Raw genomic sequence first — 286,620 nt, 5'->3', positions numbered from 1 at the left:
TAAGTTTATAATGATTCTTTCAACTTGTTTTTTTTTTCAAAATTGTTTTTGGCTTATAGGTCCTTTGCATTGACATATGCATGTTAGTTCCAATTTTTTGTGTGTAACTAAATAAAAATATACTTGATACACACATGTTTTACATATATATATATAAATATATATATCTATTTCAAATATACATATTTAAATATCTTGCAACCTTGATAAACTCACTGATTTCAGTAGCTGTTTGGGAGATTCCATTGGCCATATTCTAGTTGGACGGTCACGCCGTCTGTGAGAAACTCTTTTTTGAAGAGTCTGAGGTTGGCTGTGAGTTTGCTGTGGATGCTCTGCTCCAGATGGAGGAATCTCTTTCCAGGGGTTACTGGAGTTTGTTAACTGCTTTTTTGCCTCTGGTGAGAGGGTCACACGCTTTGCTCTTATAGTGATTACTGTGGATTATGTTGATTTTTGAAAGTTAAACCAATCCTGGGCTAAGCCTACTAGTAGATCACATGTGTTCATTTTGGTATAAGACTGTTTTTCTAAAATTGTAAGAACTTTTGCATTTATTTTCATGAGAGATTTGGTTCATAGTTTTTTTTTTTTGTTTTTGTTTGTTTGTTTGTTTTTTATATTGAGTACTAATGACCTAGAAAATGATCTGAGAAATACTTCTCCTCTGTGGTTATCTGGAAGTGATTGCATAGAATTAGTATTATTTTTTCCAGAGGTGTTTAGTAGAATTCAGCAGTAAATTACGTATGGGAAGATTTTTAAACTACAAATTCATTCCTTTAACAGGGCTGGGTATCCATTTTTTTCTTGCATGAGCTTTGGTAGTTTTTTTTTTTTTTCTTTAAAAGAAGTTATGGGCTGGAGAGATGGCTTAGTGGTTAAGCACTTGCCTGTGGAGCCTAAGGACCCTGGTTTGAGGTTCGATTCCACAGGACCCATGTTAGCCAGATGCACAAGGGTGCACATGCGTCTGGAGTTCATTTCCAGTGGCTGTGGCCTTGGCATGCCCATTCTCTCTCTGTCTCTCTCTCTCTCTGCCTTTTTCTTTGTCTGTCACTTTCAAATAAATAAATAAAAATAAACAAAAAATATTTAAAAGAAGTTGTATGCTCCCACTAAACTATTGATTTTATTGGGATAGGTTTCTCTCCCATTGTCCTCCTGGCTGTAGATCTGTAGTGAGTTCACTTGTTACTGCTGTTGCTGTTTCTCTCTCTCTCTCTCTCTCTCTCTTCACCAGTTTGACCAAGGACTGTCAACTTTGTTTTCTGAAAGAACCAGCTCTTAGTTTTTTGTTTTTTTTTTTTTTTTAATTTTTATTTATTTATTTATTTGAGAGAGACAGACACAGAGAGAAAGACAGATAGAGGGAGAGAGAGAGAATGGGCGCGCCAGGGCTTCCAGCCTCTGCAAACGAACTCCAGACGCGTGCGCCCCCCTGTGCATCTGGCTAACATGGGACCTGGGGAACCGAGCCTCGAACCGGGGTCCTTAGGCTTCACAGGCAAGCGCTTAACCGCTAAGCCATCTCTCCAGCCCCAGCTCTTAGTTTTATTAACTGCCGCAGTCAGGTTCACATTGCTGGCAGAAATCACCACACCAAGAGTGTCTTGTAGGAAACAAGGGTTTATTTTAGCTTACAGACTCGAGAGAAAGCTCCATGATGGCAGGGGAAATGATGGCAGGAGCAGAGGGTGGACATCGCCAACATCAGGCGGACAGTAGCAACAGGAGAGTGGGCCAAACCCTGGCAAGAGGAAACTGGTTAAAATACCTGTAAGCCCGCCCCCAACAATACACCGCCTCCAGGTGGCGTCAGTTCCCAAATCTCCATCAGCTGGGAACCTAGCATTCAGAACACCTGAGTGTATGGGGAACACCTGGATCAAACCACCACATTAACTCTCCCTGGGGTTTCTTTCTGTTTCATAGATTTCTTGCCCCAGTGTCTGCTGCTTCATTTCTTCTACCTTCTTTGAGTTCTTACAGTAGAAGCCAAGCTTATTTCTCTTCCTCCTTCTTTCTTCTTAGGGTGGTTTTCTCTGGAGCCCATAGCCTCTCTTTACTATATATATATATTTTAAATGTTTTATTTATTTATTTGAGAGCAACAGACAGAGAGAGAAAGAGGCAGATAGAGAGAGAGAGAGAGAGAGAACGGGTGCTCCAGGGCCTCCAGCCACTGCAAATGAACTCCAGACGCGTGCGCCCCCTTGTGCATCTGGCTAACATGGGTCCTGGGGAATTGAGCCTCTAACCAGGGTCCTTAGGCTCCACAGGCAAGCACTTAACTGCTAAGCCATATCTTTAGCCCTCTAATGCTATATTTTTATGCCCATTCAGCTCTAAGTTTTCAAATTTTCCTTTCAATCCAAGTCATTACTTGTGAAAACCACAAAGTCTGGGTCTAGGTTATGTACTTATTTTGTACAAAGCATGAAGTTATCCCACTGTTCCAACAGCATCTGCTGAAAACTGTCCTTTCATGTTGAATTGCTTCTGTGCCATGGTCAAAGATAAGCTGACATGTTCATATGGTCTATTTTGGCTCTAACCTATGTCATTGATCTCTGTTCTTTCGGCAATTACACGATGTCTTCACAGAAAGTTTCCCAGTCACATAGTGCCAGTTCTCCCAACTTTGTTGCTCTTTTTAAATATTGCATTGGTCATTTTGGACCATTTGTCTTTCCATACAAACTTTAGTGGGCATGGAAAATGGCATAGTGGGTAAGAGCACTTGCTACCCAGATAAGAGGGTGTGAGAGGGCCTAAACCAGCATGAATTCAATCTGTAACACTCATAAAAATCTGGGCATGACCACACATACCTATAATCCCAGTTCTTGGAGGTCAGAGACTGGAGAATTGTTGATGCCCATTGGTCAGCCAGTGTGATGGAACAAACAGCAGCTCCTTGGTGAGTGAGAGACTCCATCTCAGGGAAATAAAACAAGAGCCATAGAGGAGGGCACCCCATGTTCTCTGGCCTCTGCACATAGGGCACACCCTTAGGGACTTACTTCCTTCAATAAGCACCACTCCCTAATAGTTCATTCAATTATGAATTGATCAAAATCAGTATCCTTATGATCTCACCAGTTCTCAAGGTCCCACCTAAAAACACTACTGAGTACCAGGCCTTAGCACCTGAGTCTTGGGGGGACATTACATACCCAAAGTACAATAGTCCTTATCAAATTAGGGCAGTTTTCTTTTGGATTTTCTCTTTATCATTGGTTTGTAGAATTTGATCTTGATTTATCCCCATGTAATTTTCTTCTTCATTTTTGTGCTTGAGATTCACAGAGCTGCTTGACAGGTGGATTTATCGTTTTTATCAAGTTTGAGAAACTTGACTCTCCTCCTTTAGGGAATCTAGTCACTCAGGTGACCCTGGATATTGTCTGCAAACCCCCCTGTGGTGTAAAATGTAAAATGTCCCCCATTGCCCCAAGTATTTGTGATTAAGTCTCAGACTTAATCCCCAACCTGTGTCTCTGGATTTATAGTCCCCCCCCACCACCCCTACACCCTGCCAGTGCTGGCCAGCTCACTCCTGCTGCTTCCTCCTTGCTGATCTCACCAGGTTTGACGTTCAGTTGCCCGTCATGCTTTCTTCACCGTGATGAAACTTCTCCTTGAAACTGTTAGCTGGAAATACACCCTCACCTTCCATCCTCTGCCCGGGTTGGGTGTTTCACCCCAGCAAACCGCTACACCTCCCTTGCTTCGCCCTCTCTATTCTTCACCTCGCCCCACCTTGCTGTCCCCGTTTTACTTTGAATAGCTTCCTTTACTATTTCTTCATGTTTACTGACCCTCTTGGTCAAGTTCATCCAGAGTATTAGGTTAGAACCTTCATATGTAGACCTTTGACTTATTTTTTAATGTTTATGTTCCACACCTCTATTAAATATACTGTCTTTCTTCTAGCTTCTTGAAGACACGCCATGTAGTTATAGATGCAGCATATTTGCAGTAATGCTTTCATTTGGCCTCCCTGCTAATCCGGCGTCTGTGGCAGTTCTGGGATAGGTTTGCTTGGTTGACTCTTCCTCTCCTAGGGCTTGTGTTCCCATGCTTCTTTGAGTGCCTGGTTGTTCTTCACTCGCTGCAGACCTGCGAGCATTACCTTGTGGGCTGCTGGGTATTTGCAGTTCCTGTCCTCTGTCGGGCCTTGCTGTGGAATGTGGATGTGTTACTTGGAAACACTTTGATCCTTTTGAGTCTTTCACTTAAGTTGTTTGGGGCCCAGGGCAGCATTTACTCTGGGTAACATCTGGAGGGTTCTCTACCCCCCACTCCCTGGGGATCATGGGACTTTCCCCTCTGGTTGGTGACGGGCGCTATGTACAGCCCTGCATGATGCCTGGTGAATGTAGCCTCATGTAATTTCATCTCACCTGAAGACTAGGGTGTGTTCTTCCTGAACATCTAGGGTGTTCCTCTCTGGCAGCACTCTCCTCTTCTACATGCTACCCTGCCACCTCCAATCACCTTGGTGGTCCTGGTCTCCCAGCTCTATAAAGTCATTTGGTAGGGTTCCATAGCTAACTTAACATACTAGGCCAGGAATCAAACCAGTCCCCAGCCAGGACTCTCTACATTGTAACTTTCTACTGCTGAAGCCCCAAGACCTATACAGGTTGGCAAGGCAACCTTTCGTAGCCTTTCTGAATTGTGTCCGGCTGTTGACAACATGCTGGGAGCTGGAGCGGTCACCTCGAGAACATCTGCTGGAGGCCCTGGAGGCAGAGCAGTGTGTGGGGAAGGCACAGCCTCAGACCTCAGCACTCAGTATCTCACCACTGTGAGCACAGCTCCAGCTCAGACTAAGTCATGTGTGCCCCACACCCATGGGTTAGGGTGTGCAGTGTGGCCAACTGTCTGGAGGTAGTCACCCAAAACCAAGGCAAAGAGACTCTACTTTGTGGGTACAGTTATGGGGCTGTGCAATCAGAGCTCAGGCCTCCTAAGGAAGTGAGGATTTGTCCACAGCAATGGTGCCAGTGGAGACAGAGTCTTAACAAGGCTCAGTGTATGAAGCACTTGCCATGTGTGAGTGTCTGAGTTTAGATACAGAATGTTTGTAAAAGCCAGACCTTGGGCATCTGTAATCTCAGTGCACCTATGGTATCAAAGGAAGTAGAGGTAAGAGAATCTTCTGGAAGCTCATGGACCAGTCAGCCTGGTGAATGCAGCAGCAAACAAGAGACCTTTCCTCAAACAAGGCAGAAGGCAAAGACAGACACTTGGAGTTGTCCTCCGGCCTGCACTTATGCCTTGGCATGTCGCACCTGCTCTCACGAACATGAGCACACACCAACCCACGAGGGGAGCGTAGATGGACAGAAGCCGGACTTTTCAGCCCCATCCGCACTCCCAGCACTACAAGGGAAGGGTGAGTGACAAGAACGTGAGAATGGAAAGGGTCTGTTACTGACACCGCTTCGGTGGCCGCTCGGGCTAAATTGCACAGCAGGTGCTGGAAGTGCATCCCTGGAAGACAGATAACGTGAGTGTTTTGCTCCTGCTGCATTCCTGGCCCATCAAGGCCTTCTTTGATGGGATTCAAAGGAAATGTCCCTCCTTGTGCCGAGGAATTCTGTGAACCATCCAGATGTTGGAAGTGGCTTGTGTGGGTTTTGTTCTTTTGTTATTCTGTCCCAGGCTGTATTGAAGTGTTCTCCCTGGAGCAGCACTGGCCTTTTCTCTGCACAAGAGGGTCCCAGAGCTCAACCAAGCCATTCCTGGCCACGCTCTTGAGATGCATTACCTGTAGAGCTAGAAGAAAGCAAGTCCATGACTGCTTAAGCAGTGATTCTGGCAGAATGGGAAAAGCACTAGGATTATCTCACTGGGATTCTTGAGCAAGTCTTGCAGATTCTCTGACGTAAATCAGGCATTTTAGTTTTTAACTATTTGTAATGAAAGGTGCTTGTTGTAAATTATTAAGCTAGACTATTTATTTGAGAGCAAGAAAAAAAGAGTGGAGAGAGAAAGAATGGGAGCACCAAAGCCTGTAGCCACAGTGTATCTGGCGCTACGTGGGTACTGGGGAATCAAACCTGGGTCTTTAGACTTTGCAGGCAAGTGTCATAACTGCTAAGCCACCTCTCCAGCTCAAATTTGACTTTTTCTATTAAAATTTGGCATGATAAGTAAAGATCTAAGCTATGAAGTTTTATTCTAGCCTTCCATCTACCCATCTATTCATCTACCAAGGCCACAGCAGTGCTACTTAAAATCATACATTCTTAGGGATGGAGAGATGGCGTAGCAGTCAAGGTGCTTGCCTGCAAAGCCTAAGAACCCAGGTTCATGTAAGCCAGATGCACAAGGTGGCACATGTATCTGGAGTTCCTTTGCAGTGGCTGGAGGCCCTGGTGTGCCCATTGTCTCTATCTGCCCTTCTCTCAATACAAGTAAATAAAATAAAATCCCACATTTGGAACATAGGTGGTAGACCAGTGTTGTTGTCTTACTCCATGTGGTTATACCATGTTGACTTGGAAATACAAGGTTGGGCATGCAGGTCTCACCACAGTGGGCTTGGGCCCCGTTAATGAGTCCATGTGGCCACTCTGAAAGCTACTGTCTACATGAGCAGCAGAGAGATCAGAGCAGAACCTTTCTGTGTTAGCTTTCTGTCACCATACCAAAATACTTGAGATAATTAACCTATAAAGAGAAAGGGTTGATTTTGGCCCACAGTTTGGGAACTTCTGGTTAGTGATTGATTGGTCCAGCAATTGCATTTTCAGTAGTTAAAATCACGTTATTAATAAAGTGTTAATGACAATTTGCATTTGAAATGTTCCAGCAGCACACAGGAATTTTGAAGGAAATGTTGCAATTTAAATGTACTTTGACAATTTTCATTGATAGTAATAGCTTAACTATAGCTTACTTTGACACATTAATTATGCACAAAATATGTCCTAAATGACTATAAATATTAACTCATTTAATATTCTTTTGACCCTCAAAGAGAAAGCTGGGATTTGAACTCAGGTAGATGGACTCCAGAGTCTATGTCTGTCTTCCACGAGCGTTCTCTGGCCTTTACTTGGCTTGGATTGGCTCCCCCATCTTAGAACCTCTGTGCCTAGGACCTTCCTGGTTAGCTCTGTGCTGGCCACAGTTGCTGCGCAGCCTGCCCTCCTTGTCTTCTGTGCACATGAGGGTTTCCTACCCTGTTTGATGGCTCCGGAGGGAAGACAGGCGTACCTGTGTGCGTCCTACTTCTCTCCTGGGCTAGGCTCCGCATTATGAAGAAGGGAGATTTTCTCTTTGCAGTGTGGAGCCTACCCCAGGAGAGAAGTCCCAGGGCACTGCTATCTACTCACTAAACACTGCGGAACATAAGAATGGCCTCTTTTCAATGAGCAACTAATATTCCATTTTGTAGAAATATTTCTCAGCTGAGGACTCATAAGTCTAAGGCAAATATGGGGCTAGAGAGAAAGCTAAATGATTAAAGACACTTGCTTATAAAGCCTACTTCCAGGTTTGATTCCCCAGTACCTATGGAAAGCCAGATGCAAGAGCGGCTCATGCATCTGAAGATTTTTTGTAGTGGCAAGAAGCTCTAGCACACCCATTCTCTCCCTCCCTCCCTCTCTCCTTCCCTGCCTCTCTCTCTCTCTCTTTCTCTGCTAGAAAATAAATAATAAATAAAATTGTAAAATAAGTTAAAGGCAAAAATAGTAATTATACACTGGCAAAGCCAGCACAGAGACTTCACCTCACCCACACTGTCATGGAGTTATTTTACTTTATATGTCAACATGCAGTAGAACTGCTGTTTTTCATATGTTATGTTGGTTGCTGCTGTCATTGTTTTGAGGTAGGGTCTCACTGTAGTCCAGGCTGACCTGGAATTTGCTCTGTAGCCCCAGACTGGGCTCCAACCCACAGTGATCCTCCTACCTCTGCCCTCGGAGTGCTGGGATTAAAGGCATGCACCACCATGCCTTGGTCAAAACTGCTGTTTTTTAAATAATTATTTTATTCTATTTTATTATGTTTTAATTAATTTATTTATTATTTTAATTGAGGCAAAGAGAGGGGGAGAGAGAGAAGGGGCATGCCAGGGCCTCTAAAGATTGCAAACAAACTCCAGACACATGTGCCACCTTGTGCATCTAGCTTATGTGGGATCTGGAGAATTGAACTTGGGTCCTTAGGCTTCACAGACAAGTGCCTTAACCACTAAGCCATCTATCCAGCCCCTGCTGTTTTTCTTTAAATTATTTTATTTTTATTTATTTATTTGAGAGCGACAGACAGAGAAAGAGGGAGAGAGAGAGAGAGAATGGGCACGCCAGGACCTTCAGCCACTGCAAACAAACTCCAGATGCGTGCATCCCGTTGGGCATCTGGCTAGCGTGGGTCCTGGGGAACCGAGCCTCAAACCGGGGTCCTCAGGCTTCACAGGCAAGCGCTTAACTGCTAAGCCATCTCTCCAGCCCCAAACTGCTGTTTTTAAGATAATTCTTGTTATCATGGAATAGCTTTCTGTAATTATCTCCCCAAGTATACAGAACATTTCAATGAACCCTCAAAGTACCGTGTGCTGTGGCCCAGCCTCAGCCCTTGACAACCACTGGCCTGTTCAATTTCACTACGGCTTTTTCTGTCAGAGCACGTGGTACGTATGTCACCTGGGAGGCGGCTCCTTTCCCTGGCAGGACGCCTGTGAGACCCCTCCCACTGTTCTGTGCACCAGTCGTCCACTGAAAACGCGCCACACTGTCTCCTTTCCCCAGCTGATGGACATTTGGGCTGTTTCCAGTTATTGCTGAACAGAACCACAGTAAACACTGGCACTAATTGTTGTTGGAATGTTGTTCATTTCTCCAGAGTCAGCGCCTAGGAATTCCTCTGTCATTGTCCTGTGTAGAGTGCATGTTTAACTTCATAAGAAGGTGCTGACCTGTTTTCCACAGTGGCCATACTATTTTGTATGCCCATCAGCAAAGGAGTTTCATTTGCTTTTATTTTCTGACAGCATTTGTTATTATCAATATTCTTTATTTTTATTCCTAATATATATGTAGAGATAGCTTATTGTGTGTGTATGTTCACATGTGTGTTCTTATTGGCAATTTTCATAAATATTAACAGTATACCATGATCATATTCACCTCACTTCCCCCTCCCACTTCCCTCTCCCAAATCCTCCCTCTACTGAATCCATTCTTTTTTTTTCAATTTATATATATATATATATATATATATATATATATATATATATATATTTTTTTTTTTTTTAACATAGGTAATAGTCTTGTGTCCCTTCACCCTGGTCTCCAGTTCCCCAAAGGTCCTGCTCAACAGGGTTCTTGATGTTGACCGTGGATATTTAGGGCCTCTGTCAGTATGGGATGGGGGGCTGGGCATCAGGGTATTTTCACCCTTCATGTGGCTCTTACAGTCTTCGCACCCGTTTTGCACAGCAGCCGCTGAGCTTTGGCGGGGGGCTGGCGGCCTGCTCTTGGTGTGGCATTCTCGGTAGGCTCTGCTGTGGTTGGTTCCATGCCCACCATGCGTGCTGCCGTGCTTCCTTTTTGAGACGGAGCCTCACTGTGCTGTCCAGCCTGTTCCCCAAACTAGGGCTCAAACGATTGCCCCACCTCAGTCTCTAGAGTATTCGGCACAACAGGAACACCATCATTTCTGGCTCTCACTGTGGCTTTAATGTGCATTTCCTTCATTCACACACATGGTTGTCATCTGTAAAGCATCTGTAGTGAGTATTTATTCAAGTTTTCCTTTTTTTCTCTCATCTATTTTTTAAATTGTGTGTTTGCTTTCTCACTGCTGAAGGGCACGTGTATGTGCATGTATTGTGGTATATGTCTGTGTGTGTGTGTGTGTGTGTGTGTGTGTGTGTGTGTGTGTGTTCAGGTGCTTGTGTAAGTAGAGATCAGAACTTACCATTATCTTCCTCAACCCCTTTATACCTTATTTTTTATATATTTTATTTTTTACTTACTAATTTGAGAGAGAGGTACCTAAATAGGCAGGCAGAGAGAGAGAGAGAGAGAGAAAATGGGTGCACCAGGGCCTCCAGCCACTGCAAACCAACTCTAGACGCATGCGCCCCCTTGTGGATCTGGCTAATGTGGGTTCTGAGGAGTTGAACTGGGATCCTTGGGCTTTGCGGGCAATCACCTTAACCTCTAAGCCATCTCTCCAGCCCTACACCTTATTTTTTAAGACAGGGTCTCTCAGTGAACCTAGAGTTCACCAATTTGACTCAACTAGCTAGCCAGCAAGCCCTGGGTTTCCCCCATCTCTGCCTCCCCAGCCCTGGAATCACAGGCACACACCACCAGGCGTGGCTTTTGTGTGGGTGCTGGTGGGCAGAGGGCGGTTCCTCGTGCTTCCACAGCATGCACCTTATCAACTGAGTCATCTCTGCAGCCCTAGCACACATTTTCAAAAAGATAGAACATTTTCTTCATGAGAGCTCAGTGGGTTAAATGTCCTGGACTGCTTAATACGTTCTCTTGGTTAACAGATACTTAATGTCTCTTATTCTCAGAAGTACTGTAGACACACCTGGCAGCTGTTTCTATGTATGAAGCAATTATCTGTTACTTAGAGAGTTGGCAGAGCCTGATGTCAGAACAACACAGAGCTCTGTCCAGGACCCAGAAATTACAGGATGGCAGAGTTCTATCTCACATCAGTTCAGTTAACCAAGGGTTCCACATGTTTTCATATGTCCTTTTTCTGTTTAAATTGTTTCCTTTGCCTGGAATGTCTTTCTTCTTAGTTTTCCACCTGGTAAATTCTTTTATTATCAAGCCCAACCCCTGCTTGATGTGATTTTTTTTAACCATAGAATCAATATCCCCTTTTCTGTGTTGACTTACCACCTTGTTTATTTTTGTTATTCAACTTTTCATATTGTTTTAAAAAACTTGTGGACATGCATATCTCCATTGACAGAAAGTACTTTTAAGTATATATGTAAAAAAATCTTATTTATATCCTAAGCAATTAATTTAATGTATGCTGCATAGCAGATGCTCACTGGTGTGTTTGTTCGCTAATTACCAACCATTTATTAGGTTCCTACCATGCACGGGGACTGGAAGGTAGAGAAATGAGCCAGCAGCAGAGATCCCTGCTTTATGGATCTCACAATTTACTGGTCTTTCTGACAACCAGCCTCTCCTTTTCTAATACAGGGTTTTTAAAACGTACTTTTCCTCAAAGCCCTGCTTTAGCTGTTGCCCATACAGTTTGATATATTGTGATTTTATTGTCAGTCAAAAATATTTCAGGGCTGGTGGCATGTGTGTATGCATGTTTGTATGTATGGGCACACATGTGTGTGCAGATGCGTGTGGAGGGCAGAAGTTAGCATCAGGTGTCTTCCTCAATTGTTTCACACCTTTTCTTCTTCCTCTTTTTTTTTTTTTTTTTTTTTCGGTCTCCCACTAAACCTGGAGCTCACTGGTTCAGCTAGACAAGCTGGCTGGCAAACCCCAGGGATTCTCCTATTTCCTGTCTTCCAAGCTTTGAGGTTATAGGCAGGCATCGCATGCCCAGCATTTACATGAGGATCCTAACTCAGGTTCAAACGCATGCGTGGAAGCGTTTCATCAACCGAGCCATCTCCTTAACCCTCAGTGAAAAATGATTTCTCCTCAGTGGTGTCTTCTTTCACCTAAGAAGTGTTTGTGGTTTTCCAGGTTTTGTAGTTTTGGGAATTGAACGTCGCACCTCATGCATGCTAGGCAAGTGGCTCTACCACTGAATTAAATGCCCAGCCCTATCTCACAGTTTTTTTTTTAATTTTTTATTTATTTATTTGAGAGCGACAGACACAGAGAGAAAGACAGATAGAGGGAGAGAGAGAGAATGGGCGCGCCAGGGCTTCCAGCCTCTGCAAACGAACTCCAGACACGTGCGCCCCCTTGTGCATCTGGCTAACGTGGGACCTGGGGAACCGAGCCTCGAACCGGGGTCCTTAGGCTTCACAGGCAAGCGCTTAACCGCTAAGCCATCTCTCCAGCCCTATCTCACAGTTTTTGATTTCAGTTTAACGCCTTTATGATCAGAGAATATGCTCTCTTAATCTGCAAGTTCATTCAAATCTGTTTTGCAGATCAGTATATTAGATATCCTGGGAAATACACAGTATCTGCACTACCATGCCAGCTTCCTATGAGTAGCAAGTGTGTATGTCTTGACCAGTATCCAGATCACCCATGACTTTACTGATGTGTGTGTGTGCGTGTATGTGTGTGTGTGTGTGTATGTGTGTGTGTGTGCATGCTGAGGCACATTTGTAGAGGTTAGAGGACAACCCTGGTGTGCTCGTCCTCTCCTTCCACCTTTGTTTATTAAAAAATATTTTATTTATGTATTTGAGAGCAAGAAGGAGGCAGAAAGAGAAAAGAGAAAATGGATGTGCCAGGGCCTGTAGCCACAGAAAATGAACTCCAGACACCTGTGCTGCCTTGTGCATCTGGCTTATGTGGGTGCTGGGGAATTGAACCTGGGTCTTCTGGCTTTGCAGGCAAGTGCCTTAACCACTAAGCCATCTCTCCAGCCCCATCTTTGTTTTTGAGACAGGATCTCCCACTTCCATCTGGCTTTTTTTTTCCTGTGGATGTTACAGGTCCAAATTCCAGCGGGCAGGCCTGTGAACCAGGTGCCTGTGATCCCTGACGTCTCCTGTGATCTTTCTGCCACCGCCCTGTAAGTGCTTCTCTCTCTTGCACGTGCTCTTCATATTTTTGTTCCTTTTTTCTTCCCTTTTGAATTATTTGAATGTAGAATTTTATTTTTTTCTGTTGGCTTTTAGCTTTCTGTTGGCTTACCAAGGATTATAATACACACCTGTAACCTTTATGTTTTGATTAATCATCTATAGTTAATAACCACTTACAGGAGCTCTGTTACACAACATGGATCATAATAAATAACACTGTTTTTATTCTTGAATATCATGAAGACAGTAGATTTCAAGTATCCTAATTATATAAAAATGGAAATTTGGTAAGTATGTAAGGTAAAACATCTGTTAATTAGCTCAGTTTAGTCATTCCACAATGTGTACATATTGAAAAAAATATACATAGTAAATGAAATTTTCTTAATAAAAAAAAAATCCAAGCATATCCACAAATACATGTTCATTCACACACATATGAACCCAGAACCCCCCCACATACACACACACTTACACACAAAAAATAAGCTGGCTAGGGCTGGAGAGATGGCTTAGCGGTTAAGCGCTTGCCTGTGAAGCCTAAGGACCCCAGTTGGTTTCCCAGGTCCCACGTTAGCCAGATGCACAAGGGGGCGCACGCGTCTGGAGTTCGTTTGCAGTGGCTGGAAGCCGTGGTGCGCCCATTCTCTCTCTCTCCCTCTATCTGTCTTTCTCCCTGTGTCTGTCGCTCTCAAATAAATAAAAAAAAATGAACAAAAATATAAAAAAAAATAAGCCAGTTGGAGAGATGGTTCAATGGTTAAGGCGTTTGTCCAAAAAGCTTAACAAAAGTTTGATTCCCTAGCACTCACATAAAGCCAGTTGGCATAAAGTGGTGCATGCATCTGGAGTTTGTTTGCAGTGACTAGAGGCTCTGGTGCGCCTTTCTCTCTCACTTGCTCTCTCTCTCTCTCTCTTTTCTGGGAATAGTGGCGCATGACTTTAATCCCAGCACTCGGGAGGCAGAGGTAGGAGGATCACTATGAGTTCGAGGTCAACCTGAGACTCCATAGTGAATTCCAGGTCAGCCTGAGGTAGAGCGAGACCCTACTTCGAGGAACCAAAATAAAATATACCACTTATAATCAACATATGCTTCATGTAAAATGTTGAAATCTTGCAAACTTACAGATTCCTATCCACCTTTTGTTATGCTAATTCTGTGTGTCATATACACATATATTATATGTATTATAAGATAGTCTTGTAAATTTTTGCCTGTAAAAATTTAAATGCTTATCATCTGAACATCAAGAGGAAAAGCATCAGGCACAATGGCACACGTGGGTAACTCTCACACTCCAGAGGCTGAGCCAGGAAGGACTGGGAGTTTGAAGTTATCCCGGCCTACAGATGTAGTAAGACCTTGTCCTAAATAAACAATGACAAAAAAACAGGAAGAAAGGCTAAGAAAAAAGAAAAGTAGTGTTCTGGGAGAGAACAAGGATGTATCAGCATATCAAGAAGAGAAAGCCAACTTTCTGCCAGGGGCGGGTCACCTCCACCTCGTCTTCAGGCCCAGAAGTCACTGTGGGGTAGTGGTGACCCGAATACTGTTCTAGCAGTGAGCCTGAAAACCAGTTCCAGGGAAATTGCAACAGACAACGTGATCAATCAAACCTCATGAAAACAGAGATCCAGAGTCTACAGAGAAAACAACACTAAATCAAATCTTGGTCTTGCCCACCAAGGCTCAGGTAGCATCGTGGAAGAGGGGCGGAAAGATTGTAAGAGCCACAGGGCGCGTGGGACTAGCCTAAGACACCATACTGCCTCCATCCCTGCGGAGACTGGCTGAGGCCTCCTGGTTCCCACAGTGAGGTCCCATAGCCCCACCAAAGACCTTCAGCAGAACTGGGAAGGGGAGAGGGGGTCTATATGTGCAACCTTTTTATATTAAAAAGTACATTTTAAAAAGAGTAGTGCTCTAACTAATTCAGACACTTTTAAAAAATTGTGTTTTATTTATTTGAGACAGAGAAAGAGGCAGAGAGAGAAAGAGATAGGGAGGGAGGGAGAAAATGGGCATGCCAAGGCCTTCAGCCACTGTAAAAGAATTCCAGATGCATGTGCTGCCTTGTGCATCTGGCTTACATGGGTCCTGGGGAATCAAACCTGAGTTCTTTGGCTTTACAGACAAGCACTTTAACCACTAAGCCATGTCTCCAGCCCTAAATATTTTAAACTTTTAAAACTATTTTTAAATTTGTTTACAAGCAGAGAAAGAGAAGAGATACAGAGATAATGGGCACCCCAGGGCCTACAGCTGCTGCAAACAGACTCAAGATGCATGTGCCACTTTATGCATCTGGCTTTATGTGGGTACTTGGGAATCGAACCTGGGTCATTAAGTTTTGCAGGCAAGTGCCTTAACCACTGAGCAATCACTCCAGCCCTGGTTAGTATTTTTCTAACTTTTAAAATTATAACTTTAGAGAGAGAGAGAAGCAGCTGGAGAGAGAGAGAGAGAGAGAGAGAGAGAGAGAGAGAGAGAGAATGGGTGTGCCAGGGCCTTCAGCTGCTGCAAAGGAACTCCAGACTCATGTGCCACCTTATGCATCTGGCTTATGTGGGTCCTGGGGAATTGAACCTGGGTCCTTTGACTTTATAGGCAAGTGCCTTAACCACTAAGACATCTCTCTAGCCTTTGGTTAGTATTTATTTTTATTTTTATTTATTTGACAGAGAAAGAAAGAGAGAGAGAGAGTGCGAATAGGTGCACCAGAGCCTCCAGCCACTGCAAATGAACTCCAGACACATGTGTCCCCTTGTGCATCTGGCTAACAGGGGTCCTGGAGAACTGAATTGAGGTCCTTGGCTTTGTAGGCAAACGCCTTAACTGCTAAGCCATTTCTCTAGCCCCAGTATTTTTTTTTTCAAAGTAGAGTTTCACTCTAGTCCAGGCTGACCTGGAATTCACTACGTAGTCTCAGGGTGGCCTGAAACTCACAGCGATCCTCCTACCTCTGCCTCCTAAGTGCTGGGATTAAAGGCACGTGCCACCACACCAGCTCAGCCCCAGTATTTTTTTTTAAATATTTTTTGTTCATTTTTTATTTATTTATTTGAGAGCGACAGACACAGGGAGAAAGACAGATAGAGGGAGAGAGACAAAATGGGCGCGCCAGGGCTTCCAGCCACTGCAAACGAACTCCAGAAGCGTGTGCCCCCTTGTGCATCTGGCTAACACGGGACCTGGGGAACTGAGCCTCGAACCGGGGTCCTTAGGCTTCACAGGCAAGCGCTTAGCCGCTAAGCCATCTCTCCAGCCCAACCCCAGTATTTTTAATGGTACATTTCTGTCTACCAATTCTGGGGTATTTGGACCATTATCTTCCAGGTAGTTGCTCTCCCTCCCTCCATCCCCTCTTCTCCCTTTTCTATTGCAGTTACATGGTTTGTCATCTTCCATATCCCTGAGATGCCTTCAGTTTTTCCTGGTCTCCCTCCTCTGAGTCCAGCACGGATGCTCCCTGCGGCCCACCTCCAAGATGCCCAGCCTTTAGTCTCTGGTTTCCTGTTAGGTCCATCCAGTGAACTTTTTATTTCAAACATTGTACTTTTTAGTTCTGGAAGTAGCATTCACTTCTTAGTTGTTTCAATTTCCCTGCTGAAATTCCATTGAAAATTTTCTTCATTGAGAACAATATTTAATCTACTTTTTTGGGATAGTCATTTCTATTATAAATTCCTTATGCACTAGTTCATAAATTTTGTCCTGGGAGCTTAGAGAGATGGCTCCATGGTTAAGAGTGCTTTCTGTGCAAGCATGAGGGCTGGAGGGAGCCTGGGACCATGGGGTTTGACTCACAGAACCCACACAAGTATCTGGACATGGCCACACACATCTGTATCTGTAGTCCTGCAGCAGCAGATTCCAGAGAATTGCTGTGGCTCACACAAATGCCAAAGCTTTGAAATCAGCAGAGACTCCATCTCGAGGAAACTGATAGATAAGCAATGGACAGGACACCCAATGTTCTCCTCTGGCCTCCATGTACACACAGAGTGCTACATATACACACACATGTACACATACCACACAGAGCGCATCACACCTGCTACTCACACGGACACATGTGTGCACATACATACTTTGTTCTTGATGGAGGAAATTGGACTCAAACTTATTTCCTTTGCTCTTGAGATTATGCTCTATTTCTTCATTCTTAGTGTGTTTGATGATTTTGAATTACATTTGGACATTATGAATGTTAAGCTGTAGAGGTTCTGTAATCTGGAATTTTTCTCTGACAAGTCTTAATAAGTACCGTTGTCTACACCTGAGCTGTGAACTACTCTGGGTCAGCAGCTCCATGTTTAGCTCTGACATTATGTACTTAGCTGGACTACTTATGTCTGTTCTCTGTGTGTGTGATTGCCAGGTCAGTCACAGTTTTGAGGAGATAGAATTTGGGGATCCCTCTCTTGTTTTGTTCCTTCTGGGGTTTTCCCATTCTCTTCAGCATCCAGTGTCCTGACTTCATTTCTTTGGCTTCTTAGAACAAGAAGACTGCAGAGTTTCCCACATGTGCCCTTCCCACACTTAAACCCAGGCTAAGAGCCTTGCAAAGAACTTTCTTGTCCATTCTTTGGCTTCTTGTTTCTAAGTGGACTTGAGCTCGTTACCAGTGTCTTTAGTGTTAGCCCCCCTCACAGTCTGAATGTCTGTTCCTGCAGAGTCTGAGAAGGAAAGCCCCATAAGTGCCAAGTTCCCACTGGGGTCTGTACTCCTCAGGAAAGCCTGAGTGTGAACACTCCCCAGAGCCTGAGGAGTGTGAGTTCTCCTCCAGTCTTACTGGAGGAGTACCTGTGTTAATTGTTTGCTCTGTTATTTCTAGTCTTAACAGTTGTTTTCTGCATGAAGTGGCGTGCTGTCCAGTAGAGTCTTAGCCTGACATTACACGACACACGCACACCTCACTTGGGAAAGGTAGAGAATAGAGAAGCACAGAGGTGATAGCGCATAGTTCATGCTGTGAGGTGACCTGCAATTCTATCCTCCTGCCTCCGCCTACCATATGTGAGCCACTGGGGCTCCTGGCTTAAAAGCAGCAACATTAGATAAGGTCTAGGGGAAGGTTTTCTAAAGAATTTGTTTTTGGGTTGAGACCCAAAGAACAAGAATTAAGCTATGCAAAAGACTGGGTGAGAACTGTTCTGAGCAAAGGCAACCACAGATGCCCAAGCCCCAATAAGAGGGAGAGGCCAGTATGGAGGAAGTGCAGTAGGTGAAGGGAAGAAATATCAGATGAGGTACAGAGGTGGCTAAGGTCATGTAGAGCTTGAGGAGTGATGAGGAGCTGGGAACTGTGACGGTGTGAGAGGTGACAACCATAATTGTAAGGGTTTGCTTGCAAACCAATTTGGCCATTCAACATTTTATCCTCCAGAGTGTTAGCTAGTGTACTGTGACCTCCTGATACCTGGCATTGCTGGAATAAAGCTAGAAGACCAGGCAGAGTAAATGTCTGCAATGTTGGGGACTTGAAGCATATTCTAACAACTCTTACACTTCTGAGATTCTTTGATGTCATTAAGAAAAAAGAAAGTAAGTTGGCCTGCATGTAGAGAAATATAATGGCAATGAAGACCTCAGTTTAACCCGAACAGCCTGAGGAGAACGGGAAGTCTGTGGTGGGACAGGGACTTATAGTTCCATATTGCAAATGGTTCCACGTGATTCTGAGAACAAATAGTTGTCCTCAGTGGTAAATCATTCTTTTTTGTTGTCGGTCATTTTTATTTATTTAAGAGTTACAGAGAGAGAGAGAGCAAGAGGCAGATAGAGAGAGAGAATGGGCACACCAGGGCCTCCAGCCACTGCAAACGAACTCCAGACGCGTGCGCCCCCTTGTGCATCTGGCTAACATGGGTCCTGGGGAATCGAGCCTTGAACCAAGGTCCTTAGGCTTCACAGGCAAGCGCTTAACCGCTAAGCCATGTCTCCAGCCTGGTAAAGCGGTGTGCTTAGGTGTTTGCAGATCCGAATGTTCTGGGGAGTGAGTGACTCACGTGGCCCTTCCCTTTGTTTAGATGACAGCGCATCCGCAGCCAGCAGCATGGACGTGTCAGATCGCATAGCCTCTCTGGAGCAGCGCGTCCAGATGCAGGAGGATGACATCCAACTACTCAAGTCAGCGCTGGCCGATGTGGTTCGACGTCTGAACATCACCGAGGAGCAGCAGGCTGTGCTGAATAGAAAAGGACCTACCAAAGGTGGGCATGATACAAGGTCAATCACCGAGGATTCTTGCTCTTGCAAATGTATTGCCCTCTGGTGTGGACCAGAACCAAAACTTGGAGTCACAACAAAACAGTCTTAGCCCTGCCACAGCCAGTGACAGAGCGTCCCAGTAATTTTGGTATGATGTTGCTGAGTTGTCCTATGTGATTTTGAGGTGCACATTTGTAGGGTATCATTAAATGTTCTATGAGTCAAAAAAGGGATACAATATGGTCTGCCAAGAATTAAGATTGCCTGGCAGAAAGAATGGAGCTTCTCTAGTCTCTTTGTGCAGGTTCCATCTAGAAAGTTCACCCATAACTCTTCCTTTCCTGTGTCCTCAGTTTACACTGTCATCAAAGTTCAGCAAATACTTAGCCACTTACCACGTGAGTCCCTCAGCCAGTCTGGACAGAGGGGATAGGCGTTCCCCCCAAAGGCCTAGAGTCCATACTGAAGGCCTCTGCTGGCCGGCTGGCTCTGCTCCTCTCAACGTGCGCCTCCCACTGCTGAGAGTCCTTGGCTGCCTGCAGGAAGCAGAAGCTACATTTCAAGTCTCCAAGCTCCTGGGAATGAGGCATTCAAAAGCAATGCTTGCATTAAGCAACTTTGTAGTGGCCTCTTCTTCAAATTTTGGAAATACAACATCTCAAAAATGCCCCATGCCACACCACACAATCTAGTCAGTACCCAGGTGTTTACAGAAACACCCAACTAGAAGCAGCTCACGTTCATAGTTTCTGGGGGAGTTTCATCTTGCAGGAGAACATGGCAGAGCAGAGGCTGGGAAGATCATCTTGCTATAGCAGCTGGCAGCAAAAGGAGAGTGAACTGAGCTCTGGCACAGGGGAGCTGGGCTATAATACCACAAACCAGCCCCCAGCAGCACACCTTCTCCAGCAAGGTTCCACCTCCCAAATTGCCACCAGCTGGGAACCAAGTATTCAAAACACAGGAGGCTACAGGGACATCTGACTCAAACCACCACGCCAGATGTCCGCATATGAGCACAGTTGCTCATCTGCCACAGTCGCTCTTCTGTGCGGCTGTGAAATTCCTCCGTGCAAACACTGAGGGTGATGTGTCTGCAGTGTGCCAGTGTCTCTTCAGAATCACCTTTCTGGCTTGTCCTCTGACCTCCACAGATGTGTCATGACATCTGTGCATGTGTGTGCATGCGTGTGCGCATGTGCACACACACACGCATGTTTTTCAAACTTCATTTTTGGTTTAGATTGTCCTTGGAGTCCAGAGCAAACTGCCTAACATTGCATGTTTTCAGTCTTTCAGAGTGCTTGGCTACGCTGCACACATTTGTAGGTGAGACCCATTCTTGCCCTTGGGCCGCCGTGACTGGCTGCATGTGGTGTACACATGCTCACATCAGGTCTATGTTTTGAGTAACCCCGTCAAGTAATCTTTTTCTCCTGAGTTACAAAGCGATTGGGGCATGTAAAATTAGAAACCTGCTTATTTTAGGTATTCTTGACCTATGCAGCTTTCCAAAAATAAATCTGATGACCATTGTATTCCAAAGGGTACACTTTAAGTACTTGCCTCATATAAAGCTTTAGACTTCTAAAACTTCCTCTTTTTTTTTTGTTTTTTTGGTTTTTCGAGGTAGGGTCTCACTCTGGTCTAGGCTGACCTGGAATTAACTCTGTAGTCTCAGGGTAGCCTTGAACTCACGGCGATCCTCCTACCTCTGCCTCCCAAGTGCTGGTATTAAAGGCATGCGCCACCACGCCCAGCTCAAACTTCCTTATTTTTAAGAAAGTTGGAGAAAATAATATAAAGTCTTGTCGAAGGTTCCCCCAACCCATTACAAGTGAAGTTTGGACATTATAAAACTTCTTCCAGGAGAAATGGCTTATTCATGGCTATCTGCTGTTTTATTATAACATTGTTATTGTTTTATTATAACATTTATTATAACATCATAATATTATAATCATAAGTGAAAGTGATGTAGTCTGAAAGCCAGAAGGTCACAGTGGGAAACAGAAGGGAGACTGAAAGAAAATGGGTGAGGGGCGTGATGGCCCCTGGGTGGAGGGGCCGTGCTCCCCTGCTCTGTGCTGGCTGAGGTGGCTCCGTGTCACGAGCTCTGGGAGAGGCGTCCGAGTGCCACAGCGCTCTCCTCACCTTGTTCTGCCCACACCTCTTCCTGCACCACTGCTGCTCTGTTGTCATGGCTTGCTGGGTAGGGGTCTTCTGGAAGCAAGATGGATAAATTGTAGTAGGACACTTGTTTTTATTTTTATTTTTTACATTTTTTAAGGTAAGGTTTCACTCTAGCCCAGGCCAACCTAGGACTCTGTAGCTCCAGGCTGGCCTCAGGCTCACAGCAACCCTCCTACCTCAGCCTCCTGAGGTAGTGCTGCAATTAAAGGAATATGCCACCACAGTCACCTGACATTAGTTTTGTTTTCAACTTTTAAAAATATTTTATTTTTACTTATTTATTTGAGAGAGAGAAAGAGAGAAAAAGAAGCAGAGAGAAGGAGAAGCAAATAGAGAGAGAATGGGCACACCAGGGCCTCCAGCCACTGCAAACAAACTCCACGTGCATGCACCACTTTGTGCATCTGGCTTATATGGGTCCTGGGGAATCAAACCTAGGTCCTTTGTCTTTGCAGGCAAGTGCCTTAACCACTAAACCATCACTCTAGCCCTGATATTTGGTTTTCAAGATGATGCATGACTACAGTCAGTATACCTGATCTAAGACACTTTAGAGCTAAGTATTTCAAACTTCCAATTTTTGTACATTTTAATTAATTTATTTATTTATGAGAGGCAGAGGGGCGGGGGAGAGAGGTTAATGGCCATCGAAACAATGACATTAAAAGACTGCAGTGTATCTTGAAATAAACATCTTCCCATTGGGAGAGTCATAATAAAAATTTTCTCAAGAATAAAACCACTAAAAATATTCTGGATTTGGTCTGAAGAGATGGCTAGGTGACTCAGCGCACTTCCTGCGCAAGCATGAGAACCTCAGGGAACCTGAAACAAGCTGCATTTGAATCTTCAAACAGCTGGATGTGGCCGTGCACATCTGTAACCCCAGCCCCAGACCAATAAAAAGACTCCAGCTCAAACAAGAACATTTGGAAGAGTGATGGAAAGGGGGCACGTGACTTTGTGCTCCGGCCACCACCTCAGGCGAGCGTACCCCACCAGTCACAGGACGCTGCAAGGGCGTGGGCACATGCATACACCACATGCACTCACACACAAGCCAAAAATGATTCTGAATTTAACCCACAGGGGTTGATTCCAGCTGAGTAAGTTAACTTAGAGGAACAAATAACTCAGTTTAAGAATTTGACTGATCCATGGGAACACATTTTTCACTTGAGCCAGCAATTCCTTCCCACAATAGTACATCACTTATTTTTTTAAAAAGGTATTATAACTTCAAAATGACATATTTATCATTCATAGTATGTGGGCATAAGAAGTAGTAGTTAAATCTCCAAAAAAATGAATGACCACTGGACTGATTGAGTTCAGGGGTCCTGAGATCCAGGAAGGCCAGCCAGCTCTGCTTCAGTGCAGGGAAACGTTTCAGTCAATGGGAAGTTGTTCTGCTACTGGTGGTAATCAGGGTTTAAAACCATTGCACCACAGTGTGTGGCCAGCAGTGTGCTGGCCCACTGGATGCACAGCTTAGCTAGAGGAGGCCACGTCCTACACTTCACCTTTTCTTATCCCTGAGCGTGGCCTGCTCATCCTAACTGGGCAGTGGGCATGCCCTGGGCCTTAGGACTCATGTCGGCCTGAGCTCCAAAACTGCTTTCTCCTTTTCTTTTGGTCGTTTTTAAAGTATTGACATCGGCTTGCCATGCCACACCATTCCTCTGCGGGAAGACTCCCCTGCTATGAGCGTGTTTGTTTTGGATTTGCTCAGACAGAACGGTTCTGCATGTGTCTGTTCTGCTCAGCTTGTGCTGCCCTAGCATGGAGACGAGAGAATCACATAGGTCATGAAGGTGAGAGTTTCTAAAACTCATGCTAATATTAAGGTTTCTCAGAATTGTGATTGGAGCGGGGCCATCCCCACAGCTAGTGAGATGTGGAGAACTGACCCCCTTGGGCGTTGCTGCTGTGAGTATAAATACAGAAACCCACGTGTTGAACGAAGGCGCTCATTGCAGTATTAGTCACAGCAGAGACAAACTGGGCAAGGCACAATAGAGGAACAGCAAGCCACTGGGGCATGGCCAGAAAATTATGTCTCGTCCAGGCGACTAAGCCCTGTGTTGTCTTTAGAGATGGTTGTGTTGTAGGATCCAAGAGGAGCATCACTTGTCATCACACTGGGTCACAAGCACGCGAAGAACACATACGCGCTGAATCACGCCAGCTGAAGAGATGAGGACTGCGGGTATGGCCCCGCGGCAGAGCAGGTGCCGTGCATGCGTGAGGCTCCGAAAAAACTGACCGTCAGCTGACGATGCGAAGTATACCAAGTTGCCAGTGGGTTGTTTTCTTGGGGTATAGATTTATTTTTATTTTTAAATATTTTTACTTATTTAATTAGTTGAGAAAGAGAGGGGAAGAGAGAGAGAGAGAGAGAAAATGGGCACGTCAGGGCCTCTTGCAGCTGAGCTGTCTTCCCAACTTTGTTTATTTTATTTATTTATTTATTTACTGGGGGTGTTTTGAAGTAGGGTCTCACTCTAGCCCAGACTGACCTGGAATTCGCTATCTAGTCTCAGGGTAGCTTCAATCTCATGGCAATCCTCCTACCTGTGCCTCCCAAGTGCTGGGATTACAGGTGTATACCACTATACCCAGCTTTTTAAAATTTTTATTTGCAAACAGAGAGAGAGAGAGAGAAGAAAGACAGACAGAAAATGGGTGTACCAGGGCCTCCAGCCACTGTAAACAAACTCCAAATGCATGCACCATTTTGTGCATCTTGCTTATGTGGATCCTAGGGAATCCAACTTAGGTTGTAAGGCTTTGCAAGAAAGCACCTTAACTGCTGAGCCATCTCTTCAGACCTTGTTTTTTTTTTTTTTATTAATTTTATTTATTTAAGAGAGAAAAAGAGGCAGAGAAAGAGAGAGAGGGAGAGAGAGGGAATAGGCACACACCAGGGCCTCTAGCCACTGCAAACAAACTCGATACATGTGCCATCTTGTGCATCTGGCTTTACCTGGGGACTGGGGAATTGAACGCCAGTCATTAGGCTTTGCAGGCAGGTGCTTAGCTGCTGAGCCATCTCTCCGGCCTCTTGTTTTGTTTTTGAAGCCAGTTTTTGAAGTAGGTAGTTGCTTCCACGCTCCTCTGCATTGTGATGTGCATCACGCCTTTGTATTGCAATATTCTTGCTGCATGTGTGGTTTGTTATCCACTCATCAGCCACATAAACATTTAGGTTGCTAATAAATGACCTTGTGGAGTCTGTTCGTGGATGCCTTTTTCCTCATACATATTTCCACTATAGTTCATTCTATTTTGTTTTGTTTTTGAGACAGGGTCTTGTTCTGTAACGCAGGCTGGCCTCTAACTCTCAATCCCCCTGCTTCAACCTCCCAAGTGGTAGGATGGCAGGTATATACCACTATGCCTGGCCTTGAATTCTGAATGTGCACTGAAAACACGGTCCAATGGACAGCTTTACCTACCTGTTGAGCAATGTATTAAGGCATGAGTTAACTGCGTTTTGTTCATTTTAAAGCCTCTTTGTAGCTGGGCATGGTGGCACATACCTTTAATCCCAGCATTTGGGAAGCAGAGGAAGGATTGTCGTGAGTTCAAGGTCACCCTGAACAGTGGATTCCAGGTCAGCCTGGGCTGAAGAAAGACCCTACCTTGAAAAACAAAACAAAACAAAAGTCTCTGAAGCTCTGTCATAAGAGTGAGGGTTTTCAGCCTGCCCTGGGTCTTCAGCTTTGTGGCACGAGTAGGTACGAGGTGCCGTGCTCCCCACGCTAGTCTGGGGCATAGCCCACCGGGGCAGGGGCTCCTTTAGCAGCCTGAGAGCTCCCCGAGAGGGCGGGCACTGCTGCTCAGCCAGGCCCCGTGCCGCTCCTTTCTTGTACTCGGGCTGTGGCCGTGACCCTGCATCAGGCGCTCGTCTTTTGTCAGGCCACCGTTAGAACAGAGCCCTGGAAGCGTTTGCTGGGACAAGTGCACCTTTCATTTACTGGATGGTGGTGGTTGTGATAAGAATCTTCCCGGCCCTTAAGTAATTACGTATTTTGTCCTACAAATTAGCAAAAGCGGGTTCCCTACTCCAGTGCCCAACACAGATAGCTGCTAAATTTTGAAATTGACAGGAAATCCTGATACATACCAGTCAGGTTTGCAAAAATTTAAATTTTGGGCTTTTTTATACTTAATCATACATATAACCTAGCTGCTTAATTTACTTGTACACCTATTGGGAGGTTTTATTTATCAGACACTCACATGGAATTATTCATATGATAAAAGTTGAAAGAGCTTTTGATCTTTAGATTGTTACTTAATATCATAGCAATAGATTTGACTAGCTATAATTGATTTTTATGCTTACAGCAGCTTCAAAACTATAGTTTTGAAAATATGTTATGAATGGCACTTCTAAAAGTCTGATATTTTAATCTTCCATTAAGAAAGATGGAAGAAAAGTATTGCATTTCAGCTTAGTTGTGAATGTTTTCATTCCTGAGGCTCTGGATTGACCTCAGAGCCAGAGTCCTGTCAGTCACCAGGCTGTGGAGTTGGATTGGGAAGAAGTCAGCTCCAGGTGATTTAGAAAGATTGTGTATCAAATAATATGAAAGGTACCGGGAACGGCTGAGCATGAATAAACCACGTTCCTGCAAACCATGGACATCCACTTAAGCTCTCTCCCTCTTCATTTCTGGAGAGTTGCTGGCATCCACGTGAGACGATTCACACAGTATGGCCAGTGCTCTTCCCACCTGGGAGAAGGAGCAGGAAGGTACCTGAGGAATGTGCACACTACAGCCTTTCTCTTGGGGACAAGGAAACCAATCCAGAGGAAGGCCTTGCCCACCATCACACTGCTCATCAGGAACAGTCATTCCCAGACCCAAGTGCCCGCCCTGCCCTCTGGCATCAGTGCCAGAAGCACCTGTCTGACATAAGACTGTGTTTGGAATCCTCCTCCGACTTTCTTGGTGTTGCAGCCTGTGGGCTATGCTTGGGTTTCTCCGCCGTAACATCAGGTCTGTGCTCATTCTTTCAGCTCCGTACACAGGATGCTAAGTTGCACCCTGGTGTCCAAAATGAAGCCTGCAACGTTTGAGTGCGGCCACCAGATCTTAGCCACCTCATCTCCATGCCCACTGTGAGCCTGGCACTGTTCTGGGAACGTTCATTCCTCATTCCCAACCCTCACAGCAAACCCACAAGGTGGGCACATCTTATCTTACAAGGAAGCTGAGGCTTGCATGGGACAGTGGTTTAGCCATGACTGTGTGGTTCAGCTGAGCTGAGAGAGTCTTGTCTGCTCAAGAGTCTTTGTGCTTTCTTCATTCCTGCATACTTGCCCTGAGTCCTGAGATTCTCACCATCCTGCATCCCCACTCCTGACACAGGGTTGATCACGCTCCCTTCACCTGGGAAGCTCTCCTTTTGGTGCAGAGTTCCTGTATTAATGATTTAAATGTTATTTTAAGACATGTAACATTTCAGTCTATAGCCATACCACACCCAGCCTCATCCAACATCACTTAACATCTCATGAGCCAGAATGATGTCTTCTGTCCTGTTGTCACCTGGAAGCTAGGCATTCATGTCTCAGCCCCCGATGAGCAGGAAGCATGGGGTCATTTCTGTGTTTTTAAAGCATGGCTGACAATGATGGATTGCAGCTGCTCTTCTCCTCTGCCATCTTCGTGATCCAGGCTGGTACTTGTTCAGATCAAACACTGTTAGTCAGCTTTCTAGTACTCTAACAAGATACTCGAGATTGTCAGCTTAGAAGGAAGAAAGGCTTACTTTGACTCGCAGTGTCAGAGGCTCTACTCCACAATCACTTGGCCCAGTTGCTTTGCGCCTGTGACAGCATAAACCATCGTGGAAGAAAACACCTGGCGGAGCAGGCCTACTGAACTCATGGAGGCTAGAAAGCCATGAGAATGCTACGAAGGGGCTGGAGTCCCGATGCTCCCTTTAAAGCCATTCCCCCAGTGACCCCACTTCCTTCCACTGGGTCCCACCTCCCTTTTCTCATTTTTTAAAAATTTTAAAATTTTTATTTTTTATAATTAAAAAAAAAATTTTGTTCATTTTTATTTATTTTAAGAGTGACAGAGAGAGAGGCAGATAGAGTGAGAGAGAATGGGCGTGCCAGGGCCTCCAGCCACTGCAAACGAACTCCAGACGCGTGCGCCCCCTTGTGCATCTGGCTAACGTGGGTCCTGGGGAATCAAGCCTCGAACCGGGGTCCTTAGGCTTCACAGGCAAGCGCTTAATCGCTGAGCCATCTCTAGCCCTCATTTTGTTTTTTAAAAATGTCTTATTTACTTATTTGCAAGTAGAGAGAGAGGGGGAAAAAAAGGGAGAGAGTGAGAGAGCAAGAGAGGGAGAATGAGAATGGTCACACCAAGGCCTAGTGAAGTGCGGCTGCAAATGAACTCCAGACACATCGGCCATTTTATGAATCTTACCTTTTTCATTTTATGAATTTTATGGGTACTGGGGAATTGAACCCAGGCTGTCAGGCCCTTTCACTGCTGAGCCATCTCTCAATCCCCTTGTTTTGTTCTTTATTAATTTGCTTTGGTTTTGGGCTTTGAGACAGAGACTTTACACTATAACCTGGTCTGGTCTGGAGCTCAGTATGTAGCCCAGGCTCCAGCCTCCTGCATGCTGGGTTACAGGTAGGAGCCACGACCAGGAACCCTCGGACACAGGCGGGCCTTCCCTGTGTTCAGTTCTGTGTGTGTGAGGGCTGGTAACAGATGCTTGCGTCCAGGAGCCAACAGCTGAGTGGACAGCCAGCCATGAGGCAGCATTCGTAGGTGCTGACAGCCCGGCCTGCTCCAGGTCCTTTCTGGACCTGCCCTGCCAGCATCTGCTGAGGCTGGCCGCACCTGCACACTCCCTCCGCCTTCAGCTCTCCTTTAGGATTGAGAGGTGAGGATTAGGAGGAAAAGGAGGGGCGATCAGAACGGTTGTGCTCTTGTCTCCGTTTATGTGGGTCCCTCACCTTGGACTTGTCCCTCCACTCTGTTGCTGCTCTGCAGGGCCTCTGTCCCTCTGTCCTTTAGGTCTAGGAGTGCTGGCGGCTCTTAGCTGAAGGGCAGGGCGGTCAGCTGGGCTCTGGGGCCCGTGTGGAACCTGTACAACTAATCACATAGATGGGTAGTGAAAGGGCGTCTGGGTGACCCCTTGCCCTCGGACTGTAGTGTGTGTCGTGAATGGCTCAGCTGAAGAAACAGCACGTAACCAAACGCTGCCTTTGAGGTGCACCCTGCAGAAGCCCCAAAGGGGGCAGTGCGGGTGAAGACAAGACCACTAGTGTGGTCCCCAAAGTGCAGAGCAATACCTGCGAGGAGGCCACCGGGGCAGATCCCCTTCCCCTCCCCAGCCCTGCGGTTACAGCTGTCCCAGCATTCCCTCCAGGTCATCCCCTCACACCTGCGAATTTGAAAACCACCAAGGGCTGGGGTGAGGTGGGGTTTTATTTGTTGTTGTTTTGCTTGTTTGTCTGTATGAACAGCTACTGAAGAATGTGGGTGTACCGCTGAGAAAAATAAAATGGCATGAAGAGAATGAGACAAGGTCACAATAACCTTGGTGGAATTGGGTGTGGGAGCCGTCACTTGGAAGTTAGGAGCACAGCTTCTCTCCTGAAGGCCTGGCTGTCAAATGGGGGTGAGAACAGGTACATTAGTGTCAATCGTAGGAGGTACCCTGCATCTCGAGGTGTTAATGCCCAGCACAGGAAAGCTGCTGCCATTGCTCCGGTGTGGGGGTCTCGTTCCTAAAGCAGGCGCCCAGGCTCCTAGCCACCAGAGAGTGTTGCTGAGAGCACAAAGACCAGAGTCCTAGGGGAGATCCATGTGGACAGAGCCCACAGAGCAGATGGTGGGAGGCCAGTGCTGGGTGCTAGGTGGCTGCAAAGACAGGCAGAGATGGTGACAGTGAGAGTGAAGGGACTGACATCAGCCCAAGTCTGTAATTGGCCTTTCACCAATAGAATTCTGTTCATTCTCTAACATTTCTGGAGACCTGGGTTCCCAAACTAGTGTCACTGTGGCAAAAGCCAGTCCCTCCCTTTCCTCTGCCCCCACGCTGGGGAGAACCTGTTCCATGGCTCCTTCCAGCTGCTGCTGGCAGGCAGGTCTGGTTCTGTTCCCCCACAGCCTTCCTATGAGGACCACCCAACTCCATTTGTCCTCGTCTCTCTCCATCCTTCCCTTCGTCATGCCATAAAACCTCAACCACCAAGTAAGGCCACATTCTGAGGTCCTAGTGGATGCAAGTTTGGGGCGGCGCTATCACCCAGACCCCTTTTAAATGTAATGGACTGAAATGGTGGGTGTGGCAGAGCGAGGGTAAGATTGTGGCAGGAGGAGCCAGAGAGCAGATTGTATGTGAGAAATGATTGACGTTTTGTCTGGGAGCTGCAACATGTCCACTTCAAGGAAGTGTTACTTAGCCTCTGGCCCAGGCCTAGGAGACACTCAGAGAATGCAAAGGGTTTGGAGAGGCGCAGCTCATGCTCTCTGGCTGGTGGAGTCAACTGGCTCTTCCTTCTTTGCTTCACATTTAAACAAGAAATGGGCTGGCCTGCAGCTTTAGGCACAGTGTACTAAAAATCTGGCATTATGTGCAAAATTGTTGCTGATAGCGTTCAAGAACTTGAATGGAAGCAGACATAATTTTGTGATGAAAAACTAAATTCTGCTAGCATTTTTTGCTTGTGTATGTATGCGTGTGTAATGTGTGTGTGGGTGTATATGCATATGTGCCCGTGTCATGCCCATGCACTCACCTGCAGCAGCTCGTGGTGGCCAGAGCAGAATGTTGGGTGGGTGTCTGACTCCATTGCGCTTCTGTCCATTCTTTTTTTTTTTATTTTTATTTATTTATTTTCAATGACACACACAGAGATAGAATGTGAATGGGCATGCTAGGGCCTCTTGCCACTGCAGATGAACTCCAGATGCATGTGCCATTCTGTACATCTGGCTTTACATGATTACTGGGGATTTGAACCAGGGCTGTCAGACTTTGCAAGCAAGTGCTTTAACCGCTGAACCTGAACCATCTCTCCATCCCCATTCTGTCTCTCTCTCTCTCTCTCTTTTTTTTTTTTTTTTTTTTGGTTTTTCTAGGTAGAGTCTCACTCTAGCCCAGGCTGACCTGGAATTTGCTCTGTGGTCTCAGGTGGCCTCTAACTCATGGTGCTCTTCCTACCTCTGCCTCCCTAGTGCTGGGATTAAAGACATGCGCCACTGCACCCAGCCTGTTCATTCTTATTTGAGCCAGAGTGTTATTGGTCCTGGAGCGTGTAGCTTTTTCACTGCCATGAGTCTTGGTGATTCTTGGGTCTCTGCACCCCACAGGACTGGGGTTACAGATGTGCATGGACAACCCAGCTATTTATGTGGGTCATTGAACTCCACTGGTCTCTCAGACCTCCTCTGGTCCACATACTTGCTAGGAAGTGCTCTTAACTGCTGAACCATCTCTCCAGCCCTGTGCTGGCATTTTACAGTAAAGTTTTAATTAGAACGATTACATTTATAGGAGTTCCAAGCGTGGACATTTCCTGTACCCTGGTCCGTGTTTCCCTGTTACATCAACACAGTGGCGCGTTTGTCACAGTGAATGGACCACTGCTGGCATATGTGGCTGTTAGTTGCAGCCGTGACTTACTGGGACTCCCTTATGTCCTTTAGGAAGTTATTTATTTATTTATTTTATTTTTCTTTAATTTTTTTTTAAATTTTTTATTTATTTATTTGAGAGCGACAGACACAGAGAGAAAGACAGGTAGAGGGAGAGAGAGAGAATGGGCGCGCCAGGGCTTCCAGCCTCTGCAAACGAACTCCAGATGCGTGCGCCCCCTTGTGCATCTGGCTAACGTGGGACCTGGGGAACCGAGCCTCGAACCGGGGTCCGTAGGCTTCACAGGCAAGCGCTTAACCGCTAAGCCATCTCTCCAGCCCTATTTATTTATTTTTGAGAGAAAGGAGAAAGAGAGAGAGAGAGTATGGGTGTACCAGGGCCTCTTGCCACTGCAAATAAACTCCAGATGCATTTGCTACTTGGTGCATGTGGCTTTATGTAGGTTCTGGGGACTACAATGTGGGTACCTTTGCAGGAAAGCACTTTGACCACTGAGCCATCTCCCCAGTTTGTCTTGTGTTTTGAACCAGCAGCTCATGCAGAGTACCTTGTACTTGGTCATCACATACCCTGAGGCTTCTCCAGACTGAAGATTTCCTTGCTCAGGATGATTTTGATAATTCTGAAACCTTGGCCTTCAGTGTGGGTCTGTCAGGTGTTTTCATGGTTAGACTCAGGATAGGGGCTGCAGAAAGGGCCTCAGAGTGAGCATCTCCCAGCACATCACATGCCTCCAACTTGACCTCCCGCTCGTCAGCTATGTTCTGTAGTCACCCTCCTCTGCTCCACCATGTCTTGACTAAAGACAGTCATATGCTTCCCACCCTTAAGGAATGGGAGGAATATCCCAGCTGTGAGGATGGAGTGTCTACAGAAGTCATCAGTGACTCTCCTTCCCAATACATCAGTATGAGCCGGTGGGCCTCCGTTATGTCCTTGTGGGTGCAGCCCAGTCTGCGTTCTTGCTTTGGCCATTTGCTTCTGCATCCCCCAGACCTGCCCTCTTCATCCAGGCTTAGGGGCTTGGTGCTCGTTGTTACTTTAGGTTCCCTTACTACCTGGCCTCTCCCATTGCTTATGTCTCCTTGCCTCTCCGACAGTGAGAAATTGCATAATCCTCCTCCTCCTTCACTGTCCCATCTGGTACCCAGTAGAGTGGCTTCTGCGTTGCGAGCCTGTGCAGGCTAAGCACAGCACTGTCAGCAGTTCCCTTTGTCTTGTTTTCCGGTCCTGTTGACTTCTCACATTACTTGGTCAGCACCTTTCACCACCCCCTTCAGAGAGAGGGCAGCCTTGTGTTTGTGATACAGTGAGCAGGCTCCCTTTCACAGCCCGAGTTCCTTCATGGAGTTCCTCACCTAGTTGATTTCTATTTTCAGACGTTAAAGTGCATGCTTTGGTAGAGGTGTCTGGCTTCTGACAATGCACAGCACCGCATGTCCACCACTACAGTGTCATGCATTACTGCTCTTGACGTCTCCCTTGCTCCTCCTACTCCCCCACTCCCAGCCTCTGGCAGCACAGCGAGATCTGTTTTCTGTTTTTAATGCCACGTGAAAGAACCATGTACCATGCAACCTTCCGGACCTGCTCCTGCCACTTAGCAGTGTGGGCTCAGCCCATGCTGCCTGTACGTTGCTTCATTCCTCTTATCACCGAGCTCAGCCCATCGCTAAGTGGACCAGTTTGTTTTCCCATTCATCTACAGGAGGACGTCCTAGTGGCTTCCAGCTTCTGACAATCACGGCTGAAGCACAGTAAATATTTACATGCAGGTTTGTAGAGACATACGTTTTCAGATCGATTGGATAAATACCTAGTGTCAGCATAATTACTGCATCAAACAGTAAGACTATATTTAGCATTATGAGAAACTGCCAAACTGCCTTCCAGAGTGGCTGAACCACTTTGCATTTCCACCAGTGATGAGGGAGAGCCTCCTAGGTGCAATTAGTATTGGGTATTGTTTTTGAATTTTAGCCATTCTAATAATCATCTAGATAGAGGTATTCATTATTATTTCAATTCCAATCCAATGGCAGCGATGTGGACATCTTTTTATATGCTTATTTGCCATCTGTAAGAATCCTTTAGTGAGGTATTTTTGCAGATCTTTTCCCATGTTTTAAATCTGGGTTGTTTAATTTCTTACTGTTCAATTTTAAGAGTTCTTGTTCTCCATACAAGTTCTTTCTCAGATAGGTAATTTGCAAATATTTTCTCCCAACTGCTATGATTTGTATTTTCATCCTCTTTCAGTTTCTTTTGCAATTTAAAAAAAAATTGTGTGTAGATATGTGTATGCATATGTGTGTATGTGCTGATGTGTGTGTGTGTGTTCCAGTGCGTGTACACATGTGTGCATGTGCTTATGGAAGTCAAAAGTTGACATCAGGTGTCTTCCTCGGTGGCTGTCTACCTTATCGTTTGAGACAGGGTCACCCATCCAGTTTGGCTAGACTAACTAGTCATGAGCTTGGGAAGGCCCCGTCTCTACCCCCAGGGTTAGGGTTCCAGGCGTGTGTCGTGAAGCCTAGCTTTTTTTTTTTTTTTTTTTTTGAGGCAAGCCTAACAGACTGGCCTTTTAAAATTACGAGACAGCACGAGTAGTAGAAAGAGAGAGAGAGAAGTGGCACACCAGGGCCTCCAGCCACCGCAGTCGAGCTCCAGACACATGCGCCACCTAGTGTACATGTGTGACCTTGCACACTTGTGTCACCTTGTGCCTGGCTTATGTGGGACCTGGAGAGTTGCACATGGCTCCTTATGCTTCACAGGCAAGTGCCTTTACCACTAAGCCATCTTTCCAACCCAAGCCCAGCATTTTTACGTGGGCACTACAGATCGTAACTCAGATCCTGTGCCCGTGTAGCATGCCCTTTACCCACAGATCCATCCCTCCACCCAAATTTTAAAAGTATTTAAAGAGGTCCACACAATTTGTTTTTCTTCTATCGTGGATTGTGCTTTTAGTATTATATCTAAAAACCTCTCACTGAACTCTAAGACATTTCTTCCAGAAATTGACAGTTTTGCTGTGTGTGTGTTGGGGGGGGGTACTGGGCGTTGACCCTAGGACCTTGCTCATGTTTTTCAGGCACCTACCACTGAGATATACCTCCAGCCAGTTGTGTACTTTTCACTGGTTATAGTCCATGTTTGAGGTGTGAGGTGGTGTCTGAGCTCTCTTGAAATCTGGTCCTTTCTCCACTGAATTAACTTGCCTTTGCGTTATAGTTGTTGTCCCTTCTGTGGGCTTGCGCTGTGCAAGCATTACCTCTACCAAGGGGAAAGTTCTGATTCCAACCTGTGCTTGTCTTGCAGTAAGACCACTGGTGCAGACTCTGCCTTTAAGAACCACCGTCAACAATGGCACTGTGTTACCAAAGAAACCCAGCGGCTCCCTCCCATCCCCATCTGGGTCCAGGAAAGAAACTGCTATGCACACAAGCAAAAGGTAGGCCATAAGAAGGGCCTTTGGTGACTTCTCAAAGCAACTCTTTAGACATTAAAGGGAGTGTTTATTCCTGTTTTGCATGTGTATGTGGTGTACATGGATGTGGGCTCATGTGTACATGAGTGCACATGCACATCTGTGTGTGTGTGGAGACCAGAAGTTAACATTGGGAATCTCCCTCAGTCACTATTTTACTGAGTCAAGGCCTCTCACTGGAGCCCAGATGAGATTACAGGTGGCTGTCGTTCCCATACAGCATTTATGTAGGTGTTGGGGATCCAAACTCCAGTCCTCACACTTAGGCAGCAAAATCCTTACCAACTGAACCATCTGCCCAGCCCTGAGCACTTTTTTTCCTGAATGATGCTTTGCAATGTCTTATCTGAATTAAAGCTTATAGAAGCAATCAAAAGAACTCTGTAAATTTATTGTTATTATTATTATTGTTTCAGATTTAATCATGTTGCCTGTGAAATCTTATTAACTAAAGGCACAGTGTGGCAGTTTGCACTTTCACTTAAGGTTCTCTTTATTAAAAAACTGGAATGTGAACTAGCAGAAAAATGAATATGTTGTTCCCATACATATTCATACATGGAACATAGCAAAGTCAGGTTTCTATAGCAATTTGAAGTTTTATCTAAGAATTTTGAATAAGTTCATGCTTTTAAATTGGACCTAATAAGAGTTCTAGATATTGGTATTGCCCATCAAGTCACAGTTTGCTCTTAAGTCTTTGGCGATTTCATCACTGTCATATTATAATTTTATACTTTGGAATCACTATTAATTCTTAGGCTGGAGAAAATTAAATGCCTGATAGTTTGATAATATAGCCGACTTTGAAGAAATTCCCCTGCATTTTACCTCTAGGCATGTCATAGACTGCATCTGAACCCATGTCGTTCAGGGCTGGGGAAATAGCTCAGTGGATAAGCCCAGGATACACAAGCAGGAGTGCGTGACTTTGGATCCCCAGAAGAGTGTCTGTCTTGTCAGCATGCCTGTGGCAAAAAGAGAAGCAGAGACAGGTGAACTGGCTAGAAGCTCGTGAGTGGGCTGCCCTGGCAAAAGGAGTGGTGAACAATGAGAGGCCCTGCTTCAATGAGGTGGAAGGCAAGGACTGACACCTGAAGTTGTCCTCTGACCACCCCTGTGCTCTGTGTCATGCGTGTGCCCACACTCACACACATTAACACACACATACCATAAAATAATTTAAAGTAACTGGGCAGTTCACTGAGATACTAATGGCCTTAAGGATGCTGGGAGTTTGTGGCATGGAAACTAGCTCTCAAGGGCACGTGTGGGGTCAGCACTGCAGCTGATGCCTCTATGACTTACAATGGGGATCCAGCCATCTACCTGCACTCTGCTCTTCTCCCCTAAAGTGGCCTGAGGTTCCTCCCCAGGTGGCCGCAGACTCTACCTTGTGCCACCCGGGGTCGGAGGTTTAGAGCTGCTGTTGACAGCATGCCTTTCCTGATGCCTGTGTTCCACCCCTGTCCCTCTCACAGAAACTTGTCAGTAGACGGCGGGTGTTCTTGTGGCTGTTACCATGTCCAGTTTGTTCTGGCCAACACTGCCATTGTCTAGGACAGCTCTGACGGTCCCTCATGTGAGACAGAGAGGACTCAACATGACACACAAGCTTTTTATTACCAACAGATCCATGGAAGAACTGGTGTTTGTGGGCCCCTGAGGGTCTCTGAGGGTGGGGCAGAAGGCTCTGTCTTCATTAGGAGCCATGCATCCTCCTGTAGGCTGTGGAGGCATGTGAGGGTTGGCTGCTTTAGAGAAGGTATAACCAACCAAGGAGAGGACTTTCTGCCTGGCTTGGATGCTGGCCATGAGCTGCTACCTTGAACAGCAGCTGGCGGGCTGGGGGTGAGTTGGAGTTTTGGTCAGTGACATGAGGAATGTGTGTGCAAAACTCGAGAAGTTTTAACTAGGTCACAGGTGGTGAGGAACAAATGGGTTTCGTACAAATTACGTCGAGCTTACTAGTGCTGGTGCTGCAGCTATGCTAAACAAAGTGTGACGTCACTTAAGTGCACGAGAGCTCACAAAGAACAGCCCATCCTCCAGGCAAACGCTGCTTCCTAGAGTTCCATGCATTTATTTTTTGTGAATTAAAAATAATGGTTTTGTGATGCATTTTAGGACTTTAAAATGCAATTCTTGGCCTCATTTTATATCTTTTAACACTCATTTGAATCATTTGTATTTAAACTACCACAAAAGCCTTTTTGAATTGTAACAGCAGTAGATAAGACATTAATCCATCTAGAGTTAAGATTAACAAAATTATTTTCTCTTTAAGTTTCCAGTAACTTTTTTTATTATGGTAAAATCATGTATGATTAAATTTAGCACTTTACCCATGTTAAGGATATACCTCAGCCTAGTTAACTATATTCATGTTGTTTTAGAAACTCTTTCATCTCACAAAACTATTACATCATCATTCTCCTCTCTACTTCCACAACCCACAGTAACCACCTCTCTCCTCTGTGTCTATGACTTTGACTGCTTGGGTTATTTCATATAAGTGGGACTGTGTGTGTGTTCTTTTGTGACTGGTCCCTTTTGCTTGGCATAATGCCCTTGTCATTCATGTCAGAGTAGGTAACCAATTTCATCATCAAGGTTGGGTAGTATTTTGTCACATGTGCACAGAGAGCACATTTTGTTAGTCACTCGTTCATGGATGACACTAAGTTGTTCCATGTCTAGCTGTCATAAATGACACTGCCAAGAAACATGGGTGACAGATACACCTTCAAGAGTCTACTGTCATTTCTTTTGGGAACATATCTAGCAATATGAATCCTATAATAATTCTATTTTTAGTGTTTTGAGAAATCTCCATAGAGTTTACCATAACGACTGGCAGTATTTTACATGACCACCAGAAGTACCTAAGAGTTCTACTTTCTCTGATATTAAGCATTTGTTACTTTCTGTTCTTTTTGTTTGCTTGGGTTATGTATTTATTTATTTTTGGAAAAGGGTCTCCTTTTGTAGCCCATACTGGCTTGATCTCATGATCCTTCTGCCTCAGTCTCCCAAGTGCTGGGGTTATAGGCATGAGCCACAATGCCCGACTTTTCTTTTAATACTGCCAACTTCATGGACATCTTGTGTTTAGTTTTGACTTATATTTCTCTTACGATTAGTGATAACATTTTTGAATATGCTTTTCATAGGCTATTCTGTATCTTCTTTTAAGGTCTTTATATATGTAGTTACTTTAATTTTTTATGTTTTATATTTTTAAATATGTATTTGTTTGTTAGAAAGAGAATTTGGATGCATCTTTTTCTTGTCTAAGGTTTCCTGTGCTGTGCTAAATAATAGTGGCAAAAGTGGGTGATCTTGCTTTGTTCCTAATCTTAGAGGAAACACATTTAGTTTTAGTCTTTCACCATGGGTATAATGTTAGCTACAGGTTTGTCATATATGGCTTTTGGTATGTTGAGAGTACTTTGCTCCTATTCCTAGTTTATTGAACATCTTTATGATGAGAGGGTTTCAAATGCTTCTTCTGCATTAATTTAGATCTTCACAAAGTATTTGCTATTAATTATTCTAATATGCTATATTATATTGATGAACTTTAATATGTTGAACCATCCTTGCATTCCAAGTATAAATACCAACTGGTGTTGTTATACAAGGTTTTTAATGTACTATTGAATTCAGTTTGCTATCTTGTTGAGGTCTAACTTTTTAATAATGTTCATTAAGGATATTGCCATTTACTTTTCTTATATTGTTTTTGTGTAGTCTTGGTCTTAGAATGAATTTCAAACAGTTCCTTCCTCTTCAGTTCTTTAGAAGAGTTTAAGTAGGATTAGTGTCAATTCTTCTTCAAAATGCTGATAGGATTCTCCAGAGAAGCCATCTGGTCTTGGGCTTGTCTTTGTCAGGAGATTTCTGATTACTGTTTCAATCTCCTTGCTAATTATAGGTCTGTTCATATTTTTAATTACTTTATGATTCAGTCTTATTAGGTTATATATTTCTAGGAATTCACCCATTTCCTCCGGGTTATCCAATTTGTTGGCATATAATTACTCATAGTAGTTTCTTGTAATCCTTTTCATTTCTGTGACCTCAGTTATAATGTCCCTTCTTTTGATTCTAATTTTAATTATTTAAACTTTTTCTCATTTTTTTCTCTTTTAGTTCACCAAAAAGTTTTCAGTTTTGTTGATCTTTTCAAAAACAAAAACAACTCCTAGCATTGCTGATTTTCCCCCTGTTATTTTTTGTTTTCTGTTGCATTCATCTCTAATCTTTTTTTAAAAAAATATTCATTTATTTAATTTATTTATTTGAGAGAGAGAGAGAGACAAGAAGGGAGAATGGGCATGCTAGAGCCTCCTCATGCTGCAAACAAACTCCAGACACCTGAGCCACTCTGTGCATCTGGCTTTTCATGAGTACTGGGGAATGGAACTCAAGCCATGAGGCTTTGCAAGCAAGTGCCTTTAACCCCTAAGCTATCTCTCCAGCCCTCTACTCTAATATTTATCTAGTTCCTTTCATTTGCTGACTTTGATTCCATTTGTTCTCTTTTTGTCTTTTCAAGACATAAATTAGGTGGTAGGTTTGAGACCTTCCTTCTCTTTACATAGGCATATAATATCTCTGGGTGTGGCTTTTCACCCCATCCTGCAGATGTTGAAATGTTGTGTTTTCATGTTCATTTGTCTTTAGATGTTTCCTAAATTTCCTTTGGGTTTCATCTTTGACCATTGGTTGTTTAAGAATGAGTTCATTTCAAATTGGCTTTTATAGTAGCAAATAATGAAAAATTGAGATTCCTTCCCTTTATTTTTTAAGGAAAATAGAATTTTGTAATTCATATCTTTATGTGGTTTGAATCTAGATAAAAGGAAAATATTTAAGAGCAAAAGTTAAAGTAAAAATGTGAGCATTTCTAGCTTTCAGTTCATCCCTTCTTAATGTGAGCATATGTCAAGCTGGTATTATTATGTCTGTTCTGCCAATGAGAAAATGTAGGCTGAGAGGAGGAAAGTACCTTCTCCAGGGGTCCCATGAGGAGACAGGAAGGGATGTGGGTCCACCCAGGTCTGTATGGCTCCAGGGTTCCTGGCCCTTTTGCTATGCTAAGCTGCTTCTGATAAAGGTCTCCTGGTCAGCCTGACATGCAGTTATGAAAATTGCTTGATATGATCACTGTTTGGAAGGGACCTTTCTCCATGCCCTCTCTTGCCTGTTTACTGTTTGTTAGAAGCAGGAACTGTGGTCAGGAGTGAGGGAGAGTCTGAGCAGAGGTTTCTTGGGGGTCACAAGTCTGCCAGATAGAACTGCCCATTAATAAAGGCTACAGGAGTTCAGACTCCAAGGAGCTTGGCAGGCCTGTACTGTGAGCAGAGGCCTAGTCTTCACCCTGCACAAAGAGCTCCTGGGTGGCAAGTACTGTCAGCAGCAATGTTTTGGAAAGAAGGAAAGAAGAAGGGCAGGAAGAAGGAAAAAGGATTACTTCTTGTCATCATGTCACATATGCATGTACGTGTGTGTATGAGCATCTAAACAGTACCCCTCCTTCCTGAAGCCCGCCAAAGCCTCCGTTCAGTACCCCCACTCAGCTGTGGTCAGCATGATGCTGTCAATTGGAAGGGGGAGGTTTTCTCCACTGTGGACCATGAGTGCAGGGGGCAGTGCTTCCACTGGTTTTCCAGGTTTCCATGAATGTGAGCACCATCCGTTTGGAAGCTGAGATGGGAACGGCAGCATCCTGTAGCTCTCTCATTAGCCGAGATTTCAGGGCAAGCCAGGCGTTCTGAATACTGGGGTTAAAACTTAGCTTCTGAGTCATTGCAGATATGCTTCCAATCATGAAGAATTTTGTTGTAGTCTCAACTGCAAATGAACCAAGCTGAGACATCTGCAGGGTGTGCATGGTATACATTTGTTTTCAAGAGAAGACTCTGGGGGGTTTCAGCCTGGTGCTTAAGAACAAAATCCCCCTTGGACATAGTCCAGGGCCCAGTGGTTGTGCTTTGTGTTGCCAATTAAGACGCTTGGGATGGGGAGGGGGGTGGCTCACTTTGGAATCCTTGGGAAAAGCTTTGTTTCCACTAGTAGAAAGGAAAAAGGCAGAGAACTGGGGAGGAGGCTAGAGGTCCTACCTTACTCTGTGGCTTACTGAAGCTGACAATAGAATAGTCAGCAGTGGCTCAAGAAAGGGACAGTCATGCCTTCTGTCTGTGCCTAGGCAGAGCACAGCGATAGGTAGAAGTGTTAGCAGAGGTTGAAAGAACAAAGCTGGCCGTGATCATATAGCGGTTAGAACTCTGCATTGTGAAAGAATAAAGCTGGTATAAAAGGCATCATGTTTAAACTGCTCTGTGCCAACTGTGAGGTAGAATGGCAAGACAGCCTGCCAACAGCCAACAGTCCCTTGGAAAGTAGTGCCACTTGTTCCAAGTGCAGCATGTGGGGCTGGGAAGATGGCTCCGCCATTAAAGGTGCTTATTTACAAGTATGGCACGTGGAGCTTGCTGCTGCATATCTGCGCCACCGAAGAGCAGAGACAAGCCTGACTTCAGGCAAAAGTTACTTGTAGACTGCTGGGCATGGTGGGGCACACCTTTAATCCCAGCACTTGGGAGGCAGAGGTAGAAGGATAGTTTTGAGTTTGAGGCCAGCCTGGAACTACAGAATGAGTTCCAGGTCAGCATGAACTAGAATGAGACCTTGCCTTGAAAAACAACAATAGCAGAGTTATTTATAAGCCAGTCAAGGTGGCTCACCCTGTAATCCTAGGACTTGGAAGTTGGAGGAAAGAGGATTGCCATGTGTTTAAGACTAGCTTTGCTACATAGCAAGTTCCAAGCCAGCTGGGTCTAGTAAATCAGGTCCTGTTTCTTTATTTCTTTTTCCGTATATATATTTAGTTATAATTATGTATAGATTTATTATATATAAATTTCTAAAATGTCTCTTTATCATTCATATCTAATAAAATAACAGCGTGGTAGCATATTGTTATAATCCCAGTCTTTGGGAGGTGAAGGCAAGAGGATCAGGATTCAAGACAATCTCAGTCCATAACAGGTTAGAGGTCAGCCTGGGGCATATGAAACCCTAAAAGAGTGTGGGGGCTAGGGAGCTGACTCAGTGAATAAAGTGCTTGTCTCAGGAGCATGAGCATCTAAGCTTGCTCTCCAGTACCCATGTAAAATGCTGGGCACGGTGCCGTGCACCTGTGCTCTGAGCACCATGGGGGCAGAGGCAGGAGGATCTCTGGGGCTCACTGGCCAGTTAGTTTAGCCTAATTGGTGAGCTCCAAGTCTCAAAGGAGGTGGATGTGTTCCTGAGGATGAACCCGAGGTTGTCCTCTGGCCTCCACACACACATGACACACATGTGTGGGAAAAGGGGGTGGTGCTTGGGATGTAACTCAATGACACAGGACTTGTCTATCATGTGCAGAGCACTGAGCTCAATCCCCAGCACCACCAGATCCAGTAAAATGGCTTTAAATAGCCTGAAGATCCTGAGTATGTTCTCAATAGCAAAATAGAGAGGAGAGTATTATACCATCCAGCCAGGGAGGAGCAATTGGTACCCACCCATTATCAGAAATCAGATAGTTCCCACAACTCTGCTGGTCAGTTTCATATTACTGGGAAAGGGTTTTCTGTTTTCTTGTTTTCACAACTCTGATAGTCAGCTACAGATCATAGGGAAAAGGGTGTTTTCTTTTCCCTCTCTCTCTCTCTCTCTCTCTCTCTCTCTCTCTCTCTCTCTCTGTTTTCTAAGAAAGAACTCGTGTTTTGCCATCAAGATAAGGTTTTATCCACATTAATCACAGTGAGTTAAGAGCATTTTTATTTAATTGCTGAAGCATGCTATAGCCATCCATCAGAATTAGATATCTCATCATTTGCAGGACAAGAAGCCAGGCTGGTAATGCTGCGCTGTTGGCTCTGCAGTGCCCAGCACAGCACCCAGCACATGGTCAGTGCCCATTATTTGTTCAGTGAGTGATAGTCTTAATGTGTAGTCACCTCAGCTGTCATGAGGACTGTCATCGGAAGCTCTCTGGTCCTGCAGAAGAGTCATTTGTCAAACTTCTATCAACTATAAAAATTCAAGATCTTTTGACAAATTTTTGGAAAACCATTTCTTGAGTTTAAATCACCTGATGAAAGAAAGACTTAATTGTAGCTTGTGAGGCTGAGAGTTATTATCTAATCATCAGTACAATGATTGTCACCCATCTCCATGCAGAAATTCTTATTATGTCTGAAATTTAAATCAGCAATATGCAGATGTAATGAAATATAAAGAGCCCCTTTACCTTAAGCACTTTAAGAAGCTGTGTGCTGGAGCAGGGGTAGAGATGCACACAGGGAAGGAAGAAATGGTGCTTATGCTCCACAAGCACTTGGCCTGACTTGCTGCTGAATGCGCGGGGTATTGTGAGGCCTCTCACAAGACAGCGCCCCAGCACTTCCCAAATGAAGAGCAGTGCTTTCACAGGCTGTCCACGGGGACCCTTGTGTCTTTGATATTCCCTGCTGGTGATTAAAGGAGGCTTCCTGCAGCCAGTCGCCAGTGTTGCTCTCTGGCTGCCCTTGTTGCTGCAAATGTCTTGTCTTCAAGCTTTTATTTTCTGCCCTTCATTTGAGTCCTAGTAAATCCTCTTTAATTCATAAGAGCTCTTGGGTCTCAAAAGGAAATGTCTTATTTCTTTCTACATATAGGACAATAGTAACTTTTCTTTTAATGTTAACATTTTAATGCAAATGCGGGAATGGCAAATGTCCTGAAAGAGTTGTGATGGATTATACCCCAACTGTTCATGCAAAACTTACTGTCTCACCATTCTGGTGTGTGCATCTTGCCGTTTACTGAAGCTCATCAAAGTGCTTTCCCACACTGTCCTTATGCCCTCGTCTTTATTCCTGTTACATAAGCAGGTCAGAGCCGCCTCAGTGTTGGCAGTGTGAATAGATGGACAGCTAGGTGAGGGGAGCTTGGATGTGCTTCTAACCCTGGCTGCTCCTCCTGTCACTTCATCTCCCTTCAGTGGAGTGCCTTTAATGGTCTTATCCAGGGCCTGCCATGTGGCAAGATCTAAGTCACGTAACCGTATGAACTCTTAGGGTTTGTTTTGTTTTGGTTTGTTTTTTTGTTTTTTGTTTTTTTGAGGTAGGGTCTCACTCTAGCACAAGCTGACTTGGAATTCAATATGTAGACTCAGGGGTGGCCTTGAACTCATGGCAATCCTCCTACCTCTGCCTCTCAAGTACTGGGTTTAAAGGCATGGACCACCAGGCCCAGTAAAATAATCCTTATCTTTTTATGAGGTATTGGAGCTTGAACCCAGGGCCTGGAGAGACTCTTTGTATGTCTTGAATTCGCAGAGACCCAACAGGTCCTGGAAAGCCGGTGTGCTTCAGTATGCAGAGGAGGCCTGGCTTCCTTGTTACCCTGCTGGTGGTTAGAGGACGTGTGCCACAGGAAGGTCCTACTTAGGTCACCAGTGGGAAGGATGAGGGGCAGCCACCAACCCAGACAAGTTGTTTGTTGTGTATCCCTGACTTTGTTTCCTCATATGTAAAACAAGGATGATGATATTTTTCAGGGAAGTTGTGAGCTTGAAAAGAAGTACTTTGTATGAACTATGAAATTGACGGTTGTGGTCACTGCTGTCCCCATCATGGACACTCTGTCACCTCTTCTAGGCACTTTTTTTTTTTTTTGGTTTTTCGAGGTAGGGTCTCACTCTAGCCCAGGCTGACCTGGAATTCACTATGTAGTCTCAAGGTGGCCTCGAACTCACAGCGATCCTCCTACCACTGCCTCCCGAATGCTGGGATTAAAGGCGTGCACCACCACGCCTGGCTAGGCACTATATTTTATTTGAACATTGGTAGTGTTTGCCATTGTTGAATAATAGTCATAGTTTTTCCAGCTCTGTGAAGGTGTTTTATACAATTCTTCAAATTGCCATGAACTTGTCATGAACTCCCACAAGGACACAGCAGAGGCAATGCTCTGGGCTGCTTTCTGCTGCTATAGACTCTCCTGGGGCCCTGTCAGCTGCCCCTGCCCCAGAGCTTCTGAGCCTGTACCAGCTACTTGGCTGAGAATGATGCCACAAGCTACAGCAGCGTGTGGTTTTCCTCCCAGGAAGATGGCAAACTACAGGCAAAAAGGTTTCTGTGATTTTTATGCTGTTATCCTAAATTTTGAAACAGTCATATTGTCTAAGATGTGTAATTTTCTTGCCTCAAAAATGAGCATTCTAAAAAAAACCCACTGTGTCCTTTCGGCAGGCACACCCTTGTAGGCTCCACTTATAAGATCCTGTGCAGTAAATTCAAAGCACCATCAGTCACCAAAATGCTATGCAGGAAGAGTACTGAAATAGTCACGACCAGGGTCCTGGGTTTATGCTTGCCAACTCAGAGAGCAAGGTTATTTTCCAAAGGCTGGCACTGCAAGTGGCTTTTATTTTATTTTATTATTTTATTTTTTTAAATTTTTATTAGCATTTTCCATGATTATAAAAAAATTCCCATGGCAATTTCCTCCCTCACCCCCCACACTTTCCCCTTTGAAATTCCATTCTCCATCATATTACCTCCCCATCTCAATCATTGTACTTACATATATACAATATCAACCTACTAAGTACCCTCCTCCCTTCCTTTCTCTTCCGCAAGTGGCTTTTAAATCAATGCCAAGATGTTATCACCCAACTACTTGTAGATTAGAAGGGAAGGGCTGAAGGCTGGGTTCAAGAAGGAATAGAGCGACCGGCTGGAAGTGAGGGAGCAGCTGCAGGAGACAGCGAGCTGGGCCTCCTAGGGGTTTGCTGTGGGAATCAAAATGTGGAACCCAGCAGCAGGATGCGGATTTCTTGGTCCCTCAGCTCCCGTGCACTCCCCTCCAGGAGCATGGCTCCTGTAGCTCCTAAGAGACCCCAAATTCAGTCCTCACCCTTGGGTCTGTACAGTGCCACAGGGCTATCTGCTCTGTGTCTGTGCTACTTGGTACCATGGAAGCTTCTCAACTTATGACTGAACAATGTCTTTTTCCCTGGGGTGTCTTATCGTTCTCTGTGCTTCCTTGCTTCACTCAGTGACTTTCCCCAAATGTGTGCTAGTGACCCTCTTCAGTGGGATGGTTTTATCCCAGGCCACAGCAGGAGATCCATACTTTCGTGAGCACGTTTCAGCTCAGCCAGCTCCAGCTCTGTGTGTCCAGCCAGGCCTCCACATGGCCGTACCCTAAAAGACTTTTCTTCCCTCTCACAGATAATGTGTAAGGCAGTCTTTTGTGGCTGGGCCATTTTTGTCTCTATTATTTCATCCTTTTTCTTTTGTATGAGGCTCTGCATAGTCTGCAAAAATGATTAATGTGGTACTGATCTCAAGGATGACCTATGAGGCAGACAAGAAATTAATAGTGAGGCCTACAGGAGTCCCATCTACCTCAGTGAGGAGGGCTGTGGTACCACAGTACCACAGACCTCACAGCCTGTTGACTTACAAGCCACAGGAAGTTCTGTGTCATGGTTTGGGATCTGGAGCCCATGATTAGGCGCCACGGCCAGGTTCTGTAGGGGCCTCTTCTGAGTTGCAGGCTGGTGCTTCTCACAGTGTCTTCCTGCGCATGATGGACAGAAGGCAAGAAGTCCCTTTTATGAGGGAACAAGCCACATTTGTGAGGACTCCTCTCTCATGACCTAATTACCTCCCCAAGGGCCCTACCTCCAAATACAAAGTGTGGGCATTTAGGATTTCAGCATGTGACGTGTGTAAGACAGTCATTCAGCCCATCGCATGCCCTGGCAGGGGCGTGCTCTATCTTCACCATGTCCTGGCTGTGTGCGTCATACCTGTGGCTTTCCTGTACGTGGAATACATTTGCCTAGACCACAGCTTCTTAAATTATCTGGCACACACCTACTTGGGATGGCATAACTGAATGCAGAAGTCATAAAAAGTTTGGTAATAATAATCATGAGAAATGCATTAGGCACTGAGGTGTTTCTGGCAGCACTCGCCCATGCTGCATGGAGCAGCTTCACTGCCTTGGTTCTGAACGTACGGCACGCACTTCGCACTGTTCTGGCCTCGCGCAATGCAGCACTGCTCCTGAAACATCTCAGCTTAGCCCAGACCATTGTATGTTATGAATTGCAGAGTTTTCACTCTGCATACAAAGTGTTTTGCTCTTATAGAAATATACTTGTTGAATTATGGAAATCAAACTTTTAGTATTTTTCAGTCATCCCTCAGCATGCAGATATCAGTGTATCTTTGGGTTGTATTGTGTAAGACTGACTTTAAAATTACTGTTTGAGTTACTGACTTCAGTTTCATTAAAAAAAATCATGGGGCTGGAGAGATGGCTTAGCAGTTAGGCGCTTGCCTGTGAAGCCTAAGGACCCCGGTTCAAGGCTAGGTTCCCCAGGTCCCACGTTAGCCAGATGCACAAGGGGGCGCATGCGTCTGGAGTTCGTTTGCAGAGGCCGGAAGCCCTGGTGCACCCATTCTCTTTCTATCTCTCTATCTGTCTTTCTCTCTGTGTCTGTCGCTCTCAAATAAATAAATTTTAAAAAAATTAAAAAAAAAGTCATGGCTGGTTGTGGTGACACACACCTTTAATCCAAGCACTTGGAAGGCAGAGGTAGGAGGATTGCTATGAGTTCAAGGCCACCCTGAGACTCCATAGTGAATTCCAGGTCAGCCTGAGCTAGAGTGAGATCCTACCTTGAAAAACCAAAAAAAAAAAAAAAAAATCATTAAGTGCTGGAGAAATGACTTAGTGGTTAAGGCGCTTACCTACAAAGCCAAAGGACCCAGGTTCAATTCCCCAGCTCCACATAAGCCAGACGCACAAGGTGATGCATGTGTCTGGAGTTTGTATACAGCGACTGGAGGCCCTGGCACACCCATTCTCTCTATCTCTCTCAAAATAAATAAAAACCAGATTTTAAAAATTCATTAAATAAATTTGACTTGGGATTAGGCCAGAATTCCCAGTGATTTCTGAAATGTCCATGGACATACATACTCGTGCCATTTGGCATGATGTATTTACGTGAAGCAACATTCTCAGCATTGACAGTTATATAAACAAAATGACAATCAACTCTGAAAAGCATTGAAGATGTTCTGTGTCTTACAGTATCAAATATTCAGCAAAGATTTAACTCTGTATGTAAAAAAATAAGCATATCCATCTCAGTAGTGTACAAATTTGCTTTCATCTTTAATAACTGATAAAATTATATATATACCAAAGAACTGCTTTAAAATAAATTTCTTTATGATTCATTATCAGTAATTGTTTGACTTGTCTATCAATTTTATAGACCTATATACCCAGGTCTCAGGTGAAAAGGGCTTACAAGCAGAAAAAGTTACAAGCAGAAAGAGCAACCTGTTTTGGATTAGGGTTTTCTATATGGGTAATTAGTACACATTCGACCCCAGACTTCCACCACTGGAGAGAAGTTGAGTGGACATGGTCATTTGACATTCCTGTTACTATCTGTGGCACCATTTGTGTCCGTCCCAGGTGTACCTTTAGGCACCTGCACTGGCCATGGGGCTGCCTCATTCTCTGCTGTGCACTATCCTGTGTTGTCTAAGGATGCCTAGCTAGCCTCCAGCCTCCACGCACTGTCTGCACACCAGTAGCAGACCCCTCCCTGAGCTGTGACAATCACAAGTGCCTCCAGACATTGGCAAATGCCTCCTGGCCAATAGCATCACCCCTGATTGGCCACCTCCGGTCTAGCCTACTACATCCTCAAGGAGAGGATGTCACCCCTTTAAGCCCCTCCTGTGGTGAACTGGTGATATTTGGGTTCAGCTCCCTCTGTGAGCCAAACTGTGCTACTTGCCTCAGCCACAAAGGCATTTAGCAGAGACATAGATCCACACAACCTTGTGAGGGGACTTTTGTACTCTGTAGTTAGGATGTAGAACTACGTGGCAGTGTTTTGTACCCTAAAGACACTCAGCAGTAAGGCAGAATGGCACTGAGAAGGGAGTCATTCTCATCTGCCTCCCCTTCCAGCAGCATCAAGCGGACCAACTCTTCTGAACGGGTGTCTCCTGGCAGCCGGAGGGAGAACTCTGGGGACTCGAGAGGAAGCCGGAATCGCACAGGCTCCAACAGCAGTTCCTCTAGTGGCAAGAAGAACAGTGAAAGGTAAGCCCTCCCCTGCCAGCTCCACCCTTGGCCATTTTGTTACCCAAGGGAAACCCTCTTGTGAGATTGCTGCTGGCATTCACCAGCCATTTGGACAGCAGATGGTGGTCACCCTTCACACAACTTATCATCTGGACAAGAAAACCCAAAACTGACTCCCCACCTCCTCATGTGCACATTAGAAGTTTCTGAGACTTTGCTTAGATACCAAGTACACAGGATCTGGGGACACTCCTGCATTCCCACATGGGGTCCCTTAGGTTTCCATCACACTTCCCCAAGATCTCCTTGAGATTAATCGTAATGGAATGTCTTAAGCATCTCAGCAATATTTTTCTCGGATGGAATATGCCAAAAGTTGTAATTTTACAATTTGTCAGAGGCTGGTTTTAGAAGTGAGCTAACCCTAGAAATATGAGCCATTTTTATTTCTGGTCTCCTGACCTGCACTTACTCCTACCTTTGAATTTTTATGAGATTAGTTTATAATGGAATATGACAAATATCTGTGAAGCTCATAGTAACATTTATTCATGAAAGCTACTTGGCATATTAACAGCTTGTCTTGAGGATGTGTTCCATAGATGAGGTCAGTTTTTCTGTGTGTACCTGCCTCACATTTATCCTAACTTTTTAAAAAATATATTTTATTTATTTATTTATTTGACAGAGAAAGAGGGAGAGAGAGAGAGAGAATGGGCGCGCCAGGGCCTCCAGCCACTGCAAACGAACTCCAGACACATGCGCCCCCATGTGCATCTGGCTAACGTGGGTCCTGGGGAATCGAACCTGGGTTCTTTGGCTTTGCAGGCAAGCTCCTTAACTGCTAAGCCATCTCTCCAGCCCTTTATCCTAACTTTTTGAACACTGTACTTTGATTCCATTCTTTGTTTGGCAAAGCCCAAGAAAGAATCTCAGCTTCAGCGGCAGAACACATTTCTTCTCTTAATGTTCATGTAAGGAGAAGGCTTGGTCTCCAAACCACAGGCTGTAAAGGTTCCAAGTTCATAAACCCACTGTGATTCAGTCCTAAAAAGGATGCTTAAACTCTTTTTCAGCTTTATTCCCCAGAGGAATCTTTGGCTTAAAAAAAAAAAAAAAAAAAAAAAACCTTTCAGTGTATTGCAGGTCAAGTCCACAGTCAGTTAACGAGTTTAAAAACATTGACAGGGACTGTCTTCTTGTAATTTAGACTACTACTGCTCCTTATCAGAAGATTATGCTAATTGGGTGATAATACCTTGGCGATGAGACCAGGTGGCCACAAGACAGCAGAGTGAACCAGCAGGAGATGCAACAGTCCCCAGGGCCTCACTGAATTCTAATTCTGGCTGAGCTTGAAGTTGACCTGAAATGTCTAGATCTTGGCAATTCTCATGAACTTGGCTCCCTGTCAACACATCTGATTTTTATTAAGAATGTCCAGAAAGACTCTGCATTGTGTAAACGCCAGACCTGTTTTATCTTTTAAATCCTATGGCTTTAGTTAATGTGCTGGGTAAATAGTTCCATAAAAGATAGTTACAAAGGGATTTTTGAGAAATGCCACAGGAAGGAATTTTGATTTGGGAATGAGGGACTGGGAAAGTTTACTAATCATTTTCTAAAAATAATTTTGGCCGGGTGTGGTGGCACACGCCTTTAATCCCAGCACTTGGGAGGCTGAGGTCAGTTGGAGTATCACTGTGAGTTTGAGGCCAGCCTGGGCTACAGAGTGAATTCCAGGTCAGCCTGGGCTAGAGTGAAACCCTGCCTCAAAAAGTAATCATTCTGGCAACTGACAAAGGTGTCCACTTCATTACCTCATTAGAGCAGGGGCCAGCCTGCTTGAGTTGCCAGGGCCACAGGTACCTGAGGGGTTTTAGAGAGAGCGCTGGGTCCCTTCGTGAGTGACTGTTGTAACTGGCAGACACCTTCAGGGCCATGGGAATAGCAGTAAGGAAGCTGAAGAGTGTGGAGGGCCTCGCTGACAATCGGGTTCTGCCTCGCCAGGTTTCTACATCCACCCCCCTCCCCAGTCTCCATGAGAGCACTCTCAGGCCGGGTTGCTCTGGCCTTGCACCAGGCGAGACTGCGGCTTGCTGAGGAAGGCTATGCAGGGCTGTGGGCAGGCGCAGCGCGAAGCCTAGAGAGCGCCGTGGACCCCGTGTGCATTGCTGCCTGCGGGGGAAACAGGCGGCCTGCTCCCCTCACTCACTGTCCAGGAGCCACCTCATGTCTGAACAGCTTCACCCATCTGTTCCCTGTAGGCAGAGAGACCAAAAGATCTGGGTCCATGACCTCGTTTTGCCTCCACGAACCTGGGGTTTACCCCTGGCTCCCTTGACTCTTACCAATGAGCCAACTGGCAGTGCTTGGCACTTAGTAACGGCCATCATTGCTGGTAAGGCAGAAAATATTCTCAACTTGGGCCTCCTCATGTATAGAATGAGGGTAGGGTGTCTGATGGCATCTGAAGGGGTCAGTCTTTTCTTTGAGCTGACACATTTAATTACATTTGCATGTGACATGGCCACTGAGTACAACCCACATTTTATCAAAATCTAACTGTGGCTACAGGGGAAGGGAGTACGCCCCATCCCTGGTTCTGCCACCTGCTAGCCAGCTGACAGTCCTGCGCTGACCCAGGAGGCAGGCGATTCCCCTCCCCTCATGCCGGGAGAGCTGTCGGAATGCAGGTGGAGGTACGCACTGGGCTCCCGCCAGAGCTGCAAACCTCACACACAGCTTGAACACGAGTCAGCAGCACATTAGTAGCTGGAAAGCTCACAGTGTTCATGCCCACGTCCAAAGCCACTGTTGGCACAAAAGGTATTTTTTCACAATTTGGAAAAAGGCTTTCTTTACTCAAGAAAAATAACTCTATATCAGCATATATACTTCTCAACTAAAATAACTTGAGGAAATATAAATCTGTCTTTATACATGCATGAATCTCATTATTAAACAGAAAAGAGGTATTTTTGAAATCCTAAAACACTGGTATTTTCTAAAATACAATAACGTATTTTAAAATCTCCACATGCTTTTCTTTCATTAACAGTGATTCTTTGTGATGGTTTCAGTCATCTGGCTCTGTACCTCATCTCCAGGAATGTTGAGCTGACTTGACAGTCTTGCTGACTACCTGGTGGCATCTTCATCTTGACATGTGTGACGTCCTAGGGCCTCATAGCGCTGAGCAGCGTTTGCTCTCTGCGCCGACAAAGCTTTCACTAAAGACAAAAGCAATAAGGCAGTGTAATAGTTTCCTTTATGTAAAATTCATGGCCAATGAATATTCATAATTACATAATGACTCATGTCATCATGAAGTACTTATTAAATTTAAGTAGGGAATTAGCAATAACCTTCTAATAGTACACACATAATGTAGCCAGTCTACTAATTCAGTAAGGCATTTTTTATGTTAAAAATGCTTAATAACAGACAGAAAAATGTGTATACATTTAGGAGCAGTTCACATTAGAGGTGGCTGGACTAATAAAGTGTTTCCTTTACCACACAGATCCCCATATTTGAAATTCTCAGAGGAGTGAGACATTTCAACTTCCTAAGAAAGAAACTATGTCACTATGCTTCTTCCTTCCCTCCCTCCTTCCTTTTTTTTTTTTTTTTTTTTTAATTTAGTTTCTCGAGGTAGGGATTCACTCTAGCCAGGGTGACCTGGAATTCACTATGTAGTCTCAGGGTGACCTCGAACTCACGGCAATCCTCCTACCTCTCTGCCTCCCAAGTACTGAGATTAAAGGTTTGCACCACCGTGCCTGGCTCTTTTTTCAAAAACTTCAAGAAACATTTGTTTATTTATTTTAGAGAGAGAGAAAGAGGCAGATAGGATGAAAGAGAGAGAGAGAATGGGTGCACCAGAGCCTCTAAGCAACTGCAAATGAACTCCAAATGCATGTGCACCTTGTGCATCTGGCTTTCATGGGTCTGGGGAATTGAATCTGGGTCCTTTGGCTTTGCAGGCAAGTGCCTTAGCCATTAAGCCATCTCTCCAGTCCTCTTTTTTTTTAACTATGTTGCTTTCTAAAAGCTGTTATAATGGGCTGATTTTATAAGAATAGTAAATGTTCAGGACATCTGTGGGGAACTCTGTTATAACATACATATATACTGTCCATCCTTGAAATCAACAGTTTGAAGGGAAAAAATGTCAAAATGATGAATATGTTCATAGGTGAGGTGTCACCATGGACACATTGCCCTTACAGTGCACAATCTGAACACTGGCACCAGGCATCCCTGCTGCTTTATAGGATGGCGAGGTCAGGGTCTGCTGTGCTGGGCACTTCGGGCTCCCCTCATTCCTAAAACTCTGCGGGTCATGGCTTTGTCTTCTGGGTGGTTCCTTGGGCTCTTCTGAGCTCAAAGCTGTTTGACTTACATGTTAGCATCCCCTTGCTGTAATGGAAACCGTCCCCTCAGCCGTAGAGTCAAAGTCCCTCATCTTCTGGCTTCTCCTCCTCTCCTGGGGCCTGGCATCCATGTCACTCCAACATGTCTCTTACCTTTTCCCAGTGGGATATATTTTCTCCCTTTGACTCAATTTATTTATTACACGAACAACCTGTTTTAGGAAATCCAGATGTGCATAAAGAAGACCAGAAGCTCCCTAGGGCCTCACGCTCACAGAAGTCTCAGCTGTCCCTATCCCACGATATTGGGTCAGTGTTGGCTCGTGCCATGCCCCACGTTTAAAGAGCCTCCCTCTCAGGGGACACTGTGGAATTCCCTAGCTCCTGTTTCTGCTCCTGCCCCAACCTGAAAAGAGGAATCAGAAACTCTGAAAATGTCTGCCACCCAATTCAGGCCCATAGTACTGCTTCCCAGCACCTCCTGCCTGTGCCGATCAGTGTGAGGCGGGGTGGGAAGCGGAAGGGAAACATTGTCATATCAAATATTAACAAGGTCCTTCTGGGTTCTTTGATTTCCGTAAGAATCAACACAAGCCTTTGGGAAAAGCAAATGAAACAGAACTGGCAGTTCAGTGAGAAAGAAATATGGCCAGCCAGTGGGCTAGTGGAAAGGTAATCAAGCAGTCTTAAAGTGCAGATGGAAGGAAGAGGAGACCTTACTTAAAACTCATGACACACCTCTCAGCACTTGCTAAGGGTCTTGCGTGTGGTCTGTGTGTCTGGAGCCAGGGGTGAGGAGGTGCTGAGAAGAGCTCCCCATTTTGGGCAGACTCCAGCTCCCCTGCAGGGCTCAGTGGGGTAGCCCCTTTCCCTGGCCCTCCCAGTCCAAGATGGGTCTGAGGAGTGTGGCTGAGTGCCTCCTCCCGCTGCCCCGCCTGACCCTCCCTCGGGCTCTGGAAAGGACCTCTGTGTCTCCTCACTTTCTGCCCAAAGCACTTTTCACAGTGCTGGGCACACAGAAACAGCTCCAAAAGAATTTGTTGAATGAATGAAAGAAAATTACTTTAAAAAAAAAAAAAATTCAATTCAGAACTGGGTAATGAGTGCCACCTACAGGTCAACAGTTAACTTACCACCACCCTTTAGATTTAAAAACATTTATGATGAAATAATAAAGTAACCTAAAATGTCATTCCCTAACAGGATTGTCTCACCCCTCCAGTCATTAGGCCATTCACGTTTTATTTAGCTTTTCGAAAATTTTATTTACGTGTGTGTGGTGTGCGTGTCTGTTCATATGTATGCGGGCACACGTGTGTGGGTGTACATGCATGTGTGTGGGTGTGGAGGCCAGGCATTGGCACCCATTGTCATCTGCAATCACTCTCCACCTTCTTTTTATTTAATTAATTAATTAATTTATTTATTGGACAGAGAGAGGGAGAGAGAAAGAGAATGGGCACACCAGGGCCTCCAGCCACTGCAAATGAAAACTCCAGACGCGTGCGCCCCCTTGTGCATCTGGCTAACATGGGTCCTGAGGAATCGGACCTAGGCCTTTGGCTTTGCAGGCAAACACCTGAACTATAAGCCATCCCTGCAGCCCACCTTTTTCTTTTTACTGACGCCGGGTCTCACTTGAACCCAGAGCGTGCTCATCCCCGATCTGTGTAGGCAGCTTGCTGTGGGGTCGCCTGTCTCTGTCCCAGGCGCTGCGCTGGCAAGAAGCCCCCAGCAACCAGACCCACGCTCGGCCCGCGTGCTCGCGGCTGTCTCCCAGCCTCGGTTAAAGGCGTCAGTGCTTACATCCTTGAAGTTGCTTTGGTTTTCAACTCTTGGGAGAGGGATCCGGAAATTCATGCAGACAAGCAGGAAGTAGTCTTCATTAGCAGCAGTGTGTTGGACACTGTCACGTCTCTGTGTCCTACCAATGCCCTGCGGTGGTCCTGTCCCGTGATGTAGGTGAAGGAGACAGGGCGTACTTGGGAGAGCCCTCTGTGTCCCTTTTGTGCTACGCTGCGTTTGGTTGGCACTGTGAAGCTTTCGTTTCTTGTACCCAAAAGGTCTCCAGTAAGTACTAAACATTTTTCTAGATGGTTGCTAAGTGACCCCATCCCTAGGGGGAAAAAAGAGCTATACAAGGTTAATGTCTATAAGGCATTCTTCTTCTTATTATTATTAGGTACGTTGACTTCCTGTGGTAATTTCTCCCCCGTCCCATAAGACCAATTTCAAAGGGAGCCATGGTATGCTGAGAGCTAGTATTTGGGAAAATGGCTCAGCAGTTAAGGGTGCTTGCTTACAAAGCCAGGGTTCAAGTCCTAAGCCACCCATATAAGCTAGACACAAGTGGTACAAACATCTGGCATCTGTTTGCAGTGGCGAGAGGCCCTGGCATGCCATACATGCATGCGTGCATGCACACATACACACATGCACACATACATGCATGGGTGTATACATTCAGGAACACTAATTAATTAAAAGAGACACAAGCACTGTTTGCCACCTCGGCTCCAGCTGCCTTCTTCACATCTGCGCCCTTCCTCAGGGGCAGCACCACAGCGCCGGAAGTCTTGGGCTTCCCTGTTGTGGGGATTCGAAGTCCTTTGTGGATTTTCTCTTTTTCAGCAGAACACTGCCACAACTGCATTTCTCATTTCTTGGGCGTGTACCCTTGCTCAAAGCCTTTATATCTTTTACTTTTGTGATCAGCATCATGAAGGAATCATTTTCCTACCTTTTAACAATGTTTAAAAACTCTCTGTGTGTGCACGTGCTTATAGGTTCGTGTGTGCCACAGCGGGTGTGGAGGCCAGAGGACAGCTTCCCGGTTGGTCCCCGCCTCTCCACCTCGTCTGAAGCAGGCTTTCTCACTCTGGATTCTTGCTCTACTGTTCTGCTGGGCTCATCACAAGCTTCTAGGAAACTCTTGTCTCTGCCTCCCATCTTGTTGCCGGCATCAGCATACTGGAACCACAGAAGCCCATCACAGCTCTGGCTTTTTACATGAGGGTCAAACTTGGGTACTCAGGCTCAGGAGGCAAGTGCTTTATCCACTGAGCCATATTCCCAGCCCTTTTTTCCTGTTCTTAGATTCCCCCCCCCACCCCGCCGGCATCCCTTTGATCATGTTTCTGTAATTATGGAACATTTGCCTTTTATTTTATATTTCCTTCTCCTGTCCCCATCCTACCTATGAACCAAATACATACATGGAGTCAAGACTCTGATTTCTAAGCACACAGATCACAAGAATGTCACTCATGCCCTGACAGTAGGGACAAGCCAGGTGAGCTACGGAACCCACAGCCATTGTAAGTCTGCCATGGAGCCTAAAATACCAAGTAATACACTAAGCTAAGACCACAGAAGGGACAATTTCCTCTGAGGTGGCTGGCCCATGTCTGCCCTTGTGTTGGGCAGGAGCAGCAGCAGGAAAAGGATCCCTGCCTAGATGGGAGGAGGGCAAGGCATCCATGGCTGAGCATGGGCTTGAGTGACAGATCAGGATTCCTGGGGACCAAGAAGAAGAGGAATTCCTCCTACACCGCTTTTCCATGGACCTTCAGGGAGCGCACACGGCAGACCCAGACCGAGGGCCAGAGGGAGGTACGGAGAGGCCCTGTGAGGCACGCCGGTCTGTGGTGTAAGAGCAGGGCAGGAAGAGAGAGAAGTCCACGCTCCAGGCCCTGCCCCAGCGCCAGGCAGCAGCTGCCCTCTTCTGGGTCCTGGGAACACAGCAGTGAGCAGGGCAGAGACCCTACCCTCAGTGGGGATTTGTGTCCTGTGGTGGAGTAAAATAAAGTATTTGACTAACAGCGCCATAGACAAAAATGAATCCGGATGGGGCAGGATCAGGGAGTGTGGGAAGCAGGGCCAAAGGGAGGGTGTGCTGTCAACTGGGCTTCCCAGAAGGCCTCACAGGAAGTGGCTGTGAGCACAGACCCAAGCAGCAGCTGTGTGCCATCTGTAGGCCTGGTGTCCAGGAGGAGAGACAGGCTGCACATTCTGAACCCTGGTCCATGGAACAGCAGGGATGCAGAGAGACTGGAGCTCGGTAGCCAGGGAAGCCAAGGGCTTGCCTGCAGCTGTGAAGGCCTGTGGAAGACCCTAGCCTTTAAGCTGAAAGGCTGAGCAGGCCTTTTACAGTCTGGTTTTCAATTCCCATAGTTCATAGTTCAGGAAACTATGCCAGTGACAGATACAGCTGCCTGTGTTTGAACCAGTGTGAACCAACAAGCAGCGGCAAAGCCCAGCCCCTGGCAGCCACTCCACACGTGCATGTGTGACCTGGGTGTCAAGGGCATCAATATGCAATGTATCATTACATCTTGGGCTATCAGGTCATGTTTAGTCAAGGTAGCTTTCATTGCGTTTTAAGTAACATTAGAAATATATGTCTTCCTGCCAGGCATGGTAGTGCACACCTTTAATTCCAGCATGTAGGAGGCAGAGATAGGAGGATAGCTGTGAGTTTGAGGCCAGACCAGAACTACAGAGTGAGTTTTAGGTCAGCCTGGGCTACAGTGAAACCCTACCTCAAAAAGAGAGAGAGAGAAAATATAATAAAACCAACAAAAAGAAATATATCCCATGCCAGGCATGGTGGCACACGCCTTAAATCCCAGCACTCAGGAGGCAGAGGTAGGAGGATTGCCATGAGTTCGAGGCCACCCTGAGACTCCATAGTGTAGTCCAGGTCAGCCTGGGATAGAGTGAGACCCTACCTTGAAAAGCCAAAACAAAAAGAAAGAAAGAAAGAAATATATCCCGCTTCCCCACCTCCTCCGCGGAGCTGCCGGGGCAGAGGCCTAGCGCAGTCGGGCTCCCCACACGGGCTTCGGGGGGACGCCTGGCTCTCGAAGCGCCTGCTTGGTTTGGTGGGCCTGCAGTGAGGCGCCGCATTCTCGGGCTTAGGTCTAAGGCATCGGGGTTCTTTGGGGACTTGGTCGTTTTTCTTCTCGCTTGTGTGTCCGTGCTTAGCACCTCTTTTTTGACCGTGCAAATCGGATACACCCCGTCCTCGTTTCTGTGTCACATCTCCTTAATGCTCAGGACATGCTTCCGGATGTGCTACCAACATTTGAGACTTAGCACCTAGGCCTGTGAGTCAGGAGAGACGATACGAAGCCCTCCAGAAAAAGGACCCGTTCCTCGGATGAGCCCCCTCACACAGAGACGAAGGGGCAGCAGAAAACAGCTGAAACGGGAGAGGGGACAGTTCAGATTCAGGAAGGTGCAGTGGCTACTGGGGAGGACCCAACTAGTGTGGCCATCGCCAGTATCCAGTCAGCTGCCACCTTCCCTGATCCCACCGTCAAGTACGTCTTCCGAACTGAGAATGGGGGCCAGGTGATGTACAGGGTGATCAGGTGTCTGAGGGGCAGCTAGGTGGCCAGATTGAGGGTACTGTGCCATCGGTGGCTATCCTGCCACTCAATCCATGAGCCAGGCCGTGCTCCAGGGTGCCTGCAGCAGTGACGATGCAGGTGACACAGAGGGGACAGCTGCTGAGACACATTATGCTTCGGAGCAGGGCCACCACGTTGGGAGCACAGCTGCAGTCGCTACCACTCAGGGCTGAGGCATTGCTGGGGCAGGCAACTCCTGCCAGCACCGGTCAGTTCTTTGTGATGATGTCACCACAAGAAGTATTGCAGGGAGGGAGCCAGCGCTCAATTGCCCCAGGACCCACCCTTACTCCCCGAAGTCAGAGGTTCCCCGGACAACTCGGGATGAGAAACGCAGGGCTCAGCATAAAGAAGTGGAGCGCCGCCGTCGGGACAAGATCAACAACTGGATCGTGCAGCTGTCTAAGATCATCCCAGACTGCTCTATGGAGAGCACCAAGTCTGGCCAGAGTAAAGGTGAATTCTATCCAAAGCCTGCGATTATATTCAGGAGCTTCGGCAGAGTAACCACCGGTTATCTGAAGAACTGCAGGGGCTAGACCAACTGCAGCTGGACAATGACGTTCTTCGGCAGCAGGTGGAAGGCCTTAAAAACAAGAATCTGCTGCTTCGAGCTCAGTTACGGCACCATGGCTTAGAGGTCGTCATCAAGAACGACAGCAACTAACTATGGGGACTCAGGCTTGGAGCCAGGAATTGCAGATAGCCCAGGAGCAACAGACTAATCTCGTGCCCCTTTCCTTCACTGCCCACTTCCAGCATGGGACTGGGGCATTTGGAAGGCATGTCTTTGAATTGAAGCCCTGTGGTATAGGAGCCTGCAGTGTGTGGTGTTAAACACGGCGTGGCTCGTGGACAGCCTTGCCCTCCCCCACCGTGCAGTCCCTGGGCCCTTGTGCCTCTCTTGCACAATGCATGTGCTGTCTCCGTGATGGACACCGGACACACTAAATGGGGGGCTTGTCCTGTGCTTGCTTAGAGTGCCCAGCAAAGGGTCTGCCGACAGGTGATATCTGGCTCTCCCACTGGTTCTTCCTTTCCCGGATCCCAGGCTCCCATGGGTTCCTGGTGACTGAGAAGCAGGCTTACTCACATGGGGGAAGGATGGGAAGGATCGAAGCAGGCCTGCCAGCCCGAGACTGGAGATGGCCCAGCAAGCAGCTGAGCCCTATGCAGACGTCTCTGAAGCCAGGGAGAACAGTAGGCTGGGACCCACTTGGGGCCTTTCCCTGCGTAGGGGTGGTTCTTCCTATTTCCTTTTCCTTTTTTTTTTTAAGATAAAATTGTTCAGAGCCACAAAAAAACAAAAAAGAAATATATCCTATCAGGAGTTTTTTACATGTGCATCTGTGTGAAGTGTTTGTATTTGTGTGTGCACACACATGTGTGTTGGTGAGCATGCCTGCATGTGGAGGCTAAGGGCTGATGCTGGGTACATTTCTCTGTGCCTTTTATCCTTTGAGACCAGTTCTCCCACTGAGCCTAGAGTCACTGGCCAGGAAGTTCCAGGGATCCTCTTGTCTCTGCCTCTCCAGCACCAGGGTCACAGGCACACAGCACCACTCCTGTCATTTTATGTGGGTGCTGGGGATCCCAAACTCAAGCCCTTTTGCTTGCACCCCATGTGGTGGCTTGAATGAAATGCCCACTGTAGGCTCATGAGGTTTGAATACTTAGTCTCAAGCTAGTGGCAGTTTGGGAGAATGTATGGAGCCTTTGGGAGGAAGGGCCTTGCTGGAGGAGGAGGTCCCTAGGGACGGACCTTGAGACCCTCTTGCGCGTCCCAGCCAGCTCACTCTTGCCGCTTCCTCCAGCTAATGTCGCATGGTGTGATGCTCAGGGGTCCGTTCTGCCATGCTTTTCCTGCTACGATGAAACTCCCCTTAAGACTGTTAGCAGGAGTAAACCCTTTCCTTCATAAGCCGCTTCCCGTCGGGTGTTTGCCGCAGCAACGAAAGGGTGACTGCTACACACGGAAGCGCCGCCCCCCCCCCCCCCCCAGCCAGCTCCCAGCCTTCCCGTCAGGTTCACGTGTGCACACGTGCAGGAATGGCCTGAGCCTGTCGCAGCACTTAGGGGTGATGATGACTCCAGGAACCCCCATGGCCCGTGTCTTGTCTCTTCTGTCTCACTTCCTGTCTTATGACAGGATAGAACCAGGGGTGCTGTGCAGGGGAAATAGCGGCAACTCTGGAGTCTCCAGACCAGGAGTCCAGAAATGGCTTGTGTCCCTCCCCTCCGTGAGCATCTGACTCAATCTGCTCTGTGTGGCTTCAACCAAACACCCAAGGTTGGGTAGTTTCTAAAGAAAAAATAAACATTTTGGCTCACAGTTTCGGGAGGCTGAATACTCCAGATTGGAGCCATCAACCTTGTGAGGCTCTCATACTGTGTCAGAACATGGCACTTGGTATCACATGGTAGGAGCATGTGTAGAAAAGGCCCAAACACCATGGCAACCCTGCTTTATAATAGCCCACTCCCAAGGTCCCAAGTGACCCCGTTTACTTCCAAGAGACCTAACAAGCCTGCCGACACTAATCCATTAATGAGCATGGAGCCCTTGTAGCCCAATTTCTTAAAGATACCACCTTCTCTGCACCCTGCTGCACTGGGGACCAAACACATGGAACTTTGTGTCAAAGCTTAGCAGCGTCTCTGTCCTTGTCTGCAGTACAGATGGTGCCTTCTTCCCACAAGTGGCTGTCCCGTGAGGGTGAGCCCCTGGGAAGCAACGGATCTACCCAACAGCCCTCCTCTCCTTCATCATCTGGAGACCCCTGGGGAAGTTTTGCTCGCAGTAAGCATGCTTGCCCTAGAAATGACCTTGTTCCATCGGAGGCACCTTCCCCCAGCCCGTTGGTGCTTTTATTTCCCAAGTGCCGTCCCACAGGTGCTCTGCAGTCGGCTTGGCGGTGGGCACTCGGGTGGCTGAGGTCCGCGGTGACATCCCTACAAATCCCATGAGATGGCTTCTTCACAGACTCCCGTCTTCTTGAATAAATTCCCCTACAGGAGAAGGGCTCGCAGAGTCTTCGTGCACGAGCTCTTTCATTGGAACACCAGTCATTTTAAATAAGTTCTTTAAGTCTGTGGAGAGAGCAGGAAGACAAAGAACCTTCCTGAGACATCCAACTAAGCCGCTCCATCTCCGTCAGCCAAGTGCCCTCCCCTAGTGCTATTTTCTGTCTTCCGAAGCACCCCTGGGCCTGAGAGATGGCTCCACCATTAAGGTGCATGCCTGGAAAGCCCAGCAACCCGAGTTCAGTTCCCCAGCACAGGGAAAGACAGATACACAAAGTGGCACATGCATCTGGAGTCCATTTACAGAGGCTAGGAGCCCTTGTGTGCCCCTTCTCCCTGTCTGTCTCATTTATTTCTCTCTGCTTGGAAATAAATAAATAAATAATTTAAAGCACAACAGAGAAGCTGGGCAGGGTGATTCATACCTGTAATCCCAGCACTTGGAGGCTGAAGTAGGAAGGAGAATTGCTGTGAGTTTGACCAGCCTGGGATATAGAATGAGCTCTAGGTTAGCCAGCAATAGAGAGCCTGCCTTTAAAAAAAAAGGGGGGGGGGCTGGAGAGGTGGCTTAGTGGTTAAGCGCTTGCCTGTGAAGCCTAAGGACCCCGGTTTGAGGCTCGGTTCCCCAGGTCCCATGTTAGCCAGATGCACAAGGGGGCGCACGCGTCTTGAGTTCGTTTGCAGAGGCTGGAAGCCCTGGCACCCATTCTCTCTCTCTCCCTCTATCTGTCTTTCTCTCTGTGTCTGTCGCTCTCAAATAAATAAATAAAAAATAATTTTAAAAAGCATCCCTGGGGAATGAAGAGATGGCTTATATAAGCCTGATGATGGCCTGAGACCTCCTGAGTTTGATTCTCCAGCACCTACATAAATAGTTGGGCATGGCCACACATGCCTGAAACCCTGTCCTGTGGGGAAACATAGACCAGAGAATTAGTAGGGCTTGAGAAACCAGCAAGTTCTGTGAGACTCTGTCTCAAGGAAACATATGGATGAGCAATAGAGGGGGACACCCCATGTCCTCTGGCCTCCACCAGCATGCATATAGGGCATGCACCTGCGCATACGTATGCATGCACCACATGCACACACACACACACACACACACACACACATACACACAGCTTACCTTCAGTGATAAATTTAGGATTATAATCACATGTACCTAGTTTTGAACATTTTAATTTACATGTTTCTTTCACAATGACAGTGGCATTCTTTTGTTATTGGTGTGTCATTCACACAGCACACATGTGGAGAGTGTTGCAGCACATGGCTGTGGAGCCATACATGAATGAGATGAAATACCCAGACACCCTTTGAGAACTGTTTTTGATTTATTTTCACAGCAAACCTAAGGAGCCTGTGTTCAGCCCAGGTAAGTCTGGTTTCTTTTTTGTGTGGGTGGCTAGAATTTGGATGTTGACTGCTCAGCAGATAAGAAGTAGTGATCCCAGGACTAGCCTGTGGCCCTCAGATAGTGGCTTTGGTGTTTATGGGCAGCTTGGGTGGGGTCAGACAGCTCAAATCAAAGGATCACTCAGAAAACAGTCAGAGACTAGACCCTTCTCAGCCTCACGTAGCTACATCAGTAGGGTTAGAGTGACACATGGTGCCATGCCACATGGGCACTTCCACATGAAGATGCCCGTCCCCCTCAGCCCTCCTTCCTACCTACTCTGCCAAATGCACGTGCACTTCTCCTAAGGGAAAGTTTCTTGCCCAATAAGTTATATAACATTGTCTAAAAATAACTGCTCCTTTTCTGTGTAGGATTTGCTAAACTGCAAACTAATAATTCACAGATACATTTTCATGTATCTTTTTTATACAGACACATTTTATAAGGCAGATGTTTGGTTTTTATTAGCATAGTAATCTGATTTTAAATATTGTATATGCAAATTATTACAAGTGTGTAATTTATTGAAATTCATCCAATTTTAATTTTCCAAGTTTTTCTCACTTTTCATAGTGAAGACAGAACAGGCACTGTTTTGTATGCACCGGCACATTTGTTAGTATTCATTTTATTTCCAGGAAGCATGAAATGACTTCCTGAGAATGTAACCGCCATAAACCCACAGGCCTCCATCCTGTCAGAACCCCTGAATGTCCAGTTGTCCCATGGGGGGCAAGGGTGGCCCCTCGGCCTGAGCAGGCAGGCCAGCCACACTTGTAGTACCGCATCTCTTTGTCTAGCCCTTCTGTCTCTGTCTCCGAAGCGCCGGGTGACGCACTGCAAAGGTAGGCAGCATTCCCGAGCCCATAGCTCTCTGAGCAAGACTGCTACTCTGGCTCCAGAGACGGTTTTCATACAGGCAAACCCTCCTTGTATGAAAATGTTTCTGTGACATGGTCCCCTTCCATCTGCCCTACTAAGTTCAAAGCATCCCTGAGCGTTTACTCAGATGGGCTTCAACGAATGGATATGATTTGGATCATGATCAGTAATTGGCTGGTTATAGAAATTCTGTTTTTAAAAACCTGAAGAGAGCTATAGGGCAGTCCTTGGGTGTCCACTGTGTGGCACAATGTCCTGCACTGCTGGCCTCTTCCCACTAGCACCTCTGGGTTTGATGATTGTGTGTCTTGCTCCTAACATGCCTGAAAACAGCATTGCTCTCCCTCACTGCCCTGTGATTTGAGAGGTAGAATGTCTGAGTTACAGGAAATGACAGCCCAAGGCTGAGTTTAGAGCTGTTTTGGTCTTGTCAGTAATTTAAAAGGCTGCAGCGAGCCTTAGTCATAGGGGTTCTGAACCAGAACACAACCACTACATACCCGGAAATACTTCACATACAGTTACAGCCTCTGCCCTGCCGACTTGTGCCTTGTGGAAATGCATCGTGTACATGCTATTCCTGTCCCACACTCAGCACTCCAGCAGGACTGATCTGTATCTTACACACAGAGAGTTGACAGAATCGCCTTCTGTTTTACTTTCAACGCCATCACTCCTGCATCTCTCTACTCTAAGGAAGGTCTGCTGAGTGCTTTTAGAGCCTGCGCTTGCGATCACTATACAGAGTGATGAGCAGTTCGGGGAGGCAAGAGATTTCAAAAGAGAACAGCTGAGCTACATCTTTGAGGGAAGGCAGGGCGTAATGTATGGAAGAGACACTTCTGGCCAGAGAGGAGAACCCTCATAGGGTGGCTGGAGCAGGTCACGTCAGTCAGACCTGCTAGTCCAGCAAGTAAGTGAGCAGACAGAGGACCGAGCATGGATGAGCATCCGACAAGATCCCATTTGGGCTTTGATGGCTGTGGTGACAGTATGTGAGGTGACCCAGGATAGCAATAAGGACCAGCAGTGATGACAACCTCGGATGCGCTGGTCCCAGTGCAGCTGGGGGGGGGGGGGTGGACAGTACCCACATGGAGAAGACTATAACAGGACAATCCATGGGTGGGTGTGGTGGCACAGTGTATGCAGGGCTGAGGGCATCCTGGCTCCCGCGGCAACGCCAAGCTTCGCTAAGCGCAGCGTGGAGAGCATGCACATGGCAGGCACTAACGCTGCGTGGCGCCGTCTGACGCCTGTGGAGCAGGACCGCAGGACGCATTTGTGACTGGGATGCTTACGGAACGGCGGCCGTCTCATGGCTTTTCCTTGCCACTTTCTCCTGCGTGGTGATTGTTTATGGAGTTCGGCCCAGACACTGCCACTACCCAGTTTAAATGTCATTTAGCCAGGGTCCTTTGATCTACAGGGAGCATTAGACTGAAGAGTCTGAGACTGAACAGAGCTCCCCAGGGGTTCAAGGAGACACATGCTCCTATCATATTCTGAAAAAAAGGAAAAAAAAAAAAAGAAAAAGGAGGAAAAAAAAAAAAAAAACTAGTACAGAATGCCCCAAGCTGACTGTTTTTTAAGGTTCTGGTGTTGTCTCAGGTCAACATACCCTTTTTTTTTTTTTTTTTTTTTTTTTTACTGTGGCCTATAATTTATTAAAATAACAAAACTGGGTTTGAGAAGATGGCTCAGAGGTTGATGGTGCTTGTTTGCAAGCCCTGCCAGTCTGTATTCAATCCCTAGCCACCCAGTAAGCTGGATGAAAAAAATGGCACAAGCATCTGGTGTTCCTTTACAGCAGCAAGAGGCCCTGGAACACACACACACAGACTCACACACACACGCGCGCATGTGCAAATAATTTTTTTTAAATTGTCAACAGGAGTTTTAAAAAATAAAATACCCAAAGTTATCAGTAGCATATTCATTCTGGAGAGCTCTAGCTCCTGATCTCATCTCTGCTGGCCCCTGCTGCTCCTCAGTTCTCCACAGCTAGTTTCTCGTTGCACATTTTCTGCATCAAGCAAATTCTGCGTCCTTGCACGCACTTCCAGTGACCCTGTGTCCTCTGCACCTGAAAGAGCTGTCCAGTGGAAAAGATGCATGAAGACGTATTTTCACAGTTTGACATCACAAATCAATTTGAATGTTGCCAGATATTTCATAACTTTTGGTAGCGAGATTGCATTTACATTGGACTGCATAAGAGCCTAAAGTGCATTTCTTGCATGAGTTATGAATAGTGGTGGTGCGTTTTCCTCTCTGGTGGTAAAGTATCCCACGGAGACCTCATGGGAAATGGGAAGTGATCGCTGGGATCTAGCTCATGCCTCTACAATTTTTAAAAAATATTTTATTTACTTGAGAGAGAGAGAGAGAGTGAATGAGAATGGGCACACTAGGGCCTCTAGCTACTACAAACAAACTCCAGATGCATATGCCACCTTGTGCATCTGGCTTTACATGGTACTAGGGAATTGAACTTGGGTCCCTTGGCTGTGCCGGCAAGTGCTTTACCTGCTAAGCCATCTCTTGGCCCTGCAATTTGTTATATATGTTGTGAACTTAAGCGAGCAGAATGTCAGAAGCAAGACAGCAAAAGCTTTTTCCTTTAACCTTATGTTATTGTTCCTTCCCTGGGACGCTTCTGGAAAATGACACAGGATAGATATTCACTTGTGCAGTGACAGACTAGTGAGACCACGACATTTATTTTCAGGTGCTCTGGACACTAAGGTGTCTTACTGACATCTTTGTTCTCTTTATAGAAGAAGGATATGTAAAAATGTTTCTTCGGGGACGCCCCGTGACCATGTACATGCCCAAAGATCAAGTGGATTGTTACAATTTGGAGGCAAAAGCAGAGCTGCCAACCAAACGGCTTAAGCTGGAATGGGTGTATCCTTTGAATAAACTTCTAAAAGTCAACCAATCTTTGTATTGTTAAAAAATGCACTCATGTGAAGCTGGGTGCATACATCTGGAGTGTGCTTACAATGGCAGTGGGCCCTAGTGAAAACACACACACATGCAAATAAATAAAAATTTTAAAATATGCATTCATATGAGATATTTGTAATTCCAGTCCTAGGGAGGCTGAGGCAAAAGGATGAGTTTGAGGCTAGCCTGGACTACAGAGTGAGCCTCTGTGTTAAGAATCCAAGGGCTGGAGTTGTACCTCATGGTGAAGCCTCTGCCAAGCATGTGTGGACTACTTCTGTGGGTATCCAGATGGCAAGGTGTACTGGGTACCACATAGTCTCAAGTTAGGATTATTTAAAGCAGTTAAACTGATGGGAATTATCTATGATATTCTATTGCTTATTGAATAAATCCAATGACCCGTCAGCTCTTGAGAGCAAACAGTGTTTATCTTGACATGCATAAAGATACGGATATCGGGGTAGAGACTGTCGCAGTAACCTGTACTTGCTCCCCACGGGGGAGACGGTGTACTTCATTGCATCGGTGGTGGTGCTGTACAATGTGGAGGAGCAGCTGCAGAGGCACTACACAGGCCACAGTGATGACGTGAAGTGGTGAGTCCTGGGCGAGCCAGCCTGAGCCCAAAGAGGTCAGCGTCGGAACGTGAGGCACAGGAAAGCTGGGATCTGGGCAGGGCAGACCCCAGCAGAGCCCTTCTGCCTGCCCTCAGGGCTGCCCTCTGGCACGTTCAGCTTTATATACCCACCACACATCTAAGTAACCAGGTTCCCTGAACAAATAGTTCCCGAGACACCCCCTAGGAAGGCTTTGTAACACATCACAAGTTCAAGCTTCCAATTAGGTCTTTATTTTGGGGGAAAAAAATTTGTATTTGTTTGCTTTGTATTTATGGTTGGGTCCATTATGCCTATAATTTATTTATGGCAATAGAAAAGCTCTGGAAGGATCGGCTGAATAAATAGATTCATATATCTGCCTGGGTTTGTCCTGGATTCTTGGTTAATGGTGAAAGTCCTATTGACAAAAGCTATGGTGTCTTTGCTGTTTAACATACCCACAATAGCTTCTTAATAAACCGTGTAGACTAATTAAGTAATTCTGAGATTGACTTGGTATTTCCCCAGCAAAGAATGTTATCTCCTTTAGCTTGGGAGTTCTCAGTAAGAAATAAGGGGGTTCAGAATAGTGAAATGGGCACTAGCTGTCTGAGGTCACTGGAGTGTTCAGAGAATTTAGGATGAGTCTGTAAGAAACTAGGCAATACAGGTATTTTTATATTTAAACTTTTGACAGACTGTAGTTAATCAAGGGGAGACTAAAGATCCCCTTTGTAGTATCGATATCTTATCAATATTCTCTTTCCAGCCTAGCAGTTCACCCTGATAGGATCACGATAGCAACAGGACAGGTCGCAGGCACCTCTAAGGATGGAAAGGTGAGTTGAATTACCTTTTCTTATCTCTGTAAGAAGTTGGCAATTTCCTGAAAACCTGCTGATGAGCCTACCTGCTTAAGTGTAGATTCAGCATTAGGAACCTTCTGAATCCTCATAGGAGCTGTTCCTGCAGATTGAATGTCTCACAGCAGCTTCGCCCCACCCCCACAACCAAGTTCACCTTAATTTCAGCAAATTTTAAAATAGCATTGTCTTACTTAAGAATCCACTGATTCTTGAAATACTTACTTCTATAATAAGTATTAAGTGATTTAATAATCAAAGTAAAAGTCATGATAGATAATCACATCCAAGTGGGGCACCTTGACAATAAATCCCTGGCATTCACAGCTTCTGCCTGTAGGGACTTTGCCTTCATGTAAATACAAGAGATGCTGAGAAGTTTTATACAAATCTTAAGTACTTTAGCAAGATTTTATGAAATGCACAAGGAGAGCAGTTCAAAACTGGTCTCCAGTGACTTACATGTCACAGTCCTGTGAACACCATGACTTATTCAGAACTCCTTGTAGCTCTTGTGCTGTGTATCTTTATGTAGCTTATTACTGTACTACCTATTACCTGAAGCTAATTTCAATAAGTTCTTTCAATTTTATTAACACAGAAAACATGAATGCTAGCTTATTTGAGAGAAAGTTTTCATAACATCAAATGTTAACTAGTCACCTTGTGATATTTTTCATTACAATTCTACTCTTGAAAAGCAGTCATGGGAATAACTGAAATCAGGCTACTGTTATGTAAATTCGCACAAATGGAACAGTTATTCATCTTTTTTTAATGTTACATGCCCTTGAAAAGTTCTTTAAAGTTAGTAGCAGGCCATTTGCTCTGCCCTCTAGTGGCAGTAAAGCATGTTTCAGTTCAGCACTGAATCAGAAGAGTCACTTTAGAACCAGAGAACGCGCTAAGGCTGTCTGAGTGAATCCCTGGCCCGTGGGGAGACCGGGGGGGGGTGGGGTGGGGGGGAGGGAGGGCGAGGGAGGGCTGCCGAGCTGCTCTGAGACGAGGCCAAACTGGAACCCGGCTCACCTAACACTTGGCCGCTCAGTGCCATGTGGCGGTTTTTGTGGCAATGAGTTGGCTGATGCTTTGTCATGTGAAATGCCATCTTCCTGCCATCTCTAAAAGGTGGGTGAATGCAGATTATAAATCGAGTGTCAGTTCCTGTGGCACAATTGCCAAGGACTGGCTAGATGATGTTTAAAATGTGGTTAACCTTGCTTGACAGTTCACATGACTGTAGGACCTCCCAAAGCCACCGAGCATGCTCTGAGTTACATACAGCAGCAGTCGCCACAAAAGCAGAAAAAGACCTCTTGTTTGACACAATTGAACTTGCTGTCCAAGCAATTGTGCAACTTCAGGTTTAGATGGATTTAGTGACAGTCACAGCTGACTGTGTTTTCTTTTTAAAAAATAGCAATTGCCTCCGCATGTACGTATTTGGGACTCTGTGACCTTGAACACTCTGCACGTCATTGGAATAGGCTTTTTTGACAGAGCTGTCACCTGCATCGCATTCTCAAAATCTGTAAGTATGAGCGCTGGGAGGGGCGGGACTCCACTCCTGGCTGCAGTGGAGAGAGCTCACTGCCCGGGTGCCTGTGTAGATTTGACCTCAGAAGTCTTCCCACTTCCTGCTTCCTCTCATCAGCACCTAACCAAGTGTATAATGTCCTCACAGTGCCAAAGGCACCTTACACGTTCTGGCCTTGAGCAGCACAACTACTTCACAGGTGGTTTCCCAGTGTCTCTGCCGTCAGCATGGCTTGTCTTGCTGTGTGTCGGCAAGTGCAGGCTTAGGGGCCTCGTGGGCTTCCAGTCTTCCTCAGACACACTGGCCCGACGGATCCACACTAACACTCCTAATCCCCATGCAGCTCAGAACCTACACTCACACATCACGTATGTGTTCACCTCAGATACCCCTGTTTATTCATGTTTATTCATGCCTCGTGCCATGTACAACCCTCGGGTAGTCCTGTGTGTGGCTGGGAACCAACCAGGGACCATGCCAGTTGTGGGTATTTCCTCCTCTAGGAGGAGGGTGAGAGCCCCTTTGTGGCTGGTTTGCATGGAATGCAGTAGTGACGTTGCACCCTGCTCTCCTTCCCTACGCTTGTCCCTTTATAACCCCACACCCAATGAGTGTTAGTATTTGTAAAGTAAGGGGCTCTTTCTTAAGAAGTGCAGCCAGGCATAGTGGCGCACACCTTTAATCCCAGCACTTGGGAGGCAGAGGTAGGAGGATCACCATGAGTTCAAGGCCAGCCTGAGGCTACATAAAGAATTCTAGGGCAGTCTGGGCTAGGGCAAGAGCCTGCCTTGAAAGAAGAAAAAAATGAAAAAAAAAAGAAGCAAAGTTAATATTCATTTTCAGTCATACTATCCCATTTTACTCTCAAGCATAACCTTCGTCTGATAACTTTTTCTTTGCAGAATGGGGGAAGCCACCTCTGTGCTGTAGATGACTCCAATGACCACGTGCTGTCTGTATGGGACTGGCAGAAGGAAGAAAGACTGGTGGATGTGAAGGTCTCGCTTAAGCCATACACGGGGGCTACAATGTCATTTCCCACATGGAGCCTGTCACATAGGTCCCAGCCTCCTCAGAGTAGGCTCTGGGTGCCCGCTGCCCTGGCCTCTAGGAATGCCCTCTTCCCTGCAAATTGTTCTTGTCCCTCCTTCCCCTGTGGAACTCTACCTAAGGCCTGTCAGGGTTCCTTCTTCGCTTTGGAGTGTCCATAAGTTTCTTTTTTCATTCTCATTTTATAGCTTGAGCCCTTCTAACTCATTCAATGGCCTGTTTGTTCACTTTCATTTGTTTAGCAAACCCCAAGTGCCCACTGTGTGCTGGCCTGGAACAGTGAGGCTTCCTGGAGGTAGACCAAGACTGGTGTGTGCTTAGAGCCCTCCAATATCTAGAACTATGGGATAGGAGAATGCAACACCCCTGAGGTTGGGACACTGCCCAGCTCAGGGGCTCATCCAAGCTTCACAGACCCTGGAAGGACTACTGAGAGCTCTGGTCCCCCGGACTCCTCTCACTCTGGCCTTCTGTACTGCCTCAAATCCACTTTGCATGAAATGTCAGGTTAACATTCCTGAGGCCTTCATACGTCTTTCTCCCCCAAAGATCATCCTGGGCTTCCTATTTTTATAGAACTGACTTCAAATTTCTCACTTTGTCATTGATCAACCTTAGATAACCTAACTTACCTAACATTAGAAATAACAGACAACCTTCCAGGTCGAGGATTAGGGTTGCCATCAAATGCCCTTAGCTACCTAACTTTTCTCTCCTGTGGTTGGACGCAGACTTAGATTCTAACCAGGCATGCTGTTCCTTGACGTCTAATGTTCCCGTCAGGGATGTATAGTAGCCTCACTGTGTTAGATTGGAAGTCACCTGAGACAAGCTATTAGCCTGATTCAAGACATAAAATTGAGTTATTAAGTGGAGGCAACAATCAGGGCCAGACTCAGCAGGCCAGAATGACAGTACTGAGAGTCGGGAGCACGTTGCTAAGGAGCCAGGAGCACCACACGAGGCCCCGACTGTGTGCTGAGCTGCAGGCAGAGTCCCAGGAACTAGAAGCAGGAAGGACTCCTGGGGAGACAGGGCAGCCAGAGTGAGCTCTAGGAAGTACAGATTCCTGGGCTTTCCCTGGAGATCCCAGGCACTAGGGGAGGAGGACAAGAGGTCTCCCTTTCTCCACATACCAGGCAGTGTCATTGCTCAGCCTGGTGGGTGCCTCAGTCCTGAGGCCCCTGAGTGCTTGAGCTGCCTTCACACTCCTGGGCTGGGCTTCCACCAGAGGGGCGGGCAGGCAGCAGTCACCGAAGGAAACTCGGAGGCCCGTGCTCAGCTTGAATGGATTTTTAGATGTGTGGCTCAGATTAAATCTGAGCTGAGGTATTTGATTCTCCTGTTTTGTTTTTCCTAAAGTGTTCAAATGAAGCAGTGTTTGCTGCAGACTTCCACCCCACAGACACCAATATCATAGTCACCTGTGGGAAGTCACATCTCTACTTCTGGACACTAGAAGGAAACTCTCTTAACAAGAAGCAAGGGTTGTTCGAGGTAAAGTCCATTTTTGGTGCCATTTTCCCACATGGTATGCGTGAGAGATTAGATTTTAAGAGAAATTTGGGGTACTCCAGTTTTGACATTTGTTTTAGTAGCAAATGTGGGAGTGTATCTGGGCCTGTAGAGACAATGACTATCCCCTAGAATCCCTCACACAGTGGGGAACCTTCTGTGTCTTGAGGATAGAATGGAGAAGGACAAGGCCCAGGAAGGGCTGCCCCGTGGGTGGCTAGCTTCGCAGAGCCCGCAGACAGAGCCTCTTGTGCTGAGATTGGGCAACCTGTCTTTGCTAAGGATGGTGGGGTGGGCTGTCTGACTCTGTTCTTCAGTCTACAGTCACGACAACACAGCCCATCCCTAATATCCCTCTGTTTAATTTCCCAGATTTTTCAGATGGCCAGAAAGTTCTTTCTCTTTGAGCAATTAATCTTGTTGCATAAATTTCATAACAATAGTTGTAGCAGGGACAAAACACCAGACCAGAAGCAGCTATGGAAGGAAAGAGTTTATTTCCAGCTTTCAGTTTCAGTGGGAAGGTGTCGTCATGGCAGGGAGCGCATGGCAGGAGCAGACAGCTGAGTGCCACATCTCCACAGCGGTGGGGAGAAAACAGAGAAGCGAGCTAAGAGTGGCAAGCCGGCTGGACTGCAACAGTCCAGGCCCCCAGTGACACGCCTCCTCCAGCAAGGTCCGCCATCCAAAGGCTCCACAGCTTTCCCAAACAGCCACAAGCTAGTGGTTAAGTATTTAAAAATGTGAGTCCATGGGGGATTTGCCAGACCAAACCACCACAGTAGGAAAAAATACAAAGTGTACAGGGCGATTACAGAGGTTAACATAATACAGTTGGCATCATCTTATTAACACAAATAATACTTGATTAAACATGCATATGTATATATATTTACTATATTCTACAGAAACAAGAAAAGCCAAAGTTTGTCCTCTGCGTGACATTTTCTGAAAATGGCGACACCATTACTGGAGACTCAAGTGGGAACATCTTGGTGTGGGGGAAAGGTAACGAGTGATTTTCCCAAAGCCACTTTTCTTGGCAATGTTATAAGTAAAACATCAAAATGACTGCCATAGGAATAGTCTATTAAGATTATATATAGGCTAATTGTTAAATTCCAAGTTATTTAGGTGTGTGTGTGTGTGTGTGTATGTGTGTGCGTGTGCACATGTGCATTTTCATGAAACCATAAACCATAGTGGACGAGAATGGGAAATACTATGAGGTACATTGTAAAATACTATTAAAGGTCAAGATATAATTAATTACTAACTTTATTGGGAGTGATGAAGTTATTAATTACTGCATAGCTATGATATATGTAGGCAACATCCATGGAATGTCACATGTCACAGCACACATGAGGCTCATGTTCCTGAATCAGATCTGAATCCCCTGCAGTTCAGGAAGGGAGATCCATCACTCAAAAACTAGGTAGGGGCAGGAGAAATGCCTCAGTGGTTAAAAAGGCACTTACTTACAAAGCCTGACTGCCTGGGTTCAATTCCCAAGTACTCATGTAAAGCCAGATGCACAAAGTGGCACATTTGCAGTGACAAGAGACTCTGGTGTGCCCATGCTCATCACCCCCCACCCCATCGCTGCCTAGCTATTTTTCTTCTGTGTCTGTCTCTCTCTCTCTTAAATAAATAAATAATATTTTTTTAAAAAACAGATAGTGAAGTGTGATGAATGTGTGGGAGTGCTTTGCAGGTTTGGGAAACCCCGCCATCCTGTCCTCCTGGGCCACAGCCCGTGTTCTCAACCACACTCACCTGCCACACCACACTTTTCTTAATGACGGAGCAAATCCCTTCACACGTGCCTGGTGCTCTGTGAACTTCCAGGAGTTGAATTCTTTGTGGGGGATATATTAAAAGGATATTGTAATTTACCATATTGCCTTTTAAAACAAAATGAAATGAGATTTGAAAATGGACAGAGGCCAGACTTTTTGATACTGTGTCAATCAATGGTGACTTTCTTGGTGTGTTTAGGTACGAATCGGATAAGCTATGCAGTTCAAGGGGCCCACGAGGGTGGCATTTTTGCACTTTGTATGTTAAGAGATGGCACGCTGGTCTCAGGAGGAGGGAAGGACCGAAAGCTCATTTCTTGGAATGGAAACTATCAAAAGCTTCAGAAAACTGAGGTAAGTCACAAGTACTATGCAAATTCATTTTGAGCCTTCACCTGTCATCCAAAAGTTTTCTTTCCTTTTAGATGGCAACAATGTGGTAAATGCATGGAGGCTGTTTAAGTACAACTAAAATTGCACAGTTTAAAGATAGGAAACACTTCCCACGTAGGATGTTTTTATATTAGTAGTAGTCTTAATTTCCCAAGGGACTATTGCTTACATTTTGATCTATCAGGAAATTCTTTCCTCTCTTTTCAAGAATTGCCAGTGTGCTGCCTGTAGACACCGTTCCTGTGACCAGTGCGTATTGTGTTCTGGTTTGCACGCTTCTTGCTCACTGCTGACATGCTGTCTGGCACTCTGAAATGCTCTTCACCCCTGGGGTGCTAGTGAACAGCCCTGTCTTCTAGCAGGAGCCAAGAGCAAGACACCTGGTACCTCTGCACACTCACTGAGTTCCCTCGGTTCCAGAAGGTTATGAGTAGACATTGTAAAATTGGCATCTCTGAAGGGCAACCCTTCGTCACTAGCATAGGACGCATTGTAGGACTTCTTTGGCTTTGGAGTCAGACACAGGATGCATTTGCATGTTGTAGCAGAGGGAAGTGTGGCACTGTTTCAGGCAATAGGAAACTTTGGTTTTGTTGGTTGTCGCCTTTAATAAACGGGGGCTTTGGGCTGGAGAGATGGCTTAGTGGTTAAGGCACATGCCTGCGAAGCCTAAGGACCCAGGTCCATTCTCCAGGTCCCACATAAGCTAGATGCACATGAGTCTGGAGTTCATTTGCAGTGGCTAGAGGCCCTGGCATGCCCATTCTCACTCTCTGTCTCTCCTTTTCTCTGTCTCTAATAAATAAATAAAAAAAAATTAAAAAAGAAAGAAAGTCTTCCATCTGAATGTTGGAGGTTGCCCTCTCATGAAGATTTTAGTGCTATTTCTACAGTGGTGCAGCCACTAGTTGGCTTACCGTGTGCTGTGGTGCTCATGCAGGCCTTCCTAAGTAAACTCAGTGGGACACACACAATATAAGAGTAAAATAAGGACGAATTGGAAAGATGAAGGCGTTCAATAAAAGGCAATGAGGAGAAGGGGCCAAGAGAAGGTAATAGAAGGGAATTATAATAAAAAACATTATGTACATGTATAAAAATTATCAATAAACAATTTTTCAATTAGAAAAACAGATTTTAGTCTTGATTATATATGTAATATATGTATATATGTATACATATATGTACACATATACAACTTAATAAGTTTGAGACAGGATCTTACTTCACAACCCAGGCTGGCCTCGAACTTGAACTTGCTGTGTATTCCAGGAGGACTTCAAGCACACAGTGGTCCTCCTGCCTCAGCCCTCTGAGTACTGGGACTGCAGGCATGGGCCACCACACTTGGCTTTGTGGCTTACATTTCAGGTCTGTGCTGGCAAACATACTACAGACAGAGACCATGTAGGAGGGCAAGCTGTTTCTAACTATGTAGGCCTGGATGCCTAACCAGGCCCCTAACCCAGTGTTGTTATAGCAAGAGACTGAGTTCACTTTGTCATACCAAATTGCTTTTAGCAATTGCATATTGAAATAATTTTTCTGAACGTTTGGATTTTTCTAATATTTATTTATTTATTTGTTTATGAGAGCAAGAGAGAAGCAGAGTGAGAGGAAGAGAGAGAAGAGAGAATGGGCACACCAAGGCCTCCAGCCACTTCAAACAAACTCCAGACTCATGCTCCACCTTGTGCATCTGGCTTACATGGGTCCTGGGGAACTGAACAGAGGTCCTTTGGCTTTGCAAGCAAATGTATTAACCATTAAACCATCCCTCCAGCCCACATTTGAATTATTCTGTATGTTTATCAACATGAATAGTGAATTTAAAAACTAAATACAGTGATATGGCCAAAAATTTGACCATTTTAAAGTTACAGTGAAGTTTTAGGGACTTTATTCTAGGTGTTTTTGTTTGTTTTCTGCTTTGGTGATTTTTTTAGGGACTAATTATTTTTTAAATATTATCTGCCACTGCATTAACTTTTTATAAAACACATCAACCTTGCTGATTCAAGTAAGATATGCAAGATGTTTGTGGTTTAAACGGTAAAAGTAGGGGTTTGTAGAGCTGGCTTAGCAGTTAAGGCACTTGCCTGAAAATCCAATGGACCCAGGTCTGATTCCTCAGGACCCACATAAACCAGACGAACAAGTTCATTTGCAGCAGCTGGAGGCCCTGACACACCCATATTCTCCCTCCCTCTCTCTCTCTCTCTCTCTCTCTCTCTGTTCCCCCTTTTGCTCTCTGTCTTTCTCAAATTAAGTAAATAAATAAACAAATAAATAAAAAGTAAAAGTAGAGCACTTGCTTAACATCCATGAGACCCTACTTCAATCTCCAACACTGTTCACGCACATATGCACAAGTGTTAATGTCCATGACACTTTGTTCAGTCTCTCCTGCACACACACATACACACTAGTGTTAACATCCATGAGGCCCTACTTCAATCAGTAATACTGCACCACACATATGCATATTTGTTAATGTCCATGAGACCCTAGTTCAGTTTCTAACACCACACATACACGTACACAGAAGTGTGTGACCAGTCAGGTTTGGTCATGCACTCAACAGCTGGCTGTGGTATCTGTGTATCTTAGTACCTCTTCTGTGTGCATATAAGCCTGTCACAGAAGCTACCATATGACAAACACATTTTTAAAAATTTTTTTGTTTATTTTTATTTGAGAGTGACAGACAGAGAGAGAAAGAGGCAGAGAGAGAGAATGAGTGCGCCAGGGCTTCCAGCCACTGCAAACAAACTGCAGATGCGTGCGCCCCTTGTGCACCTGGCTAACGTGGATCCTGGGGAATTTAACCTTAAACCAGTGTCCTTAGGCTTCACAGCCAAGCGCTTAACCACTAAGCCATCTCTACAGCCCCAAACACATATTTCAAATGCTTGAGCTAAGTACTGGTGCAGGCCTGTAGCACTTAACAGGCTAAGACAGGATGATCACCTCAAGTTGGAACCCAGCCTAGGTCACATAGTAAATTCAAGGCCAGTCTGGGCTACATCGCAAGACTTTGTTTCAAAAAACAACAGTTTTGGGCTGGAGAAATGGCTTATCAGGTAAGCGCTTGCTTAGGAAGCCTAAGGACCCTGGTTCGAGGCTCGCTTCCCCAGGACCCACGTTAGCCAGATGCACAAGGGGGCACATGCGTCTGGAGTTTGTTTGCAGTGGCTGGAGGCCCTGGCGTGCCCATTCTCTCTATGTATATATCTGCCTCTTTCTCGGTCTGTTGCTCTCAAATAAATAAATAAAAATAAATGATGGGCTGGAGAGATAGCTTAGCAGTTAAGCACTTACCTATGAAGCTTAAGGACACCAGTTTGAGGCTCAATTCCTCAGGACCCACATTAGCCAAATGCACAAGGGGGCGCACGCGTCTGGAGTTCATTTGCAGGGGCTGGAGGCCCTGGTGCACCCATTCTCTCTCTCTCTCTTTGCCTCTTTCTCTCTGTCTGTCAGTCTCAAATAAATTAATAAAAATATTTTTAAAAAATAAAAAATAAACGAAAAAAATTTTTTAAATAATGTAATAAGATCTTAAATTTTTCTTTGCATAACTCTTCCTAATACAGATTCCTGAACAGTTTGGACCAATACGAACAGTGGCTGAGGGGAAAGGCAATGTCATCTTGATAGGCACAACCAGAAACTTTGTCCTGCAAGGCACCCTGTCAGGCGACTTTGCACCCATCACTCAGGTATGGTCCAGTAAACACTGAAGGGAGGGGTCACTCCTAGGTTTCACTCTGAAATGCCCTTCCTCTACTTCTGAGTGGCATTTGTCACCATTAGTAAGCTGGGAGGAGTGAACCCCTGAGAGTCACAGGACAGTCATCCCCATAGCTCCTCCATATCTTGGGTCCCGGAGAGCCCCTGTATTTTGGTTCTTTGTAGGGTCACACTGATGAACTCTGGGGGCTGGCCGTCCATGCCTCCAGACCTCAGTTCTTAACCTGTGGGCATGACAAGCACGCCACTCTCTGGGACGCTGTCAATCACAGGCCTGTCTGGGACAAAATCATAGAGGTAAGCATGCACGTGACATTTCTGTTTTTCTTATAAAATTCATCTGTAATGTATTCAATTTTTTATAGAAATAATGGTGGCAATAAATTGTCCCAAAGCAAATGTCATTTAATTTACGTCTTTTGAGTTACATTGCTTCTAACAATGTCTTGAGTGTTCTCATCCATATAATTCTGAAATTTACTGTTTATGTTTTTCAACAGCAAGTTAGCTTTTCCAAGTTGGTTACCAGGTCTCCTGGGTCTAGTCTTAACAGGCCTAAGAAACGCATGTGAAGGGCCTGCATTCTGCGTGGGCATGCCATATGCAAAATTTAGGAAGTACTCTGGGAACATATAGTTTAACTACCTTAACTTCTTGAGTTTGGCTGCAAAGAATGCTCACTGGTTTTAAGGTTAGCGTGTTTGAGAGCCTTACCCAGGGAGCACAGGTGTTGACCCCTTGCCCTGCATGGGAGGCAGGCGCACGCTCCTGAGCACTGCCGTTTACACGCCGACACCACGTGTCCACCGCCCTTACTCCTTGCAGCTGCCCTGTAGGCTGAAGAACTCTGGTTGTGCTCTGACTTTATTGATCGGGAAACTGAGGTGTAGAGAAGTTAAATTACTTGCCAAGGTCACAAAGTAAGTAAATGGCAGAGCTCAGCTTCTCAGCTCAGTGTGCCCACCCCCCCCCCAAAAAAAACCCAGGTTCTATCATGACATCACACAGCAGAGAGCCTGAGGCACATCCTTGGTTGCTTGTGCCCTGAAGACACGCACACCCCATGTGAGGAAACGGCCCTTCTGCAGAGCATAGGGTCATCCCCAGGCCCCCGCCCTCCACACCCACACAAAACCACTAGTGTATCCTAGGAGCTGGGGCTAGAGTCATGTCACCTCTCCGCCACTTTCAAAGGTTCCCATAGAGCGCTGCTCACTGCAGCCAGCTGAGCCTGACGGTGGAAGACCTGAGAGCAGGCACTGCCACCACGGTGGTGGCCAATGAGAGCAGTTCCATTGGCAGGATAGATTTCTCAGCCAACTGACAGCGTGATACACCATCTCCTTGGCCCACACCAGGCTGCTGACTGCTCTCGGCCCGATGCCAGGGTGTGGCCAGGACTGGAAGCCACAGCCCTGAAGTCAGTCCTGGCTCTTCTTCCATGGACCACACAGTGTTGGGCAGGAGCCCTGCACCGCCGTGTACAACCTTCGCCTGGAGAGTGCAGAGAGGCTTAGATGAGTGATGCTCACGCGCCTGCCTCGAAATGGGAGTGAGAGTCTGTGTGCCAGTCACTGGCGGGGCTGAGCAGGTGGCTTCCTGCCTGGGCAGAGGCGTCAGAGATGAGATGGTTGATAGGTAGCTGGAGCTCCTTTCTGATCTTGTGTTTTTAACTTGACCAGGAACCCCTCTGCCCCATTCTCATTCTCCTGGCCATAGTCGGTGGTGGTATCTTCAGACCGATAAAGCATTCCATTTGATGAGCTTCCGCTGAGCCCCAGTGCGGGGCCCAGCACACCAAGCATGGCTTGGAAGAAGTAAATGTGCGCGCTTGCATTTCATGTGACTACGGAGGACAGGACAGGCCACAAGACAAAGGAGGAAAATTCTGATGCCTACTGTTATTGAAATGTGACATGCAGCCAAGTGGAAAAGCAGTCCCTGTCTGGGAAGAAAAGTGGCTTTTCAAACAGAGCCCTGTAGTCTAAGGAGGGCGCGCCTTGCGGGTGGGCTCTGTGTTGTAGTGCTGTGTCTGGCCATCAATTTACACTTCCTTTACAATATTTTAGGATCCAGCTCAGTCTTCTGGTTTTCATCCTTCAGGGTCTGTGGTTGCGGTGGGAACGTTGACTGGAAGGTAAGCCCCAACTGGCCCGGCCTGTGCTTTCAGAGCTTTGGAAAGGAGCTCAATGCCCGACTTTCCCCCGGGAGGCTCGCTGCGTCTTCTCAGCTCCAATGACTTACTGAGAATTTAGGTCGAACTCCAGAGCAAAACTTAAAGACTGGGGTCTTTCCCATTTAGAACCTCAGGGAAGTCTGAGGAAAGCTAGGGACCTCTAAAAATATCCTCTCTCCCAGTCCCTTTCCCCATCTGCCTCCATTTCCAGAGGCTCTGGAGAGCTCCGGGAATCCTGTCTGGAGCCTGAGGGCGGCATAGAGCGCATCCCCGCGCAGAGACAGTTGCTGCTTTCTCTGGCCGTCACCCAGCACTGTAGACAGTGCTCAGATCCGCAGCCTCCTGCTCATGCCCAGCTAATACTTTCCTCCTCCAGTGCTGGGCAGTAGATCTGTGTCTGAAGCTAGCTTCACCACTCTACAGCAATTTGTCTGCCTTTACAGCGCCATGTCTGCAAGGCAGTTACATAAACTTCGAATGTGTTTCTTGTCTGTCAGTGATGATAGTATCACTGATGCTGGTGGCCAAAAGAAGCCATGTGCTTAGGACATCTGCTGGGATGTCTCATGGGCCATAGTGGAGGCAGTGATTAGGGTTGACAGATTTGGTTGTCCTTTCGCAGTGCAGTAGATTCAGCGGATGTGCTCCCAGGTCCCCACCGGATGCCTGAAACTGTCAGTAGCACTGAAGCCATGGAGTGTGGGTCTCTCCTCTACATACTTCCTTAGGATAGAGGTTAATTTAGAAGGAGGCATGTAAGAGTCAACAGTGACAGCTGCTAATCACGGGGTTAGTTAGAAGTGTGGAAGTCCTGTAAATATGGTTCTCTCTCAAGACCAATCCCTCTCCTGCCCTCCCATGACCCTGTCCCTTCATACACCCCATCAGCTGCTTGTGGAGGTCTAGACTCCACACATACTGCCCACCCCACACTCAAGGACCCGCCCTCCACCCTGGGCCAGAGCTCTCAGGAAGCTCAGACCATGGCTGTCTGCTGCTCCTCTTATGACAGGCCTAATACTGACTCTCCTGCTGCCCAGACCTTTCCCTCCTTCCATGTGCAAATGAGCAGAGGCACTTGCAGAGAGCCATGTACTGTTGCTTTCTTTAGGGAATGCTTGTGTCTAGAACTGTCTTTGGGTAAAAGCTGGTTATAGCTTTCTTTTTAGCACACTCACACTCTTTACCTAACCCTATGATCAGTAGGCATACATTGTGGTAACACTCATTGATCAGTAGGCTTACATTATGGTAATACTCATTGATCAGTAGGCTTACATTGTGGTAATACTCATTGATCAATAGGCTTACATTGTGGTAATACTCATTGATCAATAGGCTTACATTGTGGTAACACTCATTGATCAGTAGGCTTACATTGTGGTAATACTCTCATTGATCAATAGGCTTACATTGTGGTAATACTCTCATTGATCAGTAGGCTTACATTGTGGTAATACTTTCATTGATCAATAGGCTTACATTGTGATAATACTCATTGATCAGTAGGCTTACATTGTGGTAATACTCATTGATCAGTAGGCTTACATTGTGGTAATACTCTCATTGATCAGTAGGCTTACATTGTGGTAACACTCATTGGTCAATAGGCTTACATTGTGGTAATACTCTCATTGATCAATAGGCTTACATTGTGGTAATACTCTCATTGATCAATAGGCTTACATTGTGGTAATACTCTCATTGATCAGTAGGCATACATTGTGGTAATACTCATTGATCAGTAGGCTTACATTGTGGTAATACTCTCATTGATCAGTAGGCTTACATTGTGGTAACTTTCATTGATCAGTAGGCTTACATTGTGGTAATACTCATTGATCAGTAGGCTTACATTGTGGTAATACTCTCATTGATCAGTAGGCTTACATTGTGGCAATACTCACTGATCAATAGGCTTACATGTGGAAATACTGTCATTCCCCCCAAACAGCTTACTGTGCTTGACCTCTTGTTTACAACAGGTGGTTTGTGTTCGACACAGAAACAAAGGACTTGGTCACCGTGCACACGGATGGAAATGAGCAGCTGTCTGTCATGCGTTACTCACCAGGTCAGAATACAAACCATTTGCTATTCAGAATTCTTGCCAATTCCACTCTTCTGGGTAGATGTTTGTAAAGAAACATTTTCACAGGCTGGAGAGATGACTTAGTGGTTAAGGCACTTGCAAAAGCCAAAGGACCCAGGTTCAATTCCCAGGACCCACATAAGCCAGATGCACAAGGTAGCACAGCTTCATGGAGTTCGTTTGTAGTTGCTGGAGGCCCTGGCACACCCATTCCTTCTCTCTCTCTCAAATAAATAAGTAATAATATAAAAGATTTTAATGAGGAGCAATTTCACAACCTTCCTCAGAGGGAAACTTATCGCATGCGCATAGTCACGGCACTTGTGAGCTCTCCCTCGTTAGGCCACTGTGCTTCTGCCTGTTTCAACGCTGTGTGATGGAAACTTATCCCATGCGCATAGTCACGGCACTTGTGAGCTCTCCCCTCGTTAGGCCACTGTGCTTCTGCCTGTTTCAATGCTGTGTGATGGAAACTTATCGCATGCGCATAGTCACGGCACTTGTGAGCTCTCCCCTCGTTAGGCCACTGTGCTTCTGCCTGTTTCAACGCTGTGTGATGGAAACCTGGAACACAGACAATTAGACAGCATGCCACCGTGAGCCCTAGAGCCGTCACCAAATCCAGAGTGATCAGCTTCACCCCATTGCTTTCATCTGCTTCACACCGATGCATTTCCCAGGCTCTTACCATTTAAATTGTTAATATTGCTGTCAGTATCTCAAAGTTTTAAATAGCTTTGAGTATAGTGTACATCCCATAATATACCCATTACAAAGGTACAATTCAGTAATTCTTAGGAAATGTGTAGATTATAACCATCACCACAATATGTTTGTTTTGTTTTTTTAATTTTGTTTTGTTCTGATTTTGGTTCTTGGAGACAGAGTCTCACTAAGCAGCCCAGGCTGGCTTTGAATTCATGGGCAATCGTTCTGCCTCAGCCTCCCAGCTGCTGTAATTACAGGCCTGAATCACCACACTGACACAGTTCACTTTAAAATCTTTTCATCCCTCCACGCACATTAACCAGTTGTCTGTACACAGACGTACATGCATACATGCATATGCAAATGCACATACAGCCTGAGACAACCACTAATCTACTTTCTGTCCTTATCAATTGCATTAAACATGTAAATGCAATCACATTGTATATGTATCCTATTGCATTTGGCTCATTTCTCACAGAATAATGTTTTTGAGATCGATCCTATACCTATATCTATAGTTAATTGGTTTTTATTTGTGGAATAGTATTCCGTTTTATGGCTCTACTTCACTTTGTTTACTCAGCAGTAATAGACAACAGATTGATTCTGGATATTGATTAGGATGAACAAAGCCACAATACACATTCATGTACTAATGTCCTCTGTAGACATATGTTTTCATTTCTCCTGGGTAAATTCTGGTGAATTACTTTTATCTGTGTAACACAGTAAGCTGTGTTAATGTTTTACAAAATTTCCAACTGTTTTTCCAAGTAGCTGTACTGTTTTAAATCCCCACAAGTATCAGGTAAGCGTCTAATTTTTCCATGTCTTTGTCAACACTTGTTACTACCTGTTTTGCCACAACCATGCTAAAAGGGGTACCATGGACCTTGGTGTAGTTTTGCTGGAATTTCCCTAATGACTGTTAATGCTCAGCAATTTTCATATGCCTGTCAGTCATTTCTAGATCTTTCTTAGAGATATCTAGTCAAATAGTTCATTCTTTTAAGATTTTGGCTGTTTGTCTTACAACTGAGCTGTAAGAGTTTTTATTCTGGAAGCCCCACTAGGAGTTATAAATGTTTGCCCCAGTGTTGGATTCTCTTTTCACTTTCTTCATTAAGCCATTTGAAGAATAAAAGGTTTCATTTTGATGAAGTCCAGTTTATTCAGTTTTTTGTGGGTCTGGCCCAAGTTGGCGAAGATGTTCTCCGTGGTTCTTTGAGAAGGGTTTCCTTTTTTAAAATTTTTTCGTTTATTTTTATTTATTTATTTGAGAGCAACAGACAGATACAGAAAGAGGCAGATAGAGAGAGGATGGGCGCGCCAGGGCCTCCAGCCACTGCAAAGGAACTCCAGACACGTGCGCCCCCTTGTGCATCTGGCTTACATGGGTCCTGGGGAATCGAGCCTCGAACCGGGGTCCTTGGGCTTCACAGACAAGCACTTAACTGCTAAGCCATCTCTCCAGCCCAAGAAGGGTTTCTTACACTCAGGTCTTAGGTCTGTGATGCATTTTGTGTTTCTTTATGAGAACAGAGAGAAGAGAATCAGGGTGCATTTGTTCTGCACATAAATACCCATTTTTCCCCACACTAGCAGTTCCCTGATGATCTTTCTTGACATTTTCACCAAAGATCAGTACTAAAGATTGATGCTCAAATACCCAGCTCTATCTCCTTCCTCTGCTCATCCACCACTGCTGATGACTTTGAAATCGAGCAGCAGAGCCCTCCCTCCAACTTTGCTGTTTCCTTTTTTAAAATTATAGTGCTGCTTCAGGATCTCAGCATACGTCAAATTTTATAGAGAATTTTAGGATTTCCATAAATCAAATTTTTTCTTTGGCCTATGGGTTATTTAGAAACCTGTCGTGTAACCTCTGTAACCTTGGGTGTCCCCAGGCTCATTTCTGCTGCTGAATTTTAATCTGGCTTCATCACAGTCACAAAAGCTGTTTTGTCTGATTCATCATTTACGGTCAGCTTGTCAGTTTCTAACTTTAAAAAGCCGACTAGGAAAATGAAGCTTACGAGGGTCTTATAGGAACTCCTATGAATTTATAGAGGGATTCCACAGAGACTTCCTCTCCATCTTGACTGACAGAATCTCCTGCTCATGAACACAGCATGTCTCTCCATTTATTTAGACCTTCTTTAACTTTTCTCAGAATATTTTATAGTTTTGATGTACAATTCTTATAACGATAACCTTTTCATTTATTCCCAAGTTATTTTTGTAACACTGTGCATGGGGTCTTTCTGAGTTTTACTTTCAGATTTCTGGTTACTAGGATATAGAAACAAAATTTAATTTTGCCTATAGATTGTATGTCTTTTGGCCTGTGTGTGTAGGTGTGTATGTGCGTGTATGTATGTGCGTGTACATGTGTGTGACCCTTGAGGTAGTCTTCATCAATGTTGTTTCATCTGCAAATGAAAACAGTTTTACTTCTTTTCCAGGCTAGATGCCTTTAATGCTGTCTCCTTGACCATGTTAGTCAGCTTCTCTAGTGAACAGTTAAACAGGACTGACAAGGGCAGCTCTCTTGTCTGAAGCTTTCCTCAGGGAGAAAGAGCCTGCCGTCTTTTGTTTCTAGGAGTAAAGATTCTTCCTTTCATCTTTTTTTAAAAAAAATTTTATTTATTTATTTATTTATTTGAGAGTGACAGACACAGAGAGAAAGACAGATAGAGGGAGGGAGAGAGAATGGGCGCTCCAGGGCTTCCAGCCTCTGCAAACAAACTCCAGACACGTGTGACCCCTTGTGCATCTGGCTAACGTGGGACCTGGGGAACCAAGCCTCGAACCGGGGTCCTTAGGCTTCACAGGCAAGCGCTTAACCACTAAGCCATCTCTCCAGCCCTCCTTTCATCTTTTAAAAATTTTTTTTACTAGTTTTGGACATACTTAGTATGTAAACAACACATGTTGGTACCATCCTTTCCCTCCTCCCTGCCTCTTTTCCAGAGGGACCCTCCTCACTGGGGATGTAGGCCATCCCCATCGGGATTGTGGATCATGCATTATGGGGTCAGCTGTCAGTTATGAGTGAGAGGCAATGTCTCTGAACATAATGTCCCAACTTGTGGCTCTAAAAATCTTTCCGCTCCCTCTTTTACAAAGTTCCCTGAGCTATGCTGGGTGTGTTTCAAGTCTACTGCAGTGATGGGCACTTAGGAGCCTCTGGGTCTCTGCTTTGGTAGGTGTTGAGTGTCCTCAGGGTCTGTCTTCTTCACCCTGTGCTGATACCAGATTCACTGAGAAAGCAGCACTCTTGCTCATCTCCCCAGTTCCTCTGTGGTTTCAGCTGGGGCTGGAGTGGAGTGCACTGGGTTGTTTATCTCCTCAGGTCCTGCACCCTTTCATTTTAAGAAGAAAAAGAAAGTTCTCTTTCATTCCTAATTGTGTTAGTATGAATGAATGTTGGGATTTGTCAAATGCTTTTTCTACATCTATTAAGATGAACATAAGGTTTTGTCTTTTTTGTTGTTGTTGTTCTAGCTCAGGCTGACCTGGAATTTACTATATAGTCTCAGGCTGGCCTTGAACTCACAGCTCTCTCTTAACTCAGCCTCCCTAGTGCTGGGATTGATGGCATTTGCCACAACACTCAGCAGGGAGAAAAAAAGAATAGGTGCACCAGGACCTCTGGCCACTGCAAACGATTCCAGATACACGCACCATTTTGTGCATCTAGCTTTGTGTGGGTACTGGTAAATTGAACTCTGTTAGGCTTTGCAGACAAGCCCCTTAACCACTGAGCAATTTTATCCTTTTTTAAAATATGGTGTATTGTATTAATTTTCCAGTGTTAAACCAACTTTACATTCCTAAGAAAAACACTATTTGGTTATGATGTTTAACCCCTTTATATGTTGAAGAATGCTATTGATTAATACTCATGAAGGATTTTACATTGTGCCTATGAGAGAGATTGGTCTGTGGTTTTCTTGTGATGGCTTTATCTTAGGAAAGTGCTGCTCACCTCATGGAGCATGATAGGACATGTTCCTTCCTCCTCGATTTCCTGAGTTCGTGAAAGAACGATTTTCTTTCTCTTCTTCTCTCATCTTTTTGTTTGTTTTGTTTTGTTTTTTGAGGTAGGGTCTCACTCTAGCCCAGGCCAACCTGGAACTCACTATGTATCTCAGGGTGGCCTCGAACTCACGGCAATCCTCCTACCTCTGCCTCCCGAGTGCTGGGATTAAAGGCGTGCACCACCACTCCTGGCCTCTGGTGGTTTTGAGTTTATTTTGTTTTGTGATTTTTTTGCTTTTTTTTCTTTTATTAGTGTGTACAGGCAGTGTACGTAGTTTGTGTGCAGATGCGTACGCCCTGTGCACATAAGAGAATGTCAGATATCATCTTCTTCCACAGTATTTACTTGAGACAGAGTATCTCACCAAACCTGAAGCTGTCATTTTGTTGTTGTTGTTGTTGTTTTGGGGGAGCTTGTTTTGTTTTGTTTTTTTGGTATTTTTTTCAATCAGACTTGTCACCTCCCCAAGCACTGGGGTTATAGGCAGGTGTGGCTGCACCCAGCTTTTTAGGTGGGCGCTGAGGTTTGAACTCAGGTCTTCATGATTACACAGAAAGCTCTCTTACCTAATGAGCCATCTCCTAAGCCATAGGGTTGTGTTGTTGTTTGTTTTGTTTTTGTTTTTGTTTTTGTTTTTCAAGATAGGGTCTTGCTTTAGCTCAGGCTGACCTGGAATTCACTGTGTAGTCTCAGGCTGGTCTCACCTCAAACTCATAGCAATCTCCTAAAGGCATGTGCCACCATGCCCAGTCTAAGCCCCTGTTTTTTGTTATTGATGTTGTTTGTTTTTGTTTTTGAGACAAGATATTGTCATGTAGCCCAGGCTAGCCTCTAAATTGCAGTGACCCTCCTGCTCTGCCTACAGAGTGCTGGACCTCTCGGTCTATACCACCATAGCTACCCCTGGCTGGCATGATTTGTTTAGTAAATATCTAGTGGAAATAATACAAATTCAGTGGAACTATCTGGGCTCTGTTTTGGGAATGTTACATCTAGTTTTATTAAGACAAGATCTCTCTATGTAGCCCAGGCTGGCCTCTGCTGTGCAGTAATCCTCCCTGGCTGTGCCTCATGAGTGCTGGGACTACAGACCTGCATGACCACATCCAGCTCCATGCTTTTCTTGTAGAGATCTATTCAGATACTACTTAACTTAACTTGACACTCATTATATTTGCTTTTAGTCTCTGAATTTTTCTGAGGTTAGTCCTGAGTAACAAATCTTTCATTCCTGATTGTGGTCATTGGTATCTTCTTTCTTTTTCACTTGGGCATTCAGACAAAACCCTGTCAATTTTGTTGATTTTTATAAAGAACCAGTTTTTGGTCTCAATGATACTTTTTGTCCTAATATTTGTTATTTCCTTCCTTCCATTTGATTTATGTTTAGCTCTTCTCCTTTTAGTTTCTGATGGTGAAAGCATGGGGTATTTATAAGGGAACTTCCTTCTAGCACAGATATTTAAAGCTACACATTTCCCTGAGGCGCTGCTTGAGCCCCGCCCAGACACTTGCACATGTGTCTTCCTTTCCCTTCTGCTCACAAATATTTCCTTATTTCTCTAATGATTTATTCTTTGGCCTACAGTTATTTAGAAATATTTCATCCTGTTTCTATATATTTGGATTTTCTTGTTTGGTGTATTTCTGGTACTGATTTCTAAGCTATCTTCATCATTGCCACAGACTATTTCAACTGCACTAAGACTTATTTTATGGCCTAGAATATGGTCCATCCTGGAGAACATTCTGAACACTGGAGAAGAACGTGCTGTTTGCCATCTTGGGTGGAGTGTTCTGGTCAGTTGAAAGAGATTGGTTGATCATATGAGTGGGTGGACAGCGGTGCTTAAGTCACATGGATCCTGCCAAGGGTGAGGTGTGGGATCTCTGGCCATTGTCTCTGCGTGGCTGATGTCCTTTCCAGTACTGCCAGTTTTGCTTCCTGTGTCTTGTCTGAAAAGTTGGACGGAAGTTGGCCTCAAATACCCTGCAGCCAGGTGTCTGTCCTCTGACCCAGGCCGGGGCACAGGTTTGAGAGCATCACAGCAGGTGTGCCCGGCTTCACAGGCCTAGCCTGGGGCAGCCAGGAGGACGCAGACAGCTGTGTCCTGTCCCTCCTGCATCTGCGCGCTCGAGAAGTGGCTCCCATCTGCAGATCTAGCTCCACCCAACCTCAGCTGTGACCTCAGGCCAGTAGAGCTGTTGGCCCACCGAGCCACCGTAGAGATTGTCACTTTCCGCAACAGTGCTGCTGGGCCTGTGCTGAAGACTTTGTAGTGAGTGGCATGCTCTGGTCCCAGAGCCCCTGATGGAACCTCTGTGTCAATCAAGCTGCTGGGATGGGGACAGCCCCAGGGAAGCACAGCATGGCCACACCGGCTCCTACTTGGAGGGCGGCAGATTTCAAAGGCAAACACTTTCTTGGTCAATTTCCAGAATGTTCACATGGTACTGTGGAGTTGGGTAGTTTCACCATTGCTTAACAGGGAAAGGTTTCACCAGCCTTTCCACATACCACAGCGTGAAGGCTGGTCCTTTGTCATCATGGCCCCACCAAGTGTACATGGATGTCTCATACTGTCAGGTGTCACATTTTCACTCAGAATCCAGAAAGACACTGACGGTAAGTCGCCAGTGTGTCTCCTAAGTTTCATTTAGTCCATAGGGCCCTCCTGTCTCTTAGTAAACCTGTTGAAGAAATTTTCGCACTCTTCCTGGAGCAGTTTCCACACTGAGTTGTGCTGTAAGTATCCCATGAGATGCTTGGTGTGTCCCTCTGTCCCCTGTATTTCCTGCAGAGATTCTTGGTCCTATTCAGGCTCTGTGTAAGTTGGTGCACCAGGTAAAGGCTTGCCTGTCTGTGGTATTAGCAGCTGTGGGTGGATGGCCCATGCCCACATCCATGACAGCATGCACACCGGTGATTTTCCAGTGCCAGCTTTTCTCCTCATTTATTAAACACAACTTCTATAGAGAGGAACTTCCCTTCATCTGTTGGGTTACTCAGTAGCAGATTTCATACAGGAAAGTTGAAATAAATGCCCTTTTTATTTTCACTTTACTTTTTTTGGTTTCTCAGTTATGGACATAGGTCAGCAGCAGAGTGTTGGCCCAACATACTTGAGACCTTAGTAACACCCTCAGCACTATAAATTAATAAATAAGTAATCAATAAGTTATTTTCCAGCTTCCAAGATGAGTTTTCCCTCTGCATTCCCCAGCAGTGACCAATACATTGATGGTGGCAGTTTTTGTACATTTATGAACTTAAGTGTGCTGTTTCTATGTGTTATATATAGAGAGAGACCAGCATACGTGTCGCTGACTGGTGGCGGTTATTTTGATTGGCTCCTGAGTCCTTTGGACATGACCTTGGTAGCCTTTAACGCTTGTTCCCTGGTATAACATGGGGTTCCAGAGTCTTCCTGTACGTGCCCTGCTTCAGGCCTGTTTGAGCCATTCCTGCAGGGTGCCCTGGCTCTTTTGAGGTTGAAATGGGGCTTGGAGGCACAGGGTACTCAGAGTGTCCGCTTCTGCAGTGCCGGCTCTGGAAACCTGTGTGGCCTTGGGTAACTTAGTCACCCCAGCCCTATTGTCACTCCCCAAACATTGTTGTGATGGCCTCTACCTCATTCACTTGTCACAAGGACTGGTACGTTAGGGAAGTTTCAGTAGCACCTGGCCCATAGCAGGCATCGGGTACATGGTGGCTATTCTGGAAGTGGCAATTATCATTGTTATGGCTATTAGCCCCGAGGGCTTGTGGTCAGGTGAACAGACGGCGGAGTCGATGCAGCCCTGGTTTCATTGCAGCTCCCTGGCCCTCCCTGGCTGGTGGCTGTGGTGACCCCAAGTCCCTGCCTCAGTGGTGCTCTGTCTGCCTCATCCCTTCAGGCTTCCTCATTTCCACAGGCTGCTTCAGCCTCCCTGACCTAGGCTTGGACTTCCGTTTGCTGGTAGCCCTAGGCCATGGCCTTTGCAATGGGAGAGAAGTGGAGTGTGTACCAGGGGCTGCCAGGACCTCACAGATGCTGTCCAGGGAGCCCTGCCCATGGCTGTGGAAGGCAGCATGTGCTGTGCTTCGTGGATAGGGAAATGGCTTCTCTCCCCTGCCTGCCCCAGCTGGCAGTCCAGGCTGGCCGGAGGGACCCACTCCCTCTTCTCTATTCCAAATCCCTGTGTAGCATCAGCTCCCCACTGTGATGTTGCTTCCTATACCCTTTCGTTTGCCCCTGCTCAGAAAAGGCCAGGATTTCAAGACCAGCCTCCAGCCTCTCTTTCCTTCCCCATGTCTCCTGGGTACCACATCAGCTACAACAATGCTTATGCTGCACTATGCTTGCTGCATGCTCGCTGCCTGGCCCCACCAAGGCCCTGAAACAGCGAACACAGCGAGGAGGGGCCCAGGAAGAGGCAGGTGAGCCGCAGGCAGGCCCTGAGGAGAGGTAGCCAGGGGCCCGTGCTCCAGGAGGAAAGCTGTGGCCATGGAGGTCAAGGAACCTGGTCTCCTCCCTGCGGGGCTCAGGGCAGGGACAGCCGGAGAGGATTTTATAAAGTTGCATTTTGAAACTTTGTAATCTAATTCCATGGGTAGTTTTCAAAAGAAAACTTTGTAAGTGGTACAGGACTCATTTGAAAGCACTTGTTTCTCTTTGAAATAATTCATTTATCCAGTTACTTTGTCTAAATCTGTGATGATGTAGCAGCTCCTTTCTCTTCAGTGGGACAAAATACCCCAGAAGAAGCCACCTAAGGAAGGAGTTTATTTTTGCTTACAGTTTCAGAGGGTGGTGGGGAGACAGGGCAGCAGGAAGCAGTGTCATCATCACGTCAGCATAGGGAAGGAGAGAGCAATGAATGTCAGGTTCACCTGGCGTCCTGCTTTTCATACAGTCCAGGAACTGTATGACGGGATGGTGTCACCTACACTTGGGTGAGTCCTCCCACTAATCCAGAAAATCCCTCACAAACACAACCATAGATTTGTTTCCATGGTGATCATAAATGCTGTCAAATTGCCAACTGTCACAGGTGGCAACTAGCATTTTCTCTTGCAATGAATGAATGTTTGCTTTTAACATTTGACATATGATCTGTTTCTGCAGATGGGAATTTCTTAGCAATAGGCTCTCATGACAACTGTATCTATATTTACGGAGTTGGTGACAATGGGAGGAAATACACAAGAATTGGCAAATGCTCGGTGAGTTTTTACCGTTTCTCACAAACACACGCTCTCTCACTGTAGCAGTGTGGCTCTAGCTGGAAATCAGTAAGCCATATGAGTCTCATCCAGTGTTTTTCTCCCCCAGGGTCATTCCAGCTTCATCACCCACCTGGACTGGTCTGTGAACTCACAGTTCCTTGTATCGAATTCCGGGGACTATGAAATCCTTTTCTGTGAGTAATAGCCCAGGCACCATCTGGGTTTAGATGACATGAGATGTTCACTTGGAGACCTGGATGGGTCTGTGCCAGACTCAGGCACTGAGGTCACCCATGTTCATTGGCTCCCTCCTCACTGAGTGTAGGAGCTGGCCCCATGGCCTCCTAGATCCTTCCTGACACTGGAACACCAGGTTTGGTTTGACAGGGGGCTCTGGTCAGAGAAGATGCAGGGCCCACCCTGAGGAGGAGGCAGCAGGTCTGCAGGAGAGTGCCTGGGGTGGACAGATGTCATAGAATTGAATGTCCAGGGCAAAGGTGCCCTTCCAAGAGGGCCAACCATGAGCAACAGAAGCCCCAGGACCCTCCTTGTCCTGTAGCCCCTCCCTGGCCAGGCTCTGTATCTAAGCAGGACCTAGGGTAGGGGAGGGATATGGCTATATTTACTGAGTGCCTACTATGTGCCATGGCCTGAGCACCTGCTACACTCTGGGCAAAGCCACCGTGGTTGTGGCACACGAGAAGGCCTGGTCGCCATGTACTGGAAGCTACAGACAGAACAGTGCTCTGTGCCGACACTTCCTCATGCTGCACACCACTTCCTGGCGTGTTCTCTTTTATGAATATATCAATTAAGGCTTACATGCCGGGCCAGGGACAATGGGCAGTGGGTGAGGAGGAAGTCACACTTCCTGAGCCTGTTGCCCGTTTTTTAAGAAGCTGGGGCAGGCAGGGGAGAGAAGCCATGTTCCACGACAGACCTCCTCCAATGGGGAAGGCGTTCGCCTAGTGTGACCCCTTCCCGGTCTTACCTGACACAGGTACAAAATCAGGGTGATGCTTTTGAAGGATGGCCCTCACTTTTACCTGCTCAGACATGGTCTCCTACTCCATTAGTGAGACTCATTCAAAGAATAAGCAAGTCACCCTAGAGGTTTGGGCACTTGGTATGACTGGTTTCCATTCCTAACAGAAGAGGCTGAGGGACGCTGTGTGCATGTGTGTGTGTGTGCGTGTGTGTGCGTGTGTGTGTGTGTAAAGAGCAGTTCAACTCAGAGGCAGAATAGGCTTCGGGCCACCAGTGAGGACACTGAGCAGCAAAGGGAATGTTGGGGGCCGAAGCCTGTCACAGACCAGAGAGGCCAGGATGGGATTTGGCAGAGCTGTGGCCTCAGGGAAGGAGATGGAAGAAAACAGGTGGCTTCTGCTGAAATGGGCCATCAGCAGTGACCGTGGCTCCCAGGGGTGAGAAGTGAGGGTCCTTCTCCAGATGGAGGCAGGGCTCTGAAGGACCCTGCCTGGCCCAGGGAGACCTGGAGCCTTGGCTGAGAAGTCATCAGGCTGTCTGGTCTTCCCAGGGGTTCCGTCTGCCTGTAAGCAAGTCGTGAGTGTGGAAACCACGAGGGACATCGAGTGGGCCACCTGTACCTGCACCTTGGGATTCCATGTCTTTGGTAGGTGTGGCGGTTTGATTCAGGTGTCCCTCATAAACAATGTGTTCTGAATGTTAGGTCCCTAGCTGGGGGCAATTTGGGAATTAAAGCTTCCTGGAGGTGATGGATTGTTGGGAGCAGGTTTATGGATATTATAGCCAGCTTCCGCTTGCCATTGTTTGGCACACTCTGCTGCTGTCCACCTGATGTTGGCCAGGAAGTGATGTCCACCTTCTGCTCATGCCGTCAGTTTCCCCCTGCCATCATGAAGCTTCTCCTCGAGTCTATAAGCCCAAATGAGCCCTTTCCTCCCACAAGCTGCTCTTGCCGGGTTTTTTCTGCAGCGACGCAAAGCTGACTGCGGCAGGGCTTCTGCAGGCTTCACTGGCCTAGAGCATGGACGTGCGGCTTCTAGAGCGTTTCTCTAATGGCTGTGAGATCATAAACCATAGGTTTTGTCTAACTACTCTGCCCTGCCTGGGCCCAGAAACACACAGCTCCCCAGCGTCAGGCTAGGTGGAGTGGGCTGGGCCAGGGCTTAACCCTTTCAGTGGAACAAGATGGGCCCTGAGAGCCGAGTCCTGAGGCCATTCTCAAGACCCAGGCAGGATGTGCCACGCGTTCTTCATGAACCATGTGGCCCCTGCAGTCTATTTACCATTATTGTATTTTCATACTTTATTTATTTTTTTTTTAATTTTTATTAACATTTTCCATGATTATTCGTACTTTATTTTTTGAGACACGGCCTCATCTAGCACGAGTTGACCTGGAACTCTGTAGCCAAGGCTGGCCTCAAACTCATGGAGGTCCTCCTACCTCAGCCTCTGGAGTGCTGGGACTAAAGGCATGTGCTACCACATCAGGCTTATTTATATATATTTTTATCCTTAACCTTAAAAATTTACTTTCTTCAAAATTTAGCTTAGGGGGGATATGATGGAGAATGCAATTTCAAAGGGGAAAGTAGGGGGAGGGAGGGTATTACCATGGGATAATTTTTATAATCATGGAAAATGTTAATAAAAATTGAGAAAAATAAATAAATAAATAAAAATTTAGCTCAGGAATATATTCACAAGCTGGATATGGTGATGCACGCCTTTAATCCCAGCACTCGAGAGACAGAAGAGGATCACTGTGAGTTTGAGACCACACTGATACTACATAGTGAATTCCCAGATCAGCCTGGACTAGAGTGAGACCCTACCTCAAAAAAAAAAAAAGAAAAAGAAAAGGGAATATATTCACAAATAACCTAAACTAAATTGCCACAACCTAAGAGAATTTTTCTTTTTCTTTTTTTATTATTATTTTTAATATTTTGTTTATTTTTATTTATTTATTTGAGAGCAACAGACAAAGAAAGAGGCAGAGAGAGAGAGAAAATGGGCACACCAGGGCTTCCAGCCACTGCAAATGAACTCCAGACACATGCGCCCCCTTTTGCATCTGGCTAATGTGGGTCCTGGGGAATTGAGCCTTGAACCAGGGTCCTTAGGCTTCACAGGCAAGCGTTTAACCACTAAGCCATTTCTTCAGCCCCTAAAAGAATTTTTTAAAAGGCAGTATTTGTAAACTCTTTTCATGAGTGACCAGAAGTGAGTAAACTGATAGGAATTCTCCAGTCCCCTCAGCACGGGAATTTGTTCCCTGGTGTTAAGTGCTAACCTTCCCTAGGTCACTTTGGCTGTCAGGTAAGGAGACCAGGCCCCCACGTCCCCTGTGGCATCCAGGACTAGCCTTCCTCACACACTTTGAGGGCAGTGAAAAGAGTTAACCTCAGAACCAGTCATTGGTGCTGTCCAGAAAGGCTCCAAGCTGTCATGGAGATGCAGTGCCACGAAGCACTGGGCAGCCCTGTGGGGCTTCTCAAGTCCAGCCCAGTGTGAGCAGTACCCGGGAGCCCAGGAGAGGCCAGGACCCAGTACTGAGCATCCTCCTGGCTCTTAATTCTAAAGCCTGGACTTAAGGTAGTTTTTGTTCCCTGGCAGCTCAGCAGTCACGTGTGCAGGGACCCTGTGACCTGCGGTTCCCAGTGCTGTTTGTGTTCTGTTCTAGGAGTATGGCCAGAGGGCTCAGATGGAACCGACATTAATGCTGTCTGCCGAGCCCACGAGAAAAAGCTCCTGTCCACGGGTGATGACTTCGGCAAAGTGCATCTGTTCTCCTACCCCTGCTCACAGTTCAGGGTGAGGCCCTAGCTGCCGTTCTTTCTTCCCCCACAGCGTGCGATAGTGGCTGCCGTGCTGAGAAACCAAATAGAAACGGGCTCTGAGTGAGGGTTGCCAGCATATGATCCTGCCGATCTGCTGCTTGAGCACTTCTGGGGCTCCCCACTGCCCGCAGGGAAAGCCCAACCCTGAGAAGGCCTCCGAAGCCCTTCGGGTCCAGGATGTCTCCTCTGCAGCTGTAGGCCCTCGCCCTCCTCCAAGACCCCTCATCCCCACTCTAGCTCTGAGGAGCTCACCCGACCCAGTCCTCAAACACCTGTCCTGGGCCTCCATGGACCTGACTGCACTCCAGCCAGAGGCACCCCCTCACCCTCACCCAGGCAGCTGCCAGCCCTGCCCTTGCGCCAGCCTCTCCGCTGCAGCCCTCGTGGATGTGGGCTTGTCATGGGCTTGCTTTGTCCCCACCTGACCCCGGGGGCTCCGTGGAGCTCATTTCTGTGTCCGTGCGGTGCTCCCCACACACAGCAGGTCCGCATGTGAGGCCTGCTGAGCAGGCAAAGAGTGAATGTGTTAAGGACTCAAGCACTTCCAGAGGCCAGTTAGCTTTTCATAAGCTCTCCTTCACACCATGCTTTTGCAGGCGCCAAGCCACACTTACGGTGGGCACAGCAGCCATGTCACCAACGTCGACTTCCTCTGTGAGGACAGCCACCTCATCTCCACGGGTGGGAAGGACACGAGCATCATGCAGTGGCGGGTCATTTAGTGTCCGCGGAAGCCTGGGAGCAGATCACGCACGTCCACGAAGACAGACTCACGTTCCGCTTGGTCACTGTGATTTCTGTTGTGTCTGAAAACTCGTACAAACCTCAGGAAAACCCTCTCTCTACCAGTTACCTTAGCTTGGGGAGCCAGCGAGTGTCACCCGGAGAAGCACTTCATCTCCACCATTGAAGCACAGTGCAGGAAGCGGTGCGCATTGGGCAGAGAAAAGGCCCGGGGCTACCTGGTAGTGTCATCAACAAGAGAACAAAAGGTACTGGCTTTTTAGTCGCTTTTCTATGAACTCTTCAAAAATGGTCACAGAATGCCTTTTAAAAATATTGTATATAGTTGTCACTGTTTCTCCACCTAGCTTGCTAAGTCAGATATTTATGATAATAATGAGGTACCAAACCAGGATTGCCGTGGACTAACTGGTCCTGAAAGGATGAATCACGTGAGTTAAGAGCGTCACCGAGTCAGGAGTGCAGCCAGGAGGCCGTCCTCATCACACGGCCCAGGGTTTCCCTGAGCCCCCGTGAGGATGGGGGAGCCGAGCCCTTTTGGCAGTGTGTGGACGCTACCGTGCTCCGCTCACTCCGTCCTGCCTGGACACAGCCAGCCTCTCAGCACCACCACGAATGGTCCCCGCCCCCGCACACGTGCCCTGGCTAATGGCTGAGCAACTGGCCACCAGCCTGTGTGTTTAATGGCACGATAGGGTCGTGGGATAGTCTCGAGTTCAGCAGCTCATAGTAAACGGCCACCGCCGGGCCTCGCCGCGCACACGCTGCACAGTGTGCTTTGCAGCAGATGACCAAGCGGGCCAGGTGGAGAGGGGTCTCTGCAGTCTGCCGGCGACCACGGGGTGCAGATGTCACAGAGGCCCCGGGAACTGAGGGCAGCTTCCTTCCCTGCCTCTTGTGCGTGGACAGCTCTCGGCAGTGTGGCATAAGGCTGTGTTCTGATGAGTAGAACGCAGGTGGCGTAATTGTCCAGAAGGCCTTACCCACTGTGTGACAGACTGAAGTTATTGTTTACACTGGGGACTGTATCTCGGATTCTGAAATAGAAGAGTCATGAACAGACGTAAGAACGAATTCTAAGATTTTCACTCATTCTAAACAAGTAAACGAAGGGAGCACTGCTTGTGTAAAGTGGCTAATGAAGGACATTTGGAAACATTTTTCATGACATCTCCAGCCTGCTGTGAAAGCGCAGGGCACCAGAAAGTAATATGTACTGGAGACGAGTCTGTTTGTATGTATCCTTATCAAATCTATTCTATAATGAAATAAAATCTGAAAAGTGGATTTCTTATTGACCTATATTCATGAAAGTATATAAATTAAAATATTTAAAATTAGATATGATTACCACTATATTCTGTTTCCTAGATAGATTATTTACTCACCTGGGTTGTTTGCAAACACAGCTACACTTTTCACATGGTGTGAAAGTCTTCATCAAATGAAACAACTCAAGGGCTCAAAAAATTTGACTTGCCAGGAGCAGTGGCATATGCCTTTAATCCCAGCTCTCAGGGAGGCAGAGGTTGAAGGATCACTGTAAGTTTGAGGATAGCCTGAGGCTACAGAGTAAATTCCAGCTCATCCTGGGCTACAGTGAGACCCTACCTCAAAACACACACACACACACACACACAAGAATTTGGCTTAATGATCATGCCCAGCTTTTAGATTCTGCAGTCATGTAAGTACTGGTAGATCAATTGCTGTTAAGTTAATTATTGCAGGGACAATCAGATATCAAGGAAGTGAACGGGACCCATGACAGCTTGCGTATAGTAACTTTTGAATTACGATGACAAATAAATGACAGAAACAAAAGCATAATTCACTCCACCTGGGTTCCAGGGAGCTGGAAAGTGTGGGGCTTATCTGCCTCTGGCCCTGTGTGCACCCTACATTCAGGAAGCCAGAGGGAGAAGTGTGATGGAGGTGCTCTGAAACACACACGGTGTCTGAGCCCATAATGAGGACAGAAGAACAAACCCGTTATGTAGTTTTAGAAAATGGTAGAGTTACCACCACTTTGATCTTGTATTAAACTTAATGCTTCCCCATCTCAGTGGACAACCCGAGTGCTAGCTGCTGTGCGCCACCTGCTGGCAGAGACAGAGTACAACCCTTGTCTCTCTCCAACTTGGCCACATCTGGTTCTGCCCTCAATGGGGCAGGGTGAAGAGGGAGAAAGGAAGTCTTATTAACTACTGAGGTAATTTCTGCTCTGGGCTGGACCATGTGCATTCCTGACTTCTCAGAAGAGCTTTCAGAGGTTCCTGGAAGACTGCTACATTGCTGACAGCTCTCTGAACCTGAGAGCTGCTTTCTTCTCCAGGTCTCTGTCCTGCCCCGGTGCGGGAGCCCTACGGGGCTAGGACCTGAGCGACACACTGAGGCTGTCTTGCGTGGAGGCTCACCTCTCTGGTGTGGGGATACATTTATGAATTACATCCCAACACCACTTAGAGGTTGTTCCCCTCGCCTTCTCTGGGCACCTGGTTGACAGCTGCCTTCTACAACAGCCATTGGTCCACAAACCAAGGGAATACGTGTCAAGCTCTCCACATGTCTTGGGGTGAGACGGAAGTCACCCCCACTTTTCTCTCTTGAGAGGAAGGGGATTCACTTCCTGACTTGGCATGTCTGTAACATGCATGAGAGTCTAATAGGCTTTCTGGGAGCCTAGTGTAGCCTGTTCCCTGGCCTAGTCACGTCTTCACTGAGTCACATCATTGGACTTTGGTCCTAGGACAAACGTCCACCTGGCATCTAGTTACATCATCACCTGTGCTGTGTGAATGTCCTTCAACAGTTTTTTTGTGCATTTGTGCAGTGAATTTTTAGGCCCCCTGTGAGAATGCAAGTTTTCTAGGGTGAGCACTGGATGTTATCCAGTCACCTTCCCAGAATGAACCAACAGTGGAAAAGGATAATAATGTGTCCCACTTGTGCCGTGAATGTGTCTTGTCATCAATACTGCAACCCTCAGAGTGCACAGCCAGCTGTCCCTCCGTGAGGACGAAGTAACAGAGCCCCACCGGCTGAGAGAAGAAGGCCCCGCCCTCCCAGACCATAGTCTCTCCAGCCTCCTCAGGTTGGAGGGCTACGAAGGGAAGGTGCCAAGTAAATTAAGAAAGAATTGTGCCCTGCAGTGTGTAAAGACTCCCATGCCAGTTGCCTTGCCTGGGCATGGGAAACTGTGAAATTACAAAGCTGACTATGTCCACAACGAGAGCCCCAACACTTGCTTGCCTGGGGCAGTTCTTGGCCCTGGGAGCAACACTCCGTGCATACCGTCCTGTGAGATGCTGGGGACGAAGGTCAGTCAGGCGGAGGCTTGACATCAAAAAGACTCGAGGGGATCTCAGAGGTCCACCCAGCTCCTCTCCAGTATCTTGCCAGCGGTGCTGAAGACAGAGGCCTGAGGGCTTTCCTGCTGTTCTTGGACTCCCACAGCTTCTTTAGATCTTGTTCCATGGTCCTCTCCAGGATCTATTGCCCGGTGTGGAAAATCGGGAACTGGAGCCCTTTGGGGTGTAGGGATGAGCATGCTGTGGCAATAAGGCAAGCCAACGAAAGAGGACCAACACCTCTCCTCTTGAGCCTTTTAGTAGGTGAGTTGCCATGGCAACAGGAGGGGCAGAATAGGAGACCCTGGAAAAGAATTTGGCATACCATTACTGCTTGTAACAACCGCTCCCTCCTTCCAAACCTGAATTAGAAAGTTGCCCATCTCCCTGCTATGGGAAGGTTTGTGTTACATGTTTTGTGACTTTTTTTTTTTTTTTTTTTTTGCCAAATGAGCTTCTGTGTCTTCAAGGGCCCTCAGAACTGGAAAGGAGAGTGGGCATGCCCCCACCACTTACACAGAGGCTCTGTCTTCATGGGCTTTATTTTACACAGGTGCCCACAGAGGCAGCAGAGGCTTATGAGGGCCACATTCACTGAACTGTATTTGCAGCAACCTATGGGAGAAACCTGACACATCCCTGTACTCCTGACCTCCAAGCCCTGGAGGTGGCCCTGTCCTCGCCTTCAGTCATTGCTAGATCACTGGTTGGTGGGTGGATTTTTCTAATCAGCCAATATGAAAGTTTCCCCTTATCCTGGCAAGCTCGCTCCCACTTGTCCCTGTTCCTAGGCTGAGATGCCCAGGGCTCAGACATCAGTGAAAGCAGGGAGAGAGATCCTAGGATGCTCAGGACAGCCAGACCAGGAAACACCACTGGGGAGGGCAGCCCCACACCCTTCCCTTCTGGAGATGTCCCGGCTGCCCTCCTGGGAGGGGTGATTATTGAATCCCTTGCAGGAAAGAAAGGTGGAGCTGCAGCATCAGGGTTGAGCGTGCTGCAGGAGTGTTTCCCAGAGTGCTCTGCGGAGCATCCGTGCCAGAAAGCCTGCATTTGGAAGGCGTTCAGTTGACTGTATCAACAGGCATCCTGAGTTCAGAGGAACCACTCTGTCCATCCATTCATCCATCTTTTCTCCCTCCCTCCCTTACTTTTCCCTCCTCTGATCAGCACACCTCTGCTGCCATGAACTGTGACTGGAGAGCACAACAAAGAGGCACAGCGCGTGCCAGCTAGTCAGGTGGATCAGTGGGGCTGGGGGCCTGAGTGTGGAAGATGGCCTGGAGCAGGCAGTGCAGGGGCCGCGCGAGGACCTGTGCCCTGCCGCCACTTAGCGTGCCTCTCCTGGAGCCAAGCCCGAGGTGTCCCACTGCACTCTTTGCTTAGCATCCTCTTCTTACAGGCTAGGACAGAGGTGCCCAAGGTCACTGTGACCCTCACAGGGCTAGCACCAACTGCCCAGTTTCCTTCTTTTAATAAAATAAAAGGACTGCTTTTTAATGATAAAACTGCATGCAAATTCAAAAAGGCCTAGCTGAATTCCTACTACCCTAAAATAGCACCATTATTTCCTTGTGCATCTCCTTCCTGTATTTTTACTCTATCAGCCAATTTTTAGATGTTTCCATGGTTAACTCTTGGCATGTATAATAATGCTTTGTAACTTTGTAGGCATCTTTCCCATGTCATTAGAATTTTGTTATCATTAACTCTTGCATATAGCATGTTTCCATGATACATATGGTAGCTCCTTGAGCAGTCCTCTCACACTGACGGTGACGGTGACCATGGTGACAATGATAGTGACCATGGTGGTGGCGGTGGTGCGGGGATGACAGTGCTGCCAACGGTGGTGGCGACTGTGATGGTTCATTTTGATTGTCAGCTTTAAGGGCCTAGAATCACCTCGGAAAGGAGTCCCCGGGCATGCCTGTGAGGGGTTATCTAGCTTAGGTTAGTTAGCGAGAAGACCCACCTTAACTACGGGTGGTCGGGTGGTAGGCAACATTCCACAAGACGGAGTTCTAGACAGGACGAAGGAGAACGAGCTGGCTGGGCAGCAGCATTTGTCACTCTCTGCTTCCTCACTGAGCTGGATGTGAGCAGCTGCCACAAGCTCCCGCCGCCACGCCTGCCCTGCCGTGATGGACCGGAACTGAAATAAGCCTTTCCTTCCTTCCTTAAGCTGCTTCTTGTCAGGCGTTTGGTCGCAGCAATGAGAAAATAACTATGACAGCAGTGACGGTGAAGATGGTGGTGATAGTAATGACAATGACCATGGTGATGGTGGTGATGACTGTGACAAGAAAAACCAATAACGGCCACACTCACTGAGGGCCATTCCCACAGTGAGCTCTCAAGGCTCCTTTAGACACTATTTAAATAGCTAGATTTTTTTCCCACTACAAGGAAGGCCTTCCAACGTGCTCCCTCACCCACAAGGCTCTCTCCTGATCTCAACTTCCATCCCTTCTCCTCTGTGGACTATCTCATCAACAAACAGTGTTATTTTTGGGAGAGACAGAGAGGCAGATAGAGAGAGAGATTGGACACGCCAGGGCCTCCAGCCACTGCAAATGAACTCCAGACACTTGTGCCACCTTGAGCAGCTGGCTTACGTGGGTCCTGGGGAATCGAACCTGGGTCCTTTAGCTTTGCAGGCAAGTGCCTTAACTGGCTCCACTCTCTTCCTCCTGTTGTTACTGACCCATCATCATTTTCATAACTCAGCTTCAAACTCACTTCCTCCAGAAAATCTGCCCTGAGTGCCAGGTCAGGTTCTGGTCCTTCCTACGAGTCCTCACTGCCAGTGTCTTCCCCTTGTCGCAGTGACTTGCCTACACTTCTGTCTTGCTAGCACCTAGCACAGTACTCAGTACAACTAGGTTCCATGAACGCACAGTGAGGGCACAAAGGAGGGGACTCCTGCGTGGCAGACGGGCATTCCATTTTGTTTTGCTTCTTCCTGCTTCCAGTGCCTGCCTGCCTGCCTTCCTGTGGCAGAAGAGACTGTCATCCACTGCTCTGTCCTTCAAGCTTGGTATTCAGTTCAGTTTCCTGTCTGTGCACATACCCAGGAGTCCAGGAGAGGAATTGCTGAGTTAGAGGGCAAAGACTTCTTGAGGTCTACTGACACATACACTTTGCAAAATTGAATTCCAGGGCTGGAGAGATGGCTTAGCTGTTAAGGTGCTTGCCTGCAAAGCCTAAGAATTCATGTTCAAATCTCCAGGTCCCATGTAAGCCAGACACACAGTGATGCAAGCGCACAATGTCGTCCATACACACGAGGGGGGGCTCACACATCAGGAGTTGGATCACAGCCGCTGAAGGACCCGGCACACCCGTTCTTTCTCTCTCTGACTCTCTCAAAACTAAAAAAAAAAAAAAAAAATCAAATTCCAAAGTGATGGTGGCAACGTGGTAGGCCTTTTCTTTTTTAGCAAATGACTTCTTTTTTCCTTTTTAAGAGTCTTCATGGTGGCAGGCACCCAAGACTATTTTTTACCCAAAGGCTGTAAACTCATCCTTCCATCTTCAAAGGACAAAGCAGCAGTGTGTGAAGAAGCTGTCTGCTGGCCTTGAGCCCAACAGGCCCCTCAGACCTTGCAGCCTCACCCAGCTCTAGGCCATTCGGAAAAAGCAAGTTCAAATAACGTTCCAAGTTTAGCAGGGGTTTTGTAGGAGGAAGAAAATGTGCATGCCCTCTCACCTGCATAGCCATCTGCCTTTGAGCTGACTTTTGAAATGAAGAAACCGGAAATCAGAGAACACAAAACCAAGGAACTCCAGCAGGAGAATGTTCTGGAAAGGGTGTGGCCGGGGGGAAGCTTGAGAACTGGGGTCATGGAGTGCTCAAACTTTCTTCCCAGGCCACCAGTTAGCTTGTGGATCCCCTGGACTGCTCAGAGACAACCCCTTTCCAGAGCTGGGATTTCTGGTTGTGTCAAGGAGGGAGTTTCTGGAAGAGGCTGGAAGTGAGTGAGGAGCCCCACCTCTCCAGAACACAGGAGAGAGGCACGCACGTGGCCTGCGCAGTGCTGCCCATCTCCCGCCATGGCTCGAGGCTCCCTATCTGTTCCGGGGCTCGCAGGCCTTCCAGTTTGTCATGGAATGTCCTCTCCTGTTTCTCTGGGCCTCCGGCTTGCAGACAGCAGGCCATGGGACTTCTCAGGCTGGCTGTCAGTCCCTGGTGATGAACCTCTCTGTGTGTGCCTCACGCTGTCCTGTTTCTCTGAGGAGCCCTGACTCACACCAGCAGTAGTGTTGAAGTCGCGTCTCATTGTGGGAACAAGGCACCTGACCAAAATCATGGGAGGAAAGGTTTGTATTTTGGCTTACAGCCTCAAGAGGAAGCTCCATGATGGTAGAGGAAAGCATGGCATGAGCAGAAGCTGGGCATCACCTCTGCCACAGAAGAGTGAGCCACACCCTGGCAAGGGGGTGCTGGCTATAACACTCCTAAACCCGTCTCAACAACACACCTCCTCTAGCAAGGTCGCTTCTCCAAAATTACTATCAGCTGGGGACTAAACACTCAGAGCACATGAGCTTATGGGGGACATTTGATTCAAACAACACAAGCAGCAAAACCTTCCTTCAGATAAAATACTGCAGGAAAATTCATCCTATGTAATGTTTTTCAGGTTCATTAATGTAATGACACTACTACCTCACTCCTTAATAAATATTTTTTATTTATTTGTGGGGAGAGAGCAAAAGAGAGACTCCAGACGCATGCACCACTTTGTGCATCTGGCTTTATGTAGGTACTGGGGGATCAAACCTAGGCTAGCTGACTTTGCAAGCAAGTGCCTTTAACTGCTGAGCCATGTCCCAGCTCCTCACTCATTTCTGTTACCAAGTACCATCCCACAGTGCGCATGTCTCCTTTAGCAGTCATACGCTGGTGGACGGCTGGGTTGGCACTCCCCAAGTACCTGGGGATGTTGAGCTTTTCATATACTGGTCATCGGTTTGTCTTCTCCAGAGACCTTCTCAGATCCTTTTTGCCCACTTATTTTTCTAAAATATATTTTTATTTATTTATTTGACAGAGAAAGAGGGAGAGAGAGAAAGAGAGAATGAGTGTGCCAGGGCCTCCAGCCGCTGCAAATGAACTCCAGATGCATGCGCCCCCTTGTGTATCTGGCTAACGTGGGTCCTAGGGAATCAAACCTGGGTCCTTTGGCTTTGCAGACAAACGCCTTAACCACTATGCCATCCCTTCAGCCCCCACTTATTTTATTTTACTTTAGTTTTTTTTTTAATTTTTATTTACTTCCAAGGGGACAAAGAGAGAAAAAGAGAGAGAGGATGAGAATTAGAATATGGAAACAGCAGGGTTTCTGGCCACTGTAAATAAACTTTAGACGCATTAATCATTTCTGCATCTGGCTTTACATGGGTACTTGGAAATTGAATCTGGACCACCAGGCTTTGCAAACAAGCACTTTTAACCTCTGTGCCATCTTTCTAGCCCTTTTTGCTCACTATTTTTTTTTCTTTTTTTTTTTATTTCTTCGGAAGGCAGGTCTTTATTTTTTTAATTTTTATTAGCATTTTCCATGATTATAAAAAAAAAATCCCATGCTAATTCCCTCCCCCCCACACTTTCTCATTTGAAATTCCATTATCCATCATATTACCTCCCCATCACAATCATTGTACTTACATATATACAATATCACTTTTTTTGTTGAGTTATTTGTCTTTCTGATTGTACTGTAAGTATTCATAATATATGCTGGATATAAGACCTTTGTCAAATATTTGACTTGTACATATTTCCTCCCATTCTGTAACTGTCTTCTGTTTCTTGATGGTATCTGTTGCAGTCAGGTTTGCATTGATGGTAGAAATCACCCAACCAAGAGCAGCTTGTGAGAAAAAGAGGTTTATTTTGGCTTACAGGCTCTAGGGGCAGCTCCACAATGGCAGGGGAAAACGATGGCATCAGCAGAGGGTGGACATCACCCCCTGGCCAACATAAGGTGGACAATAGCAACAGGAGAGTGTGCCAAACACTGGCATGGGGAAACTGGCTGTAACACCCATAAACCCACCCCCAACGATACACCACCTCCAGGAGGCATTAATTCCTAAATCTTCATCAGCTAGGAACCTGCATTCGGAACACCTGAGTTTATGGGGGGACACCTGAATCAGACCACCACAGTATCATTTTCAGCAAAAAATTTATATTGGTGAAATCCAATTTCTTCTTTGATAACTTACGCCTTATGGATGATATCTATGATTTTTGCCTAACCCAGGGTCACGCATACTTTTATATGAGAATTCTTCTAGCTTTCCAGCTTTAGCTATTACATTTAGGTCCACAGTGTGTTGGGCTCTGAAAGGCCCAGGCGTGAGGCCTAGTGGAACTTCCTGAGCCTAGCTAAAGTTTGGCGACCTGTCTCTGGCCAGCTAGGACTCAGCAAGACGCCTAATGGCTTCTGGCCTGCCACCTCCATGTGGCAATTGTAATTACCATTTCAATAGTTAGTTTACTACTGGCCCTTACCTCTGCCCCCATCCTAAAATCCCTGCCTTCGTCCCCAACATGATACAGGCAACTACTCAGAGTAATAAAGCAAGTTTTTTCTGTGAGTTCCTGCATTGAAAAGACTCCTGCACTTGCCTGTGAAGCCTAAGGACCCCAGTTCGAGGCTCAATTCCCCAGGATCCACATAAGCCAGATGCACAAGGTGGCGCATGCATCTGGAATTTGTTTGCAGTGGCTGGAGGCCCTGGTGTGCCCAATCTGCCTCTTTCTCTGTCTGTCTGTTGCTCTCAAATAAATAAATAAATAAATAAAATATAAAAAAAAAAGAAAAAAGAAAAGACTCCTGGCTCAGTGTGGTTTTTCTCCGGTGGCCAGGAGAGGTCTGAGTCGTCCGATGCTCATCATCCTTCTCAACCCCTAGGGAGGAACCAGCAGGCCTGGTCCTTCCCTCAGCACTACCTACCTGACCGGGAAGGAGTCCTGCAACAGTGCATTTGGGGGTAATTTTTACATGATGTGTGATGGCTGATCTTGATTATCACTTTACTGGATTTGGAGTTGCCTAAGAGACACACCCGTTTATGAGGGCACTTCCAGGGAGGCTGGGCTGACGGGGGAGGGAAGTCCCACCCTGAATGTGGGCAGCACCATGCGCTTAGGAGCTGCCTGAGTAAGAAGGAAAAGGAGCAAGGCTGGCTGAGCATTAGCAGTCCTCTCAGCTTCCTTAAGTTTTGGTTGTCAGGTATTTTGTCACAGCTACAAGAAAAGTAACCTACGCATGGTGTAAAGAAGGACCCACCTCTGGTCTTTTGCATGTAGATATCTAGTTGTTTCAGAACCCTTCACTGAAACTTAATCTTTCTCCCATTGAGTATCTTGGCGACTTCATTTAAAAAAAAAGAAAGAAAGAAAAGAATCAACCATGAAGATCAGAGTTTGTCCTGGACTCGGTTCTATGCCACTGATCTGTGTATCTATTCTCATACACACACCACTCCGTATTGATTTCTGTGGCTTTTCAGCAAGCTTTGAAATTGGGACTCCTTCAGCTTTGCTTTGCTTCTTTAAGATGGCTTTGGCTGTTCTGGGTCCCTTCCATTCCCAAGTGAATGCTGTGATTGGCTTGGTAATTTCTGAAAAAAGAAAAAATAAGGCAGCTGGTTGTTGACAAGGGTTGGGTGATATCCATTTGAGCAGCTGAGTCTCCTGATCCTCCCCATCCAGGTGAGTGCATAGCTTCCACTTTACAACTTCATTTCTTTCAACGTTCTGTTACAGTGTCCATAGTAAAATCTCAGTATTTCCTTGTTCATTTATTCCTAAGTATTCCATTCTTTTGCTCTCCTGTAAATAGAACTTAATTTCTGATTTATGATATTTATATAAAAATACAGCTGAGGGCTGGAAAGATGACTTAGCACTTAAGGTGTTTGCCTGCAAAGTCAAAGAATCCTGGTTCGATTCTCCAGGACCCATGTAAGCCAGATGCACAAGTGGGAGCATGCATCTGGAGTTCCTTTGCAGTGGCTGAAGGCCCTGGCCTCCCATTCTCTCTCTCAGGTTGGAGAGATAATTTAGCAGTTAAGGTGCTTGCCTTGGAAGCCTAAGGACCCATGTTCCATTCCCCAGTACCCAGAGTCACATGGTGGCTCTTGTGTATGGAGTTCATTTGCAGTGGCTGAAAGTCGTGATGTGCCCTTCTCTCTCTCTCAAATAAAGTAATTAAAAAATAAAGAGGGCTGGAGAGGTAGCTTAGCGCTTAAGCGCTTGCCTGTGAAGCCTAAGGACCCCGGTTCAAGGCTCGATTCCCCAGGACCCATGTTAGCCAGATGCACAAGGGGGACATGCATCTGGAATTCATTTGCAGTGGCTTGCCCATTTTCTCTCTCTATCTCTCTCTCCCTGCCTTTTTCTCTCTGTTGTGCTCAAATAAATAAATAAAAATAAACATTTAAAAATTTAAATACATTTAAAAAAGAAAGAAAAATTAAGATATTTATTTCCTATGCTGTAATCATGCTAAACTTATTAGTTCTAATACTTTCTAGTGGGTTCCTTGGGTTTTCTATACACAAGAGCATATCATCTGCCCACATGATAAAAAAAAAAAACAAAACTTCTTTCTTTTTAATATGAATGTCCTCTTTTGTCTTGCCTCAGTTCTCTGAGGAGACTTTCCCACATAGTATTTTTGTTGTTGTTTTGAACTAGGGTCTCACTCTACCCAGGCTGACTAGGAGTTCACTATGTAGTCTCAGGGTGGCCTCAAGTTCATGGCGATCCTCCTACCTCTGCCTCTCGCGTGCTGGGATTAAAGGCATGCACCACCATGCCCGGCTTCCAATATAGTACTAAAGAGCAGAGATTAGAACATAAATACTTGTCTTATTCCTGATCTGGGACAAAGCGTCCTGTCTGAGGAGCTCTTTCCATCGAAAACATGCACTGCACCCTCAATCATGCCACTCCTCTCATTCCTTCTAGAATTGTGTTATTGAGAAGTCAGCTCTTCTCACTTCATCATTTGTCTCATTTTGTGGGTAATAACTTGTTTTTGTTGTTTGTTTGTTTTTTTCCCACTCTACTCTGTGAGGTGACTTCTTTTTATTTGATCTCTTAGGTCAAGGGTCCAAATACCTATTTTTCTTTTTTTCTTTTTTTTTTTGTTTATTTATTTGAGAGCAACAGACAGAGAAAGAGGCAGAGAGAGAGAGAGAGAGAGAGAGAGAGAGAGAGAGAGAGAGAGAGAAAATGAATGAATGGGTACACCAGGGCCTCTAGCCCCTGCAAACGAACTCCAGATGCCTGGAAGGGATTTATCTCAAGCTTACAGATCCAAGGCAGTCCCATCCATGGTGGAAGAAGCTGGCTCCCAGTCATAAATCCCAGTAGAGAGAGAAGCTACCATCAGCCAGCCAGCACCAAAAACCAGCAAGCAGGGATTCTGCCTGAGCCCAAACCTCTCTGCCTATCTCTGGGCTGGAATTCAGATCCATCCCCAGCAACAGGCCTTCCTGTAGCAGAGTGCGCCTGATAGGGGCTGAAGCTGCAACCCCCCACCCCCACAGAGGTAGGGTCTCGCACTGGCCCAGGCGGACCTGGAATTCACCATGTAGGATCAGAGTGGCTTCCAACTCATAGCGATCCTCGTACTCTGCCTGGGATTAAAGGCATACACCACCACACCCGGCCCTTGCAAACTCAATTTTAATAAATAGTCTGCGGGGCCATACATTGACACTACCACAGATGCCTAAAACACACATAAAAGCTGGATATGGTGGTGTGTGCTGCAATCACAGTGCTGGGGAGGTGGAGACAGGAGGACCCCTGGAACTCACTGGCTCACCTAACTGCATTAGTGAACTCTGGGTTCAGTGAGAAACCGTGTCTCAAAAAAATAAGGTACAGGGCCAGAAAGATGGCTAGGTAGCTAAGGCGCTTGCTCGCAAAGCCTGACGGCTGGGGTTTGATTACCCAACACTCATGTAAAGCCACATGCACAAACTGGTACAAGTGTCTGGAGTTCATTTGCAGTGGCAAGAGGGCCTGGTGTGTTCATTCTCACCCCACTCCTTTCTCCTTGCAAATAAATAAAAAATTTAAAAAAACAAGGTAGAGAGGAACTGCGAAAGATATCTGATATTGACTTCTGGTCTCCATATGCATGGGTGTGTGTACACACACACTCACACACAAACTGATACATACCCATATGCACACCACATACATACACATGCCAAAGAAACAAACACCACAGGGTGATGTCGGGCGTGGTAGTGCACGCCTTTAATCCCAGCAGTTGGGAAGCAGAGGTAGGAGGATCGCCATGAGTTCGAGTCCACCCTGAGATTACACAGTGAATTCCAGGTCAGCCTGAGTGAGAGTGAAACCCTACCTCGTAAAAACCAAAACAAACTAAAAAAAAAAAAAAAAAAAAAAAGACAGGTTGTGTAATTTTTAAAGGAAAGCAACCTTGCGTCACCTTGTGTTGTCTGGTTTACGTGGGATCTGGAGAGTTGAACATGGGTTCTTAGGCTTCGCAGGCAAGTGCCTGAACCACTAAGCCATCTCTCCAGTCCTAGGAAGCCAATCTTGATCAGAGGAAGCAAGGACCAAATGGGGTTCAGAGGACTACTACCTGTAACAGGACTGCAGACCAAGGTGTCGTCCAGATTGGCGAGTAAGAACTCAAACACAAACACAAACAAGAACGGGAGGGAATATGGAGGTGGGCACAACAATGTCTGAGGAACCCTGACGGGGACAAGGACACAGATACAGACCAAGACAAGAACCTCAAAGGAGGATGTTCAACGCCAGTAAAACTTGAGAAATCACATAGCCTCTTTCCCATGTGGGCCAGTAACGAAACAGGAACCCTTCCCTGCCCTCCCACTGCCAGCCACTGGCAAACCCGTATGTGCTCTTTATAACCTGTTTCTGTCTGAAGTGAGTAACTTTTTGCTGGGGTGACAAAGGGAGGCATTGGCTGTGAGGTTAAGAAGGCAGAACCAACTGTGTCCGCCTATGAGGGGGAGGGCCTGGGGTTTCTGGCCAGCACTAGGATTACTGAACTTTAGGAAGGATGGGGCTTTTAAAAATCAGAGAAAATTTGGACTTGATCTGTTCCGTGGCATGTGAACATGTTCATAGGCTGCTGCTTTGGTGGAACTCCAGCTGAACCAGGGAGGTTCCTACAGGTGTCACCACTGTCCCAAGCTTGTGACTCCAATTCCCACCTGGGCTCCTTCTTCATTTATTTATTTATTTGAGAGCGACAGACAGAGAAAGAGGCAGAGAGAGACAGAGAGAAGGAGAGAGAATATGGGCGCACCAGGGCCTCCAGCCACTGCAAATGAACTCCAGATGCGTGCGCCCCCTTGTGCATCTGCCTAACATGGGTCCTGGAGAATCAAGCCTTGAACTGGGGTCCTTGGGCTTCACAGGCAAGCAGTTAACTGCTAAGCCATCTCTCCAGCCCCTGGGCTCCTTCTTTAAGAAGAAAGTTGTTTGGTTGGAGAGAGGTCTCAGTGTGGTTAAGACATTTGCCTGTGGAGCTTAAGGACCCAGTTTCGATTCCTCAGTACCCACATAAGCCAAACGCACATGGTGATGCATGTGTCTGGAGTTTGTTTGCAGTGGTTAGAGGCTGTGGTGTGCCCATTCTCTCTCTCATAAATAAATTGAAAAAAACAAGTTTTGTTCCTGTGACTTTAATACCCCAGGGATCAAGGCTGCCCAACCGCAGGCCAGGCCCCCAGCAGGGCAGGATAATAGGAATCTACAAGCCCTGGCCAATCAACTCTGGGGCCTTCCTTGTCCCTTGTGAAAGTATAAGGATGAAGGTCAGGAAGGAGGTAAGGATGGAGGTCAGGGGAGAGGTAAGGATGGAGTTAAGTAAGGAGGTAAGGATGGAAGGAAGGAAGGAAGGAAGGAAGGAAGGAAGGAGGGAGGGAAGGAGGGAAGGATTGAGGTCAGGAACGAGGTAAGGATGAGGTAAGGATGAGGTAAGGAAGGGGGAAAGGATGGAGGTAAGGATGAAAGTAAGGAAGGAAGGAAGGATGGAGGTAAGGAAGGAGGCAAGGATGGAGGTAAGAAAGGAAGGAGTTAAGGATGGAAGAACGGAAGGAGGTAAGGATAGATGTAAAGAAGGAGGTAAGGATGGAGATAAGGAGGAAGGTCGGGATGGAGGTCAGGAAGGAGATAAGGAGGAAGGTCGGGATGGAGGTCAGGAAGGAGATAAGGATGGAAGAACGGAAGGAGGTCAGGAAGGAGATAAGGAGGAAGGTCGGGGTGGAGGTCAGGAAGGAGGTAAGGATGGAAGTAAGGATGGAGGTAAGGATAGAGGCAAGGAAACAGATAAGGATGGAGGCACAGGGGCCAGTTCGCCCCGCTGCGCTCCGCCCCGCCCCGGCCCACCCACGAGGGCCACACCTCCACTAACGGCCCAGAGCGCGACGCTCGCCCTTTCTCCCGCGGACCTCCGTCCCGAGCCACGCCGTCGGCCCCGCCTCCCCCCCCCCCACCCAGCTTCGCCGCTTCGGGCGTCTCCCCCGCTCCCCCACCCCGCAGCGGCGGGGCGCGGGGGCTTCCCGGCGGGAGCTCGGACGCCCCAGGCCCCGCCCCGCCCCTCAACCTCGCGCCCGGCGCCCGCAGAGGGCGGCGCGGGCTGGGGAGCGGCGCGCGCGCCTTTTGTGTGCAGCTCCCCGCGCGCAGCCCTCCCCGCCGCTCCGGCTTCCCGGCGTGCGCGCGCGCGGGCGCGTGGGTGCGTGCGCGCTCCCGCGGCGAGACGCCCCGCCCCGCCCCCAGGCCGTCGGCGGGCGGCTCGGGCGCGCACGCGCGTGCACACACACACACACACACACGCGTGCGCGCGCGCCCGCCAAGATGGCAGGGTCCGGGGCCCGGCTGTCAGCTGTGGCCGCCGCCGCCCGTCCCCGCAGCTAGCGGCCCGCACGCCCGCCGGAGAAGATGAGCGTCCGCCGCCGCCCCCGCCGCCCGCCGCCCAGCCAGACGCTGAGCCGCCGCGCCCGGGGCCGGCTGCCCCGCTAGCGCCCGCCGCTGTGCCGGTCGTCGCCCGCCCCGCCCCGCCCCGCGCCCGCGCCCGCCCGTCCGCCCGGCCGGCACAATGAGGTGAGCGAGCGGGCGGCGGAGAGTCGGGGCGCGACCGGGCGCCGCCGCGGCCTCGGGAGGGGGCGTCCGCGGGGCCCGGGGCGGGCGGGGCCGGCGGCCGAGGGGGGCGCCCGGGCGACGCGACCCCGCGGCGGGCCCGGCCGCCGTCCCGCACACTTTCCGCGCGCGTCGTGGTGCGCGCCGACCTGGAGGCGGCTGCCCTCGTCGTCTTCCCCTTCTGCTCCTGGCTCCTTTATCTGGCTGTCCCTCCGGTGCCCGGCCCACCCCGCCCCCCGTGCCGCTCCGCGCCCGTCGCCCCGGAGCCCGGCCCCGGAGCCCAGTGGGTATCAGGTCTGGAAATAAAACATTGTCGACAGCCCCTCTCTCCAGCCGCTCCGTCCGCCCTCCCTCTCCGGGCCAACCGTGCCCTGACTTTTTTTGGGGGTGGGGGCGGCGGCTGGGGAATTGTCTCTTTTATCCCTGTGCAGTTTTTACCTTTTAAACACAGTCTATAAAAACCATAGTGTCTAACTATAGATTCCATCTTGCCTGTTTTGTGAACTTTACGTAAGTGACATTATATATAATCTTTTGTGTTTGACTTAAATTCAAGATATTTTTGAGATTCATCCATCTAGTCGTAGCTGTTCATTTTTGATGACCTCTTGTAAAACCATACCACAATTTGTCCATTCTACTTTTGGTAGACGTTTGAATTGTTTCCAGCTGCTGACTTTTGGCGATTAATACTGTGTATCTCCTGGTGCACTCTGTATATCTAGCGGTAGGATTTTCAGGTAAAAACATCATGCATATCTTCAGTTTTAGTGGATAATACTTTGTTTCCGAAGTAACTAGAGCAGCTTACACTTCCATCTAGTGTCAAAGGATTCTTATTATACATCCTTTTCAACCCTTGGTATTGTCTGTCTTAAATTTTACCCATTCTGGTGAGTGTGAAGTGATATCACATAGTGGTTTTCATTCGCAGTTTCTTATTGGCTAATGAGGCTAATTGTCTTTTCATGTCTATTTGTACCTTCTTTGATGAAGGATCTGTTTAAATATGTAACTAAGTTTTCTTTAGCGGTTTACATGTATTTTTATTTCCAATTTGCAAGGTTTTATTCCATAGTTAAGAAGGTGCTTTAGGGCTGGATAGAAGGGCTAGCTGTTAAGGCGCTTGCCTGCAAAGCTTAAGGACCCATGTTCTACTCTCCAGATACCACGTAAGCCAGCCACATGCACAAAGGTGAGGCAAGTGCAAGGTCGCATATGACCACGAGGTGGCGCAAGCGTCTGGAGTTTGAGTGCTGTGTCTGAGCCCTAATGTGCAATTTTCTCCCTCTCTTCCTCTCCCTCCCTTCCTCTCCCCCCCCCCCTTTTGTTTTTTTGAGGTAGGGTCTCACTCTAGCCCAAGCTGTCCTGGAATTCCCTATGTAGTCTCAGGCTGGCCTCAAACACACTCACAGTGATCCCCCTACTTCTGCCTCCTGAGTGCTGGGGTCCCAGCAGTCTTCAGTTTTTCCAGATCAGGGTCTTGTTAATAGCTCAGGCTGGCCTGGAATTTGTGATTTTCTTGCCTCTGCCTCTTGAGTGCTGGAATTCCTGTTGGGTACCACTAGGCTGGCCTTTTTAATATTCCCTTTTATAGGGCTGGAGAGATGGCTTAGTGGTTAAGTGCTTGCCTGAGAAGCCTGTGGACCCAGGTTCAAGGCTCAATTCCCCAGGATCCACGTTAGCCAGATGCACAAGGGGGCGCACGCGTCTGGAGTTCGTTTGCAGGGGTTGGAGGCCCTGGTGTGCCCATTTTCTGTCTCTCTCTATCTGCCTCTTTCTCTCTGTCTGTCTCTATCTGCCTCTTTTTCTCTCTGTCTGTTGCTCTCAAATAAAAATAAACAAAAAAAGAAATAAAAATATTCCCTTTTGTGTAGGTTTGGCTAGTAGGAAAGTCTTTACACTTGTTTGAAAATGTTAGTGTTCATTACTCTTTTTCAATATTTTAATTTACTTTGTTTGCAAGGAGTGAGAGTGATTATGGGCACATTGGGGCCTCTTGCTACTGCAAACAAACTTCAGATACATGTACCATTTTTTGCATCTAGTTTACATGGGTACTGGAAAATCAAATCCAGACCAGGAGACTTTGCAAGCAAGCACCTTTAACTGCTGAACCATCTCCCCATACCTATCCTTTGCTTTTTGAAATGTTTTACAGACAGTTTTGCTGAGACGTAGTTTATGTGCTACAAACATCCATTTAAAGCATGTGCTGCATTGATGTGTCCAATACTCAGAGTTGCGCAGCCTTTGCCACCAATAGATTTTGAAATATTTTCTCCATTTTAAGGGGCGTTTTCATTATGAGTTTCAGAATTCATGGTTTTCCATTGTTTAAGCATTTTAAAGTTTTCTCATAATCTCTGACTTGGATTTTTTGTTGTTGTTGATAATCACTTGTCATTCTGTTCTTCAAGAGTTCTCTCTGGTTGCTTTGTTTATTTCTGTTTGCTGGCTGTGAGACAGGATCTCACACTGTAGCCCAGACTAGCTTCATTTGGTAAAAGTACTGTCTCAATCTTATGGGTGCTGGGATTACAAATCTGAGTCGCCACACCTAGCTCTCTGGCTGCCTTTAAAAAGTTTGCTTGCTGGGCTTGATGGCACACATCTTTAATTCCAGCACTGGGGAGGCAGGGGTAGGAAGATCATCATGAGTTCAAGGCCACCCTGAGACTACATAGTGAATTCCAGCTCAGCCTGGGCTACAGTGAGACCCTACCTCAAAAAACAAACAAACAAACAAAAACCACCACCAAAAAAAAAAAAACCTCTTTATTTTTTTTTTCATTAGTTTTCCTATTCTGCCTCTTTTCATCCTTCCCTCTTTAAAAAAAAATATATTTATTTGCAGGGGGGAGAGAAAATGAGAATGGATGTGCCAGGGCATAGTGCCACTGCAACAGACTGCAGACACCTGTGCAACTTTATGCATCTGGTTTTATGTGGGTTATGGGGAATTGAACCTTGGGCCATCAGGTTTGGCAAGCAAGCATCTTTAACTGCTGAGCAGCTGTCAGCTTGTACCTCTCTTTTGAGGTAGTCTTCTTGTGTTGCCCAGGCTGCCCTTGACTCAAGATCCTCCTACCTCTGCCTTCCAAGTGATGGGATTAGCAGTGTTCACCACTACTCATCTCCAATACGAGTTTCTGTCTCTCAGTGAGTCCTTAGGACTTCTTGAACCTGTAGCTTCATGTCTTTCATTAGTTTTAGATGTCGTCACCATTACTAACTACTCTAGTGATTACTCCATTCTCTCTCACCTTTCCTTCTGCTCTACAGTCACGTATCTTACAGCATTTTATGTATCTTCTATGTGTCTTCCTTCTTGTTTCTCTCTGCTCTCCATTCTGGACATCTCCTCTTGTGTCTTTTGTCATGTATAGTTTGTTGTTGAAACAATTTTTATTTCAGTTATTGTATTTTTTATTTTGCATTTCCATCAGGCTCTCTTGTATAATTTCTAGTTATCTACCTACATAATCAGCCTTGTCTCATTACCTTGAACACATCGTGTACTTATCTAAGTCTGTGTCTGATGTTTGCAGTATCTCTGAGTTATTTTCAGGGTCTGTTTCTCTTATTTTCATTCTTACTGTCTTGTCTCCTCATATGCCTACTAGTTTCTCCTTTTAAAAATATTTTTATTTATTTATTTGAGACAGAGAGAGAGAGAGAGAGAGAGAGATGAAAGAGACAGACAGCAAGAGAGAATGGGCACGCCAGGGCCTCCAGCCACTGCAACCACACTCCAGATGCATGCACCACCTTGTGCATCATGTGTCCTGGGGAATTGAACCTGGATCCTGTGGCTTTGCAGGCAAAGGCCTTAAGTGCTAAGCCATCTCTGCAGCTCTTTTTTTTCTGGCCATCATCTTTGAAAAATTGTTTGTAGAAATGATTTGAGGCATAAGATGTTTTTCTGTACTAGAGATAACTCACACTTGTTTTTGTCAGGCAAGTGGGGTGATCTCCGTTCAGTTTCAGGGACTGAGATAGTCTTTGTGAAGACATGCCTTTTCTGCTCTCCCTCCCTGCTGTTCCCGTCTTCACCAGCACCTTTACTCCCTCCCTCATCCCAGCACCAAACAGTAGCATTCCCTCAGAATTTCCAAAAGCTGTTAGGCAACATCGTCTTCCCAGTTTCTGACATATTCCCTCATCACAAACCTACAAGTAGGAAATGTTTGTCTCCAGTGTTTCTAGTTCTGTGTAACTGAAGGGTTCGTGTACTTAGTCCACAGCTAGTAGAAACAAAAGTACTTGATTTTTGCATTTTTAGGGGACATTTGAGTCAATATTCAGTTCTGGAGATTACACTGCCAGGTAATAGAAGCTGTGGAGGATAAAACACCTAATTTCTTGTGTTCTGTCCTAACTACACTACTAGCTGGTTTCTGTCAGTTAAATACTCTGGGATAATTTTAAGGAAAAAAAATGTTTGACTTCTGTCAATATATAATTAATTGAAAAAAAAGCATTTCAGCTTAGGTAATTATAAAGCAAGGACTTGGGGGCAGGTACCTTTTGCTCTCCATGTTCACTTATTTCTCCAGTTTTGATTTCCTTAATTGTTTATTTGATTAACAAAATCATGCTGTAGCAGGTACTCTTAATGGAACATGTAATGTTTTGACCAACAATAATATAAAAATTCCAAGTTCTTATTCTTCTAGATCAGATAAAATGGCATGGATATAGAAGTGAAAGTTCTTAAATACTTCTAAACAAGTCATTCACTCACTACTTTTTCCTTTTTAAATTCATTTTAAAAGCAGATTTTAAAAAATACTAACAGTTTAAAATTTTTTAAATACTACTAACTTGGTTCTTTGTTGAGAATCTTTTAAAAATTATTTATTTGCACATGTGTATGTGTGTGTGGTGGGGGGTACATCAGGAACTCTTACTGCGCAAACAAGCACCATACTTGTGTACCGATTTTTGTGTCCAGCTTACATAGGTGGCTTGGGAATTGAACTCCGGGTACACAGACTTTTCAAACTAGTTCCTCTATCCACTGAGCCATCTCCCCAGCCCCTGTGGAGATTGTTTACAGTTAAACATCTATATACCTTATATTTACTTAGACCTGAAGTATTTTGGCTTTTGCAAATAGAAATGACATGAAGAGTTCTGTAATCTATGTTGTCAACTGTTAATTTGCTTTGGTTATTTGTATGGGAAATAAACTGACTTTCCTCTTCTCTCACCCCACTGTAATCAACCAAAAAGCCAGTGGCACAGGCTGTGTAGTCGCAGCCCTGGAAGTATGTTTTCCTTCAAAATTTCTGCTCATACACTTGATTATATCAGTAATTTATATGGCAGATATATCAGCCGTTGTTACATGACTTTTCCTGGATAGATGTTGTCACAGTGAGCTCCATGCTGCTGGGATGAACATCCAAACCAGACACAGTTTATGGGAGGAAGGTATTTCAGGCTTACAGATCCAGGGCAAGTTCCCTGATGGCGAAAGAAGTTGGCCTCCTTTCACAGATCCACAGACAAAATCCACCACCAGCACCACCATAAGCAAGTACGCTCCTAGAACCCCAGGCCGCTCCCAGACCCCCAGGCCGAGCTCAAGTAATCTGCACACTTTAGGCTGGAGTTTAGATCCACCCCAGTGACACACCCCCTAACAGGAGGTTGCCTGCTAGTGGCAGAAGCTTCAAACTCAATAGCTCCTGAGTCTGTTAGGGGACATAGATTCGAAGTACCACAGATGTGAACGAGTATCTTACTCACCCAAGATAGGCCACTGATGACAGATCAAAGAATGATTCCACCAGTCAGCTTGGCGAGTTTACGTACAGGAGCGTGTGAGACTTGGGCAGCTGGGTCACTGAGAAAGGGCAACTGGGCAACAAAACCATACCAGTGGAGCGCAGGCAGCTCCACCAGAGGCCCTCATACCCCAGCACTGCTCTGTGCTCATGCACCCTTGTGGTCAAGGTGGGGTTTTGGGGGGAGGGGTGCATATGTGTGTGCAGGAGTGTGCACTCGTGCGCAAGTACGAGGACCTGAATTGGGGTCCCCAGTGCCACGTAAACCGCTGGCCACGCCACGTGCCTGTAATCCCCATGGCTTGCTGGTTACCTGAGTCAGTGAGCTCTAGGCTTAACAAGAAGCTGTGTCTCAAAGAATGTGGAGAGCAGTTGAGGAAGACACTTGACATGGGCATCCGGCCTTTGCACACACGTGGCACACACCCTAGCATGCACACGCACACAGGTGCATGTGCAGATTTCTAGGCTCCTTGCTTAAAGTCAATGTTATTTTTGTTATCTTGTGGATAGATTTTATTGGATTTTATTTTATTTTTTATTAAACCAGTGGCACTTTCTCGGCATGAATCTCAGTAGTGTGCTTGCATAGTATGTGGGAGGCCCTGGGTTCCACCCTTAGAGTACTGCAAAATCATCCAGTGCAGTCAATAATCAGTCAGATTCACAAAGTATTTTCACTTTGAACTTTGCTGGGCTGTGGCTTTGCTTGCACTTAACAAATATATTTTGTTCACCTAATTTTATAGGTGTAAGACATTTAAGTTTAGTTTTATAATAATACATACATTCATGGAGATAAGTTTATTTGTTTCCTTAAGGATTTCTTCCTTTACAGGGAATTTGCATCTTTCCACAGGAGGTACTTTGTAGATGATACGCTTCATGAAGACACTTTGAGTTGTCAAATGAAGCACTGCCAGTGCTGTAGTAGGAGCGATGAGAACGTGGAGCAGAGCACTTCCACTAGTCATACTGGGCTCCCTCCTCAAACAGTCGGTAAAGCAGAAGTCCTTGTTCATAACGTAGAAGAAGATTTCCATGGGAGTAATCTTTTGATGGTAATTTTGTCCTGCCATTTGAAAACTAACATTTTTTTTTCCTGGCATATATTGCACATGTTGAATGTAGAGAATTTGAAAACAGGTATAAAGACATTGAAAGATAGCATTGAAGCCAGGTCTGGGGGTACGCCCCTGTAAATCTAGCACTCAGGCTGAGTTAGAGTCCAGCCTGTTCTACAAAGTGTGACCCTGTGTACAGTCAGTTAGCATTGATTCTACTGTTGGTAGACAACCATATTAAACACATCGTGTGGTCCCTTTATCTTTTTCACATGTAGGCATAACATTAAAAGAAAATTTACTTGAAAGAGAGGGGGAGGGGAGTGAGTGTGTGTGTGTGAGGGTGTGTGGAGGCCTCTTGTTGCAGACTGCAGACACATGCGCAACTCTGTGCGTCTGTCTCTATATGAGGAGTCGAATGGGGCCAGCAGGCTTTGAAAGCAAGTGCCTTTAACCATTGAGCAGCCTCCAGAGCTCATAACATTTGTATGAAATGGGTACTATTCTATATTACTTGTCAGACATTTTACATTTAATATAAGTGTGTTTCCCTTTGTTCAGTACTCTTTAGAAACAGTCCAAACAGCTGTAGTGTATTATATGACATATCATCATACAATAATACCCAAATATTGAAACAACTTACCTTTGCTCTTTTATCACTTATAAGTAAGACCGAGACAAGTATCTGTGTTTATATATGATTATTTCCTTAAGATAAATTAGCAAATGGCATTACTGGAACCAAAGAATATAAACATTTTTAAAAGCTATTTGTACATTACCAGAATGTTAATTTTAAAGAAGAGAGGACAAGATAAAGCTAGTGGCTAAAGTTTAAATGCAGAATTTTAACTTGGAAGTTCTTCAGAAAATGCAAAGAAAGGGGTGGTGGGGGTGTGAGCACTTAGGAGGCTGAGGTAGGAGGTAGGAGGATCACTCTGAGTTCAAGGTTAGCCTGGGCTAGAGTGAGATCCTACCTTGAAAAAGCAAAAAGCAAAACAGAAGAAAAGAAGAGCAAGATATGGAATTAGAAGGAGAAGTGGAATAAGAGGACAGGTGAGGGAAGACATGATTTTGTGCATAGAATGGTGAAGTTCTATCCATTGGCCAAGGTGGAGTCCTTGGTCCCAGGTTCTCTATAGGTGTTATCTACGAAGATGGACTGTCTTTATCTTTAGGGCTGTGTGAAAGACAGCTACTCTCATGCTTGCAGTTAACATGGGTATATGAGTGAATGGCCTTTTTTGTTTATCTCTAAACCCTTGAGTAGTTTAGTTTGCTGGGATTTTCAGAGTCAGTCAGACCTCACTTCTTCATGAGCTCCTTACTAGTGGACTTATTTTCAGCAAATTCTTTTTTTGTTGTTTGTTTTGGAGGTAGGATCTCACTCTGGCCCAGGCTAGCCTGGAATTCACTATGTAGTCTCAGGGTGGTCTTGATCTCACGGTGATCTTCCTACCTCTGCCTCCCAAGTGCTAGGTTTAAAGGCATGTGCCACCACACCTGACCTCAAAAAGTCCTTTAACTTTTATGATTCTCCATTTTTTTTAATTAAATAAAATGAGGCACCCCCACTTCCTAAAGTTCTGAGCTTATGTTGGATAAAAGTTATTTACGGGCTGGACAGATAGATGGCTTAGTGGTTAAGGTGCTTGCTTGCAAAGCCTAAGGATCCAAGTTAAGTGCCCAGAACCCACATAAGCCAGATGCATATGGTGGTAGATGTGTCTGAGGTTGATTTGCAGTGGCTCAAGGCTTTGGTGCACATGTGCCAGAAACCTTGCTGGTGCTTCAACTTGTAAGATTCAGGGGCATTCTCTGCAAAAGTCACAAAGTGCAGCTATTAGAATAAAGGCAAAGCAAGGAGACATGTCACTTGTGGGTAGAGAAGGGAGCTGTATCAGGAACCTCAGTGACAAGCACTTGAGTGCATTCAGCGTGTACCTCACAGAGATCATGGGCAGGGGAGACGTGAGCCAGCATGTGTCCCGTGTTTTTATATAGCTCTAGGCTTGGGTTCTCTGGCCCTTGAAGAGACCATGAACAGCTGACCTTACAAGAACTTAATCTGGGTAGTCTCTTCACACCTGCAGCCTTTTGCTGTGACCTGTCTGCCCTAGGTGTTGTTTCTAAAGGCGCTAACGCACCCCAAACACCCCAAATATTCTGTTCTGCCAGCCATACCACAGCTTCTGTGCGGCTGTTTATGGCCCTGATTTTTCTCTACCAGAATCCTTGTACAAAAAAAGCATCCAGTGAACCACATCCCACAGTCGATCCAAGCCCAGCCACTTCCTTTTCTTCTTCAGCATGCTCGCTTATTCTCAAAAAGCAGGGTTGAGGGTTTAGCTCAGTGGCAGCCCTGGGTTCAGTCCCCAGCACAGAAAAGACAAGTCTTAGTGTCCACATTCCTTCCTTGTACACACAGCCTACCGCAAGAGCCCTTCTTGTTAATGCCGCTGGATATCCCACATTTCTCGTCTGTAAGTGTTTGTAATGATTTACATCTGCCCTGCTACACCATAGGCTTCATAGCATCCAGGATCGGGCCTCTTCTGGTCTCTGTTGCATCCTTGGAGCCCAGCACTGGGTTCCTGGTACTTGGTGGACAATGCTGGCATCTGTACTTAGAGTGAATGGCTTACCATGGCATTTATAACAGCTTGACCTGGATCCACCTACGCATGGCACTCAAGAAGCTACCCTCAGTTAGTAGAAGTTGGTGCCCACGATGAAAGCTGTTGCAGTGTGTGTTTCTGGTGACAGCGCCTGCCTTTGCTATTTCTACATTGTTGCCAGGAGATGTTTGTTTGATGATGTATGGGTGGGTTTGTTGTTGCTATTTCTTTGTAAGGACTATTGTCCTCCATGTGCTCAGGGCTTCCCAAACTTGACTATGCATGGACATCATGAGATGCAAAGGTAGGTGTGTATGTCCCTGTGTCCTTCGAGAATGGTGATCCCAGGGCCCCTCCCAAGGGAAGAGGGAGTGCTCATTCTCATCTTAGGACTATTTTAGATATGTAGAAAGATGAAGCTGTAATGGGGGCTCCAGGGTACTTTCTGGAATCCCAAGCCCTGAGTTCATAGGTATAAGTTAACCAAAGAATTGGCAATTCCAGATTCAAGAAAATGATTTTTGTGGGTTTTTTTGTTTGTTTGTTTGTTTTGTTTTTTTGAGATAGGGTCTCACTCTGGTCTAGGCTGACCTGGAATTAACTCTGTAGTCTCAGGGTGGCCTTGAACTCATAGTGATCCTCCTACCTCTGCCTCCCGAGTGCTGGGATTAAAGGTGTGCGCCACCATGCCCGGCTAAGAAAATGATTTTTTAAATAACACATTTTATTCAGATCTTACAAATATGTCAGGAAGGCAGAAACCTGGGGGTGAGGAAGGGAAGGTAAAGTGGGGAGAAGAGAGGTAGACCATGTGGAACCCAAAAGCCCATGTACGCCACGTGTAGCCCAGGAGTCCACATAAACTAACATGGATCTTAGTAATAAAACATAAAAAAGGATCTAAAAAAATGTGCACTTCCAAAAAGATTAAAAGTGAAGATGGTAAAAAAAGATAAAAAGTGTCTCTACCTACCCTGGCATGGTGCTGGGGTGGCAGAGATATCTTAACTATCTGAAGACCCAAAAAAACTGTCACGAAATGTAGCTCAGTGGCAGAGCACTTGCCTAGCATGCACAAAGGCCTGGGTTTGATCTCCAGTAACAGTAAAGGAGAAAAAGCCAGGCATGTTGATACTTGCATAAGCATTCGGGAGATGGAGATAAGAGGGTCAGGAGTACAAGGTCATCCTCAGCTGTATGAGTTCGAGACCAACCTGGGTTGCATGAGACCCTGCTCTTCCCCACCACACACATACTATATAAACTTGCAAAACAAACTGTGGTTTCATTCATACTTGAATGTGCTGGTGTAGAGGAACTGAGGGTTGCCTTCAGTCTTACCCTGAAGCCATATTGCTTGGGAATGACCTCTAAGCCTTACTCTTGCTGGCCTGGTTATCCATATTCCAAAGTCACATGCACTGTGTCATCAATTATAATTATCCCCCAAGGGGTTGCTACAGGCATCATTCCCTGGGGTTACTGCATTGTATCTTAACCCTGATTCATTCATGATTTCCACTGTGTCCTTTTAACATGTGCACTATTATAACCTTTTTTTGGGGGGGTAGCAAATCATCAGAGCATCCAGAGCATATCTGGCAGGTAAGGGGACAGTTGACACTATTTGTCCCCTTGAAGCAATTGTTATTGGTGACATTGTCACCTGAGATGATTAGAGCTTTAGGCAAGTTCACAAGACTGGGGAAATAGAAATTGGTATTTAACCTGCAAAGGATGAGAGCCCTAATCAGTGCCCCACTTTTTCCTAAGGGCTCTACTTAAGGATAAAGGCGATCCAGAAATAAATGGTCTCTCATGGGGCTCAGGGGCTGCTTTGTTTTTTTGTTCCTCTTGTGGTCACTTGCTCTCTCCGCCACTTTCATTTCTTTTTCAGCTTGCTCATTTACTCTTCAAAAAGCTAGGATGGAGGACTTAGCGCAATGGTAGTCCTGGGTTCGGTCCCAGCACTGGAAAAAAAGATCAAATCTTAGTTTATGCGTTACTTCCGTATGTCAGTTGTCCTTGTCTACTGAAAAGCTCCTCCTCTCTAATACTGAGGATTAAACATAGGGCCTTGAAAATGCTAGGCAAGTGCTGTTAACATTGAGATTCATCCCTAGCCTTCATTACAAAAAACGATGGGTTAGAGAGATGGTTTAGCGGTTAGGTACTTGCCTGTGAAGCCTAAGGACTCCAGTTCAAGGCTTGATTCCCCAGGACCCACATTAGCCAGATGCACAAGGGGGCACACATGTCTGGAGTTCGTTTGCAGTGGCTGGAGGCCCTGCTGTACCCATTCTTTCTCTATCTGCCTCTTTCTCTCTCTCTGTCACTCTCAAATAAATAAATTAAAATACCAAAAAGTTTTTAAAAACTGTTTATTGGAGGGATTGCTTAGTGGTTAAGACACCTTGCCTGCAAAGCCTATGGACCCAGGTTTAATTCCCCAGTCGCACATAAGCCAGATGCACATGGTGGCGCATGTATCTGGAGTTCATTTGCAGTAGCTGGAGGCCCTGGTGCGCCCGTTCTTTCTGCTCTACCCCTCCCCCCTGTTCCTCTCAAACAAATAAATAATTATAAAAAGAACTATTTGGTGTGTGTATATGTAACATATGTGAAGGGTGTGTGTATGTATGTGCACGTGTGTGCACACTGATTTGTGGAGTCCAGAGGAGGACATCAGGTGTTCCAGTGATCTTGTGCCTGCCTCCTCAACACTGGAGTTACATCATGTGTGGTCATGCCCAGCTTGCTGTGTGGGTCTTGGGGGATCTAAACTCAGGTCTCCATGCTTAGGTAGCAAGTGCTCTTGCCACTGAGCCATCTCCCCAGCCTTTTACAAAAAAGCAACTTTCTTTTGAGGCAGGGTCTCACTAAGTTGCTGTAGCCCAGGCTGGCCTTAAACTTACAGTTCTCCTGCCTTAGCCTCCCAGGTAGCCGGGAGCCTGTACCACCACACCAGGTTCAAGTGGTGCTTTGGATCATCTAGTATCTGCTATGTTAAGATGATTGGGAATTGTGTGAGGAAAGAAGGACAAAGAAAAGAGGACAAGCAGTTTAGATCCTGTAACTCTGAGCATTGGACAGTATTGGCCTGGCACACACATGAAACCAGCTTTACAGCCGTGTGTCCACAGATCAAAAGCGCTGCTTCCATGTTCCCACGGAGATTGCGAACTGAGCCACTTCGTGGTTCTGTTGATAAACATTTCCTTTTCTAGGAGGAAGAAAATTGCTCTCCTTGATCTGTGTCACTAAATGAAATAGAACTGAAAGCAACAGACTGATAAATACAGGCAGTCTTAAACAGGGGAGCAGCACTAGAAAGAGCCCAGCTGGTCCCTTCAAAACACTGACAGTGACGTGCTGCAGTGTCAAGTCCATGGGCAATGAGGCAGCATGACCGAGACACACCAATGAGGCGTGACGCAACATATTTATTGACACATTCTGTTAATATATTCCTGGGCTCTATGCGCTATCTTCTCCACATGTAGATCAGTCCTAAGGACTTAAAACACATGTACTTCAAAGTATATCTAAAACTAGACTCACTACCCCTGCATTTGTGAGCAGCTGGTTTTCTACAAGGGTGCAAGACAATGAAGGAAAGTAACTTTTTATCAAATACTACAGCAACAGAGTATCTACATAATATTAGATTCTTTACCTCACACCATGTACAAAAATTAATTCAAAGTGGGTCATAACCCTAAATATAGCAGCTAAAATATTAAAGTACTAAAAGGTTATGGATGTACTCAGGAAGAGCAGTTGTCTAGCATGTGCAGAGCCCTGGATTTGATCCTTGACATCAAACTGACAAGAATAAATAAGTAAAATAAAATAGAGTGGGGGTGGGGCGAGCTGAGTAGCAGAGCGCTTTCTAGCCTGTGCACAGTCTTGGATTTGAGCCCTAATATTGGAAACAAAGATAACTGAGTACAGTTAGTGCTCCAGGTGATAAACAGAAAGTGACAACTTAATCGTTATAATAGTTGGAAATATTTGTAAATAGGTCAGATCAGGGATTTTTATTAGAATGTGTAAAAGAACTCTTACTATTCGTTGTGGTCTGAAAGTTTTGTCCTCTAAAATAAATCTATGAAAATAATAATTTCCATGACAAAGCAATCTGATATTTCATTTCTGGGGTTGACCAAAGGAAGCTTTTTAACATTAATTTCTAAATTTTCTTGTAATTTTAAACAAAGCTCTAGCATTGTTTTGTTCCTGCTTTGAGCATGGAACTAGAAAAGCATGTCTTGCCCTGTTCAACCTTCCAAATTGTATTCAGTTGTTCTTTTCTCGGTTATGTATTTTTGTCTCAGTTATGTATTTTTGAAACATTCAACTATCATTTTCCTACTTTTATTTTAATATACTGAGTTATGTAATTAACTTCTTTTTAAAATATTTTTATTTCATTTGAGAGAGAGAGAGTATAGACACACCAGGATCTCTGCCACTGCAGACAAACTCCAGATGCATGTGCTACTTTTTGCCTCTGGCTTTTATATGGGTACGGGGCAATCAAACCCTAGCCATGGTAGGTGGATAAGGAGATGACAGCCTTGTGCTTTTATCCAGCTATGTTATTTCCAAGAACTTAGATTCTTATACAGGTGTCAATTCCCACCCAGAAGGGATAATCTTTCTAGACTGTACCTAAATTTACTTAAATAACTGAAGTCCAAGGCAACAGATATTTAAAGAACTTAACAGGGCTCAGCAGTTAAAGGTTCTTGTTGCAAAGCTTACCTTTTATCAGTGTGCTTTTCTGATAGTCAAGTTGTTGAAATATCAGAGCCCAGTAGAAGTCTTCTCTTGAGTGGTCTCATTGTGCCCACCTTGTGTAGTGCTGTAGCTGGTAGCGTGGAGAAAGAAGCAGCAGAGGCAGCAGAGGCTGTGGCACTGAGCAGTCAGTGGCCCAGCTGTGGAGAGGGCAGGGCAGGGCAGGGCCTTCCACTGTCTGACAGCTGAAGCAGCAGCAGCCGGGAGAGCACCGACAGCTGGCAGGGGGCTGAGCTGAAGGAGGATGAAAGTCTGTAAGGAGCCAAAGAACAGACATCTTGGGCCCTGCTGGCCAAGAGTTCCAAAGAGCTGTCAGGTCTTTAGGGACAAAGGTCTCATACTTGGAGCCAGGAGATATGCACAGGTGGTAGTAAGAGCTAAGGAATCTGGATCTTGACTTCCTAGACGTACACAAGAACTGTAACAGAAGCTGCTGCAAGGAGCCGAGGAATTGTGATACCCAGGGCTGTCCCAGCCTTTTCTGGGGATAGATCTTTTCTGGGCTTGTGTTACAGTTCCCAGTTAAGGTCTACCTGTTTCTACTCAGGATCCTCCCTTCTACCCTACCTCTGATTTCATTACTGCTTCCTGTCTGGTGCTGTGGCAAGTCTTGGTGCAGGAGTTCCACCTAGTGTTGCTCCTTGGTACTGCATAGAGCTTATAGCTGTGATCCGTGATAGTCACTCAACAGTTCCTGTCAAAATTTAGACTTAAGGCAGGTTTTATATGCAGTTCATTAGGCAAATTTCACCATTTCCCCTTAAAAGTGAGACCACTAAATATATGTTCTACTTCCCTTTTTCCTCCTCAGGGAGAAACCAAGGTTTGGAAATATTTTCTTACAGTCCTGGATCATGACAAGTAAATGTTATGAGTATTTCTGTATCAGTGAGGCTTTTTGGCTTTCATGGGCTGCACAAGCCTCCTAACTGGCTTCTGGGTTTCTCTCACAGCAATTGGTACATCTGTTGTTAATTGCTCTCTGTGGCACAGGAGAGACGTGGGCTTTCAGTTCCACCATTACAGTGACCTGTACTCTCTAATGAAGTGGGGGTTCTCTGGAATAATTAATGTTCTTCTGTAGTTTGTGAAAAGTGATAAGGCCAGGCGTGGTAGTGTGCACCTTTAATGCCGGCACTCAGGAGGCTGAGGTAGGAGGATCATTGTGAGTCTGAGGCCAGCCAGAGACTATATAGTAAATTCCAGGTCAGCCTGGGCTAGAGTGATATAAGTAAACTCCAAACACTATTTTTTGGTGTGGCCTTACTTGTTGACTAAAGGTACAGACTGACTTTTTCTCCCCTATCTCAGTTTGCCTGAGAAAAATGTACTTTACATAGGTCCTGTTACCAAGCTTTGTTGGAAACAACTTTATTTTGATCAAGTCACTTAATTTCTTGGATTTATAATTTGTCATTTGTAAAATAGGACAGTAATCTCTCTTGCTTACTTTAGTAGATAGATTTTTAGTCATGGGGACAACATATGAGAAATACTTTGAAAGGGTGCTATCAATTTTCAATATTATATTGTGGAAACACGATATTATGTAAGGATTCCAGTTGATGGCATTACAGATAAGCCAACACTTCTTCCAAAGCAGTTGAAAGAAGTGAGAGTTCCCAGGAGGATTACACTGAAGTCCCAGGCAGCTAGCACCTGTGTCTGCGGGCAGTGAGGGTGACGGGCTGGCACAGGCCGGCGCTTCTTAGGAAGCAAGTGGTGAATCATTTTCCGTCTTTGAGCATCACTGTTACTGTCCACTTGTGTCAGGAGAGACCTGAACCGAATGACATTTAAGGCTCTGTTCAGCTTGACGGCTTTGTTTCTATTGTCTTTCCAACTCAGGAAGAAAGTTCTGTACAGGGTCCCAGACAGAAGGACAATGCTATTCTGGGAAAGCTAAGAACAATCAGCAAATTATTGGTATAATCTTATGTTTGTCAGATTTTAAAGACTTAGTTTAGTTTGTGGAATCTAAGACCTATAAAATAAGTTGACATAAAACTCCACAAAAGGGCTGGAGAGATAACTTAGCAGTTAAGGTGCTTGCCTTGGAAGCCTAAAGACCCACATTCCATTCCCCAGTACCCACGTAAGCCAGAGTCACATGGTGGCTCTTGTGAATGGAGTTCATTTGCAATGGCTGGAGGCCTGGATGTGCCCTTCTCTCCCAAATAAAGTAATTAAAAAATAAAGAGGGCTAGAGAGGTGGCTTAGTGGTTAAGCACTTGCCTATGAAGCCTAAGGACCCTGGTTTGAGGCTCGATTCCCCAGGACCCATGTTAGCCAGATGCACAAGGGGGTGCATGTGTCTGGAGTTTGTTTGCAGTGGCTGGAGGCCCTGGCGCACCCATCTCTCTCTTATCTGCCTCTTTCTCTCTTTGTCTGTTGCTCTCAAATAAATAAATATCAACAAAAATTTTAAAAAGTAAGTAATGGTGATATAATTTCTACCTCAAGAAGTCATTAAACATAATTTTTTAAAAACCTCCTCAAAAACCATAGTTCAGTCTTGTTGGCCAGTGTGTAGTACTTTCTACAAAACACTCTTACATAGCACAGCACCCAAGAGTTAAGTAGATAGTCTCAGTTTACTGGTGGGAAAGCCAAGATTCAGAGAAACAGTCGCTCAATGTCATATACTCTACCATAGGCAAACCTAAGATGCAAATGGATAGAGAGCTAGATTTTATTAAATTTTTGTTACTGCAAACTTCTTTCACATTTGCTGTCTCATACAGTCCGTGTAATAATTTGATGAATTGTTATTATTCATTTATGTTAGGAACTGGAAATCAGAAGAGTTAAAAGTAAATTTGTTCAGGATTAATGGCTAGGAAGTGGAAAGCTGATATTTAGATCCTGCTGTGTTTGGCTCCAAAGCTTAATATTACTCAACTATGTTGCCTTCAAATTCACTTGTTCCCTCATTTCTTCACAAACTGTTATTTTGTGCCTGATAGTGCTGCAGTTGTAAATTCTCATGTTCCTTGGCTTCCGCTTGCCATGGCTTTCTAATTAGAAACAGTGCCTGTCCTGTTAACTCTAATGCTAATAGAATAGGGAGCAAGCTCAGTTTATAAACACATGGGAGAAGATGTGTGCACACATGGATGTATTTACCTACTGAAGTGTTGACTGGTTTAAAAATACTTGTGTGTTGTATAAATTCAACAATATATAACAGTATAAAAAGTTAAAAAAAAAAAAAAAAGGCTGGGTGTGGTGGCGCATGCTTTTAATCCCAGCACTTGGGAGGCAGAGGTAGGAGGATTGCCATGAGACTCCATAGTGAATTCCAGGTCAGCCTGGGCTAGAATGAGACCCTGCCTGGAAAAAACAAAATAAATAAATAAAACGGGGCTGGAGAGATGGCTGAGCAGTTAAAGCACGTGCCTGTGAAGCCTAGGGACCCAGGTTCGATTCTCCAGGTCCCACGTAAGCCAGATGCACATGGTGGTGGCACATGCATCTGGAGTTCATTTGCAGTAGCTAGAAGCCCTGGTGTGCCCATTCTCTCTTTCTCTTCCTTTCTCTCTCCCAGTCTCTAATAAATAAATAAAATCTTTCTTAAATAAAAGTAAAAACTGAGCTGAAGAGATGGCTTAGTGGTTCAGGCACTTGCCTGCAAAGCCAAAGAACCCAGGTTCAATTCCCCAGGACCCATGTAAGCCAGATGCATAAGGTAGCACAAGCATCATTGTTTGCTGCAGCTGGTGGCCCTAGTACACCCATATTCATTCTTTCCCTCCCTCTCTCCCTCCCTCCTTTTCTAATGTAAATGAATAAAAATAAAATAAGCTGGGCTGGAGAGATGGCTTAGAAGTTAAGGCACTTGCCTGTGAAGCCAAAGAACCTAAGCTTGATTCCCTAGGACCCATGTAAGCCAGATGTACAATGTGGCACACGCATGTGGAGTTTGCTTACAGTGGCTGAAGGCCCTGGTGCTCCCATATTCATATTCTCTCTCTCTCTCTCTCTCTCTCTCTCTCTCTCTCTCTCTCTCTCTCTCTCTCTCTGTCTCTCTGTATCTGCCTCTTTCTATCTCTGTCAAATGAATAAAATTAAATTAAAATTTAAAAAATAAAATAAGTAAAAAAAAAAAACAATCACCTGATATCTCTTGGAGATGAGCCATGTTAACATTGTGTTAGCTGGTGTGCTTCCAGACATCTCTTTATAAACACAAATATATTTACATAAAAGCACAATAATAATGAACAGCTATTTTATTTATTTATTTGATAGAGAAAGAGGGAGAGAGGAAGAGAGACTGGGCTTGCCAGGACCTCTAGCGACTGCAAACGAACTCCAGATGCATGGGCCCCTTGTGCATCTGGCTAATGTAGGTCCTGGGGAATTGAACCTGAGTCCTTTGGCTTTGCAGGCAAACGCCTTAAAACTGCTAAGCGATCCCTCCAGCCCATGGAACAGCTTTTTTTTTTGTTTTTCGAGGTATGGTTAAACTGTAGCCCAGGCTGACCTGGGATTCACTAGGTAGTCTCAGAGTAGCCTCGAACTTATGGCGATCCTCCTACCTCTGCCTCCCAAGTGCTGAGATTAAAGGCATGCACCACCACACTTGGGAGAACAGCTGTTTTTACTAGCTATTATGTACTGGCTGTTGATGACAAATTTTTATGTGCACTATATCATTTGATTCTCTCATACATAAAACTCAGTGAGATAAGTAACATTGCCCCATTTTATTCAGAGGAAAATAGATGTTCAGAACAGTAAAGTTAGTTGCCTATGGTAAGGCAGTAGTAAGTTTCTGAGTGAAAAAACCTTGCTCATAGCTACTGTTGTCGTCAGCTCCGTACTGCTGAGGTGAACTTCCAAACCAGACACAGCTAATGGGAGGAAGGAATTTATTTGAAGCTTACTGATCCAAAGGAAGTTTCACTGATGGTGGAAGAAGCTGGCCTCCTTTCACAGATCCATACAGAGACACAATCACACACCAGCACCACAAGCAAGAACAAAACCAGCATCAAAACAACAGGGAGGCCGGGCGCGGTGGCGCACGCCTTTAATCCCAGCACTCGGGAGGCAGAGGTAGGAGGATCGCCATGAGTTCAAGGCCACCCTGAGACTACAGAGTTAATTCCAGGTCAGCCTGGACCCAGAGAGAGACCCTACCTTGAAAAACCAAAAAAAAAAAAAAACAAAAAAAAAAAAAACAGGGAACCCAGGCAGAGCTCAAGCACTGTGCATACCTTTAGGCTGGAAATCAGATCTCCCCCCCCACCCCATACACTTTTGGACTGGACCCCAGGATCCACCTCACACCTCGTGCAGCCAGATGGCTGGAAATCCAAGTTATCTGCTTTCTTAAAAAATAGTTTATTTATGGGGCTGGAGAGATGGATTAGCGGTTAAGTTGTTTTCCTGCAAAACCAAAGGATCACGGTTCAGTTCTCCAGGACTCACGTAAGCCAGATGCACAAGGTGGTGCATGCATCTGGAGTTCATCTACAGTGGCTGGAGGTCCTGGTGCCCTGGTGCACCCATTCTCTCCCTTTCTCTTTGCCTCTGTCTCCCTATCAAATATATATATTCTTTCTATCAAATATATATATATAATAGTTTATTTATTTATTTGAAAGAAAAAGGGGGTCAGGAGATGGGCTCACCAGGGCCTCTAGCCACTGCAAAAAAACTCCAGACACATGTGCCACCTTGTGCATATGGCTTACATGGGTCCTGGGGAATCGAACCTTGGTCCTTAGGTTTTGCAAGCAAGCATCTTAACTGCTAAGCCATCTCTCCAGCCCTACAAGCTTTAATAAAACTCCTGAGTATACTGGGGGACATACATTCAAACTATCACAGCTACTATGGCTTGTTGTATAGAGCATAAATGATAGTCGTGTCAATGAAAATATACTGTATATGATGTATAACAATGTTTTTAATTTGTGTTATGTAAGTCATAACTGATTGTAATTCTTTTTAAAACTTCTATTGACAAGTTCCATAAATAGACAATATACCATGATCTCAGTCCCCTCCCACTACCTTTTATTTTTCCCTCCTAAATACCCTTCCACTGAATGATTGTAATCGTTTACATTTTTACCCAATGGTGATGTTATACAGTTAACCAAGTTCTAGATTTATAGTGGCTGTTTGGGATTCTATTTGATCAGTCTTGTCTTTCTTTCTTTTTTTTGTTTGTTTTTATTTGATTATTTGAGAGTGACAGAGAGAGAAAGAGGCAGATAGAGAGTAAGAGAGAGAATGGGCGTGCCAGGGCTTCCAGCCACTGCAAACCAACTCCAGACGCGAGCGCCCCCTTATGCATCTGGCTAACGTGGGACCTGGGGAACCGAGCCTCGAACCGGGATCCATAGGCTTCACAGGCAAGCGCTTAACCACTATGCCATCTCTCCAGCCCAGTCTTGTCTTTCTTGATGGATAGGAGCAGTGGTTTGAATGTAAATTGCCCCCATAGCCTTGTGTGTATGTGATTAAGCCTCATATTTACTTCCCAACTGGAAGAGCCTTTGGGAGGGAGAGCCTTGCTGGAGGAGGGCTGTTGCTAGGGGTGGGCCTTGGGGTATTATAGCCCAGTTCTTCATGCCACATGTAGTGAGCTCACTCTCTCCTTTCTCCCTGCTGCTGTGGAAGAGTCCTGGCTCCCTGCTGTCTCCTCCTGCCATGCTTCCCCTCCATAACGAAGCTTCCCCTTGAAACTGCAAGCCAAAATACACCTGTTCCTTCCATAAGTTGCTTCTGGTCAGGTGTTTTGTCTGAGCAATGGGAACGTAACCAGTACAATAGCTTTCTGCTACTTGAAGTCAAATAAGAATCAATGTGTTTGTGCCCTTTTGGTTTCAAATTATTTAGCTGCATTTGATAGTCAGGAAGCCTAAGTTTTAGTGTGATTGGCTTTTGTTTTGTAGCTATGCAATCCTGGGCAAATTTCTACACATCTCTGTACCTAAGCTTCTCTTGTAAAATAAGAAAGGTAACAGGTCCTAATTCTTACCTGCTCCCAGGATTAAACCAATTGATGTAGGTGAAGTCCATTAACAGAACCTGGGGCATGAGTTCTGAATAAATGTAAGCCTTCACTCATGGGGGACGGTGGGCATACGATGTCTCTTGAAGTATCTTGGATCACTTCTGCACAGAGATGTCTGTAGACCCGTGGAACCTTGAGGGGTAACTCTCTTCCCTGAGAGGCCAACACAGGAAAGTTGGAGATTTTCAGAACTAACGGAGCTCTCAGCATCTCTGTCTTCCCTTTAAGGCTCAGGGAACATTGTGGAAGAGCTTTAATGTAAGAACCCAAGAGTGGGGAGGAATGCTTTGGAACGTGGTCATTAGTGGTCCAGAGATGCAGTTTAAAACCTCACAGCAGCTGTGGAAAGCTGCGCCAGAGCTGCACAGCGTTGGGCCATCACCATCCCGTCTTGGATGGTGGCGGGCAGGGAAAAGAAGACGACAGTAGAAGACGGTCGAGTTGGAGAGGAGCTCAGGGCTGGAAAGACAGCTCGGCTGTTGAAGTTGCTGGCTTGGTAAAAAGGAGTTTAATGGAAGGGGAATGGAGAAGGGAGGACAAAAGAAGGTAACAGGAAGTGACTATGATCAAGGTGTATTATATACACATCTGAATATTGTCAATAAAAGTTTTTGAAAAGCTCTTAGGGCAAAAAGAGGCTTCCATGCTTATTTATTTGCCTTTGGGGCTTCTGTTTCTTCTCTTAGTTGTTTTGTTTTGTTTTGTTGTTTGTAGTTTGTGTGGTGTGGTGTAATGTGTCTATGGTGTAGACATAGACAGATGCGTGTGCCTCGTGTGCACACGTGAGGTGGCTGGGACAAACATTAGGTGTCTTCCTTGGTTGCTCTTCTTGAGACGGGATCTCCCTCATGGATCTGGAGCCACAACTGTTTTTGGTGTTTCAGCTGTAATAGTTTTCAGTCACACCGGCTGACCAGTGAGCCCTGGCAATTCTCCTTTGTCTGTTCACCATAGGAATGGCGTTTCAGGCATGTGGGACCATGCCCAGTTTGTTACCTGAGTGCTGGGTAGCAAACTCAGATAGCCACGGGCCTCGTGCTTGTGTGGCATACTCCTTTTCCTGCTGAACCATTTCCCCAGCCCCATGCTCTTTAGTTTTAACCTACTCATTTCTTCCTTTACTAATAGCAGTCTATTTTACTGGCTTATTTCTTTACTTTCACTAGACCAGTTTATCTAAAAACTCTATTGTTACTGGAAATGGAAAAAAAAACACTATTTTTAAAAAGTTCAATGCAATTCTCTAACCTTTTTTTTTTTTGGTTTTTCGAGGTAAGGTCTCACTCTGGCCTAGGCTGACCTGGAATTCACTGTGTAGTCTCAGGGTGGCCTCGAACTCATGGCGATCCTCCTACCTCTGCCTCCTGAGTGCTGGAATTAAAGGCGTGTGCCACCACACTCAGTTCTAACTTTTTTTTTGCAAGAAGTGGATATGTCTATGTGGTATGTGTGCATTTGCGTGTAGTCGTACATGTGTATGTGTGCACATGTGTAAGTGTGCATGTGTGTATGTGTGCACATGTCTATGTGGTATGTGTGCAAGTTCATGTAGTCATACATGTGTATGTGCACGTGTATGTGTGTGCAAATGTGTATGTGTGCACATGTGTATGTGTGCATGTGTGTGTGTATGGGTACATGTGTGTGTGTGCATGTGTGTAAGTGTGCATGTGTGCACATGTCTATGTGGTATGTGTGCATGTGCGTGTAGTACATGTGTATGTGTGCACATGTCTATGTGGTATGTGTGCATGTGTGCATAGTACATGTGTATGTGTGCACATGTATATGTATATGTGTGCATGTGTGTGCATATGTGTATGTGTGCATGTTTGTATGTGTGTGCATGTGTGTGTACATGTGTGTATGTGTGCATGTGTGTAAGTGTGCATGTGTGCACATGTCTATGTGGTATGTGTGCAAGTGTGCATAGTCATACATGTGTATGTGTGCACGTGTGTATGTGTATATGTGCACATGTATATGTTGCACATGTGTATGTTGCACGCATGTATGTGTATATGTGCATGTGTGTAGGTGTATGTGCATGTGTGTATGTGTGCACATGTGTATGTGTGTACATGTGTATGTGTATTATGCATATGTGTATGTGCATGTGTGCATGGGTGTATGTGTGCATGGGTGCGCATGTCTATGTGGTTTGTGCACATGTGCGCATAGTCGTACATGTGTATGTGCATATTGAGGCCAGAGGTTGATGTCAGTTGTCTTCCTCTGTTGCTTTCTGCCTTTCCTTACTTTGAGACAGGATCTCTCACTGACCCCTGAACTCATTGATTTGGTTAGACTAGCTATGCAAAAGCCTTAGGGATCCGTCTGTCTCCAACATGCCTGGCATTTTACATGGATGCTTGGGATCCGCTTGTGTAGCAAACACTGTCCATTGAGCAGTCTTGCCAGCTTGATTCCCTGGTTTTAATCTTTAAGCACATCGTGTCTCTCATAGAAAAGGATAGCATTTGTCTGACACTGTGGTTGGGAACTGGATGTCACCGGAGTGACTGGCCCTGGAGGCTGGGCTGTGGCTTCACAGTAGCTGAGGTGTCCGCATATGTCAGCTTGCCTTACTAGTGGGCAAGCAATATTCTAGGGTACACTTATGAAATAGAGCTAAAGCTTCAACTAAAGGGGATGGGGGAGAGGGAGGGAGGGAAGGAGAGGGAGAGAGGAGCACCAAGAGCTGCTTAGCTGTGCGGTCCTCTCAGTAGTCCCTCGTCCTCAAGCTCAGCACCGTTGCCACTGGGCAAGGTGATTCTTCATGGAGGAGGGCTGCCCTGCTCATAGTATGATGTGCAGCAACATTCTTGGCCTCTCTACACTAGATGCCACAAACAACCCTTCAGACATTGCCAGTGTCTTCCTGGGGAGGATGGGCCCCGACAGTTGCCAACCCCCAGTTGAGAATCACCCAAATAGAGCAGCCCGTGATGCTCAAACTTCCAATGCATATGAAAATCCTCTGGAGAGCTCGTTCAAAGAGGGCCAGGTGCTGTCCTCCCAGAACCTCTGTTTCACTGAATCTTGAGGTCTCATAATAGTTATCCTTAAGCAATGCCAGGCGATGCCTGCACAGCTGGTAGACCTTATTTTGAAAGCCACTGATGTTGAGGGAAAGCACTTGAGCGAGAAATCAGAAGTGTCAGTTCTACTTCCATCTCTGACAGCAGTTGTATGACCCTAGGCAAGGTGCTGTGTTTTTCTCCTTTCTTGGCCAAAGTGAGAAGATCAGACTGGCATTTTTCTTAGGTCACTTCCCACATTAGTGAAATCTATGAAGCCCTTCAAAGAGCGTGTTCTTTTGTTGTAATGCACTGGGTCCAAGGCCTGGCTCAGTCAGTGCCTGCTCAGCTATCTGAAGGCATGTACTCTCATCCTTTTCCTTTCTTTTATATTCAGTATTTGTTTTGGGGTCCAAAGACAAGTTGAATGGTTTGAAAATGAGATATTTTATTCCTTCAAGTGCTTAGTTTTTCATGTTAGTGGGAAAATATCCTTTGAAAAAGTTCCAAATGTTGCCATCCATCTAGCAAATTCTAGTGGCATTAGTATTCCATGGGAAGATCTTAATCAATGTGTCCTCATCCCTATTAATTTAAATATCCCAGTAATCAGTGACTGGTTAGGTGTTCGGACTTGTGAGGAGGAATATAAACTCTATAATCTGCAAGTGAAGAACTGCAGGTGGAACTCTTCTGGAAACTGAGACAGTGCTGTTTTAGATGAGGAAACTACCACCTTATAGAAAATCAGAATAGAGAGGCATGGATGTCAGAAATTCAACGTGAAAAGGAAACAGCTTTTTGAAGGAATAAAATATTTATCTGGCTCAGACCTTCTCAAATCATAGCTCTCTCAGGCATATATTCATGAGGTCCCTCTGTCACTGTGTTTGCCTTCCCTCACTCACCTCCTTCCCCAGTCAGAGTGTGGTTCTTTGTAAGGATTCTAAATCTGGGCCCATGGTCACAATTAGTACTGAACTTCAGACCTTGATAGATTTTTTAATAAAATAATTTTACTATGCTGCTTAGGCTGGCTTCAAAATGGCAATCCTCCTGCCGCAGCCTCCCTAGATCTTCAAAACAAGAACTATTTACTCTCTTCAAGGGGGGTAGGGAAGGGAAGAAGGGAGGTTGACACACACACACACACACCTGTGTGGTCCTATTTCAAATGCAGATTGTTTATACTTCTCTTTGACTTTCCAGCTTTCAAAATAGAACTGTCTTTCCTGGTGCAGTGGAGAGGCTAGGGTAGCACAGTGAGACCCTGTCAAAACAAACAAAATATCTTTGTCTTACTAACATATAACAGAAAATCACTCAGAGTTCTTCCATTTGGTCTCTATTCCTAAAGGCCCCGAAATCTCTTCCCTGCTTGGTTTTAGGAAAGGCACTTGGCATCCCAATGCCTTTGGATTCCATTTGTTCTTTATCTCGTCCATTTTATTGTGTATTCATGCATTCTAATCCTTAACCTCTGTGGTAAATACCAATCTATACAAGACATTCTTTGATTAATTAGGTTTCTTCTTTGACTTTGTATTATTCTGCTGGCTAATGTGGCTGGGTTTATGTGTGCCTCTGAAATGGTTTGGTTTGTGATTTCCAAACACTGTTAGATTGTAAATACTGGGTGACAGGTACAGGTGTGGGGTCATGAAAACTAAGAAATTAGAACTAATTATGCTAACTGCCTCAGAATAGCCAGCCTTTAGGAAGTTTAGGTAATCTGTGAATCAGATATTCCATTTCTCATCTTTAGGAGACCCATTCATGAGATAGGGAGAACTCAGAGACAGGTTAAGGACTGGGGTTCTGGAAGTTACCCTTCCTCCCCATATTTCATGATGACTTCACTTCAGAAGACTAAACAGTTATTTATAACTGACTTCAGTCTCATGAAAGGCTTTTACAAATAAAGAGGATCTAAAAGAGGTAGAAGGAAAAATGTGCTAGATAGAAAAGAACTCAGGAAACATTTCATGGATAGATAATAAGTTGTGTTGACTATTTTAAAGATACTTTAGAAAAGTTATATAAAAGTTGGAGAGGGTTGGAGAGATGGGTTAGTGGTTAAAGCATTTGCCTACAAAGCCAAAGGACCCAGACTTGATTCCCCAGGACCCACACAAACCAGATGTACAAAGTGGTACATCTGTGAGATGTGTCTGGAGTTCATTTACAGTGGCTGAAGGTCCTTGTGTGCCCATTCTCTCTTTCTCTTTCTCTCAAATAAATAAAATTAAATTTTAAAAAATGGGCTGAGCTGGATGTGATAGAGCACACCTGTAATCCTGGCATTTGTGAGGCACATGTAGGAGGATCACCATGAGTTTGAGGCCACCCTGAGATTAGTGAATTCCAGGTCAGCCTGGGCTAGAGTAAGAACCTACCTCAAAAAAAAAAAAAAAAATGGGTTTGAGAGATTGCTTAGTGGTTAAAGTGCTTACTTGCTAAGCCAAAGGACCCAGGTTTGATTCCCCAGGACCTAAGTAAGCCAGATGCACTAGGTGGTGCATGTGTTGGGGTTTGTTTGCAGTGTCTGAAGGCCCTGGCATGCACATTCTCTCTACTTGCCTCTTTTCTCTCTCTCTCTCTCTCAAATAAAAGAAAATAAAATTAAAAAAAAATAATTTTTTAAAGAACTTTGTTACAAAAAAAGTGGGAGAAGAGGCAAAAAATATTATTATATACCCTTTCAGTATCACTGCAAACCATTTGCTTAGCAAGCCTACCAAAGAGTCATAAGACACTTTTTGGTGTGTGTGCATACCCCATACATACACATCCAGAGGCCAGAGGGGGAGGTCAGGAGTCCTCTGTCACTCTTCTGCTTTATTTCTTTGAGACAGGGTTTCTGGAGCACACTATAGAATGAATAAAGATTCTGTGCCACACCTTCAGACAACCCAACATGTTGGTTTACCATTGCTATTATTTTAGGATTTGGGGGTGTGTACCTGTGTGTGGAGGGTGGATTTAGTACCATGGCAAAAAGTACTGAGGGAATCACCCTAACAGGAGGAAAGATTCATTTTGGCTCGTGGTTTCACAGGCCTTTGTTTCCTTGATCATGTTGCTTTCAGGCCTATGATGAGGCTGTAGATCAAGGTTGGGAATGCTTGGTTCACTTCATGGTTGCCTGGAACAAGAAAGGAGGAGCCAGGGTCCTAACAGTACCTTCAAGGGCGTGCCCTCTGCAGACTAGCTTTTCCAGTAGACCCAGACTCCCACTGCCTAAAGGGCCTCTACTTCCCAGTAGCACCACAACCTGTGACCAGACCTTCAGCACAGAGACCTTTAGGGACACCTGAGATCCAAACCAAAGCATTCTGCACCTGGTTCACAATGATTCATTTCATTTCATAATACAAAATATATCTAATCCACTTCCAAGAGTCCACAAAATCATAACAGTCCCAGCCTTGCTCACATCCACACACAAAGATTCCTCTGATACTCAAGGCAAACTCCTGGCTGTGTCTGTAAAAGTCAAAAAAAAAAAAAAAAAAAAAAGAAAGCCAAAAGTTAAGTGGTGCAGCATTTGCCCAGCATATGCAAGGTCCCAGGGTCAATCCTCAGTACCATACACTGTGTGTGTGTGTGTCTTAAGTGTTTAAAATACAATGGTACAGAATAAATATCCCCATTCCAAAAAGGAGAAATAGGGACATAGGAAATAGGGATTGGACCAAAGCAAGACCAAAACTGAGCACTGAAAACATTATGTCTGTAGCTCTATGCCCAATATCTTGGCATATGATGGTGAAATGTGAGCTCCCAAAGGCTTGGGAAGCTCGGCCCTTGCTTGCTGGTGGCCACAGGGCCTGTGTTTAGGAATGGCTGTACTCGCAGCTTCTCTCCTCAGTGTCCCATTGTCTTGGCGTCTCTAACTTCCTGAGGTCTCCGTTACAGCTCAGGGTTCTCCTTCATAGCTTCAGCACTGCTTTGTCAGGAGCTGCCTGAAAGGACTCTAGCATTGCTCCACACTGCCTGGCCTCCTAGGCTTTGCTATGAAATCCTAGTGGAAGCTTCTATGACCCTTTAACTCATATTTACATACCTACAAAACCAGCCTCACAGGGCAAAGCTAGTCTGCTACCAGCCCAAGCTGTATCTGGGCCTTCCTGAATTATGGTTTCAGTGGCCTGTGAATACCTCGACTGTTAGACACAAGAAAATAAATCCAAGTGAGACATTGCCAAGGCAGTCTTATGCAGGCAGGGCACCAAGAACTGTCTTCTCAAAGTCATTGAGCCTACAGTGGGGAGAGTCTTGCTGATTACTAAAATTCCCTTTAGGCACCTTTCTATTGCCCTGGTACAAAATTACTTAGCTTCTTTCCCATTTAAACTGTGTGTGTGTGTGTGTGTGTGTGTGTGTGTGTGTGTTTTGCTAAATATCAAACCCATGTTGGCAGTGCCTCCTTTTCTCCTTCTTCTCCTCTTCTTCTCATTGTGTTAAAGTGAGAATTAAAGTAGTGTGTAGTTCACATCATTGCCCAAATACTGTGCTTCCTTAAAATAATCTCTACCAGTGGCTAGAGAGATGCCTTGTTGTTAAGGCACTTGCTTGCATAGCCTGATGGCCTGGGCTTGATTCTTCAGGGCCCACATAAAGCCAGATGCACAAAGTGGCACATACATTGGAGTTTGTTTGCAGGGGCAGGAAACCCTGTGTGTGCGCTTGTGCTCTCACTCTGTCTGTCCTACAGAGTGACTCCCAGGTCAGCCTGGCTAGAGTAAGACTCTCCCCCGCCCCCACCTAAAAAAAAGAGAGCTAGGGATGTGACTGACTGGGTACAGTACATGCCTGTCATGTACAAATACAAAGTCTGTGTTCGACCCCCAGAACCCCATAAACTGGCTGCTGGGTGTGGTGAAACATATCTGTAAGTCCCAGCACAGGGTGATCAGAGATTCAAGGTTATTCAGTCGCAAGAAGGTAAGTCCTAGACTCTCTTACCATCCAGGAAAAGTAGAGCCTTAATCCTGTCTGCTTGGACAGATGTGATGTCCATCAAGGTCTCTGTCTCAGTCAAATAAAATTAATTAAGAAAATCTCAGGCTGGAGAGGTGGTTCAGTGGTTAAGGCACACACCTGCAAAACCTAATGACCCAGGTCCAGTTCCCAGTACCCACGTAAAGCCAGATGGCAGAAAGTGACACATGCATATGGAGTTTATTTACAGTGACTAGAAGCCCTGGCATGCCTATATTCATTCTCTCTCTCTCTCTCTCTCTCTCTCTCTCTCTCTCTCTCTCTGTGTGTGTGTGTGTGTGTGTGTGTGTGTGTGTGTGCCTACTTGCAAATAAATAAATAAATAAATAAATAAAAATTTAAAAAATATTCTCTACTACAGTAATTAGTCACTCCCATGAAGTTTCGGGGCATAGAAAATGGAAAGAAGATATTTGCCAAAATATAACACAAATGGCCTCTTGTTCAGTTTTCAGTAGAGTCGTCATTTCCATCTGAACCTCACCAGCACGGTGTTTGTGGTCTACATTCCTGTCAGCATTCTGGCCTTCTGAACCCCTATCAGGTGGCGCATAATTAAGCATCACTTATGGTATTTTAGGCTTTTTGTCTATGTTGCTTCTCCTAACTTTTTAGAACACCTTCTTAAGTCAGTTCCAGAAGCTTCTGAACTAGATCATCAAGCATGGTCACAGCAACGGCCCCTTTGGTGGTCCAGATTTTCTTTAGTTCTGACAACAGTGTCAGAGGCACTCAAGTTCTAAGGAAGAATCATTGTGGCTCCTTTCTAGAGTTTGCTGTCATGGTCGCTTGGCTACAGGGGCTTGGGCCTGGTCCAACACAGCACAAGCACATGAGGAAGTCACTCACTTCACAGTAGCAACAAATCAAGAAATAGAAGGCAAAATAGCCTCCTAATGACCCTTCAAGGACATTCCCCAGTGGCTGGACTTTACTCCACTAAGTTCCACCTCCTGCTACCACTTCCTAATCACATCCTGGGCTGGGGACCAAGCCTTAAATACACCTGCCTTTGGGGGTCCGTTTTTAGCTGTGGGCAAGGCCTGAAGCTGTCATTGCTTTGGCATCCTTCTCCTCTTGGAGATAGAGCCTTGTAGCAGGGCCTCACATGGATTCCTGATTGGTTTTATATGTATGTATATGTGTGCTTTGCGTGTTTCCTGCCTTCTTGATCCTCCCTCTGTTCCTGGAAAGATTTTCTTGGCAAATTTCAGTACATCAGGTGACACTGCGACAGCTCTACTTGTTCATTCACAAGTATAATCTGCTGTATTTGACATTGGCGTTGGAAAGAGGACTGCTGATTTACTGCAGTTTCAGCTTCCTATGAAATCTCTTAAGTCCACAAGCCTCTGAGAGTTAGCTCACCAGACGCATAGTGTATGCCAAGCCCTGGGCGGAGTGGTAAGGATGAGGCAGGTTCCCTCCTTTCGTGCAGGTCACTCTGTTTGTGGCTCAGGGTGCTGGTTGTAATCTTCATTCTCTCAGAATGCTTAGGAATATTTTCAGTCTTTTTTCTACTTCACTAGTAGTCAAAGAACCACATGACATTGAATGTAAGAAAGACTTATCTCCAGCACTTGCCTGAAATCCATGTCTGTCTTTGTACTGTGAGCTGAGTTTCAACTCTCATCTTTTACCTGGACTGCACTAGCTTATAGCTGGTCTGCTTCCATTTTCCTCTTGAGAGTGAAAAGAGCTCCTATTACTCCCCCTCCTACAACTCCCCAGTGGCTTCAAAGACCTTTTGCCTTCCTGTCTTCCTGTGCTTGCTCCTCACCTTGTCTGTGCCACCCACATGTTTGGGAGGGATGGATGGCAAACTTGTTTCTTCTCACCTGGGGCCTTTTTACAAGCTATTTCTGCTGCCTCAAAATCACTCCCTGATATCTGCACAGCCAGCTCCTTGTCCTTGAGTCTCAGCTTTATCACTGCCTTTTCTATCATCTGTTCTACATTTCCTACCTCCTCCCACACCACATACACACTTTTTCTTACCCATTGACCCTCTGACTCCCTTCATTAGGCTGTCACTGGTGAAAGCACTAGTAATAGTGAAGGTGGGGTGCACATGACCCTTGGCACTCTGGAGACCTGAGCTCCATAGTGAGATCCTGTCTCAAAAGAAGAGAATAATAAAGTAGCCATTGCAGCTGGTCACTGAGCTTGCTCTGCCACTTTCCGTGTGTCCAGCACAGCATTGTCCTTTAAGTACTGATAAGTGAATAAAGGTGATTTTCAACAAGTCTAGAAGATAGTCAAAGTGCATTTGCTTGATAGAAGAGATTGTTGTAGGCTGAAATGCAGAAATTATTACCAATAAACTCCTTCTTTTGAACAATAAAGTTGGGGGTTTGTTTGTTTATTTATTTATGAGAGAGAGAAAATAGACACACCAAGGCTTCTAGCCACTGCAAAAGAATTCCAGATGCATGCACCCACCATGTTCATCTGGCTGATGTGGTTTCTCAGGAAACGAACCTAGATCCTTAGGCTTCTCAGGCAGGTGCCTTACCTACTAAGCCATCTCTCTAGCCCTGAGCAATATAAATTAAAAACTATAGTTATGTTTGCTTGTAGTTTTGGTTGCTGAATTTAAATAGATTTCTCCAAAGAGAGGTGAGTTAAACTTTTACCTTAAAGTTAAATATCCCTAGAAGTTCAGTAGAGCTATATAGTTTGGGGAGGGTTAGTTTATAGTGTCGAGCTTACACATTCCCTATCATTTCAAACAGGATTTGATCTTTGAGTTTTTAGGAAAGTTAGTTCAACTAGAATTCGAGGATTTTTGACTTTTCTTACTTTTTTTGTGTGTGTCTGTGTGTGTTTGTGCACATAGGTTGTGTGCGTGCTTGTGGGTGAAGGCCAGAGATCAGTGTCAGATATCTTTCTAAATTGTCTTTCACCTTATTTGAGACCAGATCTCTTGCTGAACTTAATGCCAATAATTCAGCTGCTTAAACCCCATCTCCCAAAAGTTTTACACTCTCCCAAAACAGTGCCACCATTTGGAGATCAAGTGTTCAAACACGAGGCTGTAGGAAACAGTTCACATCTAAACCATAATATCTGTCATAGGGCCGCTGGTTATCAACAGTCTGTCAAAGAATCCCCTTCTGGAAACAGTCTGAGCTGGGTGGATCATCGATGTTCAGACATGATAGAGTTAGGCCAGCCAAGTCACTTCTTCTCCACTTACAGCTACATGCTGCTGAACAAGTTACCTTACCACATTGCCCTTTGTCTCCTTATTAGTAAATTAGGGAAACACATAAAATGGTGTATAAAATACACTTCCTGCTAGGATTTAGCTTTTTGCCATTTGTGCCAACTCTGTCAAGACCTTAGGAATAGCTGAATGGTATGATCAGCCTCTTCAGAGGAGAATCATGATCACTGGTGGAAGATAGGTGCAGGATCTAGAAGTCCTCCAGACACTTCTTTGTCATTATTTCCTAAATAAGATGAGGTGACAACTATTTGCATAGGCATTGATGTCGTTACTGCATAGATTATGGATTATAAATTATCTAGAGGTGATTTAAAGTATACAGGAAAGGGCTGGAGAGATGGCTTAGTGGTTAAGGCTCTTGCCTGTGAAGCCTAAGGACCCAGGTTCAATTCCCCAGGACCCACGTAAGGCAGATGCACAAAGTGGCACATGTGTCTGGAGTCTGTTTGCAGTGGCTAGAGGCCCTGGTGTGCTTGTTCACTCTCCCTCTCTCTCATAAATAAGCTAACAAAAATTTTTTTTTAAAAAAAAGGTATATAGGAAAAAGAGGGAAAAACAAAAAATAAAATGTGCAGGAGAAAGGTGTATAGTTATATGGAAACAGTACACCATTTTGTGTAAGTGACTTGAGCATATGCAGAATTTGGTATGTCTGGAGATGTTTAATGTCTCACAGATACTAAAAGACAAGTAGAAATATATCTCTTGACATGAAAATCACAGGACAGAAATTCCTTGTACCTGCTCCCAAATTCAATGAGCTACCAGTGAGCAAACATCATTTTTGAAGAGAGATGCCCTTCCCATGAAGAAGAATCAGAGCCATCTAGTCAAAGACCATCTTATGATAAGATAAAGATGATAAAGGATGTCTAATTTTTTAATTTTTATTTATTTATTTGAGAGTGACAGACAGAGAAAGAGGCAGAGAGAGAGAGAGAGAGAATGGACACGCCTGGGCCTCCAGCCACTGCAAACGAACTCCGACGTGTGTGCCCTCTTGTGCATCTGGCTAACGTGGGTCCTGGGGAATCGAGCCTCGAACAGGGGGCCTTAGGCTTCACAGGCAAGTGCTTAACCACTAAGCCATTTCTCCAGCCCAAGGATGTCTAATTTTTGTAAGAACTTTGGCATTCCTGCCTTGCCTGCTGTGAGAGGGACATGGGGAGTATCCATACTACTGCAGTTTTTACCAGTAGAGAGGCTAAGGCTCAAAGAACTTCAGTACCTTGCCAGTAGTCACAGAATAAGTGGCAGCTCTGATACTGAAAGCTAGGTTATCCTGTTTTCTGCTATCACATGAATGCCAGGAATCCACCTGATGGTGGTCCATAGGATCTCGTGCACTGGCTTATGAGGAATATTGTGGGAAGTATATTGAGTCAACTTGGTTAATGCCTGTATGAAGGACCACAGGATCCCTTCACTCATAGGCTTACCCCATTTGGTCTTTATCACTGCAGTGCCCTGAGTTAAGATGTGGACTCTTGCTCCCCTATGAGACAGAGCTAGCCACAGAAAGACCATTGCCTTATCCCAGAGCACCTTCATGAGCACGGATACGAGATGGCACAAAGCCAAGGCAAAAGTGGTGTGGTGGTTTGATTCAGGCATCCCCCATAAACTTAGGTGTTCTTAATGCTAGCTTCCCAGCTGATGGAGATTTGGGAATTAACACCTCATGGAGGCGGTGTATTGTTCGGGGCAGGCTTATGGTATTATAGCTGGTTTCCCCTTGCCAGTGTTTGGCACATTCTCCTGTTGCTATGGTCCAACCTTATGTTGGTCACAGGGTGATGTCCACCCTCTACTCATGTCGTCATTTTCCCTGCCATCGTGGAGCTTCCCCCTCGAGCCTGTGAGCCAAAATAAAATCCTCTTTTTTCCCACAAGCTGCTCTTGGTTGGGTGATTTCTACCAGCAATGCAGACCTGACTGCAACAAATGGGATCTTTCAGCAAATCCCTCTGAGTAACACCTTTTTGACAAAAGAATACAGAACTTAATTTCACATGAACACCCCAGCCATCAGGGGGTCATCTCCATGCCACATGGGAGAGGAAGGAAGAATCTATGATGCCCCACAGTTCACAGCAGAGGAAAGGTAGTCCTGGGATAGTTTGGGAGTGGCAGCCAGCAAACGCAGCTGCATGGGAACAAGTCATGTGTGCAGAACACTGAATCATCTGGCCCGTGGACCAAAAAGTAGGTCCTACCATAGTTGGGACGCTGAAGTTTGGGGTGTGTAAAGTTATGCATTTTGAGGAAATCAGATTTTGCAAGCCAGTCTGAGATACCTTTTTTAAATTTGTATCTATTTCTCTTTATTTTTAAAATTAGATATGGACATATTTAGTATGTAAACACATGTTGGTACCATCCTTTCCCTTCTCCCCGCCCCTTTTCTGAAGAAGCCTTCCTTACTGGGGATACTACTCAACCCCATGGGGATTGTAGGTCATGCATTATAGAGGCAGAAGTCAGTTATGAGGGAGAGGCAATGTTGCTATGTAAAATATCCAAGGGAGGAGGGTACTTAATAGGTTGATATTATATATATGTATATATGTAAACAAAATATCCCAACTTGTGGCTCTAACAATTGTTCTTCCCACTTTTCCACAAAATTCCTTGAGCCATGCTGGGAACATTTTAAGTCTACTTCAGTGATGGGCACTTAGGAGCCTCTGGTAGGTGTTGAGTATACTCAGTATCTATCTCCTTTGCCCTTGTGCTAATATGAGAGTCACTAAGAAAGCAGCACTCTTGCTCATTTCCCCAGCTCCTCTGTGGTTTCAGCTGGAGCCGAGGTGAGTTGCACTGGGTCATTTATTTCCTCGGGTCCAGCTCCCATCTGAAAAAGAGAGGCAGATTCTCCAACAGAGAATGAAGTCAACACCGGTTAAATGGAATAACAATTATTAATTTAGGGATAATTTAAAGGGTGTAGACTCTCATATAGTCTAAGGTTAGTGGGAGCTTGGCATTGGGGAGCAGAATCATTATCTGGATATGATTCTGACTTGCTTCTGAGTTCCAGATATGGTTTCCTTTCCACTAAGTGGATCTGTTAGCCAATCCAAGAGCAGTTGGTTACCCACCATGGCTGTGTGCCACTATTGCACTTGTGTGAGCATCATTTCAGGTTGTTTGCTTCTAAGCCACTTAGACTTTGAGTTGCTTGGACAGATGTTGGGTACTTTCTCCAGTAGCTCATGTAGCACCTTCCAGCACTGGATGGGCTAACTGGGGACTGGCTCTCCTCCAGATTCTAACCAGGTCTCTACATGATCCGTGCTGACAGTGTATGGTGTCTTCAGTAATGGGGTCTTACCATTAACCTCTGGTAGGTAATCAAGTCAGACTGAGATATCTTTACTTGGTCTGGTAGGCACTGAGAAACTAGTGCAAGGTTAAAATGGGTGACATAAAAGTCAGGTTTGGAAAAATTGTTCTGCAAGATTTTTAGGGTATAATGGGGAAAGAAGTCCAGTTCCTGATACAAGAACCTGGAAAATGCTAAAGGCAAGAGCTAAGGCAGGGAGTGTGGGCGAGGGATGAGGTTAGACTTCAAGAAAACCGTTCCCCACGTACAGTCACAATTAGTGACTGATTACATTTGTGAAAAAGGCAAGTGACTCATGCATTTGTATTTGAGATTGTTACCCCTGATTTTGTAAAGGTTTGCAATCCAAGTGCTGAGGATTCTCCTTCATGGCCAGTTTCAGAAGACAGCCCCAGCTCACTGGCCAAATCCCAAGCTTCACAAATGGATAACACACACACACCCACCCTACCCCACCCCCACACCCTCTCTCCTTGGTATCTTTTTCCTTTTTCTTCTGTTCTGAAATTATTACATCAAATTTTTTTGCGCTTCAAGGAACTGATGAAAGCCTGGCATATCTTATGCACCCAGTAAGTGAGTAATCAAATAAATGAGATCCCAACTCACTGTGGCCCTACAAGGTCAGCTTAGCCATGGGAATGTGGTGAGCCTGAACTGACTGTGTCACTGAAGCAGCTTATAGGTAAAGATGGTGTTTGATAGTCGTAAGGGGACATGCAGGATTTGGAGGGACTCTACCTGAAATGCAACAGAACTATCTCCCTACGCCACGCTCATTCACAGCATGGGTCACGCTGGGGTTTTGTAGCAGCAACAGGCACAGAAAGATGGGGTGATTGGGCAGATCACAGTGGGACAGGTTGCATTCTCACTGTTTAAACCTTCTCCCTCCTGCTCCACTCTCCACACTTCTAGTGGAGGGTAGGTGTGCTCTGTGACTGCCCAGGATCCCTGATGCACCCTAGGTTCGACTTATTTCTCTGGCTTACTCCAGCTTCCTGCCTGGAGCCTAAGCATGCACTGCATTAATCAGACTTGCAGGAGTGATCACATGGTTTTCTAGCCGCCTCCCCTGTTAGCTGCTGCTTTTCAGCAGCTGGCCAAGCTGGAGGCTGCAGGCCCCTGTCTGCAGAAAGCCTTCTACTTTAGAACACTGGGGAGGTGGAAACCTCGCCTCCTTTTCCTGTGCTTAGTACCATCTGACTGGCTAAATGGTTGTCCTCCGTACAAAAAAGGCTAGTGTGCAATCTAAGGAGACTGCTTCTGACTAGGTCATGTTTGCATTTGAAGAATTCAGGTATGTTCTGGGTTTTCTCGTCAGTCTGCTGCTGGCTTTTTGTTCTCGCTGGGTTTTTGCTGTGTAATGACTGCTTGGGCTCTGGCTGATTCTCACACACAAAAAAGGGTTTTGTCCACATTTGGAGGGGTTTATTCCAGCCATGGGACTGGGAGGTGCTGAGACGGTATGGGTCAGGCATGTTTACTGCATGCGAAGTGCGGCATGGATAATTGATCATGTGTAAATGTATCAAGGACCCCACCTTGTGCCTTATTTGAGCTGCTCTTGCTGATACAGAGTTACGAATACAGAATAGCAACTGCTTATCCAGAATGAGTCTCCTGCTATCTTTTGTTTTCTTCCTTTGTCAAACTCATGCAGTGTACTGCTCCTTCATTTGAAAAATAAAAACTGAATTGTAGCCGTGGAGGTGAAAAATGCTGCAAGTCTGTGTGCATGGTTGTGATTTGATTTGGGGCTCTGATTTTTCTCATTATTGTTAATGGTAAGCCCTGATGGGGCTGCTTTCTGGGAAGCAATGATAATGTTTAGTTAACAAGGTTCTTCTTTGCATTTGTGAGCTCTTCAATTATTAAATACTCCAAAGTAGGTCTTTTGTGAATCTTATTCTTTCTGCTTCCTCCATCTCTTCTGTGAGAAGCTGTCCCTGAATATCAATGTAAAAAGGGGTGTTCCAACAGAGATAGTTTCTAAGAAATTAAAATAAAGGTGGCAGAACGGAGAGCAGTCAGATGGTTCTTATGCCCACTGCTCCCTCTTTGGAGCATATGAACTGGAGTATGTGTGTGGCCATCTCTGACCTCTGACAGCTTTTTACTTTTGTGGAATTTCTGTGTATTTTATATCTGGGGATAAATATGTTGACTGGCAAAGATAGTGATTAGGCAGGACCTCAGTTCTACCTTGACATACCCTTTTGTTCCTTCCAAATATTACTGCAATAGACACTGAAATGGAAGAGAAGAGCCATCTTTCTATTATTTGTAAAAGAAAACTGGAGCTTTTGAGCCAATCAAGAGGGTAGATGAGAGGATCATTAGATTCCCATGGAGAAAAGTCAGCCTATAAACTAGTCCCTGTCTCTTTCTGTAAACTTTTTGCTCTGCATCTAGGAAGTTATCCTTTGTTTCCAAGCGTGTGTCTGCTTGTTTCCAATGGAGTGGACTTGGGAAAAGGAAATTCTTAGCATGTAGAAATGTTCCCTGGTAACATAGGACCTGTGCTCTTGCAGGGTAACAAAACTTACTGTGTGAGGGTAACTCCATTAGATAACTAACAAGAATTGACTTAATGACTGTCATACAATTGCTGGTGGGCCTTTAGGGAATGAACCAGGAACCCTGAGTCCTGGTCTCAGTTTCAAGATTAGCCTTTCATATCTTGTGAGAGTTATGGAAGGGTTCTGTAGCATGTCAAAAGTTATAGTGTTGTGAAGATTTTGTTGTTAGCATTTACTCTAGAATTAGATGGAGTAAGCCCCATGAACAGAGCTCAGAGCCTCTCATTATTTTTCATTATTGTGAGCTCCTGAACCCAAAAACTAGGAGCTGAGTTTGATGAGGTGAAAGGGAGTTGAGTTAAGGACACTGTCCTGGTTGAGAAAATGGGGAAATCGTTATGGAAAATAGACTAGAAATGGGAGGTCTTTCATCCCCTAATTTGGGATTCTGTTCGAACTGGCCCCCCAAAATCTTGCTAGACATATGCATTATATGTACAAATGACTTTCTTTAATCATGGGAACCAGGTGATTGTGGTAGAGCATTCTTGATACTACAGAGGAGTGTGGCTTTTTAGTTTGGTTCAAGACGTTCTCAAGCTTTTAGCATGCAGTAGAATACTGAAGCATTTACTAAGCTCAGATTTCTAGGCCCACTCACTCCAAGAATTTCTGATGTGATTGGTGTAGGGTGGAGGTTAAGAATCAACATCTGGGGCTGAAGAGATGGCTTAGCAGTTAAGGCATTTGTCTGCAAAGCCAAAAGACCTTGGTTCAATTCCCCAAGACCCACATAAACCAGATGCACAAAGGGGTGCGTGTGTCTGGAGTTTTGCAGTGGCAGAAGGCCCTGGTATGCCCATTCTCTCTCTCTTTCTCGCTCTCTCTCACTCTCCCTCTCTCTGCCTCTCTCTCTCTCTCAAATAAATAAATAAAAATAAAGGTTTTTAAAAAAAGAATCAACATCTGTAATATGTTCTTGAGTGATTTTGAAGCCTTAGGTTTTGGCACCAGACTTTGAAGAATATTGGCTTAGGGAAAGCAGACCGGTTATGTTATGGAAATGGAGGCAAAGTCAGGATGGCAATGTAGGTACAAAAGAAATCAGAGGCAGAAAGAAACAGTTCAGGAGCAGTCATCTTTCACTATTCACAGATGGTTAGTTCCAGAACCCCTCTGAAGAAACCCAAATATACAGATGCTCAGAGGGTCCCTTATGTGAAATGGGTAATGTTTGCTGTAGTTTATGCACATTGCTGGTATAGTTTAAATCTTCAGACTACTTATACTGCAGTATTATTAGATGTATCAATCAATGTGATGTTACATATCTTCAGGGTAGGAGCTTAAGATGCTAGGTGTGGCTCTCAGGACTCTCAGACTATCTATAAAAGTGAACCTAGGTGTTGGGTTTGCCTGTATGGGAGTATTCAAGTAGGCTGAGTGGAACAAAATACATGCAGATTATAAAATTTAACTAAACAATGTACACATTCAATGAAAAACAGCATAGAGTATTTATGCAAGAGTAGGTATTATGACAACCAGATCCTCTAATAAAGTCACAGTCCCTTAGGGTGTGTGTTGCTCCACACCCTTAATCCTGTCGTCTGGGATGTTAAGATTTCTGGTCTGTTGAGGGTTCCAAGTCAGCTTGTGACCAGGTGAGACCCTTCCCTAATATATAACAGAAGAGTAAACAAAGCCACTATAATTCAAGAAGCAACAAATAACAAGCCCAAACTGAAGCTTATTTAAGAATGGCAAGTTTGACCATCCATCAGATTTAACATATAATTTATCCTGACATGAAAGGTGCAATTAGCACTTCTGGTTCAGGCCTATATACCAGGCTTATTTGGCGGGTACTGACCTGGTGTAATCACAGTTACCTTTGGGATGATTTCGGTCTCAGTTATGCTGCGCTCCTGCTTGGGTCCCTCTTTGGTGCATTGTGGGTTCAAGTAGGCTGGCTGAGTCACTGGATCACTGCTCTGGTTCCTGGTGCTGGGTGCTGTGATCTCCCTTCCCGGGTCTCTGGTGCTTGCTGGCACTTGCGCTGGCACTGGGGGAGGGGAGGCTGTGGATGGTGGCTCTAGTTCTCCCGCTGGTCCTCGTGATCCTCTGCCTTGTGATCTGCTCCTCTGCTGGTCGCTGTGGTCCTCCCTTTACATTTCCTGAGTTTTGCAAGCAGCTCCAGTGGGAGTGGAAAAAACCCTCACCTGGCTTCTCCTGCAGCTCAAGCCAAGCCTTGCAGCTGTGGCCCCGCGGACCTGGTGCCGCAGCTACTGGAGCTGCTTCTGCCTGCCTGTGTGGGCTCTGTGTGCTCTGGATCTCTCCTACTTCTCTGCTGCTGTTGGTGATTTCTTATACACCTCACTTTTTAGTAGAAGAGTGTATTTTGCTGGGTTTTTTTTTTTTTTTTTTGGCTTTTTCTCCACTAGGCTGCTTTGGCCATCTTAACTGGAAATCCTACCTATATCTCTCCCTCAAATAAATAACAATAAAATAATTTTTTAAAAAGAGAGAGGGAGAGAGAGAAAGAGAAAATAGGTGTGCCAGGGCCTCCAACCATGCAAATGAACTCCAGATGCATGTACCACCTTGTGCATCTGGCTTACGTAGGTTCTAGGGAATCGAACCTAGGTCTGTTGGCTTTGCAGGCAAATGCCTTAACTGCTAAGCCATCTCTCTAGCCCCTTAAAAAGAATTTTGTTTGTTTTGGCTTTTCAAGGTAGGGTCTCATTCTAGCCCAAGCCAACCTGAATTATATAGTTTCAGGGTGGCTTCACATTCACAGTGTTCCCCCTGCCTCTGCCTCCCAAGTGCTAGGGCTAAACGCGTGTGCCACCATGCCCGGGGGCCAGCTTTTTACTATGGCCCTTGCTTGGTACCGTCCTCCTCTCCGATCTTTGCCCAGCTTAGTAGTTGTCTCTTACCGTAAAATAAAAGAGGAAGGGTATAACTAGGCTCATTATGTGGAGGACTAGGGTAATGAGGTCTGATTCCCAGAACGTTCTAGAATACCACTAGGGTCAGTGGGACTCTTGCGCATGACTTAGGGTCATTGTAGAGGCCCCCCCAGCTGCAGGCTCTGAAACTTCTGGTGTGGCTTTTTGGAAGTGGGAAGTAGGGGCCCCTCTTTGCTCTTAGGGTAGCCACTTAGTCAACAAGCACTTTCTGAACAGCTAAAAGTAGAAGGCATAGTGAGAAATTTAATATAAACCTGTCTTCAGGAACTTACTGTCCTCAAGAGCAGTGAACAGACCAAAGCTCAGGGAGGAGGAAGCCGAAGGCAAGGCTGCCTGGGAGAGCGGGGCTGGAGAGAGCGGCAGAGCGGGGAGGCGTGGGCTCGGAGCGCGGGACTCAGGAGCTGGAGTCAGTGTGGCCCACAGCCACACTTCAGCCGAGGGACCCTGAGGGGATGGCCTGTCTTCCAGTCTGTGTTGTCTCTCATGACAGAAGACTTCTCCTGTTCCGAAGCTAAGCTCACTGCTTTGCCAAGGTCACCAAGGTTGACCTTTTCACCTTCAGGGAATAACCCTGCTGGGTTTTTGCAATGCTAGCACCTTACTTTTCTCCTTGTACCTCAAGTAAGTGAGTTACTTTCTTAAGTTTGTGATCTAGTTTCCCTGTCTATTAAATGGAGTTGTCATCTACTCTGAGAGTTATTGTGCCTAGATAAGTAAGACTTCTTACCTAAAGAGCCTAGCAAGATGTCTGGAATCTAGTAGACAGTAAATGAAGTCCTTTGATGTTGCCAACAGCAGCACATCACTCCCCAGACACGTGCCCTAGATTAAGGATTATATAGGCAGGCTGGAGAGATGGCTCAGCAGTTAAGGCACTTGCCAGTAAAGCCTGATGATCTGGGTTCAATTCCCCAGTACCCATGTAAATCCAGGTGCACAGTGACGCATGTATCTGGAGTTTGTTTGTAGCAGCTGGAAGCCCTGGCATGCCCATTTTCTCTCTCTTTCTCTTCCTTCCTTCCTTCCTTTCTTGCTCTCCCATCTCTTTGCAAATAAATTTTATTTAAAAGAAAAACATTATATAAGAGCCAGGTCAAAGGCTGACACACTACAAGGACAGAGCACTTCTGATCTCTCCCCTTCTCCTAAGTGTTCAAATTCAGAATGCCAGAAGTCAGTCCTTGGAAGATAACCAGCCCTGTGTGTTTAATGACCCAGGGAAGCAAACATGGTGAGGGCAGAGAGCCTGGATCTCTGCTTGGTTGTCAGATAGCTCCTTACAGTTGACAAATGAACTGTAGTGTTTTCTGGCTGTGATAACACAGCCAAAGCCTACCACCAAGTATCAGTACCCCCCCCCCCAAAAAAAAAACCTCAAGAGGTCTGTGACCATAGTGCCTATACCACTCATCTCACAGCCAGGTCCATGCACCATCGCTTAGTATCTTCAGAACGTGACATAAGTAAATGTCTGTGAACTGTCTGGGCTGCACTGGAGGGTGCTGTATGAGGTCTCTTCCACTGAGGTGAAATTTCATTAGATGTGAGAATTCAGTGCTGAGGACTTTTCCAATAAGAAGGAGCTGTTATAGTTGTGATGGGAAATGTAATGTGATAATACTCTTGGATAGCAGGAGGAGCTACTGAAGAAATTTTAAGAGTGATGTTAAACTTGAGAATCCTGTGTATGTTCCTAACTGGAGGAGAGGGCCATTACAGTCAGGTGTCCAGGCTAACTCCTCAGACTTTCTGAATCTAAATGTGTAAAAGTGGCACCCAAGGCCAGAGCATACTTTAAGCCTTGCTGACTCGCTGATGTCATGTGTAGTGGTGCCCGCCTTTCATGCCAGCATTCAGGAAGCAGAGGTGGGATGATCCCTGTGAGTTTGAGGCCAGCCTAGGACTATAAGGTGAGATCCATATCAGCCTGAGCTACACTGATCCTACCTAAAAAAAAAAAAAAGACTCAGGCTGGAGCAATGTCTTAATGGTTAAGGCACTTGCCTGCAAAGCCAAAGGACTGTCCAGATCCCATGTAAGCCAGACACACAAAGATGAGGTAAGCACAAGGTCACACATGCCACTAGGTGGCACAAGTGTCTGGTATTTGATTGCAGTGATTGAGGCCCTGTCATGCCAATTCTCTCCCCCCCCCCCCCCGTCCCTCACTTGCTCTCTCTAAAATAAAAGAAAAAACAAAAAAGACTCACTGATTATTCTGATCATCCTGTAGTTAACAGCTATGAAAGAACCCAAGCGCTTAGGAACCTAGAAACCCTACATCTAATGATTACTGTTACTTTAGACAAATTGTCTTATTTCATTGGGACTTAGTTTTTCCATCTGAAAATACTTTATTTACAGAATTGTGGTTCAGAGAGAATAAGAGTAGGTGTGTATAAGTCTTGTGAAGTAAAGAGCACTGGCAAATGAAAGGCACAATTATATGTGCTTTTGGATTTAGTTGGCACCTCCTAAGGCATGTTGAATGAGTGCAGATGTTAACCATGTGGCCTATACAGACCATAGCATTTGGTCTTGTTCTCAGGCTGGTTTTGAGTCTTGGACTTGGAAAGTCCATGGCTAGTCATTTGGACCTCAGGAGTTCATTTTCACTCATTTACATGCAAGAGGAATTGCCCTCACTGTAGTCTACCTGCTCAGAGATGTCCAGATGCCAGGACCAATCTCATACACTCATCCTTTGTCTTCATCAGTGCCAGCAGAAAGAGCGCTACCTTCACTTGTCACAGTGCACTGAGGCAAACATGGAACCAGGAACCTTTCACCGTGGAAGACGACCCCTTGTCCATGGGCACACAAGCTGCTGTCTAGCAAGAGATCCAGGACCAGGATGTGGACATGCCTTTTCAGGGCCCTTATCTGCTTTTCAGAAGTTATAACTCTGTTACTCATTTTCCTCTGTAGTCAGCACAGCATTGAGGGAGATGAGGAGATGGATGAAGGTATTTGATAGGAGGCATTTTTATGAGTCGGACAATACACACTGATTTGTCTCAGGCATGGTGGTTCAGACCTGTAATCCTAGCACTTGTGAGGCAGAGGCAGGAGGATTGCTGCAGGTTCAAGGGGAACTTAGCCAACAAAGCAAGTTCTAGGCCAGCCAGGGCTACTTAATGATACCCTGCATCAAAAGCAAAATTTTAAAAATATTTTTTTCTCAATGGAATTCTTTTTAAAAATAAATATTTATTTTTAAGTACTTATTAGAGAGAGAAAGAATGGGCATGCCAGGGCCTCTAGCAACTATAAACAAACTCCAGATGCATGCACCACCTTGTGCATCTGGCTTACGTGGGACTTAGAGAATTGCACCTGGATCCCTTAGGCTTTGCAGGCAAGCGCCTTAACGGCTAAGCCATCTCTCTGGCCCTCAATGGAATTCTTGTTTTGGAGAGAGGATACATTCATAGACAAATGCTCCTTGGAGCACCTCCAGTGCCCTAGGGATGGCTGAGTTCATTCTCTAGCTTAATGACACATGAAGCAGTAGAGATTGCTGAAGCAGGGCCTAGCTTCCCTCCATCTTCATGCGGGTAGCATGTTTGCTGCAGTTGATGGCATTCTTGTTGATTGTACTGGGTTGCTTTGGTTGGGACATCTGTGGTTACCAGATCCCTGGTATGAACAGAGTAAGAGTCAGTTCATCCTTTCGTACAGCCAAAAACTTAAATGCAGCTTCCTTCAGAGAGAAGTGAGAATGTGAGGAATGGTCCTTGTATTTGGGGGCAGTCCTTCCCAGGTTGTAAAACTACTTCATTTGTCAGTGCAGCTGCTTAGAAATCCTGTGGTCTTTCTACCCTTTCTTTTGAAGCCTGACTTCTAAGAAATCTGGCTTCCCTCCTCCAGAAAATACTTGCTAACCAGCTGTGGTGACATGAGCTTGGGCTGTGTAGCAAGTTTAAAGCCACCCTGGATTACTTAACAAGACCCTGTCCTTGGAGGTGAGGGTTAGGGGGGCTACTGTAGTCATGAATTTGTGCACACTTCCTTGCTTTTAGTCTCTAACCTGTTTCCCTCCTGATAAAATCCTCTAAATCCTGGCTGTGCATAGACTCTTCCCTTATAAACATTTTCCAACCTCTATAGCCCTGAACATTTCTCTTTGTTTCCCATACATTACTTGAGACATATACTATTAACCTAACCTTTGGTTTTCTTAATTGGATTAGGGTTACTTGAAGACAAGAACAACAAACATTTGACCATTTGCATTCATGGCGTACTTGAACAGAGCTGGATACCCTGGCTTGCTATACTTTTGTTTGTTCACTTTGATAATTAGGTTATAACCTCCTGCCATGTGTCGGTCATGGTTATAGACCCAGAAGGAAAGTGGCAGGAAAGGGGACAGCAGATGCTTCTTTTGGGTATATCTTAATTTCTAAACATGAAGGACTTTGGGGATTTTGATAGAGATGCTGGATTCTGTGAGCAAGACCTGTTTGCGGGTGGGCGGTGTTTCTACAGATAATGAAAGCAGGAGCACATATGACAGATTTTCAAAGAAAATTTGAGTTATAAAAATATATGTGACATTTAAAAGTCCTTATTTATTTATTTTGATTTTTTTTTTTAAGACAGAGTCTCAAGTAACCCAGGTTAGCCTTGAACTCCCTGTGTATTCAAGGCTGGTCTTGAACTTTTGATCCTTCTAAGTATTGTGATTCCCAGTATGAGTCACCATACCCAGATAAACGTCCTTATATGTTTCAGCATAGTTTCTGATTCTTCTGTATTCAAAGACAGACACAAGGCCACATGTGCAAGTGAGCCCACCGTAGTCTAACACTTATGTCCTCACATTTGGTTTTCTCAACAGTCTCATGAACAGTGCTCAGAGGCACAGATTCTAGAGTTGGCTGGTTAGATTATTACCACCATCTTATCTACCAGCTCCTAAAGTTCAGAGAGCTTAAAACACCACCTCAGAGTCATACTTGGTAAATGGTAAAGCTAGATTTTGGATCTGTCTTCTAACTTAAAAAAAATCTATTTGTTTCCCACCTAATTTATAAAATAAGGGAAACCTATTGTGGTGGTTTGATTCAGGTGTCCCCCCTAAACTTAGGTGTTCTGAATGCTAGGTTCCCAGCTGATAGAGATTTGGGAATTAACTCAGAGGTGGTGTATTGTTGGGGGCGGGCTTATGGGTGTTATAGCCAGTTTCCCCATGTCAGTGTTTGGCACACTGTCCTGTTGCGATTGTCCACCTGATGTTGGCCATGGGGTGATGTCCACCCTCTGCTCATGCCATCATTTTCCCTGCTATTATGGAGTTTCCCCCTTGAGCCAATAAGCAAAAATAAATGTCTTTTTCCCAAAAGTGCTCTTGGTTGGGTGATTTCTACCAGCAATGCGAACCTGACTGCAACAACTATCCAATGTAATAATGATGTTTGTTGAATGATGAACCTTTCAACTTACTGAATCTTGTGTTCATAAAGATGTATACTTCTGTCCTTATAAGACCTCTGTGAGCTAGCCACAGAGCTCCCAAAAACAAATTTGTTTTGGGATTGCAGTTGGGAGCTCTGCTCCCCAGTATGACTATATTTAGGGCCTTTAAGAAGATAATGAAGAGCTGGAGAGATGACTCAGGAGTTAAGGCCTTGCCTTCAAAGCCTAATGATCTGGGTTCAACTGTCATATGCATTGTGCAGATGACAAAACCAAGGCATATAGTGGTTGAATTGATGTGTCCAGTACTACAGGTAGGACAAGGACTTCACTCTGCACCTGTGATTTTGGCTGCTGCTACTCAGGCCTTTCCAGGAAACATCAGGGGGAAATGCTCTGGTGGTCAGTTTTATAGTATGCAACCTAGTGAAACCAGAGCTTCATGCATGTCACGCAAGTACTCCAGCACGTAGTCCCGTCCAAGTCCCCAGCCCCACCTGCCCTCCTAATAGCTGCAGATACTCTTGGAAGTCTTGTAAAGGTAGAACTTTTGCTTTCTGGGTTCCGCGTGTGTTTTTTATTTGTTTTTTTTTTTTTTTCATTTTTGATTTATACTCAAGTGCTTTATTTTTTTATTTATAATATTATTGATTTTGATTTATATTATTATAGTAAAAAGAGACTCTAAGCCTGGAAGTTAGGAAGAATATTTAGGAGAAACAAGAATACTTGCATCATGGGCTGGAGAGATGGCTTAGCGGTTAAGCGCTTGCCTGTGAAGCCTAAGGACCCCGGTTCGAGGCTCGGTTCCCCAGGTCCCACGTTAGCCAGATGCACAAGGGGGCGCACGCGTCTGGAGTTCGTTTGCAGAGGCTGGAAGCCCTGGCGCGCCCATTCTCTCTCTCTCCCTCTGTCTTTCTCTCTGTGTCTGTCACTCTCAAATAAATAAATAAAAAACTAAAAAAAAAAAAAATACTTGCATCAAAATGCCAATGGAAAGAAGCCCAAAGAATATGAGGTCAGAAGTCTCATTAGAATGTGAGCTCAAACTTCTAGGCTGTATTATACAGAGTAAACCACTTGTTCTTTTATTTGTGTGTTTGTGTCACTTTGATTGTATATGCAGAAGTGCTTTGTAAGCAAAGGCTCAAAGTTGTTGTGTCTGTGTTATGTTCCAAGCTCACTTTTGTCCTCGTATCTCAGGTAGCATCTGCCAACTATTAGGAAGGCAGTTGTGGTTGGGGACTTGAAATGGGACTGAGTGTTAGAGTACTTGTGTAACATGCATGGAAGCTCTGGCTGGATCAGTAGCACCAAAGGAAAAAAGAAGGGCGCCGCTTAGCAGCTGGGTGAATGGCTGAATGGATGAATGAGTCAGTGAGTGAATTTTGCCTTCTGCATTTTTAGGTCCTATGAACTGACATGTTAGAATTGAAAAAAATGTTTAAATGAGCCTTTCTTGCTTGAATTTTCTTTCTAGATTGTGTTTCCCTAGCTTTTCTGTTTGAAGAGTTTAATAAAATCACTCAATTGAAGCCAGATGTGGTAGCACATGCCTTTAATGCAGAGGTAGGAGAATCACCATGAGTTCGAGGACACTCTGAGACTACAGTGAATTCCAGGTCAGCTTGGGCTAGAGTGAAACCCTACCTCGGAAAAAAAAAAAAAAAAAAAAAAAAAAAAACTCACTTTGAAAATCAGAAATCATGTTTTTTTTTTCCTCATTCATTATATTACTTATACCCACTTTGGATTTTTGGCACATTCCTGGCAGAAAGTTTTTTTTTTTTTTTTTTTGCATAGTTCCAAAATGTTAAATTTCATTTAATAGAGTAAATGTGGTTCCCCCCACCCCTTTTCATTTTGCTCAACTCCTCGAATGTGGCCATCTGGTTTTGGTTTTTTGTTTTGTTTTTTACTATTTTTAAAGAATTTCTAATGTATCATCCTGTTGACATAATTACTCTAGATGTTTCTGTGACAAAGTCTGGCTCTGATTAAGGACTGTTGGGAAGAAACACTTGCTGCTGTTTTGCATGCCACTGCAGGTTTAACTGGCAGGGACAGGTACCCAGGTGCACTATTTACCTTTGTTAGGCAAGCCATTTGGTTCCTAGCACAGGCCAAAGAGATACATGTGATTTGGAGATCATTCCAGAAGTGTTGTGCAGAAGAGCGTTAAGGAAAAGACATTGGAATCACGCTGCGCACTTCCCTGTCTACTAGCATGGCGTTGTTAGTTCCAGACAGGCGCGGTGCTTTACCAGCAGCCAGATCAGAAAGGAAGAACTGTGTGCAAAGGAGCTGTTTGCCCATTCCACAGGAACTCAGCCTTGTCCTCTGGCTCCAGTGGGTCTGTGCCCTTCCTCCCACTCCAGGGGAGGGACGTGACCCAGTCCTGGCCAGACCAAAACTCAGCTCCTGACTATGGTGATTGGTTTCAGACGGCTTGTCATTGGAGATCCTCTGTGGGATTTGGACTGGGACTGCTAAGAACATTCTGAGCTATCTTAACTACCACGGCCAGTGAACGCCTCAAAGCACTGGAACTCTTCTTTTCCCACACTGTGAAGAGAGACTGGTGATGAAGCTAGAGACAGGGGAGGAGACAGCGCTTGGCAAAAAGTGTGAGTTCTCAAAGCTTTTACCTGTGTGCCATGCTTAGTCTTGCTTAAGCCAGACTTGCCCGAGAATTTTTTATAGCATTATGTGAGCTAATAAATTTTATCTTTACTTATTTCTGTCACTTACAAGGTAGGGAATCCATAATAATGCAAACACAGGAGATAAATGAACAGCAGACTAGAAGTTGCTCTATTTGGGTGGGGGTTGAGGCAGAGTCTCTAGGCCAGGCTGAAATTCACTCTGTAGTTTCAGGCTGGCCTCGAACTCACTGCAATCGTCCCACCTCTGCCTCCCCAGTGCTGGCATTAAAGGTGTACACCACCACACTCGGCCCAAGTTGCACTATTTTTATCTCTAATGGAGACAACCATCAAAATTGTCATCTAACCTCTCATTCTGTGTAAGTATTTCTTTAGCAGAGGACTCTGGCACTCTGGGTCATTTGTATGGACTGAATTATGCTCCTCCCAAAACAAATTTTGTAGTTGGGAGCTCTGCTCCCCAGTGTGACTGTATTTAGGGCCTTTAAGGAGATAATGAAGAGCTGGAGAGATGACTCAGGAGTTAAGGCCTTGCCTTCAAAGCCTAATGATCTGGGTTCAACTCCCCAGGACCCACGTAAAGCCAGATGCACAAAGTATCACATGTGTCTGGAATTTGTCGACAGTGGCTAGAGGCCCTTGCACGCCCATATTCATATTCTCTATCTCTTCTTTCAGTCTCTCTCTGCTCACAAATAAATAAAATAAATTTTTAAAAATTAAGAGCAGAGCTGGAGAGATGGCTTAGTACTTAAGGCACTTTCCCACAAAGTCTATGGACCCAGGTTAGATTCCCCAGTATCCACGTAAGCTGGAAGCATAATGTGGTACCTACTTCTGGAGTTCATTTGGAATGTCCATTCTCTTTCTCTGTGCCTCTATCTCTCTTTCTCTCTCTCTCAAATAAATTTTTTAAATATTTTTAAAAATTAAGAGCATACTTTATGTGAATATATCATGTGTTGGTACCATCTTTTCTTTCCTCCTTGCCCCCCAGTCCACAGGGGTACTCCTCAGTGGGGTTGCTAGTATTCCCCACGGGGTTGTGTGCTGTGGGAGCAACAGTCAGTTATTGGGAGTAGGCAGTGCCTGTGGGCATGACATCCCAACTTGTTGTTCTTACAATCTTTCCACATCTGTCTGCAAAATCCCCTGAACCTTGGTGGGTCTATTAGTCTACTTCAATGATGAGCTCTTAGGAGCCTCTGCACCTCGGCTCTGGTAGGTGTTGACTCTCCTCAGCTTCTGTTTCCTTCACCTTGGTGCCGATTGTCAGCTCACCATGAAAGCAGCACTCTCACTCATATCCCCACTTCCTCTGTGGTTTCACTTGGGCCTTAACTGAGATGCAAGAGGTGGCTTATCTCCTCAGGTCTCATTACCTTCTGAAAAAGAAAAACAAATTGTCCAACAGAGAGTGAAGTCAGCATAGGTTAAATTGGATTCGTGTTATCAATTTAGGGAGAATTTGATGGATGTAGCCCCTCTTTTAGTTAGACTAGTGGGAGCTTAACAATCCTTAGGATTCAGACCTGGTTCCCAGTTCTAGATACAGGTTCTTTTCCACTGAGAAGATCACCTTAGCCAATCAGAAAGCCACTGGTTACCCACCAAGGCTGTGTGCCACTATTGCACTGCTGTGTATTTCTTGTCAGGCTGATGGTTTCTGAGTAGCTTAGACCCCTGCTTGCTCATGCTGTTGTTGGCCAATTTCCCCCCGTAGCTCATGTAGCATTTTCTAGCACTCGGCAGGCTAACTGTGTGGGGACTGGCTTTCTTCCAAATGTGTGTCAGTAGCTGATGGTGTCTTCAGCAACAGGGTCTTACCATTTACCTCAATTGGGTAACCAAGTGCTTTGACAGAAGCCTGCCCTGTTTTGGTGACCTCTTAAGTTTCTCCTAACAATAGCTCAGTGTGGGGGCTTAGTGGTTAAGGCACTTGCCTGTGAAGCCTAAAGACTCGTTTGACTCTCCAGGTCCCACGTAAGCCAGACACACAGTGACACAAGGTTGCACATGTGCACAAGGGGGCACACGTGTCTGGAGTTCAATTGTAGTGGCTGGAGGCCTTGGCATGCCAGTCCTCTCCCCCAACCTTGCATTAAAAAAAGGGGCCAGTCTGGGCCTGTAGAGATGGCTTAGCAGTTAAGGCACTGCAAAGACTAAGAACGCATGTTCAAATCTCCAGATTCAAAATGATGCAAGTGTGCAATGATGCACATGCACATAAGGGGCACATGCATCTGGAGTTCGTTCACAGTGGCTGAAAGGCCCTGGCATGCCCATTTTCTCTGTCTGTCTGTCTGTTTCTCTCTCCTTTCTCTGTCTCTTTCTCAAAAATAAAATAATTTTAAAAACAGCCAGTCTGTTGGGCTTGCTCCCCCCCCCCAAAAAAAAATAGAAGAAAAATAAAAAAAACCAATGTGGGTAGTACTTATTTCTGGTACTGCAAGTTATAGGTCACAGCCAAAATTTTTTAAGGTGAGGCTTCATCCCTTCCCCAGGGCCCTTCTTTTTGGATGCTCCCTCTATATTTCTGTTGAATGTTAAATCTTCTAGTCTACCTTCAAGAAAAAAGGTTTCTATGGTACAGTTCATTTTGAGTTTAGTTTTCTGTTTATTTATCCTCCCCTCAACCCCATTCTTCTATCCCTATTGTCTGGGCCTCAAGTTGCCTCCCTGGTATGCCAGCAACTCGAGCTAATCCAGTTTAGCAACTGCAATGCGTGAGAACCTGCAGCGTTTGTCTTTCTGTGATTGTGTCTGTGTGCTGTAAGTCCCTCTATTTTCCTGCAAATTTTATTGTATCATTTTTTTCTTACTGCTGAGTAGAATTCCATTTTATATGTACCACAACTTTGTTATCAATTTATCCAAAAGTGGGTACCTGGGTTGATTCCAGTTCTTAGCTATTATGAATTGAGCAGTTATAAACATGGTTGAGCAAATCTCTCTGTAGTGAAGCATGTAGCATTCAGGATAAATGCCCAATAAGGGAATAACTGGGTCTGTTGGTAGTTCTATATTCATCTTTTTCGGTAATCTCCATATTGATTTCTATACTGGTTGTACAAGTTTGCATTTCCACCAACAGTGAATGAGGGTTCCTCTTCCCCACATCCTTGCCAACATTTGCTGTCATTTGATCTGGTTCTTCGAGGTAGGGTCTCACTTTAGCCGAAGTTGACCTGGAATTCACTATGTAGTCTCAGGCTAGCCTCGAACTCACAGCAATCCTCCTACCTCTGCCTCCCGAGTGCTGGGATTAAAGATGTGCAGCGCCACGCCCAGATCATTTGATTCTTTTTTCATTTGATTTTTAAATGATTGCCATCCTTACTGGAGTAAGGTGGAATCTCATAGTTGTTTTAATTTGCACTTTCCTAATGGTTAGGGATGTTGAACATTTTCTTAAGTGTGTGTTAGCCATTTGTATTTCTTCCTCTGAGAATTCCCTATTCAGTTCTCTATCCCATGTTTTGAATGGGTTGTTTGATTTTTTTATTATTTAGTTTTTTGAGTTCTGTGTATATTCTAGATATTAGGCCTCTCTCAGTGGCATAGCTGGCAAAACATTTCTCCCATTCAGTGGTTAATCTATTGGCTCTGCTTATGGTATGTTTGCCTATGCAAAAGCTTTCTAACTTCATGAGATCCCATTGGTTGAGAGATTGTTTAATTTCCTTGGCTAATGGGGTTTTGTTCAGGAAGTCTTTCCCCACTCCTATATCATGGAGACTTCCTCCTGTTTTTTCTTCCAGTAGTTTCTGAAGAGTTTCAGGTCTTATATCAAAGTCTTTAATACATTTGGAGTTGATTTTTGTATATGGTGAGATGAGTGGGTCTACTTTCATTTTTCTACATGTGGTTATCCAATTTGTCTAGCACCATTTATTGAAGATGTTGCCTTTTCTCCAGTTTATTGGCACCTTTGTCAAAGATCAAGTGGGTGTAGCTATTTGGCCTAAAGTCTGGGTCTTCAGTTCTGTTCCATTGGCCTATCTTTCTGTTTTTATGCCAGTACCATGCTATTTTTGTTACTATGGCTTTGTAATATAGTATGGTGATACCTCCAGAAGTATTTCTTTTGCTGAGGATATATTTGGATATCCAAGGCCTGCTGCCATTCCATTTAAATTTTCATATCATTTTTTCTACCTCTGTGAAGAATGATGCTGGAATTTTTATTGTTATTGCATTAAATCCACATATTACTTTTGATAGAACTGCCATTTTCACAATATTAATTGTGCCTATCCAGGAGCATAGGAAGTCTTTCCATCTGCTCAAGTCCTCCTCAGTTTCTTTCTTGAGTGTTTTTGTGTTTTTCTTATGTAGGTCTTTCACATCTTTGGTTAATGGTATTCCAAGGTATTTAATTTTTTTGTTACTAGGGTATTTAATTTTTTGTTGCCATAGAAAGTGGGACAGCCTCACTGATTTCTTTCTCTGTATATTTGTCCTTTCATATAGAAAGGCTACTGATTTTTGTGTGTTGATCTTGTATCCTGCCACTTTGCTGAAGGAATTAATCACCTTTAGGAGTTTTGAGATGGAGACTTTCAGTTCACTTATGTGTAGGATCATGTCATCTGCAAAATAATAATAATAATTATTATTATTATTATTTGACTTCTTCCTTTCCAGTTGTTATCCATTTTATTTCTTTCTCCAGTCTTATTGCTTGGGCCAGGACTTCTGGTACTATGCTGAAGAGCAGTGGTGAGAGTGGGCACCCCTGTCTTGTTCCTGATCTCAATGGGAACTCCTTGAGTCTTTCCCCATTAAGTAGTATTTGGGCTTTAGGTGCTTTCTATTTAGCTTTTATTATGTTGAGATATAAACTGTCTACATCTATCCTCTCCAGTGTTTTGATCATGAAGTGATGTTATATTTTGTCAAAGGCCTTCTCTGCATCTATTGAAATGATCCTGTGGTTCTTGTGATTAAGTTTATTTATGTGGTGTATTATGTTGACCGATTTCATATGTTGAGCCAGCCCTGCATCCCTGGAATAAATCCTGCTTGATCAAGGTGAATAATGCTTTTGATGTGATGTTGAATTTGGTTTATGAGGATTTTATTCAGGATCTTTGCATCTAAGTTCATCAAGGATATAGGCCTATAGTTTTCTTTTCTTGTTGGATCTCTGTTGGTTTTGGTATTAGAATGATGCTTACATCATAAAAGTAACTGGGGAGGATTCCTGTTCTCTTAATTATATGAAACAGGTTATTTATTTGGGATCTTTCTGTTTTTGTTATGAAGGCATTTAGCACTATGAATTTTCCCTTAGGACTGCCTTCATGTGTCCCATAAGTTGTGTTTTCATCATTCAATTCTAGAAACTTTACAGTTTCTTTTTTGATTTCTTTGATTGAGGTCTGATATGTCAATTTTCCTGAATTTATGGAGGCATGTTTTATGGCCTAACATATGGTCGATTTTGGAGGTTCCATGGGCTGCTGAGAAGAATATGTATTCTGTGGTATTGGGGTGGAATGTTCTGTAGATGTCCGTTAGGTCTAGTTGGTCTATGGTGTTGATGAGCTCTATTATTTCCTTGTTGATTTTCTGTTTGGATGATGTGTCTGTTGATAACAGTGAAATATTGAAGTCCTCAACTATGAAGATATTGGTGTTTATTTCTGTTTTGTTGCCCCCTTGTGCATCTGGCATATGTGGGTCCTGGGGAATCGAACTGAGGTCCTTTGGCTTTGTAGGCAAATGCCTTAACTGCTAACGCATCTCGCCAGCTCTACTTTATTATTTTTTCTGTTTTTCCTTAAGCATTGGTACATAGAAATGGTCATGTTGCTCCTTCTTTGTTCCTCAGAAAACTGACATATTTATGGAACAAAACAGAATCTGAACACTCCCAAAAGTAAATCTTCCCCTGGATCTACACCAACACCAGGCATCAGATACCTTTTCTTAGGCCATTGAAACTGCTCCTGACACCTGTGAGTTATTTGGCTGGAAACTGCTAAAAACCCCTAAGCAGGAGCAAGTTGGCATCAGTATAAATGATCATTAGCATTACTAATAAAAAGAACCACTAACTGAGTGCATTCCTCTCTGACAAGCTTCTCTCATCAGTGCAATGCTCATCTTTTCAAGACTCGTTCCCATTCGTTGTTTCCCGTTGTCTTTATAGCTAGTAGGAACAAAGACAGGAGACCCAAACAGTGAGGTAGAGGAACTTCAGAGTCCACTGGACAGCAGTCAGATAGCTCCCTGCATTTACCTCCTCATTTTGAGATAAGAAAAGCTTCAAACATGGAAGTTGCCTGAGGTCCTAGGGCAAGTTGAGGATGATCGCTAGTTCAGACCGCCACGTCCACAGGGCTGCGCGCTTAGTCAGCTCATGGCGTAGTTCATGAAGGTGAGTGAAGTCAGACTGGAATATCTTTTGTTTTTAATATATTTTTATCTATTTATTTGGAAAAGGAGAGAATGGTCACTCCAGGGCCTTTTGCCACTGTAAAGAACTTCAGACCACTTTGTGTATCTGGCTCTGTGTAGGTACTGAGGAATTGAATCCAGGCTCATAAACTTTGTAAGTACATGCCTTTAAGTGCTGAGCTATCTCCCCAACCCAACAATTTTTACTAATATATTAAATTTGAGTAGTTTTAAAAAATATTTTTATATATTTGCAAGCAGAAAAAGAGGAGAGACAGACAGAGAAAATGGGTGCACCAGGGCCTCCAGCTGCTGCAAACAGATTCCAGATGCAGATGCCACTTTATGCATCTGGCTTTAATGGATACCAGAAAATCAAACCCAGGTTCTTAGGCTTTTCAGGCAAGCACCTTAACCACTGAGTCATCTTTCTAGCCCTAAATAAGTTTTTTTTTTTTTTTTAAGCTGTGGGGTTTTTTTTTTGCAAAATAAAATTATTTACATAGTGAATATTTCCTCTCAAGCCAGACAGGAGACTGAGCTGTACCAGCTGCCTTCCTAGTAACACTTGAAGCAGTATTGTTGGCTTCAGGAAAACCATTTTAATATAGAACAGCCTTCATGGCCAAGATCCCCTCTGTCAGAGGAGGCAGGGAGGCCCTGAGGCCAGGTGGCTGTCTGAAGTTACCCACCTGCTGGTGCAAACAGCGAAGCTCACGTGTGCTTTCCATCTACACTTGTGTGCATGGAACTTTTTGAGTACTTGGCTCTGCCCCTTGTTTACCCAACACCCCCCAAAGGCCATGTAATAGTCATTGTAGAGAAACTACTGTCCTGCCTTTGGGGACTATGGGGCACTTAGGGCCTATTCAGGGCTGACATGGCACTAAATGGCAGGGAGGATTTGCCTACTCTCACCTTCCTTCACGTAGTTCTGGGATCTTGGGTGACACATGTTACCTCCTAGGCTTCAGAGACTCAGAAGACTGCTCTTTGCTGTCCGCCCTCACTATCATGGCCGATGGTGATGGGATTAGACAGAGTGTGAAGCAAGCGTCTTAAATGCCGACCTCCACCAGTGCTAAAGGCACTACGTCTGAGACTCAAATACTCCTCTTCTTGCCTTCCTCTTCCTCCTCTGATGCTCACTGTCCTAAGCAAAATGATTAGAGAATGTCCAGAGCCCCAAGCTAGCCCCTGCCCAGCATATCAGCCTCCCTGCTCTATCCTTAGTCCCCCAGGCTAAGGACCCAGCAGAGTTGTCACCTGAAACCTGACCGAGGTGCAGGTCACAGGCCATCATCACTGACTTGCTCTGCACTGTGGGCTGGCTGCTGCTGCTCTGCAGTCTCCATTGTCTGCTCAGCAGGCTTTCTCCACCCCCAGTGGGTTGACATCTGGGGTCCTGCAGTTCTTCCTGTGCATGTATGATACTTAGCAGCATCATAGCCGCCAGCCACCAGATGCCAACAGTAGCACCCACCCTGTGTGACATGCAGAACACCTGCACATGGCCAAATGTCTCCTGGAGGAAAACTCACCTCATTCCCCACTCCCCAGGTGAGAGCCATGCTTCATAGGCAGTAGGAATAACAGTAAAGAGTGCCCAATCTGTGGGATTAGGCATTTAAGAACAGGGTTTGAGGTATTCTTAGAAGCTATAACTTCTACTCCTGCCTTACATCTGTCCTGTTCTGCTTCATCTTTTTTTCCCTAAGGTAGGGTCTCACTCTAGTCCAGGCTGACATGACACTCTCTCTAGTCCCAGGCTGGCCTCAAACTCACAGTGAGCCTCCTACTCTGCCTCCCAAGTGTTGGGATTAAAAACCACACCTAGCTTCTACTTTGCTTCTTTTTTAAAATTTTATTTTATTTTTTATTTCTTTTTAAAAATATTTTATTTATTATTTGAGGGGGGAAGAGAATGGGTGCACCAGGGCCTCTAAGCTACTGAAAACAAACTCCAGACACATGCACCACCTTGTGTATCTGGCTTTACGTGGGTACTGGGGAATCAAACCTGGGTCCTTAGGCTTTGGGAAAGGACCTTAACCACTGAGCAATCTCTTCAACCCAAAGGTGTTTTTTTTTTTTTTTAATAATATTATTTGAGAGAGAGATGCTTTGGTTCTTCATTGCCCTTTTTCTTACTATCCAAGCTGAGCGGAGGACCCTGTGCTTTAACATTGTACTGTGCTTGCTTCGTTGCTGCTCTTGCCTCGCTATTATATCTGATTGTCTTCTTGAGGATGAAGCTAAATTTTATTTAATTTGATACCTGTGGTGTTTAACTTGCAACATGTCATTTAATAAGTGTCCAACATAAGTTTCATAGGCAAAGAAATCTCTCATGTGGGTAGCAATGCTTCTCAGCTTGCAAAAGTTTTCATATTTGTTGTCTCAGTCAGTCTTTGCCAGGGCGCTTAGGTGAAAAGGACAGACTGTTCTTCCCATTGATGGCGAGCTCACACGCCAAGAGGGAGGCTGGGACTGGATGTGGTGCCTGCCAGCTATCAGCTGGGCTCACTACCTGTGGGAGGATCAGTAAACTGCAGGCTTTTTACTTTCTAATCTCTGCACTGCCCTGTGTAGATTAGCAAAGCTGAGTCAGCCACTGATGTCTTTTCTCCCAGAGTGTCTGTCTGTGGCTAGTCAGCAGAAAGAATTATGGAATGAATCCCTAAATTCTTGGAATGCTCCGAGGCTGGTGTGGCCTGATGATCTTAAGTAGTTGTGACAACTTCTTCCTCCAACCTTATCCTGGATCTCATGAAACCAGGCTTATTTCCAGCCTAGCTCAGAACAGAAATAAAATCTTCAGAATACTGATTTTCCCTCCATTTTACATTGAAAAATTGTAGGCTTCCTTTTTCTATAAAGGCCTCTAAGTTAGTGATCCTGAAAGACTGCAAAGCCAAAGGAAAACGCAGAAGATAATGTGTCTGTGAAGGAAGGCGGCTCTGTGCCTGCTGGTAAACTAACAATAGGAAGAAAAGCCTGAGTGATTTGGAATCTTTTCTCTAAGTCTGTGGTGGGAAAGGCATTGCAGAAGCAGGCACCAGCTCATCACATCAGCAGGAAAGAAACGGGAAGAATAGCGAGTGAGACTGGGCTATAACACCTTAAGGCTTACTTCCAGAGACGGCATCTTCCAGCAGGGCTCCACCTTCTGAAGGTTGCACATTTCCAAACAGCACTACTCACTGGGGACCAAATGTTTAAGCACACATGAGGTGGTAGAGGACATTTTACACTCAAACCACAGGAATCTGCCTCTGGCCCCCTTAGGCTCCACAGCATCTTACGATATAAAATGCATTCAGTTCAACTTTAAAAGCTCTCATAGTCCACCAGTCCCAACAGTGTTCAAACATTAAGACTAATAATAGGGATGAAGACAAGCCTATGTGATTTGGACTCTTTTCTCTAAGTTTTTTAAGTCTCATCTGAGACTCAAGGCAGTCTCTAAACTGCAAGCCCTTTAAGATCAAAGCTTAAGTTACAGACTAAGCATAATCATTCCAAAATGGAGGCATGGTAAGACAAGAGTGGACCAGAGCTCAACCAAATCCAGCTGGGCCTGGCACCAGATCTCGTAGTTCCATGTTTGATGAAATTGCCTGGGCTCCTCCACCCGTCCAGTTCTGCCACCTATAATACAAATAGCCTCTGTGTGCTGCCTCTATTCTAAGCCTTAGCTTTTCCCAGGGGAACTGAAGCCAAAATAAACTCCTTCCTCCCGTCAGTTGTTCCAGTCACAAGAAGAAGAAAGTAACTTGGTGCAGCAAGTGAGCTCATGATGAGATACACAGCAGCACTAGTCACTAGGGAATGCAAATTAAATTTACAGTAATAACTAAAATAAATAAAATGTTGGTATTTCCAAATGCTAACAGGGATCCAGAGCAACAGTTGCTTTCCTGTGTTGCTAGGAAAAACCCAAAGTGGAACAGCTACTCTGCAAGGCAGTTTTGCAGTTTCCTACAAAGTTAAATGTACAGTTAACTACCAAGCAATTTTATGTATTTACCCTCTAGAAAGAAAAATCTCTGCATAACTGTTTCCAGAGGCCCTACTTCTAGCTGTCAAGAACTGTGAACAGGGGCTGGAGAGAGATGGCTTAGTGGTTAAGGCACTTGCCTGCCAAGCCTAAAGACCCATGTTTGATCTCTCTCCAGATCCCACGTAAGCCAGACGCATAAACTTGACACTAGCACAGGTTGCACATGCCCACCAGGAGGTGTAAGCATCTGGAATTCGACTGCAATGGCTGAGGCCCTGACACACCAATTCTTTCTCTCATTCTCCCTCTCTAAAAAATAAATAGATAATGGGCTGGAGAGATGGCTTAGCGGTTAAGCGCTTGCCTGTGAAGCCTAAGGACCCCGGTTCGAGGCTCGGTTCCCCAGATCCCACGTCAGCCAGATGCACAAGGGGGCGCACGCGTCTGGAGTTCGTTTGCAGAGGCTGGAAGCCCTGGCGCGTCCTTTCTCTCTCTCTCCCTCTATCTGTCTTTCTCTCTGTGTCTGTCGCTCTCAAATAAATAAATAAATAATTTTTTAAAAAAGATAAAAAATAAATAGATAAAGCCAGGCATGGTGGTGCACACTTTTAATCCCAGCACCTGGGAGACAGAGGTAGGAGGATCACCATGAGTTCAAGGCCACCCTGAGACTACATAGTGAATTCTAGGTCAGCCTGGGCCAGAGTGAGACCCTACCTCAAAAATCCAAAAATAAATAAGTAAAAGAACTGAACAAATGCTCTTCGACTAGATGAACAGTCTGCACTTCATTCCTACACTGGAGTACTTACTATTCCAAAGTGAGCACAGAAAGCTTCTGTCTTACTAATAAACACAGTAATTCGTTTTATTGTTGTTGTTTGTTTTTTCAAGGTAGGGTTTCACTCTAGCTTAGGCTGACCTGGAATTCACTATGTAGTCTCAGGGTGGCCTTGAACTCTTAGCGATCCTCCTACCTCTGCCTCCCAAATGCTGGGATTAAAAGTGTGTGCCACCACACCCAGGCAAACACAGTAATTTGAATAGCAGAAGCATTGTGCTTAGTGAAGAAAGCCCGTTTAAAAGGTTACACATGATGTAATTTTATTAATATGACAGTCTCCAATAGAGAAAACTCCTGAGATAGAGAATAGATTAAGGGTGCTGGAAATAAGGGAGGGAGTGGCATGATTCCAAAGGGAGAGGCAGAAGGGGTTCTAGGAATGTTGGGACCCATTATACCTTCTGTGGTAGTAGCTATATAGAGTCATGAATGTGATATATTTGTACAAATAAAATGAGAGCAAATCCAAACCAAAGGCTATGATAAATAAACAGTGCTAGAGATTTTTTTTTAATTTTTTTTTTGGTTTATTTATTTATTTGAAAGCAACAGACAGAGAGAGAAAGAGGCAGATAGAGAGACAGAATGGGTGCACCAGGGCCTCCAGCCACTACAAACAAACTCCAGACACATGTGCCCCCTTGTGCATCTGGCTAACATGGGTCCTGGGGAATCGAGCCTCGAACTAGGGTCCGTAGGCTTCACAGGCAAGCACTTAACCGCTAAGCCATCTCTCCAGCCCGCGCTAGAGATTTTAAATAATGAAAATTGTTTCTTATTATGTTTCTTTTGGGCTTATTAATTGTAATTAACCAAATCAGACTGACCTGGAACCCACTATGTATCTCATACTGGCCTTGAATTGTAGCAGTCACCTTGCCTCTGCCTCCTGCTTATTTCTCATATCCTTTGGTTTGGGTTTACTCTTGGAGGGGTGTTGGGACCACTCAGTGAATGCTAATGTAGTCACCAGTTTTACGACCATCACCGTCATCGGTTTTTGAGAGTTCTCATCCCTCCAAATGGCAGCTGCTCATTCGCACTGAGTCTCAGTGTGCCCACTTCTCCCCAGCAGTCCTCAGTAGCCAGCAGCTGACTTCCGTCTCCCTGGATCTGTCTGCTGTGCACATGTCATAGAATTGGAATCTCTGAGGCACAGGAGACGGCTCAGTGGTTAAAGATGGTTTCTTGCAAAGCCCACAGGCCTGGGCTCAATTCCCCAGTAACCACATAAAACCAGATGCACCAAGTGGCTCATAACATCTGGAGTTCATTTGCCTCAGCAAGAGGTCCTGGTGCACTCATACACACTCTTTAATAAATAAATAAATTGTATCTTTATTACTTTTCCCCTTAGCCCACTGTTTTAAGGTTTACCCATAGCAATTTGCATTACTTTTTGAGGTACGTAAGTTTTCCACCTCTTTGCAAAGCAACACTTTATAGTCTGTCCCCCTCAGTGGACTGTATTGAGAATCCTAAGTTCCCTGATTTCCCCACAGAAAGGTTTCCTTGGTGTTTACTGTGATTATCCTTGGTGAGTGAAGAGAGGAGGTTGAATTGACCATTGCTATGTTTCTGTAGTTTGACTTTCCTAACTTGAGACATACATAACTTTAAAAGAAATAGCAATAGGTGATATTTGAGTGAATAGATCCCAGAGATCTCACTTTAAGAAATTGTATCTCTGCTTAGCAATTCATATCCCTTGATCAGTCATTTTAACCTATTTATAATTATTACTTAAATTATATGCAGAATAAGTGTGCTGATTCTCCTTCATAAGGCACTTGCTTTGTCTTTCCTTCTCACAGTTTGCAAACCCTGTAATAATTCATTGCCTCAGGACATAACCTTAGCAGACCAAACATAGGAACCATGTGAGAACACATCGACCCTGAAGGAGAGTTAGAAGAGCAAAGAGTTCATGTAGAAAAGAGCAGGAAAAGTGGGACTTACTCCCTCCAGGCTGCTAACACAAAGCACAACTTCTGTGCCGTAACTATTTAGTGACATTGGTGTTGGATTTTTGCTTCCCATGGTGGGGATTGCTTCATCTGTACAAGTCTTGTAAGTCTTTCATTGTGCTTGTGTTCCTGAGACAAGGCTTTCTCCTGAGAGAGCATCATTATGTCCATGTACAGTGATGGATGGCTAGTAGGACCTATGTATGTTGCCTACAAGTTTTGCCAGGAAGTTAAAAGAGAAGCAGCTGAGGCCGGCTGCCCTGAGGCTGCAGGTTAGGCTCAACTCCTCCTTCCCCAAACTCTGGGATTGGAAACAAACAAGGACATGTCTATCATCTCTCTGTATAGGTAGTAATTTGTGTACTTCTTGAGTCCCAGTCCTTTCAGGAGAGCAGCTTAGCTATATCCAAATATGACAATATTACATAGCTGGTGATTTTGAATACCCTTTCAGCAGCTGATAAAACAGTTCAACAAAAACAAATAATATAAGTTAAACACAATACTATGACCCACCTTGACCTAATAGCTATTTCAGAATGTTACACTCATTCTCAGAATACCTCCTCTCTCCTTCTGAGCCTGGCACATTCAGCAGGATCGGCCACAGGCTGTGCCCTGGGTAAGTCTTGTGCAAGTGTGAGAGGAGTGCTCCATCCCAGGAAGCACAGAAGAAGCCCTGTTCAACATGGACTCTGGCCACAATGGAATTAAGCGAGAAACAAATAGAAACAGAGCAGAAAACACCAAATATTTTGAAAGAAAATTAAATACTCAAACGTTTCTAAAGCCATTGTTAAAGAAAAATTCACAAGGGAACATGGAAAATATTTTAACCAACACAACATAAAAAGCCACAGCATGTCAAAAATATGGTTTGTGGCTGACACAGTGCTCGGCAGGAAATGCGTATCTTTAAAAGCGGTTTCAGCCTCCACAGTGCACTCACCCCTGCAGCAGACTGCCGCTTTGCACTGCTGCTCCTCACCATCTCAGTGTCATGTTTAAATTTATTTGTTTAGAGAGACAGGGGAGGCACACCAGAGCCTCTAGTCACTGCAAACGAGCATCAGATGCATGTGCCACCTTGTGCACCTGGTTTATGTGGGTGGGTACTGGGGAATCAAACCTGGATCCTTATGCTTCACAGGCAAGCACCTTAACCTCTAAGCCATCTCTCCAACCCTTCAATGACATTTTAACACATCTCCCTTTCTAAACTGTAGACCCTATAACAAGTTCTACCACTAAACTGTAGAAGACATCTAATGACAAGTCCTGTCATTCTTTAATTTTTGCTTCTGATTTCTAGCACAGGTTCATTCATAACTTAGTATTTTGTAAACTTTTTGAAGGAAAGATTAAGAGATTAAAAGTGAACCTTCATGAAAATTGCAAGGGGGTAGGGGAAAGAATTATTAATCCCGGGCTGGAGAGATGGCTTAGCGGTTAAGTGCTTGCCTGTGAAGCCTAAGGACCCCGGTTCGAGGCTCGGTTCCCCAGGTCCCACATTAGCCAGATGCACAAGGGGCGCACGTGTCTGGAGTTTGTTTGCAGAGGCTGGAAGCCCTGGCGCGCCCATTCTCTCCCTCTATCTGTCTTTCTCTCTGTGTCTGTCGCTCTCAAATAAATAAATAAATAAATTTAAAAAAAAAACAATACAGTACAATACAATAAAAAGAAGAGATGTTAAAGTCTTCATTTAAAAAAAAAGAATTATTAATCCCATTTCACAGTTGAGGAGGTTGAGGTCATAATCTCAATTGGTAAGTGACAAAGCCAAGTTTCTTGTACTCTTGAGATGTTTCTGTCAGGTTCTAAATTGCTGACTGAAATATCCCAGTAGAGAGAAGTGTTTCCCCAATATAAATGCTAATTTTACTCCATAGTTAATATCAAACCTTCCTACCAGCTATCAAATTTATCACACAGCCCTCTTCAACCAGTCAGGACTCTGAGTCTTGGCAGCCTTTTTCTATGGGCCTGTGAGAAGTCATTTGCATTGATCCTGCACTTTCTGAGCCAAGTAGAGAGCTAGGCCCAGACCTCTGAGGTGGCTTTGACCTAGATGTAATGGTGGAGCTGCTGGTCACTGGGAGAGCCAGCACCACAGCCCAGCCCCCACCTGCTGGCTAGCTTTGTCACTCTTAAATTTTGAAGCTTCCAGCCTGAGGGGTTTCAGGTCTAGGCTGCAGCTCTCAGCCGCCCACACTGCTGGGGCCTAGCTAGCTTCTTGTTTCTCTCTTTTCTACCCAAGTTTCAGTTTTTAACTTGGGTTCGTTTCCCCTTTGTCTCTGGTTCAGCTTCCCTTTCCTGTTTGGCTTTAAGTAGAGTCTAAAATCATTGCTTCCTTAGAGGGTCTGTGGTCCTCTGATCTACACAGACTAGCCGAGAACAGGACTCACTTCCTCAGGCTTCAGACATGGCCCCAGGGTGAGTAATGGGACCCATAAGGGGACAGAGGGATTTTGTGGGGGTTTGATTCAGGAGTCCCCCATAAACTTAGGTGTTCTGAATGCTAGGTTACCAGCTGATGGCAAATGGAGGCGGTGTATTGTTGGGGGTGGGCTTATGGGTGTTATAGCCAGTTTCCCCTAGCCAGTGTTCAGCACACTCGCTTGTTGCTATTGTCCACCTTATGTTGGCCAGGAGGTGATGTCCACCCTCTGCTTATGCCATCGTTTTCCCCTGCCATCGTGGAGCTTCCTCTCGAGTCTGTGAGCCAAAATACACCTCTTTTTCCCACAAGCTACTCTTGGTTGGGTGATTTCTACCAGCAGTGTGAACCTGACTGCAACAGAGGTGAAGAGAAAACCTAGAATCTTAATGAGGATTCCATAGACATCATGCAGGTCTCCTTGTTAATACCAGTCAGTGATGAGGAAATCCTGGACCAGAGGGCAAGGGACTTGCCCAAAGTCACATAGAAAGTTCGCGACCTCACTGTCCAGCTGCTGGTCTTTCCGATCTCAGGTCTGAGCCTCTTGATGCCCGTGACTTTAAATAGCTTCTGAGTTAAAAGAAAGGATTCCTCAGAAGGTAACCTCATGCCGTGGAGGATAGAGAGGGGATTGTAAGCTTTCTGAGGGGTGTTGCTTGACTCGGAGGTGTGGAGGATAGGGTCCAGGCTCTTCTCTCAGAAGTGGTCTGAGCCCTTTGTTTGCTCTGAGTATGAACCAGGAAAGGAGAGTTGAATTTCTTTTACAGTAGAAACTATGTAAACTGTAATAGCAAGAACCCCTTTGGGCTACTTGTCCTTAGACTGTTGTTGGGTCTGCCAACCATACCTCCTGTCACAAGTGCTCTTCCTAAAGGAGAGATAGAGGCTTGGGCATAACTGTCCCCTACCCTGTGTCTCTGTGAAAAGAGTGTAAGTGATGGGACAGTTTTATCCTCTATTTGGGGCTTTTATTCAGTATTCATTATGGTTTGTTTCTTCACATAAAATGATAATGCCTCACTTTAAAATCATTTCAGTTTGCCAAAGTGCTATTTTGCCAACTGATGAGGAAGGTGGCACATTCTTCTTGCCTTACGGCTGAGACGCTTAGACTCGGAAAGGCTGTGGGGTTAACTCAAGGTGGCACACCTGCTTTAGGAGGGGCTAGAACTGAAGTGCCTCACCACCAGGCTCTTCAGACGTGTTTTTTCATGGAGTTATTGGTATTAGTGAGACAGTGAGTGGAGCCTAAATGATGATCCGAGACAGCAAGGGGAGCACCACCTCCCTCCTCATGACTGTGGAGCTCTGCAGCCCTCTCCTCAGGGCCCGGGGTCCAGCCAGTCTGAGAGACATGCTACTTTGTGGTGTAGGTTTGGGTGGTCTTGTTCCTGCTCCTCTGCAGCCAGCCTTCTGTCATTTCATCAGCTTTACCCTCACTTCAAGGGATTGGTGGGTGGAGATGTGTCAATCAGAATGCTTTCCATTCAAAGGTATATTATTTCACTTACGAATTATACTGTGAAAAACTCAAGCATGTTACTGCCAATTACTGATGGGAAAAATAGAATAGACAGGAAACACAGTAAATTTTTAAGTTTTTTTTTAACATGTAGAAGTCAGAAAAGGACCTTGGAGACCATTCCCTGGAGGTTTTCCAGGGCTGCAGAGTTTTACCTTTAACCCTCCACTTCAGCCAGAATACTACTGCTTATCTTTCCTGTGCGCCAAGTGTCACTGAGGATGATGACCTCAGCTTCTGAATCCTCTGATCTCGTCCAGGTCTGGACGCCTAGAATTGGAGATGACTTGTCCACAGTCAGTCAGTGACCAAAGAAAGACAAAAGCGCAGGTTTCCTGGGGCCTCCATGCTTCACTCAGGGTTGGGTACATTCGCCTCACCCAGCAGGCCTGTGGCTGACACCAGTAACCACACAGGGAGAGCAGCAAGCTGTAGCATGGCAGTTCAGGAGCAGCAGGGACAAAGTCTCTAAATTCCCTAGTTACCCTGGCGTCCCTGGTAAGACTGCAGAGGGCTACCCATCACCAACATACACTGTACCTGCCCTGGCTCTGGCCAGCCTGGATCAAGAACCCTCCTGTGGGCAGTGTGCATGTGCATACACTCACGTGTGCTGTAATTGTATACACGTCAGGAGGCCAGAGGTGAACATCAGGTTCAATAACTTGCCACTGTGTTTATTTATTTTTGAGACAGGGTCTCTCACTGAAGCAGAACTTGCCAGTTCAGCTACACTAGCTAGCCAGAAAGGCCTGGGGATCCTCCTGTGTCCACTTCCACGGGCCTGGGATGACAGTCACGTGCTGCCACACCGGGCATGCTCTGTGTGTGCTGGGGGTTCAGGTAGCAAGTGCTTTCCCTGCCCACAGAGCCATCTCCTTTGCTCTCAAGAAGCCTTTTCTGCACACCTCGTATAGGATTAGGAACTATAATTCTTTTGAGCATTTGGCTGCATATATATATTTTTTTTTCATATTCTCATAGTTGCCCTGAAGGGAGCAAATGTGGGAGATGACTGAGGCACAGTGACTGAGACTCTGAAATAAACTGATGACAGAGAAAAATGACCTAGAGTTAAGCATAGGAGCATGCATCATGTGAAGCAAAGTGACCGCAGTACCAGTACTAAGGAAACCAAAAGCCCTGCATCTTCTACCTGAGAGCAACCCCAGAGAATGAGTGATTTTGGAGAGAGGAATGTGTCCTCAGCTGCATATGTGATGGTCTGCCTGGGCCAGTGCAGGTTGCAGGTGCAACACTTTTCTGAGGAAGAGCTGGCCACCGTCCTCAAACCTACAGAGAGTGGGGAGCCAGTACTCAGAAGTGAGAAGACACCTAATGTAGAACCGCCCAGCTCAGGCAGGAAGAAATGTAGGCAGCCAGGCATAGTGACACATTGTATAATCCGAGCACTTGGTAGGCTGGGGCAGGAAAACTCTGAGTTTGAGGTTGACATGGGCTATAGACTGAATAATAGGTCAGTTAGGTGAAACACTATCTCAAAAAAAAAAAATATATATATATATATATATGTATATATATACACATATATATATGTACACATACATACATTCATACAAACACATACATACATTCATACATACATATACATATATACATACATACATACACACATACATACATACATACACACACACATACATACAGAAAGAGCAGTGAAAGTTGAGACTGTAGGGACTGTCAGGGAATACTTCAAGGAGAAAGTGAGCTCTTGGTGGAACTTTGAGGGACAGAGAATTTCAAGGGCCCAGCAGGGCTGTATGACATGTAGTCCTTATGCTCTGGGGTGTTGTACCATCTTCCCAGAAGCAAAGCAACACGCTAGAGCACCTGCTCCAGGTCACACGGGGCTTCTAGGTAGACTTGGGCTCACAGTCACGTCCCGGCCGTGTTTGTTTCATTTTGTTTTAAGGAGAGCTTTATTTTTTGACAAGTGTATCTTATGGACAATTTGTATACATGCCTGTCATGTGTTCTGACCATTCGCTCCTCCTGCCCTCCCTCCCCAACCCTTTCAGCTGAATCCCTTCTTCCCAGCTAGTTCCTCTTTTGTTTTGCTGTGTTTCTGTCCCGTGTGTTTTGCCTGTGTGAACATAGACAGGGTCATTGACCAGAGCACATGCAGCTTAACAGTGGCTGAACCAGTGCAGAAAATGTCTGCCACTCTCCCAGCGACCAGGAACTGTCAGTGCTCCTCTTCCATCCAGGACAGAAGGTTGATGGGCCCCGTGTTATGCAGGTTCTCGTCAGGTAATAACAGTCCCTGTGAGGCCATGTCCTGACCTAAAGACAGCCATCCACAGCACTCCTCTCCACCCTCTGGCTCCTAGATTCTTTCCATTCCCTCTGCTGTGCCATTTGCTGAGCCTTGAAGGAGGTGATGTAGATGTACCATTTAGCTAAGAGCACTGCACAGTCACTTTGACAAGTTTTGATTCTTTTGAGGGGTCACCACCAACTACATAAGAAGCTTCTCTAACAAAGGTGAAAGAAGCACTAACTTAGGAACATAACCGTAAATGTTGAAAGGGTAACTTGATGGGCACAATGTATCCATTTAGCCAAACAGCAGAGTAGCTTCCCTCTAAGGCTATGACCTCCCCAGCCATGCACAAGCTTTTGACAAGGTTTTTGGTACCAGGCATGGTACCTCCCTAGAGCAGGCCTCAACTCCACTCAAATAACAATGGGTTACCCCATAACAGCACACCATTACTGCACCAGTGGGCAGTCTTGTCCAAAGCCAGCTCTCCTGTGATTTCATAATCTGTCTTAGCTGCAGCTTTTCAAAGGAGCTTGCCCAAAATAACAATTAAGATTAGAAAGCCTTTGCCCAGTCTCTCTTTACAGCCTCTGCTATTTCATTGTCACCAAGAGAGAGATAAGAAAACATCTCTACTTGGCCAGGCATGGTGGCGCATGTCTTTAATTCCAGCACTCCTGAGGCAGAGGTAGGAGGCTCACCATGAGTTTGAGGCCAGCCTGGGACCACAGAGTGAGTGTCACTTTGTCAGCCTAGGCTAGAGTGAACCCCTACCTTAAAAAAAGAAACCACCTCTACCTTTCTATAGCACTGCTCACGTCTCTCTGGCAACCGTCTGGCTAGATCTCTGTGAGAGCAGAGCACTTGTATTCCTCACCCCGTCTGTCCTGCACACAGTAAACAGTATGCATTTACTCCGATGTTCCTGAGCTGAGCCAAGTGGCTGCACTAAGAATCAAGGATATTGTCTGGAACAGAGCCAGGTTTGCATTTCCAGGGAATTAGCATACCCATGGAGCCAACATAAAGCAGCCCAGGCCAACCCAAGAACTCCACAGCCGTCTTGAGGCTATGCCAAAGCCTGTTCCATTCCTGCATGTATTCAAAGTCACAGATTGCAATGCTAGTTTGGGATAGGCACATAGGAGAATGTGTGAAGCTTCGGAGGCATGAGTAGCCTTGGTACCCATGTGGCCTGTTAGACAGCTCTCTGAGGAAAGGGTTGCAAGAAGGGTTGGGAAGTGCTGTAAGGAAGTTTGAGTCTAAGAATATCAGATTCTCTTGACAGTCAGTTGGAGTATCTTTTCCAGATTCCACTAGTCTTCACAGAGAAGTGACGGCCAACTAGGCAGACATTCAGGATAAGGGCCTCAAGGGAGAAAAAGCAAACATCTTGATACCCTTTGACTTAGCAGTTTGATCCTCCAACTAGTTTAGATGAAAGAAACAATGTCTGGGTTTAAGTTTTAAATGAGTGCAAAAAAAAAAAAAAAAGTGAAAGTAGAGGGAGCCAGAGCTCAGGTGCATCGTGCTCCCCTCCCCACCAAGCAAAACCTACTGGAAGGCCAGGAAGTAGGATGCTCAGCAGAACTCGGCAACCCGAAGCCAAGCCATTATTCAGATGCTTCAGCTGCTAGGTCCTGGTGACTGGGCCTCCAGAGATGGAGAACACCTTCCAAAAGCAAACAAAGCCACCTGTCTTGTAACCTTATGTTCCACTTGGTGACAGCAAGCATCACTTCAGGCCAGTGGCAAGTGATCAGAGTGATAAGAAGAAGTTAAGCAGTGTGAGAGGCCTGAAGGGGCAGACATCACCATTTCTTCCACAGAACACAGTCGTTGCTCTACCTGGAAATGACAGAGCTGGAGGAGAGGGTGCAGACACAGGCAGGGCTCAGGTCCCACTGTGGAAATCCCCCACAGCGAAACCCGGGGTGGCCGCCGTCCCAGCAGCACAGTGGACATGGGAGGACGGTCCGACAGCCGGTGGACCTGGGAGGACAGCCCGACAGCCGGTGGACCTGGGAGGACAGCCCGACAGCCGGTGGACCTGGGAGGACAGCCCGACAGCCGGTGGACCTGGGAGGACGGCCCGACAGCCGGTGGACCTGGGAGGACGGCCCGACAGCCAGTGGACCTGGGAGGACGGCCCAACAGCCTGGGCCGCTTCTTCAGGCCTGGGAAGGAACCTGCTCCTTTTCGTTCCCTGAGTGTTGGAAGAACAAGAGGTCTTGATGGATCCTTTGTGTGCCCTGCACACTGCTTGCACTGAAGGCTTGGTTTGTGTGGATTTGCCTTGTTCCAGATGCCCTTTGCGGGTGCTAACCCTCTACTAAACTGCTCTCCTGTTATTTCTTCATTCTTACTCCAGCTCCAGCAAACTCAAGAAAGTCCTTTGAGATGGCTACCCATGTCTTACAGACCCTGGCCTTACTTCCCTGAGGCCATATGGTTTCATGTCCCTCTATTCTGTGACAGCATCGTGAGCTAGCCAAGACTAGGCCTTGCTTTCTGATACCAGACAATTAGACTTTCTGTAACATTCATATTCATTCTCATTCCCATTCACTCTCATTCTCTCTCTCTTCTTCCCTCCCTCTCCTTCTTTCCGTGGGACAGGCAGTAGTCAGAAGGGGAGAAAAGCTCTAGAGAAGAGCCAAGCTACTGCTGTGTCATAGGAGCCCATGGAAGGTTGCAGTGGGGGGTGAGAGAGAGGACAAGTCTGAGACTGGAGAAGCCAGCTGCTGTGGAATGGTGGAGCAAGGCAAGTGAAGCTCCTGAGGTGGAGGCACCAGGAGAGGGTCTACACAGGTTCTCAGCTAGTGCTCGTGCCCATGGAACTTTGACCATCACTTAATGTGAAGTGGAAGTAGAAAAATGACTTTGTGGTGGGGGTTTTAAGTACCTACCAAACCATGCAGGCTTTGACATGCAAGATGATGTGTTTCTGAGAGAGACTTGCATTTGTAAAGGAGACTCTTGTTTCCTTCATCCAGGACTCCTCACCTGACACCCAGCAAGTGGACTGGAACCATGCAGACAGGCTCCTATGAGCCTGCCTGATCATTGTAGGCTGCCTAGCTCCCAGCTGAGGAGCTTCCTTACTGATGTCTCAGCCATTTTCAGAGTTCACGTTCAGGGCTGTAAGTTGGAAATAAACAAGTCAGGGCTTTGAACAGTTGCTTTAGAGTCTGGTTTGGGGTCAACTTGCCTTGGGATTTGTGTCCCCAGGTGTCCCACTCACCATTCACTGATTCCAGGCACCAGGCTCCATCAGGAGAATATAGTGACTCAGGCATGTCCTACCCTCCAGAAGCACACAGGACCTTGGCATGGGTGTGACACAGATGCCTCCTTAGCCCAGGGACTGCTCCAAGGGCAGCACTAGCACATGCAGGCATGTGTCTTAGTGTGCACAAGTACAGAAAGATATCAGTGCACCTATCAGCTTCCCATAGGGCCTGGTATTTTCCTCTTCCGGCGCACTCCTGTGCTCATTTGGTGTTTGCAGTTTTTTTCTGCCAGAACATAATCTTCAGTGCAGACACATGTCACGTTCATAGCCACATACCTTGCTCTTAGTTGTAATTGAATGGGAATGAATGGAGAGGTCTTTCTTGAAGGCAATGTCATATCACCTGAGCCTTGAGCAAAGGTAAGGCTCAGAACTCTGGATGTAGGAAAAGAACATCTTGGGAAATAGTATTCTTCCTGATTGCTTGAGTAATACCAGCGAAGTTATTTTAGTTGGCCCAAATGTCATGAGGTTGCTTTTCCTGTCAACCCCTGCCTTACCACCAAGCACAGCCCAACCTTCCCCACTGAAGTATACTGGGAAGTGTGTGGGCAGTGTCTGTTCTGGGAGAATAAGGGGAAAAGTTTCCTGGAACCAGCCCACAAGTCCTTGACCTCAAAAAGTGGGAAGGTGCTGTGGCCTACGCCCTTCTGCTCGCCACCTGCAGGAACTGACAGGAGGCATGTGTTGTCCAGTGGAGGGACTATTAATAGACAGTTGCTGCAGTGTCCTGTAGAAAGCGTCAGGCTGGGTCACACAGGATATGGTAGTGGGGCTCAAAATGATCACCTAACTAAGCTGGGGACTTCAAGGAAGGCTTTCTAAAAGACTAACACATGTCTAAATTCTTTAGGGATTGGTGGGAATTACTGGGTCACCTAGGCTAGAAAAAGCATGAGCTGCAGAAGAGAGACCACAGAGAGCACGACCTGTGAGGGACCATGAGTGTTTCTGTGCGACTACTCCCGGAGCGGAGCACTGTCAGCCAAGGAAAGGTTGAAAAGGGCCCAGGAGCTGTCTTCACACACTCCTTAGAACTGTGTAGTGCATGCTGACAAGGTATGCATATTTAATTCCCCAGACAAGATGAGGAAACAGGAAAGACAGTGGTGATAAAGAAAGGAATGATGAGATAGAGATAAGATGAGAAATAGAGAAGTTAAGTAATTTGCCTGAGGTCATAATAGCTGCAAGTTGCAGAGCTACCAGTGAGGGAAGAGGCACAGGCAGACTTGCCTGTGATGAAGGACTCTACAGACCTTGTAAACGGTGTGTTGGGACTTGTGAGACTAGAACACAGAGGCAAGAAAAGCAGCCAGGAAGCTAACTGAAAAACAAGAAGGGATAGAACATCAGCAGCCGGGAGGGAGCGAAAGGAGCAGACCCGAGAGGTGTTTAGAAAGTCCAGCAGCTGCCTGTTGGCCACAGAAGGTGAGGCACAAAAGTGTAAGTATCAAATGTGGCCTTAGGTAGGAGATGTTGCCATTTCTTGAAAGAGGGAACAATTAAAAAAGGTTTTCTGGCTGGGCGTGGTGGCACTTGCCTTTAGTCCCAGCCCTTGGGAGGTAGAGGTAGGAGGATCACCATGAGTTCAAGGCCATCCTGAGACTACATAGTGAATTCCACCTCAGTGTGAGCTAGAGTGAGACCCTACCTTGGAAAAAAAATAAAAGAAAGGTTTTCTGTTTGAGCATCTGTCTGAAGTACACCCACCCAGTAGTTGGAAATATGGCTCAATAGCTTAAAAGGAAAGTCAGGAACGGAGAGTCAACATGGATCCAGCATAGGATAGGGTTTGTCAGATACTAATGATCACAGAACCCCTTGCTAAGGATGAAAAAGATACAGAGAGACCACTTTAAAGACAGCTTGTAGGCTGTTGCTCAGTCTGGAAAGTGCTTGCCTTTCAAGCATGAAGACCTGAATTCTGTCATCAGAACCTACTTTGAAAGGCTGATATGAGCCGGGCGAGGTGATGCAAGCCTTTAATCCCAGCACTTGGGAGGCAGAGGTAGGAGGATCGCTGTGAGTTCGAGGCCACCCTGAGAATACGTAGTGAGTTCCAGGTCAGCCTGGACTACAGTGAGACCCTACCTCGAAAAAACAAACAAACAAACAAATGCGGGTGTGATGGCATACACTTACAATCCCAGCACTGGGAAGGAGGAGACCAGTGAGCCCTGAGGCTCATAGACCTGCTTGAGTTCCAGATCAGTGAGAGGCCCTGATGCCTAACGAACAACAACCAGTGTTGTCCACACACGTGTACACACCCACACACACACTCCCATACACATACATACCCCACATGCACACCAAAAGGACTGTTTACCCCAGAACCATTAGGAACAACTGTAAGTAGAGACTCAGGCCCCATCTGAGACTTAGAGTGAATCAGAACCTCACAGCCAGGGACCTGAGAGCCTGTGTCATAAGAAACACTTTACACACAATGGAAACCCATGAGCATAGGAGGGGGAATTTGAGATAGTTTACATTTGGGAAGCATAAATACTTAAGGTAGTTTGAAATTCAAATTTGGAGTATAGTAAGTGCTTCCAAAAGCATGAACACTCACTTTTGCAAATGATTTTAGAGATCCGTAGACCCTTCAAGCTTTTTTCTGGCTTCAGCTGAAGAGCCTGTGATGTTTTATATATATATATATATATATATATATATATCCTATGAAGGAGGCTGAAATGGAATCACCAAAAGATAATAGAGAACCAAGTGCATGTAAAATGGGAGTCAGGAAAGGTTTTAACAGAGGATGTTATCAGCAGTGTGTGCGTCTCCAAGAGGAGGCAACGACTGGAATGTTCCTGTGCATCATCAGAAACAGAAGCTAGGTCCATGGGGGATCTGGAGAGTGAAGAGGGAGTGAGGGAGTGGGGAAGAAGCAGACCAGCAGCTTGCTGGAAGAAAGGAGCTGGAGGGTCATCACTGGGAACAGGAGGGGGTCCTACTCATGTCAGTCCACAGATATGTATTAGGTATGTCTCCTAAGATAGCTACTAGGACTGAGAGACTAAGTTTAAAAAATAAAAAAGGAAGGCCAGGCATGGTGGCACTCGCCTTTAATCCCAGCACTCAGGTTGCAGAGTTACAAGGATCGCCATGAGTTTGAGGCCATGAAACATCAAAATGAATACCAGGTCTGCCTAGACTAGAGTGAAACCCTACCTCAAAAAACCAAAATAAATAAATAAGGAGATCCCAGTAAGGTGACCACCTCATGTTGGTGTGCCTAGGACAGTCCAAGTTTCAACACTGCATGCCCTACCTCCCAGGAAATCCTCTGAGTCATGGGCTTTGGTTGGGCAGATGAATTCAACCTCCATGGTAAAACCTCCACAGCATAATGAGATGAGTGGATTTTTTTTTTTTTTTTTGAGAGAGAGAATTGGCATGCCAGGGCCTCAGACATTGAAATTGAACACCAGAAGCTTGTGCCACCTGGTGGGAATGTGCAACCTTGCACTTGCCTCACCTTTGTGCATCTGGCTTATATGGGATCTGGAGAGTTGAACCTGGGTCCTTAGGCTTCAAAGAGAAGCGCCTTAACCATTAGGACATCTCTGCAGCCCGAGATGAGCAGTCTTGTCTGACAGGAGCCACAAAGTCATGAAGGCAGGGACATGCCTATCCCATTCTCTTCTATTTTCCAGGACGTGGCACACAGCAGGTATCTAATTTACTCAGTGGAGGCTGCCAGCGCTCAAAAGAGTCCTAGATTATCTAATGTAATCCTCCCTCATGTTCAGTAAAGCTGTCCTAACAACACACACTGAGCCTTTAAGTGACCGGGCACTGAATTTACCACTCTCTGAAGAGTCAAGTGGCTTTACTCTAGATGCCTCTCCTTTTTCTCAGTGACATTCCACTCACTGCTGTCCAGTCACAGAGGGTTGTGGATAGCCTGTGACAATCCACTAGACAAATAAAAGCATTCTTGGTTCTTCCCATTGTCCCACAACTCAACTACCTACCTATTTGCCATGCAGTAACTCTTCTACATGAAGTTGGGGAACTTGGCACAATTGTCTGCTATGTAAGCCTTAAAATTGGTTTAGTGTGTTAGCCTTGCAATAGATACCAGTGAGTCTAGAAACATTTAACCAAGAAACAGATGAGCAGGCCAGTTACTGCCTGCAGGGAGCTAGCAGCTAGTCAGAGAATCAAATAATTACAAACGGGGCTGGAGAGATGGCGTAGCGGTTAAGCGCTTGCCTGTGAAGCCTAAGGACCCCGGTTCGAGGCTCGGTTCCCCAGGTCCCACGTTAGCCAGATGCACAAGGGGGCGCACGCGTCTGGAGTTCGTTTGCAGAGGCTGGAAGCCCTGGCGCGCCCATTCTCTCTCTCTCCCTCTATCTGTCTTTCTCTCTGTGTCTGTTGCTCTCAAATAAATAAATAAAATTAAAAAAAAAAATAATTACAAACGTACCCTAGAAGGAGCCAGGGGGAGACTTTCTAAAGAGAAAAAGGAACCTGTAGCTATAATCGTAATGGCCAAAATTCTTCTAATAGCCCAGTGCAAGTGCTTTGTTTTTATTGTCTTTGTTCCTAAAACCCCTAAACAGCATGTGTGGTACTCCCAGATACGCTGCCCGCCTGCCAAGGCCTACGGCTCTCTGCATGCTCTCGTTTCCTGCCTCTGTCTCAGCTGCCTGTCTCCTCCACCTAGAACCCCACACCCACCTCATCTAGGGGTTGAACACTATCTTACTGTTCACACCATCTCCGGCCCCCAAGAAGTATCTGAAATACACACCTTCTTGCCCATTGTCACAGCCAGCAACTGAGCATGTCACTGGAAGTAAGAGGGAAAACTTTACCTATAATAACACAATTTATGGTTAGTTTATACTGTGATGGGACTCTGACCTGAACCAAGGCCAAACTGATTCTGTGTGCTGTATTCTTCTCTACTAGACTTCATGACAGACTTAGCCAGATAAAGAGCAAGCCTCCCACACATTCCCTTAAAAGATAGGGTTTTCCAGCTGGCCATGGTGGCACACACCTTTAATCCCAGCACTGGAGAGGCAGAGGCAGGAGGATAACTGTGAGACTACATAGTGAATTTCATCAGCCTGAGCTAGAGTGAGAACCTACCTTGGAAAAATAAATAAATAAATAAATAAATAAGGTATGGTATTCCAGGCAAACATAGAAACCTGACTGCTGTCCCCCAGGTATCTGTGGGACAAGTAAGTGATGACTCATGGAGAAGAAAGCATACCACGGACCAAAGGCCTTGTGGGTCATTCCTGGTACAGCTGCCAGGTGCACCAAAACCCTCAGGCTTGGGCATCTGGCTGATAACAGGTTTCTCTAGACCCCAGAGCCAGAGCTGCACAGGCCTGGCTAGATTGAGACCCAGTACTGACATTTTTAAAAGCCATAAAGTGGCCGTGCATGGTGGCACATGCTTTTAAGCCCAGCATTTGGGAGGCAGAGGTAGGAGGATTGCCGTGAGTTCAAGGCCATCCTAAGACTGCATCCTGATTTCTAGGACAATGAGGGCAAGACTCTCTACCAGAGGTACTGTTCAGGCTATAATAGTCTGTTCCCTGGACTACCCACAACACCCAAAACACAGGAGGTCCTAAGAAAGCTCAACCTGCTTGGGAACTAACTATACCCATCACATTTAGTTTTTGAGCCAGGGGGCCTAATCTTAAAGGCACTGTTTCTATCACCTGGGAATCACAGGGCCAAGGAAAGGGGTCTTTCCCAAATATTTGCCTCCCTGCTGTCTGAGCATGGCAAAACCAACACAGTGTGACTTTCTTACCCCCATCTCATCTGTGACTCCCCACCGCTGCACATACGTTGCATCTTCATTGTGACTGCAAATGGCTTGGCTTTAGACCTGTTCCCAGTCATCCTTGTCTTGATGAAGCCCCCTTTCTGATAACTGCAACTGTTCATACTTTTTGGTCACTTTTTACCTTTTTAGTTTGAGAATCTTCGTGTGCTATTCACTAAGACTACGTTCAGAGCTTATGAGTAAGCTAGCAGGCTCTGAAAAGCTGCCTCTACACACTAGCAGGTGTCCTTGTGTGTTCATTCTAGGTGACAGCTTAACTCTCCAGCGCCTGCTTCTGCTTCTTTGCTTTTCTGTCATATTCTAAACGGATGAGGTTGCTTTGCTCGGAAAGTGTCTTCAACAGAGTGAGACCTAACTACCTATGTGGTTTTGTTGTTTTTCTTTAAGAGAGAGAGAGAATTGGCACACCAGGGCCTCAGCCACTGCAGTTGAACTCCAGATGTGTGCAGCACCTAGTACGCATGGACAACCTTGCACTTGCATCTCCTTTGTGCATCTGTCTTATGTGGGATCTAGAGAGAGATCAAACATGGGTCCTTAGGCTTCACAGACAAGCACCTTAACCACTAAGCCATCTCTCCAGCCCAGCCTGTGTATTTTGATAATTTGATCTGTTCCTTACATTGTTTAATTACTTCATTTTCTCCATAGCTTACCTACAGCTACCCTGTCATGAGTACTGTAAACTGAACATTTTATTAGATGCTGCAAAGAAACTTGCTATGGGATATATACTCTTGAGTCAGGCAGAACTGTCTGAAAATCCAGATTTTCATCACTGAATCCCTATGTGAACTGATGTAAATCCTTTCCATTTCTAAGCTACTCTTCTCTCACCTATAAAGCTAGGTAATAGGGCAAGAGGGATGCTTACCAGTTAAGGCACTTGCCTGTGAAGCCTAAAGACCCAGGTTCAATTCCCCAATACCCACATAAGCCAACTGCACAAGGTGGCATAAGTGCCAGGATTTCATTTGCAGTGGCTAAAGGCCCTGATGCACCCATTCATATTCTTTCTCTCTTTCTCTCTAATAAATTAATTAAATAAAATAAAAACAACTGGATAATAAATAGCTGCTTTATAGATTGTGAACCAAAGGTGCTTTAAAACACTGTCTTACTTAACAAACAGGGCCTATAATATAGATAGTTGACAAATAACAAATTAATAATTTCTTCTTCATTCAAGCTCGTGCATACCACAAAGCAAACCTAGGAATCTCCGTGTTTGGTTTGGCACAGAATCTCCTTTCCACTCTGCATGCGCTTTGAAGAATAAAACTCATCTCCTCCCAAGACAGCCTTACCAGAGACAGTCGGACATGACTGCAATTAGAAAGTTTCTTTGTGTCAGATAGCCTTTAGCCTCCATTTCTGAAAAGGGCACAGCCAGCCCTCATCCACAGTTGCCATTGCCAAGGCTGACACTGTTGTTCTCACCCTGCAGTGAACAGAGTATCTGCCAAGCACGGGCTTCTGTGATGGTCTATGATGACACCAGTAAGAAATGGGTGCCAATCAAGCCAGGCCAGCAGGGATTCAGCCGGATCAACATCTACCACAGCACTGCAAGCAACACCTTCAGAGTCGTTGGGGTCAAGCTACAGGATCAGCAGGTAAATACCAGAGCTAGAGCTCACACCTGAGCTGTGCATGTCGGGGGGGAGGGGACCCCAGGAAGTCAGTATCTACAATTAGGCATGTGGGTTCAATTCAGACTCTGAGGCCTCATACTCAGAAGTATGAGCCCGAAAACATTCTTTTTTCTGAACATCAGTTTTGACATCTGTCACGTGGAAACAATACATCCTTCCTCCTTTGCAGTGTTGTTATCAGATTCAGGTAAAGTAATAGATGTGAAAAGGCTTTGAAAACTATAGTACACAATTGTTTTATGCTCATTTTATACTTACACATCTATCTGTAAGACTAGTATTAGTATTAAGATTTTGGGTTTACCACTCCCTCAATTGCACTTTGGAAAGAATACCAAGAAGACTGGAGAGCCAGGATCGCCTCTCTCCCTGTCGCGCGTGCTGGCCAGAGCAGCAGAGGGGGTAGTGGTGCTGCTGGTAAATGCCTGTGCAAGTGCGAGTGCGAGGTGGCGGCCTGGGCCCCGAGTCATGAGCATCACCCATGCATAACTAAGGCAAAGCGCCTGTGATGCAGACTGAAACCCAAGCATGGGAAAGTAGGCTTCTGCTTAACCACAGTAGCCTTGTTGAGTGCCTTAGTTCTTTTGGGCCTGCTCCCTTCTGAAAGATTAACCAGGGAGTTTCTGCAGTGAAGGTAACAAGCCTGTGGTTCCATTGTTTATAGAAACCTTTACTGCTCTTCTGGCAGTTTTGTGGTCGAGCTTTGGCTGACATAAACAACAGCTTCTCTGCTGTCTCTGAACGCATCAGCAAGTTAATAAAAAACAGTCGGAAGCTTTGAGTTCTGTTTATAGTGTGTTCCCTTTTAGGGGGAAAGAGTATGCTTTGGCCAAAACAGCCCTATTAAATTGCAGAGTCTGTGGCTAAAAGGGACAGACCTACTTGAGGACTCCTGATACAAGGTAGTCTGTCTAACCCTGAACTCTTAGTACCTCCAGAGGCATTCCTTCCCCCTCTCCGCCCACCCTCTTTTTTTTTCCTTTCCTTTTTGATGAGCCTTAATGGTATAAAGGTTTTTCTAGAAACCTGATAAGCCATAAAGTCTGTTTCCTGGTACAGTTCTTAAATTGTAGTAACCCTTCATGATTGCTTTTTCTTTTTTTTTCCTTCTTTTTTCTGGAGCTGGGGCTGGGAGTCTAACCCAGGACCCATGCATGCTAAGCAAGCACTCTACCACTGAGCTGCAGCAACAACCCCCAAAGTAATTGCTTCCATTGTGATAAGTTCTCCATTTGCTTCATCCCTGTTGGTGCCCATGACCCTCCAGAACTGTGAGCCAAACAATTACCTTCTCTTTGTCAAATAAACTTGCTTCAGATAAATCATTATAGTAACAAGCAACAGGTGCACTGTTGAAAGATGCAGTGTATTCCACTGTGAGCCTGTGAGACCAGCTGACTTTTTGGCAAGATTTTGAGGTCATTCAGTCATTAGGTAGCGATTTGGGCCTCAATAGTCTTACCAACCAGATTCTAGTTTTTAAATCCTAGTAAATAAGTAGGGTCAGGAAAAGAGTTCTCCACCATTAAGCTTCTGTCTTTGTGCTCTAGGACTACTTTTACGCAGACTTCAAAACCACATTAGACAGGATTTGGAGTTGCATGGACTTCCTTTAAAACACAGGAAAGGGGGGTTGGGGAGATGGCTTAGTGGGTAAAGAACTTGCTATGCAAGCATGAAGACCAGAGATTGGATCCTAGCACCCATGTAAATGCCAGGTGGGCATGGTGGCCTACCTGTAAACCACCACCCATGAAGTGGAGACTGCGTTTCCCCTGGGAAAACTGGCTTTCTAGACTAGTTAAGTCAGTGGCCTTTGGGTTTCCATTAGACAGTGTGTCAGTAAATACAGAGCAATCGAGGAAGACACCCGACATCATCCTCTGGCCCCCACTTACTCGTGCATGCACATGCGCGTGTGCGCACACACACACTCATACAAACACACGCATACCACACAAAATTAAATGAAAAAGGAACTTCCACTTACTCCTACACTCCCCAAAATAAAACATGATCACATTGTGATTATGGACTCCTAGTCAGAAAGTGCAACATTTTAAAATAAGTTTATCCAAAGTATCTAGGTCATTTCTGTCAAGTCTTAGGGAATTTTTGTTGTTGTTACTTTTTTGTGGTAGACTCTTGCAACTGCCCAGGCTGACCTGGAATTCCCTATGTAGTCTCAGGCTGACCTCAAACTCACAGTGATCCTCCTACCTCTGTCTCCAGAGTGCTGGGACTAAAGGTGTGCACCACCACACCTGGCTTAGAGAATTATTTTTATTTATTTATTTTGTTTTTTGAGGTAGGGTCTCACTCTAGTTCAGGCTGACCTGAAATTCACTATGTTGTCTCAGGCTGGCCTCAAATTCATAGCAATCCTCCTACCTCTGCCTCCCAAGTGCTGGGATTAAAGATGTGCATCACCACGTCTAGTGTCCTGTTGTTTATTTTTTAACATGTTTATTTATTTATGTAAAAGGAGAGAGAAAAAGACAGAGAATGAGTATACCAGAGTCTCTTGCCACTGCAAATGAACTTCAGATGTATGCACCACTTTGGGCATCTGGCTTTATGTGAGTGCTGGGGAATCAGCAGACTTTAACCACTAAGCCATCTCCCCAACCCCCAGGAATTACTTTTAAATAAAGCTGATTAGTAGAGATTGAAGCCAGGCGTGGTGGCTCATACCTTTAATTCCAGCACTCAGGAGCAGAGGATTGCTGTGAGGTCAAAGCCACCCTAAGAATACAGAGAGAATTCCAGGTCAGCCCGGGCTAGAGTGAGACCCAACCTCAGAAAACCAACAACAGCAACAAAAAGAGATTGCATGTAAACTATTAGGAAAGATAACCTTCATTTGCTGATTACAACCATGCATGTGTCCCCTTCTTCACAGGTCTCTTCTTTCCCTGGTCTCGTTCCATACGTGCTGCTGGTAAACCTGGCCTGATGGCCTACTTGTATGATCACTTTGTGTGATTGCATGACAGCTAAGATTCTGGGGTTGTCTTCTACTGACCTTGAGAGAAGTGACAGTGCGGTGACTGTCATCATTTGCAAATGATCAGTGCTAATCTGCTCTCTTGTCCAAAGAATATAGTCACTGTAGGGAAATTTTGTGGTTGTCATTTGCCATTAAATGAATTGTTAAACTACTGTTTTTCTAAAAAAAAAAAAAAAAAAAAGGAAAGAAAAAGATAAACCTTACAAGTGTTAACCAAAAGAAACTGATATGTCTGTAATGTCTGTATGCATATCAAACAAGATAGGTCTTAACACGGTAAGCATTACAAAAGAGAAACACTGACACTTCCGTAATTAGAGGGAAGTCATAATAGCTCTAAATTTGCAAATATCTAGTAACATATGTTCTAAATAGATAAAGCAAAAATGGACTGATTTAAATGTTCTGGAAAGTAGATAAACTCAGAGGCATACTTGGAACTTCCAGTCATACTTCCAAGTAATAGACTGACAGCCAGTTAGTAATAAGTACAAACAGGAAATTTGAATAAGCTATAAACCAACTTGACCAGGTTTATGTTAGTAGAAACTACGGCCCACCACTGTACAGTGTACCATCTTCTCAAGTACACTGAAAATATTTATCAAAGTAGACCATATGCTAGACTGTAAAAGCAAGTCACAAAGGAGTAAAACGTTACAAGGTGTACTCTTTGACCTCAATGACAGAATAACAAATCCCCAGATGTTTGAAATAAAGGTATAGTGTATGCTAAGTGAATCATGGGGGAAAAAAATCACAATATAAAATAGAAAATGTTTTTTACTGAACAATAATGAAATCTAGTTGGGTATGGTAGCAAATGCCCTTAATCCAAGTGCGCAGGAGGCCAGAGAAAGAGGATCATCATGAGTTTCAGGCCAGCCTGGGCTACAGAGTAAGTTCCAGGTCAGCCTGGGCTAGAGTGAGACCCTGCCTCAAAAAAATAAATAAGTACGGCAAAACTTATGGGGTGCAGTTGAAACAGTACACATAGGTTTTGTGCTGTAAATGTATGTCTTTCAAAAGTGGATGATAAATAGTGATCTATGCTTTTAGAAGCTACATAAAACAAAAGTGAATTAAACCCAAGGCTACTGAAATAGAAATCAGATGTTTAACAGAGAAAAGAAAAATACCTTTTTTTAAAATTTTTTGTTTATTTATTTTTTTGACAGCAACAGAGAGAGAGAAAGAGGCAGAGAGAGAGAGAGAATGGGCGCACCAGGGCTTCTAGCCACTGCAAACGAACTCCAGACATGTGCGCCCCCTTGTGCATCTGGCTAATGTGGGTCCTGGGGAATTGAGCCTCAAACCGGGGTCCTTAGGCTTCACAGGCAAGCACTTAACCACTAAGCCATCTCTCTAGCCCAAGAAAAATATCTTGATTCTTTGAAGCAAAATGTTGGTTCTTCAAAATAAAAATTAATAAACTCAGAGTAATAAAAAAGAGAAAACATAAATTGCCAATACTAGGGATCAAAGGATAATATTAATAGCACTACCTAGAGACGTTAAAAGCATAAAATAACATGCCAGGAGATTAGGCAACTTAGAAATGAGATGCATTTATTCCTGGAGAAACAATGTACCAAAACCAATACAACAATACATAAACGTATCTAAATAGTCCAGTATCTACTAAAGAAATGTAATGAATACTTACAACCCTAACCTTCCCACAAATGATACTCCAGGCCCAGATGGCTATACTAGTTAATTCTTCCAAACATTTAAGTAAGAAATAATATCAGTCTTATATTAACTTTTATAGACAAGAGGAAGAACTACTCCCTATCATTGTCTAATTAAGCCAACATAACCATGATACAGAAGCTCTGAGAACATTACAAAAAAATTATAAACCATTATGTCAGTGAACATTGATATCCAAAAGATTAGTGACCTGAACCTAAATTTATTTATTTATTTTTTTTGTTTGTTTGTTTGTTTCACTCTAAGGTAGGGTCTCACTCTAACTCAGGCTGACCTGGAATTCACTATGTAGTCTCAGGGCGGTCTCGACTCACAGTAATCCTCTTACCTCTGCTTCCTGAGTGCTGGGATTAAAGGCGTGCACCACCACGCCCGGCTCTAAAAAATATTTTTTTTAATTTATTTATTTATTTGAGAGCGACAGACACAGAGAGAAAGACATATAGAGGGGGAGAGAGAGAATGGGTGCGCCAGGGCTTCCAGCCTCTGCAAACGAACTCCAGACGCGTGCGCCCCCTTGTGCATCTGGCTAACGTGGGACCTGGGGAATTGAGCCTCGAACCGGGGTCCTTAGGCTTCACAGGCAAGCGCTTAACCGCTAAGCCATCTCTCCAGCCCCTAAAAAATATTTTTATAAAAAACTCCCAATGAGAGAGTACATATGACAGAAGTACAAGACTAACAACAGAATAAAGAGCTTCAGTCAGATACGAGCACAGCAAAGAACCAAAGAATGTCCAGAAAAAGGATGTTCTCTTGGGGAGGCTTCACTGAACTCTCCTAAAGGTCCTAAAACCCTCCACAGCTAAACCAACCACGAGGCTCCCAAGGGCAGAGCTAGGCCAGAGAGAATTGAAGCAAGGATTTCGCTTACTTTGCTGGCACTAAGAAGTAGCTCAGAGGGCTGGAAAGATGGCTTAGCAGTAAAGCACACCATCCTGCCTAAGTTTAAGGGCTTGAGGAGGCCAGAGACTGCCCAAGCTGGAATCTCCAGAATCCACCTTAAACACCTGGGTGTAGCCATGCGCACCAGTAATCCCAGTTCTGTAGGGAACAGAAACTTAAACATGGCTGAAGCTGGAAGAAAAACAGCAAGCTCTGAGATCACTAAGAAAACTCTGCTCAATGAAGACCAGGAGCTGGAGAAATGGCTTAGAGGTTAAGGCACTTGCCTGCAAAACCTAAGGACCCAAGTTCAATTCCCCAGGCCCCACGTAAGCTAGTTGCATAAGGTGGCATGTGCATCTGGAGTTCATTTGCAGTGGTTGGAGGCCCTGGCGCACCCATTCATTCTCTCCCCCACTCCTTTATCTCTCTCAATTAAATTTAAAAACATAAAAGGAGGAGGAGGAAGAGCAATAAATCAAGATACCCAACTTTCTGCTCTGGCTGCTGTAAGAAAGGAAAGTGCATCTCAAGGGCACACACATACACACATACATGCAATGTTGTGTGTGTTCCAAGGTATACATACTCTAGGAAAAGCAGCACTGGCACAGATTCCTGTGCCGCAGGCTTGGCCTTTAATGCCAGTCTCCCATTCACTTACTTTGTAACTTTGCCTGTCAATAGTAACAAGCCATGATACAGTTACCTTTCTTTACTGATCTAGGCTGTGTCTCATCACTCACCTGACAGAGGCTGGATGAATGCTGTTCTGGATGTGTCCACATGTACTGTCCTCTGGCTTTACCTCACCCAGGATAGCTCAGCATTGTGAGTGGTGAAGAACAAGCCAGGTCTCAGTGTCTGGCCAGCTAAAAGGGGGTCTTGGCCATGATTCTTTGTGTCCCCAGATCTCTTCTGAGCTTAACTTCCTGATGGGGGTAGGAAGAGCTACCTTAGATCGAAGAGCCATGGAACACAAAGCCAAGGAAAACCCAAGAAACATCTTGGACTTTCTTTTTATTGCGTCACCCAACAGCAGGCCCACAGCCTTGTCCAGATTCTGCCTGTGTCTGCATCTGTATGGATCTTAACATGCCTTGCCATGCACTTTCCTTTCTTACAGCAAGCAGCCAGAGCAGAAAGTTGGGTATCCTGTTTTATCACTCTTCCACTTATTCTTCGCTTCCTCCTCCTTTTCACTTTTTAAATTTAAGAGAGATAGAGAAAGAGGCAGAGAGACAGAGAGAATGGGAACACCAGGGCCCCCAGCCACTGCAAATGAACTCCAGAAGCATGTGCCAAGCTGTCTTCTTGTGCATCTGACTTATGTGGGGTCTGGGGAATTGAACCTGGGCCCTTAGGTTTTGCATTCAACACTTCCAACCTGCTGTGTTCCAGAACCTGTGTGAGGTTCTTCACAACACAGCAGGAGGCATCACACCACAGCCATAGCATATTCTCCCATTTCACAGACAAAGAAAGAACAACTAAGTTCTGTGGTGTTAGATCATATAACTCTGGGCATGAGGGTTACAGAAGCAGAATGATGATTGCAGCCTCCACTGCCTTCTTCTCAGAGCACCGCTTACTAAATATAACCCTGAAGTAACTGAAATAATTATCTTTAAAGTCTAGAAGAACAGAAGTTTAGAAGCCAAACAGCCTGCCTGCTGAGTTTCCGCTAACCATGAACCCCTGAATGTCTAACTTCTGTCTTGTCTTTATGTTTTTCTCTGCTGGGCCTGACATTGCTCCTGCCTTATTGATTAATTAGTAACAATAGTAATAATGCTGTATATTTGTGTAACTCATTAACATTTCTAAGTTGTCCTTTTAATTCAGGTATTAATATATTCTGATTACTCCGCTACGCAGAAGGCTGTGGGAAGCAGAGATTCAAATTACAGAGAACTATTGTCCTTAAGGAGCTTTATATGTAGAAGATCTGAATAGAGTATAGATCAGTATCATAGTGTGATCCTTTCAGGAACCCCCATGAGGTCAGTAAAGGCAACATTATTATCCCCACGTTACCACTGGAGAAACTGAGCTCTGGACAAGTTCACTGGCCACCTTGAGTGGCATGGCTGAGACAGAGCCTAAACCAGAACACAGGGAGACTGGCGCCCAGCTCAGACCCTCACACCTGGAGCTTGTGACTGCACAACATTATTAGTTACATGAAGTAACAAACTTTTTATTTGTTTTAAAGATTTTATTTTCATCTTTGTATTTACTTTTTTTTAATTTTTTGTTTATTATTTTTATTTATTTATTTGAGAGTGACAGACAGAGAAAGAGGCAGGTAGAGAGAGAGAGAGAGAGAATGGGCGCGCCAGAGCCTCCAGCCACTGCAGACGAACTCCAGATGTGTGCGCCCCCAAATGCATCTGGCTAACGTGGGTCCTGGGGAGTTGAGCCTCGAACCGGGGTCCTTAGGCTTCACAGGCAAGCGCTTAACCGCTAAGCCATCTCTCCAGCCCACATCTTTGTATTTACTTATTAGACAGAGAGAGAGTGAGAATGGGCTCGCCAGGGCTCTAGCCACTGCAAAGGAACTCCAGATGCATGTGCCACCATGTGCATCTGGCTTATGTGGTACCTGGAGAACTGAACTTGGGTCTTTAGGCTTCACAGGCATGCACCTTAACCTCGAAGCCATCTCTCCAGCCCCAAATGACAAACTTCTTTTTTTTTTAATTTTTTTGTTTATTTTATTTATTTATTTGAGAGCTACAGATAGAGAGAGAAAGAGGGAGAGAGAGTGAATGGGCACACCGGGGCCTCCAGCCACTGCAAACGAACTCCAGACGCATCTGGCTAACGTGGGTCCTGGGGAATTGAGCCTCGAACCAGGGTCCTTAGGCTTCACAGGCAAGTGCTTAACCACTAAGCCATCTCTCCAGCCCCCAAATGACAAACTTCTTAAACCCTCACTGTTCTACAGGTGGGTCTGAATACTTGCCTGATCACACTTGCCCTTTGAATCCCATCCCATCCCTTCATGGTCTTTAAGGATACAGGATCTGCATCCTCACAGCTCCCTCCATCTCACTTACATTTTATTTATTTACGTGCATTTCTCTCTTTCCTCCTCCAGGTTGTGATCAATTATTCAATTGTGAAAGGGCTGAAGTACAATCAGGCAACGCCCACCTTCCACCAGTGGCGAGATGCCCGTCAGGTCTATGGCTTAAACTTTGCAAGTAAGGAGGAGGCGACCACTTTCTCAAATGCGATGCTGTTTGCCCTGAACATCATGAACTCCCAAGAAGGAGGTAAGCAGCTTCCTTTTGCCTTGGTGCTGAGACCTGTTGTTTCACCTTTGCCAGGCTCTGGCTGCCGGCATCCTGGCACTGCCACTGCATGGAGCGGCATCATGTGGGGTCTTTGGAAACCTGCCACCTGTCTCGAGGTTCAGGAATGTGATTGACAATGTGCAGGAGGGAAGAATGTGTTTGAATCTTTTTGCCATTTGTGAGAGACCAGCTTATCCTGACACACCTCCAAACCTTGGTGGTCCGCATCTGTTCTGTGTTGGCCTTCCCATTCCCATGTTCTGTAGCACACATTTGGCAGAGATGGGATGGCGCAATCAACAATTTATTCTTGAATTCACTTTTTTCATAAGCTTAACAAGTTAAGTAAATAGTGCAAGAAACTGGGTACGCAGAAGAGAAGAGAAGTGAATGGAGTCCTTCCCCCATGGCACTTCAGTGTTCGGGAGTTCACAGATTCATAAACACCTGTGCATGTGAGTGCACAGAACTTGGGAAACAGAAAAGGAATGGGGAACTACCCATCTGGGCTGCTGATGGAGGCTGTGGCTTCAGTGGAGGCATTTGAGCTGGAGCTCTGTGGAGCAAGCGGTGCATGAGGCTGAGGTGCAGGAGGGGTTTCCAGGTAAAGACGGCAGAGAGTGTGCATGTTCTGGGAAGGACCGTAGTGCACTGTGTCTGGGTCTGCGGTACAGGTAGGAAGGAAACTGGAAGGTGGGAGCTAGTACCCGGAGAGGCTCTACATACCCGAAGGGTTTGGCTGGGCTGGCTACTTGATGTAGACAATAGAAGAGGGCCTAGGTAGCATTCTCAGTCAAAGCAGCGAAACTGCCAGCAGCGTTTGCTGGGCATCTGCCGCCAAATCTCTAGCAGAAGACTGGATCCTCCCATCAAGGGTGTGGACAGCCTCAGACAGGCTCTTGTGCTTGGCAGACATCTTGCTTCAGAGGATCCTGTTGGTTACCAATCAGGCTTCAAGTCACATTGTTCAGTTTGAGTTCTAGTCCTGCTACCTTCTAGCTGAGGAGGAGCCCTTGGACAACTTGGTTCATTTTTCTTGGTGTACTAATGTAGACATGTAAGGTTGCTTTTACGTCTAATGAACTAAAAGGTAAAACATTTAGCAGAGGCCTGGCCCACTGTTACCACTCACTAGTGGCATTGGTGTTATTACTGTCACCGCTATTGCTACCACCACCAGAACTAAGGAGAGAGGTAGGGAGCATGGCTGTCATGGTGCTGGAAGGGAGATCATGCTTAAGACATCCATCAAGCCTGGCATATTGGCACTTTGGGGCCTGTTTAGACACCAAGAAAGTATTTAGGACTTGATAAAACCATGTTCGAGTAAGTGCCATGAACCAAATGCACAGTGGACAATTGTACAGACCTGTCCTCTCATAACAAGACCCACAGTGCGCAGGTTCATGGCTGCAGCTTGGGGTGAGCAATGGGGAAGTTTCTGAGCCACATAGTTTTGAAGGCTCATAGCAGGGTCTGGAGCATCATAGGTATGCCAAAAATGTTCATTAAATGTCTTTCCACCCAAGAGCCTTGAGCATCATGGCAAGTGAGCTGAGTTGAATAACCTGAACTTACCTTTCTGCCCTTGTCTCTACATATTAACATATCAAAGGGCAAAAAAATAAGTTTTAGCTTTACTTAACTCTTTAAAAGCAAGAAGTTAAAATATAAAACTATTGTTTTGCTATACTCACCATTGTATCACAGGCAAATCTGTAAGTCAGCCTTCATTTTCGATACGATAGTCATGACCCTTCATGACATGGGAACTTAGCAGTGTTAGATGGTCAGTCAGACTCCAAGCAGCAGCCTCCTACATCCCCTGTGGATTGAGTGAATGGCCCTGTGGGAGTGGGAGTGGGAACCACTAGCTATTTTGGGTGTGGGGATATAGTTTTGAGTGTGGCCTGGTTTGAAACTGTCACTAGGGTTGACAGTTGGCAATGACTTCCTTTGTACAGAGATGGGAGATTCTGAGGCTGCTAAGGGTTTATCTTTTTCTTCAGCTGAGATATAAATCAACCTGTGATCATGCACAAGTACTTGGCCTCATGGTTTATCTTAATGCTTATTCTCATATGGGGTGTGTGTGTGTGTGTGCATATGTATCTATGCAGGTGCACGTATGTGTAATTGGGCCAGAGGATACCTTGAGAGTTGTTCCTCAGAAACCATCCACCTTGTTACTTTTTGACAGTCTCTCATTGGCCTGGAACTCACCTAAACAATCGGGACCAGCTGACCATCAAGCCCTGTCTGCCTCCCCAGTGCTGGAGTTATAAATATGTGCTGTAACATTCAGGGATTTTTTTGTAACATGGGTTCTGTGGATCAAACTCGGGTCTTCATGCAAGTTAACTAATTGAGCCATCCCTTCAGCCCCAGGCCTCATGGTTTTTAATATATATACCTCCTCAGTACCTTCTCCCAGATCCAATAGAAAGACATCCTTAACCCCAGAATGTTTGGACAGCCACAGAGTCTGCTTCCATATAGTGGAGTCATTTAGACTGTTCTTTTTTAACTTTATTTTTGAGAGATAGACAGAGGGAGAAAGAGGCACAGAGAGAGAATGGGCATGCCAGGGCCTTTGAGCCACTGTGAACAAACTCCAGACACATTCGCCCCCTTGTGTGCACATGCTCGCTTGCATCCCTGTGAATCTGGCTACATGGGACATGGAGATTTGAACATGCATTCTTAGGCTTCACAGGTAAGCTTCTTAACCGCTAAGCCATCTCTTCATCCCTGGACTGTTTTTTAAAATATTTTATTTATTTGAGAGAAAGTGGATAGATAGATGGACACACCAGGGCCTCCCACCGCTACAAATGAACTCCAGATACATGCACTACTTTGTGCATCTGGCTCTACATGAGTATTGGATAATTGAACCCAGGCTATCAGGTCTTGCTAATAAGTGCCCCTTACTGCTGAGCCATTACTCCAGCCCCCATTTAGGCAGTTTTGGAACATCATATGGTGAGATCATATAGTTGTTGGTTGCATGACATCCTGAGTCCCATGTTCTTCTTTTTCCATTTTTTTTGTTTTGTTTTGTTTTTCAAGGTAGGGTCTCACTCTAACCCAGGCTGACCTGGAATTCACTATGTAGTCTCAGGCTGCCCTCGAACTCATAGTGACCCTCCTACCTCTGTCTCCCAAGTGCTGGGATTAAAGGTATGTGCCACCATGCTTGGCGGAGAGAGAACGAGTAGGTATGCCAGGGCCTTCTGCCACTGTAAATAAACTGCAGATACATGCACCACTTTGTGCATTTGGCTTTGCATGGGTACTAGGGAATCAAACTCAGGTTGTTAGGCTTTGCAGACAAGCTCCTTAACCACTGAGCCATCACTTCAGCCCCCTGCCCTTAGTCCCATTTTCTAAAGTTATGGCCGGGTGTGGTGGCACATGCCGTTAAGCCCAGCACTTGGGAGGCAGAGGAAGGAAGATTGCTGTGAATTCAAGGCCACCCTGAGACTACATAGTGAATTCCAGGTCAGCCTGAGCTAGTTGAAACCCTACCTCTGAAAAACCAAAAATAAAATAAATAAATAAATTTCTGGAGGATTTAGGGCCCAGGATGGTACTTGACACCTCATAAACACCCAGCCACTCCTCTTCCTCCTCCACATGGGCATTTCTTCTTCCTAGGCACATATCTGGTTTCTGGGCCTTCTAGGAGCCGCTGTAGACTCAGAACCTCAGAACCACCTAACTGGGTCTTTTTTTTTTTTTTTTTTTTTTGAGACAAGCCCAACAGACTGGCCTTTATTTTTTAATCCAAGAGAGAGAGGAAGTGGCACACCAGGGCCTCCAGCCACTACAATCAAACTCCATCCAGATGCATGAGCCATCTTGTGTGCATGTGCATTCTTGCAGGTTTGCATCACCTAGTGTGTCTGGCTTACGTGGGACCTGAAGAGTCAAACATGGGGTCCTTAGGCTTTGTAAGCAAGTGCCTTAACCATTAAGCCACCTCTCCAGCCCCCCTAGGTGTTACTCAGCATTTCCCACACCTCCTTCTTTATGTGGACGGACACAGGTATGGACTCCTCCTGGGGTCTCCCAACTTGCAGGCATAGGCCACTTAGATACCACACCTGAAAGCAAGGTGTCATACGTCCCTTCTTTGCATTGGACCATGTCTTTCTCTCCCCATGCTCTTACCTGACTCTCACACAGCTCTGGTAAATGGCAGCTCAGACACCATCCCTGTTCTATAGGGCAGAAGGCTCAAAGAAGGAAATGACTTCCCTATAATCCCATAGCTACAACTGGAACTAAAATCCAGAACTCACTTGTTTACATGGTTAGTATTTTTTGTGTATCACAGGGGGCAGAGGGCCATACTTAAGTACTGTGATTTCTTTTGTTCCTGTGTCTCCACAATACTGGCTTTTTTTATTTTTAAATTATTTATATGACAGATAGAAAGCTACAGATAGAATGAATGGCCATGCCAGGGCCTCTAGCCACTACAGATGGACTCGAGATACATGGACCACTCTGTGGGTGCTAGGGAATTGCACCCAGGTCCTTAGGCTTTTCAGGCAAGCACTGCAACCACTGAGCCATCTCACCAGCCTCAATACTGGCCTTTTTGATTGTCTGTTTAATTGGTTGTGCTGTCTAACTGGTTTGGAGATGGGGGTCTCACTATGTGAGGCTGAGCCCAACCTTGAACCCTTCTGGCCTCAGTTTCCTGAGTGCTGGGTTTACAGGGATGCCCTCCACGCCTGCCTGAGAACTACTGTTGACACAGGTTCATAACATTGTTCTGGAGGAGGAGCAGGTGCACCAGGGTTGTGCTTTTGCTGCCTAGATTCTTTCATGGAAGAGATTCTCAAGCATCTGACCCTCGAAAGATATGTTTTTTACCTATAGAACCCATCCTCTTGGGTTCAGGAATTTTCTTAATGAGTGGATTAATCTCTGGCTTATTAAGACTTACTGTAGAAGTTGACTTCTCAGGGTGGTCTGGTTGGGGAGGGCCTGATTCTTTTTTTTTTCTTTTTTTTGTATGTATGTTTTTTAAACTTTATTTGTTTGAGAGAGAGAGGGAGACTCTGAAGTAGCAGGGCTAGCCTAAATAAAGGGTATGCTGCTGGGACAGGTTGGAAGCAGGAAGGTGTTTGGTGATGCAGTGGGCAGGGCCCAAGCTTGCTAGACACGCTGCAGTGTGCAGGTTAGTGCCGCACATGAAGAGTGGCTTCGTGTCCCACTACACACGGGTAGGCAGAAAACGATCTTTAGGTTTCTGAGCCAGGAATTAACTCTGCTTAAAGAAAAAGTACTATTGTTAACAATTCTGGTAAATGCTGAATTGGTAACTATGACAAATCAAAAGAAAATGATACTTGATTCTGATCATAACCTTACTGCTATTTTCTCTTTTGGAAACCTATCTCTAGCATTGTGGCCTGTGATATTTTGGTTTTCCAGATGACTCCCCTGTGCCAAAGCGCCTGCGTCCGCACCTTCCTAGGGAGTCTGTGGGCAGGTGCAAGCAGCTCACTGGCTCGGTCTCCTGCTGTAGGTGTGTCTGACCTTTTACATACACAGCAGACGCTTTATTATAGATTACTTCTCTGTCTTTTATATAGAACACTTAGGGTGCTACAGAGATTTTTCTAGTCTATGTAGGACAGTTATATAATCCCTAAATCCCATTTCAGGATAATATAGGAAACATTATAAAATGTTTGTTACGATGAACAAGCTTTTGAACCTGAGAGGCTGGTGAGCTCCTGGCCTGGCAGCTCTGGAAGATCAGCCTCATGGCTTGTGCTGTATCTGTTGTCTCACTTCATCATCACTCAACAGTGTCCATCTTACATCTGGGAAAACAACCTCAGAGGAGGAGTGCGTTCTTGACTCAAACCACTTACTGACTTGGCTTGAACTCAGGAAGAGGAATTGGGATAAGCAAAAAGCTCACATGTTGGGCACACATTCCAGTGTAGAAACCTCGAACAACTTTGAGGTATATGTGCCCTCCTATGAGACAGGGTCTCTTGCTGCGGTAATAAATGAATCACGTGTGCCACTTTGCATCTGGCTTTCACGTGGGTGCCCATACTTACAGGCTCTGCAAGCAAGTACTTTTAACCACTGAGTCATCCTCCAGCCTGAGAGTAAATTTTCAAACCTTCCACGGCTTCATCCTGTAGAGAAGGTAGACGTCCAGGCCCAGGCAAGGCCTGCTGAATGGGAGCTGGGAAAGAGCTTGTAGGTGTCGTGAGACCCAGTTTACATTTTGCAAATGACAAAACTAATACCTAACCAGTGGATAGGCCACATGCAGTCTAGGGTCAGAGCTGGTCCACGCCCAGGGGATTTTTCCACTATCCCAGGTAATCTAGATTTGAAACACATTTCCTTGTTGGGGCCAGGATGGGACTTCAGGAAGCAGGCACCTGAGATCACTACATCTGATCCATCTTTTCCCACTGGGTTCTTGCTAATGAAATCTAGCAGGACCTTCCCAGTAGGTGTAGTGAAAGCCCATAAGCACCTCTGGTAGAAAGGCTACCATACCTAGAGATTTGAAACTACTCCTGTTGGCACACCGCAGCCTCCTGGGAGCATAGGTGTGGCAGTGTGTACAGCAGCAGTGTACTGGATGGTGGTGTGAACTGGAATCCACAGAGTAGAAGTCAGAGGCAGCCCTGCTGTTGCTGACTGGCTATCAGAACCTTAGGCAAGATCGTCTTTTGAGCCTCAGTTTCCCATCTGGAAACTAGAGATGATACCTTTCTGAAATGAGTTCATGGAGGTGAATGACATTGTTTACAGAAAAACCATTGCTAATGGCAGTTCTGAAGACAAGTGGGGCAGAATAACCCAGAAATTACGAGTTAGTAACTCTGTGGGCAAGCTCCTTGTAGGAATATATATCTCCTGTAAGAGCTGTGGCCACAGTGTAAATCTGCCTTCATTATTCAAAATCCAGGAGATTCAGGATGTTAGATCTGACTTGAAGGTTTGGGCAGGATGGACATGAACACAGGCAAATTGGTTTCAGGTTTGGAACTGGATGCAGTGATTTCAAGGCGGCTATTCTGAGGCATGCGAGGGGCCCAGGCCAGCAAGCTCCTGCAGAGCCTCACCTTACTAGAAAGAACCAGCATAGTTCTGCTTTGCTGATTTTATGATGTGGAAGTCAGAAAGAAAGAGGGGGAGAAGAAAGAAAGGAAGGAGGAAGGAAAAGAAAAAGAAAGAGAAGTCAGAGAAGGGAGGGTGAGAGATGACAAACGGGAAGAACTCCTGTAGTTTAATGTAAATTCCCATTGGGTGAATTAAAATGAGGTAAAGTGCTTTCTTTCACTGGTCTCATAAGACATAATGGCATATAACCTTTTCTTCATCGCCTGGCTTGTAATAACGTCATGGCACTTTTAAGGCATGATTTTCCAGGGACTAGATGATAAATGCTTTCTAAATTTTTCCAGCCCCTTCCCATGTCCTTATTTGATGCCCGGGGCCTACTAGCTACAGCTTGCTTGGAGGCAGGGGAAATAGCCCACACGAGGGATGTGTGGAAAGGCTGTCTGTGATTGGGCCAGTTATTTCCTCACTAAAGAGAAGAGCAGATAACAGCTCAGTGCTTCTTAGAATGTCTGAATTTTACTTCTCAGAAGCCTGCTTTGGAAATTGTCAGCCTTGTCTCCCTAAAGAAAGAAATACCAAACTTTCATCATCTCCCTGGCTGTGGAGCTGCTGGCACTTTCCTCCAGTTATGCCTCCTGAGCTGGTAGAGGGAAGGTCACTGCCTGCCCGGCTTCGTTCCTTGGCCTCTAGCCTCATTTCATCCTGCCCGCTGGCAGCCACATGAAGAAGTTGAACCCACCTGTTTTTGTTTGTGTTCATTGACCCACCTGGCAAGAATGTGATGCTTAGAGATACACGCTGTTGGATCAGGCAGGGTATCTGTACACATCTGTGCAGAGTTACCCAAGTCACTGGTCATGTTTTCTCTGGCTGATCTGTATAGGAGTGCTCCTGGTCCTTTGTACCCTCTCATCTTCCTCTTACCTTGAAAATTCTACCTGTCCTTGCAGCCTGTTGCTCCCATGATAAAATTATGCACTCTCCCTGCACTCCCATGGTCTTATATTTTTGCCTCTATCCTAACAGTGAGCACCAGTGGGTATATCAGTTTGTTTCCAGTCATGTTGAAAATTCAGGAAGCATCCTTTCTGTCTCTAGAACCTCAAAATGCAGCATGCTGGCTGGTGTAGGAGTGCTCAGTACAGTGTCACCAGGTTGAAGGACATGGTGAGCCTGGAGCTCACTGGTCAGTCTGTAGCCCAGGCCTCAGCTCAGCTCTAAGTATCTTACACTGTGTCTGGGGAGAAAGCCTGTGCTCCAGGCTGAGTCTTGGGACAATTCAGCCACTTCGTGGTCTGCCATTGGCTCCATCAGACACATGCTCACTGGGCCCACTGTTTCCCCCTAGAATGTTGGGCCCAGGCCATACAAATCAGTCTTCGCTGTCACTTTTTCCACCAGGCCTCTGTTGGTGCATTGAAGTATCTTTATGCCTTTACAGTGGACCTGCCCTCTCCTACTTTGTTCTTGCCTTGGCCCTGTGAGCCCTCCTGCTGGTATCCTCACTGGAAGTCCCTTGCCTCTCCTGGTGACCAGTCTTTGCTCATCTTTTGCACTGCTGTGTCTGAAAGAGTCCTTGTGCTCAAGGGACCTCAGACCCCTTCCCCTACCTGTGAACACTGCTGGTACCCTGTTGGCCAATACCCTTGGTTAGCTGGTCTAGACTGTGAGCTCCTCTGGGGCAGGCACCTTGATGTACGTCTGTACCCATCGGCATTGTAAAGGAGACTGACAGGGGGCATGTGTGAGTGAACAAGTAAGCAAACACACCATTATTCCCAAATCATTGTGTGTGCCTTATGTTCCCCACACTCCCTGACTTCGCACCTTCCTGAGAAGACAAAGATGAAGCTCCAGAACCAGCCGCACCACTCGTCAGCCAGCCAGTGAAACTGGGCTCAAGGTGAGGGGTGCTATCTGTGACTGAGGGACATGGTCAATGGAATTGTCTCACACAGAAATCGCACCCGTCACCTTGGCCCACTGAGCACCATCCCACACTGAGAACTGAGGAGCACACCTTCCCCACCAGCAGCCCTGTTGAAGAGGCCTCAGCTGTTTAACGCCCATGAAGTATGCGGGCTGCAAAAGAGGTTTGGACATGGGCATGGACAGATGTGGGCTCCAGGCTCTGCACACGTCACTTAGCCTTTCCAGGACTATTTGTGCATCTGTAAAATGGGTTGTCATACCTACCTCACAGGGATGTTGTGAGGATAGCATTAGACAGAGTTTGTAAAACTTCATTGTCACCTGAAAATACTGTAGCAGATGAAATTTCTCTTTTTGAAAACCATGCAAAGGTGCCCATCAATAGTGTGGGGCATAGGATGGCAGAGTGCTATCTGAGGGGAGCAGGTTGAATGGTTTGGGGGTTCACATCAAAGTCTGAGGAAAGGCTCTGGCAGACCTTGGAGGTGCCCTCCTACACATAGATGGTTCTCTGTGTCCCTTGGGGGCCCCTGATTTTAAACATGCCACCAGCATCCTGATACCACTGCTTTCCTTCCATCATCACCAGGGTCATTGCCCTAACACTGATGTCAGCAGTCTTCCTTCAGTACCACAAACCTAGTAGAAGGGTGGGGAACATGGACTGTTGCTTCACCAGCACCTGCCTGATGCACCAATGGGAGAAGCTGTCCTGCTGGGCTTGACAAGTGGCCAGCCGAGGTGAGCCACATGTGGTCAACACAAATGCTTGAGAGAAGGGGTCATGACTGCAAGCAGGAGACCCTGCTGTGCACTAGCTACATGCGTCCTCGTCAGGTCCAGTTACATGTAGCACCTGTGAACCTGGAGCAAGCCATTTCCTGTGCTGAGCTATAATTTCCTCATCTCCAAGATAGACACCACAACCACCTCACAAACACAGTAGGGAATGGAATGTGACTTGTCATCCTTAGAGTACCATCAATGGGGCCCCAGGAGCCCCTAGTCCACCCTTCAGCCCATTTCTGCTGCCACGCCCCAGGAATAAGCCATGAACACCTTACAAAAGGAGCAGGCCTCCCTTCCCACATGCTACCATACAGGCTCTACTTTAAGGCCTAGAAGGCAAAGGCTCACAGCATGTAAATTTGTCAAAAGCTGCACTAGTGAGAGACGGGCTCCAGTTCCCAGGGGAGATCTTGGCCCATCAGACTGTCCCAAAGAGACCTGCTTGGGTGGGAGTCTACATGTTGTCTAAACCGTAACCCAACTTGATCAAGGGTTGATTATGGATACTTAACTTGTCCATCTTTGTAGGCAGGTGTCTGCATCTTCTGGAGTGAGTATTCACTCACGCCCATTGTCTTTTCTCTGAGCACATAGGATCTGTTCCTCCAGAATAATACCTAGCCTGGTGTGGTAACGCAGGCCCATAATCCTAGCACTTGGGAGGCTGAGCAGAGGGTTGCTTTGATTTTGAGACCAGTCTGACCTACATAATGAGACCCTGTCTGAAAATAATAAATTAACAATAATTTCACAGGTAGCTTTCTGCCATCCTTGGCTTCTGTAGGGTGAGAGCCAGCTCAAACAGCTCAGTAAGTAACTGTCCTCAGGGCTCAGGAAACCAAGTACTGATGAACCTGGCATACACCTTTCAGTGTTTAGCATGAATATGGGATGACTCTATGGAGCTATGCCCTCGTCTGCTTGTGTGTTGCCTGCCTTTATCCATCTACTCATTCATTCAACAAACAAGAATTTTTTACAGAATCTCCCCCACCAACTAGATTTGCCTACATTTAGCCCACTCACGTCTGTCTGTCTTTCAAACAGCAAGCAGATGGATCTTTCCAGCTCTGGGTCAGGTCAGGTCACTTCTTACAATGCTCAGACTTCAGTCTTACTCAGAATGAAGTCAAGTCCTTACCAGGGTCCATATGTTCTGGCCCTGGCTGCCTTCTTGAGTTCACTTCTTCTCACCATACCTTGCCTGATTCATTTTGGTCACACTATCCCCCTCGCCACTTCTCAGAAATGCTGAGTAAGTTCCTAACTCAGGGCCTGCATACCAAGTGTCCCTTTAAGTTCATAGCTCCTTTCCTTTGCTTCACTAGGGACTCTGCTTAAACATCACCTAATCAGAGTCAGTCCATCTTAAGTAGAACTCAAACATGTTACTGTATTTCCCTTGTTGCGCTGTATTTTTTTTTTCAAGGTTTCACTCTAGTCCAGGCTGACTTGAAATTCACTCTATATTCTCAGGGTGGCCTCAAACTCAACAGCAGTCCTCCTATCTCTGCCTCCCAAGTGCTGGGACTAAAGGCATGTGCCACCATGCCCAGCTGTATTTTTCTTTTTATGTGTTAGATCTTTACTTGTTGCCTGTTTCTCCTCACTACACTGTTGGTTTTAGGGGAGTAATTTATACCAGGCCTGAATTCTAGCATCAGCTGGGCATGGTGGTGCTCACCTTCAATCCCAGCACTGAGAGGCAGAGGCAGGAGGATCGCTGTGAGTTCTAGCACCAGTCCTAGTCATCTGATAAGTGAACGAGGAGCATCTGTTCTACAGGCAGAGGTGAGTCAGACATGGCCCTGTGTTTACAGGGCTCATAGCCGAATGAAGAGGAGCTTGTGCATACATGCTGTCCCGAGCTGTAACACAGGCCTTAGGAAGTGGTAGAAAAGGCCTGAGATGCAGGCTGAAGTAACAGCACAGGCTCCCGAAAGAGCACTGGAGTGGGCATTGCTGATAACAAGGTTTCTGGAACAAATGCCTGAAAAAAAAACTTAAAGGATGAAAGGTTTGATTCAGCTCACAACTTTGAGTTTCAGTCCATGGCCACTTGGTTCCAGGTTTCTGGGCTGTGGTGAATCAGAATGTCACAGTGAAAGGGGCACAGGGGAGAACTGCAGAGAATGCAAGAGAGGAAAGATCCAGGGCCAAGGTCCACCCTGCAGAGACACTCTCCCACTGACACACTTCCTCTTACTAGGCACCACCTCCTATTAGCCCATTCCGCTATCAGCTGTGAATAAATTTTCCTGTTGGAGAGGTCTGCACCCTCCAGATCATTCACCTGTCAATAGCACCACCAAGCCTTCAACACATATGCCTTTGGAGGGAGACTTCATATCATAATACCATGCCTGATGTGTATCTTGAAGAATAAATACAATTTGCCAGGTAAAGTATAGTCCAAAAAAAGGAAACTGGAGATGGGAGATGGCTCAGCAGTTACAGGCGCTTGCTTGCAAAGCCGGCAAGCAAGGATCCAATTCCCTAGTACCGGAGCCAGCCACACAAAGTGGCACATGCATCTGGAGTTCCCTTGTCTCCACCTCAAGTAAAGAAAAATATTAATAAAAAAGAAAGCTGGGCATGATGGCACACACCTTTAATCCCAGCACTCAGGAAGCAGAGGTAGGAGGATCGCCGTGAGTTCAAGGCCACATTGAGACCACATAGTGAATTTCAGGTCAGTCTGAACTACAATGAGACCCTACCTCAAAAAAAAAAAAAAAAAAAAAAAGAAGAAGCTAATAAGCAAAGGCCTTTAGTTCCCCTAGAGTCCAGTCTAGCCAGTTTGGCTTTGCAGAAGGGACTAATGGGGGGGGGAGGCAGGAGGAGAAAGCAGAGGGTAGATGGGGATGGGGGGGACATGCTGTAGGGGAAGTTACTTTATATACTTGCATGAAAATGAACTTACATAATCTTGCATAATAAATGGAAAAGCAAAGGCTTCAGAGGCCCAGTAGCATGCTTGAGCCTTGGGTGGCTCGTAGGAGCACCGTGGTCTGCCATGTGGAAGAGTAGAAAGATGGAGTTTGAGGAGTAGGTAGGGCCAGGCCTAGGAAGGCAAGCTCAAGTATAACTTTTGCCTGGAGCTGAGCGGGAGTCACAGAGTGCCTGCAGGAGCCAGGACTCAGACTCAGTTCCCAATACCTTCAAAGCGACACGCTCAGAGCAGTGCTTGACAGATGGTGAGCGTTCAGTGGGTGCCACTGTGAGTTCCTCTGAGTCTAGTTAAGCCTCTAAAAACCTGTGCACTCTTCTGCTGAGAGAGGTGGTACGTGCCTGTAACCTCGGCTCTCGGGACTTGAGAACCTTAAGCAGAAAAGTTGTGAGTTCAAGAAAGGCCCTGGACTACATAGCAAGATTGGACTTATCTAAACAGAAAGTCCATTCTTACTTGACATACTGGCATTCTGCTCCAGAGAAAGTACATAGGAATAGCCTGGGTAACATAAGGGAAGACTTTAGAGGAGCCATGCATTTCAGGCAAAGGAGGAATTCAGTGTATGAAAAAAGGAGACCAAAGACTGAGAGAGGCCCATCTAAGGTCCAGAAAGAGCAGGTAACAGAGTAGCATGCCACCCAGGAATTCATTTGCCTAATGGTCACCTGTTCCTTCTGCCTTAACACCTACCCTGGTTCCATCAGAGTAAGAGGAGAGCCATAATAGGAGGTCCCTTCAGATAGATGCCTGGTGTCTTTGAGACCTGTGGGCAGAACACCAACAAGGGGTCTGCATAGTCCCTAAGGCCCCCACAGCTTTCTGGAATCAGGTAGCCAAGAGGGTTCTGATAGGTTAGCTGGGAAGCTTCATTAAAGATTGACACGGTGAAGCCCACTTGCCAGTGGGACAGCGTATCGGTTACCACTGTACTAGCAGGCAGCTGAGGAAAAGGAGGTAAGTGGCCAGGATGCGGGAGGTGCCTCGCAGACTGTGCCGAGGAGCCCTGCCCGTAATGGTCAGCAGGGAGTGGACCTTCCACTGCTTCTGCTTCTGCCACTGTGACTGCACCGTGCTTTGCAGAGTGACCTGTAGGTGACCAGGTTCCTCCCTCTTCTTCCTGCCCCTCCTGGGCCTCTCCTCTCTCTCCCTCCTGCTCCTGGGGCTGGGTGGGACAAGAGGGCTGGACCTTGGGGAGAGTGTTGAATGCTGCTGACCAGGAGGTTGATGGCAGTAGCTGGCCTGAGGAGCCCTGGGCTCTTGCTCTGGCTGCATTGCTCACTGGAGACATGGCCACCTTATGCCAGTTACCCACCCAGTCCAAGTTGGGCCTCAGTTTCCCCACCTAGAAGCAAAGCTAATACTTACTACCTTGGAAGACTGGGCAGATGAATCACCAAAAAATGTTGTCAAGATGCTTTGAAAACTATACAGGTTTGGTAGATTGTTATTACAGTTTATTCTGTTTAGGGTTCAAGATTAGTTTTATAATCTTAATTGAGCTTATTAAAACAGGGGAACAAGGCATGGCATGGTGGCACATGCTTTTAATGCCAGCACTTGGGAGGCAGAGGTAGGAGAATCACCATGAGTTGGAGGCCACAATGAGACTACATAGTGAATTCCAGGTCAGCCTGGGCTACAGTGAGACCTCACCTCAAAAAAAAAAAAAAAAAAAAAAAACAGAGGGATCATATGTTACTAGGAAAATAGCTCAAAGAGTCAACCTGAGTGGGCCAAGAGTGTGGGTGGGGTGCTCTGGCCTGGGAGCTAGAGGCTGGGTCTTTCCCTGAGTTGCCCCTGGTATGGGCATGGCCTTAGGCAAGGCAGAGGGTGAGGAGCCAGGGCAGGAGTGGTCACTGGCACATGATTGGTGCCCGGTCTCAAGCTATCATTTTTTTAAAAATGACCTTTCCTTTCTGACACGTCACTTTTGGAGCATAATTGTGAGGGCTAGTAGGGTTTTTGCCGTGTGGCTTGGACACCACCCCTCTCTGAGGCAGTCTCCACATCTGAAGAGATGCCCTTCCATGTGACCTAGCTTTCGTCGCCTGAGCTCTCAGGCCCAGCAGTGTCGGACAGCTGGTCTCCAAAGTGCTGAGCTGTACTTGTGGAGCTCAGGGTTCTGGTACCTCAGCTGTCACTGCTGATGTGAGTAAAGCCGTGAGCCTAAATACCTGCAGTAAGGTCTAGCCAGAAAAAAGGGGAGAATTAGATGGGGCTCCCTTAAGCAAGCAGCTAAACCAACATTAAAACGTGGAGGGCAGCAGTTAAGCATTTGTCTGCTACTGAGCTGAGCATGAGAGGTAAGGACACCAGGCACTTTTGCTTTCAATGAAGAGGTGTTTGTTTAGCCAGGATTAATCATCAGTGTTGGGGTAGTAGAGTCCTTGCCTGTGAGATGTTTGTCCTGGGCACTGGCCCTGGTGCTCTGGGTGGTTTTGGCCAAGTGACTGCAAAGATTGTGGCCAGACCCAGGTTGCAGACTCCACTCCCACACCTGCCTGTGGTCACCTGCCTGCTTGATAATAGGAATAGTAGCCATGAGGAAGGTGGGGCCTTGCATGAGGAGAAGGCATGCTAGGGCCACATCCCAGGGGGCCTCCAACAACAGTGGAAGGGCACCTAGGGAGAAGAAAAGGAAGTGGCCTGAGAGGTGGTGGAGGGAAGGGACAGCAACTCGGGGAGCTTGGGACTCTGCCCAGCTCAGACCAGGTGGCTGTCGTTCGCTGGCCAGAAATTCCATCAAGCGTCACCAAGCAGGTGCTGGATCCTTTGTCTCTGTCACTCCCAGGATCTCAGGTTCCATCTTTTCAGGAGGCCAAGTGATGCCTTTCCTATAGAGATGAGCTGGAAACTTAGCCGTCCCTCTGTCCCAGAGGACCTGGAGGCTGCTGTCATTATGGGGAGTGAGCAAGTGGACGGCCTTTGTTAAAAGCAGATGTCAGCCTTGCCTTATCTATCCTTCCACCACGGGCTGCTTTTGGGTTTGTACAAACAGGCACCGCATGCCCTAGTGAGCACAGGGCCTCAGCATGACAGATTCCTGGACTTGGTGCACCCTATACACCCAGGCCACTCACGGCCTACACCTGAGTCAGATTGTGAGGCTATGAGGGAGAAAAGGAGTCTTGTTTCTATGTGGTTCCTCCCCTCTGGGACTGAACCCTGACTCTTTCCATCTCCGGTGCTCTCCCTGTCCCTTCTCTACACAAGGGCAGCATTCCTGAAAACGGGGTGCCCTGCTGGGAACCCTTCGTCACATCCTTATGTCAGAGACAGGTGCTGTAGCAGCCCTGTGCAGAGGGGCAGCACGGTAAGGGCGCTTCTGCCACTGCATGTGAGGCCGGTCACTACAGCAAGAGGCTTTTTGAGAGAACTTATGCACAAGATGGCCAAGTGTGAAGGAGAAGAGGCCTCAAATCAACCTCTCCACAAAGAGAGTTTGAGAACATTTAAGAGAGAAGAAGTGGTGACTTACGGTGTGGGGAAAGGGAGAGGACATGGAATCATCTTGGTGACTCTGTAGTGTGCACTTCTAAGAAATGTAGCACAGCTGACGTGGGGACACAGGCCTGTGATCTCAGCGCTTAGGAGGCCAAGGCAGGAGGATTGTGGGTGTGGAGCCAGCCCAGATCGCATCGCACAACTGTCTCAAGGGGAGGGTGAGGCATGGTGGCACAGGCCCGTAATCCCAGCTCTGGGGACGTGGAGACAGGATCGCGTGTTCAGGGCATTTTCAGTAAGATAATGAGTTTGAGGACCACTTGAGCAACATGAGACTGCATATAGATGGGGGGATGGTGACATCACCATGATCTCAGTGTGGTTTTTGGCCTTTAGTAAATACTTACTTGAAAATACTAGTGACAGGGTCAGTGGTTTCAATGCAAGTGACTTTCAAATTCCCTGAAAAGTAGCCTGGGAACCATGATTAACATGACCCACACATCAGAGGTGTTGTCTACTGCAAAGCCAGTGGGAGACTGGTGATACGTTGTTCCACTGCACATCCTCCAAAACTAGTGATCCTTAACATCAACTGAAAGCAAGAAAAGCTCCATCGTGTTTGCAGATTTTACCTTGGTTTTAAATACAAGTTCACTCATGCTTGGAGCAGCCTGTGAAGGGCACACGAGGAGCAGCAATCACAGGTCTAAAACCTTCAGAGTCCCGGGTGTATAGCCCAGTGCTCACCTCACTCCAGAGCATGCTCGACTTTCTGATCATACACCCCACCCCTCCAATTACACTCTTCCTGGGGCTTTCAACTCCATTCCTTGCAGATGGCCTCAGCACTTCACCGTTGCTCCCCTTCCAGGGGGGTCCTGGCTGGAGACTGGTTCTCTTCACCCCCACCTCTGGCTGGTTTTCCGCATAGTCCTCACCTCATGACCCATGAAGATAGAAGGATCTCCCCTGAGTCACCACATGTTTGGAGGAGTGCTTGCTGGAAATTGAGCCCAGGCCTCCCATTCGACAGGAAGTCATGGTGGGGCTTGAAGCAGTTGGGTTCTGTTTCAGCTGGATGCTCAGCTTTTGTGCCCTAGCAGCTGGGTTCAGAAAGGAAGCTCATCCCTTCTCCTCCTGCCCAGCTGTCTTGTTGCCAGTGGTAAGCCCTACCCTGGTGGGGGCAGGGGCAGGGGGCTAGGCCCACAGACACCAATAACGCACAGCTGTCTTGCTCTTCCCCTGGCTTGATGTGCTACCTGAAATTTCCCTCTCTTTTTCATATGTATAATGCAACTGGGCTCTTCATTTTTACTTTGAGAAAATTGATCTGAGGTGAATGAAAAGTGCCTTTTTCACCAGTACATGCAGACTTGACTGGGGCCAAGGGCCACTGAGGTGTACAAGTACACAGGCAAGTCCGTGTTTTACTCAGAGAAAGGCCAACAAAGATGCTTTATGAAGTGATGACAAGTGACATTTTGTAGTACTTTGTGGTTTAACAAGTACTTTTTATTCATGCAAGTTATTGCCTGGGTAGAAGGAGACAGGACACAGTAGGCAGAGAAGAGGCCTCTTGCCGCCAAGGGCAATCTTCCTGCTCTGCAGCTGACTTGTGAAGTGTGTCTTAAGCATGGAGGTGGGCCTGGAAGGTGCTGAGGCTCCTGGTGGTCTCCCCTGTCCTTCGCAGGAGCAGGTTCCCTAAAAGTGTCGGGAGGAAGTTGAGACCTGTAAATAGTGTGACCACACTAGATCACTGTGTGAACAAATGGCTCCCATCTGAGGTCTTGGCAGGAAACAGCTGTAGTAACCAAGCCAGGCCAGCAGCTGCAAAAGACCTTGCAGCCAAGTGTAGGCCAGGCATCCAGGGCCACAGCCCTAGAGCAGGGACCAGACCTGAGACCAAGGCCTACCTGAGGGTTCCGGGACATGCACTTAGTCTTGGTCTCTAGAAGAAGGACAAAGTCCCAGACCCAAGGGTAGATTAAGTAGTCTGAGCTGGGGCCCGGGCTCACAGCGGAGGCCTAGACTGTAGAGCTGAGACATTGTGAAACCTCCCGCCTCGGCCAGGATGAGTTGAGGGGAGGGGCAAGTACCCTGTGTACTCTGTGGACCCTGAGCAACTCCCGAGAGCACCATCCAGGGACAGGGAAACCACAATCTGACATCAGGCTGAGACCACACTTCACCAAGAACATGGCATTTGACAGATACTTTGTGTCTCACCCTGTCACCTGTTACAAGGTTTCTCAGTAGCTCCAAGTTCACATAGGCTCTCACATCTGTTGTGAGAATTACAATTGAAGTGTGAGCCTTACTCTAGTAAAGGTGTTCAAGGGGTTGCTTCCCATTTCTGAGGACAGAAAAGGACCACTGACACCCTGAGCCTCTGTGAAGTGGGAGGCTGAAAAGAATCCTCCCTGTTGTTGCTGAGGTTATAGACTACAATTCTCACTTCACCCAGTGACAGAAACACAGCATCTTGCTGGGCCTCTCTTCCAGTCATGGACTACAATTCCCAAGGAACACCTGAGCTGGCAAAGAGAAGTTGCAATCATCTATTTTTCAGGGTGGGGCTGCAACCTGAATTTTATTTATTTTTTTTTGAACATTTTATTTATTGATTGATTTGAGAGCAGAAAGAGAGACAGAGGGAGAATGGGTGCACCACAGCCTCTTCCTACTGTAAACTAAGTAGGTGCATGCTCCACTTTGCGCATCTGGCTTTATGTGGGTACTGGAGAACTGAACCCAGGCTGGTGGACTTTGTAAGCAAGCACCTTTAACCACTGAACCCTCTCCAGCTCCTGAATTTTATTTTAAACATGGCACAGGGCATGCTGGCACAGGCTCCAGTACCAGCCATCTTGTGAACACAAGGCCAGCAGCAGAGTCCTGCCTTTGGGGTGGGGTGACATGGCCTGTGGGGCCCCAGACTCCCAGTGTGGGCAGCCAAGCAGCAAGCCTAGGAGGAGGAGCCCCCGCTCCACACACAGTCCCAAGGCCAAGTCTCGCTCTGATGCCAGCTACAGGCATCAGTCCTGAGCTCAAAAGTAAGCAGAGTACGCCTGTTAGGCTTGCTAGTTCAGGTCCTGGTGGTATTCATGTCAGCGTTTGACAGGAAGGAGAGAGCTGTCAACAGCTAAGAGTTTAGGTCCTGTTTAGGGCTCAGGAGAGAACCATAAGAGGAGAGGAGGAAGACTGGGAGTCTGAGGGGCAGGCGTTGCTCGGGTGTGGAAGCCCACTGCTAAAGGGCAGCCAAGGGACAGGGCCTGAGTTGCTTGCCAGGCTCTTTCTCCCTCTGCTGATGTCCACTCTGCTTCTGTGCCCCACAGGCCCCGCCACGCAGCGTCAGGTGCAGAATGGCCCCTCTCCTGAAGAGATGGACATCCAGAGAAGGTAACCCCACACCCAACAGCTGCCAGCCTCCTGAGTAATGCCAGGGGCACCCTGCAGTGAGCCAGCCCTCAGGCCAGCATTCTCAGGACACAGTGGGGCACAGATGACCAGAAGAACAGGGTAGCTAATGTAGGCAGTAGCTGGTGGCTGCAGCAGTCCTGGGTGTTTTACACAGAACTCCCCTGACCTCAGTTACGCCTCCCTCAAGAGAAACCTAATAGTGTCCTACACACTGGACCTTGTTGTTTAACTGAACCTTCTGAGTGTTTAGGAAGCTCCTGTGATGTGGAGGAAGAGCCTGTGGGAAAGGCAGCTCCAGTGAGCTTGGTTCAAGGGCCATAGTGTAGAAATGATCCTTCTCTTGTCCTGGACAGAAGGTAGTGCTGTGTCCTCAGAGTACACAGGAGGTCATGGTGGCTCACATGGAGCATCCTGCCCAATGTAACGTTGTCAGAAGAGGCACTCAAACCCAAATCTGCCATCTCTGTGCCTAGTGCTCAGCTCCTCACAAGCTCTAACGTCTTATCAAGGGAGGAGAGGCCTATCCCAGACAGCCCTGTGGAGCAAAGGGTGTGGATTGGAGCAACCTCTGGCAGAGTTCTAGACCCAGGAGTCTGGGAGCTGGCACTTGCCACCCCCCCCCCCAAGCAACTGGCCTGAGCCTGTTCACAAGATTTCTGCCCTTGCCTCTCCACACACCTCAGGGTACACATTTCCAGGGCCTTTTGTTTTTGTTGTGGTACATCGTGACCCGGGACATGCTCCTGGTCTAGACCTCCATCTCCTAGCCTGCTCTGCTGTTTTGCATACACCACGTGGTGGGTGGACACAGCTTCCGATCATGCTTGCAGACAGGGAAGTTCACTGTTTGTCCATTCACAGGTGTTGTTGATGTGGAAGCCTAGCCCCTAGCCTCTCAGACCTACAGTACCTTGCAACCAAAGGCCCTTAGGGGTTGTTATCACCATTACTGTTTCCCAGATGAACTAGAAACTAAGAATGGAATAGCTCGCTCCCAATCATCTCGGCAGGAAGAGCTAGAAAGAAAGAAGTCAGAGGCCGAGCGTGGTGGCACACACCTTTAAGCCTAGCACTCGGGAGGTAGGAGGGTTACTGTGAGTTCGAGACCACTCTGAGACTCCATAGTGAATTCCAGATCAGCCTGAGCTAGAGTGAGACCCTACCTTGAAAATCCAAAAAAGTAAAAGAAGGAAGAGGAGGAAGAAGAGGAAGAAGAAGGAGGAAAAAAAGAAAGGGCCAGAAGTGAAATCTGACTCATCCTGGCTACCTTCCAGGTTCCAGGCACCCGCATGCCGATGAGGGCAAAGAGTGAGCCCCACCCCAGTGGACAGATGTAGCTGTTCTCACAACGGGTGAACAGCCACAACACTGCCCAATCCTGACCCAGGGCCAAATCTGAAAGTGACAGGGATCCTGTCCTCGGGCCAGAGAGCCCTCTCATGGTCAGGCTGTGAGCTAGAAGCAGCCCTGGGGAGAGATCTGTGTGCCTCTGTGTGGCACTGGGGATGGAACCTGGCCGCACGCATGCTAGGGAAGCACGCTATCACTGAGCTACATCCCCAAGCCAAGACCTGATCTTTAATTATTTTTCTCACATCCTCATTTTACTGTGGTGTTCTAGATAGGATGTTGTGGAGAATGTCGGAGTTGGTAACGCTTTGGCAGTTTGTATGCTGCTGGGAGCTCTTCACATACCTGTGATACCCTGGGAGTGTTTCCATTCCTTTTGGGGTATCTGGTGTAACCTTCACAGAACCCATGGCAGGTGGCAGTGTGCTCGTTTTACAGATAAGCACCTGAGGTCTAGGAAGGGGAAATGACTTGGCAGCCACAAAGCCAGAGCAGGAACTTTCCAGAAAGCTCTTTTCTGGATGGGGTTCACATGCTTATCGTCCACACGGCATTCGCTGAGCACCTACTGCATGCCAGAGATCCATGAGCTTGTTGCCAACCCGTAGCAAACACACCCACCACCCTAACCGCTTCTGAGACACCAGTGGACCTCCAAAGGGGCACCAGGCCTGCAGCTCCTGTGCTGGAGTGTGAGACAAGTGGCCTCAGTGTCATTTCTCCTGACAATCAGCAGTGCCAAGGACCTTCCCTAGGCCATGTCTGTTGAAGCCACAGGCCCCCAAAGCCAAGCAAGCCCATCAGACTGGGGTAGAGCTTGCTCACTCAGGTGAGGGGCTCAATCACAGGGTCACCCTAGCTTCAGGGGAGGGCGCCCTGCTCAGTGTGTACCAGCTTAGAAGACTGCTGGCCCTCCTCCACCTGTTAAGAGGGGGAACCCAGTACTATGGCTGTCAGGAGCAGCACAAGACCAGCTGTGAAGCCTGGGATCCTAGGCCCAGAGACAGTGTTCCAGGTGTGGAGAAGGCCACTCGTTGTGCTTGCTTTTCAGACAAGTGATGGAGCAGCAGCAGCACCGCCAGGAGTCTCTGGAGAGAAGAGCCTCGGCCACAGGTGAGATCCCCTCCAGGCTGCCCGCCCCCATGTGCCACGGCACTCCTATGGGGCTCCAGCAGCTGCCCATGGCACAGGCTCAAAGTGTGACCATTACTTGACGTGAAGTTAGGGGACAAGAGACAGAACATAGGCCTAGGGGGTCCTCTCAACTTGGACTGGTCTCTACTCACCAGCCTTCTGGCCTTGCTGTCACTCAGTCCTTGGGTGGACATAAAGGGAACGACTTCGGTGTGTCAGCCAGCATGCTGAAGTCTCTGAACACACATGAGCAGGGCAGACACTGCACCAGGTGGGTCACTGTCCAGTGCCACCCATCATCCCCCTTCTCTCCCAGCCGCCAGCTGGAGGAGCTCAGGGGACCAGCCATGGTGCAATCACCACATCAGGACTGGCTGGAGCCAAGCTGAGGAGGGTGACATGGGTTAGAGTCCCTAGAAGGGCAGCTGGGCTGGCCACCCTCCACACCCGCAGTGCACCTCTGTCCTCATCTGCCACATGTGGGTCACTGGGCAGAGGGCCCAGAAGGAGACACAGGGACCAGTGCTAATCCTAACATGCAGTGTATGCTGCTGCCAAGGGTGCGCAGAAGAGGGCCCAGGGCCCCTTGGGTCAGACGACTGCGAGAGCAGAGGCCCTGAGCATCAGCTGCTGTTCCCAGAGCAGCTTCGCACCCAGCAGAGGACTGTGGTCACTGACAGGGGCAGCACTGTTCTCATGTGCCAAGTGCCTGGGTATCTGTGTCTTACTTAATTTGCTCAAATATCTTCTGCAGCCAGCAGGATAACAGTGTCCTGTTTTGCTAAAGAGAAAACAGCCCGAGCTGCTCTCCAAGCATTCTGTGCCCAGAGGCTGCTGATGCCCTCTCACCCGGGGCCCCGGCCCCCTTCTGCCTGTGCTGCAGATGCCTTGTGCTGTTCTGCTCTCTTCTCGTCCAGTCCCACCACCGTTTGATCATTCCCATCTCTTCTGGGACGTGGCTCTGGAGCGCAGCCTGTTCCTCCCCTGCACTTCCCTTCCCACTCCCCACACACCGGCTTCTCTCAGCTTCTCTTGCACACCCTCCTCTGCCCTCTTCACCTCGCTTCTCATCCGACTTGATATCTCCGCTCCGGTCCAGTCCCGACTCTGTAAATGACCGCGCACATGTCACAGCCCCGTGTGCCTGCTCTTGGTGGTGTGTGTCTGCTAGCTGCCACAATGGCCACCCTGTGTCCACCTGTGCAATCTGCTGGCCTTCCCAGCGAGGCTCCAAGCACCACCACCTGCTCCCCGGCACAGTGGAGGCTCAAGCAGAGCGGGTGCGGGGCGGCTGGGCAGCTCCTAGGAGAGGTCGTCACTCATCCTCACCCACAGCAACCTGCCTCAGACCCTAGAGACCAGGGATCACTGACTTACACCTTGGAACTGACTTCTGTCGGCACCCAGGATGGCGCCAAGTACTTAGAAGGAACCGAGGGGAAAGGGCACACACCAGCGAACTTCCCCTCTCCCTGGGAAGGCATGACTGGAGCAGAAGGAAGTTCGCTGCGCTCAAGGAATGTCAGGCACACGTGGGACACTGTGGTGCAGCCAGGCCCCAGTGCTGAAGTAGGAAGTAATTGTTACAGAGTCAAGTGTGCTCTGTGGGGACTTCTAGAAGAGGCGCAGTGTTCTGTTCCTTGTCCCTTTGAGGAGCAAACTGCCCTCCATTCATCTCCCAGGAATCTGGATAAAAATGTCAAGCTTGATACCAGCTAGATGCTGAAGACTGACCCCCTGCATTGCATTTCAGGACCCATCCTCCCACCTGGACATCCCTCATCTGCAGCCAGCGCCACCCTCTCATGCAGTGGACCACCACCCCCGCCCCCACCCCCTGTCCCACCTCCACCCACAGGGGGCACCCCTCCTCCCCCGCCCCCTCTGCCAGCTGGAGGAGCTCAGGGGGCCAGCCACGATGAGAGCTCAGCATCAGGACTGGCTGCCGCCCTGGCCGGGGCCAAGCTGAGGAGGGTGCAGCGGGTAAGAGTCCCTGGTGGGGCAGGTGGGCCACACACTGTCCACGCGCTGGCAGTGCGCCTCTGCTCTGCGCTCATCTGACATCCAGGAGACACTGGGCGGAAGACCACCCCACTCGCAGCCATTATTCTGACACAGAAAATAGGCAGCCTGGTCAGCCCTCTGTCAGCCTCCAGCTGCTTCCTTGCTAAGCTGCTTTTGGTGTGCATTTTGACTTCACAAATGGAACACACCAATTTTCATCTTGACAGAGGGAGAAGCTGAGGCACAGTGAGTTTAGCTTATTCAAGTCCCACTGTTTATGAACTGCAGTTTGGACTCAGCCTGGGTCTTCTGAGTCTGTTCTTGCTTTCCTGTGGCGCTGGCTTCCACCACGCAGCATGGTTTCGTCCCTGGCACGCATGCTCTGGAGTGGAGCTGAGCTCCTGTTGTTGTAACTGTGACTGCAGAACAGTGCCAAGGGTCCATTTCGCTGGCATGAATTGTTTCCTTCCCACCGAAGCGTGCCTCCTCCCTCCCTTGAGACAGGTGGTCTTGGCAAGGACACTAGCCTTGAGCCTGTAGGCCTAGGAGTATTCGCTGTGGGACCCGAGCCCATCCCTGGGCCACTTTAGAGTCTTGTTTTCTCACCTGTGCATTTGAGGGCATTGGACTAGATGCTTCCCTCCTGAGGCCACGCTTGCACGCGCACGCACGCGCACGCGTGCGCACACACACACACACGCTCCTGCCTCCCCTGGGAGAAGGGCTGCCGCCACTCCTGTCACTGCCCTGGACACTGACATACATGTCCTCTTCTCCCTCAGCCAGAAGATGCATCTGGAGGCTCCAGTCCCAGTGGGACCTCAAAGTCCGATGCCAACCGGGCAAGCAGTGGGGGAGGTGGAGGAGGCCTCATGGAGGAAATGAACAAACTGCTGGCCAAGAGGTGGGCCTCATGCCTCTTAGACTCAGCATGTCTGTTGGGAAATTTCTGCCACTCAACATTGCACTGGGAGGCCTTGCTGGGCCCCAGAATTCTTTGTCCTGGCTTAGCCAATTAGGTTCCTTAAGCCAACTGTTGCTTTAGTTCCCCCACTCAAGGTCTGTCTGAGACATCAAGCTAGAGGGAGCCCCCTCAGATCTAACCCTCTATTTGTTTCTGGGCTCAGTGGAGGGGCGGGGAGCACAGCCCATGCAAGAACCGCAGAGGTACCTGGCAGGCAGTGTTCGAGACTTGGAAAGGCTGAGCAGCCCACCGTGTGCAGAGAGCTAGGCAGGCGGGACAAGCAGGAGCTAAGATTGGAAGAGAGTGGCTCACTATGCAGATGGTAGATTACATCTCAGATCACTCTAGATAGGTAAATAGGGCCTCAGATAAGTATAGAAAATATTGGGCTGGAGAAATGGCTCAGCAGTTCAAGGCACTTGCAAAGCCTGATGGCCCAGGTTTGATTCCCCAGTACCCATGTAAGGCCAGATATGCAAAGTGGCACATGCAGCTAGAGTTCCTTTGCTGGGACAGGAGACCCTGATATGCCCATTCTCATTCTCTCTTTCCCTTCCTCCCTCCCTCCCTTCTTCCCTCTCTCAAATGAAGATATTTAAAATAAAAAAAAATAGAAAATATTTTTAGAAAGAAAACGTTGGGCTGGAGAGATGGCTTAGTGGTTAAGGTGCTTGCCTGTGAAATCTAAGAACCCAGGTTTGATTCCCCAGTACCCACATGCATATGTCTGGAGTTCTTTTGTAATGCTGAAGGCCCTGACACTCCCATTCCCTCCCTCCCTCTCTGCCCCCCTCTAAAAAATAAAATAAGTAAATAACTTTTTTGCAGGGGGGGTGTTTCAAGGTAGGATCTTGCCTTATCCCAGGCTGACCTGGAATCCACTATGGAGTCTTAGGGTAGCCTCAAACTCACGGCAATCCTCCAACCTCTGCCTCCCGAGTGCTGGGATTAAAGGTGTGCACCACCACGCCTGGCTTCTTTTCTTTTTTAAAAAAATTATTTACTTATTTTAGGGGCGGGTGTTAGACTCTCTGCCAACCATGGCACACAAGAGGGAGCATGGGCGTTTGCTGAGCATGCCATGTGGCCAGCCCTTTCACATTTACTTCATTAACTCATTAACTTGGCCGCATTAACTCCAGGGTAGAGTGACTTGGTCTGTGATTGGTTGATTGATTTAACAATGCTGGGGCCTCATATGTGCAACATGTGTTCTGCCACTGACCACACCCCCAACCTAGGCAGGTGTCTGTTTTAAACAGATTGCAGAGGGACAAAGTGATTGGGGAGATCAGTCAGAAAGCCCTTACAGTCCACAAAGAGGTGGAGGGTGGCTGACAGAAAGAGCTTGGGAGTGAAGATAAGATACAGTGGGAGTAAAACCCAGAAGTGGAATCAAGCAGGCTTGCTGCTTCAGCAAGGACAGTTCCCGGCTTCTGGGCTGAATGATGAGGTCTGCCGTTGGCCACTGGCAACCAGGACAACCTGTCACCATGCACCAGACCTGTTTCATCCTTGGTGGGCAACTCACTTCAAGTTGCAAGAGGGCAATGCCCTAGAAGCTTCAGAATTGAACCCCCCCCCCACACAGACCTTTTTGGGAAATTGGAGGGAAACTATGTGTCTAGACAGAGGCCAGGAGGCATAAGTAAGGTTTTGGAGCCATGCTAAGGACGCTCGTTTTCATGGGGGAAGTGGGTGAACTGAGTACAGGGCAGCCCTAGCGCTATCCTGGTCTGTCATGTTCTGGGTGTTCTCAACTGGCAAAGAGGCTGCTGAGGTCAAAGACATGATGGTGACAGGGGATAGTGTCGTCCTCCCTTCTACCGTGTGCCGGGGCCAGCTTGCCCTAACCAGCTAGCTTTCTGCAGAAGCCTCTGAGCAGCCCCAACCCAAAACACTGCAGCCCACAGGGGCACCAGTCTGTCCCACAGGAGTAGACCACATGTGTGCTGGGAGACCTGGACTGGGCACAGCCAGCTTCCTCCCTCTTGGGTAATACGGGCATCCCTAGCTGAGCTGAGCACACAGGAGCATCCAAACCCCTCCTTCCTGCCCAGACCGGTTTTGAGTCCCGGTCCAGGTCACGGGTGAGCACAGAAGGCCGTGCTCCCCCAGGCTTGACTCCTGAGCAGAGAGATGCCTGGGCAGTTGGCTCCTTCACGTAGACATCCCGATTCCCACACGGTGCACTGAGGACCAGGTGGCTGTGGATGGAGGCAGCTGGGCCTCTGGGTTAGTGTAAAGCTTTAGGAAGCTGACATGTCTTCTTCCTCCCCGATGTCTAGGAGAAAAGCAGCCTCGCAGACAGACAAACCCGCTGACAGAAAGGAAGACGAGAGCCAAACGGTAGGCATCATGACTCCCACCCACCCCCTTCTACTCACCCCATTATAAGCAAGTCTATTTGAAAGGCCTTGGAACACTGGACACCTGGTTTGGAGGTATTCCAGCAGGTGACCTATAGGAGAGCTCTTGATGGGCAGGTCCAGACCAGCCCACACTTCTGAGCACACTCTGACCAGGCACTGTTCCACCCTTGGATCTGCAGCCCAGCAGAGCCACCCAAGAGTGCCGTGACGGAAGCCTGGAGCTCTGGGGACCCAGGCCTGCCCCCTGGCAGGACATTCTGCACAAGGAGGCTTCATCAAGGGATTGGGGGATCAGAGTGCACCTGTAGGGAAAGTCAGATGGAAGCCATGAATTTTAAACCTTATTTACTAAAAATTAGACACCTGGGCTGGAGAGATGGCTTAGCGGTTAAGCGCTTGCCTGTGAAACCTAAGGACCCCAGTTCGAGGCTCAGTTCCCCAGGACACACATTAGCCAGATGCACAAGGGGGCACACGCATGTGGAATTCGTTTGCAGTGGCTGGAGGCCCTGGCGTGCCCATTCTCTCTCCCTGTCTCTATCTGCCTTTTGCTCTCTCTCTCTCTCTGTCGCTCTCAAATAAATAAATAAAAATAACAAAAAAAAATTTTAAATTAGACTCCTGCTGCACTACTGAACCTAGGCTCTAAGTACAGATGACATAAAGGTTTCACCTCAGAGGCAGAACCAGAGAAGAGATACAGCTGCCAGGGGCCAGTGCCCACTTCCTGTCTCATCTTTCCTGTCTGGTGAGCCGGCAAGGAGGCTGGGTTTGCTGGGCCCCTCCTAGCCTTTCTGCTCTCATTCCTACCCATGCAGCTTCACTAGACCTGGCTAAACAGTTTCCTGGACCCACCATCTTGCTCCACTTGGCCTAGACTTCTGCATAAACTTTACTACCTAAAAAGTCAACTCCTGGTCCCCAGGCTAGGAAGGCTTATGCCTTTTTCCCAAGCTTCATCCTGGCTTCCATCAAGTCTTTCACACAGTAAGATTGCCCTACAGATTGCAGGGGCCAGGCTACGCCCTCACCTCTCCATTGTCCTATGTCTCACACACTTGTGGAGTCATCACACAATTTTAGAAGTGCAGAAGCCTACATGGCCAGGAGCCACAAAGTAGTTAGTTAGGCAAGGTGCATTGGTGCTTAGTGGCCTCATTCTTACTGGCACAGCTGTGTTTTCCTAAGTGTCTGGCCTCTGGTACTACACAGCCCTGGCTCCTGAGCACCTTGGGCCGTACATAGTACAGGAGTAGATGCCAAGGTTTCTAAAAGTGGACATGTTCTTAAAACCTTCAACCCTAGGGTGGAACACTGTACCTCAGACCCTGTTTTCCACTTTTTATCTTTGATTTTTTTTTAGTGTTTTCTGAGACCAAGCATCCTATGTAACCTAGGCTGGATTAAAACAGAGGCAATTCTTCTGCCTCTGCCAGCCAAGTAGCCAGGATTATAGGTGTGTACCAGCACACCCAGCTTCCTCTCATCATTGGATTCTGGTCACTGCTGCTTTTTGTCCAGCTGGACCCTTCACACCCTGGGGCTTGCCTCTAAAAGGCAGGGACTGCTTAAGTTCCAGGCAGGTGCTGTGTGAGGGACACATTGATGGTCAGCTGTGTTTGGTTCTCTGTGGTTTTCAGTAGTTTCCAAAGTCCCTTCAGTGCACAAATACTAGGTGCATAATGAAGGGAGACCAAATGAGTTATTTAGAAAGGGAGGGAGGGAGGAAACAAAAGAGCCTGATATGGTGGTGCATGTCTTTAATCCCAGCACTTAAGAGGCAGATGTAAGAGGATCTCTGTGAGTTTGAGGTCACCCTGAGACTACATAGTAAATTCCAAGTCACTCTGGGCTACAGCAAGACTGTACCTCAAAAAACCAAAATAACAGTGCCAGGGATGGTGGCACAAGCCTCTAATCCCAGCACTCGGGAAGCAGAGGTAGGAGGATTGCTGTGAGTTCAAGGCTACCCTGAGACTCCATAGTGAATTCCAGGTCAGACTGGACTAGAGTGAAGCCATACCTTGAAAACCCCAAAAAAAGGAAGAAGAAAAAAAAAAAGAAGGAAGGAAAGAAGAAGAAAGGGAGCCCCAAATCTGAGTCACCAGACTAGAATGGGTACCCTGCCCCTTGGGGGCCATGGCCATCTATGTAACTTCTGTAAGGACCAAACCCACCCCCCAAACCGCTCGCTAAGCTCTGAGTGTCATAGCCTGCAGCTAACAAGAAGCATGTAAGAAAGCCCCTTCCCACCCAAAAGTGAATTGAAGTTCATGTGACAAAGATTTTTTTTTTTTTTTTTTTTTTTTTTTTGAGAATGAAAGGGGGAGAGAGAGGGAGAGGGAATGGGCACAGGGGCTCCAGCCACTAAACGAACTCCAGATGCATGTGCCACCTTGTGCATCTGGCTTACGTGGGTACTAGGGAATTGAACCTGGATCCTTAGACTTCACAGGCATGCACCATAACTGCTAAGCCATCTCTCCAGCCCCATGGATTTTTTTTTAATTGTAACATGAAAGAAAACTAATTTTTGTTTTGCTTTGCTTGAGACAGGGTCTCATGTAGCCTAGGCTGGTCTTCAACTCTTGATTCTCCTGCCTTTACCTCCCAAGTGCTAATATTACTGGTAGGCACCACCATACCATGCTAAATTTTGTGTGTGTGTGTGAGAGAGAGAGAGAGACAGACAGACAGACAGACACAGGATTTCATATAGACCTGGCTGGCCTCCAGTGTGCTGTATAGCTGAGAGTGGCCTTGAGCTTCCACTCCTCCTGCCTTGTCCTGAGTACTTTGGACCTCAGACATGTGCCACCAGGCCTAGTTTATGTGATACAGGAGATGAAACTTGGGACTCCATTTATGCTACCGTCTGAGCTGCAGTCAAATTATTTTAATTATTCTACATGTGCCCATGATAGCTTGATTCTTGCCTGTTTGGGGGGCTCTTGCCCAGCCTCTTGTGTTCATTTATATAACCTATCTTTTATATGTGGAATTCAGTAGCAGTGGGTTGTTTGTTTGTTTGGGTTATTTTTTCTGGTGGTGTTTTTTTGTTGTTGTTTTTGTTTTTTGGTCTTTAGTTTGGTTGGTTGGTTTTTTTTTTTCCCCCGAGGCAGATTATCACTCTACCCCTGGCTCCCCTGGTCCTCACTCTATAGCCTAGGCTGGCCTCAAACTCACAGCAATCCTCCTCTCTCTGCTCCCTAGTGCTAGGATTAAAGCCTGAGCCACCACACCTGATTCACATTTGTGGGGGTTTTTGGTTGTTTTTTTTTAAGGTAGGGTCTCACTCTAGCCCAAGCTGACCTGGAGTTCACCATGTATTCTCAGGGTGGCCTCAAACTTACGGTGATCCTCTTACCGCTACCTCTCAAGTGCTGGGATTAAAGGCGTGTGCCACCATACCCAGCTTACATGTGTGTTTTGTAGCCCACATTTCTAGGTCCCAGCTGCTCCCTCGGGCCTTGCAGCTATGAAAGCACCACTGTACCATGCTAAAATTCTAATTGTTTTTTGTTATTTTTGGAGACAGAGTCTCATATAGACCAGGTTAGACTCAAAATGTGCTATCTAGATGAGAATGGCCTTAAACTTGTGACCCTCATGAGGACAGTGAGACGGAAGCGCACCACAGCAAGAAGTGAGTGCTCGAGTGCGAAGCCAGGTCACCTCCGCAGCGTGCTAGAGAAACGTGTGGGCGGGGCTGGGGCCCAGGCACGTGTGGAAGCCAGAAGGAAGTTAGACAAAAAAGCTGCCCTTCCTTCAGCTGCCTTGTCCTGGTGAACTCCTGCCTCCGTGTGGCGTCCTCCTTTAATGGTGATAGCTGACATCCACTAATGGCATGTGCTCGTTGAGGACATCTGGAAAACCAGCTTCACAAATGACCCCAGTCCAAACATGTCTTGCCCTCTCCCCAAGAAGCCTTTCTAGCAGCCTAAAGGAACAGCACCCCCCTCCCTCTCATTTTAGGAAGATCCTAGCACCTCCCCATCCCCAGGGACCCGAGCCACCGGCCAGCCACCTAACTCCTCAGGTAAGAGGGTCCTTGGCCTTAGCAGACTTATGAGGTCAGTTGATGGCTCTGCACTGTGTACGCAGACAAGCTCAGGCCTGCAGAGGCCCAGCTCCTCAGTGCCCACTCCTCCCCCAAGAGCCTGAAGAGCCAGCTGGGCTGCCTGAACAAGCTGACCCCAAGGACACAGCAGCTGTCGGACCTGCCCTTTTCTGCAGCATGCTGGTGCACTGAGGAAAGGCACTCGGAGCCCCGTTTGCAGTGGAGACCAGGCAGGGCTTGGGCAGGAGGAGCTGGCCTCAGGGGGCTTTGTGGTTAAGGTTTCCTTCTGCAGTGCTGGGGACCTGACCCACAGCCTCAACACATGCTATGCTAATGAGCTACCACTGAGCCACACCCCTGGCCAAGAGGATATTCAATGTCAATTTGTGACCTATGTGATGCCCTCTAGATTGGTGCTACAGAGTTCATAGCTCAGTCTTACCCCTATCCCAGTTACACAGGTCAGATGGAAACTGGCAGGAACAGAGGGAGTGTGATGAGGCTTAGCCATGGATGAAGGCCCAGGCACTGGCCATCCGGTCATTCAACCAGCACTTGCTCAGGGTCAGCTTCATCCCAGGCCTGGAGCTCCTGGCATGGTAAAAGGCAGAGGGAGCCAGGTTGTCCCACCTAGGTGGACGGCTCTTGCCAGCTGTTTTCCCTCACAGAGCCGTGGCTATACGCACACGTGCACCAGCACACATATTGGCTCGTCTGCTTCCTTTCTTCTAGGACTCTGCCTGGGGTGTTGATTGACCAAGCCCTTCAGACTCTTGGTCAAAGTTACGGCCTTTGTTTACTTACTAACTAGGCTGAGGGCTTCCCCACATTAAGAGCCTGACACTCCCTCTGGTTAGGTGCTCTGCCACATCCGGGCATGCGGCTGTGGTCCCAGGGAACTGTAGGCCCAGTGCATGTCCCAGATGGTGCCTCTGAAAAGACCTGCTTTGGACCTGAGGGCGGGCTGCAGGGTTCAGCTTAGGGCAGAATGGCCACCACACCATTCCTGGGAGTTTGTCTTCTGCCTCTGTCATCCACATTGGTGACTCAGAATTGGAAGATGGTAACCTCATACTGGTTGATCATCCCTAATCCAAAAATCCAAAATGTTCCAAGATCTGAACTTTCTAGACCCACCTTTCAGATGAGGGACACCCAACCTGGACCACTTAACTCAGGAAAGGAAAACCAGCTTCCAGGCCCAGGATGGGTGAGAGACTTGGAAGCCTTTAGTCACCACAGGTGCAAGTGGAAGGCTGCCCCAGAGCCAATGAGGAGACAAGCCTGGAGTGGGAATGTTGGAAGGTGGCACCCTTGCCTGCTTACCCTATAACTGAAATCACTACTCTACCAGCTGAGCTGGGCTTCATGGAGAACCCCTGCCATTATTAGAGGACTCAATTGGGTCTTCTCAAGGAATGAGGATGATGGGGCGACAGTGGGGCCGCCTACAGCCCTCTAGGGGCTCCCTGGCTAAGGGGGCCCAGCTCCACTTTGAGCAGACCTTCCTGCCAGGACCTTATCCCAGGTAGTCTCCTGACAGAGTGTTGGGGTGGTTGGCACTGAGCCTTCTCGGGTCTGTGACTCTTCACCATGAAATGAATTGGCAGAGGCTGGCCGGAAGCCCTGGGAGCGGAGCAACTCGGTGGAGAAACCCGTGTCCTCGCTGCTGTCCAGGTAAGCCGCCCCGGGAAGGGCTGAGCCGTGCACTGGCGGGCAGAGGCGGTCACCGCAGCAGTTCATGTGTCTTTCATCCCATTGCTATAGAACCCCGTCTGTGGCAAAGAGCCCTGAAGCTAAGAGCCCCCTCCAGTCGCAGCCTCACTCTAGGTACCCAACGACCCTCTGCCTGTGTGTTGCCCAGGTTCTGGGGCCTCCTCTGTCCCCTTGCCCTATGACTAACACGTCAGCCCTGTCTTGTGTCTATGCATTAACAACCTGCTCTGGGAAACCAGTCTGCTCTTTCAGACCTGGGGAACCATACAGCTGGAGGCATGTCAGTGTCCCTGGGAAAGGGGGCCGGGGAGCACGGGAGCATCAGGGCTGCCAGAGGGCGGGGAAGTAGAGCAGGGACGTCTGTGCGGACACTAGCTGTCACTATACTCTTGGACCCCACTAGTCCTGACACTGCTCAGTACCAGCCCTTCTAGTTCATCCTCAGCCCCTCCCTTCACATGCAGCACCCAAGTCACCTTCCCACAGACCCACTGACTGTGTTTCCCAAATGTTTCCCAAAAGCCAGTGTGGCCACAGTTCAGAACATTTAGAACTAAGCTGTGCTGAAAGTAAGACAGTAGAAGCCGGAGTACTAGCACTAAGTCCACATCAAGAAATGTCTCCAGTGCCTGCACCAAATCCAAAGAAGTCTCTCTGTTTGGGAAAAAAAAAAAAAAAAAGGTATTTGAGAGAGGGAGGGAGAGAAACAGGCAGAGAGACAATGGGTGTGCCAGGGCCTCCAGCCACTGCAAACAAACTCCAGATGCATGTGTCACTTTGTGCATCTGGCTTACATGGGTCCTGGGGAATGGAACCTGAGTCCTTCGGCTTTGCAGGCAAGCACCTTAACCACTAAGCCTTCTCTCCAGTGCCAGAAACCTCTTTTTTCACAGAGCAGGTGTCACTGGAAGCCAGGTTTAGAGAATTAAGCAAGGAGCTTAGCAGGTCAGAGTTCAGCCTGGCCTCACAGGTTTGGCCATGCTCAGTTCAGGTGAACAGAGAAGAGTCATCTCAGGAGTCAGCTGCACTTCTGCTGGAGAAAGACCTGCCCACGGGCTCTGTAATCAGGACAGCCATGCTCCTGATTCCTGAATGGACCTCTGGAGTGGGAGCTTCAGGGGATGGGGATGGCCAGGCCCCTGGGTAAGAGGGAATCTGTTGTGCAAGGATTTGGGGACACACTCCAAATTAAAGAGGGCCAATGCCCGAAATGTCACCACCACCCCCAGGGCAAGGTAAAGAACCAGCCAGTGTGGCCAGAAAAGGTAGAAAGGGTGGTTGGAGAAGGCTGGCTGCAAGCTGGCATTCTGCAAGCAGGGTCCCTACAGAGTGTAGGAGCAGAAGACCCAGCAAGACAAGCCTGGAAGAGGTTATTGGAGCAGGGCAGAGGAGGCCTGCCTACTAGGAGAGGTCAGGTGGCTGTGATGTCATGAGTGGCAGGTGGCCCTCACTGGGCAGGAATACTGTCAAGGCCTCTCTCAGTTGGAATGGGGTCTCTTTCCAACTTTAAGGCAAATGTATTCCCTCTTTCCAAAGAGGATGTGAAGTAATTATGCCTCTCAAAGCACACTCATTCTGGTGACTGTCAGTGCACAGGTGGGAGAGCTGAGGCTAGAGAGGAGGAGCAGCCGCCCCGTTACTGCCGACATGGGTCTGCAACTACTAGAAGGGCTCAGGGCCTCTGCCTGGGTGCATGTGGCCATGTGGACCCAGAATTCCGTGCAAACTTGTTCAGGACCACGTGTCTTTCTCAAGTTCACTCAGAAGTGTGGAACACTCCAGTGACCCTCAATTTCACCAGCTGGTCCTAACCTGTGACCCATCGGTGGCCCGATGGATAGGGACAGTATGACATCACAGTCTGTCCCAGGCTCACGCCATGTTCCTTTCCCTGGAACCACAGGCTTCATTAGCTGAGGAGTGGGTCTAGGCCACATGTCTGTCTTCAGTGCCTTGATTATATTCTGAAAGACCAGGGACTTAGGCCGGCATCATGCCAAGTGTCCAAGGAGGAGGTCTGTAGGAGAGGCACCAATGTGCAGATCAGTGTCCTTGGTTCAGAACCTTTGTGGAGAAACGCAGCCTGGGCTGCTGCTCACTGCAGGAACACTGGCTTCGGGTGGAGCAGGCCGCGCGTCTCCGTGTCCTTAGTGCTGCCACCACTGGCCGAACCAGCCAAGGAGCGTGTTGGCCAAGCTGTTCCCTTCAGGGACGCAGTGGGGCGCCAACCCTGTCTGCCTTGGCTGCTGCCTCTGCATAAGGACACTCGGGTCCCGTTGGCCCCTCCTCCTGACCCTTGGGGCAGGAAATGTGGTCATGGGCTCTGTGGGGACCTCTGAGATGGGTAGCCATCATGTCCTTTTTAAGCAGCTCTAGGTAAAAATTGAAAATATAAAAATAAGAGAGCAGCAGAGTGGCCAAGGAAGCAGGTGGTGCTGGGCCTGAGCAGGGGCCTCTGGTACCTGCTCCCCCATCATAGTGCATCTACAGGCCCTGCCACACGCCTTTCCGTGACCTGCCATCCCTCTCCCAGGGTGAAGCCTGCTGGGAGCGTGAACGATGTGGCCCTGGATGCCTTAGATTTGGACCGGATGAAACAGGTGAGAGCGGCCTTCCCAGAGGCCAGGAGCAGTCAGCAGGCATTGGGCCATCTCTGGTCATCGAGCCCACGCTTGGCTACCATAGTCAGACAGGGAGCCAGCCAGCGGAAGAAAGGGTGTGCCCAAGTACATCATGGTCCCCAGACCCTGCCATCACCAGAATGAATGCACCTCCACCTCTGTGGGCACAGCCTGCCTGTAAGGTCCCTCCCTGTGGCAGCCCTGCTGTTGCCAGTGTGGACTGAGGGCCAGGGGGAGCGCTGCCTGGGGCCTGGCTGAGGTGAGGTGCCCTGCAGCCACACCTGCCCCTGGAGAGCTGCTTGTCCCTTCACTGGAGGCTCTGCCCAGCAGGAGATCCTGGAGGAGGTGGTCCGAGAGCTCCACAAGGTGAAGGAGGAGATCATTGACGGTGAGTGGGGCCGCACGAAGCAGGGACTCACCCCACTTGTGCTGCACGGTACATGAGTGGTCCCGAGAAAGGCACCATGACGACCCACTGGCCTGTGTCTGGGAGGGCATAGTCCTCCCTGCAGCCCATCCCCACCCCATCTCTAGCTGTGGAAACTGAGGCTCAGAAAATCTGTCAAGTGCCTTGCTAAGAGTCCTTTTTTGCTGGAGCTTTCACATTCCCCTGCCTCGTGGGGCAGTGGCTGTGGAGGTCGCCCTAGAGGCGGCCCTAGGCTTCTGTTACTTACCTCATCATCTGTTCATTTATTTTGCTGTTCCTAACTGCCTGTCTGCCACCTCCAATCACTGATGTACGAGTGGTGGGGAGGGGCTTCTTTCCTCCAGGGAATGTGTGAGCTAGGGATCAGACAGGGTGTTCCCCACAAAAGAGCCTTTGGCTTCAGAGAGCAAGACTGAGACCCACGCATAACATCCGTCCTGGTCCTCGCAGGGCCTTTGAGAGAGCCTGCTCAGATCCTCAGCCAGAGGAAAAGGAAGGCTTGGGCAGGGCAAGCAGAGAACAACCTGCACCTGCTGCCCCCTACCTCAGCTCTGGCATCCAGGCCATCAGCAGTGCTCTGGGTGGGAAAGGCTTATGAAGTTAAAGGGTGGAAGCTAATAGTGGGCTTGTATAGAGGAGGTTCCTCAAGGGTCCTGTTAGATCTAACAGCCAACAGCCCAGCCTCCTACCTGATACCAGGCTACCCCCGGCTAGCAGAGTGCTCAGGTCCTACCTGTCCAGTCCCACTGGAAGCCAGGTCTAGGAGATTGCACTGACGAAAGGAGGGAGGGAGGAGACAGTGCTGTTGACCACTTCACTGCTGCCCTGTGCCCTCCAGCCTAGGAGGGAGGGCGGGAGGGCTCCCTTCTGCACTCACAGTCAGAGCTGGGTCAGAAACCTGGGGCTGGTACCAGCCCAAAAGCAAGGCTGCCCCACCGTGCTATCTCAAGAGAGTTGGCTGGGAGGAGACAGGGAATGTGGTGGGAGCCACAGGGTGCCTGGCTTCAGTCCCACCTCCCATCACCATGAGCACCCACAGGACAGCATGGAGACACCCTGCCCGGCCCACAGCACACCCTGTTACTTGATGGCCCACCCTGCGACCTCCCTGGCTGTTGGCTCTAGCTAAGGACGTCTGTCCAGAGAGAGGCTTGGCTACCGTGAGAGTACCAGAGGCCTGAGGAGGAGAGGCAGAAATTGCATGGGGCTGAATGGAGGAGAGACCAGAACCAGGGCAGAGTGGAGGTGGGGAGACCAAGCCTGGGGAGGGCTTAGAGGGCTGAGAGAAGACAGAAAGCTCTGCCCTGCCCTGGAGGAGAGCAAGGGCAAGGCAGAGCAGCAGCGCCACCCAAGGCTCTGCAGGGAGGGACGCATGCCCACCGCCGAGAGCTCCCCACAGCTGGGTCCTGTCGCCATGCCCCGTGGCATCTGCGAGAGCAGGCATGAACCCCAGCTTCCCAGCCCCTTCCAGCTCCAATAAGGGGTGGTAACAGCAAGGACCGACACCCACAAGGGCTGGCTTTCTCCCCAAGGCTCCAGCAGCCTGGATAGGATGCTTCCAGGAGCCCCCCTGGAGCAGATAGAAACCAAGCAGACCCCCACCACAGGCACAAAGCTGGCTCATCCCCACTTCTGAGTCACCTCCTGTCCTGCCCTCAGCCATCAGGCAGGAGCTGAGTGGGATCAGCACCACATAAGGTGGCGCTGGCCACGAAGGACAGCCAGGAGTCGCGGCTCGGCTGGCACTCGGCACTCGACGAGCCCAGGGAAGCTAGGATGCTCCGCAGTCTCGCCTGTGATACAACACTCCACGAGGAGACAAGGCTCCACCCTGGATTTTCTAGTCCATTTGACACAGAACACAAGCTCTATTCTTTTTTGTATTTTCTATTTGCTTATTTAAGTGTACATTTCTTTGGTATATAGAGAGGACACCCCCAGATCACCTGCTTCATTAGATGGCTTCCAAGTTTTCTCCTAGGTAACACTGTTGGCACCTGAGCTGGCAGCGAGCAGCCGACACAGCGTGGCCTTCCACGCTGCGGAGCTGTCCCAGCACAGCCCTGTCCCCGGCAGCCGTGGTGTTAGCAGTCTGTCCGCGCAGCGCGTGTTACGTCCACACAGTAATAAACCGTTCACTGTCCACACACGGACTCTGGCTTTCCCTCTTGTGCCAGCTCTCAGCTTCCCCGGTGGGGTGGGTGCCTTTTGCAGGGGAGCCCAAGGCCAGAGTGAGCAAGACTAACGGGAACAAAGCAGAAGCTTGGGGAGCAGCTCCGCTCCATCAGATCACCCCCAGAGCCCAGGTGGTACGCCAGGCAACTGGACACCACCTATGTGCTGGTGGGCCTGGGGTCCTGCCTGAAGGAGCTGCACAGCCCGGGACCACTGGTGGGTGAGCCCTCAGGGCTGCCCGCTCCCGGAACCCACACACGGACTCCCTGTGCACCCTGCCTAGCAGGGCAAGAACGCCTCTGCAGGTGGAGATGAGCCACAGGGCTCCACGCGGTGACAAAGAAATGAGAGCAGCTTTCCCCACCAGTCCACTCCATTGACTCTCTGCCTCCTGTGGAGGACCCCTGGCCTGTGATGTCCCCAGCACTTGCTCTCCATTATGGCTAGAGGGAGGCTCTGACAGTCTGAAGGAACCCAGCCAGTGCTGGGTCTTGTCTCTGGCCTGCCACAGGTTGTCCCATGTGACCTTCAATACGCTCCCAGAACACAGTGCCCGCTGGCAGCCTAAGTGCTCAGGCCTGGCAGGGAAATGGGCTGCAGGTCCTCGACACTTCGTGTCATTGGGTTCCCGTCGACTGAGAAGCCAAGAATATACTGGGTCAGCTCTGAGTGCCTGACCAGGGAGGCAGACGCCTCAGCCCTTGGAGTCCCTCTGCTAAGGCCTTCCCACCCTGTCATGGATCCTGAGAACTGGAGCCCAGAGCTCCCAGCTCTGCCTTGGCTTCTCCTGGGATTCTCAGTACTGTCTGACCAGGACAGCCTTCAGAGTCACCCGCGGACCCTGGCCGGCCTCCAGCTTGAGGGGAGCCGAGGCATGGCTCTAACACAGTCTGCAGGAAGCAGCTGCGGGACATGTGATGGGGGAGGGGCAAAGCACACTGGCATGGGGTGAAGCAGCCGGGCTCTGGGATTCCCCGCAGCCCGGTACTGGCTTGTATGCACAAAGCAGCAGCGCCTGCCTGGATCAAAGTCCTCCTGTCTTAGAACTCCTGTGCCCAGGCCTCTTCCCCACGTCATCTCAGCAGTCATGCCATCCAGGACACCTGTGCCTGGCACCACAGGGCATCTCCCCCAGGCAGGAGGTGTAGCACGCCCTTTTTCCTGGCCACCCTTCTAGGTCAGTACACTGCCCTGTGCACACCTATAGGTTCATCCGTAGCCATGCCCCAGTGCACAGGCTGCGGTGGGCACTGCCAGTCTGGGCCCTTCCCAGCACTCCGTACCTGCTCTAGACAGCAGGATCGCCCCCAGGGCCAGAACACTAACCGCCAGCTGCCTCCCCAGCCTCAGGTGCTCTACCAACCCGTGCAGAAAGGACACCCCACTTCACAAAGACACAGGACCCTGACCAGCCTGCCCCTGGAATCTGAAGTCCACCTGTGCATCCAGCCAGCCTCTGACCGGGGCCTGCTCTGTGCAGGAGGGAGGGGCAAGCCCCTTGCTGTCAGCCTGACCTTGCCCAGCCCACAATGCCACTTCAGGGCACAGGGCCTGCGGGAATAGCTCCATGGCAGGGTGGAAGGCTTCTATTCCCATGCCTAGAGGTCACTATCCACACAGGCACGGAAGGGGAAGTGGACTTTGGGGACATTGCCTGAGCAGTGGCTCCACCCTCCCCAAAAGCCTGACATGGGGCTGACCAAAGGGGCCACAGAGGCCTGGGACTTACCTTCTGGATTTAGGCCTTATTCTCTAGAGGCCAAGACTCCTTTCCACTCAGAACAACACAGAGGCCGAAAGCAAGTGCTGGATTTAATCAGTGCGGGGCAGGAACACCAGAGAAGCCAGCTCCTTGGGGACTTTGGTTACAGTCAGTTGAAGGGGGGGGGGGGTGACAGCAGCCACCTACAGTGTTGGCAGTGGGCAAGAGGCTCAAGGCTGCCCCCTTGGGACTGCTAGCTAGCTGGGCTCACATGGGATCCTCTGCCAGCTTACACACCCGCTTGACCCTGGCATAGGGTCCCAGAGAGTCCTCAAACACAAAGTCCCAGAGCACTTTCACCCAGGAGTGGTGCTGCGGCAGGTGGTCGTAGTACTCGGGGGCGATCTTCCGTACCTGTGGAGAGGGTCAGGGTCAGGCCAGCTCCTTGGCTGTCACATACATACTGCGAGTCAAACGTGCACACACACAAGAATGCAGCCATGCAAGCACTCGCCTGTGCACATGTGCATCATCCCCACTTCAGCCTTGTGCCCTCCACGGCTCCTTAAGCTTCCGGAAGCTGCCACAGCTGGAGGAAACGGCCTGCTCTTCTGAGCCAACGACCCTAGTGGCGTCACAAGACCCTGAATGTTCCCCCCAACCACCTTCTGCCACAGAAAGCCCAGGTGAGCCTACTGTGGTTGCTCACTGTGTCTGCAGAGCTATGAGGCCCGTGTCCTGTGGGCCTTTGGTCACACCCTCACTCCTCAGCCTAGCATCCAGTGCCCTCTCCAACTTGCCAGCCTCTTGGCCTGAGCTCTTAAAGGCTCTTCACCCATCACAGGAGCCTCTGTTCTGACCCACAGGCTTCTCCCACCCCACCCCACCCCACCCCACCCCAGAAGTGCTCAGCCTCAGCACCTGCAGGGAAGCCACAACCAGCCACCATGGTGTGCCCACCAACTCCCCAGGGAAAAGACAGTGCCTCGTGGGGTGGGGCCTGCAGGCCTTCTCTCCCTCTAGCTCACAGCAGGGGCTCCATGGTGGCTGCTCCACCCTGGTGGTAACCTGAGACCAGACTCCAGTTCCGTTTCTGGCAGGTGCCACCCACCTCCGAGCCTCGGAATTCCCCCTATCAAGTGTAATATAAGACAACAGGGCACCTGCCCAGGCACCAGTGAGGCCTGAATGAAATGGTGCTGGATAGGAGGAGGGGCTCAACCCCATCAGAAGAAGGGGGCAGACACACTGCTCATGGGAATGGCATTTGCACCTGACCCAGCAACGTGAACACCAGATAGGCACACACACCTGCATGCACAAAGACACCACATACCCAAGGGCCTACAGGCAGGCAAAAAACTCACTGCCGCCTCTTCTCCACCCCCTTGGGTCACCTCAGCCAGAGACCATGTGAGGCCTCACTCCCCTCCCTGAAGTTGAAGCCAGGCCCCTTGTTTTGTAAAGGTAAGAGCACCCTTGTCCTGACTGGCCAGCTCCAAGCCAGGAGGAGAAAGAGACCAGTACTATCACAGAGCTGACAAGGAACAGGGGGGAAAGGGAGGGTGGAAAGACAGGAAGGGGTCTCACATATCTAGCACTGATACACACAATGAAACAGAGGACAGGCCCTTGCCAAGGACACACAGCCAGTACCTGTCACAGCAGGGTTCCAACAGCTAGTCATTCAAGCAAGCATTCTAAGCTGGGCCTGCAACCGGAGGCTGCCCTTTCTGATCTGCCACCTCAGTCCAGCCAAGCACTGCGTGCGTCGTGTGGCCTTTCCCTTTGCTCAAGTGACCTGACCAGCACACAGAAGACAAAGGCTGGCATGGTCCACGCCCTTCCCGACTACCTGCTCCCTACATGGCCGTGTCGCCTGGGCCAGGCACATACCAGCGGTAAGTTGCAGCCTGGGATGCTGGGGAAGTCGTGGTGCTCCATGTGGAAACCCACATTAAAGGTGATCCAGTTGAGGGGCCCATAGTAGGAGTAAGTCTCGTGGCCTTTCAGGAACATGTAGTGCTCTGCTACAAAATGACCAGAGATGGGGTGCAGGCCCAAGCCCAGGAAGGAGCTGGCCAGAAGGTAGGCCATAGGTTTGATCCCCCCGAGGGCAAAGATGGTGGTGTTGAAAACCAGCTGCACCAGGGTGTTCAGCATCTCCATGCGGGTCACGGCCTTGGGGTTTACGCACAGCGGCCGCAGCGTGTAAAAGAAGGGCTGGAGCGCTAGCCAGAGCAGCTTGCGGGCCGGCGTGCAGAAGAGCCAGCCCTCGAACCGTGTGGGCACATCCACATCCAGCCCATCGCCGCCCAGGTAGCGGTGGTGGTCCACGTGGTACTTCTTGAAGGATGCAGAATAGGGCAGGCCAATGGGCAGGTTGGCAAAGATGGCAAGCCAGCGGTTGCGTGCCGTGTAGCCTGTGCCAAAGGCAGTGTTGTGTGAGATGTCATGGATGGCCAGTGTCAGTGAGTGGTTCACGCAGCCACCAAAAGCGTAGGCCCAGAACAGTAGCCAGCGCCAAGCCAGCCCTTGCACCAGCCAGCAGGCAACGAGCTGCGTCAGTACCATCCCCAGAACAGTCCACTTGATGTGCGGGTCTGGCTGCATCAGCGCCTTGATGGCTGGGTACTTGGCTACAAGGGAAAACAACAGTAACAAGTGAGTGGAGTGCCCTTTTGCCATTTCCTCCATTTTCCTGGATTTTCTATCTTCGAACCCTGCTGTCTCTCCTCCCAGGGCATCACAGCTCCTCCCCAGAAGCCATTCAACACCCTCAAGGGTCTAAGAAGGATGCACCATCCATGTGCTTCATGCTTGAGGACCGGATGGTCTGGCCTGTACGACACCAAAGTCGGTAGGCCCACCACCGAGAGGGGGCCTGGAAGAATTGTCTGGGTGGGAGACTTTGCCAACAACTGAAGAGCAGGTATCACTGCAAGTCACAAAGATGTAATGACATAAGGCTGGAACCAAGGCCCCATCAGAGCCACTAGCTGCCAGGCCTGAGCAGGTCCTGGTTAGCACATGTGCCCATGCTATGCTTAGCTGCAGTTGGGGTAGACACAACCAAAGAGAGATGACATGGACTGGGCACCCCCAAACTCATCAAGCATTTGGGATAGCAGAGGCAGCTCAGAGCAGGGGCCATGGGAGGTTCTGGCTTTATCACAAAGGTCCCAGTTCCTAAAGCAAGAACCACAGGACAGCTGACAGAATATTGACTGTTTCTTCATGGCAATGGGTGTCTAGCCCACCATTATTTGTTGGTTTTTTTTGTTTGTTTTTTGTTTTTGTTTTTGTTTTTGTTTTTTTTTGGTTGGTTGGTTGGTTGGTTTTCTGAGGTAGGGTCTCACTCTAGCCCAGCCTGACCTGGAATTTACTATGTAGTCTCAGAATAGCCTCAAACTCACAATGATCCTCCTACCTCTGCTTCCCAAGTGCTGGGGTTAAAGGCGGCGTGCACCACCACACCCGGCTCTTTATGTTTTGTTTTGTAGAAAAGGAGCAATGTGAGTGGAGGTTGAACAGGCCAGGGAAGGGCTGGAGGGAAGGCAAACAGCAGGTGTATGTTAGGGGGACGGGACAGCTGTGCCTTCTAGAAGCTTCTGTGGCTGCTCTGCAGGTGACAGGTATGGAGCAGACAGCAGGTGCTGCATCTCAGGGCAGAGGGTCATAACAAGCTCCGGTTGCCCTTCCCTAGGCCTGCTCAGTCACCTGACTCCCTGGGAAAGAGCAGAAAGGCCCCCAAGGGTGGAGCCAGCACCGTCCTGCAGATGAGACTAAGGACAGCCAGGCGCAAGCCAGGGCACCCTCAGGTCAGTCTGCACCAGTCCACAGGGCCCAGCATCTACACCACCTCCCAAGTGCCTGAGCAGACTGCAACTTCCGCTCACTTTCCTCAGGGCTGGCTTGTAGAGAGTCCCTGGACCACAGTGGGAGCCTGGGCCTCCACAAACTGGCCAAGCCAAGGCGAGCTCCTGCCTTGTTCCTTCCAAGTGACCCAAAGAGTGAGTCCCTTTTTGTGCCCAGAGAGGAAGGCTGTGCACACAAGACAGGGCCAGCGGAGGGCCCTCCTTCCCTGCCCTTAGCTCAGAGACCCCACCACGGCCTAGCTGTACGTGAACAAACATAAGGGTATGTATCCAGGCCCCAAGAACATGCACTCAGTCTGGAATACCAACCTGTCAGCTACAGTCACATCTCCAGTGACAGAAGAGAGGCCATGTGTCAATGTAACAGCTGGGCAAAGGGATCTGGCCCAGTCAAGGCCCCATTACAAAGCCCTCCTGCCCACACTACCAAGTTTCAGACACCAGCTGAGAGTGAGGAACCCAGGAAGTGCTGGGTCCTGACTTTGTATGGTCAGGCACATGCAGGCCCTCTCCAGGGCCAGCCTCAGAAGCACAGGGAGAGGGGAGCACTGCATCTCTGGCAGGTGCCAGCCCATCACAGGGCATCCCTGGCTCCTGAGAGGTGGTGGGTGTGAAATCGATTCCCATGTCCTGTGACCACAAGCCACATCCTCTGGGAGGCTGACCAGCAGGCTCATAGCTGATGCTGTCTGCTGCTCCCTTCCCCACCCCTGCACTGGTGGCCGGGAACCACCTGGGCCCTTTGACTCCAGAAGATATTCGTTAAGGGTAACCAAGAAACCAGCCAGTTACACCCACAGGTGATGGTCACAGCATGGGACAACTCGAGTGTAAGGCAAAAAACAGTGCCAGCCCAGAAGTGGCTTTTAGGGCCGTAGAGAGCAGAGTTCAGATCAGAGTTCAGGTACAGGTTGGTCGAAATTCCTGTTCCAGCTCCAGGTTTGGGATCCATCTACAATATGGACCAGGGCTACGACTCAATGGGAAGAGTGCCTGCTTAGCATGCACTTAGCCCGAGTTCAATCCCAGCACTGCATGGTGGCACATACCTGTAATAGCACCAGGGAGATAGAGGCAAGAGATCAGAAGTTCAAGATCATCTACAGCTAGATATCCACGATTCCACATCTATAGTTGAGCTCCTGCCTCAAGACCCTGAGATCCATTCCCCAAAACCAAAAAAGAAATAAAATCCAGAATATGTAAAGGACTCCGACCCACCCACAAAGACGTAAAGAAGCTAGTTCAGCACTGTTGCAGAGAACACACACAGCCACCCCTCCAAAGACCTCACTGGACTCAGCTGGCCAAGAAGCTCACCAGAAGATGCTCACACATCAGTCACCAAGGAAAAGGCAATCAAATCCAAATTTGTGCCAGCTGGGATGTCTGGGAGGAAGTCCTGTGGCGGGAGGGGAGGGTGGGATGGAACAGGCGGCAGCGGACACAGTCTGGAGGCCCTCGGGAGAGGACGCATAGCGTGACCACGAGACCTAGCATTCAACACTCCACACACCCAGGAGACCTGCCAACAAGAACCCATGAAGGTCATCGCCACGCCCACAGCAGCTGCTCAGCCAGGAGCCACAGAAGGAGGCTTAGCCCCACGGCAGGACAGGGTCCATCCTTTGAAAGCAGTGAAGGAGGCCTGGGTGGGGAATGGCTCGGTAGATAAAGCCTGAGCACCTGAACTTGAAACCGCAGGCCCCGTGTAAAAGCTGGAAGCTGTGGGTGGGTTTCTGTAACACTCGCGTGTCAGTGGCACGAGATGGGAGATGGAGACTAGAGACTCCAGGAAGAGTGCAGGCCACCGAGCCTAGCAAACACGTCACAGCCACGGTGAACGAGAATGAGAGACCCTGCTTCAAATGAGGTGGAAGTAAGGACTGACTGCACCCAGAGTTATCCTCTGACCTCCACAGCCACACTGTCGCACATAGTCACTCACATTCGCACACCAGATAAATAAATAAAAGGGAAGGCATGTGTCAGTGACAGAGCCTTCTGCAAGAAACATCCGGAAGGACAGATGGAGGACAGAGGAAGACCAGAGATCACCAGGGGCTTGTGATGGGGTTGGGAGTGAGGAACAAGCTCATGAAACCACAGTGATGGCTTCACATATAACTGTCGCTGATGCCCCAACCTGGACGCTTAATGTGGCAGAGGTGGGCTCCACTGGTAGACACTTGCCTAGCATGGCCAGGCTCTAGGGTCAATCCTTGACACCACACAAACCATGTATACTGCTACATGGCTGTAATCCCAGCACTCCAGAGGTGGAGACAGGAGGATCAGAAGTTCAAGGTCACTATAGTGATTTGAGGCCAGCCTGATTTGAGAACCTGTCTCAAAAATAAAAAATAAATAATGAGGCCCCAACCCTCCCTGAGGAGCTATTGGCAATTAGTGGCTACTGGAGGAGGGAGAGTCAAGTTCTTCAGTGGTTTAACCACTCATGATTGCTGTGGTTCCAAGTACTCAGGAGCTGAGGCAGGAGGATTGCTTGAGCCCAGAAAGGAGTTCCTGACCAACCTAGGCAACACAACTAGACCCTAAGAAAGGCCAGGTGTGGTGGCACACTTTAATCCCAGCACTTGGGAGGCAGAGGTAGTGGATCGCCTGTGAGCTCAAGACCAGCCTGAGACTACATAGTGAATTCCAGAGTAAGACCCTACCTTGAAAAACAAGAAAAGAAAGAAAGAGGAGGAAGGGGAGAGTAGTGGTGCGCACCTTAACCCCAGCGCTCAGAAGGCAGTAGAGGGAGGGTTGGTGTAAATTCTAGGCCAACCTGAGACTACGTAGTGAATTCCATGTCAGCGTGGGCTAGAGCAAGCCCCTACATTGAAAAACCATTTTAAAAAAGAGAAAGAGAAGAAAAGCACTAACAACTTCTGCTTTGCTGGGTGTGACCTCATCTAGGAGTGGCCTTCTTGGTGCAAACTGGGAGGGAGAGTCCACGAGATAAGGCCTTGCCCCTTTCTAGGGCCTAAGGGGTGAGACTAAGGCCCACTGGGAGAGACCAGGTGCTGAGGCCCCAGTGACATGAGTGTGCTTGTTGCTGTAGACCTGCCCATGTCGTGCAGTGGCAGCTGGACACAGGGGAACCTGAGCAGTGGGGACAAAGCTGCTGACCCAGTCAGGCCAAGGTGCTCTGTTCGCAACAGAAAGGGCCACTGGGTACCAGTGGTAGGCAGAATGAGGGACCCACAAAGATGCTCACATACCCCACAAGCATGACTGCTTAGGTGATAGGGCAAGGCAGAGTGGGCACTGAGTTTGGTGACTGGACACCCAAAGTTGTCTCTAGGGCCCCCATAGGTGCCAGAGGGAGGCTGCAGTGCTGCTCGTGAGGCAGACCCGTCCTGCCATGCTGGCTGGAACAGAGGAAGGACCGTGACGAGGAAAGACAAGGAGCCTGGCTATCCCCGCTAGAGCTTCCAGAGGGACACAGCTAGCGCTGATTTCCACACGGTGAGGCACGACTAGACCTCTGACCCCCAAAACTGCAGCATAATAAATTCAAGTCGACACAGTCCCCAGCTGCTGCCACCACGGCCGCTCCAACGCCGGGATGGAGGCCAGCCAGGTCCCACCAGCCGTCCAGGGCCCCCACTGCTCACCAGCCCCGAGGGGGTGAACAAGCCGCCAGGCTCAGCTCCAGGCAGGAGAACCTAAAGGACACATGGGACGGACAGACAGATGGGTGGGCCTCACTCTAATAGCCTCCCACTCAGGAGAGATGCACAGCTCTTGCTACAACAAGCAGCGCTTGAGGGTTCAGGGTCAGGCCCTATCTCTGCTCCTACCCCAACAGGGTTTCCTATAAGGAATAATAAGAAAGATGGTTCTAGTGGGGACCCCAGGGTCAGGGTCACAGCCACGTGACTGGCCGGCAGGATGACAAAAACTACGGCCCGTCACAGGGAAATCACCTGCAAAGTTCCTGAGCCTGTGCACACCACCAACCTCCCTGTTCCCAAGAGTGAACTCTGGGCACCCAAGATGCCCTCCAGGACAACAGCCAGCCCTCTCCTGCTCAGGCACACCTGGGACCTGCCAGCTCCTGGCCACTGGCCTCCACAGGCAGCTTCTCCTTCCGCTTGGAAGCAGGTCAAACTTTGGGGCAACAGTGATAGAGATTAGGAACAAAGTAGCCTTCTTGTTTTCAGCTGTCTTTTGTTCAACAAAGATAGCTACTTAGGGGCCCAGGTACAAAAGAGCATAAAAGGTAAAACCTACCTTAGAGAGGAGATGGCAGCTCAAGATCCAGATCAGAGCCAGAGGTGGTGGCGCGCGCCTTTAATCCCAGCACTCAGGAGACAGAGGTAGGAGGATCGCCATGAGTTCGAGGCCACCCTGAGACTACATAGTGAATTCCAGGTCAGACTGGGCTACCGTGAGACCCAGCCTCGAAAACAAAAAAGACAATGGTGATCAGCGGCAGCCTTCTGCTATTTCCTTCCTGCTTCTCCCTTCTGGAGACCTTCGTGGTGGGTCTCTTTCCGACTAGTCCTCTGTATACGCCCAATTTCCATAGGGACCAAGGACAGGAAACTCCCCTCCGCTGCACAGCATTTTCACTTTCACGTTCAAATTAATTAATTTATTTTATTAACTTATTTATGAGAGGGAGATTGAGTATGGGTGTGCCAAGGCCGCCTGCCACTGCAAGTGAACTGCAGATGCTTGTGCCACTTTGTGCACCTGGCCTTATGCAGATATTGGGGAAGCGAAACCCAGGCCCTCAGGCTTTGCAAGCACTGACTGACTCAGAACGCCCTCCCCAGAAGAGCAAGGACAGTGTCCCTCATCAGGAGAGGCTGGGGTGGACTTTGGAGAAGCGGCTTGGGAAGTCTCCAGTGAGTTGAGGAAACTCTTGCCTTTCTTCCTTCCTACTCACGGCCGGAACGAGGCACCTCTTCAGCCAGAAGGACTTTCCATCTGTACTTAAAATCCAGGGACATGGGGGTGGGAGAGGAAGCAATGGTGCTGGAAAAGATAGTTGGTCCCAGTCTCTTTAAATACTCTTGGTGTCTATGGGGAAGTGGCGTAGTAGATGGGTGGACAGATTGTATCGTGGATCCTATCATCTGAAAATAGACTATTTTGGGGAGGGGCTACCTGGTCAGACCTTACCCCCGATATACAGAAAGGAGTGGTTCTTTTTCGGTGCCATTTGGTCTGCTGTCACTGGGAATGGAGGAAATATGTAAAGGACCGGGTCCCACCAAAATATAACACAGGATGGGCCCAACTTCAGTTATTCTTGGGGCTAGAGAGACAGTCAGCAAAGCTTGGAAGCTCTGCTTTTTTTCTAAAGCCAGATGCACAAAGTGTGCGTGCATCTGGAGTTCCTTTGTAGTGGCTGGAGGCCCTGGCACACCCATTCTCACCCATTCTGTCTGCCTGTTTCTGTGTCTCTCAAATAAATTTAAAAAAAAAAATCACTTAGTTATTCTCAGTGAGGAAATTGAAGCAGGCTTTTACTATTCTCTCCAGATGATTTTCTTTTTTTTTAATATATTTACTCATTTATTTATTTTTTTAAATTTTTTATTTATTTACTTGAGAGCGACAGACACAGAGAGAAAGACAGATAGAGGGACAGAGAGAGAATGGGCGTGTCAGGGCCTCCAGCCTCTGCAAACAAACTCCAGATGCGTGCGCCCTCTTGTGCATCTGGCTAACATGAGACCTGGGGAACCAGGGTCCTTAGGCTTCACAGGCAAGCACTTAACCACTAAGCCATCTCTCCAGCCATGATTTTCTTTTTTAAATAATTTTTTTTATTTGACAGAGAAAGAGAGGCTGAGAGTGTGCGTGAGAGAGAGAGGAAATGGGTGCTCCAGGGCCTCCAGACACTGCAAATGAACTCCAGACACATCTGGCTAACGTAGGACCTGGAGAATCTAACCAGGGTCCTTTGGTTGAGCAGGCAAACGCTTTAACTGCTAAGCCATCCCTCCAGCCCTCCAGGTGATTTTCTTTATCATTTCTCCCTCCTCACCAGAATGGCAGGATCTTCTGTCCACTGCCGGAGTCCAGTGGCCATCTCTGGTAACAGTCTTAGATGTTTCCCAAAGAGACTTCACAACATGGGATGAGCTTAGAGACTTATGCATTCAACAAAACCTGAGCTGGGGAGATGGCTCAGCAGCTAAGAGTACTTATTTGTAAAGCTTTCCAGCCTGGGTTCAATTCCTTAGCACCCACATAAAGCCAGATCAAAAATTGGCACATGCATCTAGAGTTTGTTTGTAGCACCAAGAGCCCCTGGCATGCCCATATTCTCCCTCTCTCTCAAAAATATTTAAAAAAGAAAGAAAAATAAAAACCACAACCACAGCATCAGTAACACCAACCCCCCCCCCAAAAAAAACAGGGCTAAAGAGATGGCTTGGTGGTTAAGACACCTGCCTGCAAAGCCTAAGGACCCAGGTTCGATTTCCCAGTACCCAAGTAAGCAGATGCACATGGTGGCACACACATTGCAGCCTCTTCACTTCTCCTCACAGAACCCCCAGAAGATAAGTTCCCAAACTGGCCAGGGAGGTGCATGCCCTTAACCACAGTACTGAGGTGGGAGGATCATTGAGTTTGAGGCCAGCCTGGGCTACAGAACGAGTTCTAAGTCATCCTGAATTACCGTGAGACCCTGCCTCAACCACACACACCGCAAAAGACAAGGTCTCCTCCCTGGAAATGAGTCTTTGCAGACAACACGACCCTTAGTGGAGAGAGCTACAAACTAAACAAGTGAGCCCCACGTCACCTGCTAACTAGGTCCCCTGTGCTTCCAGACACGCTTTCCCAGGAACGTCCTTGGGACCTTGGAGACACCTCTTCAGCCAGCAAAGGGAGCCCATGTGCTGCCTTTTCCAGATGCCTTCAGAACGACAACTACAGGGTTAACATACAGAGATTTGGGGCTCTATAGGTGTACTCTCTCTTGCTTTTTCTTGGCACTGTAAATTCTATTAGTAAATTATTGGGCATTGTTTAAACTTATTAAGAGCTGGCTCTGAGGACAGGATAAGCTCCCCTATCTCAGATCTAAGCACAGTTATCTCTCATGCCCTATCCCAGAACAGGCTGTAACAAGGAATGGGAAAAGAGCAAACCAGCCTCTGTGCCTTCAAAAACAGCTAAGAGAGCCAGGCATAGTGGCACACGCCTTTAATCCAGCTTTTGGGAGGCAGAGGGGGGAGGATTGCCAAGGGTTCGAAGCCAACCTGAGACTACATAGTGAAGTCCAGGTCAGCCTGAGCTAAAGTGAGACCCTACCTCTGGGGGCAGGGGGAGAGAGCTAAGAGATGTCACTCCATGACACTGTCTGATGACAGAGGTCACTACTGTTTATTTCATGATATAAACATTAAAAATTACTATGATTAAAAAAGGGTTAACAGGGCTGGAGAGATGGCTTTGCGGTTAAGTGCTTGCCTGTGAAGCCTAAGGACCCCGGTTCGAGGCTCGGTTCCCCAGGTCCCACATTAGCCAGATGCACAAGGGGGCGCACGCGTCCAGAGATCGTTTGCAGAGGCTGGAAGCCCTGGCACACCCATTCTCTCTCTCCCTCTATCTGTCTTTCTCTCTGTGTCTGTCGCTCTCAAATAAATAAGTAACTAATTTAAAAAAAAAAAAGGGTTAACATATAAAGATTTTCAGTTCCCTGTGTATTTCCTCTCCAGTCTTTGATTACTTACAGATATCTCATCTAAGGCCACTGTCGTAGTCACTTTCTCATTGCTAGGAAAAACCACCCAACCAGAAACAGCCCATGGAAGGAAGGGATTTATTTCAGATTTACAGCTTCAAGAGAAAATTCCAGCATGGGAGAGCAGAGACTGGGCATCATATCTTCTCACGCCAGCTGGGATGTAGCAGCAAGAGTGAGCTAGCTACTGAACGTGCAGTAAGGCCTCACGTTCCCACTGCAGTGACATACTTCCTCTAGCAAGGCTCTCAAAGGCCCCATATTTCTCCCAAATTGCCACCAGCTGAGGACCAAGTATTCAAAGCACATGAGCCCATGGGGGCATTTTATTCAAGCCACAACAGTCACTAAAACTTTGTTATCTCTTGCTAGAATGTAGTTTTTGGACTTGTATGAGACACAGAAAATACTGTATAAAAGATTCAAAGCAGGGCTGGAGAAATGGCTTAGTGCTTAAGGTACTTGCCTGAGAAGCCTAAGGACCCAGGTTCAATTCCCCAGGACTCATGTAAGCCAGATGCACAAGGTGGCACATGTGTCTGGAGTTCATTTGCAGTGGCTGGAGGTTCTTGTACACCCATTCTCTCTCTCTTTGTATATGCCTCTCTATATATATTAAATAAATAAATTACCAAATAAAATATTTTAAAAAAAAAAGATCCAAGCAAAGAAATGGCTTAGCAGTTAAGGCGTTTGCCTGCAAAGCCAAAGGATCCTGGTTCAATTCTCCAGGACCCATGTAAGTCAGATGCACAAGGGGGTGCATGCATCTGGAGTTCGTTGGCAGCTGTTGGAGGCCCTGGCACACCCATTCTTTTCTCTCTCTTTCTCTTTCTGTCTCAAATAAATAAATATTTTTTAAAAAAGAAAAAAGAAAGATCCAAGCAACAACCAGGCTTTGCCTAAGACTAACAATAGACAGGAACTTGAACTTGATAGCTAACATGTGAACAGATAATCTTAACTTGGCATATAATGTCAATTCAACTGTTTTGAATGTTGGTAACTTGTTGATGTTGCCAAGTCACAAGATATCAAAGGTAAAATTCAGGTCACTGATATTTATCTGCTCAAGATAACATTTATAAGAAGTAGCTTTAGTTAAGATAACTGTATCAGGCTTTTAACTGCTGGGGAAACTGAATCTTATCAAAATCATTATTTAAACTGGTTGGCTTCTTAACTAACCTGTAATTAAATGTTACGTAAAAGCCAAAACTATATGACTGGTAAAACTGTCCTCTGTGTTGAACACCAAAACTTGGAGGTCAAATCAAATGAGGGAATAGAGGGATAAAAGGACAGCTGGTATTTGGTCCTCACCCTCCAAGGTCAGCCAGACCCAGGACAGGACCTCTCTCAGAGAACTCTATTACTCGGTGAAGTCGCCTGTCCTCGAGACCAGGGAGGCGTGGAGACTCAGAGACGGACTCTCACTGGCGCACATCCTGCAGGGAGAAGAATCACCGGAGAGGGAAGCGGTCCGTGCTTCTGAGGGACGCCACGCAGGCGACAAGACCCTGACCCACCCCTGCGGATGGCCCAGCTGACAGAGGGAAACTGAAGGAGCCGGGAGCTTCCGCCTAAGTCCCTACAGATAACTTCTAAAGAATCTAAGCTGACTTTAACGATTTAAAGAAAGCGGGGGGAGCTGGGGGGATGGCTTAGCAGTTAAGGTGTTTGCCTGCAACGCCAAAGGACCCAGCTTTGATTTCCCAAGACCCATGGGGATGCACACGTCTGGAATTTGTTTGCAGTGCCTGGAGGCCCTGGCGCACCCATTCTCTCTCCCTCCCTCTTTCTCTGTCAAATTAATAAGTAAAAATAAAAAGAGTGATAAAAACGGAACCTGACCTCCTCCTCTGGCCTCTACATGTGTGTACTCGGCATGCAGACCTTCACAAGTGCCTGTATCTCTCCCTCTCTCCCTCTCCCTCTCCCTCTCCCTCTCTCTCTCTCTCTCTCTCTCTCTCTCTCTCTCTCTCTCTCTCTCTCTCTCTCTCACACACACACACACACACACACACACACACACACACACACACACACACAAAAGGTTAATTTCAGGCTAGAGAGATGGCTTAGTGGTTAAGGCGCTTGCCTGCCAGCAAAGCCAAAGGACCCAGGTTCGATTCCCCAGGACCCACATAAGCCAGATACACAAAGTGGTGCATGCATGTGGAGTTTGCCTGCAGTGGCTGGAGGAGATTTAACATCTCATTGCCTTGAAGAAGAAAAAAAAAGGTTAATTTCTGATGACCTATGTGGTCTTAAGCACTCAACAGAAAAACGTAGCTTACTTTTTTTTGAGGCAAGATCTCACTCTAGCCTGGGTTGATCAGAAACTCATTCTTTAGACCCAGGCTGGTCTTTAACTGATGTTGATTCTACTCCTACCTCAGCTTTCCACCTGCTGAGACTAAAGGTATACCCCAATATGCCTGGCTAGTATGGCCTACTTTCAAGGAATATAATACTCCTTAAAACAATCAAACAGGCTACCAAGACATATAAAATATGCCAAAGAAAACTCTGCAAGGGTTGAGATTGAACCCAGGCAAGATGTGGTGATTGGTGCTCCTCTTTAATCCCAGCACTGGGAAGGCTCAAGCAGGAGGATACTGTAAGTTTGAGGCCACCCTGGAGTGAGTTTCAGGTCAGCCTGGGCTAGAGTGAGGCTCTGACTCAACCACCTACAAAAAATAAAAAAAGCTTGAAACATTATAAAATGTTATGATTTTATGAGGGATCATTTCTCACTAGATAGGGTCTCACTCTAGCTCAGGCTGACCTGGAATTCACTCTGTAGTCTCGGGGTAGCCTTGAACTCACGGTGATCCTCCTACCTCTGCCTCCTGAGTGGTGGGATTAAAGGTGTCGCCATCACGCCCGGCTCTCCCTAGATTTTCTTCTTGGCAATGAAACAGCTGCTCAACTACTAGGACGTAACAACTCCATCCTGGTTTCAGCCCACAGTACAGCAGCTACGTGGGACCTGCTGATCGATCCATCATGGAGATCAGGCGCTGTTCAACTCTCTGTCATCTCCCTCCTTAAAAGCAGCTTGGGAGGGACCTCACACTGATTCAAGCCACTCCAACAGCCGTTAAGGTGCCTGCTCGAGTCAAACCTTCAAAGTCTAAAGAGGAACCCAGTGAGTCAGACACAAACCGGTGCCACTTGTACTCCTCTGAGAACACTGAGGGATTAAAGTTTCTCTATACAAAACAGTTAAGTTCCCAAGTGGGCACTAACCCTTGTGGTGGGGGAGATGGCTCAGTGCTTGCTGGAACTCATAAGTGCCTGAGTTCAGGTCCCCAGACCCACGTAAAAGCTCAAAGTTGAGGCGGACCCCAGTGCACCAGCAGAAACGAGCAGAAGGTAAGATGGAAGGCGAAGAGTGACCCAAGACACCCTGGCTGGCTTCTCTTGGTCCTATGCATAGGGCCCCTAATACTAAGCTTTTATATGAACTTACGCCTGCAAGAGACTCATGTTTCTTGCAAAAACTATCTAAGGGTCAAAAGAAAAGGACCAAAGTCAACAGTCTAACACCCAGTGGTAATGATGCTTAGACCTGTTCACAGGGCTTAATGGAAAAGCCTTTCTATGAGGGCCTCCAGATAGACTCCCTTGAAGGGAACCTTAACTGCCACATCCTGAGGCCCTATTCAGCTTAAAGAAGTCAGAGCAATCATTACCCATTTCCCTACTGGCTGTTATGGTTACCTCAGAGGAGGAGAGCAATGAGAGAGATTAGGAGCAAGGGAGCCTTCTGTGATCACTAGTTAGGGACACAGGCCCAGAAAATCATAGACATCTTAAGCTCTAGGGGAGTAACACTTGCTGCTGTTGAGCTAAATGCATATGTTAAGCCCACCAAAGTGTCCTCTAAGCTTGCTATTTATTTATTATTTTAACAGAGAGAGAGAGAGAGAGAGAGAGAGAATGGGCGCACCAGGGCCTCCAGCCACTATAAATAAACTCCAGACGCATGCGCTACCTTGTGCATCTGGCTGATGTGAATCCTGGGGAATTGAACCTGGGTCCTTTGGCTTTGCATGCAGATGCCTTAACCACTAAGCCATCCCTCCAAGCCCCTCTCATCACGTTTTATGTTTATGCCCCTATATTAAGGCTACTCAAACTCTGCACATTGTAGCCGACAGCTTCAGATTGCTGAGATGAACTTCCAGACCAAGCACAGTGGTGGAGGAAGGGTTGAAGCTTACAGATCCAGGGGAAGTTCCATAATGGCAGAAGAAGCTGGCTCCCTTTCACAGGACCAAACAGAGAGAGAAGCACACGCCCAAAAGTCAAAAGCCACTCAGCACAGCACACTGCAGGAACTCCCTCTGGGCACACTTTGCATATCTTTAGATTGAAATCTCAAACCCACCACCACACCCTGAGATCCACCCAGTGACATGGCCTCCAGCCAGGTGGCTGCAGATGCAAACTACAAACTAATGCAACACTGAATGTATTGGGGGCCATTTATTCACACTACCACGTAAGTCAAGTGCTCTTACCCACTAAGACACCTCCAGAACCCCCGAAGCCATATTTTATAAACATCCAGCAACCATGGGTGACGGAGGGCAGAATGCCACCCTTCCATTTGGAATTTTCAAGCTCCTGGGGTTTCGACAGAAGGCAAGGCAAGATGGTGGAAGAGTGAGGGATGGAGGCAGCAAGCCTGGCCCATGTGGTTAACACGGAAGAGAGGCAAACAGCTCCCCAGGAAGGACGAGGGGGTCTGGCTCTAGAGAGAACTGCTTCCAGGGGCTCAAGGAAAGGGGATGGAATGGGTGGACCTGGGGGGCAGAGTCTCCGGGCCTCATGGCCTCCCTCAAGCTCCATCTCAGGGCGCTGGAAGGCCGAAGGAGTGAGAGGAATGCGCATGGTTACATCATCAGCAATGGCAGATTGGCATGGGGGTGGCCTGGCTCTGGATGGACACCCCGGCTCTGCCCAACCTGCCCTTCTCTAACCTCACTGTGCCCTGCCCACTTAGCCTCCAGTCCAAGTGGAGTTACATGTGTGCCCTGCCACTCAGCCTGGAGTCTAACTTGGAACCAAAGATAAATGGTTTCCAGGCTGGCCACAAACAGCTGTCTCTGCTCAGTCATTCTGACCAGGCAGGGCATAGACAGGATGGCTCAAAGTTCTCAGAAGCTCAAGGAAGGGCCCAGTAAGGTATAGCAGGGCAAAAGCACCAGGACGTGCAGTTGGGACTCAACTCCAGGTCTGTGGGATGTTGAGCTAAGCCCTTGTGCTTTCCAACTCCATTGGCACATGCCAAGTGCCCAGCATCTGGTGTCTCAGAGCCTGCTGTGCCTCGCCCCACCTCCAAGGCGCTTGCTCTGGCAGCCCACAGAGCAGGGTCTTCCCTGGAGGCACATGACCACTGGGTTGGGGGAGGCCTGGCCTGGTTCCCACAGATCTGCCATTTATATTTGTTAGCAGACTCATCTGGAAGGCCCAAGCCAATGGCCAGCCACACCACAGAACACTTTCTTCACCTCTAGCTCTGAAGAAGCCTTGTTTAATTATTAATAAATTGTTAATTTATTTTTTTGTTTTGTTTTGTTTTTCAAGTCAGGGTCTTGTTCTAGCCCAAGCTAACCTGGAATTCACTATGTAGCTTCAGGGTGGCCTCAAACTCATGGTGATCCTCCTACCTCTCACTTCCAAGTGTTTGGATTAAAGGGGTGCGCCACCACGCCTGGCCTCTTTTGTTTTGCCCTGTATTCTCCCGGGCAGTAGGCTGTGCCATCAGAGGTTCAGGGACACAGGAAGCAGATGCTTGGCAGGGGGCTGCGGCCTTTTGCTGTGTGGGGTGAGCAGAGAAAGGCCTTGGTCACATACCACACCTACCCTCCCAGCTTCTGGCCTACTGACCTGCTTCCTCTAGTCTCTACTGAGGGCTGAGTCCCTCCTCACTTCCACTCTGGACCTCTGGGCCATGCACGACCCACCTGCCCAGCAGTGACACCACTCACAGCCTGATGCTCCCATGCTTTCCCAGGAAGGCACCAGACAGGGCTGGCCACGGGCCAGTCACCTTGTCTTTGCTAGATCACCTAAGACTCCAGCACTCTGCATCAGCTCGCCTGGTCCCCTTCTGCTACAGCGCTGCTTGGTGCTGATGGTGCCACCTATTGGCCATGGGTGGCTTAGATAAACAGCGCCTCCAGTCCTCCCAGCCACAGCTTAGGAACACTGACCCGCAGCCTCCTTCATCCCACACCCTATCCTTCCTTTCGAGATGACCTCCTCCCCGAGCTGCAGGAGCCAGCTTCTTACCCCCTTTTGGTATCTGTCAGCCCAGATCCGAGACATACACAAGCCTAATCCTGCCCAGGCCACAAGGGAGGCCCAGCCCAATGCAAGAAAGAATGAACAGCGGTCCAAAGGCACACACCCACCTCCTCACCAGCCACCTGCTAAACCTGCTTTTCATCCTCGTAGCAAATGTGTGCTGAAGGTCCCTGAGGAGGTCAGACCCATGCTGAGAGAAGGAAGTCCAGCCTTGAGGGAAAGGGACCACAGAGAGGGCCACAGAGCATGCTCATGCCGAGATGCCAGGGAAGAAGTAGGGCTAGCTGGGGTGGGGATGGCCTGAGGCCTTACAGAGTCTTAGTTGGTGATGGAAATGTTCCCACATTGGATCATGTAACATATTAATGAGCATTGGACTGTGTCCTCAAAGTGAGCGAATTGCACGACATGTAATTATACCTCAATAAGGCTGTTAAAAATTAAGGACGAGGAGTCGGGCGTGGTCTTTAATCCCAGCACCTGGGAGGCTGAGGTAGGAGGATCACCCTGAGTTCAAGGCCACCCTGATATTACATAATAAATTCTAGGTCAGCCTGAGCTACAGTGAAACCCTACCTCAAAAGAAAAAAAACAAATAAGGACAGAACATAGCACCAGGACGAGCCAGGTGCAGCAGCTGTGAAGTGTAACTGCCAGCAAGCCCTGTGCTGGGGACCAGGAGGAAAAGGTTTCAAAGAGAAGCTCAGTGAGTCCGGCCAGGGCAGTCCAGACCTCCATCCTAGCCCCAGCCCTCACTCAGGAACAACTGGGCAGGTGGCTTCCCTCCCTAGGGTCCTGAAATACAACATGGCAAATCTCAAATCTGTGAGGCAAGATGACAAGGAAAGCTTCTCCAATTTAAAAGATAAACTCACAGTGTGATGGATATTTATAACCCCCCCCCAAAAAAAATAAAAACTCAGAGATTGTAACTTTGATCCCCATGTGATGGCACAGGAAATGGGGACTTGGAGGTAATAAAGTCCCAAGGCCTTACAAAGGAGACCAGAATGTTCACTCGATTGCTGTGTGAGGACACAGGAAGGAGCATGTGACCCTTGCCAGAATACACGATTGGCACCTGACAGAACCAATGGAGGGAAACCCAGGCCAACTGTGGCGGCCTTTGGCTGCCATTTGGACAGTCTGTGTCTTCAGTTTCCCTCAACCCCAGCCACTGCTGTGGACATTCCCAGTGGAACAGAGGGATCCCAGAGTGCAATGAGGAAGTTAGGCACGCAAGGCAGAACCCACTGAAGAATGATGCTGGGGACAAAGGTAATGGGTGTGGCATCCTGAGAGAGAACAAGGGAGAAGCAGCTTATGGAAGGGAGGGGTAGTGGCATTTGTGATCTTGTGGTCTGCACACAGGGCACTGGGTCTGTGCCCAGGACCCCCAAATGTGTACCCCTTCCCAGCACCAGTTTAGGGCTGGGCCTGGGAAACTGGGCACCAGCCCTTATTTAAAAAGAAAAAAAAAATAGCACAGGCCCGGCATGATGGCACATGCTTTTAATCCCAGCACACAGGAGGCAGAAGTGGAAGGATGGCTATGAGTTCAAGGCCACCCTGAGACTCCATAGTGAATTCCAGGTCACCTGGGCTAGAGACCCTACCTTGGGGTGGGGGGGGGGGAGACACAGAAATTGCCAAATGCCAAGTATAACTCAGGGCTTTTGGCTCCTCCAGAAAGCCAATGGCTTCACAGGTGCCAGGATAGTACTATGAGCCTGTGTAATGCTGTGTAGCATCCACGTCACACATGCCTGTGCTCTCCTCTGGAAAGACCTCTGAGGCTGAGACCTGAAGGACATGCAGAAATTCTATTGATGAAGAAAAAGTGAAAAAGAATTCTAGCAGAGGGGCTTGTGGTACAGCCCAGCCTAGCTTTCACCTGGTCCTGGGTTCCATCCCCAGCACCCCAAAAGCAAATAAGCAACAAATACTCATTCTAGCAGAAAACAGTGATCACAAGAGTTGGGAAGCTGGCTGGACAGCCCAGGTTGCTGGGGCAGGGGAGGGGAGAACACGGGCAAGGTAAAGTGTAGGCTGAGCACCAGCGATCAGATTTTAGCAGGCAGGGCTTCACAAGGACCCACAGAGCTCCTGCCCCTAGTTGCTGAAGGCCCATGCCCCTTGCCCCCCACTTCCATCCCTACAGCACCCGTCTTTCCTGGAGGACAGCTCCTCTAGCTCCCAAATATCCACATGTGCCGCACAGCCATTACCCAGCCGTGCCCCAGCCTGCTGACCCCGAAACCACAGGTCTCAGAACTGGGGCCTGAAATCCCTCCACCCTGCCTGGGGGGAAGCCACTCAAGGCAGCCACCAAGCCACACAGGCAGAACCGTCTTCTGTAGTCTGGGAACCCTGCCTGGCAGAGGAGCCGGCATCTCCATGGCTGGGTGACCAGAGCTCCACCTTCCCCTGGCAGCTCATGCCACTGGGTTCTCCATCTGTCCACAGGCCGTCACCATGGAGAGAAGTCACAGCCCAGCCTTTCCTAAGAAAATAATCCAGCCACTACCAAGAGCTCCATTTCCTGGTTTTCCTTTTTTGTTTTCCTTTACTTGGAAAAAAAAAAATGGTTTTTTTGTTAACCTGCGTGCTTTGCTTTCCTAAGTTTGGTTTTAAAGCAAACAAAATTACAAAGCTATTTGTTTTCAAAAAAACAAACTCAAGCTTGTTCCCCAACCTGGCTCAGTGTCTCGTGGGCCAGCTTCCTGTCTGCCTGGAGCCGGGAGCCAGCCACACCCTGGTCAGAGAGACAAGTTCTTAGGCGCTGCTGTGGGACTCAATTTTCTAAGGACATTGGCCCTGGCAGCATGCCCCCCATCCTAGGCGGGAGTTGGAGTTAGACTTTAGACCTATTCCCAGAGCCTGGGGCTAGCTCTTTGCAAGGACTTCCTGGGACCAGACTATGAGAACGGGATCTTAACTGGTATATGCTGGGCTCTAGAGCTTGCTTGGTGCAGGCTGCATGCACCAGCCGGGACGGAGGGCAACTCAGCCTGAGCACCAAGCCAGCCTCCGCGATGTGACCCAGTGATGCAACAAGTTGCTTTTCTTCTCTGATCCCCATTTGGCTGCCTCTTCTGAAAAGAGGCAGAACAATGGCCACCAGGACTTCTCCCAGGGTAGGGCAGACAGCCACTGCTGTGCTCAGGCAACCTCCAGGCCTGTCTATAAAAATACCATGGAGTCTTGGGTTAGGTGCTTCACAGCTTACCTCCTGCATCTGCACAGCAGCTCCATCAGGAATGTTCCATTATCAGCCTTGCACCTTGCCCAACTGTAATTTCCTCATGTGGGTACTGACTCACCCATCACTCATGAGTGACTGTTGGAGTCCTGTCCATGAGTTATACCCTTTGACAGCCTCTAGACCTCTGCCCCAGAGCCCAGGGCCGGGCACGAGAGCCAGGGAAGAACCCAGAGGAAGAGCCCTCACTGACCCAGCCGGGGCCAGCAAGGTAGCCGGGGACTTCCTGGAGGACACACTGAACCAGCTGGGTGAGGCTGAGCCAGACAGCCAGACCAGCAGGGAGGACTGGCACGCAAGCAGGGAAAAGAGCACGCATCCCAAATGCACCTGCACAAACTGGACAGATGTCAGGGAGCCACAGCCCAAGGCCACAGTGTGAGCAAAGCTCTCGGGGATGGGACAGCTTGCCTGCTATGCTTGGACTAGAATGCCTCTCTCCCCTCCTGGTCCTCTCATCTTTTCTTTCCAGCCTGTCTAGGAAGCCTGGATGGGTTCCAAGGGCCGTGGTTTCTGTCTTTAGAAAGGGATCCCTGGGACGGGGGATGTAGCTCAGTTTGGAGAGTGCATGCCAATCACGCAACCATGCAAGAAACCCTGGGTTGATCCCAGCACTGCATAAATGGAGTGTGGTGGCACACACCAGTGATCCCAGCCCAGGGAGGTGGAGGGAGGATTAGGAGGTCAAGGTCAACCTAAACTACATAGAGAGCTAGAGGCCTGCCTAGCCACCTGTAATCCCAGCCCTGGGGGGAAGGGAAGGTGGGAGGCTCACAGGCAAGGGAGGGAGGGACTCGACTAGCTCCCACCCATCCTCATACCCACTCTGCCAGACAGGGTGATCAGGCCCATTTTGCAGAGCAGGAAAGCAAGGGTCCGGAGCCTCCAGGCCTGGGATCTTATTCTGCAGCCCATAAGCACGTGTGGGTAGGGAGGGGCTCTGGCTGCCTTCCTGTCTCACACTTCTCTATCTGGTGGCAGTGAGAATGCAGTGAGAGGGAGTCTGGGGGCAGAGAGAATGATCAGACAGGCACCAGACACCTGCCTTTCTTCTGTGGGAGGAAGGAGAGCCCCGGGGTCCCTCCTGCCATCCCCTGGAAGTTCACCGGAAAAGAAGGGCACACAGAGAACACTCAATTTCTACCAAACCAGATATCCAGAGACACAGAGGCTCCCCAGACCTCATCACTGAAGTAGGCCTTAAAACGAACCCAACATGGCTCAGGGAAATTCGCAGAAGAGGGGGCAGAAAGATTGTTAAGTCACAGGTTGGGTCATCATGCACAGAGACGTTGCCTCTTACCCATAACTGATGGCTAACCCAATGCATGACCCATATTCCCCAACGAGGGTCCCTGCGGAGGACAGGGAGGAGGCTAACGATGGTACCAACATGACTGTATACACACTGTGTACATAACTAATAAGAGAATTTTTTTAAAAAGAAGAAGGAGGGCACCTCGTCTCATAGGAGAAAACCCTAAGATGCACCCTCAAGGTGCAGCCAGGCGCCCCGGGCGCCTCAAAGACCTGAAACTCATAGGATGGAGGCTTCTGTAGCTTTAAGGCAGACCAGAAGGAGCCAACGTGAAAACCTAAGAGAAAAGACCAGAGGCCAGATAGAGTCAACTGAATTGATTCTATGGGAAAACAATAAACAAGCCTCGTGGAGAGCAGCTACAAACGGAGAAATGCACCCACGCGGGGTGAAAAAGACCAGCCCGAAATGAGACCTGAAACAACTCATCTTCACTTAAACGCGAATTAAGTAACGCAAGGAAACGGTTTCCGCCCATCGGACTGAAGAAACCAGTGGGAAGACTTCAGAGCGAGGGGCGGCGAGCTGGGGCCTGCGGAGCGGTGGCGCGAGCGCGCGGGCACCAGTGACCTCCCCGAAGATTCCCCGGGCGTCAGGGGGGCCGCCGGGGGTCACGCCGCCAGGCCGGACAGATGGATTCTCTGGTGGAACCTTCAGAGTCACCCCCACCCCAAGTGCGCAAAGAAGAGAGCGCCTTCTCTCTCTCCCTCCCTCCCTCTCCCTCTCCGTCCCTCCCGTTTGCGCCCTTTGCTACACCCGTGTGGCCCGGAGCTCACAGATTCGCGGTGGACCTGCGGGCCGCGTCAGGGTCCCGTGGGGTCCGCACACCTGAGACACCCACTGACTGCAGGCGAGCACCGGTGACCACCAAGCTGGCGCTGCCGGGTCCGAGCTCGGGTCCCCCGGCGTCCCCAGGCCCGGGGCGGAGAGGACGGCGGGGCCGCTACGGAGGGGCGCGGGCTTGCACGCGGGGCCCGGGGGCTCACCGAGCATCTCCTTGCGCCGCTGCGTGTGCGGCTGGTCGCTGTAGACCCACTCGAAGTCGCTGCGTCCCGCGCTGTTGCCCATGCTGGGGTCGCCGCCGGGGCCGCGCTCGGGCTCACCTGTGGCCACGGGGTGGCCTGTCCGTCGCTCGGGACCTGGCTGGGGGCGGGACGGCGGGGGCGGGAGCGGGGCGGGGAGGACCCGGGGACGCCCGCTGGCGTCCAGACCCAGGGCGGGTCGCGATGGTCCAGAATGTCCCGAATTGGGAAACGGGGCTGTGTGCACATCCTGGCAGCCCTGCGGGGGAGCGCGCGCGCCACTCACTTGAGCTCCCGGATCCCCGCTGCGCGGCGACACCGGCTGCCACCTGCAGGCCACGCGACCCCACCCCATCCTACTCCTCCCACCCCATCCCACCCCCCCCACCCCCGAGAGCGCCCCTGTCTCGGGTCGGGCCGGGCCCGTCGGGGTCGTTGTGGTCCTTAAACCCCTGTCCTATGGAGGAGATTAGCGCGCGCCTGGCACGGGGACACGGAGGGGCGGCGGCGAGGACCAGCGGGCGCGCCAGCCAACGAGGAAGTGGGGAACGCGGGCCCTGCACTTCCCTCACCTCCCTGCCCCTTTCACGCAAAAACTCGGAGGAAGGCTACTCAGACCTTGCCTTCATAGAACTCGAGATTTCCATGGGGACACTGGTACGGATGGTGATCTATGTCATGCCCCTGGGGCGGTGGGATCCAGCGAGGGAACTTTTGCCTTGGGCCTTGTAGGATGAGCTAGGAGGTCAACAACTCGAGGAAGAGAAGGGTATTGGTGTTGGGTGGAACAGCGGAACCTCACAAGCAAAGAAGGATCCCCTTCTCTTAATGCGACTCGGGCCTGTGAGCGTGGGGCACAGGTCTCCTCACTGTATCTCCTCTTCCGCCTTCCTCCTCAGGCTGCTGGGCAATCTGGACAGTGTCAGTAGTCTAGTCCTGGCCTCTGCCTAGACCAACTGCCAGAGCTACCACAGAGGAAGGTACAGGCCTGGCACTTGGTGATGGTGGCCTTCTGTACTTCCCTTGCAGCTCAGAGTCCGGCAGCATGGACCACTCGAAGCTTTGGTCTCCAAGAGGAGGCCTTAGCCGTCCAGTGGCAGCTGGCTTCACGGTCCCGCAAGAAGACCCGCAGCCTAGCACTGACCCCGCTGCAGCACGGGCCATGGCCTCTCCCTGCCTTCGCCTGAGAAACAGAGCCCATCACTCAAGCCCCACTGCCTGCCCCCTGGTCCCAGCCAGAAGGGCCCTCATAACAGATGAGGAAACTGAGGCATACTGACAAGAGAGCTTGCCTACTGGACACCAGACTATAGGACAAGCTGTAACAGGAGACCACTCCAGCCACTGACTTGAAAAGTAGCCAGAGTCAAAGCATTTATTCCATCTTGTTTGTGAGGTCTGCCATGTTGATATTTATACCTGGGTCCCACTTTTGCCCACCACCTGGCAGCTTCCTCTGCCCCCACACTATTAGTCTGGAACACTACCTATCCAGGGCACTCAGCTCACAGAGGAGGAAATTAAAGCCAAGCAGGGCAAGGCAGGCAGATGTGGTGGTCAAGCCTGCACTCAGGAGGCAGAGGTAGGAGGACTCAAAGGCATGGTGGCACACGCCTTTCATCCCAGCACTTAGGAGGCAGAGGTAGGGGGATCTCTGTGAGGCTAGCCTCAGACCACAAAGTGAATCCCTTCCTCAAGAAAAAGAAAAATAAAGTGCAAGGCCAACCTGGGTTACATAGTGAGTTTCAGGCCATCCTAGACTGGGCTACAATGTAAGACCTTGTGTCAAAAGACAAGAAAGGGAGGAGGGTGGGGGACAGAAGGAGAGAGAAAAGGGAAGGAGACAGAAAGGAAAGAGAGGGAGGAATGCTGTTTTGTGGCTCTGCTGTTGTCACACATATGTGATGTACACTGAGTCATGCTTGTACTAGTAATACTAGTTTTTACCTTTTCTAGGATACACTTAATTGTTATTTGCCAGTGTGATCTGCTTGTAAAAGAAAGTCACAGGCCGAAGTAAAGCTCAGTGGTAGAGTCCGTGCCAGGCATCTGAAGCCCTGGCTGCCACCCCTACCACTGAACACACAGTTCACGATGCAACAGCGTGGGGGCCGTGTCCACAGCACGCTTGTACACGGAGTGTCTACAACACCTGTTCCTTCATTTAAGCTTGTGCATCATTTAACCTCATGTTATCTCATCCTTTCTCACTCCAGGAGAAACTGGTAACAACAGATGTTAGAAGCCTAGATGTAGGGTAGGCAAACTACTTATGTTGTGTAAGAGCATCCTCTCACGCTAAATCACCTCACCACACAAGTTGCAAAACCTCTAGCCGGGCGTGGTGGCGCACACCTTTAATCCCAGCACTCAGGAGGCAGAGGTAGAAGGATTGCCATGAGTTCGAGGCCACCCTGAGACTCCATAGTGAATTCCAGGTCAGCCTGGGCTAGAGTGAAACCCTACCTCGAAAAACCAAAAACAAAAAAAAAAACACCTCTATCCAGTGTTACCTGATACATGAGTATATGTTATTACATTACTATGTTATATATCATGTCCATATGACATATGTGTTGTTGCCAAGGCCCTGATGGCTTGCTAAACAGAGACTTTTGTGGCCTGAAAACAAGAGAAGCCTGCAGTGGCAGCCTATCTCCAGTAAACCCTTGGCCTCCTTCCTTCAAAGCCTATCTCCCATGTGCTGGACAGCAACCGGGGGACACTGGTCACTGTCTTGCAGGGAGACCTGATTGTGGCCCTCCATCAGAGTGCTCTGGTGTCAGCACTGAGGTCTTGGCAGTAGTGTCTGCCACCCCTTCGTGGCAGATAAAAGGCCAGGTGCCTTGTGAACAGCCTCTCTTGCCTTTGGAGGAGCCCCACAGTCAGCACCATTCCAGGATGTCACCCATCAAAGACAGACAGCCAACCCAGGAAGGAAGGAAGCAGAACTGCTTTCCTAGGGAGCCAGGAGTGAACAGAACTTTGTGGAGGGAATGACATCTTCTAAGCCAGGCATGTGCCCCATTACTCAGGAGGCAGAAGCAGGAGGCAAGATCTACTTAGCAAACTTCTGTGATGGTTAATTTTTTTAATAATTTATTTTTTATTTACAACTTCCATGATTGTAAACAATACCCCATGGTAATGCCCTCCCTCCCCCCCTTTCTCCTTTGAAACTCCATTCTCTGAGGGTTAATTTTTTGATTGTCAACTTGACAGGTTGTAGGATCACCTAGGAAATGAGCCTAGGTTCCACCTGTAAAAGATGATATAGATTAGGTTAGCCTCAGGTCTGGCCTGTGAGGGGTCAGTTGAGGTGGGCAGGCCCACCTTAACTGTGGGCAGCACCCCTCCACAGGCTGGGGTCCCAGACTGGATACCAAGGAGGGAGCGCCTGAGCAGCAGCATTCATCACTCTCTGCTTCTTGGTTGGGGATGCGACGTGACAGCTGCCTCAAGCTCCTGCTGCTGCGTCTCCCTAACATGATGACCTAACACAGAACTAGGACTGAAATAAACCCTTCCTTAGGGTAGGACTCCGTACGACGTGATACCTCCAGACATAAAATGGCCTGGATATCCATGACCTCATAATGCCTGACACTACCTACACAAGACCATCATAAGAGGAGGAAAAGACCATGACATCAAAATAAAAGAGAAAATGATTGAGATGGGGAGGGGATATGATGGAGAATGGAATTTCAAAGGGGAAAGTGAGGGGTGGGAGGGTACTACCATGGGATACTTTTTATAATCATGGAAAATGTTAATAAAAATTGAGAAAAAAATTTTTTTAAAAAGAAATAAACCCTTCCTTAAGCTGCTTTCTGCCAGGTATCTTGTCCCAGCAAAGATCAACCAGGGTTCATAGTGAATGTCAGGCAAGCAAACGACTGCTCCTACTATGATATGAAAAGAAGAAAAAAAAATACCTCTTTAAGTGATCATCAAGGCTATTTTATCCATGAATCCAAAGACGGAACCTGGGGATGTGGCTGAGTAGTAGGGTGTGGTTCCACCACCAACTCCACTAAAATACAAAAATAATAATTAGATGAGCCACAAATGACTTAAAAACAACACTCCTGGAATACCAGCATTCCTTGATCTTGGCCTGTGGTCTTTTCAGATGGGAGGCATCACAGCTTACATAAATTCTATCACACCTTTCCCATGATTGAACCACACCTTTCTAAACTATGAGCCAAAATAAATCCTTCTTCCTTGAAGTTGGTTTCTCTTGGGTCTCTGGTCACAACCGTCAACGCCTTACTTAGTATTTCGCGGCAAACTATGAAGGGACAGAGTAAATCAAGTACTGTGCTGAGATCAGACTATGCTGTGATACACACAAGTGGCTCACAGCTGCACCAACACCCAGCTCTGTCAACAGGTGAGATGATGCCTAAACTCCGTAATTTAATGGGATCCCCGTGTGGTGACAGATTCTGCTTGTTGATTTTATGTTCCATCTCTGGGGAATCCCATCCTGGTCTCCCCAATGCCTAGAGAAATTCCTGGCAAGACAGATGTCCTTCACAATGTTTTGCTAGTAAGAGAAAGAGTGACTCGTGTTACATGACTAACAACTCTGTACACTGAAACTCCCAGTAGTGTCAACATGAAAGCTGGCTCCACCCATTTCGGAAAAATCTTTAGCAGTAACCACTGCAGTGCTTGTTTCCCAGGGTCTATCGTTGGGTCGATAGCCAAGAGACATGACCCTGCGTCTCCACGGAAGTTGAGCGCACCCACGACCAGGAAAGGAGAGGAGCGCGCGCACGTCCACGGAAGGAGAAGAATGCGCGCCCACATCCAGAGAAGAGGAGCGCGCACGTCCAGGGAAGGAGAGGAGCGCGCACGTCCAGGGAAGGAGAGGAGCGCGCACGTCCAGGGAAGGAGAGGAGCGCGCACGACCAGGGAAGGAGAGGAGCGCGCACGTCCAGGGAAGGAGAGGAGTGCGCACGTCCAGGGAAGGAGAGGAGCGCGCACGTCCAGGGAAGGAGAGGAGTTGCATGGCTGGAGCACACTTCGTGACCTACATGCAGCTGGACTGCTCCAACAGACCTCCTCCCCATTTATAATTATTGATTACTTCTATAACCTTGGGGAGGGGTCTTATGACCTTGTAGTTTTCGGCTTTCCAGACTTTTTTACCTTCTGAGTGTGCTGAGCCCCTCTCCAGGAGGGAGTTTTTCAATTAGGAGAGTCCTTACTATGCCCCATCTCTTCGGCTATGTAGAAAACACTGAACCAAAGCAAGACCAAGCCGCCCACACCCCCACACCCTCACACCCCCCCACACACACTGCGCAGGAAAAACCTCAGGTCTCTGCTCCCCTATAGAGCTGGGATTATGGGCACATGTGGCCACACCTAGCTGTTTATGTAGCACCATGGTATCTGAACCCTGGCAGTCTCAGGGCCCCCTCAGGCGCTCACGCTCACATGGGAAATGCACTTAACAACTGAACCGTCTCTCCAACCCTTTTTCTTTTTTGTTGTTAAAGGTCTTTTTGGAAAAAAATTAATTTATTTTGGTTTTTCGAGGTAGGGTCTCACTCTAGCCCAGGCTGACCTGGAACTCACTATGGAGTCTCAGGCTGGCCTTCAACTTAGTGACCCTCCTGCCTCAACCTCCCCAGTGCTGGAATTAAAGGTGAGCGCCACCATACCTGGCTTAAAAGTCTTTTAAAAACATATACATTTTTAAAACCTGGGCGTGGTGGCGTGCGCCTTTAATCACAGCACTCGGGAGGCAGAGGTAAGAGGATTGACGTGAGTTCGAGGCCACCCTGAGACTACATAGTGAATTCCAGGTCAGCCTAGGCTAGAGTGAGACCCTACCTCAAAAAACCAAAAAAAAAAAAATATATATATATATATATATATATATATGAACATTTTTATTACTTGAGAGAGAAAGAACATGGATGTGCTAAGGCCTCTTGCTGCTGCAAACAAACTCCAGACTATTTTGTACATCTGGCTTTATGTGGATACTAAGAAATCAACTCTCCCCTTCCCAGGCAGCAGGCTTTTGCAAGCAAGCACCTTTAAGCGCTGAGCCATCTCCCCAGCCCACTCCCCACCTTTTCTTAAGGCTGGGTCTTGCTCTAGCCCAGACTGACCTGGCACTCACTCTGCAACTCAGGCTGGCCTCAGACTCACAGCAGTCCTCCTCTCTCGGCCCTCTGGGTTCTGTGATTAAACACATGAGCCACCACACCAGGCTAGCCCTAGAGCTCTTGAGGGTGGCAGCTTACCCCCAGGGCTGGCTCCTTTCCTATGGTCTCATCTCAGAGTAGGAGGTTGATCTTTAACACCCACAGTCATTTTGCCTGCATCTACCCTGTCCGCCCCCAATTTGAATCTTGAACAGCCATCTTGGTAGGTTCTGAACATGGCTGATGAGGTATGCAGATTCAAAAGCCTAATGTTCCCAGAAAATCTCTCTGTTTGCATATAAATTTGAATGTTTGGAAGATCACGAATGTGGTTTGTGAGCATAGGATACTATACTGTTTTTGTGCCCCCTGCAGAGTATACCTAATATGTGAAATGGCAGGCAGGAAATGATCACCTAGGGTGCATTCTGGATTAATGTAACTGCTTTCCTGTACCGTTCTGTGTGTGAGTCTACTGTCTGTGTCCATGAGACAACACAGAGGCAAATCTGCCCATGGACTTCCTGAAAACCACACACTGACATGCCTGCAGTCACCTTATTTTTGTATTTTTTAACTTGTTATTCTTGGCATGCCTAACTTACAATGTTCTTATGTATAGGTATGCATGTAGGGAGGGGTGTGTGTGTGTATATGTGTGTGTGTATACATGTGTGTAGTGCAGGCATACATGCCACACACTATATGTGGGAAGTCAAATGACAACCTTGAGTAATGGTCCCTGTCTTCTAACTTATTTATCGGAGAGAGAGAGAGGCAGAGAGAATGGGCGCACTGGGGCCTCCAGCCACTGCAAAGAACTCCAGAATCATGTGCCACCTTGCGCATCTGGCTTACGTGGGTCCTAAGGAATCAAACCTGGGTCCTTTGGCTTTGGAGGCAAGTGCCTTAACCACTAAGCCATCTCTCCTGCTTGAGATAAAGTCTGTTGCCATTCAGTGCTTTCATTCACCAGGCCAGTTGGTCTGTGAGTGTCCAGGGTCTTACCCTCTCACCTCCCACCTCACCAAAGGCACCTGACATGACACGTGCTTGTCCCACTGACCTGTCTTCACGTGGGTGCTGGGGCTCAGGACTCAAACACTCAGGCTTGCATGGCAGATACTTTATGCTGAGCCATCTTCCCAGCCACCTGCATTTAAGCATTTGAAGATTTTTTTTTTTTTTTTTTTGAGGTAGTGTTGCAGTCAGCTTCCCGTTGCTGGCAGAACATACCCAACCAAGAACATCTGGTGGGAGGAAAGGGTTTATTTTGGCTTACAGAAAACTCCATGATGACAGGAGAAACGATGGCATGAAAAGAGGGTGGACATCACCTCCTGGCCAACATCAGATGGACAACAGCAGCAGGAAGGTGTGTCACACGCTGGCAAGGGGGAAGTTGGTTCTAACACACATAAACCCACCCTCAACAATACACACCTCCGGGAAGCTGCAATTCTCAAATTGCCACCAGCTGGGGACCTAAGCACTCAGAATACACAAGTTTATGAGGAACACCTGAATCAAACCACCACAAATGGGGTCTCACTCTGGCCCAGGCATACCTGGAACTCACTCTTAATCTTAGGGTGGCCTCAAACTCATGGTGATCCTCCTACCTCTGCCTCCCAAGTGCTGGGATTAAAGGCGTATACCACCAACCCTGGCTCATTTGAACATAATTTTTTTTTTCAAGGAAGGGTTTTGCTCTAGCTCAGACTAACCTAGAATTCAGCGTGCAGTCTCAGGTTAGCCTCGAACTCACAGTGATCCTCCTACCTCTGCCTCCTGAGTGCTGGGATCAAAGGCGTGAGCCACCGTGCCCAGATGAACATAAATGTTTTAATTTTTTAAATATTTATTTTTATTTTATTTATTTATTTATTGGTTTTTAAGGTAGGGTTTTTCTCTAGCTCAGGCTGACCTGGAATTAACTATGTTGCTTCAGGGTGGCCTCAAACTCTCAGCAATCCTACCACCTCTGCCTCCCAAATGCTGCGATTAAAGGCGTGCACCACCATGCCTGGCCCAATTGTTTTAATTTTAATTTTAAATATTTTATTTATTTGAGAGAGAAAGAAAGGGGTAGAATACACACCAAGGCCTTAGCCACTGCAAACACCAGATGCATATGCCACCTTGTATATCTGGCCTATGTGGGTACTGAGGAATTGAACCTGGGTCCTTAGGCTTCATAGGTAAACACCTTAACAACTAAGCCATCTCCCTAGCCCTAAAGATTTTATATATATATGGAAGTTTCAAGGTATGGTCTAGCTCTAGCCCAGGCTGACCAGGAATTCACTATATAGTCTCAGGGTGGCCTCAAACTCACAACGATCCTCCTACCTTTGACTCCCAAGTGCTGGGGTTAAAATGTGTACCACCACATCTGGCTCTGAAGATAATTTTTTTTAACTTTTAAATTTTTATTTATTTATATTTGAGAGAGTGAGAGAGGGAATGAGGCAAACAGAGAGCGAGAGAATGGGCACACCAGGGCCTCTAGACACTGCAAATGAACTCCAGAAGCATGTGCCACCTTGTGCATCTGGCTTATGTGGGTCCTGAGGAATCAAACCTGGGTCCTTTGGCTTTGCAGGAAAACGCCCTAGCCGCTAAGCCATCTCTCCAGCCTCTGAAGATAATTTTTAAACTGCAATTATAAAACATTAAGGCATAAGAGAAATTGCCTGTGTTTTCTCTCTCCCTTCTTTTAAAAAGATTAATTATTTATTTGAGAAAGAGAAAGAGGCAGACAAAAAGAGTGAGTGTGGGCATGCCAGGGCCTCCTGCCACTGAAAACAAGCTCCACACTTATGAATCACTTTGTATATATTGTTTTATGTGGGTACTGAGGAATCCCCAACCATCAGGCTTTCAGGTTTTACAAGCAACTACCTTTAACCACTGAGCCATCTCTCCAGCTCATCCTCTCCCTCTGGAACAAAGGAAAATAAAACAAACAAAATTATTTAAGGTCCTTATCTCAGCCAGACCTAAACTGAAATGCAGGCACTCAAAATATAATTCTACAACCTGAGAATGAGAGGAAGAAATGGTGGGAGGACTGCCGTGAGTTCGAGGCCGCCCTGAGACTACACAGTGGATTCCAGGTTAGCCTGGGCTAGAGCAAAACCCTACCTCGAAAATACAAAAACAAGACAAAACAAACAAACAAACAAAACCTGCTATATTGGGGCTGAAGAGATGGTTCAGCGGTTAAGGTACTTGCCTGCAAAGCCTTATGACCCAGGTTTGAGTCCTCAGGACCCATGTAAAGCCAGATGCACAAAATGGCATGTGCATCTGGAATTCATTTACAGTGGCTAGCAGAACTGGTGTGCCTATATTCACTGTCTGTCTATCTTTCTCTGCTTGCAAATAGATAAATACAATATTTTTAAAGCTGCTATGTTTAGGATCTAGTTGTGGTGGTGCCCACAGGTAATCCTAGCACTTGGGAAGCTGAGGCAGGAGGATCCCTTCAGTCCCGTACCCAGCCTGAGCTACAGAGTGAGACTGTCTCAAAAACACGCACACAAGTGGTCCATTTGGGTCTATTAAATGTGTTTCAGAGGACACTACCACCATAGGAGGGTTTATCTTCTAAAGCAAGTATTTTTAAGAGGCCATAGTTCCTAAAGCAGTTTATGTTTGCATAAAACAGTATAAAGCACAGTTTATGTTTACATAAAACAGTATTCAGTAAGTCATAGGATCAAAACAGGACTTACTTTTGGGAATTCAAATGCAAACCTCAAACCTGAGTTCATGTCTACTTTACTTAAAGAACTGAAATATAGGGCTGGAGAATTGGCTTAGTGTGGTTAAGCGCTTGCCTGAGAAGCCTAAGGACCCAGGTTCCAGGCTCGATTCCCCAGGGCCCACATTAGCCAGATGCACAAGGGGGCGCATGCGTCTGGAGTTTGTTTGCAGTGGCTGGAGGCCCTGGCACGCCCATTCTCTCTCTCTCTATCTGCCTTCCTCTCTCTGCCTGTTGCTCTCAAATAAATAAATAAAAATAAACCAAAAAAATAAAAAAGGAATTGAAATACAACTAGACTGAGCTGGTCATGGTGGCGCACACCTTTAATCTCAGCACTGGGGAGGGATCGCCATGAGTTCGAGGCCACCCTGAGATTACATAGTGAATTCCAGGTCAGCCTGTGCTAGTGTGAGACCCTACCTCAAAAACAAAAACAAAAAAAGATTAAAAAGGATTATTTTAGTAAATTATTATATTTATTCAGAGGTCAGGAGGTGTGAGGGACAGTCCGTGGACCAAAGAAGGTGGCATGGCAGGGTAGACTGCTCTGAGAGCCAGAGGTGAGCAAAGAGTGGACACGTCCACGTGGTCTAAGGGCCCGCGCGCATCCTTCCCACACCAGCGGCATACAAGCTGAGCTCTCAGGGCGGGAAGACCAAACCTTTGCCAGTGGCAAAAACCTCAGATGCTGAGAGATGAACAGCCCAGGAGCCGGAAAAGGGGGAAAAGGCCACCAACAGCCTTGTGAGCAGTCAGCCTTGTTATTTTGAGTCCAGGGCTGAATCTGGAAGTCAGCATACCTGGGTGTAGTGTCGGGAAGGGGCTGGTCTTGAACACATGCACTTGAGGAATTCCAGAAACGTAGCAGCCACTGCATGTAGCAGGGCAAGTATATGGGGTAATTTCCCTCTCAAGATGAAAGTCTTGTTCAGTCACAAATATTTTTTGTTTTGGCTATGCAGATTTTTTTGTTTGTCTGTTTGATGTTTGGAGGTTAGAGTCCCCTGTAGCCCAGGCTGACCTGGAACGTACTCTGTAGTCCTAGGCTAGCCTTGAACTCACAAGAGATCCTCCTACCACTGCCCATGGTTTACAAGGGACCTGGAGAGTCAAACATGAGTCCTTAGGCTTAGGCAAATGCCTTAATCGCTAAGCCATCCCTCCAGCCTTTCTTTATGCTTTTTTGAGACAGAGTGTCACTCTGTAACCCAAACTGGTCTAGACCTCACTATGTAGCCCTGGCTGGCCTCAAAATTGAAATATTCAAGAAATATAGGCTCTTGGATTATCCCATGGTTCCAGAGAGCCACTGAGGCTAACAATGTGGGGCAGTGATACAGGAATTGGGGTTTCTTGTCAATGCACCAATGATATAGAAATCGGAGTGTCCTTGACAGTGACAGAATCTTTCTCAGTAAACTTTCCATTGGGTCAATGGCCTCCAGGTTCTTGCTTTATGAATTCAGAGAATTGAAGTCCATAGACTAGAGAGTAAGGTTTAGAGAGATTTTATTAAATTATAAACTTTAAGCACTTAAGAGAAAGAAAGATTACAGAGAGCACCTGCCCACAAAAAAGCAGGAGTGGAGGCTGGAGAGATGGCTTAGCGGTTAAGTGCTTGCCTGTGAAGCCTAAGGACCCCGGTTCGAGGCTCGGTTCCCCAGGTCCCACGTTAGCCAGATGCACAAGGGGGCGCACGCGTCTGGAGTTCGTTTGCAGAGGCTGGAAGCCCTGGCGCGCCCATTCTCTCTCTCTCCCTCTATCTGTCTTTCTCTCTGTGTCTGTCATTCTCAAATAAATAAATAAAAATTTAAAATAAAAAAATAAAAAATAAAGCAGGAGTGGGGCAAAGCCCACCCAGAGACTCAAATTTGGGTCTTTCGTCAGTTCTGAATGGGGGCTGACTCCAGAGTCTGGCTTATACATTTGAATGGGAGCTAAGCTAACCACCTACAGCAGCAAGTTCAGATTTAATCTTTCCAGGAATCTTAATTCTAGGAAAGGAAAACTTTAAGGAACCTCTTTAGGCAGCAAGAGATAAAGAGAAGCCAGATCTTTCTCTGAACTCTAACAAAGAGGAGACTGAAAGGGCAAGCTCAAGGACATTCCTATTTTTTACTTTGGGGGAGCCTGTTACCCCTATACTGCTTCATCAGGGTTGAAGCCCTGACTTGGATTTGCTGTGAGGTCATTATGTGAGGCTGTGCAGATGAACCATAAATTGCAGTGGAGACCCTAGGATGTTAGAGATTCTAGGACCATGGCCCATCTGCCAAAAAAGCTGCAAAGCTGCAGATCCTACTCAGAGAGGCTATAATCATGAAAAGGGGGTGGGGTGGAGCTGCCCAAGCCTTTTGGGGTTCATAGAATTTTAGCATGAGGCTCAGACTCAGATATGGAGCGACAGGATTTAGTGTTTGCCTTGGGAGGTTTCAGTCTTGTGTCAGCCTTGTCTTTTCCTTGCTCCACCCCAATTCTCCCCTTTGGGAATGGGAATCACCACTCTGTCCATTATATGCCGAAAGTACGGTAACTTGTGTTTTGAGTTTGTAGGGCAAGAGGCTGGGAAGACGGCTTAGTGGCTAAAGGTGCTTGCTTGACTTTTCAGTGCTCATTGCCAAGAGGTTGCCTTGAGCTGCAGGTAAGACTTTGGGTTTGGGGGTGTTTTTTTATTATTGTTTGTTAGGTTTTTTTTCAAGGCCTGAGATAACATAGTGAATTCTAGCCCCCTACTTTATCTTTTTAATTGAAAAAAAAAAATGGACCAACAGATCTTCCACAACCCCCTTTTTTCTCTTTTCTCTCTTATTTTTTTCTTTTGTTTTTTCGAGATAGGATCTCACTCTAACCCAGGCTGACCTGGAATTCACTATGTAGCCTCAGGGTGGCCTTGAATTCACTGTGATCCTCCTATCTCTGCTTCCCAAGTGCTGGGATTAAAGGCATGTGCCACCATGCCTGGCTTTTTCTCTTTACTCTTATTAGAGGTTTCTTTTTCATATTTGATTTAATTTTTTAAACCTATTTAAATTTCCTGGCTCTTGTTGTCATAAGATATATGTTCTGATTTGGCATTTAGAAACACAAAACTCCTTTGTCAGTTGGGTACAGGCATCTGCTTGCTGACTGTTGTTCAGGAAGCCTGGTGGTTAGCCCTCTTTCACAGGGAGTGATGCAGCACCCCTCTTCAGTAAGGGGGGAAGAGAGGCTGAGGCCATCATACCCTTCCATTTTCCAAAGCATCGTTCTAACCAGTCCATGAGGGGTTTATCTATCCTTGAGTTTTATGCTAGCTAGCCAGAGTTGTCAATTTCTTTATTTTAATTTAATTTAATTTTAGAGAGAGGGAGAGAGAGAGAATTGGTGCCCCAGGACCTCAGCTACTGCGATCTAACTCCAGATTCTTGTGCCACCTAGTGGGCATGTGTGGCCTTGCACTTGACTCACCTTTGTGAGTCTGATTTATGTGGCATCTGGAGGGTAGAACATGGGTCCTTAGGCTTCACAGGCAAGCGCCTTAACTGCTAAGCCATCTCTCCAGCCTTCAACTTCTCTCTCTCTCTCTTTTTAATGGGCATGCCAGGGCCTCTAGCTACTACTACAAATGAACTCCAGATGCATGTGCCACCTTGTGCATCTGGCTTTATGTGAGTACTGGAGAATTGAACCCAGGTCCTTTTGGTTTTCAAGGTAGGATTTCACTCTAGTCTAGACTGACTTGGAATTCACTCTGTATTCTCAGGGTGGCCTTGAACTCACGGCTATCCTCCTACCTCTGCCTCCAGAGTACTGGGATTAAAGGCGTGCGCCACCACACCCAGCTTCAACAGTCGCTCTTATTTAGAGATGCACTGTAAATGAAACCCATTCTATCACTGTACTCAATCCTCACATGCAGTTTCTACCTCTAAGCTTTGCCTAAGGACCTGAACTTTAATCACTGTTACCTTCTGCGTAGACTTGGTGTGGATTCCAAGGGAGGAGGGACTGTGTCTTCACGTAATTAGAAAGCCAGTTTCCTATGGAGGCCTTTCTATGTATGAGTACGCCTAAACCATAGGTCTGAGGTTGTCAGTCTTGAACATCATCTGGGAGAAGATTAAGGCTACACTGTGACCTTTTGCAGGGGGTCTGGAGTGCCCTATGTTTATACGAAGCTTAGGTTGCAAACATCCCATCCTCTAGATTAGGATATACTGCCCAGCCTTTAGGCTAAGTGGCCAACCATGCACCCCACCCCTATAGCTCGCACAGGAAGCCTCATCTTCCCTTTTCAGAACACAGGTATTTATCTCCCTTTGAGTTTTACTCCCTTGTAAGATCTCTGCAGGGTCATGCCCAGCAAGCATTAAGTGATATGGTTAAGGGAGTAGTCAATTTGGTTATGGTAATTCTCTTTCTGTTTTGTTTAGTTTGGTTATGGTAATTCTTAGTTTGATAGGGAAATTAGGATTTTCCCTGGTATTGACCATAATTTCTCACCATAGTCAGATTACATCCCAGAGTTTGCTAGTATCTCTGTCATTGTGACAGTTTGAATGTATGACCCCATACTCTCGGATGAAGACAGAGACTTTTCAAGCTGGGCCAACTGTATTTTGTATCATGAAATGGCTGTGAATCTATGGGAGCCGGGGGGAGGGGGGGAGAGAAGGTGGTGGTTTGAATAAGATGTCCCCATCGCCTCATGTGTTTTGAATACTTGATCCCCAGCTAGTGGCAATTTGGAAGGTGGAAGCCTTGCTGGAGGAGGTGTGTTGCTGAGGGCAGGCTTTAGAATGTTATAGCCCAGCTTCCCCCGTGCCAGGGCTGTGCTTACTCTCTTGATGCTTCCTGCCAGGCTCTCCCAGCCATGGTGAAACTTCCCCTCAAGACTGAGACCGTAGCTTAAATAAACTCTTTCCTCCCATCAGCTGCTTTTGGTTGGGTATTTTGGCCCAGCAATGAGAAGAAAACTACAACGCAGACATGCAGGGTTCTAACAGTCCATTGCTGATAAATTCTTTCATCACTAGCTGTTAATTTTGCCTTCCTTTGGGTAATATAGGGTATTGTTTTCTTTTAATGGCTCCTTTTGATTTTTTAATCTGATTGACAAAAGGCTTTTCTGTAACCCACCCAAGTTGCCCTCTAGGTCCCAGACGTGAAGATCGATTTCTCTTTCGTCCTCCTCGGTCTGGAGGTTTTATCTTGATTTGTCCTTCTACCGCTAAGCCTAGGCTCAAACTCTCAATAAGAGCTCCTCCCGGGAAATTAACACCTGCCTCCCGGACAAATAGGAGGACTTTCCTAATTTGTGCTATGCCTGAACTAAGAGGCATTTTCTTGTATAATGAAACTTGGAAGATTTCTCCTCTTACACCAGGTACCAGAAGTTTCCTTTTGATAATGCTAGGCCCTTAGGTTGGAAAGGTAAGGGGGAAGAGGCAGGGCTGGAGTCCACCAGCAAGGTGATTTGGTCCCCTTTGGGCCTCACCCTCAAACTGATCAAGGGCTCCTTGTGGGAGCCACTAAACAGGAGCCCCTGACTTTCCTAATCCTCATCGAAGGTCAAATCTCATAAGGGGAATTACTTTTCCTTCCCTTTTTCTTTCAGGGCAGCTATAGTTACCTTCTCATTGCCAGGACAAACACCCGACCAGAAGCAGCTTATGGGAAGAAAGGGTTCATTTCAGGCTTACAGATTCTAGTAGAAGCTTCTCCATGGTGGAAGAAGCTGGCTCACTTCATTATACACTCATAGGTAAGGGAGAAAGAGAGGGAGAGAAAGAGCCAGAGCTCAAGCTGGCTCTGAATACACCTTAGGGCTGGGTTCCAGATCTATCCACTCCAGCAGGACTCTGCCTGCTGGAGACTTAAGAAAGAACCTTAATCTTAATCAAAACTTCCTGAGATTATGGGAACATTTACATTCAAAACCACCTCAAGGACATTCATTCCCTTTGAAACATCCAGGTTTCCCACATCTGTAACATCTGCTCATGTTCTTGCGGTCTCTTCCTGGGGGTACCCCTTGTTCCTTACAAGACTGTGCCCCAGACCTTCTCCCTCTCTGAAGGGCAGAGCTTCAGTCCTCACATCTTTGGACCACACCCTCCACTGAGGAACCATAATCCTTGCCTTCAGTTTCTCTTCTTCCCTCTGACAAAGATCCTGGGAGCCTCCCTCAGGGAGCTGGGATCCAAAAACTGGTCCAGTTGTTTTGTTAAACCCAGGGGGGCCTTCAAGAAGGGGCTTCATGTCCTTGAAGTTTCTTACCTCAGTACCCATGTGTGCTGGTTTGATTCAGGTGGCCCCCATAAACTTGTGTGTTCTGAGTGCTAGGTCCCCAGCTGATGGAGATTTGGGAATTAACGCCTCCTGAAGGCGGAGTATTGTTGGGGGTGGGCTTTTGGGTGTTATAGCCAGCTTCCCCATGCCCATGTTTGTCACACTCTTCTGCTGCAGTTGTTCATCTGATGTTGGCCAGGAGGTGCTGTCCACCCTCTGCTCATGCCATCATTATCCCCTGCCATCATGGAGCTTACCATTGAGTCTGTAAGCCAACATAAGCCCTTTCCTCCCTGTGGTGGTTTGATTCAAGTGTCCCCCATAAACTTAAATGTTCTGGATACTAGGCCCCCAGCTGATGGCAATTGGAAATTAAAGCCTCCTGGAGGAGGTGCATTGTTGGGGGCAGGCTTACGGGTGTTACAGCCAGTTTCCCCATGCCAGTGTTTGGCCCACTCTCCTGTTGCTATGGTCCACCTTATGTTGGCAAAGGGGTGATGTCCACCCTCTGCTCATGTTGTCATTTTTCTTGCCATCATGGAGCTTCCCTCTCAAACCTGTAAGCCAAAATAAACCTCTTTTTTTTCCCCCACAAGCTGCTCTTTGTTGGGTGATTTCTACCAGCAATGTGAACCTAAGTACAACAGTAAAGTGGTACTGAGGAGTGGGGTTGCTGCTGGACACCTGACTGTGTGGCTTTGGCCTTTTGGAGCTAATTTTCAAGAGGAACGTGGAAGGATTTGAAACCTTGGCCTAAGAGACACCTTACAGTGCTGTAAGTACAGCTTGATGGACTATTCTGGTCAGAGTTGAAAGGCCTGAATGCAGTAAGAACTATGGACTGTGAGTTTTGGCTTATGAGGATGAGAAAGAGCTTTGCTTGGACTGGGCTAGAGGCAGTTTGTGTGAGAGGACGATGACACAGAAAAAAAAATCTTTGGGTGAACTGCTGCCCATTCAGCTGCAATTGAGAGATTACAACCTTTGAGACTGGGCCAGCTGACCTGCACTGGGGCAACAGGAAGAATGTAGACTCTTTTGAAGGGGCCTCAGTGCTCAAGGTGTGTCCTGTTCTTCAAAGTCTGCTTTATTCCCCCCCACCTGGATTAATAATTTGGCACCCTACCTGGTATTGTGGAGTATAAGAAATGCAGGAAAGAGAGGGTCATTTAGTTTGTAATGTAGTCTTGTGTTTTGGAAACAGCCAAGGACAGTGTGAAGCAGTTTTGCTGGATGCCTGCATGGAGACCCGATAGAGCTGTGAGGTTTAACAGTGGCTTGCAGTGGAGACCAGTGGAGATGCGGGGACCACGAGATGGCTGCCAAGGAGAGCTGCTAACCCCCATGAAGTTTTCCAGGACTGTGAGTAGCCTAGCTGGAGGGGCGGAATTGGAACTCCAGAGACTTGTTGCTGGTTAGAATTATCAGATTTAGAGATTTGTCATTGACCAGAGTTGTTGGACTTGGAGCTACAGAGTTTGCTGTTTGCCCTGGTTGTTTTAAATCTTGTATTGGTTGAACTTTTTTTTGCTATGCCCAGTGCCGTCTTTTGTAGTGTGAATGTTTGTTCTGTGCCATTATGGGTCTTGGGGGAATATTTTGGTATTATGACTTAGTTAAAAAAACTTAGACTATGGGGATGTATGAACATCATTGGAATTGATAAAACCTATGGGGATTTTGAGTATATGTGCTGCCAAATTGAGCATGTATGGGTCCTTTTTTTTTTCTTAGTTTTTTTTGAGGTAGGGTCTCACTCTAGTTCAGGCTGACCTGGAATTCACTCTGTATTCTCTCAGGGTGGCCTCGAACTCACGGCGATCCTCCTACTTCTGCCTCCCGAGTGCTGGGATTAAAGTCGTGCGCCACCACGCCGGGCTTCTAAGAATATCTTTTAAATGTACTTATTTATTTGCAAGGAGGGGGAGGGAGATAGAGACAGAAAGAGACTGGGGTGTGCCAGGGCCTCTTGCCACTGCAAACAAATTCCAGAGACATGAGCCACTTTGTGAATCTGGTTTTATGTGGGTATTAGGGAATAAAACAAGGCTGAGAGGCTTTGCAAACCAGCTCTTTTTTTTTTTTTTCAGGCAAGCCCAATGGACTGCCTTTTCTTAAATATGAGAGAGAGAGAGAGAAATTGGTACACCAGGGCCTATAGCCACTGCAATCAAACTCCAGAGACACGCACCCCCTTGTTCACATGTGCCACCGCGTGCACTTGCATCACTGTGCATCTGGGTTATGTGGGACCTGGAAAGTCGAACATGAGTCCTTAGGCTTTGCAGGCAAGCACGTTAAATGCTAAGCCATCTCTCCAGCCCTAAAAATATAGATTTTTTTTTTTTTATAAGAGAGAGAGACAGAGAGTGAGAAAGGGAGAGAGAGAATTGGCATGCTAGGGCCTCCAGCCACTGCAATCAAACTCTAGGCACATACGCCATCTTGTGCACATGTGCAACCTTGCAGGCTTGCGTCACCTTGTGCATCTGGCTTATGTGGGACCTGGAGAGTAGAACATGAGTCCTTAGGCTTTGCAGGTAAGTGCCTTAAATGCTAAGCCATCTCTCCAGACCCTAAAAATATTTTTTCTCTCTCTTTTTTTTTTTTTAGAGAGAGTGAGATAGAGAGATACAGAGAGAGAAAGAGACAAAGAGAGAGAGTTGGCATGCCGGGGCCTCAGCCACTGCACTTAACTCCCGATGCTTGTACCACCTAGTGGGCACGTGCAACCTTGTGCTTACCTCAGCTTTATACGTCTGGCTTAGTGGGATATGGAGAGTCAAACATGGGTACTTAGGCTTCACAGTGCCATCTTTCCAGCCCTCTTTTCTTTTTTTAATTTTTTAACTTTTATTTGATTTATTCAAGAGAGAGAGATAGAAAGAGGGAGATGGAGATAAATAGATGATAGATAGATAGATAGATAGATAGATAGATAGATAGATAGATAGATAAAGAATGGGTGTTCCAGGGCTCCCTGCCACTGCAAACAAACTTCAGATGCATGCACCACCTTGGGTATCTGGCTTACATGGGTCCTAGAGAATCTAACCTGGGTCCTTTGGCTTTACAGAAAAAATGCCTTAACGACTAAGCAATCTCTCCAGCCATATATATTTTTTAAGTATTTTTATTTCTTTTTAAAAATATTTTGTTTACTTATTTATTTGAGAGAGAGAAAAAGGCAGAGAGAGAAAGATTGAGAGAGAGAAAGTGAATGGGCACACCAGGGCCTCCAGCCACTGCAAACAAACTCCAGATGTGTGCTTCCCCTTGTGCATCTGGCTTTCGTAGGTCCTGGGAATCAAGCCTGGGTCTTTTGGCTTTGCATGCAAGTGCCTTAACTTCTGAGCCATCTCTCCATCCCCCAAAATATCTTTTTTAATATTTTTATTTATTTATTTGAAAGAAAGAGAGAGGAAGAGGCAAAGAGAGAGGATGGGCATGACAGGGCCTCCAGCCACTGCAAATGAACTCCAGATGCATGTGCCCCCTTGTTCATCTGGCTTATGTGGGTCCTGGGGAATCAAACTGGGCTCCTTAGGCTTTGCAGGTAAATTCCTTAACTGCTAAGCCATTTCCCCAGCCCTCCCAAAATATTTTTTAAATATTTTATTTTGTTTACTTTTTAAAATTTTTGTCAATTTTTATTCATTTATTTGAGAGCAACAGACAGAGAGAAAAAGAAGCAGAGAGAGAGAGAGAGAAAGAGAGAATGGGCGTGCCAGGGCCTCCAGCCACTGCAAATGAACTCCACACACGTGTGCCCCTTTGTACATCTGGCTAATGTGGTTCCTGGGGAATCGAGCCTGGAATCTGGGTCCTTAGGCTTCACAGGCAAGCGCTTAACCACTAAGCCATCTCTCCAGCCCCTATTTTTATTTATTTCTTTGACAGAGAAAGAGGGAGAGAGAGAAAGGGGCGGGGGGAGAGAAAGAGAATGGGTACACCAGGGCCTCCAGCTACTGCAAACAAACTCCAGACATGTGCATTCCCTTGTGCATCTGGCTAACATGGGTCCTGGGGAATCGAACCTGGGTCCTTTGGCCTTGCAGGAAAACACCTCAACCACTAAGCCATCCCTCCAGCTCCCCCCCCAAAAAAATATTTTTTCAAAAGAAAAAAGTCAAAACTATTGTCTTATTGGGTAGGCAGTTTTGGAAGCCAAAAGTGTGTATATAACTGAGACGTGTCACACAATGAAAGCGGTCTTATACACACCTTCCCATGAGGGAAATGGCCAAAGACAAACAAAGCGAGTCCAGATGGGCACAAGGAGTCTCCAGAGTGTGTGTGGGAGGAGCAGGGGTTAAGCAACTCTCTGCAAGAAATGCCTTGTGGGCTGAATCATTCTTGGAATTACTGCATAAAAGGGAAACAAAGGGTCAAGACTTAAGAAACTAAAAGAAAAAATTGCCAGGTAAGGTGGTGCATGCCTTTAACCCAGAACTTTGGGAGGCAGAGGTTAAGAGGATCACTGTGAGTTCAAGGCCACCTTGAGACTAAATTCCAGGTCAGCCTGGGCTAGAGCGAAACCCTACCTCGAAAAACCAAAAAGAAAAAATATATATATGGACTCCCTTCTCAGATACCCCCCCACCAGATACCTTGCTGGGGAGGACAGCCCCCAAACTGAAGTCAAGGAAACACAAAAGATGGTCATGGATTG

General features: G+C 47.0%; 3 protein-coding genes and 1 pseudogene across 11 annotated transcripts in view; 3 read left to right on the top strand and 1 right to left on the bottom strand.

Annotated features, from left to right (window-relative positions):
* The window catches only part of Eml1 (EMAP like 1), a 143,941-nt gene extending 45,820 nt beyond the window's left edge, over nt 1-98,121 (top strand). For 2 of the 4 annotated variants that reach the window (XM_045153973.1, XM_045153971.1), the window contains exons 2-22: nt 18,779-18,961; nt 34,125-34,257; nt 48,343-48,477; nt 62,626-62,654; nt 66,341-66,470; nt 66,962-67,111; nt 67,884-67,953; nt 69,398-69,508; nt 70,417-70,512; nt 71,927-72,061; nt 72,988-73,087; nt 74,081-74,235; nt 77,871-77,996; nt 78,193-78,324; nt 80,097-80,164; nt 82,189-82,277; nt 92,160-92,257; nt 92,367-92,454; nt 93,798-93,893; nt 95,934-96,064; nt 96,687-98,121. In XM_045153973.1, the coding sequence (XP_045009908.1) occupies nt 18,805-18,961; nt 34,125-34,257; nt 48,343-48,477; nt 62,626-62,654; nt 66,341-66,470; nt 66,962-67,111; nt 67,884-67,953; nt 69,398-69,508; nt 70,417-70,512; nt 71,927-72,061; nt 72,988-73,087; nt 74,081-74,235; nt 77,871-77,996; nt 78,193-78,324; nt 80,097-80,164; nt 82,189-82,277; nt 92,160-92,257; nt 92,367-92,454; nt 93,798-93,893; nt 95,934-96,064; nt 96,687-96,812 (2,355 nt within the window). In that variant the 5' untranslated portion in view covers nt 18,779-18,804 and the 3' untranslated portion in view covers nt 96,813-98,121. The remainder of the gene's footprint in view (nt 1-18,778; nt 18,962-34,124; nt 34,258-48,342; nt 48,478-62,625; nt 62,655-66,340; nt 66,471-66,961; nt 67,112-67,883; nt 67,954-69,397; nt 69,509-70,416; nt 70,513-71,926; nt 72,062-72,987; nt 73,088-74,080; nt 74,236-77,870; nt 77,997-78,192; nt 78,325-80,096; nt 80,165-82,188; nt 82,278-92,159; nt 92,258-92,366; nt 92,455-93,797; nt 93,894-95,933; nt 96,065-96,686) is intronic. The other 2 variants (XM_045153970.1, XM_045153972.1) reach the window with 1 other exon arrangement.
* Nucleotides 57,900-58,928, top strand: LOC105944569 (annotated as a pseudogene).
* Nucleotides 98,122-113,288: 15,167 nt separating the features above from the next.
* On the top strand, nt 113,289-240,479 carry Evl (Enah/Vasp-like). 5 transcript variants are annotated; one of them, XM_045154303.1, is made up of 14 exons: nt 113,289-113,328; nt 192,904-193,072; nt 201,826-202,003; nt 221,600-221,663; nt 224,086-224,147; nt 225,922-226,151; nt 226,955-227,076; nt 229,425-229,485; nt 233,484-233,547; nt 235,179-235,245; nt 235,336-235,398; nt 237,818-237,884; nt 238,181-238,293; nt 239,992-240,479. In XM_045154303.1, exons 1-13 carry the CDS (start codon nt 113,324-113,326, stop codon nt 238,289-238,291), a joined length of 1,263 nt encoding a protein of 420 aa, XP_045010238.1. In that variant the 5' UTR covers nt 113,289-113,323; the 3' UTR covers nt 238,292-238,293; nt 239,992-240,479. The 5 variants fall into 5 exon arrangements, with proteins under 5 accessions (XP_045010238.1, XP_045010236.1, XP_045010237.1 ...); XM_045154301.1 differs by lacking the exon at nt 113,289-113,328 and adding an exon at nt 150,433-150,579; XM_045154302.1 differs by lacking the exon at nt 113,289-113,328 and adding an exon at nt 150,435-150,579 and having other exon boundaries at nt 238,236-238,293.
* Nucleotides 240,480-242,300: 1,821 nt separating this feature from the next.
* Nucleotides 242,301-265,826, bottom strand: Degs2 (delta 4-desaturase, sphingolipid 2). 2 transcript variants are annotated; one of them, XM_004665597.2, is made up of 3 exons: nt 265,698-265,826; nt 244,106-244,848; nt 242,301-242,623 (listed from the first exon to the last, which is right to left on the bottom strand). In XM_004665597.2, the coding sequence occupies exons 1-3, from the start codon at nt 265,777-265,779 to the stop codon at nt 242,477-242,479; spliced, it is 972 nt and encodes a 323-aa protein (XP_004665654.2). In that variant the 5' UTR covers nt 265,780-265,826; the 3' UTR covers nt 242,301-242,476. The 2 variants fall into 2 exon arrangements, with proteins under 2 accessions (XP_004665654.2, XP_045010240.1); XM_045154305.1 differs by lacking the exon at nt 265,698-265,826 and adding an exon at nt 263,361-263,451.
* Between the last annotated feature and the right edge of the window lie 20,794 nt (nt 265,827-286,620).

This window comes from Jaculus jaculus, chromosome 7 (assembly GCF_020740685.1).
Source record: "Jaculus jaculus isolate mJacJac1 chromosome 7, mJacJac1.mat.Y.cur, whole genome shotgun sequence".
NCBI classification, from domain to species: Eukaryota; Metazoa; Chordata; class Mammalia; order Rodentia; family Dipodidae; genus Jaculus; species Jaculus jaculus.
Note: the sequence above shows the minus strand (reverse complement) of the source record. Positions and strands in the feature narration are given on the sequence as shown.

Excerpts from the sequence above, each read along its gene's own strand:
- Evl (XM_045154301.1), top strand. The coding sequence starts at position 150,557 with ATGTTTGCATTTGAAGAATTCAG. Across the intron at positions 193,073-201,825 it reads TCAAGCTACAGGATCAGCAG|GTTGTGATCAATTATTCAAT; the intron begins GTAAATACCAGA and ends TTCCTCCTCCAG. Across the intron at positions 229,486-233,483 it reads AGGAAGACGAGAGCCAAACG|GAAGATCCTAGCACCTCCCC; the intron begins GTAGGCATCATG and ends CTCTCATTTTAG.
- Degs2 (XM_004665597.2), bottom strand. The coding sequence starts at position 265,779 with ATGGGCAACAGCGCGGGACGCAGCGACTTCGAGTGGGTCTACAGCGAC. Across the intron at positions 244,849-265,697 it reads GCGGCGCAAGGAGATGCTCG|CCAAGTACCCAGCCATCAAG; the intron begins GTGAGCCCCCGG and ends TTTCCCTTGTAG. Across the intron at positions 242,624-244,105 it reads CAGGCTGCAACTTACCGCTG|GTACGGAAGATCGCCCCCGA; the intron begins GTATGTGCCTGG and ends CCCTCTCCACAG.